General features: G+C 41.9%; 1 protein-coding gene and 1 long non-coding RNA gene across 6 annotated transcripts; one reads left to right on the top strand and one right to left on the bottom strand.

Annotated features, from left to right (window-relative positions):
- Positions 1-4,040: 4,040 nt before the first annotated feature.
- Positions 4,041-172,106, bottom strand: LOC126320376 (mucin-5AC-like). 5 transcript variants are annotated; one of them, XM_049993821.1, is made up of 9 exons: positions 145,029-145,046; positions 144,064-144,200; positions 143,842-143,901; positions 112,692-112,796; positions 102,321-103,090; positions 96,013-96,342; positions 83,545-84,292; positions 81,919-82,040; positions 4,041-4,124 (listed from the first exon to the last, which is right to left on the bottom strand). In XM_049993821.1, the coding sequence occupies exons 2-9, from the start codon at positions 144,149-144,151 to the stop codon at positions 4,122-4,124; spliced, it is 2,226 nt and encodes a 741-aa protein (XP_049849778.1). In that variant the 5' UTR covers positions 144,152-144,200; positions 145,029-145,046; the 3' UTR covers positions 4,041-4,121. The 5 variants fall into 5 exon arrangements, with proteins under 5 accessions (XP_049849778.1, XP_049849776.1, XP_049849779.1 ...); XM_049993819.1 differs by lacking the exon at positions 145,029-145,046 and adding an exon at positions 144,485-144,538; XM_049993822.1 differs by lacking the exons at positions 143,842-143,901; positions 144,064-144,200; positions 145,029-145,046 and adding exons at positions 171,762-171,821; positions 171,984-172,106.
- On the top strand, positions 27,574-27,979 carry LOC126320377 (uncharacterized). Its single transcript, XR_007558086.1, has 3 exons — positions 27,574-27,616; positions 27,732-27,896; positions 27,943-27,979. It is a non-coding gene; the product is annotated as an uncharacterized LOC126320377 (long non-coding RNA).
- Positions 172,107-239,703: the final 67,597 nt, after the last annotated feature.

The following is a 239,703-nucleotide window of genomic DNA, read 5'->3' as shown; positions in this document are numbered from 1 at the left end:
ACACTAGATCGCGTGTTCTACAGTGCTTCACAAAAGGGCCATCGCCTTACCTAGACTACTGATTGCCTCCACTACCACCAACCTTGCGTGCTTATTCCATTTCATACCACTTAGCAACATATGTTTACGTATTTGATCATCGTGACTGCATCAAGCAACACACCACCAGTACAGAGTTCCGCACGAGTGATGCTTTTGAAGTCCATGCCAATTTGTAGAGAGACGCTCTTCTGGCTAACAGAAATTTATTATATTCTATCTTTGAATATGCTTAACAATTCTGCTGTGACCAGATGTTAACGATGTTTGTCTGTAATTTTGCTGGATCCATTCTTTTACCCTTCTTAAGTACAAGAGTCACGAGCACTTTTTTTCCAGTTGCTTGGGACTTTTTGCTGTGTGAGAGATTAGCAATAAATACAAGCTAAGTAAGGGACCAATGCCTACAGATAAATAAAACATGTAGCAGTAAAGAGACCAATGCATGTAATTTTTTTAGTACTACCACAGAGGAACACACACTAAAGATCTTTCACAAACTCCAAAGAATTTTGGGTTGCATGCAAAGGCTGCTCGCAGCACCAAATTTAGTGTCCATTGAAGCTGAGACAGTAACTGAAATTTAGGTAGCGTAGCAAAAGCAGAAACGCTTCACCAAAGAAAAAACCAAGAGTAACATCACAATTTAATTCTCATACCATTGCAAAGATGGGCGAAATAGACATCAGTGTCAGTGGTGTCGAGAAACAGCTGAAGTCCTTAGAATTGCAAAAAGCACCAGAACCAGAAGGAATCCCTACCAGATTCTATACTGAACTCGCAGCGAGTCTGCCATTCTTTCAACGATAATTTATTGCAGATATCTCAAACAAAATACCATGCCCCATAGTGTTAAGATAGTACAGGTCGCACACATATACAGAATGGTACAAAAAGTTATCCACAAAATCACTGTCCACAACCCTTGTCATCAAATTGTTGTAGAACAGAAACATTCTGAGCTAAAATATAACAAAGTATCTCTAACAGAATGACCTCATCCTTGCCAATCAGCATGCATTTTGAAATCACTGATCATGTGAAACTTAACTCGCATTTTCCTCAGGACGTACTTAAAGCTTCTGATCAAGTCAGTCAAGCATATGCAGTATTTCTTGATCTCAAAAGCATTTGACTCAGACTCACATCTACACTTATTACTGTATGAGGTATCAAGTGAAATTAGTGAAATGGAGGCTTGCACTCAGGCAAAATGAAAGTGAGGGGTGTGAATGCAGGCAAAAGGCAAGGGGCATGATAGTAGGCAAAAACTTTTTAACTAATAAAACAAGTAACTCTTAAATTCAATCCAACCCTCCAATGCCAATAATTTTTTGAATAGCTCATATTTATGTGTAGTTTCCTTTTTGCTTTGCTGCTCATGTACGAAACATGGAACGTACAGTTGGAGCTCTATGTAGTATAAAGGCCATTATTCTGCAGGAATGAAGCCAATATACACTCATGTTCAGAAAAAACAGAACACCTTGAATGACTAGAGATAGGATGTTCATATTCACAGGATTTGTACGTTAGTATGTTCTGCACAAATCATTAGCATTTCAGTTACCTCGATTCAGTATATGTTCTGTTGCCTAGTAGGTACATGGTCTGCCATGGGTCCTAACAACTTGGTTCAAATGGCTCTGAGCACTGTGCAACTTAATGTCTGAGGTCATCAGTCGCCTAGAACTTAGAAATAATTAAACCTAACTAACCTATGGATATCACACACATCCATGCCCGAGGCAGAATTCGAACCTGCGACCATAGCGGTCACTCGGTTCCAGACTGCGAGTGCCAAGAACTGCTTGGCCACTCCGGCCGACTCTAATAACTTGTTCCATGTGTGATGGCATCAACACGTATAAGACACGAATGGTGTTCTTGGTATAGCCATTCATGCTCCATTCACCCGGTTTCAAAGTTCATCTGTGGTGGTTGGCACTGGGTCGTAGCAGTGCACCCTTTGTTTCATCAAATCCCGCACATTTTCGATTGGTGAAAATGTCTGGTAATATGGTGTGCCAGGGCAAAAGGCTAACATTCTGAGACATCAAGAAGCCATGTGTTTGTGGAACCACATGTGGTCATGAATTGTCCTTGGTGAAAAATGACATCTGGTGTGTTGTGCAAGAAGACTAAGGCTATGGGTCGTATGGCGAATTCACGTAGGACACACTGGTCACAGTGCCCTGGAAAAACACCAACTGTGATGTGTGTTTGTACCAAACAGCACCCCACACCATAAGGCGTTGAGTTAGCACTTTATGTCTTTTGCGAATGCATTCACTGTGATCCCGCTCCCCATCTGTAGTGAACTAAAATGCGAGTAGCATTTTCAAACAAACAGAACTTGGAGTCGTCCAAACACACTATCCGATGCCATTCCTGTCCCCAGTGACATTGATCCTTACACCATTGCCATCTAGCATGTTTCTGCAACGTACGTCAAAGATAGCAAGAGAAATGGATGATACGAATGTAATGTATCCCGTAATAAACAGTGACGGACTGCCGCACCAGATAGTGCAAGATGTATTGAACTGTTTGCCAGAGCCAAGGAGAATGCAGATCTGCCCTGCAATGCCATTCAGATGAGTTGTCCATCTTCCCTGGGGTTGATCTGAGTGGTGCGACACGACCCATCTCATCATGTTCCACCGTCTTCCGTGAACCATTCTATTCTACGCGCTGCTGCGCGCAGCGCACGCACACACACACGCACACACCACATTGCAATACTGAAACACTATCTCACACAAGCAGCAATTTCCTGGATAGCTGCATCACATTCTCTCATGCTAACAATGCGTCCTCTTTCATATTCACTTATTTGATGGTATGGTTTGTGCATACATCTACAAGGTATCCTGTATGTCTGCTCTTGCTACACTAATCCATTACCTTCAGTTTATAGCAACAACGAGAGCCAGAGGCACATTTTAGCATTAGGTGGTGTTACACTACAATATCGATGTTGACCTGGAACCCTCAGGCCCGACATGGTGCAATATGCTAACCATTTCTGCAGAACATACTTATGTACACGCTCTGTGAATATGGACATCCTATCTCTAATCATTCAAGGTGTTCTGTTTTTTTTATGTTAATGTATCAAGACTGAGTACTACAGACTTCTGTATGGTAAGTTATTATGCAGGTGATTTAATCAAAATGACTGGCTGATGTTCTTTATCAGTGTGCACAGTCACTGGAGTTATACGGAAGTTTGTTAGTGTCTCTCTCTCTCTCTCTCTCTCTCTCTCTCTCTCTCTCTCTCTCTCTCTCACACACACACACACACACACACACACACACACACACACACACACACACACACACACACACACACACACACACTTACAATGAGCTCAACCACAGAACACATTTGAAAGGCCCGTCAGTACCATTTTTGTTTTATTTCACATAGATAGACAGCATTCATTATTTCACTTCTGGATAGCAATTCTGAGCAAAATTCCTCTTCTGTGCAGAACACAGCACAAATCGTTTTCTAAACACGGTTAATCTGATTCTCATCCACCTGGCAGCCTTCTGTGTATGTGCAAACCACTTTGCCACCCTTGTCCACGAGCACAAGCCTAGGCAGTATGGTTACATATTCTACAGCCCTGCTGCCTGACTGCCTGTGGGTGGCCACTATAGCTAAAACAACCTGCCCTATGTATTATCACAGATGTAACCTTAAAGCTATGTTTTTAGGGTGCTACTGGCAATATCACGTGTAATCAGGACATGCAAGCTATTGCATAGAATATTCTCAACCCAAACACACACACACACACACACACACACACACACACACACCACACACACACACACACACACACACACACACACACTCTTTTGCCAATGTGAGAACTTACAGATAATTTGACTACAATATATGGAGCAAGCATAGTACTGAACTTAGAGCTTACTTATTTCTCTAAGACAAGAATTTTTTTTTACCGAAGGTAACAATGAAGCCAAATAGAGAAATAAAATCGTTTACTCACTGCGGAGAGCGCCTTTCCCAAAGGCCGGAAACACAAATGCCTTTGAGTTGTGCAGTGAGGTCACTGAAAACATAAAAACACACAGTTTGAGTACAAAAATCCCATGCAGGTAGACACGAAACAAACAATAATATTCAGGCTTAATCAGAAATAATGGATAACATTGACTTATCAAATTTTGGAATGAGAGGTAGGAAGAATGTGGGTATGGGGGGCAGAATGAATGAGTGTGATGAGAATCGGGAGAGGGGGGGGGGGGGGGGAGAGGACAGACAGTGAATTACGACAATGTAGGGATTGTGTGGGGAGGCAACAGTGAACAACCGTGATAAAGGGAGGAGGGGGCAACAGTGAATGACTGCGACAGGTGGGAGAGGGGGGGGGGGGCTGTGAAAGGACTGCGACAGGTGGGGAGAGGGAGAGGGGGGGCTGTGAAAGACTGCGACAGGTGGGGAGAGGGAGAGGGGGGGGCTGTGAAAGACTGCGACAGGTGGGGAGAGAGGCAGGGAGTTGGCATTGAATGACTGCTCCAGTGGGGGGGGGGGGGGGGCAGGGAGGGGGCAACGAATGACTGCTACAGGCAGAGGAGGGATGGACCAGTGAATGACTGCTACAGGCAGAGGAGGGAGGGACCAGTGAATGACTGCTACAGGCAGAGGAGGGAGGGACCAGTGAATGACTGCTACAGGCAGAGGAGGGGAGGGACCAGTGAATGACTGCTACAGGCAGAGGAGGAGGGACCAGTGAATGACTGCTACAGGCAGAGGAGGGGAGGGACCAGTGAATGACTGCTACAGGCAGAGGAGGGAGGGACCAGTGAATGACTGCTACAGGCAGAGGAGGGAGGGACCAGTGAATGACTGCTACAGGCAGAGGAGGGAGGGACCAGTGAATGACTGCTACAGGCAGAGGAGGGAGGGACCAGTGAATGACTGCTACAGGCAGAGGAGGGAGGGACCAGTGAATGACTGCTACAGGCAGAGGAGGGAGGGACCAGTGAATGACTGCTACAGGCAGAGGAGGGAGGGACCAGTGAAATGACTGCTACAGGCAGAGGAGGGAGGGACCAGTGAATGACTGCTACAGGCAGAGGAGGGGAGGGACCAGTGAATGACTGCTACAGGCAGAGGAGGGAGGGACCAGTGAATGACTGCTACAGGCAGAGGAGGGAGGGACCAGTGAATGACTGCTACAGGCAGAGGAGGGAGGGACCAGTGAATGACTGCTACAGGCAGAGGAGGGAGGGACCAGTGAATGACTGCTACAGGCAGAGGAGGGAGGGACCAGTGAATGACTGCTACAGGCAGAGGAGGGAGGGACCAGTGAATGACTGCTACAGGCAGAGGAGGGAGGGACCAGTGAATGACTGCTACAGGCAGAGGAGGGAGGGACCAGTGAATGACTGCTACAGGCAGAGGAGGGAGGGACCAGTGAATGACTGCTACAGGCAGAGGAGGGAGGGACCAGTGAATGACTGCTACAGGCAGAGGAGGGAGGGACCAGTGAATGACTGCTACAGGCAGAGGAGGGAGGGACCACTGAATGACTGCTACAGGCAGAGGAGGGAGGAACCAGTGAATGATTGCTACAGGGGGCGGAGGGGGGAAGTGAACAACAACCGGGGGGGGGGGGGGGGGGGGGGGGGCAGTGAATGATGACAGAGTGGAAGTGTGTGAGGCAGAGGGGGGCAGTAGGAGAGATGAATGCGGAAGGAAAAAAAGAGACAAAGGACAGAGCACAATTCAGTGACACAATAGATTATGTAGTGCTTATTTCGGTAAAGTAACAAAAAAGAAAGACTATGACTATGGAAAGAAATGTTACTTTAAAACTATTAGCATTTGTTACATGTCTTCTGACTAAGAATGTGCTAGGTATGAATATCTAAATTTCCTCACTTTAATCCGTCAGTGAACTGCAGGTGCCTATAGATCCAAGAAATGTTTGGTGGTGCGACCGGCGCGCGCGCACACACACACACACACACACACACACACACACACACACACACACACACACACACACACACACCTGATATTTATTCCAAACCCCTGTGTAATCCTAAGAAGGTAGAGGCACGGGCATATTCAGTAATGAGCAGGAAAGGGAACTTACTGCCCCACATCTGTTCGAAATAAAGAACTTTGCAAATCAAATTCACATCCTGCCCTGCCAGACAGAAGGATCCGTTCAGTATCAGTATGGAGGAAACAACAGATTACAGATATTGAGTAGTAGGAAATATACCAAGAGTCAAATTCTCAAAACTATTTCTGACCCCCCCCCCCCCCAGGTCTAGGCCTGAACACACACACACACACACACACACACACACACACACACACACACACACACACGTATGTCTTTTCGAAGCACTAGTCTGCTGCTAATCCTTGTGTGAGAACAGCATTACAGAACTCTTCACCTCTCCTCTTTCTTCCATTGGAAGATCTCTTGATAGTAACAGTTCAAAAGCTACAGAAAGCCTGAAACAGGGGTCCAAACTCTTAGGTACAAAGCTGGTATGTTCACATCTAAACACATGCCTAAATACGTCTAGATTTCTTGATCCAAAGTCACACATTGTAAAACTTTCGTGACTATTATTAGCGCAGCACAAGCCCACTATCAAACAACAAGAAACAGACATGCAAGTACAAGGGCATGCTGAAAAGTGATGCCTCTGAATTTTTTATGTGAAAACTCTTAAAATATTTTAAATAAAGCAAATGTCATGTCACGAACATTCTACACCTTTATTCTTCACTTCTACATATTTACAGCCTTTTGCCACAAGAGGGCTCCTAATTGTAGCATGTAACATGACAGTGTGTCTCAATTGTCAGTGCAGCTTGCCCTTTTATCCTGCTGCAAACTACAGATGAAGGGCAACTGGCAAATTCCACATTTTTAGATTCCCAGAAAGCATCTGACAGGGTGCCCCATTGCAGGCTGTTAATGAAGGTCCGAGCATATGGAATAGGTTCACAGATATGCGAGTTGCTCGAAGACTTCATAAGTAATAGAAACCAGTATATTCACCTCCATGGCGAATGTTCATCAGAGACAAGGGTATCGTAATGAGTGCACGAGGGAAGTGTGAGAGGACGGGTGTTGTTCTCTATATACATAAATGATTCGACAGCCAGGGTGAGCAGCTATCTGCAGTTGTTTGATGATGCTGCTGTGATGTACAGTAAAGTGTCGAAGTTGATCGACTCTAGGAAGATAAAAGACGACTTAGACAAAATTTCCAGTTGGCATGATGAATGGCGGCTAACCCTAAATGTGGAAAAACTTAAGTTAATGCAGATGAGTTGAAAGAACAAGCCTGTAGTGTTAGGTTACAGTATTACTAGTGTCCTGCTTGACACAGTAAAATCATTTAAATATCTGGGCGTAACATTACAAAGCGATACAAGATGGAATGAGCAGGGTGAGAACTGTGGAAGGGAACATGAATGGTTGGCTTCAGTTTATAAGGAGAATTTTTAGGAAAGAGTGGTTCACCTGTAAAGGCGACCACATATATAATATGGTGCAACCTATTCTTGAGTACTGTCAAGTGTTTGAGATTTGTACCAGTTCGGATTGAAGGAAGACGTCGTTGAAGCAATTCAGAGGTGGGCTGCTAGATTTGTTACTGGTAGGTTTGAACAACACTTAAATGTTATGCAGTTGCTTTGGGAATTCAAATGGTGGTCCCTAGAGGGAAGGTTATGTTATTTTCAAGAAACACTATTGAGAAAATTAAGGGAACTGGCATTTGTAGCTGATTGCTTAATGATTCTACTGCCTCCAACATACACAGCGCATAAGGACCACAAAGATAAGATTCGAGAAATTATGGCTCATATGGATGTATATAGACACCTGCTTTTCCGTCTATTTGCGAGTGGAACAGGAAAAGAAATGAGTAGTAGTGGTACAGGGTGCCCTCCACCATGCACTGTATGGCAGCTTGCGGAGTATTGATGTAGACGCAGAAAGGTAGGAACAGCATGCTGTAATCACATTTTGAATTCATCCACACATGGAGCACAGCTCCATCAGCATGATAATGCCAGACCACGCAAGAGTACTGAGACATCTGCAACAATCTGATGCTTTGGGTTCACTGTTGTCAATCATCCCCCCTAAGGCCAGTATTACACTATCAAAAATCTTTGCCAAAGATATTTGATGGTGTAATAGGAACTTTGTCAAATGTCCAATATTTGATCAAATCTAGGGCCTCGCCGTAGATTTGATCAAAGAAATCGCTTGTCTTCTGTTCACTGCAATGTGACATGTTACCACATGGAGCGCTAGTATCGCTGCAGCATTCTGTCGTCTGAAGTGTTTTTATAAACATTGCCAGTAAATACAATTGGTGTGTGCTGACAGCTACAAAATTAAGAGAGATGTATGAAGCTGATGAGGCGTTTTACAACACGAGGCACCCTGAATACAAAAATAGATTAAGAAGATTGGAGACCTGACCTGACCTAACCTAACCTCTAAAACCTAACCTAACCTCTAAAACCTAACCTCTAAAACCTAACCTCTAAAACCTAACCTCTAAAACCTAACCTCTAAAACCTAACCTCTAAAACCTAACCTCTAAAACCTAACCTCTAAAACCTAACCTCTAAAACCTAACCTCTAAAACCTAACCTCTAAAACCTAACCTCTAAGCTAACCCAACCCAACCCTCTCCTGTAGCAAGGAATCTGAGTGTTACAGTGAGCCTGTCTTCTGAAGATGTAGCAGTTCTTAAGTGAATATTGTGCTTTGTGATATGAGGATACACTTCACTGAGCACATACAGAAATGTATGCTCATCCATTCTTAAGTAATTGATGTACGACTTTGCATCTTCCACTGTAAGCTCACGTAACAAGTTTTGTTGAATGCTTTTATCATGTCATCGTAAAACCCACGGCTTCACCCAGATTAGATTAGCTTTTCGTTCCATAGATCCGTGCTGAGGAGATCCTCGTAGATGTGGAACATGTCAATTTTTTTAAAATCTGAAATAAGGATACTAATAGTATATACAAATACAATACATATGATGTTTCTATTAAAAATTTCATCAATGGAGTAGAAGGAGTTGGCCACTAGTAAGTCTTTCAGGCTCCTTTTAAACTGATCTTTATTTGTAAGTAAACTTTTTGTGTTTGCTGGCAAATTATTGAAGATAAGTGTTCCTGAGTAGTGGACCCCTTTTTGAAGTAAAGTAAGTGCTTTTAAGTCCTTGTGCAGATAAGTTTCGTTCCTGGTATTGTATGTATGAACTGAGCTGTTTGTTGGAAAAAGAGCTATATTATTTAAGCCAAATTTCATTAAGGAGTAAATATACTGAGAGGTAGCAGTTAGTATACCCAGTTCTTTGAAGAGATTTCTGCAGGACTTCCGTGAATTTACTCCACAAATAATACGTATTACACCCTTTTGGACTCTGAAAACTCTTGTTTGACTTGGAAGATTTACCCCAAAATATTGTACTATATGACATTATGGAATGAAAGTAGGCAAAGTATGCAAGCTTTTTCATTTTTATGTTGCCTATATCTGCTAACACTCTAATTGGAAATACAGATTTGTTAAGGCGTTTCTGCAGTTCTGTGGTGTGCTCCTCCAACTGAATTTATTATCAAGTTGCAATCCCAGGAATTTAAGAGTGTTAACCTCGTATGTATGGTTCCTTTTCCCCCCCCCACTTCTTTTCTGCATGTGCACACAATGCAATTGCAGTATGTGCAACTGCTGCGGTTAATAACAAGTTTTTGTCAGCCATCTTTAACTTTGACGAAAAATTTGAGGACAGAGTAATACCCCTTCTAGCTCTATGTCAAAGATCTTTGTAAAATATATTTGACAGAATATTTGATCACATCTTTGATAAAATCTTTGACAAGAAAGTTTGCTAGTGTAATACCGGCCAAAAGTCCCAACTTGGCCACAATCAATTTTCATCATCTGTTTCCAAAATCTGAATTACAAATTTGAAGACTTCACTTCAACAGTAATGAAGTAGTGCAAGCAAAGTTGAGGTTATGGCTCTGTCAACAAAGTCAAGAATTCTACAGTGAGGGTATTAAACTGCTCTATCACTGGGAGAAATGTGCTCTTTACCAGGGTGACTTTGTTGAAAAGTAAATTTATTGACATGAAGAATAATGATGTAGACTGTTAATAATATTTGTTTATTTAAAATCTTTATGAGTTTTCACACAAACAATTCAGAAGTATTATTTTTCAGCATGCTCTTTTAAAACCTGTGCCCTCGCTTCCTTGAATTTCGTATCGAGAACGATTTTTCTGCAAGACAGCACTACGTCTAACACTGTTCAACCAGTGAAGTGGTTGCTGCAGGGGCATTTTGGAAATGTTAGCATTATCAGGCCTCATTTCCCTAAAGTCTGGCCATCCAAGTCACCTGATCTTAATCCGAGTTACTTCCGGCTGTGGGGCTTTCTGAAAGACCTGTTCACTCCTCCAATTACGAACATAGCTGAACTTTAACCACAGACTGCACAATGCATTCTGGACATGACCCGCGAGATCACTCATCTGTTGCGGAACATGTAGTTCCTTGATTTCAACTTGTCGGAGAAAACAGTGGATAGTGTATTGAACGGGTCTTGCACCAGTCTCACAACAAGAGGAAACTGATGACATTTTGCTTTTTATGTGGTATTTGGCCTCACAACAATTAAAAACAGATTTTTCCCATCCAATGTGGTATGACCTTGCTGTGATGGATGGGCTTTACCTAACCAACAGAGCCACAGCTTTTGACTGCCAAATATGTGTAGTCATGCACTGAACAGTAAGGATGATGTAATGTGCAACTTTAACAATACCCAGCCTACTTGATTCATGTGTCATTTGTAGTCAGCCTCATTTATGTTAAGATGCTTACAGTGCCATTTATTGGTAAATTTTCATTAAACATCTTTTGTTCTCTGTGTCAATAATATGCTGTTCAAATCTGATGACATTCTGAGCAGTGGTCCTCCTCCTACAGTATTCTGAAACTAACTTTAATTATTGACACCCTCTATTTAGGAGAGGTGCCCAAGGTTTCCAATTTTTGTTGTTGACTAACAATCTTCTTATTCTACACTCCTGGAAATGGAAAAAAGAACACATTGACACTGGTGTGTCAGACCCACCATACTTGCTCCGGACACTGCGAGAGGGCTGTACAAGCAATGATCACACGCACGGCACAGCGGACACACCAGGAACCGCGCTGTTGGCCGTCGAATGGCGCTAGCTGCGCAGCATTTGTGCACTGCCGCCGTCAGTGTCAGCCAGTTTGCCGTGGCATACGGAGCTCCATCGCAGTCTTTAACACTGGTAGCATGCCGCGACAGCGTGGACGTGAACCGTATGTGCAGTTGACGGACTTTGAGCGAGGGCGTATAGAGGGCATGCGGGAGGCCGGGTGGACGTACCGCCGAATTGCTCAACACGTGGAGCGTGAGGTCTCCACAGTACATCGACGTTGTCGCCAGTGGTCGGCAGAAGGTGCACGTGCCCGTCGACCTGGGACCGGACCACAGCGACGCACGGATGCACGCCAAGACCGTAGGATCCTACACAGTGCCGTAGGGGACCGCACCACCACTTCCCAGCAAAGTAGGGACACTGTTGCTCCTGGGGTATCAGCGAGGACCATTCGCAACAGTCTCCAATGAAGCTGGGCTACGGTCCCGCACACCGTTAGGCCGTCTTCCGCTCACGCCCCAACATTGTGCAGCCCGCCTCCAGTGGTGTCGCGACAGGCGTGAATGGAAGGACGAATGGAGACGTGTCGTCTTCAGCGATGAGAGTCGCTTCTGCCTTGGTTCCAATGATGGTCGTATTCGTGTTTGGCGCCGTGCAGGTGAGCACCAAAATCAGGACTGCATACGACCGAGGCACACAGGGCCAACACCCGGCATCATGGTGTGGGGAGTGATCTCCTACACTGGCTGTACACCTCTGCTGATCGTCGAGGGGACACTGAACAGTGCACAGTACATCCAAACCGTCATCGAACCCATCATTCTACCATTCGTAGACCGGCAAGGGAACTTGCTGTTCCAACAGGACAATGCACGTCCGCATGTATCCCGTGCCACCCAACGTGCTCTAGAAGGTGTAAGTCAACTACCCTGGCCAGCAAGATCTCCGGATCTGTCCCCCATTGAGCATGTTTGGGACTGAATGAAGCGTCGTCTCACGTGGTCTGCACGTCCAGCACGAACGCTGGTCCAACTGAGGCGCCAGGTGTAAATGGCATGGCAAGCCGTTCCACAGGACTACATCCAGCATCTCTACGATCGTCTCCATGGGAGAATAGCAGCCTGCATTGCTGCGAAAGGTGGATATACACTGTACTAGTGCCGACATTGTGCATGCTCTGTTGCTTGTGTCTATGTGCCTGTGGTTCTGTCAGTGTGATCATGTGATGTATCTGACCCCAGGAATGTGTCAATAAAGTTTCCCCTTCCTGGGACAATGAATTCACGGTGTTCTTATTTCAATTTCCAGGAGTGTATATTTACCCAGAACTCTAGCAGTTTCATTTATACACCATCATTGCTTTTACATATGGTCTAAAAGTAAGACAGTTTTGTACTCTTTGTCCAGCACGAGGACAGCAGTAACAGCAGTACCCAGTTCAGGGAGAAAGGGAACGAACAACATGCCTTCCTGGACATGAGAGTAACAAATATTAATATGATGCTAGAGCATACACTTTATAAAAAACCATACACAAGAATTGAAATCCTCAACAATAACAGAAAGGAAGTACAATTTAAAAAGAACTTCATGAATGAGAAATAGCTATGATTCTCAGCTCCATTTGACATCCAATGCAGGATTAAGGCCTTATCGAGACCCTTCCATGCCTGGTTTAGGCCTAAAATAGAAAATCAACCATGGACTTTGTATAATATCTTTACAGATCTACAATGAGGCCCACTGAAGTAACATAGGTAACAAAATGTTTAGGTCAAGCGTAGAAAAAAGGAACATATTGTATTTCGCAGAAACTTGATTACAAAAATCCCAAATTTAAAACACACACACACGCACACACACACACACACACACACACACACACACACACACACACACACACACACACACACACACACACACGAGCTTCAAAACACAGCAAGTTTATTCACCAATTTGAACACCACGCCAGAAAGTCTTCAACATTTTAATGAATTAAACTTTCAAACAAAGAGGTATCCAGTAATAATATTTAACCCCACACACCAATATTAAACTGATGATATCTTAGAGGAGGTATCAACCAGTTAGATGGTCACTTACTATGTACAGTTCCAAATATGCTTCAGTAAAAAATGAAGGAGTCAAACTTTGATTAAGAGTCTATCTTGCACCTAACTGAAATTCTATTTTTAGAATTCTGACAGGTCCACCCACAACGTGTCATTAGTTTTTGATATTTCACCAGAGTGTTGCCATCTTCACGTGGTTACCGATGACTGCTGATCTGCTTGGATCAGCATCCTTTATACACTGGCTGTCTCCCCCCCCCCCCCCCACCCCCACCCCTCCCCCTCTCCTCAGACATTACTCCACTCCTGTTGCTGTCTGTAAACCCACTGCTGTCTGTACACCTCACTGCAGCAGTTGACAGAGCTGGCAATGTCCAGCTATGAGCAGTAGCCCTTATTGCATGGGGACACACTGCTTTACTGCTTTTCTTCAGCTCATTGTGAGCTTCCACACCTGACTCAGTTACAGGCCACTATCTTTGTTAATTAGACTATCTTTGAGACTAATTTCAATGGCCTCTAATCATGCACTCCCAAGAGGAGGCATATTTCCTAAGTATCTTGATTTTGTTGTAACCTAGAGTATGGTCAGTTTTTATACTACAGTTGGCCACAGTCAATTCAGCAGTCTGCCGTAATTCAGTGTTGTGTTTGTTTATGTTCACAGCACGTCTCGTCTACTGTGCATACAGTTTCTCCATGTACGTGTTGCTGCATTGGCCGGAAATTTGGCAGACACTGTCTTGTGAAGGCCTAGTCCGTCCTTTGTTACACCTAGTAGTGCATATGGCTTAGGGAGTAGGCAGAATACGCATTTGAAATTGTGTTGCTCCAAGATTCTGCTGGTTTGTCTGAGGGTATTGCTGAAAAACAGGATGCACACTAATGATTTGTGCTCCTATTTTCCTTGTGGTGTTGTCTATTTTCAACCTGTCTTAAAAGCACGGCTCATCTGCTTGTTGCCAATATCTATTCCTATGGAATATTGGACCCAAGTGCTTCGGTTCAGTTGGAAAGTTGTCTTTCTTACAGTTGGAGTGTGCCCTGTGAGCAAGAACTCATAAAATACCTTCCTGCTGGGAGCTGTTACTACTGGAGGCATTTCACCAGGATATCAAGAAATGGGAGGATGCCATCATGTTCCACCGCCATGGTAAACTCTGTATTGCAGTGAAATGAGTTGAGGTGATAAAGAAATTCACCTAAGTTGTCCCATCCACAGAGCCAAGTGACAAATGTGTCACCCACTTAAACACAGAAAAAGATTGGTTTTTGTTGTGCTTGCCCTAGTGTCTTCCCCTCAAAATCTTACATGAACAAATTCACTTCAACCAGTGACAGAGGACACCCTGTGGTAACACCATCCATCTGTTAATAATTATTTCCATCTAACAGGGGCTATTTTGAAGTGAGCACAAATTCTGAGTGTCTCATCAAGAAGATCACCAATTATTATCATTTTCCTGGATTCATTTAGTGGTACCTTGGCAGAGAGGCACACCATCTCAAAACTCACTAGAAGATCTGTATTACTGCGGCAAAGTTTTGGTACACGTACAATTTTAACTGAATTATGGATGTCATGTTGGAATTTCCCCACAGATTTGTGTGTCAAGTCGTAGTTTGCTCCTCCTATCTAACTGGACCACAATGGGATGCCCTCTTTGTGGACTTGTATCAGCATATATAATTATGGTAGCACAGTAACTCTTGGTTCGAGGTACGTGGTTTTTCTCTGGAGGTGATTTGTCTGATTTCATATTTTCTTGAATGATGCACCATTGAGAAGCCCATATATTTTCTGTTTATATTCTGAGTGCAATTGCAACACCGCAGCATGCTGTTCGTCAGCAGGCAGAATGACCAAATCTGTACAGTCAGATAACTTGCAGATGGCCACTCTTTGTTGTTGTTGTTGTCTTCAGTCCTGAGACTGGTTTGATGCAGCTCTCCATGCTACTCTATCCTGTGCAAGCTGCTTCATCTCCCAGTACCTACTGCAACCTACATCCTTCTGAATCTGCTTAGTGTACTCATCTCTCGGTCTCCCTCTACGATTTTTACCCTCCACGCTGCCCTCCAATGCTAAATTTGTGATCCCTTGATGCCTCAAAACATGTCCTACCAACCGATCCCTTCTTCTAGTCAAGTTGTGCCACAAACTTCTCTTCTCCCCAATCCTATTCAATACCTCCTCATTAGTTACGTGATCTATCCACCTTATCTTCAGTATTCTTCTGTAGCACCACATTTCGAAAGCTTCTATTCTCTTCTTGTCCAAACTAGTTATCGTCCATGTTTCACTTCCATACATGGCTACACTCCAAACAAATACTTTCAGAAACGACTTCCTGATACATAAATCTATATTCGATGTTAACAAATTTCTCTTCTTCAGAAACGCTTTCCTTGCCATTGCCAGTCTACATTTTATATCCTCTCTACTTCGACCATCATCAGTTATTTTACTTCCTAAATAGCAAAACTCCTTTACTACTTTAAGTGTCTCATTTCCTAATCTAATTCCCTTAGCATCACCCGATTTAATTTGACTACATTCCATTATCCTCGTTTTGCTTTTGTTAATGTTCATCTTATATCCTCCTTTCAAGACACTGTCCATTCCGTTCAACTGCTCTTCCAAGTCCTTTGCCGTCTCTGACAGAATTACAATGTCATCGGCGAACCTCAAAGTTTTTACTTCGTCTCCATGAATTTTAATACCTACTCCGAATTTTTCTTTTGTTTCCTTTACTGCTTGCTCAATATACAGATTGAATAGCATCGGGGAGAGGCTACAACCCTGTCTCACTCCTTTCCCAACCACTGCTTCCCTTTCATGCCCCTCGACTCTTTACACCTTTGAATTGTCACTCTTTGGTGGCGTGGTCCTAGTGCATGCACAGCACCTTTTACGGTGTAATTATTTGGACTGGCTGACACAGCATATATGGCTTAATTCCACACTGCTCATGATGTCCCCAATCAGTAGAGATGTAGGAGTCATGCCAAGTTTAGTCCTTAACTAGCCCTTTAGAAGATTCGACACATTTACAAAACATCACCGTTGGGAATTCAACAATGTTCAGTTCACTGGTGAAACTTATGGAAGGAAAACACTAAAAAGCTGAAGCAATAACGTGTACAAGAGCTGTCCTCTGAGTATTAGTGTGATACAATACTAAAAATGCTTGGGTGGAACGAATTCACACATATCTCCCACACGCACTCTCTTCGCAGTCTAAACCAAGAAGTCATTTCTCAAAGTATGAATCTAAAATAACATTGTGCCGTGAGAGAAAACTGTCATGCAATATGAAGTTCTTAAGACCCACACTGAATGTGAAGATGCTCACCAATCAAATATTCCAAAGCTAAAGGGGGGGGGGGGGGCGGGGTTCTCTCAAAATGAGGGCACATGTCAAGTTTAAAATAATCTCTGTAAATATTGTAAGTTTATGGAGGAGTAATTTGAACTACAAGAGCAACAGTAACTTCTTCCAGAATTAAAATATTTTACAAACTGAATTTCATGCGTAACGTTACTAAATCAAAGTTCCTGAAGTCCTGCTCCAAGTGGTTATTTTTCAGGAATATTTGGTGTATTCTCTTGGATGATACCAACTGTAGAAACATTCGAAACACAGATATTCCAAATGCAACAAGTTTCTCCATATGAATCTCACTCAGGAAAGATACACGTTAACATTGGTGAACAATTCATGCATTGGCAATAATTTCATGGCAAACCATGCACAACGGATCAGTTTTCTGTATACTAGCACTTTCTGTTGATTATGAATTAAAATACACTATAGGAGCTTCACTTTAAAAAAAATTTAAAATAATTTTCTAGCTTTTTTAAAATTCCTTCACCTGCACAGAATTAGTAGATGAAAATGAACAATGTTACATCAATATACAATGGCAAACAGTCATGTAGTAATCACCTGCAGGAATGGGTACAGAAATGAAATACAAAAATAAAAGTAATAATTGTGTTTCGAACATGGGGTACAAAATTAAAAAGCTGCATTGCTAACCACTGACACGTTTTTGTATGAGGATTGTGCACAGTAAAAAGCACAGAGTTACCTGGAGAATATCTTGAAAACTTTGACCATTATTTTTTCAGAAACAGTCGAGTAGCTACAGATAAGCTGACACACATGTTCATTAATTTTGTTCCCTCTTCCACCATGTGAAGTTTCTGGGAAATCGTGTTATGGCACTTGGTGTGTTCTCCTTGTCAGTCAAACAGATCAACATTTATCATCTGCTTTTAAGGTTTTTTTTAACCTCTTCGTCCACATTCATTTCCCACACTTCTATGTGTAACTCTAACAATCTTGCCCAAGTTCACCTGGTGCACAGGATTTAAATACTCGTATATAATGTGTCTAGTATGATGTGATCCATTTGGGTAACATAATGTCATATAACATGCAGATACACAGGAAAGGACACTTGTCTTTGAGATTCTGTAAATAGGCAGGAGAGCATTCAGGGAGCGAAACGTGACTTACAACACATACATAATCCAGACTGCACTTATAGTAGTTTAAGATGATGAAATCAAATCAGCAGGTGAGAAAAAAGGGCTAGGCTGATAGGACATACCCTGAGCCATCAAAAAACAGTTAATTTGGTAAAGAAGGGAAGTGTCGCAGCTAAAAGTTACACAAGAAGACTAAAAATTCAATACAGTAAGCAGGCTTAAATAGCTGCAGGGTGCAGTTTTTACTCAGAGAGTACGACAGATTAAGGTGGAGAGCTGCATCAAATCAGTTTCCAGACTGAATACTACTATCAATTGCTTGTCAAAGCCTGAGAAGCATCACCAAATTTGTTTCCTACATATTTGCTATACTGGTGCAAGAAAATGCCATAGTTCTACTTTTAAACAACAAACTTAATGCCTTTATTTTGTGACGATTGCGAAACGTGATTACAAATATATCTGAAAGTTAAAAGATATTTGAGATGAAAAAGTGAGGCACCTCACTTCACACAGTTTGAAAAAAAAACCAACATTGTCGAATTAGCAGTGCATAACTGACAACATTTTATAAACTATTATTGCTAGACATAAAATTATGAATAAATTAATCAAGGATTCTTTAACATGGCTAGATTGTTAGGATGCAATCATGAGAGATTAACACATACCAATAGCTTAATACCGCACAAATCTAATGAAAAAGTGAGGTTATATTTCTATGTGGTCAGTCACAATCTATCATTTCCATATAATTGTTTTTCTACCCAGGACTTTACAATGTTAGATTGCATTCATTTATACATAAAAGGAGTTTTAATTTTTTTACACCATTCTGTATTGCCAAAAATTTTCAAGTGATGATACTTTTGTATACAGGATTTGTACTGACTGCAAATAATCTTAGTGCAAACCTCACATCATAATTAAATCATTTGAATATATTGAGCAGAGACTGGTTCTATGGTGCTTTACATTGTTGCACACACAATTGTAACAGTTTCAAGAGAAGACTCTACATTCAATGTAATATAGTGTGTAGATACTGTTCTTTTATGGAATCGACAATCCAATTAAACAATAAGCAACAAGAATTCTTCTGTTGTCCAGTAACACAGGAGCCACATGGAACGCTTTTTGGGAAATTAAAAATACAGTTTCAACAATACTCAACAATTTCACTCCTCTGCATGAATTATACTCATATGTAACATGTCAAAGTTTGTAGAAATTTCCTAAGTAACATATTCTATCTACTCAGATAATCATATTCAAGCTTAGATTATATTGTAGACATGCAGAATTTCATTTAACACTGAATTTAGACTTAAGGAAGACGCACTTCCCTGTAGAGTTACTGTTTCATAGGAGGGTTAGTGGGAGATGTCTGCCTGTTTTGAACTTATAGGCCCTTCTCCTTAACGACGTGATGTCATGAAGTTGTCCAATTCCTAAATGCACAGCTGACATTTTGAACAGGTTTATAAAATTTCTAGGTGAAACAGAAAGGGTTACTTAACTGTGCTGCTGTTAATTTACTCTATTATTACACAGAGATTTATGCAAGTACCTGTATTAACACACCAACAGCTGCATGCGTAGTGATGGATCATACTGATAAACCTGCCCTTCTGTGTGTCATTCACTACATACTGTACTCTGAAAATTCTCTACATACGACAACACATTTTTTTCCTTAACTCTACTGAAGCGATATTACGATACTAATTTATACAATGTAACTTAAATTGACTGAAACACTAATCCTACACATCTAAGGTACGATGAATGGAATCTCCATTCTTATGATATCTTTCAAAAATAATCGATATACTAGCCACCAACATTTTGACAAAATAATGACAGACCTTTTTTTATGAAAATTTGTTTTTGATGGTATTCAAAAAGTCAAAGATATTTTACTCTGACTTGAATTTCACAGTCTGAAATATTTCTTTTTCATTGAATATGGCCTCAGAACACAAATTTTCCAAATTAAGAAAATATTTCCATCAGAAAAAAATATCTTACTGAGCACAAATGACTGTTACCACAGAATGAATAGAAAAGAAATAAACAGAAGAGTGAAAACGGCCTGGGGTAATTTTAGTATGGAGAATAACGTTTCGAAACAATGTTTTCGATGTGCCAAACTGAAATCTTGCAATCAAAATGAATTACCTTTTTGACACGGAAACGAGACATGAACTTTAGAACATAAACCATTCATACAGTAAGGTAGAAAAGTCATGACTGGAAAATATTGTGTCTGAAAAGCAATTAATGAAAAAATTGCATGTTGTAAACTACTATGAGAGAAAGAAAAAGCAAACAAATCAATCAGGGAAGAGACCAGAGTGGATGATGTAATTATGATTGTAATGAAAATAAAATTAAGGTGGGCAGGAGATGTAGCCAAGTGAATGGATGGCACATGGCCTAAGGGAATGATTTGCTGGATTCCAAGAAATAAGAAATGACGAATATGGTGACACAATAGAAGATGTGTAGACCATATTACAGAATATGCACCAGCAGCAGCATGTATCTTATCATTTATGATCAAAATACATTGGAAAGTCTATAGCAGGCCTCTTAACTGGTAGTGGATGTCAAATGGCTCATGATGGTCCAAATCTACTGAAAAAGTGACAATAGAAATTATAATCAAAAAATAATTATTAAAAGTGGTTATGAAAGTCAAAATGGAACATTTTTTGTTTTTGTTTTTACATCTGAAAGTCTTATGTTGCCCCAAGTTGGGAACTATTGGTCTACATGCATAACAGTGCATATACTGACATAATTAACTATTATGAAAAATAAATAAAAATAAAAAATAAATAAAAATAAGAAATTGCCTATGGAATTATTTCACACAATGGGCTGGAATAAATAGCATTTAATAAAAATCGACATTTCATACATGATACAATGAATATATATGGGGTTTAAGCACCTGCGTTGTAGAATCAATGGGACAGGAAACTGTGCTACGTCAGTATCAAAAACATTCTGTCGAAATTCCCTTTTATTTTCTTTAGGCTCTCAGTATGTAGCCATTACCTACTGAGCCGTGAGTGGCTCGTGTTCTCTCCATCACGCATTTTACACCCTCTTTTTAACGTACTTCCATCTCATCTCACTACGTTAATCTAAATTACTACTGTCACTGAGTTGCAGCTTTGCCTGACCGTGAGCGGCGTTAGCAGCATATATCAATATATCCCTTCTCGTACTATCTTTGCTCATCTGCTATTACTTCCTGGTTGCTCGTCGTAGCTAGAGAGTTCGGGTAGGCGAGTTCATATCGCAGTTCAGGCTGCAAGTTCAGCTCTGCCAGTCAGTTGGAATGTGTCTGGAGTGCAGACCGGACCTGCCAGACGTGGAGTGGCAATGGGGCACTAGGGCAGTTGAGTTGGAGCAGCAGTGAGGTCTGCATCAACATGGCTCGCCCGACCATTGCCGCCATGCATTACTCGAGCCGGGCCACGGTCTTGGGGGATCGTCGGTCGGTCGCCCTACCGGACGACGCATATTTTGCCTCGCCGATCACTCATGAGTCAGCTATGCGCAATGCGGCATTAGTGCAGTTGGGTTGGAATAGCAGTGAGACCTGCATTGACATGGCTCGCCCGACCGTTGCTGCCTCGCATCACCTGAGCCGGGCCACGGTCTTGGTGGAGCTTCGGTTGGTTGTCCTACCAGATGACGCATTCGGGCTCGCTGATCGTTTCTGAGTTGGCTGTGTGTGTGCGTGCGCATCAACTCCTGATTTGTCTTTGTGTGTGTTTGGTTACTGTTGTGTATCGTTCAGGTCTTCATGCAAGTATTTGTCAGGTTGTGTGTGTAGTTAGTGTTATTTACACTTATGACCGTTTGAGATGTTGTCGGCATTCTGGGAGGAGTCGGTCGGTTGTTGCAGACAAGGGAAGTTCTCTGCGTGGTGCAGTCGGCTGGGTCCGCTGGCATTCCCTAGGCAGTGTCTGAGCATATGTCGAGCTGTCGAATTGCTACGATCTTTGTGGTTTGCCGACTCAGGATGTCCAGGTTGAGCAGGTTTTTTCAACTACCCAAGCCACACCTATTAATGTTGTTGTGGTTCGCTTCGGTGGTTTGCTGTTGGGGAGGTTTTCCGGTGAGCAACACCAAGTGGCTCTACTGCTGAGATTTAGCCGCCATGCGGTGCAATCAACTATTTTGGTTGACTATGATTTGAGTGAACCAGTGGAATTTTCTGTCTTGTGGCCTTTAGTGTTCTGGTTACCTGCCCTGGGCACCGACGTAAATTCAGGCAGTGTTCTTTTGAACTAGTTAACTATTACAGCATTTCAAATTCAAGTGTACCAGCAGAATTTTCTGCCTAGTGGCCGTTAGTGTTCCGGTTACCTGCACTGACCACTAACACACCTTCAGACAGCGTCCTTTCCTCACCTATTGTTGCTGTCCAACATGGTGTGTAATTTTCATAGATAATACATACTCCATTGTGGATTATCCTGTTTGTAACATTGGCAGTTGGTGTTCTCATGTACCAGTTGATGGGAAGCAAGTTGTGTCAGTCAGTCTGTGGCTGCCCCCTGGTTGGGTTCTGACGGATCAAGTATAGTTGGGTTCACGACCTGTCTCACCTAAGTGAATGAGGGCAGAGCAACCTCCCTGCAGGCCTTCTGAGTGCCACCAGTGTGTAATTATCTGTCGTCAGCTATTTTAAATTTTAGGCTTGTGGTTATTTTTTGTTTCTTAAAATTATGCAAAATTAATTTTTAAATTTATCTTTCAAGCTTAAACACTGTGGCCTTCTGAATTTAAAGATTATGGTCATATATTTTGAAGTTTGTTTGTTGCCCTCAGCCACTGGTATTGCACCTTGTATATGTTGTTTCTTTAAATTATGTTACTGCTCTCTGAATTGGATTTTATCTTGTTGATTTTTAAGATTTATTGTTGTGAAGCATGCTGGCCTCCTGCCTTTACTGGTCTATGGTAATGTATTCTAAATTTGTGGAAATTAATTGTGGCCCTCAGCCAATTGTATTGCACCTTGCGTATTTTTTTTAATTACCTTATTGCTATCTTAATTGGAATATTTCTTGTTAAGATTTCTTGTTGGAGGCCTTCAGCCGTGAAAGAGTTGCTAAATTACAATTAGAAGCAGAAACTGATTTCAACCCTTGGCCCTTTCCACAACCCTATTACCTGTTCTGCCCAGCAGGTTTAGTGGGCATCTCACCTACGCCAGAAACATAATGAACAAAGAACGGAGTCTCTGTTTTAGGCACAACAATGCTACAAAGTAAAACAAAAAAACTGAGAATGAAGTGAGAAAAATTTATATATTTCTACAAAACATTCACACGTTGTCCAACTTAACAAACTTAAATTTTTTGTCACCCATTAAAAGGCAATTACACCTGGATACAAAATTAGAGTGTAATAGTGGGTGGGGAGGGAGGGTGAGGGGAGGGTAAGACAAGGGGGAAAGGTAGACAGTGGGGTGGGGGAGGGGGAGAGGTAGACAGTGGGGTGGGGGGTGGGGGAGAGAGAGGTAGACATTGGGGTGGGGGGAGAGAGAGGTAGACAGTGGGGTGGGGGGTGGGGGAGAGAGAGGTAGACATTGGGGTGGGGGGAGAGAGAGGTAGACAGTGGGGTGGGGGCGGGGGGAGAGAGGTAGACAGTGGGGTGGGGGCGGGGGGAGAGAGGTAGACAGAGGTGTGGGGGCGGGGGGAGAGAGGGGGGGGAGAGAGGCAGACAGAGGTGTGGGGGCGGGGGGAGAGAGGGGGGGAGAGAGGCAGACAGAGGTGTGGGGGCGGGGGGAGAGAGGGGGGGAGAGAGGCAGACAGAGGTGTGGGGGCGGGGGGGAGAGATGGGGGGAGAGAGGCAGACAGAGGTGTGGGGGCGGGGGGAGAGAGGCAGACAGAGGTGTGGGGGCGGGGGGAGAGAGGGGGGAGAGAGGCAGACAGAGGTGTGGGGGCGGGGGGAGAGAGGGGGGAGAGAGGCAGACAGAGGTGTGTGGGCGGGGGGAGAGAGGGGGGAGAGAGGCAGACAGAGGTGTGTGGGCGGGGGGAGAGAGGGGGGAGAGAGGCAGACAGAGGTGTGGGGGCGGGGGGAGAGAGGGGGGGAGAGAGGCAGACAGAGGTGTGGGGGCGGGGGGAGAGAGGGGGGGAGAGAGGCAGACAGAGGTGTGGGGGCGGGGGGAGAGAGGGGGGGAGAGAGGCAGACAGAGGTGTGGGGGCGGGGGGAGAGAGGGGGGGAGAGAGGCAGACAGAGGTGTGGGGGCGGGGGGAGAGAGGGGGGAGAGGCAGACAAAAGTGTGGGGGCGGGGGGAGAGAGGGGGGGGGAGGCAGACAAAAGTGTGGGGGCGGGGGAGAGAGGGGGGAGAGGCAGACAAAAGTGTGGGGGCGGGGGGAGAGAGGGGGGGAGAGAGGCAGACAAAAGTGTGGGGGCGGGGGGAGAGAGGCAGACAGAGGTGTGGGGGCGGGGGGAGAGAGGCAGACAGTGGGGTGGGGACGGGGGGGAGAGAGAGGCAGACAGAGGTGTGGGGGCGGGGGGAGAGAGAGGCAGACAGAGGTGTGGGGGCGGGGAGAGAGAGGGGCAGACAGAGGTGTGGGGGCGGGGAGAGAGAGGGGCAGACAGAGGTGTGGGGGCGGGGAGAGAGAGGGGCAGACAGAGGTGTGGGGGCGTGGGGAGAGAGGGGCAGACAGAGGTGTGGGGGCGGGGGGAGAGAGGGGCAGACAGATGTGTGGGGGCGGGGGGAGAGAGGGGGGAGAGAGGTGTGGGGGCGGGGGGAGAGAGGGGGGAGAGAGGTGTGGGGGCGGGGGGAGAGAGGGGGGAGAGAGGTGTGGGGGCGGGGGGAGAGAGGGGGGAGAGAGGGGGGAGAGTGGTGTGGGGGCGGGGGGAGAGAGGGGGGAGAGAGGTGTGGGGGCGGGGGGAGAGGTGTGGGGGCGGGGGGAGAGGTGTGGGGGCGGGGGGAGAGGTGTGGGGGCGGGGGGAGAGGTGTGGGGGCGGGGGGAGAGAGGCAGACAGAGGTGTGGGGGCGGGGGGAGAGAGGGGGGGAGAGAGGCAGACAGAGGTGTGGGGGCGGGGGGGAGAGGCAGACAGTGGGGTGGGGACGGGGGGGAGAGAGGCAGACAGTGGGGTGGGGACGGGGGGGAGAGAGGCAGACAGTGGGGTGGGGACGGGGGGGGAGAGAGGCAGACAGTGGGGTGGGGACGGGGGGGGAGAGAGGCAGACAGTGGGGTGGGGACGGGGGGGGGGGAGAGAGGCAGACAGTGGGGTGGGGACGGGGGGGGAGAGAGGCAGACAGTGGGGTGGGGACGGGGGGGGAGAGAGGCAGACAGTGGGGTGGGGACGGGGGGGAGAGAGGCAGACAGTGGGGTGGGGACGGGGGGGAGAGGCAGACAGTGGGGTGGGGACGGGGGGGAGAGAGGCAGACAGTGGGGTGGGGACGGGGGGGAGAGAGGCAGACAGTGGGGTGGGGACGGGGGGGGGAGAGAGGCAGACAGTGGGGTGGGGACAGGGGGGAGAGAGGCAGACAGTGGGGTGGGGATGGGGGGGGGAGAGAGGCAGACAGTGGGGTGGGGACGGGGGGGGAGAGGCAGACAGTGGGGTGGGGACGGGGGGGCGGAGAGAGGCAGACAGTGGGGTGGGGCCGGGGGGGGCGGAGAGAGGCAGACAGTGGGGTGGGGACGGGGGGGGCGGAGAGAGGCAGACAGTGGGGTGGGGACGGGGGGGGGGCGGAGAGAGGCAGACAGTGGGGTGGGGACGGGGGGGGCGGAGAGAGGCAGACAGTGGGGTGGGGACGGGGGGGGCGGAGAGAGGCAGACAGTGGGGTGGGGACGGGGGGGGCGGAGAGAGGCAGACAGTGGGGTGGGGACGGGGGGGGCGGAGAGAGGCAGACAGTGGGGTGGGGACGGGGGGGGCGGAGAGAGGCAGACAGTGGGGTGGGGACGGGGGGGGCGGAGAGAGGCAGACAGTGGGGTGGGGACGGGGGGGGCGGAGAGAGGCAGACAGTGGGGTGGGGACGGGGGGGGGCGGAGAGAGGCAGACAGTGGGGTGGGGACGGGGGGGGGCGGAGAGAGGCAGACAGTGGGGTGGGGACGGGGGGGGCGGAGAGAGGCAGACAGTGGGGTGGGGACGGGGGGGGGCGGAGAGAGGCAGACAGTGGGGTGGGGACGGGGGGGCGGAGAGAGGCAGACAGTGGGGTGGGGACGGGGGGGGCGGAGAGAGGCAGACAGTGGGGTGGGGACGGGGGGGCGGAGAGAGGCAGACAGTGGGGTGGGGACGGGGGGGGCGGAGAGAGGCAGACAGTGGGGTGGGGACGGGGGGGGCGGAGAGAGGCAGACAGTGGGGTGGGGACGGGGGGGGGCGGAGAGAGGCAGACAGTGGGGTGGGGACGGGGGGGGCGGAGAGAGGCAGACAGTGGGGTGGGGACGGGGGGGGGCCGAGAGAGGCAGACAGTGGGGTGGGGACGGGGGGGGGCGGAGAGAGGCAGACAGTGGGGTGGGGACGGGGGGGCGGAGAGAGGCACACAGTGGGGTGGGGACGGGGGGGGCGGAGAGAGGCACACAGTGGGGTGGGGACGGGGGGGCGGAGAGAGGCAGACAGTGGGGTGGGGACGGGGGGGCGGAGAGAGGCAGACAGTGGGGTGGGGACGGGGGGGCGGAGAGAGGGAGAGAGGCAGACAGTGGGGTGGGGACGGGGGGCGGAGAGAGGCAGACAGTGGGGTGGGGACGGGGGGGCGGAGAGAGGCAGACAGTGGGGTGGGGACGGGGGGGCGGAGAGAGGCAGACAGTGGGGTGGGGACGGGGGGGCGGAGAGAGGCAGACAGTGGGGTGGGGACGGGGGGGGCGGAGAGAGGCAGACAGTGGGGTGGGGACGGGGGGGGCGGAGAGAGGCAGACAGTGGGGTGGGGACGGGGGGGGCGGAGAGAGGCAGACAGTGGGGTGGGGACGGGGGGGGGGCGGAGAGAGGCAGACAGTGGGGTGGGGACGGGGGGGGCGGAGAGAGGCAGACAGTGGGGTGGGGACGGGGGGGGCGGAGAGAGGCAGACAGTGGGGTGGGGACGGGGGGAGCGTGGCAGACAGTGGGGTGGGGACGGGGGGAGCGTGGCAGACAGTGGGGTGGGGACGGGGGGAGCGTGGCAGACAGTGGGGTGGGGACGGGGGGAGCGTGGCAGACAGTGGGGTGGGGACGGGGGGAGCGTGGCAGACAGTGGGGTGGGGACGGGGGGAGCGTGGCAGACAGTGGGGGGGGAGAGGTAGGTAGACAGTGGGGGGGAGAGGTAGGTAGATAGTGGGGGGGGGGAGAGGTAGGTAGATAGTGGGGGGGAGAGGTAGGTAGATAGTGGGGGGGAGAGGTAGGTAGATAGTGGGGGGGAGAGGTAGGTAGATAGTGGGGGGGAGAGGTAGGTAGATAGTGGGGGGGAGAGGTAGGTAGATAGTGGGGGGGAGAGGTAGGTAGATAGTGGGGGGGAGAGGTAGGTAGATAGTGGGGGGGAGAGGTAGGTAGATAGTGGGGGGGAGAGGTAGGTAGATAGTGGGGGGGAGAGGTAGGTAGATAGTGGGGGGGAGAGGTAGGTAGATAGTGGGGGGGAGAGGTAGGTAGATAGTGGGGGGGAGAGGTAGGTAGATAGTGGGGGGGAGAGGTAGGTAGATAGTGGGGGGGAGAGGTAGGTAGATAGTGGGGGGGAGAGGTAGGTAGATAGTGGGGGGGAGAGGTAGGTACATAGTTGGGGAAGAGGTAGGTACATAGTTGGGGAAGAGGTATGTACATAGTTGGGGAAGAGGTATGTACATAGTTGGGGAAGAGGTATGTACATAGTTGGGGAAGAGGTATGTACATAGTTGGGGAAGAGGTATGTACATAGTTGGGGAAGAGGTAGGTACATAGTTGGGGAAGAGGTAGGTACATAGTTGGGGAAGAGGTAGGTACATAGTTGGGGAAGAGGTAGGTACATAGTTGGGGAAGAGGTAGGTACATAGTTGGGGAAGAGGTAGGTACATAGTTGGGGAAGAGGTAGGTACATAGTTGGGGAAGAGGTAGGTACATAGTTGGGGAAGAGTTAGGTACATAGTTGGGGAAGAGTTAGGTACATAGTTGGGGAAGAGGTAGGTACATAGTTGGGGGAAGAGGTAGGTACATAGTGGGGGAAGAGGTAGGTACATATTGGGGGAAGAGGTAGGTACATAGTGGGGGAAGAGGTAGGTACATAGTGGGGGAAGAGGTAGGTACATAGTGGGGGAAGAGGTAGGTACATAGTGGGGGAAGAGGTAGGTACATAGTGGGGGAAGAGGTAGGTACATAGTGGGGGAAGAGGTAGGTACATAGTGGGGGAAGAGGTAGGTACATAGTGGGGGAAGAGGTAGGTACATAGTGGGGGAAGAGGTAGGTACATAGTGGGGGAAGAGGTAGGTACATAGTGGGGGAAGAGGTAGGTACATAGTGGGGGAAGAGGTAGGTACATAGTGGGGGAAGAGTAGATAGTTACGCCCTTCACTCTGTCACATAAGCGGGTTTTGGTTACAGACATAACTCCCTACAGCATTGGCTCAGTACTCATGCGTAGGAGTGATGAGAGTACTGAGCAACCAAAGTGTGTGTGTCGAAGATGCTTACATCCTCTCAAAAAATCATTCGCAGATTGAAAAAGAAGCTTTGGCGATCATTTCGCTGTTAGAGAGTTCCACATTTACTTATTTGGGGCCACAGTTATCCTTGTTATGGACCGAAAGCCACTAGTAGTTCTCTTTCTGCTCTGCTCTCTGCTTCCGGAGTGGAATGCATGACGCTTCCGGAGTGGAATGCATGACGCTTCCAGTGTTGGCCACTCTTCCTCATCTCCTACATTTATGAGATTGAATACAAGCCCACGGCACAACAGACAAATGTGGATACCCTTTCTCATCTGCCCTCTGGGTTCAACCTGGAAACATACGCCACGACCCCCTCTTGCGATGTGTCACACACTATGTGCTTCCATAGGTTGGCCCAGATTTTTAAGTCTGTCGATCCAGAGCTCTTTGCCTGGGCTCACCTCTCCCATCATTTGGTAGTTGTCTTGAATGTTCTCCTGCTTGATGCAGAGGCGGATACTCAAATACTCATCCTGTCTTCATTCCACATTTCCTCCCCCCCCCCCCCCCAAGTGTTCTTTAACTACTAAATCAAGGGCATTGAGATATGTCGCAGATTGAAGCACTTGCAAGGCAACATGTCTACTGGCCACGAGTGAACAAAAATGTGGTGTCCATGGTGTGTAGCTGTTCTGCTTGTGCCTAGCACCAGGCTATTACACCCCAGTTTATTGCCTCCTGCCATCACCCCTGAGACTCCATTCACCTGTACTGTGCTCGCCCATTTCTGGAATCTGTGGCTCATTTTTGTGGTCTCATATTCTAACTACTAATATGTGGTCAGCATGGTGTCCACCACTGATTGCCACTCTCATGCGCTCTTCCAGATTCTAGCCATCGAAGGGCTTCCCCGTACCACCGTGCTGCGCAATGGACCCCAATTTACAGTGGTGTTTTTGAACAGTTCTGCACGTCCAGTGCCATCAAGCACCCGTTTAGTCCGCTATTTCATTCCTCCTCCAGTGGGAAAGTGGAGGTTATGGTGCATACATTTAAGCAACAAATGTTGAAAGCAGTGAGTACTTCAAAAGCCATTCTGTGATTACACTGCCACATCATCAACTGATGGCCTGGATGATGATGTCCAGAATGTGAGGGATAAGCACATTCGAACTTCATGGACCACCAGCTTATGGCAAGCTCTAAGCATCATTTTCTCACACTGCAGCAGTAGCAAGAGAACTGTGCTCATCAAGCACTGTTGCTTTGCAGCGATCTTTCCGATCACTGTGAAGAAGCAGTCATGGGAGAATGGGAAATGCACAGATGTTGGCAACTGTAACAATAGTTGACCCAAGCTTGCCCTGGATCCAGCCAGTTTGGATGTGGAACTATCTACGGAAGAGGTGAAGAAATATCCTGAAATACGGGACAAACCTTGCCAGGAGTAGTACCATAAGTTTAAAAAATATAGCCGCACAGTTTCACGTGTATGAAAAGTTTTGTAAGAGTTATGCTGAGAAACAGGAGCAGAACAAATACCAAAGCTACACTGTGTGTGTGTGTGTGTGTGTGTGTGTGTGTGTGTGTGTGTGTGTGTGTGTGTGTGTGGGGAGGGGGGGGGGCATTCGCAGCCACGTCACAGATTGTGGCAAAAATCTAGCTTTGTAATGCCCATGATTAGTTGTAGCGGCAAATCATCATCAGACCAGTGAGAAATACTATCCACATCAGAAATTAATACCAACTACACACTAGGCATGGAAGCATTGTACATCAATGGTGATCACGAAATATGTTGGGATTTAGCTGGCAGAAAAAGACGTGGTCCAAAGAAGGTGTTGGCACTGCTGTGCAAATAGCTTGCAGTCTAAGTACTTGGTCATTGCTCACTAAACCAGAGTTTGGTTCCACCATCTAGCCAGTATTTCCATGACCCCACTATCATAGGTGCCAGTGGTTTTTCTGAGGTAGCTTGTCTTGCCTTGATGAGTAAAACACTTGTTCATATTAAATGTAGTCTTTGAGAGAACTATTGTGGTACGAACTACCAAAAACTGTCACACAAAACTCAAAATTTTTAAAAATATTCATCCACGTTAATTCTATGGGCATTTGTTTTACAGATGTTAAGAGTATATTATTACTATTTTAAGGCGTAAGTGATTTTAGATCAATCACACTTCCAGCAAAATGTTATCTTTTAAGAAGCTCGAATTTCAAATGGAGGAGAGAGTATCCCCAATTCTTTGGGACAAATGAAACTGGTAATGACATAGCTTTTACCACATTACACACTCAAAAGTAAGTACCAAGCTGAACAGCAATACTTTTGCCCTTTTATTCGAGAACACTAAAATTCACTATCACTCAATTTCAAAAACAATTACGTAGCTGATACAACAGGAATGCAGATGGAGCAGAAAAAAATCATTAGATGAAACTGAGTCACAGAGACTACATGTTTAATACTGAGATCATAAATTCTGGTCTCCAAGTAAATTTAAAAATACACTACATGATCAAAAGTATCCGGACACCTGGCTGAAAATGACTCACAAGTTCATGGCACCCTCCATCGATAATATTGGAATTTAATATGGTGTTGGCCCACCCTAAGCCTTGATGACTGCTTCCACTCTTGCAGGCACATATTGAGTCAGGTGCTGGGATGTTCCTTTGGGGGAGGAGGAGGAGATTAGTGTTTAACGTCCCGTCGACAACGAGGTCATTAGAGACGGAGCGCAAGCTCGGGTGAGGGAAGGATGGGGAAGGAAATCGGCCGTGCCCTTTCAAAGGAACCATCCCGGCATTTGCCTGAAGCGATTTAGGGAAATCACGGAAAACCTAAATCAGGATGGCCGGAGACGGGATTGAACCGTCGTCCTCCCGAATGCGAGTCCAGTGTGCTAACCACTGCGCCACCTCGCTCGGTTGTTCCTTTGGGAATAGTAGCCCAATCTTCACAGAGTGCTGCACTGAGGAGAGGTATCGATGTTGGTCAATGAGGCCTGGCACAAAGTCGGCATTCCAAAACACGCCAAAGGTGTTCTGTAGGAGTCAGGTCAGGACTCCGTGCAGGCCAGTCCAATACAGGGATGTTGTCACATAACCACTCTGCCACTCTGCCACTGGCCGTGCAATATGCACAGGTGCTCGATCGTGTTGAAAGATGCAATCACCATTCCAGAATTGCTCTTCAACAGTGGGAAGTACGAAGGTGCTTAAAACATCAATGTAGGGTTGTGCTGTGATAGTGATCCACAAAACAACAAGGGGTGCAAGACCCCTCTATGAAAAACACAACCATACCATAACACCACCGGCTCCAAATTTTACTGTTGGTGCTGGCAGATGACATTCACCAGGCATTCTCCATATCCACACCATGCGATCGGATCGCTACATTGTGTACCATGATTTGTCACTCCACACATCATTTTTACACTGTTCAATCATCCAATGTTTATGCTCCTTACATCAAGCAGTGTCATTTGGCATTTATCGGCGTGATGTGTGGCTTATGAGCAGCTGCTCAACCATGCAATCCAAGTGTTCTCACCTCCCACCTAACTGTCATAGCACTTGCAGTGGATCCTATTGCAGTTCGGAATTCCTGTGTGATGGTCTGGATAGATGTCTGCCTATTACACATTACGACCCTCTTCAAGTGCTGGCAGTCTCTCTCAGTCGACAGACGTTGTCAGCCTGTATGCTTTTGTGCTGCACATGACCCTTCATGTTTCCATTTCATGATCACACCAGAAACAGTGGACATAGGGATATTTAGGAGTGTGGAAATCTCAAGTACAGACATATGACTCAAGTGACACACAATCACCTGACCACATTTGAAGCCCGTGAGTTCTGCGGAGCACCCCATTCTGCTCTCTCACAATGTCTAATGACTACTGAGGTCGCTGATAGAGTACCTGGCAGTAGGTGGCAGCACAATGCGCCTAATATGGAAAACCTATGTTTTTTGGGGTGTCCAGATAATTTTGATCACACAGTGTACGCCAGGAAAAATGAAGTCAGCTATTCTGCATAATGTGTATGAATATTATGTTTGGATTCTGTCTGACAATATCTATTAAAATCAAGTTGGGCATATATTATTACCTGAAAGAGAGAAGCAGGCACAAAATTGCATAACCTTCCAGTTGATAGGAAAAGGATACAATGTGGCTTTCCAATGGAAATTATGGTTCATTTCTACACAATTTTCAAGGCTTAATTTAATTTGAGAAAATGAGTATGTTCTGTTTGACATTGTTTTTAATTTACTGCAATGATACTATCCTTACTGAAAATAATTCTGAATATAAGAGGAAAGATGCGTATTGTGGAACAGTTCATGAAAGTGAAACAGCAATATTCTGACTAAAGTAAATGCGTTTTTGGAAGTATCGAAACTCTGATCTCACAGCACCTGGGCGAAAAGCAGAGGAAATGACACCATTAAGGAGCTGGACATTGTCGAGAATCCTTTATTTTGAAAGTGTTGAAAGTCAAGTTTTTTGAGTGTATGTGGTTGTATGGCTTTAATATCTGAAGCTGATTAACTGTTGCAACAATACTCATAAAATTCTGTTCTTCACAAAGTACTCTCATTCATTATAATGAATTTCCTATCAAACTGCGTAGTGTAACTCCGAGGCTAGATTTATAGCACACAATGGCATACTCCTTACATGCTATACCATGGATACTCCAATACAAAACAGTATTGTCTGTCAGGACATGCTATCTCGTATTAGGGTAACTTCAGCTTGCCATCCTCATAGCTGTTTTCAGACTCTTATCGTTAGCAACTTGTTTGCCAATTATATGAACTCTGAGGCCATCTGGTGATCCTCTTGTGCTAATAGACGATGAGCTTCATATCAGGTTTGTGAAATAGACAAAGAAAAAGAAAACCGTGTCCACATTATCTGTTTATTGCCTTATCCAAGACATTAAATGCAGCCTTTTGTGTGGAATTCATGGGATCATTTAAAATGCATTATTCACAAAAAAAAGAAACATGGCGGGCAAATAACTCTGACCCTATGGAATGCTATCCTTGGGCCCCTGAAGAATATTAACTGTGCAGTAAACAGAGAAAATGTTGGCAGCAAAGAATAACATTGTTATTATAGGCCTTGCCTGTTCTCATATTGGTTAATATTAAGGGTTTTCTCAGACTCTCTTATTAGGACACCATTTCTATTTCAATTCAGCTTCACTTGTTTGTGGCAACATACTTGCCGCAGTGGATACACCGGTTCCTGTGAGATCACCAAAGTTAAGCGCTGTTGGGCATGGCCGGCACTTGGATGGGTGACCATCCAGCCACCATGCGCTGTTGCCATTTTTCGGGGTGCACTCAGCCTCGTGATGCCAACTGAGGAGCTCCCCGACCGAATAGTAGCGACTTCGGTCAAGAACACCATCATAACAATCGGGAGAGCGGTGTGCAGACCCCACGCCCCTCCTATCCACATCCTCCTCTGAGGATGACATGCCGGTCGGATGGTCCCTGTAGGCCACTCGTGGCCTGAAGACTGAGTGCTTTTTTCACTTGTTTGTGCAGTTTTCACACTGACATTTCATGTACATTTCCCATTAATAAACATGGTTATATCAAACGTAATATAAAGTGGAATAATGTGAGACGAGGACAGTTTCATATCGGGGCTGAAGCTAGTATGAGGTCCACCCACTACTGCAGTCATTTACTTGCCTCATTGAACCAGGTATGGAGGCAGTCAGACTCCAGAAACATCTCTCATCGTCTGGGAGACTCTCCCATCTAGCCAACACTAGGTCTCTCAGCTGGTCAGATGTATGTGTTGGCCACTGGAAGTTCACGAGATGCTTAATTTTGCAGAACAAATTTTCTATGGGATTCAAGTCCAACATTCGAACAGGTAAGTCGATCAGAACATCATCAACCTATTGCAGAAATGATCACTAAATGATTCAACTTGTGTACCACTAAGTGGTCCTGCTGGAACTGGATCATTCCATAGGAACAGTAAGTCGTCACATTCAACACCATGGTATGTTTCATGAGGTACACATACTGATCTGTGACAATATGACAATATATTCAATAAAATATCTCTGCCCCACCTGATTACCTCCACCCCTAGCACGAGACTGTGATGATACCAACACACAACTGTTGCACCATGTACTGTGGATCATAACATGCTCCTTGAGGCCCGTACACTTTTGTCAGACCCTCATTCACTGAGCTAAATACTGAATCATCTGAAAAGATCATGAGGTGCCATTCACTGCCTTTATTCAATTCTGTGAAGGCAGGCCCATAAAGTCTGTGGTCATCAGAGAGGGCCTCTTTATTAACAGCCCTATGGGCTCCAAGTCCAGTATCCTGTAAGCAGTTGCGAATGGTCTGAGAACATCTACATGTCAAGTAACATATTGCTGAGACGTTTACACCTTTCCTAAGCACCACTCTCAAAGCCAACCAATTACCCGAGCATGGTGACACCACGTTTGAGCACAGCGAAGTTCAACGCAACACCTGGCTGCCACTTCCAGTGCACTGAAACCGTCATACTGGATGATTTCCAGGATGCCATCTCTTGTGTACTGCATATTCTGAGAGATCCTGGCAGTGCATGACTGTTTCTCATACACCCATTTGTGTGACAGTGTGTGATGTTTGGTATACTTTGACTTTATCCATATTACACCTGCAACTACTCAACAACTAATACAATTTGAAAAACTACAGTATCAAGGGGACGTGAACCCTAATTACTTCAGTGGAATTCCCTAGCCTCAAATGCTGCCATGCAGCTACCATGTACATATACAAATTTGCTCTTATAAGTTTATTTGAGGCAGATGTATGCTGACATCTCAAACCAATAAAAGGAAGTTTTATAATGTATATATAAAATAATATGTAGTAATTATATGCTGTAGCAGAAAATCATTAAGGTCTATAAGTAACGTCCTAACAATAAGAAGGGAACTAATACACCACTAAATGTGTGTTACACGTGATTTTGCTGCTGTTGCACTACCACTGATGGGAGCTGTACACAACCAAATGTAGCTGAACTTGTCTAGATATGAGAACAGTTTTGTGTTGTCAACTGTACAAAACTTCAGTGTGGTCACTGCTTTATTTTGTAGCAGCCACGTTGCCTGCTTTTGTTTCACTTACATCCATATTGGTTGCCTTTGAATGTAGTATCATATCTTGATTGTTGCTCCAATGTTCACATGTGTGTACCATAACTATTTCTGATACTGCTGTGGCTGTTTCTCAGTCATGTACATTAAGCCTTACATGACCATTGGCAGTTATCAGTTACAGTAATTAAAATTTGCCTCTGCTGCTTTTTCCTTTATTGTGACAAGAGGCAAAATTAAATTACTATCTTAATACTGTTAGCTGGTCCATGTGTATGATAGACTGCCGGTTGAGCGTGCACAGAAGAGTACATTCACTGAGGTCGCGGTAACAGTAGTGAAGGGTAACATAGGCTTTAAGTGTTTGTCACTGGTATTTCTGATTATTAAAACACACGTAGACCTTCAGAGTTAATGGGGTGGAAGTGAAAACACAACTCAGTCACAATGTGAAATAACCTGTTTCTTACAACATATGTCCAGAGGAAGCAGCACAAACAGAACTTCCACAGCCATGTGAAAATTTACCACTCCAATCATACCTGTCAGCACCATTCCACTCACTCCTATTACAACAAATAATGAGTGAATTAAATGTGCTGTGGGTCAAATTCTCTAGCAACTTTAGTTTGTGAAACATATGCTAACATGATACAAAAACTCTTCTGAAATCTATATATGGTTATATACTTGCAATTTTAATTTTCTTCTGGGTATTTAGTTTCATTCGAGTTTCTAATGATACAGAATCTGATAACGAGAAAAACATTACAATTTGGTGTTAGATATATTTGTGTAACATCCGAGACTTTTATTTTCCTGAGGACGTTAGCAACACATTTCGTTAATACATGTTTGGCAAAAGCAATGAAAAATAAAACTATAGGGCAAGGAGCTGAAGAATCTGGAAGAGGTTTAGAATAAAAGTAAGACAATATACATACAACAAACTATAATGAGTAAAAGTAAATTAACCAGGAAGAGAATACATCAAATACGAGTAACAGATGGTGGTTCCATTGTCATCATGTGCACAGATGGCATCAGGAAAGAGGTGATTCTCAGCACGAGAATATAACTAATTCCTGGTGGACCCTCAGTGGAACTTCCTTCAAATACACAACAAGAAACATGAAATTCCATTTAACAATAGCAACAGATATTACTGGACTATTAGAGGATAAGAGAAAAGTTAAACATTGTGTGTAATACACAAGGATAACTGCATAGCCGAGCTCAAAAAAAGAAGAAATTACTGTACCACGACTTAGAAGTATTGACAGGAAAACCAGGGAGCTACAACAAGAAACCCCACTGCCAACTGAATTATGAATGCAAAACAAAAATATTAAAGGCATTGACAGTAAAAATGATTTCTTAATTTGTATGCAAATCACACAGCTCAGAATAGCAAAGAGAAACACACATTTTTGCACCAATAAGGACAACCTTCTTAAACTGCAAAATAAACAGCATTTCTATCTTTTTAATGGTTTACAATAGCAAACACAAATTATAGGTGTGTTATGGAAATTAAATTTCCCCAACACCACTAATGAAAAATGTTCACATCAGTGTATAATAGCTGAAAGAGCAAGGTATAAGAAATCAATTCTTTCTGTTCTGCCTCAAAGTTGTCAGCAGCAAGCAGTAATTTACACCTACAACATGCTCCTTACACCACTAAATATTGTATCCTGGTGAATACTTCACACCTCGTATTATTACTGGTGAAAAGCGAAAATGAGTATGGTATTGTGTATTTTGAACTAGTTAGCAGCAGCAAGATCTTTTTACTCATTAGGTTGAATTCTTGTGATTTTTCTGATAGGTTGTTGACCGAATTCACTTTTTAATATTACACAGATTCTTTGATTATAAGCCACCCTTCAAGTTCTTATTTCAATCCATTTACTGAGAGTCTCATTCAAACTGTTCCACAACAGTCTTGTATACTGTTACCAAAGGTAATGTATATTTAATGTACTTAAAATAACATCTGGTTGCCTATTTCTTTCTATTGTATTATAGTCAACATTTTTCGGCTAGCATAATGTGAATTTTGTATATATGCGGACTGAAGTGACAAATGAAAATCTGTACCAAGGCTTGGATTCGAACACGGGTCTCCTACTCATTGGCAGAAGTGCCAACCACTATGCCACTCTGGCACAGTTGCTGCACAGACTATCCTAGCACACCACCTTCCTCAATTGAATTCCAATTCCTCTGCAGTGCTGTTTCTCTCCATTTACTCAACAGCTTGTGATATCAGAGACTAAATTTTTGCAATGGTTGCTGGAACTGTTTTTATATCAACAATGAGGAGATTAACTATGTCACTCTGTTGTTTGTGGCAACTTCATTTTGTTATCCACCATAATACCCATTACAAATGCAACTCCTGCTAGGTATAACTGTTGCTGCTATTATTATCTCTTAATCTATTTCACTTCAGTTTTCCCTTTCAGTTTCACTTCCCCAGTCTCTATAAAGTTTAACTTAACACAATCAACATCTCTTTTTCTCAATGTCCAGTCCCTTCACAATGTTCAAAGAACCAAAATTTCATAATCTAATTCTTAGAAAAAAAAATTCTGTTAACAGTTGCATGAAAATTGAGTGATATATTGTAATAAATTAACACATAGGACATATGATGGCATATTTCAGCAAAATAAAGAAAATAAAAATAAAAAAAAGCGGTTCTGGCAACTGCTAAAAGGGTGAAGTGGCTTGTTGGCATAACTTTATTGTACATTCCAGTCACACCAGTTATTCTTTCTTTTTTTTCACATCCAATTTATCATATGGATTGACTCAGCAGACATGCACTGAGGTACGCAGTAGAGTGGCCATCTGTCCACTATGCCAGGCAAGGTTGAGTTACACCACCTGATATGAGGCTAGGGGATCATTAAGTCTGCAACATGGGACTGTGTCCAATATAGTACACCGTACACAACAGGAATGTGGAAAGTTTGCATAACAAACCAACTATTATTACATATAAGAGTCTTAGAAGAACACAACCTATCACTGGCATGACATCAGGGGAAGACACTCCACACGTAAAATTTAATTTTCCACACATTGATAACTATGTTGATGTAGAAGATCAAAAATAAAATATGAAACATGTATTAAAAAGCCAACTACAGCTGAACAAATCTGATACTTCACAACAGTAACTGTATCTGAACTGACAATCAATCAGTCAGTCAGTCTGCCCTTAGGCCCTAACCTAGCAATGCTCCATTGCTGCAGTGTAAGGTTTGTGATAAATTTTGACATTGTTGTGTATAAACTGTCCATCTTCTTAGCCGAGCGATCAGTGTGAATGACTGCCATGCGGGAGAACAGGGTTCAATTCCCTGTACTGCCAGTTTATGAGCTACCTGAATGAGGAAGAGTGGTTCCAACACCTGGAAAGCTGAAAATCGTTGGGAGAGCAATGTCCCTTCATATAGATTCCAAATGATGCCACTGGCACATGAAGACATGGCAGCCAGCCAGCACTGTCTGGTACTACGGGGCAGAACACAGAGTTTATATATGGTTTGTTGTGTATAATTTTGTTGAGAGTAACACGGAAATGTGTAGATGACGTTTAACATTACTGAATGCTGTAATAATAATGTTAATGGTACTCCTGATTAATTTTTTGTTTCAGGACCTATCACTAGTCACATCTACGTTGGACAACTACACATACTAGTTACTGTTTCCGATGTCCATTCTACTGGGAGAGTGTTTCATGGGGCATTTATCCAAGGAGGAGGCTGTGGACAGTTAAGGTCCAATTCTTGCATCAAGTAGATTTCCCATAACAACTGCCAATACTACACTCTTGTGCTAATAGGTAGTGCACAAGATACGTGTGAGATTAGAAACGATGTGCGCCATTCAGGAATTGATAACAACATGCACTATCCAGCATGAGAAGTGTTATCACTTGTTTGTGCAGTCAACTACCAGCATCTAAACAGTTATAACTGAATATGTTGTTGTATACTCTTCATGAAGGTGGATATGTCAGACCAATGGTGATCTAGTGGAAAGGACTGACAGTGTTATAAAATGAAGAAACAAGGAATGTAACAAATGGAGACAAGAAATATGGCTCTGAGCACTATGGGACTTAACTGCTGTGATCATCAGTCCCCTAGAACTTAGGAATACTGAAACCTAACTAACCTAAGGACATCACACACACATCCATGCCCTAGGCAGCATTTGAACCTGCGACTGTAGCGGTCACGCGGTTCCGGACTGTAGCGCCTGGAACCGCAAGGCCACTCTGGCCGGCTGGAGACAAGACTTCAAAAATTATGTATTAGGCACAAAGGGATAAACCTTAGAAAAAATGTCTGTGAACAGTACGTAAGGCTTACACCTAATGCATTACAAATTTTGAGCTGGAACAAGACTGCACTCCAGACCCCTGCCAAATGAAAATCACAAACCAACTTAAAACCTCAAATTGCAGCTCTTGTCTGTGTCCGTCCACTGAATATCTGCTGACACTCCTGCTTTGCAGCTGGACAAGCACCACAAAGAGAAAGATACTGTAAAGTGTTTGACTCAATCACGGCCTCAGGAATGTTACTGACTGTTATACACTTTCTCTCGGAGCTCCTAGTCCCATAGCAAAGTGGGGGATTCTGTGTGGAACTGGGAGGATGGAGAGCAACTAGGCAGAAGTTGAGGCTTTGAGTCAATTTGTGAGATGTGCTCCAATGGCAGATCTAGTAGAACACTACTGGCAAAAGCCAGTCTAGGTACCAGTCACAGTCTGGCTTAGAGCTTTAGCTTATCACAAATGTTTACTGCATTAAATATTAAACTAATAGTAGCAACATTTCACCTAACTACAAAGAACTATCCAAGGTAAGGTTTAAAACGTGGGGTTTTAGTACAAGGAAGAGCCTTTTTCAAAAGAAGAGACTTCACAAAAGGCAAGTCAGTTTTGTGAGATGGGGATTAATGTCTCAGCCAAGCTGGCATATCTATAAATCAAACTTCATAGGATAGATGCACAGGATAGATTTAACAGAGGAGACGCTTTTACTTCATTGGACACATAGTGAAACTGTCCCCTAAACATAATAAATGAAATAGTAAACAAAACAAACACATACAGAAGCATTTAACTGCGTCCCTGAGCATTTTTCCACTTGGGTAATTATTAGTACAGTTACAAGTAATCTAAATTTACTATATGGTAAATACAAAATAAATAAATAAAAATAAAATTCTCAATTTTCCTGTAAATTTAGCTACACCTCCTATCACAAAATAATTATGAGCTAATCCTTTACTCTATAAAAATGTTATTTCTGTGACTCAACAAATTTATTTGTACCTAATCTCTCATTCTCTGTGAGAGCAGTGTTAGTTCTCCTGCATCTTCCACAAAACATTTCAATCATCCAGCTACCCTCTCTGTTCTTTGATTTTTTCCTTGACCTAGCATCTGGCCATAATGAGAGTACTAATTTTGCAAGAATGAAAATATTTGATACTGATTGCAATTAACACTTACAAGTGCATGTCATGGTCTTCTGCAGCAATATGCATCAACTCTTTACTCTGATAAAATGCAATGTGTGGCAATTTGGTGGGAAGGAGGGAGGTTTAGGGTTTAATGCCCCATTAGCAATGAAATCATTAGGGACAGAGCCCAAGTTTGTTAGAGGGAAGATCAGATAAGGAAATCAGTGATGTCCCTTTGAAAGAAACCATCCCAATATTTGCCTCCAATCAATTACAGAAACCACAGAAAACCCAATGCCACCATCCTGAATGGAACTCCAGTGTGCTAATCACCGTACCAGCTCATACAGTTTTGTCTCTGAAGTCTGACTGCCATCTATGTTTTCACCTTTTCTCTATAATTAAAACATACCCTAATTTATATTTAAGTCTTGAAGTTGAAATTTCAGTATCTAGAAGCTTGAGACTCAGTAAAACTTCTGTTCTTTTTGTTTAGTTATTATGTTAGAAAATCAGAATTAAAACTGACCATCACCTCAAAAAACAATCAACTTTTGACAGTTCTACTAAATGGACACAGTGGTGAGCAGTGGCGGATATATTTGGGGGGCACATCCCCTACCCCGCCCCCCTTGCAGGGCCACCCGTATTGCCTCCTACACTGCCCCCGCCCAAGAATACACGCATAGAATTAATCATTTAAGGAAGAGAACCACAACTGCAACTTTTTTTAATATCATAATATGGCGTTCTCTTGTATGTGTGTATAATCGGTTTAAATAAAATTTTCTTAAGCTTTGAATGTAACTTGATTATTTTTTATTATGGTAAAAGCAAAGGTAGCTCAAGATGTCTTTAGTGCCCCCTCCTTGAGGTTTTTCTGTATCCATCACTGGTGGTGAGTAATAACATTCTCGCACACAATGCAAAACTGCATGACATTGCAGTTTATTTACCTATCATACTTCGAATTGACAGAATCAACCAGCAAAAAATTAGAGCTAGGGATGACCCTACTGAAATAAGGGGGGAGTAGCAGAAGGGTTGGAAGGGAGGAGGGAAGGGGTGGAAGGGAGGAGGTGGGAAGGAGAGGGAGGGGGAGGGTGGAAGGGGAGGGGGAAAGGGGTGGAAGGGAGGAGGTGGGAAGGAGAGGGAGGGGGAAAGGGGTGGAAGGGGAGGGGGAAAGGGGTGGAAGGGAGGAGGTGGGAAGGAGAGGGAGGGGGAGGGTGGAAGGGGAGGGGGAAAGGGGTGGAAAGGAGACACACTGATAAGATTTAAACATGATTTACTGTCAAAATGTCATACTCCATTCACAAGATGTACTAAAATTGAAGTGGGAGTAATGTACTGTAAATGTCGAAAGTACAAATGAACGGAATACTGCAAGCAGGAACAATGAGAAGAGAATCTCTTTCAGGTGGACTGTAAGCTCCTCTAAGCTTTGGTGTGCAAAGCTGAATTCAACTGGTGGATAATTCACAATGTTCCATTTTTGACATACAGTATTGGTTAATTTTACTGTTATGGACAGTTAAACAATGGTAGGGAATGTTAACTTTACTGTACCCACACCATGTTAAGTGTGTGTTCCATATATTGTCCTTACATCCTATGTTCTTTTGCCACATGTGCTAAATTGTGAGGGGACTTCAAAAAGTAAGTGAAAGCTGTATTACACTTCAAAGTGACAAAATACAAGACACTACTACTGCTCAGTCATCAAGTCTCTGTAAACAATGGTTATAACATTTTACCAATTATTAAATTCCTGGATGATAGAAATCTGCTCCTCAGTTGCAGAGAAACTTGAGAATTGCTGTGTATATGTCCTCACCACTGGAAAATTTGCAACTGCTGCAAATCAGTTCCTTGGCTGCAAGGGCATTGTCAGTGGTAGATGCTCCCAATTACTATCAAATTGTAGGCACAATTTCACTATGGCTTGATGTGGTATTGCATTTGGTCCACGTACCACTAGAATTTAACAGTAAATCTGTTTGCAATTTAGATGTTTTGCCCATAAGAATTGTACTGCCCCAAACACTTTAACTCTGGATTATGTTTCCAGTTGCTGGACCTTTCCAATCGCACACTGTGATCCACCTATTAACAGTACTGCATTAGAATTGTGTCAGCAGGAAATTCGAAACATGTACTCTCTTCTAACGCTGCACCACTTTTGTTGTGCAATGATCTTAGTGTCCGACGACATGTGGTCTTTACTTTCTGAAGTCCCCTTGAACATAAACACAATACCACATATCAAATGTTATCGTTAGGCTGATTATTATATCTTTTGTTCCATGTGCTACAGAAGAAAACGTGTTCCTACACGCAAATGACACTCAGATGTCTTCAAATAAATGCATTATCCATCACAAATACCTCAAACATGATTTCATCAGTTTCTACCACTGTGGTGTACTGTTAAAACATGGCAACCGTAGAAGTAAAGCAGGAAGTGTAAAATCAATCAAAACAGAAAGTATAGACACTACTTCAAAATGGTTTTCACATTAAGTACAGAGATCTTTTACTGTGATCTAAATTTGTATTGCCAGGGTACCTTTCTCACTGAGAGATGACAATGTTTCTTTATCACGTAATTATTCCGTAAGACATGTAGGCAAACTATATTGCAGCTGACATGATTACTTTTGAGACATATTGGCAGTTTAGGGCAAAGAGCCTCCCTAAACAAAATCCAGGTGCTCCAAAAAATGCCTTTGGAGAAGTGGTTTGGCCTGGAGTGAACAATTTTGGCAATGTTTGTGTCAATGGGAACACAGATCACATGCATCTTTTGGTCATCAGAGTGTGTACTAACACCCTTAAATTACAAACCTCTTCAGTATATCTTTGTGAGGGGGAAAAAAAAAAAACCACGTTGATGAATCTTCTATGAGATCTATTCATTGGCTCCTGCAGTACCCTTCCTCCCCCTCTTATTTCTTTTCTTTACAACAGGGTCTGATGTTTCATCTCACCCCTTTTCATCTTTTAGTATACACAATAACACTAATATTACAGGTGACAACTAGGGATTACCATACTAAATACTTACTCATTTATAAGATACAAATATCAGAGGAAGACAACATAAAATAGTCTCCCTAACAATCCCCAAGAAATGAATTCAGAGGTCCTACACTACCAAAGCATATCACCAGAATATTTTTAGGTAAGTCAGTAGTAATTCAGACCCATGAGAATACTTTTATCGATAATGCTATACGATAACTCCTGAATTGGTAGCACAGTGCAAGAGTTGTTACTTAATTTATCAAAACTAAATGGAGTTATCCCCTTATGAAACTACTGCACACCTAAGCTGATGCACTCCCACATATGAGATAATTTAAGCATGTAAAGGAGACTTTTTGCACTCCCCTCCCCCCCCCCCCCCCCCCCCCATCTCTCTCTCTCTCTCTCTCTCTCTCTCTCTCTCTCTCTCTCTCTCTCACACACACACACACACACACACACACACACACACACACACACACACACACACACACACACACACACACACAGCATTTGTTCATAATGTAACTGAAGCTACCAGTAAAGGCCCAGTTGACACAACCTTTAACATCCATTTCCTACATTTAATGTACAAAGATTTACTTTTATTGAACACTATAATGCCAAGAGATACAACTTACTACCGTCACAACAAAAATAATCTTGTGATGAGTATGTAGTACAAGAATGTTTGCTTAAAATACTTTAAGGTCACACACTACATCCACCCAAGAAAGAGTAGATTATGTAACTCGACACTTAGTCTCTCGGCCATAATTTCGTAAAGTTTAGCCAAACCCATGAGAAATAATAATCCAAACCCTCTAAACGTGTTTCATTATATAAAAAAAAAATGATAAACAGCTCTTAAAATAAAAAAAGCAAATAACTTCATATTCAAAACACTGAACAACTGCAGTATCAAGTGTGATTCTCAATTTAAAGCCATTAGTACAATAAAACCAACATCCACTTTTGAAAAATACAGCCTACATTTAACTGAAAACAATAATATAATCTACATGAATGTTAATAAAATATGTGTTTCACTGCTTTCAGCGAGTGAAAGCACTGAAATTAAAATATATGCTTGGTATTTACTGTATAGACACACCCACTACTTACCAGAACACGTATCAGCAAAGCAGCCAGCAAAAAGAAAAAAAGTAAGAAACATTTGAAAATATTGTAATGAATTATTTTACTTCACACAGGCATTACTGGAAATTCCTACAGTGGTAGCAATGCCTAGAAGTACACAGGTTCTTAAATCTAACAGAAGCAGTAAGCATATAAATTGTAATGAAGAAAAAATAGTTGGGGAAAGTGTCATAGTCTGCGTATGACACACAAATACCCTCCCCCTCCCCACACACCTCTCTAATATTAGCTCTACAACCTTACTTCTGTTACACTCAAAATTCAGACACACAAGACTATTAGAGTATGACCAAAAAGAAAATGAACGTTATGGAGAGACACAGTAAAACAGAAACTTAAAAAAAATAAAAAATAATAAAATAAACCTCTTTCCACATCCAGCCACCTCAACACAAAGTCGAAGTAATGTTTTTCCAGTTACATTAAATACAGTCTTGTCAAACATCCACGCATGGCACAGAATGATGTTCCACTTTCCCAAAACAGGCATTGGGCAACCAAGCCACTTCTTTTTTTCACTAAGGACCATCAGGATGAAGTGCTTTGTGTTTATGGGTGATGTTTTAGTGAGCAATTTCTCCTCCACTTCCATCTGGGAATCGTATCATGTAATTTCAACAAATCTGGGCTTTCTCAAGGAAGCATGCATATTCAAGGTTTGATGTGCCCTTCACAGAAAACATGAATATTCCCTACGAACCTGCAATATTATATATAATCAATCAATCTCTCTCTCTCTCTCTCTCTCTCTCTCTCTCTCTCTCTCTCTCTCTGTGTGTGTGTGTGTGTGTGTGTGTGTGTGTGTGTGTGTGTGTGTGTGTGTGTGTGTGTGAGAGAGAGAGAGAGAGAGAGAGAGAGAGAGAGAGAGAGCGCAATTATCACTGGTAGTACCCAGAAAACATGACACTAATATCATAAGGCAAGAAAGAGAGTCCACAAATTTCTTCAGGTACATCATATCCAACTGAGGCCACTCACTGATGATTATATCCAGTAGAGCTATGAAGCTGCATCAGTTTTGACTGCTACATTTCACCTGCCATTCCAAATAGTCCCAGGCAGTCTAAATGTTGCAGAGTGCCTTAGTGTTCAGCAAATCAGGAACATAATCATCCGTCCTGCAAACACAGCTATTCTCATTTTGCACAAAGAGAGTGTCCACAGCATACTCATCATGAATGTGTAGAAGAAAAGGAAAGAATGGGTCACCATGAAAGTTGAAACATCCTCGTTCGTGTACACACTAACATGAATGAGCATACTCCCTTCATGGTATGAAAATTTTTCCCAAAATATCACTGACCAACCTCTGGCCTGTACTACACCCTCCACACACGGCAGGTTAAAAGCCTCACGTTGTGTCGTCATCTACTCACACCTAGCATCAGCTGCAACGGGGGAAAATTACGACTCATACAACTACACTACATGGCTCTTGTCTGTTACTGTCCAGTTTGTGTGTTGTTCAGCTGTGTGTGTCACTGTGAGGAATGGCCTTTTTCAAGCTACCTGATTCCGACTTGATTGCACGTAGTTTGCTTTGTAACTGCCACTGCAAGTTGGATGAAATGAAAATCTGTCATCAGATTCAGTTTTGAGGTCAGAATGTGCAACAACTACTTTAACCCGGACAGCAGCTATAGCCTCAGTGGTGTATGGAAATGGACACACTATGCTGAAAGGCTACAGTGAAATAAGCTGAATTATCTCCCATCTACCTGAATTAGCATCACTATTAATATAACTCCATCACAGACAGCATGATCTCCAATTGTGCGTGGCAGTTCTGTAACTTCCGAACATTTCCTAAACATAATTTGGCCAACTACATAGGGATGCACCACATGGTCTACTAGTACAACACAGCAGTTGACTATGAGAATGACAACAGTCGGAGTAGATGAAAGCTTGAGTTTGGAAACAAATCTGACAGGGCAAGAGAGCCAAAAAAAATTTATCCAAAGAGACGAAGGCTTGCAGAAACTACTACTATCATAATTGGGAAATTATATCACACATAAATTTCCAGAATTAGTTGTGCAATGAGTCTCTAATTATTGTTGACAACCAGCAGACAGTCTATACCAGGTAGTCTAAACAGTGAGTAAACATAACACAGTATTATGTCAGTCTTTCAGACTACATAAACAAATATTGTTGGAGTATCCAAGTGCAGTGAGATGAAAACTTTTATGTTCATGAACAGCCAGATAACACAACGTGAGTACCACTTACAAAACATTAACCAATAAAGGCAGCTTCAAGTAGACTTCACAGAATCATATTTTACCAAATTATAATTTTGTGTTGTTAACTGCATTATTCCTTTCAAGTTGATGAATGATGAATGAACTGCATCAACAGCAGAGTTAACAAACAGTGTTTTTCTCTCTGGCGTATATCCTCCAGCTTGACCTCCAGTATGCCCCAGAGTGCTTGCCAACATTCATCACTCCCAGGTGTCATTTAATTCCTATTCTCCCAAGAGCAAAATCCCATCTTAAATTGATCCCTTCTCCATCTACATCAGTTCAGAAAAGGATTCCTTATCACTAACAGAAACCCAATCTTGTGTAAGTGATGCCTAACCCCCCTTCCAACAGCCTAGCCATAAAGATTTCTTCTTCTACAAGCTACACTTCCTTTCACAGTTCTCTACAAATCTTCAGATACCACCAATCCCTATCCCTAACCAACCTATTACCGGAGAAACAAATCCACTGCACAGGATGCCCAGAAACACCTCTGTTCCTGCCGCAAGATATTACTATGTGACCCCCCCCCCCCCCCCAACATATACCCTATATTCCAAATCAAAACACTTACCCTCTAACACCTGGAAAAGCAATATAATCACCATATTCAAAGATTTTTCAATGTACTGACATACTACTCTCACCTCAAGTAACACTGCGCAAGAATACCTATTCTAGCCCCAGAATCACCACTTCAACACCTCATAGTTCCCAGACCCTGCCTTGTTCACTTTTTCCATCTGCCACATTCCTAAAACTCGCTCCCACAAAACCCAGAACACAAACAAAACCAAAACACAGTTGTCAACCTATCTAGCAAACATCTCAACAAGTTTCAATCCTATCCAAATGCCTCACTGTCAGTGCCACACACAAATTCCATCATGCTGAACACATCAATGACCTACTCTCCTCATCCTATCTCTATAGGGGAAAAATTTGAACACCAACCTCTCCAACTGAAGCCAAATAAAATCTAACATTGTGTCTTGTCTCTCCCAGTTCATGCTTCCATCCAACCAGAATCCTTCACCACTCCCACCGAACCGTCCCCTGGTTACCCTCCAGGAATTCTTTACCTCCAACTTTGCCTCACACACCTTTCCGATGCCCCTTCAAAATAACACAAACTTCTCAGGAGGGGAATGGACAGCCATTTTCAACCTTAAGATTGATCATGACTTAAGCTCTCACACAAATCCCACTCCATCATGCCAACTATCCCCTACACACCCAACTTCTACATGTTTCCCAAAACCAATACACGTAACCAACCAGACCACCCCATTGCAGCTTGTTGCCATGCTCCCACAGATAGTCTCCACTCTTTTTGACCAATACTTCCAATTCATTGCCTATAGCCCAGCTTCCTTCGCTGTCTTTCAGGCATCCCCATGGTAGTAACATATGGATCCCTACTAGTCACTGTTGATCTCATCTCCCTACACACAGACATGCCCCCTGTGCATAGCCTTGCCACTATCTAACACTACCTCTCTTAAATACATACTTATACCAAACCCAATACATCACTGCTTATACATCATTGCTTATACACTCAACGAACTACCTCCTTAGCAGTACCTATTTCTCCACTGACGGGAAAACATACAAACCAACCAATCCTAAACCCAATCCCAAACCCCTCGTCAGGAATAGTTCACTGACGAGATCTTCATGATCTACACCCTGCACATACCTAGTCAACAAAAATTCAAGACTGGGTTTTAAAAAAGTTAGATGGTGGTTTTAATGCTTCAGGTAATCAGCCTCCCCTCACTTGTGTCCAATGCACTGAATATCCACACAACCAAGTGAAACTGACAGAAAATATCGCCTTTGAGTTGTCGTTCAACTTGCAAGTCACCCCAATTAACGAAATTTATAATTTTATTAATTTCTCGTCAATGTCTTTCTAATAATTCCATATCAGCAAATCTCATCATCAGTTATGTTGTAATGCTTAAACATGTTCTTGGGGTTCAGATTTCCACTGTACATCAAGGGAAAGTATTATACACAGAGGCACTACCTTTTATTACAGGTAAAGCTGTCCTCAACCTCAAGGTTGGTTTGAATATCACAGTACTTTATTAGACATGACCTAATTGGAGGTGGTATGCCTTGCCCCTTCCCCTCACGAACCATGGACCTTGCCGTTGGTGGGGAGGCTTGTGTGCCTCAACGATACAGATAGCCATGGCGTAGGTGCAACCAAAACGGAGGGGAACCTGTTGAGAGGCCAGACAAACGTGTGGTTCCTAAAGAGGGGCAGCAGCCTTTTCAGTAGTCCCAGGGGCAAGAGTCTGGATGATTGACTGATCTGGCCCTGTAACATTAACCAAAACGTCCTTTCTATTTTGGTACTGCGAACGGCTGAAAGCAAGGGGAAACTACAGCCGTAATTTTTCCCGAGGACATGCAGCTTTACTGTATGATTAAATGATGATGGCGTCCTCTTGGGTAAAATATTCTGAAGGTAAAATAGTCCCCCATTCGGATCTCCGGGCGGGGACTACTCAGGAGAAAATCGTTATCAGGAGAAAGAAAACTGGCATTCTACGGGTCGGAGTGTGGAATGTCAGATCCCTTAATCGGGCAGGTAGGTTAGAAAATTTAAAAAGGGAAATGGATAGGTTAAAGTTAGATATAGTGGGAATTAGTGTAGTTCGGTGGCAGGAGGAACAAGACTTTTGGTCAGGTGAATACAAGGTTATAAATACAAAATGAAATAGGGGTAATGCAGGAGTAGGTTTAATAATGAATAAAAAATTAGGAGTGTAGGTAAACTACTAAAAACAGCATAGTGAACGCATTATTGCGGCCAAGATAGACACGAAGCCCATGCCTACTACAGTAGTACAAGTTTATATGCGAACTAGCTCTGCAGATGATGAAGTTGATGAAATGTATGATGAAATAAAATAAATTATTCAGATAGTGAAGGGAGATGAAAATTTAATTGTCATGGGTGACTGGAATTTGACAGTAGGAAAAGGAAGAGAAGGAATCTTAGTAGGTGAATATGGACTGGGGCTAAGAAATGAAAGAGGAAGCCGCCTGGTAGAATTTTGCACAGAGCGTAACTTAATCATAGCTAACACGTGGTTCAAGAATCATGAAAGAAGGTTGTATACATGGAAGAACCCTGGATATACTAAAAGGTTTCAGATAGATTATATAATGGTAAGACAGAGATTTAGGAATCAGATTTTAAATTGTAAGACATTTCCAGGGGCAGATGTGGACTCTGACCACAATCTATTGGTTATGAACTGTAGATTAAAATTGAAGAAACTGCGAAAAGGTGGGAATTTAAGGAGATGGGACCTCGATAAACTGAAAGAACCAGAGGTTGTACAGAGTTTCAGAGAGGGCATAAGGGAACAATTGACAGGAATGGGGGAAAGAAATACAGTAGAAGAAGAATGGGTAGTTTTGAGGAATGAAATAGTGAAGGCAGCAGAGGATCAAGTAAGTAAAAAGATGAGGGCTAGTAGAAATCCTCGAGTAACTGAATAAATACTGAATTTAATTGATGAAAGGAGAAAATACATAAATGCAGGAAGTGAAGCAGGCAAAAAGGCATACAAATGTCTCAAAAATGAGATCGACAGGAAGTGCAAAATGGCTAAGCAGGGATGGCTAGAGAACAAATGTAAGGATGTAGAGGCTTATCTCATGAGGGGTAAGACAGATACTGCCTACAGGAAAATTAAGGAGACCTTTGAAGAAAAGAGAACCACTTGTATGAATATCAAGAGCTCAGATGGAAATCCAGTTCTAAGCAAAGAAGGGAAAGCAGAAAGGTGGAAGAAGTATATAGAGGGACTATAAAAGGGCGATGTACTTGGAAACATTATAGAAAGGGAAGAGGATGTAAATGAAGATGAAATGGGAGATATGATACTGCGTCAAGAGTTTGATAGAGCACTGAAAGACCTGAGTCTAAACAAGGCCCCGGGAGTAGACAACATTCCCGTAGAACTACTGACAGCCTTGGGAGAGCCAGTCCTGACAAAACTCTACCATCTGGTGAGCAAGATGTATGAGACAGGTGAAATACCCTCAGACTTCAAGAAGAATATAATAATTCCAATCCCAAAGAAAGCAGGTGTTGACAGATGTGAAAATTACCGAACTATGAGTTTAATAAGTCACAGCTGCAAAATATTAACACGAATTCTTTACAGGCAAATGAAAAAACTGGTAGAAATCGACCTCGGGGAAGATCAGTTTGGATTATGTAGAAATGTTGGAACATGTGAGGCAGTAATGACCCTACGACTTCTCTTAGAAGAACGATTAAGGAAAGGCAAACCTACGTTTCTAGCATTTGTAGATTTGGAGAAAGCTTTTGACAATGTGACTGGAATACTCTCTTTCAAATTCAGAAGGTGGCAGGGGTAAAATACAGGGAGCGAAAGGCTATTTACAATTTGTACAGAAACCAGATGGCAGTTATAAGAGTCGAGGGACATGAAAGGGAAGCATGTTGTTGGGAAGGGAGTAAGACAGGGTTGTAGCCTATCCCCGATGCTATTCAATCTGTATATTGAGCAAGCAGTAAAGGAAACAAAAGAAAAATTCGGAGTAGGTATTAAAATTCATGGAGACGAAGTAAAAACTTTGAGGTTCGCCGATGACATTGTAATTCTGTCAGAGACGGCAAAGGACTTGGAAGAGCAGTTGAACGGAATGGACAGTGTCTTGAAAGGAGGATATAAGATGAACATTAACAAAAGCAAAACGAGGATAATGGAATGTAGTCAAATTAAATCGGGTGATGCTAAGGGAATTAGATTAGGAAATGAGACACTTAAAGTAGTAAAGGAGTTTTGCTATTTAGGAAGTAAAATAACTGATGATGGTCGAAGTAGAGAGGATATAAAATGTAGACTGGCAATGGCAAGGAAAGCGTTTCTGAAGAAGAGAAATTTGTTAACATCGAATATAGATTTATGTATCAGGAAGTCGTTTCTGAAAGTATTTGTTTGGAGTGTAGCCATGTATGGAAGTGAAACATGGACGATAACTAGTTTGGACAAGAAGAGAATAGAAGCTTTCGAAATGTGGTGCTACAGAAGAATACTGAAGATAAGGTGGATAGATCACGTAACTAATGAGGAGGTATTGAATAGGATTGGGGAGAAGAGAAGTTTGTGGCACAACTTGACTAGAAGAAGGGATCGGTTGGTAGGAGATGTTCTGAGGCATCAAGGGATCACCAATTTAGTACTGGAGGGCAGTGTGGAGGGTAAAAATCGTAGAGGGAGACCAAGATATGAACTCTCTAAGCAGATTCAGAAGGATGTAGGGTGCAGTAGGTACTGGGAGATGATGAAACTTGCACAGGATAGAGTAGCATGGAGAGCTGCATCAAACTAGTCTCAGTACTGAAGACCACAACAACAACAACAACAACAACAACAACAAGCCTTGCCCCCCCCCCCCTTTCAACCTTTGCACTAACGTGACCACCCAGTTACAAGATGACCACAGTTTAACATGGTCTCCAAACCACAGTGCAGACAGACATTTTTCACATATACGAGGTCTGTTCAAAAAATTATGAAACTTTGTCCACTAAATTTTTCAACACTTACCTTTTATGTATTGTGCATGGTCTCCTTCGAAATACTCTCCGCCACAATTGATACACAGCTCCAAACACCGGTTTCAGTTTTGAAAGCAGCCTTGGTACGTCTCTTGCTGGATCGTGGAAAGTACCATCTACGAATTTTCTTTTATCTCATCTATTGTTGGAAATCTTTGTCCTTTCAGCGGGGTTTCAACTTTGGAAATAAATAGAAGTCCACAAGTGCCAGGTCTGGAGAGTATGGAGGATGAGGTAGCAGAGTGATTTCGTTTTTTGTGCAATTGTCACACACCAACAGGGATTAATGTGCAGGTGTGTTACGATGCAAGAGTCATGAACTGCCTCACCACATTTCAGGTCATCTCTTCCTCACATTTTCTCGCAGTCAATGCAACATGCCCTGACACTGCCAGCGATTAATAGTTTGTTTCTGTGGCACGAATTCATGATGGACTAATCCTTTGAAGTCAAAGAAAACTATCAGTATGGCTTTGAAATTTGACCTGACCTGACGAGCTTTCTTTGGTCTTATAGAATCATTCGCGATCCATTGTGAAGACTGAACCTTGGTTTCAAAATCTTAACTACAGAATCACATCTCATCACCAGTTATGATTCTCTTAAGGAACATCTCATTCTCATTTGTGCAAGCCAAAAGCTCTTCACAGATTGTGAGGCAAAAGTCTTTGTGGTCTTGAGTCATGAGCTGTGGGATTAACTTGACAGCAACACAATGAATTCCAATATGCTGTATCAGGATTTCATGACAAGACCCAACTGAAGTGTTACATTCTTCTGCACCCTCTCAGACACTAATTTTTGATAAGCACGCACAAGTTTGTTGATGTTCCTGATCCTGAACAAGGGCCAACTTTCGGATGGCCATTTTTAAACCGTGTGAACCATTCATAACATCGAGTACGGCTTAAGCACTCATCACCATCGGGTTTCCTTCACTATTTGGTGTATGTCTGAAGGTCTTCTCGAGCATTACACAAAATTTGATGAAGACGTACTGCTCCTCTATCTCTGCCATAATGAAATTTGCGAACTATGTGACAACGTTCTACTCAATACAGAACTGAACAATAACTGGCGGGCATGAAACAATGAAACTTTCGGCAGTTACACATTAAACACATGAGTGTACAGGTTTGTCAACGTCATTTCTCTCTAACACACCACTGAAGCGAAATTACAAATGTTCCACAATTTCTTGAACAAACCTCATAAATCGTTTCCAGAGGAGGGGAAAAGACACAGAAGAACATCAGGGCTGACTGAGGGTTGAAACTTATGCACTGAGACCACACTGCCTATCATCATCATCATCATCATCATCATCGTCGTCGTCGTCGTCGTCGTCGTCGTCGTCCTTCCACCCTTGTCTTGACTTTATCTGTAACTGCTAATGAGAAGCCTTTGGCCTACTATGACTTAGTCTACATCTTCATCTACATATATACTCCACTAGCAACCATGCGGTGTGTGGCGGAGGGCACTATTCGCAGCGAAGTCATATTCCCCTCCCTGTTCCACTCGCGGATTGCGTGAGGGAAAAATAACTGTCTGAAAGACTCAATACGAGCTCTAATTTCCCTTATCTTTGAATGGTGATCATTGTGTGATGTAAAAGTTGGTGGTAATAGTACATGCTCTACACCCTCGGCGAAGGTTGGATTTCGGAATTTAGTGAGCAGCCCCTTCCGTTTAGCGCATTGTTTATCTGCAAGTGTGCCCCACTTCAAACTTACTATGACATTTGTAAAGCTCTCGCAATGGCTACATATACCAATCACAAATCTTGCTGCTCTTCTTTGGACCTTCTCAATCTCTTGAATCAGACCCAACTGGTAAGGGTCTTATACAGACGAACAATACTGTAAGACTGGACCAACTAACGTACTGTAAGCAATTTCCTTTGATGAAGGACTGCATCGCTTCAGGATTCTACCAATAAGCCACAATCTACAGTTCGCCTTGCCCGTTACTTGTGTAATCTGATTATTCCATTTGAGATTATTTTGCACAGTCACACCTATGAACTTGACTGGTGTCACCACTTTCAAAGACTGGGCATTTATATTTTGTACTCGTGCATTAATGGGGATTTTCACCTTGTTATATGCAGCAGGTAACACTTACTAATACTGAGAGATAACTGCCACTTATTACACCACTCATTTATTTTCTGCAAATCCTCATTGATTTGTTCCCAACTTTCGTGTGATACTACTTCCCTTGAGACTACAGCATCATCGGCAGACAGTCTAATGCCGCTTTCAATACCATCAACCGGATCGTTTATGTAAATCGTAAAGAGCAGCGGACCTATTATACTGCCCTGGGGCACACCTGAAGTTAAGCTTGTTTCTGTTGGAAGTCACCCCATTCAAGATGACATACTGCTCTCTGTCTGTTAGAAAACTTTCTATCCAACCGCATATGTCATCGGATGGCCCGTAATCGCACACTTTTTGGAACAAGTGACAGTGCAGAACTGAGCCAAACACCTTTCAAAAGTCGAGAAATATGGCATCAACCTGGGAGTCGGTATTTAGAGCCTGTTGTATATCATGCACAAAGAGGGCCAGCTGCGTCTCGATGACCACTGTTTCCTAAAACCGTGCTGGTTTCTGCAGATGAGCTTCTCAGAGTCTAGAAAAGTCATTATGTTTGAATACAAAATGTGTTCCACAATTCTACAACAAATCGATGCCAGTGAAATTGGCTGGTAATTATGTGCATCTGATTTTCTCCCCTTCTTATAGATTGCTATGACCTGGGCCTTCTTCCAGTCCTGTGGAACTTGCCCCTGTCTGTGACTAATAACACACTGTTGAAACAGTTTCATTTTTTCCACTACTGCTGTCTAGGTAGCATCATAAAGAGCAAGGATTACCAACAGACACTCATCACTGACAGGATCTATGTGGCCCCACAGCACTTCATTCACACTGCTACCCACAGGGCTTTGTCATTTGGATGTAGTTCAGCATTTGCTTACGTGTTTACTGTATAAGAGTATTTTTCATTTGTGAAGAGAGCTGCAATTTACATAGTGTACTATTGCTATTCTGGTTAGTGAGTTGTAACAACTCAGTTACAAGACATACTGAACCAAATGAACAAACACACAAAAAGTATACACATTTTTTTCTCAGCCTTAAAGAGAACACCAGACGAGAGAAAATTCTTACTGGCACTGCAGAATGCAAAGTATAGGCATGTGATGTCTCACTGTGAACAGTGCAGAGTGTATGTGCTGAAACACAAAGAATGGAAAACTTATCAACAAATTATGCTGTATCTCCAAGGAAAGATATGTCATAGGTTTGGACGATTTCCAGAAAGACGTCATTCATAGTACTGTAATGAAATTTTATAACTGTGGCAACTTTTCTCACAATGAAAAAGTGGGCAGGTTTTGTATGGTGCCATCATTTGATTGTCAGATCTCAAAGCTTTGCATTCAGATACATTTCAGGTAATTATGGAAGATGCATTCTGATGGAGATAACCAATATTGTAGCATCTAGGGCAACTTTTCTGATAATGATGCAAATCAGAAAGGAAATTCTAATCTTGGCAAGACCTGGCTACATAAAAATTATGTAGGGAAGCCCATCTGGCAGGACACTATGGGCAATAGCAAACTGAAAGTTCTGACTGGCAAATGAAACAGACTTTTGATTTTTGTGTGGTATCATCAGAATATGGCTTAATCAGAAGTGTAAAGTTAATATTTATATCCAGCAAATCTAGTGTTATCATGAGGAGATAACTAGTGGTGTGTTTAAGCACACATTTTTTAAATTTATCACATAGTTTAGACAAGATTCATGCAATTGTCACGGGTAACACCACTTATTGTTTGAAAAAGAAAGAAAAAATTCCCAAATAAAACACAAAGAACGAAGAAACTGTGCAGTAGCAAGGAGGGAAAACTTTCAAATCCCAGGCTGCATTCGAAAGCAGGTTGGTTGATTTGGGGGAGGGGACAAAACAGTGAAGCCTTCGGTCCCATCAGATTAGGGAAGGATGAGGAAGGAAATTGGCAATGACATTTCAAAGGAACCATCCCGGAATATGCCAGGAGCAATTTAGGGAAATCATGGAAAACCTAAATCAGTATAGCTGGATGCGGGTTTGAACTGTCATTCTCCCGAATGCGAGTCCAGTGTGCTAACCACTGCACCACCTCGCTTGGTCCGAAAGCAGGAAAGAAGTCCAGTACAACAACCCCCCTTACAATCAATTTGAACTTTTGATTGTTTAGTGATAGAAATGGGCCAAGAGATAGTGAGGCTTCCCCTCAAGAGTGCAAGTGTAACCCAGCAGAAAATGTATGAACACAACAATAAACATTTTCTTGACATATCATTATGCAGCCATAATAAATTGTTTAAATGAAGTTGTTGTCTACTTCTGGCTGTAAAATATTCATTGCACTACATTATTGCCTATGTTCATAATTACGTTATTTTCAAGTGAGCACCTTGTGTTGCATTGCAGTCAGCCATCTCATACATTTGTAAGACAGCAATGATTGATGACCAAGTTTGTGGGATTAGGTCACAGGTCCAATGACACACAAGTTTTGATAACTGAGGTCTACGGCATGCAGAAAATATGTAAGATACAGCTTCTATGCTTTCCTCATATGTATGAGATAGAATCATTTCTAGTTACTTTATGGAATTATGCTAATGTTCATTATTTGTGTAGCCAAGAATGTTGTACACTTCATGCCAGTTTGACCTTTGTTGCCTGACACTTTCATGTGATTACAATTTTCATGGTCAGCAGTGTATTTTCCCAACACAAATTACACATTCATTTATTTTTAGAATAGGCATATGTTTCACGTCTAATGTTATACGAATGTTATAATGAAACCCTCTTCATAAAATTACTGTCATACCAATTAAATAAACTTAATAACATAATACTGTTGCAAATTTAGTTAAACAGTTTCACAGTTGCATGATTTTTGTCTTATTTTTTAAATCTATGCTGTAAATAAAATGATGGAATGAATTTATAACATTTTTACTACGGCAGGCTTTGTTTAGCAACATATGTATGCTCCTTTATGACAGGACCTTTTTCCTTTCCCAGATTAATTTCTTTTCATATGGCATTGTAAGTTAAGGTTTTATCACAAACTACTTTTCCGGACACTGTCTTCTTTAAGAGGTAACCGCAAGTGAAGAAGTGTGTAAGCTTATCACGGGAAAAAGTTACACTTATGCAGTTAAAAAGGGAATGTGTGTGAATTGCAGTGATGAAGTGTCAATGTTAAGCAAACTGTCTTCAGATTACATTTCATACTCAATGCCTTAAGAAGACTCATCAACACACTCAGGAATGAAAACCAGGGAATGAAATCAAAGCAAATATAAAGTGAAGTGATGCAAGACAAAATTGGTAAAGTGAGTGTAAGGAACTAAGACACAAAGATGTGGCTCTAACTGCAAAATCCATCAAACTTATTAAAAGCAGATTCATTTGTGGAGTTAATTTTTTCTTTGGTTGCAGGTATGTATCTGCAGTCCAGGTATAAACTGAAATCCCCATGGACAGTTCTAGGGGAGGCAAAACAAAGTGGCACAGCCCACTGATAAAGAGGAGTATCATATGGAAGCAGTTAACATATTGCAGCTAAGTCAGGCCAATCCAAATGGCTGAAGAAGTCATCAACGAGTTGTTCCAATTTGTTTTGGCACCTCTACTGGCATGGTACGGTACTGTGGTGCGAAGACTTCAATGTGTAACAGTATTAATTAACTAACTTTATTTTTTTCTTCAAGGCGATACTTAAAACATTACGACTACATGTCCCAAGTAAAAAGTGTAGTCCACTACCAGTTGTGGCAAGAAAGTAAGAGGAGAGTTTTGTAAGTAATGCAACCTCTTTTCCTCGGCCAATTCCAATTGAAAAAATGTAGAATCTGTTTTGGGACATTATAGAATATTCCAACTTCAGCCCCTACAGTTTCGTAAAGTTCCAATAGGTGGCAGCACTACACGCACCCTTCAGAATGGCACTTGTAATGGAGGTCCATTCTAAGCACAGAGCTGTCACTGAGTTTCTTTTGGTGGAATACCAGAGCATCACAGATATTCATAATTGTGTGCAAAATATCTACAGAGATCTTGCAGAAAAAAAAAGCACAGCGAATCATTGAGCAATGCATCTGTCATTATTGCAACAAGATTACATCAACCTCTCCAATTTCCCGCATTCCAGACGGCTGCATTGTTGGAACGTGTGGACACTCTCGATCAAGGTGATTAATGGATCATGAACACCTCACTGCTCAAATGGACATCTATTAGCACTGACACACTTGTCCACCAATTGGGGTACACAAAGATGTGTGCCTGCTGCGTTACTCACCACCTAACAGAAAACCATAAAGAGCAATGAAGGACAATCTGTGCGGAATTGTTTGCACATTATGAGCCTAATAGTAACAATTTTTTTGTAGAACATTGCCACAGACATGAGTTCTTCACTTTGAATGGGGAAACAAAATTGCAATCCACAGAACAGCACCACATCATATCTCCTAGAGTCGCACCCTCAGACGGTACAGTCATGACTATGGTCTCCTGGAATTCTGAAGGGGTTATTCTGTTTGATGTCCTCCCTCAGGGCACAACAATCAAGTATAAAGTGTATTGTGCTAACTCTCAGGAAACTGAAGAAATGACTTTTCAGCGTGTTCATAGCCAAAAATATGTGAATGAACATCACCTTCTTCATGCAACACAAGGCCTCACAACAAGTCCGTACAGCTGAAATCAGCTTACGTAACTTCATTGGACTGTTCTTCCTCATCCACTCTACATCCCAGACCTTGCAACTTCTATCTGTGTCGTCCAATGAAGACTGCACTCCACAGAAAACTATGCAGATGAATGAGTTGTCAATGATGCGGCAAGACATTGGCTCCTAAGTCGACACACCGTTGAGTGGCTTGCAGAGTATAAATGTAGATGTAGATGTAGACCAGTAGAGTGGTACCATGTGGGCATAAAGGCCCTTCCAGCAATGTGGGGTAAGGCTATCACACTGAACTGAGATTATGTTGAAAAAATTGGGGTTTTGTAGTGGAAAGAGTGGGGAATATCATGGTGCACTGGGATCCTGAATGAAACCACTCTCAGCATACTTTCAGAACAAAAAGTGTTGCATTACTTATTGTATGCCCCTCATATCTAGTATGATTTGAGAGATTAAGCAAGACTGAAGGAACTGGCGAAGTGAACAGAGAGCTAATGTCGCAAAAAAATAAGCAAATGTCTGCTTGGGAGTTCTGTGGAACTTTTCATAACAGAATAAATTGAAGAACACAATAATTGATACTGCTCCTCACAGATATAATCTAACGGACAGTTTCTATGCCAATAAGGAAATAAAAATAAAAAAGAGAATGGAAGTGATGTACACGCATTTTCAAAAAATGTGAACTACTAGTAGAGAATATGCTAACATCTATACAAGCAACCTCAGTATTCATTATACATCGTGAGAGAGCAGAATGGGGTGCTCCATGGAACTCACGGACTTCAAAGGAGGTCAGGTGATTGGGTGTCATTTGAGTCATACGTCTGTACGTGAGATTTCCACACTCCTAAACATCCCTACATCCGCTGTCCCCGACGCGATAGTCGACTGGACACACTGTCCCCGACGCGATAGTCGACTGGACACACTGTCCCCGACGCGATAGTCGACTGGACACACTGTCCCCGACGCGATAGTCGACTGGACACACTGTCCCCGACGCGATAGTCGACTGGACACACTGTCCCCGACGCGATAGTCGACTGGACACACTGTCCCCGACGCGATAGTCGACTGGACACACTGTCCCCGACGCGATAGTCGACTGGACACACTGTCCCCGACGCGATAGTCGACTGGACACACTGTCCCCGACGCGATAGTCGACTGGACACACTGTCCCCGACGCGATAGTCGACTGGACACACTGTCCCCGACGCGATAGTCGACTGGACACACTGTCCCCGACGCGATAGTCGACTGGACACACTGTCCCCGACGCGATAGTCGACTGGACACACTGTCCCCGACGCGATAGTCGACTGGACACACTGTCCCCGACGCGATAGTCGACTGGACACACTGTCCCCGACGCGATAGTCGACTGGACACACTGTCCCCGACGCGATAGTCGACTGGACACACTGTCCCCGACGCGATAGTCGACTGGACACACTGTCCCCGACGCGATAGTCGACTGGACACACTGTCCCCGACGCGATAGTCGACTGGACACACTGTCCCCGACGCGATAGTCGACTGGACACACTGTCCCCGACGCGATAGTCGACTGGACACACTGTCCCCGACGCGATAGTCGACTGGACACACTGTCCCCGACGCGATAGTCGACTGGACACACTGTCCCCGACGCGATAGTCGACTGGACACACTGTCCCCGACGCGATAGTCGACTGGACACACTGTCCCCGACGCGATAGTCGACTGGACACACTGTCCCCGACGCGATAGTCGACTGGACACACTGTCCCCGACGCGATAGTCGACTGGACACACTGTCCCCGACGCAATAGTCAACTGGACACACTGTCCCCGACGCAATAGTCAACTGGACACACTGTCCCCGACGCAATAGTCAACTGGACACACTGTCCCCGACGCAATAGTGAACTGGCAATGTGAAGGGACATGTACAGCACAAAAGCGTATTGGCAGACCTCGTCTGTTGACTAACAGAGACCACCGACAGTTGAAGAGGGTCGTAATGTGTAATAGGCAGACATCTATCCAGACCATCACACAGGAATTCCAAACTGCATCAGGATCCACGTCAAGTACTATGACAGTTAGGTGGGAGGTGAGAAAACTTGGATTTCATGATCGAAGCTGCACGTCACGCTGATGTATGCCAGGCGACGCCTCACTTGGTGGAAGGAGTGTAAACATTGGACAATTGAATAGTGGAAAAATGTTGTGTGGAGTGACGAATCACGCTACACAATGTGGCGATCCGATGGCAAGGTGAGTGTATGGTGAATGCCCCGTCAACATCATCTGCCAGTGTGTGTAACACCAACAGTATCATTTGGAGGCGCTGGTGTTGTGTTTTTCATGGAGGGGGCTTGGGCTCCTTGTTGTTTTGCATAGTACAATCACAGCATAGACCTACATTGATGTTTTAAGTACCTTCTTGATGAGCAATTTGGCGGTGGCAAATGCAACTCTCAACATTATCGAGCACCTGTTCATAATGCACTGCCTGTGGCAGAATGGTTACATGACAATCACATCCTTGTAATGGACTGGCCTGCACAGAGTCCTGACCTAAAACCTATAGAACACTTTTCGGATGTTTTGAAACACCACTATGTGGCAGGCTTCACCGACCGACATCGGTACCTCTCCTCAGTGCAGCACTCCCTGAAGAATGGGCTGCCATTCCCCAAGAAACCTTCCCGCACCTGATTGAACATATACCTGCGAGACTGAAAGCTGTCATCAACACTAAGGGTGGGCTAACACCATACTGAATTCCAGCATTACTGATGGAGGGCGCGATGAACTTTTAAGTCAATTTCAGCCAGGTGTCAGGATGATTTTGATCACATAGTGTAGTTCTCATTGAGTACTTAATTACTTGCTTTTGGCCATTAGCTGTACAATTCTTCAATTCTAGGACTAGTGTCCTATGAAAAAATGTACAACCATAGTTAAAAGTTTTCCATCAGTTACTAGCAGTAATTTTAAATGAGATGGCGCAACCATATATGATCCTTATTCCTTCTGCATACAATTCTAGTTTTTTAACTGTTTCATGTTGGAATTGCATAATACTCATCAGTACTAGAAGAAATTTGAAGGAAGTATACATCTCTGGTCAGAACATTTTTATCATTATCATCTTACAGAGCCTGGAGGATGTGCACAAGGAGTTATTACTTTTGCCAAAGGAAATTCAATGGTAACTTATTCAGATCAAATTAATCTTAGATGAACCGTTCACTACCCCTAACAATTTAAGTCATTTAGGCCAAACACTTCACATCTGTATTTAAATTAATTGGGAGATAAAACTTCACTGTGCACTGCCATGTGTTTGTAATGATTTACTTGTTCCATATACTCTAAAGGTAGTTGGGAATACTATTCAATGTAGATACTTACTGCATATCCCAACAGAGTCCAGTTGTGTAAGGTAGAGATGGACACACTTTTACTATGGTTAGTGAACAGTTTGGTTAGTGAACAGTTTGGTTTTATAGTTGTTGAGGTGTAACATAAAACTCTTTCTTTCCAAACACTGAATATGTCTGTCCATAATTACATTAATTTATACAATAAAATTACCGAAACCATGTCTCCCAAAAGTCTACTCTGTGCCCATCAGAAAAATTAAAAAATATATATCTCACAAAAATCCCAAAAGGAATGGAAGTGTCTAAGGGAGAGAACCATCACAGATGTCTGCTGGAGATATTAAATTTAAAAGCTAAACTCGTTGAGTCCAAATATGAATTCGTGATTCACATAATTTAAGAATAAATGAGGGGAAAAATAAAAAAATGAACAGATTTAAGGCTCTTGATAATAAGAAAGCATACAGTTAAATATGTTAAATTCCCTCAGTTTCTGTAGAAAACCACTGAAGGAGGAAGTATCAGGACTTAATGCCCCATCAATGATTAAGCCATTAGCTATGAAACACATGCTAAAATTTGATGAAAATAGAGGAAGAAATCTTGTGTCAGTGTTTTAGGGAAACAATGGCAAACCTATCTATAAATAAGCAAGTGAGGACTTTAATAGTTGTCCTCCCACACACAAGTCCAATGACTTGACTGTATCACCTTAGTCGGTGGAAATAATTATAGAGTTCAAAGGCACAAAATATTCACTCAATTTGAAGTGATATCATTCACTACATAGAACAGAATAATACAGCAATGTTAATTACAGGTTTGTAAACATTATAATGAACTTAAAATCAAGAAGAAAACGTGTAATTGCCACTTATGGTGCACATGCCACCTTCACAATCAACAACAAAAATATGCACGTATTACACATTTTTTAGAGTTTCTTTGAAATTCTTAAGTTCAGGTAACAAAACAACAGAAATGTGAGTAATAAGCCAGGGGCTGTAAAAATTGGCATTTTTGTGATAAATGCGAATATACAGGGTGGTGCACATAAAACTGGCCCCTGCGCTGAACGGAATACAAATGAAGAAAATCAACGTACATCATCGCTTTCTTACATTTTTATTGTACAGTTGCATTATTAACTATGTAAGTAACAGTTTAAGTAACAGATTTAGTTTCATTAGTTTAATAAACATATTTTAGAAAGAAATTTAAAGCCTGGGTTCAAAATGTTCTCCGCCAACATCCAAGAAAAGTTGTGCATGTCGAAGCATGTTAAGGAAAACACTTTTCAGTACTCTTTGTGGAATGTTCAAAATTTCTTCACGTATGTTGTTTTTTAATGTATCACATGTTCTGCGATTGTTGTGATAGACTTTAGCCTTTAGAAATCCCCAGAGGTAAAAGTCACATGGTGACAAGCCGCGAGAGTGGGGTGTCCACAAGCCCTTACTAATGGTCCTCTCTTCTGTAAAATCAGTATTTATATGAGTGAAGGACAAATCTGACATATGAGAAGTTGCCCCATCTTGCTGGAAATATGTACAACATTTTTTTGTTTGGAGTTAACAGAACTGAAAATTCATTGTATAGTTGCAAGTAAACATGTGTGTTGACAGTTTCGTTGAACAATGGCCCGATAATTCTGTTACCAAATACAGCACACCATACACCAATTTTTAAATCATGTAACGGCTTTTGCAGTATGCCATGGGGATTCTCTGTAGCTCAGTGTCTTGTGAATTAACATAACCCAACATAGGAAACCAAGCTTCATCCATCGAAAAAAAGGAGGAACAGATCAAGATGTCCCCAGCGACCTTTTCCAGCAACCAATTACAGTAATGTGTACGCTTACCCTTGTCCGCTTCTTTTATTTGCTGCACACCACTCACACGGTAAGGTTTCATTTCTAAGCCATGAAGGATGCATTGACATGACCTGCGAGATATTCCACATTTCTGTGATTATTGTCGTGTTGACTTGTAGGGACTTCTTTCAATGTGTGCTGTCACATTTGCCACAACTTCAGGTGTCAGTGCCTTATTTCTCTTTGAATTACAAATACTGCCTGTCTAACGCCATTTTCTCACTAGATGCCGTATCGTTGATTTTGCATGTATATTACTTTCAGGAAACTTTTCATGAAAAGTGTCACGAACAACTATAATGGATTCAGATCACACATATTCTTCAACAATGAACACCCGTTCTTCAATAGAGTAAGGCATGACAATGAAGTACACCGTTTGTAACAACTACTTTCCATATGAACTACTCACACACTACTGCTGTTGGAAGGTGGCAAAGAAATTTGTAATGCTACTCACTCGCGTTCACATTCCGGTTCGGGCCGGTTTTATGTGCGCCACTCTGTAGATGTGAAAACACGAAATTATAAGATTCTATTTAATAGCAAACTGCATCCAGATGAACTATAGTATTTTATCAGAGAGAATTTGAAATAACTTTATTTTCTGCAGATAAATATCGAAAATTTAATTTTCGATTACTGGCTCTGCGTATCATCTGGTGAAGCCCTATTTGGAAAGATAGTGTGTCAGAAAGGGTTTGCAAAATAAGAAGTCCATGAACACAACAACGTATCAGTGCGCTCGATTCACCAGTGCCGTGGAAAATGTGTGCTGCAGAATGGTCTGTATAAGATACACACCCTGTAATGCAACGCACTATTACGCTGTGGGACCTAGCATCTTAGAGCAATGAAATGATTACATTTGTCTGTTAGTTCAAATCTTGATACAACCAAGAAACTTTTAATGTGGCAGGTGTTTTAAGCTGTGGTTGTATCAAATAAGGCTAATGGTCAGGCCTTAACTATTGCATTTACAACGGTATGCCAACCTCAGTAGGCAATTGCGTAGTGGCTTTTCCCTCGCTCATTTTCTTTTCTTACTTTGAAATGAGTGAAAAGACTAATCGTGGACCATAACGTATTTTGATAAGACCCTGAACACTTTAAGATATCTGTGACCCATCTGACAGTTTTGTCCTTGCAGAACACAGATATAGACTACTACCTTGCCATAAGGAGGCAGGGCATGTTTCCTCACACCACTATCTATTAGAGTGTGGTTACTGTGGTACAGTGCAGCATGGCCAGAGCTGCATGGTACAGTGAGCAGAACAGCACTGGCAATACAAACTAGCACTGTCCAGTGTGCACAATTCCAGTGGTGTTCCAAGTGGAGCACTGGCAAGTTGAGCAGCACTGAGAGAATCAACCATGTGCAGTAACCAGAGTGTGAGTGACTGTGGCTGTGTTTGACAGTGCTGCCAGCATTCAGCTGTTACTGTGGGTAACAGAGGCAGTACTGCTGCCACTTGTGTTTATTCTGTTATATTGTTGAGAAAGTTGCACCAATGGAAGGCTTGATAACAACTGTTTTTATTTGGCATCCTTTATGGGACCAGTGAAGCATCTGTCATCATAACTGATTATTTCGGACAAGCTATCTTATTAGTGACTGACAAAGGTGACAGACTGGTCTCATCCCTTAGCAGCCATAAAAGTCATCTGTGTTTCCACGCTTCTTTCCTGTCATATGTCCCAAGGTTCTGCATGTGTCGGTTTTTAAGGTACAATAAGAAAGATTAAGAAATGGTTGCCAGAGTCTCATATCACAGGAGGAGAAGCGGGACACTCACTTTGTGGTGCAACACAGCACCCATAATGAAGTGCACAGCATATAACACTCGCAGCTATGCTATGTTATGCAAACCTTGCAGTTTCTGTCCCTTGTCGAAAGCTGCAAAGGTCCCCTCAGGACACACATACTCCAAAATACGGCAATATTACCAAATGATCATTCGCATGTACTACAATTACTGTTGAGCACCATTGCTAGCACAGTCAAACCAGTCTCTGGACTGAAGCAACAAAAATATTTACTAGATCATGCAGTAGAGGAATTGATGGACTGCTACCAAGTTCTGATGAGCTTTTAAGTGAATTCAAACAGCTGTACCTCTCACATTTGCACTGTATGTGGCCACTGCCATTTATATGCATATTTTCACCCTGTTTTATTTCAAGTTCATTCTATATTCAACTGGTATGACATTTTGGGTGGTTACTAGCCTTACTATACATGCTGGGTATCACAGACGCTTATACAGTGTGTTCCGAAACTATCTGTTCAAATTAATACAACCTCCCAACAAGTATACCTAGTTAGAATACATATGGTCCTCAACGGCAGCTTCTGATGCCAGTGACAATTTACACAAAAAATAGTTCAGCACACTAATTATAGCAGTGGTACTTACAGGAAATGCATGAATGCATGACCATTAGCCTGTACGTACACAGAACATCGTCAGATCAATTATTGTTTTGTTCGTTTGAAGCTTACTGGCACGTCCGCAATGGTACCAGCAGCCATAGCAATTCCAGTGACAAGATGGTGTCTTTTCCCACAATGGTTTCATACACCAGCAGCTTCATATGCTCTCAGAGAAGCCCCGAAAAGTGAGGACAGGTGACCTAGGTGGCCAGGCCACTGGGCCACCTTGGTCGATCCATCAATTCCTAAAGGTGGCTCTCAGATGATTCATCACAGTAATGTTGAAATGGGCTGGCAGATCACTGTGCTGGAAGTACATTCTTTGTGTAACATTCACCAGCAGGTCCTCCAGCAGTTCTGGCAACACATCTTCTAAGAAGATGTGACATCTTCATCTGCTGGGAAGAATGTATGATTCAGTCAACCTATCATCGAGAAAGACAGCCCAAATATCAACATCGAATTATTGTTGATGACCACGAGGTCGAGTACTTTGTGGATTCACATGTGACCAAACATGTGAATTGTGACTATCTGAATGTTGGTACACATTGCCAGCCAGCAACACCAATACAACAGCTGAGATAGTAACATGTTCCATGGATCATTTGGCGTGACAGATTATAATAATGTGGAATGAGTCATTTTATATCCACATCGCAAACTAATTTGTACATAAAGTTCCATTCTGATCATTTCTAAGGTTTTTTGCAAGGAAAAAAAAGACATACAGATATGAGTTAGAAATTCCTACCTACCACCTTTTACACATTACGGTAATAGAAAGTGTTCTAAAGAATAGGAGGAGTTGGCAAGGAGACACTTTCTCAGTTTGCTATCAAACTTTACTTTGCTGTCTGTCAGACATTTTATATCACTGGGTAAGTGATCAAAAACTTTTGTTGCAGCATTGTGCAACCCCTTTTTGTGCTGAAGACAACTTTAATGTGGAGTAACGGATTTCATTTTTCCTTCTGGCAACACTAAGAAAATGTTGATTTCAGAGACCATATATTCCTCTCCAAAATATATTTGTTTTGATGTTCTCTACCTCCTATATTAATGTCCACAAATTGTTTCAGAACAACCCTGTATACCAAGAGTCATGTCTGTTTCCACGCTTCTTTCCTGCCAGAGTCTCATATCACAGGAGGAGAAGCGGGACACTCACTTTGTGGTGCAACACAGCACCCATAATGAAGTGCAGAGCATACAAGACTCTGCATCTAGCAAAAGTCATGGTACTGACAAAGGAACATTCCCAATATCAATAAATGATCTTGATGAAAATTGGCGGGTGTGTAGATAGGGCAAAATAGTGCAATACATACTTCTGTTTGTGTCCCATTTCACTTTCAAAGGGTGAAACACAAACTGAAAGGTAATTTTTAATATTAGGTTTAGAGGAAATATCTTAGAAACAATTATCTATAAAAATGTTTTTCATGTAGAATTTGGTATGTAATTTATGTTCTTCAAAAGAGTATAATCAACTTTTGTAATAATTTCAAATTCTGCAAAATACCCCATCACGATCAATTAATTTTGAAGAATGAAAACTTTTGTTACAATATTAAAGAACCTTTCAAGCCACATACATACCTGTTTAATAAAGCTGGTTTCTGAAATACCATTTTTGAAAAGTATGATGTACACAATATGCTGCAAGTATTTTTAACATACCTAATTAAAATCTCTAAGTATTCATTACTATTCTAATTACTCATTTGTATTTATTTTTGTTTTAAATTATTATTTTACATTTTTGTTTTATTTTTTAGTTTACCACTTCACAGCCATGTATTCTGTTAATTGAAAATAATAGGAAACTCATTATCATGATAGAAAATAATTAAAATAATGATACTCTATATGCAAATTACTAAAACATAACTTTAACACCATGCACATAAAATATTGTAACAAAAGTTTTAATTTTCCAAAATTAATTAATGGTGGTGTGGTATTTTCCAAAATTTCAATTCATTACAAAAGTTAATTATATGGTTTTCAAGAACATTAATTACAAATCAACTTTTATATAAAAAACATTTTTATATACCATTGTTTCAAAGATACTCCCCATAAACTTAAATTGTCAAATTACCTTCTGGGGTGCGCTTTACCCTTAGAAGTGAAACTGAGCACAAACAAAAAAAATATGTAGTGCACTGTTTTCGCCCCTCTCCACACTACCCACATTCCATCAATATCATTTATTGACTCTTGGAAACGTTTCCTTGTGAGACAGACACACCAGATAACACACTCCATGTAAAAAATTAAGCCACACAACATATCTTTAACACATCTACGTTGCCTTATGAAAGGATGTAACCATCTATCTCCTGTAAGCTGATACTGTTCTGTGAGAAACTGAAGTATCCAGTATAGACAGGAACATTGTTTTAAATGTCATACTTTTCAGATACCCCAGAAGCAAGAGAAAAAGAATATTCTTTTGATAGTTCTTCAGTAACAACACCAGAAAAGAAAATTGTTTTAATTAGGTATCAAATATTAAATTTAGATGAATATAAAGTGTCACTTTAGAAAAGTTTGGGGTAGACAAACCTCTGAACTCCTTTGAACAGCAGTGGTAGTCTAGGCATTTGCACTAAATTTATATTATGGAAATTTTATGTGGCTAACATCAGAAACATTTCCTCTGCATGTGAACACACTTAACATACCAACCCTAAATCATCAGTGTTGCATACCAAGCTGGAGTCTTCTGAGGATTCCATTTTTTTAATTAATTTTGCAACATAGCAGTGTAGAAGGTTACTCATACCAGGTTCTTTCAACAGCTTTACTGAAGTGTTGCTCTATCATTAAAACTGATAAATTGAAGAATACATGCAAATGAATTTTGTGCCATGGGAGCAATAAAAATATTTTCATTGGTTGTCCACTTTTCAGAAATTGGTTCCTTTCAGCAACGAAGAGCTCCAGCAATTAGTAACACACACACACACACACACACACACACACACACACACACTGTTTGGCAGAACCTACATCTGTCCAAATTCTCATTCTGCTCAGAGTTATCACTGGCACTGTAATGCTGAACACCACATAATGGTTCAGCATCGGTGAAGGTGCATATCCTTTCTACAATTTCATCAAAGAACATGTTGAAAACATTGGACATTGTGGACACAAAATCACTTGCATGCATTGGAGTGGGAGATCCTCTGACAGTATTACATTGACAACAGTAAGTCACCAGGGACATTGAACTACTTAATTTTTGTCTCATAGACAAATCTCCTTCATTGGAATCCCCATCACAATTTCTGATGCCAATATCATTTTCATCTAAATTTACTTCAAAGCTATTTTCCAATTCTCATGCAACTTGTTCTGGAATGAAGCCCTCATCAGGTTCACTCAGAACATCTTCCAGGTCACTGCAATTGCTTTCAGCCAGCACCCAAAAAATCTCATCAGCTCAGATTCGTTTGCAGACTACATGAGAAAGTTATGGTATTTACATTATGAAAAATAACAAAACATAAATCCATCAAAATACGTAACAAATTATACCAAGCTGGGTCCCACCAGGAACCCATGTCCCCCCCCCCCCCCCCATACTTTTTAACGGATACATCACAGCTCATCTTAAACAGATGCAGGACACACAAATACATCAAGAATAAATTAGTTCTTAACAGTTGCAGCAGTATCACCAAAAATCACTCTTCTGAGTCCCTAAAGGACCCTGCTTGATACGTTAAGGGTTAAAGTGATGAGAAGGACAGTAACATCCTATAATGCCTACATGAAATCATTCATGACCTCTGGAATAACATTCTATGATACTGCATTTAAAATATTCATTATAGGTAAACAGGTAATCAAGATATGTAATGTATACCCTCTCAAATTCTCATGCAAAAAAACAGATAAATGAATTACACTCAACATCCTATTAATCCTGTTTGGTACTGGTCACATGGTAGTTTTGTAATCACTCTACTTTGTAAAACGTGCGTTTTTCCAATATCCAATCACAGAATTGAAAGTTACCATCTGCTTTATTTGCAACTGAGACTATGTAATCAATTCATTTGACATACCTACAATTTTTTTTAGAATCATGAACTTGTATGTCTTAATTGATTCCAGTTGTGACTAACTGATAGTGTAGTCACAGGATACTACATACGTGTGTGTTGTTAGGAGCAAAATTTTGCATTCCTGAACATTTAAAGCAAGAAATCCTCAGTACCACAACTGAGTGTTATCATTAATAAGCACTGGTATGGTACTGATAAAATGCTTTACAGGAGGGGGGGGGGGGGGGGGGGGCAAGGAACACTGAGTGCCATGATGCACGGCTTTCAGGATGTCATGTAAAAGATGGGAGCGTTTGGTTTTACTTTCACTTGAACAATGTTCTCAGATTCCATGCTAGTTGGCAGGGAGGTCATACTGTTTGAGGTAAGTAATTAACTCGGGCTTCAAAATGTGTTCTGCAATTTACAGCAGATTGATGTCAATGATAACTTGACAGTTCTGTCACTTTGTCACTGTAGGCCCCATTTCAGGCCACTCATTGAGCATTATGCCCTCTATATCCAAAAACATTTTGGCCATATTATCCTCAAAAGATACCCCTATCAGCTGTTACATCCCCCTTCCACATAAATCACACTATCCCTGACTGTTCTTTTAGGAAATTTTCCAAGCTTAAGCTTTCACAGCTACTGACTAAAGCAAGAATATTTCATGTGGTAGACACCAATTGCAACTATGACCTTGTTGCCATGAAGTATCATACGCGGACCAATTTGCTTAAAACAAGCAACAAGATTCAAGATTCATGGGGAACGGGAGATCCGAAGTGTAATACAGTGTGACATGGCTGCCTTACAACACTAATGCTATGAATTATTGGATTCCACTGTCTGGTGGAGCTAGCTGTGGCAAATAAAATAACCATAACTCTAAGTTTTTGAAAGAAACTGGAAGTTGCACTGTATTCTGAGGTCACACACAGTACCCAACTGCCTGCATCCCTTTCAAATGGTCATCAGTTACACTTTCTTGATGTAAGCCCATGAAATTGTGGCCCACTACATAAACAACAACACAATTTCTCTCTTTTAAAAGAGGCTCATCTGTGTGTTAAATAAACTTCTCATCACAAAATCATCAAGACAAAGAAAATATCTGCATTACTGACAATATTACATGAAATACAAATTTTTCAAAGTAGCAAAAGCTCTTCATTATCTGATTGTTACATTTTCTGCGGCATTGTTCCTTTGTAAATAAAGTTGCATTTTACTTCCATCATGTAAGAGACTCATACCCAATACTATCCTATTGTGCAACTCTATATAATTATTTTCATGTAATCTGCAGGACATGAAAAGAAATATCCAACAAAAAGTTTATACAGGGTGCTTATAATTAAAGTGAAGCTGCACTCTCTTAGACTTTCCTGGCAATTCATTGTCACCTTGTTGAGCTAAGATGTTCTGCCCATGGTCCTCATCTTCCCAACACAATATTTTGATGCTGTAACTCAACATGGTTTAGACTAAAGTCTCTTATCAGTAATCAAAAGGTCTTTGGTCCCGGGCTCAAGACCTGCCCCTACTCAAATTTTGATTCATAATCATGCCAACAGCCTCGTCAAAGAGGGTGGAGGAGTGGACAGAGGTTCAGGACGTTCTCTTAACCTTGGGGTGAGAAACTGCCCCTAAAGACAGAAGAATCAGCAATGATCAACAGCGTGAGGATGCAGAAGGCAATGGAAACCACTACATTAAAGACACACATGTATCCACAGGACATGTGTGCCTGTAACTGAAAAAGTGTCATGATGATTTCTCTGATCTCCGGGAAGGAAATGCCGAAGGGGAGGTTACCATGAGAAAATAATTGAATAACCAATGAAAAGATAATGTTCTATGAGTTGTGGCAAGGAATGTCAAAAGCTTGAATGTGGTAGGAAAGCTAGAAAATTTGAAAAGGAAAATGTGAAGGCTCAATATAGGTGTAGTAGGGGTCAGTGAAGTTAAACTGAAAGAAGACAAGGATTTTTGATTAGATGAATATAGGGTAAGCAGCAGAAAATGGTACAACAGGAGTAGGATTCATTGTGAATGGGAAGGTAGGAAAGAGAGTGTGTTACTGTAAAAAGTTCAGTGAGAGGGTTGTTCATATCAGAATCGACAGCAAACCAACACCGACAATGATAGTTCAGGTATACATGTCGACGTCGCAAGCTGAAGATGGAGATAGAGAAAGTATGTGGGAATAATGAAAGGGTAATGCAATACATAAAGGGAGACAAAAATCTAACAGTCGTGGGGGACTGGAATGCAGTTGTATGGAAAGGAGTAGCAGCAAAGGTTACAAGAGAATATAGCTTGGGGCAACGAAAGAGAGAGGAGAAAGACTAACTGAGTTCTGTAATAAATTTCAGCTAGTAATAGTGAATACTCCGTTCAAGAATCACAAGTGGAGGAGGTATACTTGGAAAAGGCCAGGCGATACGGGAAAATTTCAGTTAGATTACATCATAGACAGTTTCTGAAATCAGATAATGGACTGTAAGGTGTACCCAGGAGCAAATATAGAGTCAAATCACAAAGCAGTAGTGACGAAAAGTAGGTTGAAGTTGAAAAGACTTGTCAGGAAAAATCAAAACACAAAAGAGTGGGATACGGACATACTAAGGAATAACGAGACATGCTTGAAGTTCTCTAAGGATATAGATACAGCAATAAGGAATAGCTCAGTAGGCAGTACAGTTGCAGAAGAATAGACATATCTAAAAAGGGCAGTCACACAAGCTGGAACGATAACATAGGTACAAAGAAGCTAACTGTGAAGAAACCATGGGTAACAGAAGAAATACTTCTGTTGATCGATGAAAGAAGGAAGTACAAAAATGTTCAGGTAAATTCAGCAATACAGAAACACAAGTCGCTGAGGAATGAAACAAACAGGAAGTGCAGGGAAGTTAATACAAATTGACATGAAAAACGTGAAGACTTCGAAAAATAAATGATTGTGGGAAGGACTGATTCAGCGTATAGGAAAGTTAAAATAGCTTTCAACAAAATTAAAATCAAGGGTGGTAACCTTAAGAGTGCAACATGAATTACACAGTTAAATGCAGAAGAGAGAGTAGACAGGTGGAAAAAGTACATTGAAGGCCTCTATGAAGGGGAAGATTCGTCTGAAGTGACAGAAGAAGAAATAGGAGTCTATTTAGGGTAGATAGGGGATCCCGTATTACAGTCAGAATTTAAGAGAGCTTTGGAGGAATTAAGATCAAGTAAGACAGAAAGGATGGATAACATTCCATCAGCATTTTGAAATCATTGGGGAAGTGGCAACAAAATGACTATTCACGTTAGTGTGTAGAATGTACGAGTCTGGTAACATACCATCGAACTTTCGGAAAAATATCATCCACACAAATCCGAAGACTGCAAGAGCTGACTAGTGCAAGAATTACCGCACCATCAGCTTGATAACTCATGCATCCAAATTGCTGACAAGAATAATATACAGAAGAATGAAAGAGAAATTGAGGATATGTTAGATAACCATCAGTTTGGCTAGAGGAAAGGTAAAGGCACCACATAGGCAATTCTGACATTGTGGTTGATAATGGAAGCAAGACTACACAAAAATCAAGACACGTTCGTAGGATTTGTCAACTTGGAAAATGTGTTCGACAATGTAAAATGGTGCAAGATGTTCAAAATTCTGAGAAAAACAGAGGTAAGCCACAGGAAGAGGGAGGTAATATACGATGTGTACAAGAGCCAAACGCAGATAATGAGAGAGGATGACCAAGAACGAAGTGCTTGGATTAAAAATGGCGCTAACAGGGTTGTAGTCTTTCGCCTCTATTGTTCAATCTGTGTATACAAGACGCAATGATGGAAATAAAAGGAAGGCACAAAAGTGGAATTAAAATTCAAGGTGAAAGGATATCAATGATACGATCTGCTGATGACATTGCTAACCTCATAAAGTGAACAAGAATTACATGAGCAGCTGAATGAAATAAACAATCTAACAAGAACAGAATGTGGACTGAGAGTAATTTGAAGGAAGATTAAAGCAATGAGAAGTAGCAGAAATGAGAACAGTGAGAAAAATCAGAATTAATGGTCATGAAGTAGATGAAGTTACAGAATTCTAAGACCCATGCAGCAAAATCTCCAATGATGGAAGAAGCACAAAGGATGTCAAAAGCAGACTAGCACTGGCAAAAAGGGCATTCCTGGCCAAGAGAAGTCTACTAGTATCAATCATAGGCCTCAATTTGAGGAAGAAATTTCTGAGAATGTACATTTGAAGCACAGAATTGCATGGTAGTGAAATATAGACTGTAGGAAAACCAGAACAGAAGAGAATCGGAGCATTTGAGATGTGGTGGTACAGACGAATGCTGAAAATAAGGTGGACTGATAAGGTAAGGAATGAGGTGGTCCTACACAGAATCGGAGAGGAAAACAATATGTGGAAAACACTAGCAAGGAGAATGGATAGGGTGACAGAACATCTGTTAAGACATCTGGGAGTGACTTCCATGGTACTAGAATGAGCTGTAGAGGGCAATGACTGTAAAGGAAGACAGAGACTGGAATACATCCAGCAAATAATTGAGGACATAGGTTGCAAGTGCTGCTCCTAAACTGGGGGGAAAAAAAACTAATAAAAAAAAAATAAAGCCTCAACGTCTTCCAGCAGGTGTTCCCAGAGACAGACTGCCTTGCTGACTGGGTCCTGTATTTATGCTTGGGAGGTGCCACGAGTTCCATCTGCCGGCTACTCTAACAGATATTCCTGCTTCAACCTGTGCCCGTGAGGTACACTTCCACACCACTGCAGGTATTCCTCACTCTGTCCATGCCTGCTGTAACAGACTCCCACGGCGGTGGCCAAGTCATGGTGCTCTGTAATCAGTTTGCGCCCTCGAGGCACATTCTCTGCTGCCTTGCACCACTATAGTTGTCCCCTGTGCTGTCTGCACCCCCTGTGGCTTTAGCTCGTGGCAGTATCCATCTACTGGTGTTCTGTATTTGGTCCATGCACACGAGCTGCATTTCTGGGCTGCTCCAGGTTTTCTGTGTTCTGTATTCGGTCCATGACCACGATGCACGCTGCTCTAGGTGTTCCCTATTTGCTCCACACCCACTGCAACTGTCTCCCATAGTGGCAGCCACACCTGGTATACTGTATTTGGTCCACAGTTGAGAGGTGTGCTCCCTGCAGACACGGGACTCTGGAGGCATTCATTATGCTGTCTGTGCTCGTTGCGGCTGTCTCTTGTGGTGGTATTAGTCTCCTTATGTTCCATACTCGATCTGTGCGTGCAAGGCGGACTCCCCGCAATTTTGTGCTGCCGCTGGAGTCCCTGCAGCAGCCTCTTATGGCGGAGAATGTTGCCCAGTATTCCAGATTAGGTCTGCTCCCATGAGGCATGGTCTCCGAGATCCCATGTTTCACATCTCGCCCACGCCAATTGTGTGTATTATTTGTAGCGGTAGCTACCATCTAGTGCTCCATATGTGATCTGAACCTGCCATTCATGCCTGCCATTGTCCAAGGGCCATTACTGGAAATGGGAACTTTTTCCTGGTGTTCCCATATCAGTTCAAACCCCAGATTCCACACTCTGCTGAGCTGGCATCTTGCTTCCTGATTGATTAGGTTTACTGCTATCTAGATTTAAACTGATTCAGTAATGACACTGTCCCTGAATCTAGGGGTTTGGGCCAGTTCCTGGTATAACCACAATCTATGGTGTGTTAGTGCTCCAGGCAGTGTTCTGCTATTGCTGATTTTGTGGCCTGACCTAGCCTAGTATGTCTTTGGCATTTCTTAAATCTTATGTCCACTGCTGTTGACATTTGACCAATCATAAGACACACTGTTTTCACAAGGTATTTAATAAACACCTGGTGTTCTTATCCCCAGATCATCCTTGACCATCCCAAGAAGAGCACTGATTTTGTTGGGTGAATAGAACACACTTTTGATTTTGTGTTTCCTCAGTATTCTTCTGGTCTTTGAACAGATAGGCCCTGCATATGGTAGAAAAGCTACCTTCCTGGTCTCTCCTTCTTGTAGCCCTTCTGGTGTATCAAGTTGTGTGGTGGTATGCACGCTTTGCAAATGTCCCTTGTTGAATATCCATTGTCAGCCAAAACTCACTGACAGTGTTCTATTTCCGTTCCCAAGCTGTCAGTGTTGGAAACTGTCTTGGCTTGATGTACAAGTGTTCTAAGAACCCTGTTCTTCTGTGCTGGGTGGTGGTAGTCATAAGCATGTAGATTTAAGTCAGTGTGTGTTGGCTTTTGATACACCCTGTGGCCCTAGGTGCCATCTGCCATCCTGTTCACCTGGTCATCCACCAACGGAACCTTACCACCTTGCTCTAGTTCCACAGTAAACCTTATTTTTGGATGTTTTGAGTTCAGATGGTCCAAACATTTATCCTGTGTTTCCTAGCTGTAAGGCCAGATGAGGAACATGTCATCTACAGATCTGAAGAAACACATTGGTAGGTATGTGGAAGTGGTAAGGGCCTCATGCTTGAAGTTCTCCATAAATATACTGACCACTACTAGAGAAGGGTGTACCAATCACCACAGCTTCAGTCTTCTCATACAACTGGCCTTTACATACGAAGGAAGAGGGTGTTAAACTTTGCTTCAAGAGAGCTAGCAAAGCTCTAACAAATCTCTTGTTGATCAAATCGAGTGTACCCTGGAGTGATACTGTGGTGAACGGGGACACCACGTCAAAACTGACCATGATGTCTGCATCCGTGATACTGAGACATTCCACAAAATCTGATGAGTTGCACATGTGACTGATGTACTTTTCCACATGTGACACTAACATCTTCTTAAGGTAAGTAGCTGTCAGGTAGGTGGCTGCACCAATATTATTCATGATGGGACATAGTTGTACATCGCCTTTGTGGATTTTTGGTAACCCACATGGTCTGGGTGGTACTGGTGTCTTGGATGTCAGTTGCTTCTCAACCTTCTCAGGCAGACCTGCTTCCTTAAAGAGTGTTAGTTTTTCTGTTCGCACTATCAGTGGAATCATATTCTAATGGATGATAAGCATTTTCAGGTAGTAGATGGTCTTCTGCATTATGACCAAAGAGTGCCCTTTGTCTGTGGCAACAACATTATGCAGCCCCAAAACTGGTGAAACTTGAAAGCATGAAAAAGAGTGCAGCAACATGTGACATCCGCTAAGTGGTAAATTTGAGGGATCAGACATTGGATGAAGTCTCACTGAGGGTACTCAGAAGGTACCTTAACTTTGCAGTAACTCACGGAAGCCTACTGGTAGCCGGCTTCATCAGCTCCGTGAAGCAAGTAAGCAACACACTACCTTCGAGTCTGGCAGAGAGATTGAGAGACAGACATGCAGGGTACTAACTGGAGCCAGGCCTCCCAAATGAACATATCAAGAGATAAGAGGATAGCTCTCAAGAGGTTGGGGGATGACAACACCAGAGTGGTGTTATCCGCAGACAAAGGGAACTCTTTGGTCATAATGCAGAAGACCAAATACTACCTGAAAATTCAACTTCTGTTGGACCCTGCTGATCATCCACTAGAATATGACTCCACTAGTAGGGTGAAAATGAAAATGATGATGATGACACTCTTTATAGAAACAGGCTTGCCTGAAGGTTGTGAAGCAACTGACACCCAAGGTACTAATACCCCCCAGACTATATGGGTTACCCAGAATTCACGAAGATGTATAGCTACGACCCATCATGAATAATATTGGTGCAGCCACCTACACAACAGCTACTAACCTGAAGAAGATGTTAGCAACATATGTGGGAAAATGCAATCAATCACATCTGCACCTCATCATTAAACTTTGTGGAACATCTCAGAAACTTACATATCTCGGATGCAGGCGTCATGGGCAGTTTTGCCGTGGTGTCCCTGTTGACAAGGTCACTCCAGGGTACACTCGATCTGATCGGTGAGAGATTTGCTGCCTTACTAGATCTCTTGAAGCAGATTTTAACACCACCTTACTTTTTATGCGAAGGCCAACTGTACGAGCAGACTTAAGTTTTTGTGATGGGTAGCCCCTTGTCTCCGGTAGCGGCCAGTCTGTTTATGGAGAAGTTCAAAGATGAGGCCCTTACAGTTTCCACCAACCTGCCAATGTGTTTCTTCAGATATGTAGACGGCATATTCCTAATTTGGCCTTACATCCAGGAAACAAAGGACAAATTCTTGGACCACGTGAACTCCTCAACATCCCAACAAAGTTCACCATGGAGCTAGAGAATGATGGTCAGTTTCTGTTGCTGGATGTCCCGGTGAAGATGAAGGCAGATGGAATCTTGGGCCGCAGTGTGTATTACAAGCCAAAACACACACACACACACACACACACACACACACACACACCATCATCCAGCACACAACACCAGGGTCCTTAGAACACTTGTACACCAAGCCAAGATGGTTTACAACTCTGATAGCTTGATAAAAGAATTAGAACATCTTCAGAGAGTTTTCACTGACTACGGATATTCAACTAGGGCCATCCACAAAGCATTACATTTCATCACACAACTTGATACACCAGAAGAGGAACAAGAAGAGATCAGAAAGGTAGCTTTTCTACCTTATGCAGGACCTAGCTCTTCCAAGATAGATAGATCCTGAGGAAACCCAAAAGTGTCTTCTATCTGCCCAACACAATCGTGGTTGTGGCCATTGCTCCAAGAGGTGGTCACAACTCATGCAGAAGAGATATAGAATATTATGAACAACCTGAGACCTCAGGGAGCACACCTCATACGAGCAGACCTAATACAGAACACCGGACGGCAGTCTCCGCCACAAGAGGCTCCTGTAGCCGGCACACATGTTATACAGAACTGTGGCAGCAGTGCGAAATTACAAGGAGCAAGCCCCATGGGAGCAGACCGAATAGAGAACACCATGGCAGGGCCACCATGCAGGAGACTGCCACAGTGGAAACGGAGGGAATGAAAAACACCTGCAGAGTGTGGAAGTGTGCTTCGTGTGCAGGGACCAAAGAGAACACCCGATCCAGAGTGGACGCCACATGGAACTTCAGGCACCACCCACATATAAACATTGGACCCATTTAGCCAGGCAATTAGTCTCAGGGAATACCTGATGAAGGTGTCACGTTAATGCCATCAAAATATTGTTCTGTGAAGACAAGTACCATTGGCACACCACCCAACCTCAATGAGATGCTGAAAGGAAGGAGTTGTACTTAATCCTGCAGATCAGATTGCTCTCAATATGCAATAATCAAAACTGTATGCTGTGATGGCATTTCACGTTGTAACACATGACAGTACTCCACTGTTCTATCAACTTGAGGTATTGCAGAATTGGGTAACATACATTCCGCCATCATAATAAAACAGGTTGAACCAAGACTATTACAAAAACACTACCTCTTGCCATTAGCTCAGCAGTACAGTGCTCACATACCCATTGCAGCCCAAGGCACTGGTGGTTTTTAGACAACTGAAGTTGTTGAAATACCATGTGTGAAACATGCCCAGTCCACAGCAAACAGCATCCAACCACAGACTCAGGCAAAATCACAACCACTGTAGGACTTGAACATCAAATAAACACTTGGCGATGCTGTCCCCGCTGTTATGGTGACAACGGAGCAGTTATCAAATGCTGTGGCCTGGTACCTGCTTGTTACTACATGTGATGGATGCTCTTCTATCAAATAATTTCACAAATGTATCAATGCTGTTGCAAATAGTCTTGTCCAAAATGAAATGTGTCAGTATGAAATTCATCTGCCCCCCTCCCTCCCCCAACAAAAATCATTCTGCACAATACAAAATGACTCATATGATGAATTGCACCCTCTGACGTAGATTAATTATTGCCTCCGTGTTTCCACTTCATTTGATGCCTCTTAACTTACGTAATACTAATCTTCTCAGTCACACAAGACAGGGTATTACTGGGCTTAAGTGTGAGCAGTTCCTGTGCCAGTTTAATCACTGTTTTGCCAACAGACTATTGTACACATCCTCCCAGTATGTATTCAGTTGGGCCATTAATTTTGAGTGTTCCAATTTTCACTGCCATACAACATATTTGACAGTTATTTTCTTTTGGGCATATTTTGTAACAATTATTTTGACTGTAATATATGCTAAATAATATCTGTCTTACTTTTCTAGTACAACAGTAATACACACCATTTACCTACGGCACAGCACTCTTTACTTCAATATAAAGCAACAAAATGGAGGTAAAAACTTACCTGAGGGCTGAGGACTGGTATTTTTTGAAATGTAACAGGTCCAGCAGTCAGGTAGGCTATAGAGTTGGCTGGTACGTGGATAGCACTACTCGATGCTGCTATTCTTACATTCTGTGTTACACCTAAAAATAAGTTTTATATAAATGTGCATTCTTTTCAACAAAGGCATCTATCATTGTCTATAAACCCAAGCGCTACAGTAGCAGCAGTACTGCTTCATTGCTAATAAAACAAAATTCCCATTAACAGCAGAAGACAGATTAATTTCAGTTTTAAACATTTCTCTGACACTTAACTGCAAATTATGTCTAGTTTCTAAATATACAAAGAGTGTCATGAACGTTTTGGCAATAGTCTGAGAAAATGAAGGAAGCAATAATTACAAACAAAATACTTTCATTGAGCTTCAAAGTAATTATCGTTATCTACAACACAGTTCTGGCATCAGTTTCAAAGCTTTTGGAAACTGTAAGCAAATGCTGCTTGTGGAATCACTCAAAGCACTGTGGTCACGCCTTGTGGGAGATCCGTATATTTATAGGCGCCGAGACTTGGTGCTACCAATAGAATCTGGAGACCAAGTAACAGTCAACAAAAAGGTGTTCATTGACTTACCTATCTTCTTTGGATAGATCACACCCTGGCTATTGAAAAACGTGATGAACATTGTCTTCATCCTGGATTTTGTCAGTCAACTTTTTCTGAGAGGCAAGGAAGGCTAACCCCATGCAACTGACTGTCACTTGGTCTACCAATCATATTGGTAGCACCAGATCTCGTCTCCTGTTTCGCTGCGGATATCCAACAATGCATGACCAAAGAGCTGAGCGATTCTACAAAAAGCTCTTGCTGACAGTTTCAAACAGCTTTACAATTGCAGACATTCAACCATCTCCTGGCAAAAAAGGCCCTGTCCTCCTCATGAGCCATCATTACATAAACATGTACATTTGAAGATAAATATTTAGGAGATTTGCATGTTCATACTAGTGCACAGGATAAATGATGATTCTAAATCGCGGTTCAAAAATGTTGAAGAATGGAAAAGGCATGCAAAATTTGGGATTCTGAACAACAAAAGAAATGGAAGAAGTGAAAAAATGTCTGCCAAAGAAGAGGGCTGTTTCCCTTTTAGAAGAAAAATACACCACTATCAGGCTTAGAAGAAATAGATTTTCCTTTTTTGGCTAAACATAATTCAAAACACAATATCCAAAATATACAGTAAACAAAGAAATAATGATCAACAACTTTCATACTGCAAAAGGGTAACTTCTAATGCACTTTAGAGGAATTCAACTAGTTTATTTACTATAGGGAAAAAATTCAAATAGCATCACAGGTTAATACCATAAACAGGGTATTACTGGGCTTAGGTGTTAGCAGTTCCTGTGCCAGTTTAATCACTGTTTTGCCAACAGACTATTTGTACACATCCTCCCACAGTTAAAGTACACATTTTAAAATCAGAGTAGTGGTATCAAAGTAACTACAAAATTAGTTAACCATCTGCCATAAAGATTTTTGTTTTTTACACTGCAAGAAAAGTAAAATCTTATTTATAAAATGAAATTTTAACCTTTACAACAATTTATTATCTACTAATTATCTTTGAAGAAAATTTACCTTTTACAGATGATGCTTTCACTACATCAGGCAACGAAGCAACTGTCATAATAGGTTTTGGCTGTTCAGCACTGGTTGTTTGTGAGCTGAATACAGAATTTGAGTTTACAACTTCCGGTTGACTGCAGTTTGCAGTAATTCCACTAGGAAGTGAAACCTTTATGAGAGGAGTAGTCAAAGCAAATGTTGGAGTACCAGCAGGTTTCTTTCCCAACAAACTGGTCATAACTTCAACGGCATTTACAGTTGTATTTTTTCTTTTCCTCTTAGCTTCAGCACTAGATTTATATGTCTCCGTAGGCCTCTTCAGACTTGCACTAAGAATATTTGGCATATGAAACTGACCAGTCTTCACAAGTGATGGTTTTGAGTTACCCACAGTCTTTGCACTAGTCGTAACACATTTGGCAAAAATGTTTTTAAAGCTATTAGCACTATTCTGAGTACCAGAATTCTGGTTCTTACGTGTTATGTTGGGAAGAATTGGCACATGATTCTTTGCCGAGTTTATTAGAAGTGTGTTTGCACCTAACAAACTTGGTTTGGTGCTAATGTTTGTGAGGACAGATTTCATCGTAGATGCTGCATGATTTGTAGCATTGTTCAGCTGAATGCTGTATATTTCACTGGTCATTGGTACTCTGACAACTCCTTCTGTTAATGCAGTCTGCAGGCCATTTCTTGATTGATCTGGGCGTCGGCTTGAAAACTTCACAACACCCTGCTTTCGACAGGTAAGTGAAACCACCTGAAAAATCAAGAAAGCACAAACGTGTATTCACTCTCAGTGTTTTTAATATTCATACATAAAAAACATGCTCAATGGGAGAAATAAAGACAGATTTAAAGGTATCGCTGCCGCTAGAGTGACTGAAGTATCATTTTATAAAAGTTGCTGAAGCAGCCCGTTACCTAATCCCTGTACAAAATGAAATAAAAATAAAAACCACACACACACACACAAGATTTGCATAGGGAGAGGGAGAGGGAGAGGGAGAGGGAGAGGGAGAGGGAGAGGGAGAGGGAGAGGGAGAGGGAGAGGGAGAGGGAGAGGGAGAGGGAGAGGGAGAGGGAGAGGGAGAGGGAGAGGGAGAGGGAGAGGGAGAGGGAGAGGGAGAGGGAGAGGGAGAGGGAGAGGGAGAGGGAGAGGGAGAGGGAGAGGGAGAGGGAGAGGGAGAGGGAGAGGGAGAGGGAGAGGGAGAGGGAGAGGGAGAGGGAGAGGGAGAGGGAGAGGGAGAGGGAGAGGGAGAGGGAGAGGGAGAGGGAGAGGGAGAGGGAGAGGGAGAGGGAGAGGGAGAGGGAGAGGGAGAGGGAGAGGGAGAGGGAGAGGGAGAGGGAGAGGGAGAGGGAGAGGGAGAGGGAGAGGGAGAGGGAGAGGGAGAGGGAGAGGGAGAGGGAGAGGGAGAGGGAGAGGGAGAGGGAGAGGGAGAGGGAGAGGGAGAGGGAGAGGGAGAGGGAGAGGGAGAGGGAGAGGGAGAGGGAGAGGGAGAGGGAGAGGGAGAGGGAGAGGGAGAGGGAGAGGGAGAGGGAGAGGGAGAGGGAGAGGGAGAGGGAGAGGGAGAGGGAGAGGGAGAGGGAGAGGGAGAGAATGGATACAAACTGCAACAAATGACCTTCAAACTTGATGCCACCTGCGTAGTAGAAGAATGAGTGGTAGTTATGAAGAAATAAATGCTACACTATGGAAGTGAGTGAGAGAAGGGATAGGACGACACAAGGTAAAGTCAAAATAAAAGAAATTGAAGAGGGTGAGTAATAATATTGACAAATAAGGCATCCAGATAGGATAAAAACAGATTAGGAGGGATAGGAGGACTGAGGTGTAGGGGTGGTAGAGGGGAGGGTGTACCAAGAGAAAAAGGTGTGTGCAATTTACACAAAAGGTTCTCTTGAGCAAACAAATGCTACAGTGGGTACTAGAAGGTTACGCAGAGGGAGCCCCAAGCAACACAATCTGATTTTTTCTCCCTGTTCAGAGGAAGAGCAATAGCCAAACAGCAACTGCATGGTGATAACAATGAGGAAAATTTCTTCTCCAGTTCCAACAGAGATTTATTTAGTATCACACATTTTGGCTCTTGTTATTATGTGACAACTGAAAGCAGCAAATCTGTGATGACTGAACGACAACAACAACAACAACAACAACAACAATAGCACGTCCTCAAATACTGGATTTATGGCAGGAAACCTGGCATAGGCCTAATGATCGCAATATTTGTCATTCACTAATAGCCTTGGCCAGGTACAAAATAGGCATTCTGCTGGGGCAACTGAGGCTGTGTTTTTTTACTGAAGTCACAATTTGCTTGTGGTCATATTTGGACTCATCTTAACATGCTCTGAAACCAAAGGGTCAAACTGCTTCTTTATTCCAGTGTATCTGTAGGTTAATCAAGGTCAAAATACATCACATATAAATACATGAAATTTGTATGGGTTATGGAAAGGATGTTCTAGCAAAGAAAGAAAGCAAGATGTAGCTGAAACCAGTTACAAAGTGTGTGTGTGTGTGTGTGTGTGTGTACTTGTTGTAAGGTATCGTTTCTAAGGATCACCTGCAATGACAATACAGTATAACTTCACTTTTAAATTCCCACAATTAACGTTTTCCCACCGTTTACAACATTTTTTTATCAGTCCCGTCAAACTTCCTATGCCCACAATGTTAATTTGCACCCGATTTTGCGTCAACATATTTATAATTATATATATAATGATTTAAACATTATGAAAAAATGTTTGTGGAGAAAAATATGACGTTGGCATGATGTTGGCCATCCAGTAGTGTTTACAAATATTACGTTGTTAAGTTTCTTGACAACAGGGCGCTCTACTCAGCAGATTTGAAAAGGGAAACGTGTAAAAGTTGGAACAATTCATGCCCTATTTCCCGCAGCTGCCAAGCTCTACTTGGCATGATGGCTGATGGGAGTAACTAGATTCGTTCGAATGACGATATGAGCAACGACAACCATTTCTAAATTGTCTCCACTGGGCAAACACAATTTCTTGATTGTTGTGATTGTCGTGACACCTCTGTCGAACCATATTTAGCATGTTTCAGCGTATGGCCACTGAGTGCTAGCTGACACCATCATTCACTTTGCTTTGCTCAAATGTTTTTAGTTTAAACGCAGCACTGGTTACGTATTTTATTCATGCTGAGCAAAACGTGTCTTGAGAATTTATTCTCGTTGTCACAAGCAGTACTTACGTACGTAATTTTTGTGATGTTATACAAACAAACAATGTTAGTGCTAAGAAACTTCCTGGCAGATTAAAACTGTGTGCCGGACCGAGACTCGAACTCGGGACCTTTGCCTTTCGCGGGGGTGTGCTCTACCAACTGAGCTACGCAAGCACGACTCACGCCCCGTCCTCACAGCTTTACTTCTGCCAGTATCTCGTCTCCTACCTTCCAAACTTTACAGAAGCTCTCCTGCGAACCCTGCAGAACTAGCACTCCTGAAAGAAAGGGTGTGTGGGGGGGGGGGGGGGGGGAGGAGGGGGGGGGTGTTTCTACATAACTGTTGAGGCACAGTACCTGATAACCCCAAAAAGATAACTAAAGTGACAGTGACGCAAAATAACACACATTCAAACACCACACACTTGACAACGAGAAAAAATACTCGAAACACATCATGCTAAGCATAAAAAAATACGTAAGTAGAGCAGTTTTTCATTATTTAAATAATGAATGACAGCAGGCTTCAGACAGTTATCAGTTCCAGTTACATCAGCAATTTTTATTAGATAACTAGCTATACACGGTGAACTTTGTTCTGCCTCTGTAAATCTTTATATGTTATAGCTGACCCGCAAAACGTAGTTTTGTCATATAAATTATCTCTAGTCTATAAGAATAATGTATACACGTAACACAATAGCCGTTGTTGGCAGGAGTTCGTGACAAAAACAATAATGGCTGAAAATTGTGTAGGGAGTGAGAAAAGGCTTAGAGGGAAGTCCGGCAATATCAGACACTATTAGTTATAGCGTTTCTATGGTAGATCGCGCGGATTTAACAATTGCAGCCGATACACGGTCTGTCCGTGAGCATACCAACATTGTGGCAATTTCGTGTCGAAACGTGTTCGCCAGCATTATGGATAAGGCCACGCGCACACGCAAAGATTTTTATCGTACTTAAAAATATTGTATGATTAATTTCTTTTAGAGGAACAAAGGAGAGCATAGGAACTTCTTTGTTCCACTAAAACAATTTGATCATACGATCAATACTTGTGCGCTAGGCCTAAATGTCGGATTGGTGAATGACGCGTGCTACCTAGTTAAACTTCTTGGTCTAGTTAAGTCGATTCAAAGAGGGATGTTTGAGCGGTTGCTTTTGATACGTTTTCTTCAATTACTTATCTAACGAATAGTGAAAGACTATCACTGATAGACACCTATCGGGATAACTAATGAAGTGACAACTGATCAGTTATCGACCGGGGTTGAAAATTATAGAATTACTAAAATCGCTATTAAAAAATAGGGGTTAGTGGTAGAAGGGTGAAAATTTAGGGTTGTGTGTATTTTTAATGCCACATCATAAAAAATAAAAATAAAATGTTCTGTCCAAAAAATAAGAAAAAAATTTTGGGGGTGGACCACCCTTGTAACTGAGGGGTATGAAAAATAGATTACGACCGATTCTATGACATACCAAATATACACATAAAATTTCATCAGAATTGACAGAGCCGTTTCGGAGGAGTAGGCCAAGTAACACAGTGACACGAGAATTATATATATAAGGAAGGATAAACCTTCACCAGATTAATAAACAAGTCCCTGACAAGTCTTTGATGCCTGTTATGTACATGTATTGTAAATGAAGTGCAAGGCGGTATCCTACACGTAACTTTTACAGCTTAAAACATTACTTCCCACATTTTACATTTTCCCGTGGTTTTCACAATTTTTTCTAAGTTCCTTGAAAAGTATACAAGAGGGGTTTCACTGTATTTGTAATTATTTTCAAAAGTAAAATAAACTGGACTGTAGTGATAAACTTTCTGAGAACCCTTGGCACCGTGCAGGCTACTCAGCCAAGATATCAAAGGGGTTTTACAGCTCATTCTCTAAGGACGGTACTGTATATTGTCATGGGCACAAACTGAGCCCCCATATTTTTCTGATGAAATATTTCATGTACAACAGCACCAATCTTCCTTCGAGCAAATAAATACATCAAACAAACTGTGGATTGTGAGAGGAGGTCTTTGCCATCATAATGTATTCCTAGTGCACTGATTTCTCCACCTGTCATATGGATATAAGAGACATTATGTTCCAGCATAGTCAATGTTTTCTGTGGAGAATATTTAAGTGAAAGCGTTTTCAGTACTTTGTCCCAGTGGATTGATGTCAGAAGTATGTTGTAGAAAAGCATGACTACTATGAGTGCCAGTAAAGGTATTTTGTTTGTTACTCTTTGTTTCCTCTATTTTCTGAGACCATTCATTGAAATTTTCAGCCACCTCTTGTACATTTAAGCTAAACAAGCCATCTTATGGCATTCAGTAGGAGGTGCTTCAAGTAAAACCATTAAGCTTCAGTTCTCAAATAGTGTGCAGGAAATGTTATTAAACCTCTGTATGATCTGTAATTTCTGCAAGTTTTCCATTATAGACATTTCACAACCTGTACATGAGAGGAAATAGTATATTTCTTGGCCTTTCATGAAACATGCCTCTTTACTAGCATCAGTATGCCACTAATTTGAAAATAAATTATTACATGTCAGGGGCCCCTTCACTACACAGAAATATCCATATACTTTTTAGACCTAAAAATAGGCAACAAAAAACAAGTCACCACTAATTTGCTGTATGTAGAAAAACTACTACCCCTGACATCATAAACAAAAATTCTTGTCGCACAAATCTGCATATTTCAAATCAATGATTAAAATGATTCTGAAGTTACCTCTTGATAATAATGTGATAAAAATGAAATAAAAACATTACAATACATGGCATAACAAAATTACTTCAACACCAAAATAGTACTCAGATTATATGAACAGCATATGAAACCGAAGACAGATAATACACACAAAGAAATAACATTAAAAGGGGAAGAAAAATAAATCGCAAATAAACCTATTGATCTATGTCACAGCACCACACATGGGGCAAATATGAAATAAACTGGACAACTTGTTAAAGAAAACAAAAATGAAATTAACTTTTTTTGTTCAAACAACAACTTGAAGGCCAAAATCTGATACCAAAAAATAATATCTCCACATATTTAAATCCACGTGTCTGCAAACTTTGCAACACTGCAATAATTTTTATACTGGGCAAACAGGTACAAGTTTCAGAATTAGATTTTTAAGAACATACATGAAACTGTGACAGCAACCAACCCACATTTTACTTACATTTAAAAGAACAAAAACTGACAGAAGATACTGAAAATTTCAAAAAAAGTACTATATAAATAACCTAGGAGACATACAATGAACATTTTGGAGGAAATGTGAATTTACATTCATACAGAAAAATTCCCAGAAGACATGCTTAATGAACATTCAGATTTTAAACATAAAAAATACCTGGAAAATTTTATTGACATTAGAAAAGAAAAGGGATAAATTATCACAAGAAATGATAGAATGTTATTTACCTAAATTCAAAAAATATCTATTTCTGAAAATTAAATGTACTCACTGACTTTCCAAGAAACAATTTCAAACAGCGGCAGCTGTCAAAAATAATTTTATCCAGTTCACGCAAATGGAAGTAGAGAGAAATTATGTGAACATAATATAAGTGGAAGACAACTGATACTTATCGAAGAAGCAATATGGACCATGTCATACCAGGTATGACCCAAACAATGTACCATACATAGACTAACTAACGCAGATATAAGGAACAATATTATACCATCTGCACAGGTGTGTCTGATAATGAAAAAATGCCAAAACGACTTTGTTTTATGATTATGTAATTACTATGAGTAAATAGATCAGCTGTGCAGCAGAAACAACTACCAGAAATAAAATGTCATTCTTCGACCTCACACAAGCCATGGGACCATTAGAAAAGAAGTTTTTGAATTTAACAGTGCTTTATTTCATCAGGACAGTGACCAAGTTAAAATTGTAATTGCCCATAATGGAACAAATCTGTAATTTCTGGACTGCAGCAGGAAATCCCACACATTACGTTGTATTTCAGGGGTAGTAATCTTTCTCACAATTTCTCTAGTAACAATGATGTAGTCCAATTCTTTACATCCTTTCTCGCTGCATCAAAATATTCATAAGATTATGTACTTCATCATGTAAATGTGGAGCCATTGGAACACTGTTCTGACAATCAAGTAAAAATTGTGCCAAGCAATGTGCTGTTGAAGCGAACAATGTCAGTTTTGGAGCTAGCAATTTATTATTGACAGCATCAGAAACAATTCTGAAACTCTATGATGGAGGAATAGTTTTTAATTTCTATCTCTCAGTAAAATAAATTCAAATATATTCAATAATTTCTACAGCTTTTTCAGCTGCATTGGCATTTTCGATCCCTCTTGTTCCACAAAATTATGTAGGAAAGGATGAAGATCTGGTTATCTCCATGCAGGCAAACCGTGAAATAACTAATAAAGTGTGGGTACTAATTTGAAGCAGTTTTAGACCATCAAAGGATTCCTTTAATTCCTTGTTAAGGTCAAAAGTTTTCAATTCATTCTGGCCCATCCATCGATAACTACATACTCCCCCCACGCAGACTCAATGATCCTTTTAGACATTCTAGCAAATCATTTGCGCTTTTACATTTCTGAAAAAGGGATTCAAGATGACACGTTGTCATTAATCATTTATAACAGACCCAAAATTACACACACAAATCCAACTGGCTCTATCTCGAAACAATATTCATGTTTTTATCCAATCCAAGTACGATCATTTCACAACTGCCTACGAGATCAGGAATTCTATGTCACACATACAGTGTCAATCCTTATACAATGCTGTACAAAATGTTTGATTTTTGGCAACTGCATTGTCTTTACAATCTGATTACCTACACACAACAAAGGGAATAACGCTACGGAGTCCGCTGAGCTCTGAATTGACAAATGACTCCTGATGGCATGAAAACATCACAAAAGTTCAGCTCATGTAATGTTATCCGACAGTAAATAGGACTGTCCATTATAATTATCTGGGCTGTTATGCCGTGGTCGGTTGATGAATTTTGTCTCAATTCCCAACGTTTCGTCTCCGACTGCGGGAGACATCTTCAAGGGGGTCCGTAGGTCGATGGAAGGTCCAACACACCCACTGGCTCAGTAGCATGTTAATTATGATAAAATAACACCATTTTTAAACTGTGTATTTTCACAGATTTTATATTTAATAATAATTACTGTATTGGGGGCCTACTCTGCCAGCAACCCACATTACAGCAATGTCATGCAGGCAGGCAGCTTTTTAGCACATGATACTTAAGGGCTCCCATGATGCACACAACCATGAGACAGTGAGCGAACTGCCAGTAGACGTCGCTCATCCCACAAACCTTTTCCTACACTGGCCACACAACAGAAAGCAAGACCAATTGCATCCTGGCACCAAGGGATGTAGTTAGGCCAATGCATGGACCCTATGGGCCCTGAGTGGCGAGTTCACTCTCAGTGGGCTTCCCAGGTGGCACGACTTTCCAAAGCACTTTTCTCCAAGATGGAAACTTTGATCACTTTCTTGCACCCAGTACAAATATACATTTTTTGGCATCAGGAGCACCCCATGGAAGTAGACACTCCCAATACTTTTGATACTGTGTTATGCTGGTACATGATTGACATTTTTAATATTCAGCAAGACAAAAAACGAACTAATTTAAATAAACTGACAACTCAAACTTGTTCAAAGTCGTACTTCCAGGGACAGTTCTGAAGAAGAATACCTTCCAGGTTCCCTTTCAAAAAAAAAAAAATTTGCTGCAACAACTTTCAGTAACCAAGAAAGGGCATTGAAATATTGGTTAAATGCAGGAGGGAAAAAACTGCTTGAAGTTACGCAGCATGCAAAGGCGTTTTCGTTTTGTAAAACCAGAGCGTGAACTGTACAAATGGAAGAATGAACTACATGAGGTAAGAAATATGCGCCAAATAGAAACCCGAAACCATTTGAATGAAAAACTGTTTGAAGGATTTAGAACTGCTCGCAAGAGGCTATGCACCCTTACAGATGGAGATCTACGAGACTGGAACCTCCAAATTGCATCTGACATGAACATAGCTAATTTCCAGGCTTCATTGACCTGGCTATGCAAGTTCAAGAAATCATACAGAGTACGAAGTCGCAAAATTACGAAGTTTAGGTCACACAAATGTGTAGAGCAGCTGCCAGTGAGAAATTCATAGCTGACGTAAAGACGAAACTTGTTGTTATCCCTGAAACTGCTTTTTATAACGCTGATCAGTTAGGTTTCGTGAAACAACTGCATTTCACACTTTATCATTTCAGGCTGAAAAAAAAAAAAAGACAGAGTCGGTTGCCCCATCAATGAATGCTATGACATATTCATATACGATAATACCAGTGATAAGTACGAGTTGTTTCCTGTTTCAACAGCTCTATATCTGTCTTCAAGAATCACAAGTCAAATTAGGACCAAAAATAAAAAATGGACTGTTTAGTTGCAAAAATCTTGTAAACAACATATCAAAATCTGGAAAAATGGGAAAGAATAATTTTCAACATTTCGTTTGGAACGCATTCCTACCAGCTGCAGAAACTAATTCATTGCTTTTGTTGGATTCATGGTTTAGATGTAACTATGCCTCTGTTTTTGTGGAGGACCACAAAAAAATCTGTAGATGTAATGTGGAGTTCACCTGGAACTACTAGTGCGATTCAACCTCTTGATAAAGAATTCTTTCAACAGTGGAAAAAATTTTTCAGGAAATTATCAGACAACCTGATTTCCAATACCTCTCTCTCATTTCAGGTTTATCAGCGGAACAGTATTCTTGAGCTCCAGTCATTTGTGCATTACCAGTTTTCTTTGCCACACTTTACAAATTTGAATGCAGCACAATATGCAGAACAAGGGCCGGGACCATTTCTGACCCCATCCCAGTTCTATCTAAACAAAACTAGTGGTTACTGCAAAGTGGCTGACTGCATCAATTTTTCCTTTCTCCTGTGTGCCAGGTGCAAGAAAGATGTGTGTTTTCGTCATTCAATAGACACTTTGCATTTTTATGAGGACTACAGGAAGTAAACAATGAACTGTTTCACTGATAGTCAAATGTACAACATTCAAACATTTTTATAATGGCCTATAGGGATTGTTATAAAATGTAGTACTTCAAGCAGAAAATGGAGACCTACAGTTTAATGTGGAATCCGAACCGCATGTCTTTTGCCGCCACTCCAACATCTGTAATAAGTGAATGCTAGGTTAAAACAGAGAAAAAGTTGTTGTCTGAACGGGATTTGATCCCGCACACTCTGGATCATGAAGCACGCACTTTGCCACTAGACCATTTTTCAATATGACCATTATACCTTACACTCGTAGTGGAAACAGTAGTTGTGTCACCTCTTGAGATGATGTTCAACGTCAGCAATTAGTGTTCTGTTTATAAATTTCTCCTCCATGGTAACGAGAAGCCAGGGAAAAATAGCAGCCGACATACAAGGAAAATTTTGGACCAGTCCTAAGGAGAGATGGAGGTGCAATTCTGTGTAAAGTGCACAACCTCCACACACATCACATTTCCATACAAATTGACACACTTAAATCCTTTCTTCCGTGGTGCGCCATTTTGCATACTACATTAAGAACAGTGGGCTCGCCATGCAAAAAAATTCTCACTGGATAGGAAAGTTTCACATTGTGGCACTAAGAAGATCGAGTTGCATCCTGTATGCTGAATATTAGCTCCAAAAACTAAAAACTAGTAACACAGCATTCATAGGTAATGCTCGCTACCTTGTGTTCTCTTCCATTCCCTCTAGTATAAACTATTCTACCCATATACAAATGAATGGTAGTGATTTTTCTGCAATTGCTCATTCACACGTGTTTGCTATCATTAGCTCCATTGTAAACCAAGCTTCTTAAAATTGGTGTTGTAAACTCCAGATAATTCCACCACACAGTGCTATGTGAGTGATTCACCAAGTTGCGCGCTAGGTGGGCAGGGCTGTACAAACCGCTGTTATAAGCTGTTCTTCGCATGGCAAAAATGTGCAACTTAAACATTTTTTACAAAATATTTGCAGTGCCTCTTAGCAGCTAAAATTTTGGCCGTGCATTTCTTTTGTCATCTTCTACCTGTGTAGAAAATTTCAGAGTAACTTTTGACACGTCTTATTGGACCATTCCCTTGTGAGTGCCACAAAGCTTTTGAATTGTTTGCAGCATGTGACAAAGATTTGACCCAGATTGAAAAACGTAAGAGGCTGGAAGAATGCCAAGTACCTAAGGGCCTTTGGAAAATGTGACACCTAACAATCTATTTGTTGTTACTTTGCTCCAGCCTGAGGACTTTTACATTTAAAAAAGTAGCCGATACACACATTAAAATTAAGAAAATAAATATTTCCAAATTTAGTTGAATTCACATGAAAAAAACTGCACCTGATGTCGTCAGTACTGGAGCACCAACAAGATTTTCAAGAATGGGATTACCACTGACATAATAAAGAAGTTCGCTTTAGTGTCACAACAATGTTAACACAACTTCTCAGCTGAAAAGGCAACTACCTACAGCAGACGCTGCCGTATTTGAAAGTAGGTAAAAGAACATTTTCTGAACAATTAATCAATAAAAATTCCTTTGTGCTCTATAGAATTAAAAGGAAGGATTAAAAATAATTTATTCACAGGGCAGTGCATCTGTAAAGTGCTTATTATTAACAAAAGGGATGAATGCTTGTGATTTCTTTCATTGGCCCCTACCTCATTTTTGTTGATACCTATATGGCATTTAGCACATTCTGCATTTTTCAGATTAAAATATTGATTTTCATTGATCTAACGGAAGGGATCTTAGAAAAAATTTGCAACAATTGTGTGACTTATTACAGTCAATAACTAAAAAATATTTTTGAGGTTTTTTGCATTCAAATGTTTTTGTAAAAGCAATAATAATAATAATAATAATAATAATAATAATAATAATAATAAACTAAACGTCAGATCACTGCACCAATTCTGCATCACTGCATGTATAATCTGTTATTAATTTTAATCTGTTCCAAACAATGTTACAGATACTAATTCTTCCCAAAATTTTAACTTGATTCTTCGTGTACCTGCTTCAGTTCAAGCTACTGTCTAAATTTAACAGCTCATATACGTGCACAATAACATACTGGTTTAGTGAAAGCAATCACACAGTTTGTCCATACCAGCTATTATCTTCAGCATAACTTTCCGTGGAAAAAAAAAATCCCATAGACTGGAGAAGAAAGAAAGTACTTACTGCAACAGGCTTTGGTGCAACTGTTGTCACCCACGAGCCATCCTCAGCTTTTCGAGAATATGCAACAACATTGTCTTCTTGCGCTTTCACAGTAACTGTTGGGGTGAACCTTGCAAGAGTTGCAATAAGTGGGTACTTTGAGGTAGTTGTAGACTGGGTCCGTAAAATGCTCTCCGCAGTTTCTGGTGTTGGGGTAATTACATTTTGGATGGCCTGTACTGAAGGAGCAACCACATGATTCAGTCGCATTTCACCTAGTACGACGTTTCCTTCGCTTCTTATGGGAAGAGACGTGTTTAACTGGTTGCCAGCCGAACTGGGTACTGCATTCTGCAAAATAAATAATGGAAGATTTACTTTTTATAAAAAGCAAATCTGAAAGCTATAATGCAATATCATTGTTAAGTGGTGGGGCACACAGCAAGGAGACAAGCAGTACTAAAATTACTGCTTCTATAGTTAAAATTATTAACCTGAAAACAAGCTATCTTCAAAAATTACTATAGAATTCCAAAATCAAATTTAGCGGAAAGCCTAGAGGCAGATAATTAATTGATAAAATGGCAGACTCAAAAGTTACATCTATTTATCCTGAAGCTGATTACTGAGTGTATATAAGCATTTGACTGATTACATATCAAACACCAGCACCTAAGCAACTGTATCCACAGCGTATTTATTGTACTCTAGATTAGACCAGCAGCCACCTAAAATATCACACAGGAGTCTTTATTTCTAGAAGATTAGTAGCCTATGCAAAATTCATCTTTAACACTATACACTAATGACAAACCATTGCTTTAACAATTTGACCCACAGACTGCAAAATTAGCTTATCTAGTTACTATTTAAACCTATCACATCATCATCATCATCATCGTCATCATCGTCATCATCATCGTCGTCTGTGAGTACATAAAAATTTTCTATCTTAATCTGTTGTTATCCAGTCTCACTTTCTGTCCATAGAACTTCAGTCATCGTTTGTGGAAATCTGTTTCAATGTTGGAATATTTTTCTGTTGTCGTGTTTGAATGCAGCCGATATCCTTCGTCTATGACCTTTGGTCCCAGGATTTTGCAAATGATTTTCCTGTCAACTTTTTTTTATGTTGTCTAGATACCCTTCGTAATTGAGGTCTAAGGTCTCACTTGCATACAGTGTTTTGCGTTTGATGAGAGTCGCGTAGTGTCGAATTTTTGTTTTGATATTAATGCACCTTCTGTTTTAGATGTTTGCAATTTTCTCGTATGCTTTTCACATTTTCAATTCACGTGCTTTTTGGGCTAATCTTTCTTTTCCTGAGGGTTCGATGATTTCACAGAAGTATTTGAAGTGATTGACTACATTTATTGTGCCATATTCTGTGATGAAATTTTCTGTTTTGATATGTTTTGTGGCCATAAATTCAGTTTTTATCAAAGGGATCTGGAGCCCGACTTTACCAGCATTCTTTGAGTACTTCGATCTGATGAATTACTGTTTGTTCATCCTCCAAGAGGATCACGAGATCGCCAGCGAAGACTAAACATGTGACATTATTGATGTTATCCTGTTTTTTCCTTGCATGATGGGTCTCCAGCTGTTTTGCTTTTTCACTACCTTTTCCCATTTTTTTATGACCGATGTTGAAGAGTAGTGGGGAGAGTCCGTCACCCTGTCGGACACCAGTTTTGATGAGGAAAGGTTGGGAGATTTCTCCACTGAACTTCACTTTGGAAGTTTTGTTGGTTAGGGTTTGATGGATGAGTCATCGTGTTTTTGGGTCAAGATTGCTTTCTTCAAGTATATTAAAGACAGATTGTCAATCAATGGAGTCATAGGCTTTCTAAGTTTTAATGTGGATTGTAGGTTGAAAATTTGTTCAATGCATGATCTGTGTTGTCTATACCCTGTCTGGTATTCACCAAACAGGGGCTCGAGCTGTTCTTGTGCACGTTGTAGGGGGGCAGGCAGAGAGTATTTTGTAAGGGACAGGGAGGAGGGAGATTCCTTTGTAGTTATTTATGTTAGATTTGTTTCCTTTTTTGTGAAGTGGGTAGATGAGAGTACATTTCTAGTCGTCTGGCAGTTTTTCACTTTGTCCGATTTATTGGATGATCTGTGCAATTTCCTGAAGTGATTGTGTCCCCAGATTTTTCAGTAATTCTACGACGATTCCATCTTCTCATGATGCCTTTCCGTTCTTGAGTTTGTTGATGTGGCGATGGATTTCTTCTTGTGTTGGTGGTTCTGCATCTGGTTTTGTGTGCTCTGGGACTAGGTGTCTGAAATGTTTCGTTGGTTTGGGCAGTTGAGGAGGTCGTAAAAGTACAGTGCCAATTCTTCGCAGTTTTCTTTGTTGGTGAGTGCAAGTTTTCCATCTCGTTTCCTGGAAGTCAGATTTTGCAGTGAGTAACCTTTAGTTTTGCTTGCGAAAGTCTTGTAGAAATTTCTGCTGTTGGAATGGCTGACCTCGGTTTTTCGGTTTATTGGGAGAATTTTAGGGAACAGTGGTTCACCTGTAAAGGAAATAACATACAGGACACTGATGCGACCTGTTCTTGCATACTGCTCAAGTGTTTCGGATTTGTACCAGGTCAAATTGAAGGCAGACATCGAAGCAATTCAGAGGTGGGCTGCTAGATTTGTTGTTTGTAGGTCTAAACAACACATGTTGCAGAGATGCTTTGAGAACCCAAATGGCAATCCCTGGAGGGAAGGCGACCTTCTTTTCGAGAAACACTGTTGAGTAAATTTAGAGAACCGACATTTGAAGCTAAGTGCCAAACGATTCTACTGCCGCCAACATACATTGCATATAAGGACCACGAACACACAAGAAATTAGGGTTTGTATGGAGGCATATAGACAGCTGTTCTTCCCCTCACTTTATTTGCAAATGGAACAGGAAAGGAAATTTAGTGGTACTGCATACCCTCAACCATGCACAATAGGGTGGCTTGCGGAGTACCTATGTAGATGAAGATGTAGATCATATCTTGGATCATTCACTAATTTGAAATAGTACAAAAGTGTATACAATTCGGACAATAGTGCTTTGCAAAAAATGTGAAGATGTATTTTCTGATAGCCAAGAATTTTCATTTCTTTCCAAAACCTTCCAGGGTTTTATCTCATAAAAAAATCTAACTGCTAAAAACAAACTTTCTAACTGGAAACCAGGAACCAAACATAGAGAAACAAAAGAGAAGAGGCTGTATCTATCATTTACAATTTTTTTCGATGTATAATTTCATAAAAACCTGTATAATACCATCATCCAGTCATGCGGACACCATGTACTAACAAGAAACCAAAGGCTCAATGAAAGTTGAGCAATTTTACAGCCTAGTAAATTAGTGACGTTACTGATAACAAATAATGAATATATTTATGTGAGAATGAAAAAAATACATACATACAATTAAACAAAACACATATACATTTAAATACAATTAATACTGACACTAAAAACCTTTGCAACTCTCAACATATGTAGGCAATACAAATCCTCAAAACTGGTGATTAATGGAAGTTCTAAGCAGTGCAATATATTAGCAATGACTAACATGCTGCAATCGCGCCAAAATATGTCCCAGTGACTTCAATGTCGCAATTACAGCAGACTATGTCCCAGTGACATACAATGTGAAAAGAATTAGAATCTAACAATCTAAGAAACCCGAAAATTGTACAGAAATGGAATCCAATTTCCACAAAGACTGAATACACAAAGATATTCAAACAAAGATGCTGTCATAGGTAAAAGTGTCAGCACTTTTTACAAAATCTATTCCCACAGGACCATAACATCTGCTGCTTCTTTCTGAAGCTGGTACCTTCATCCTGCATCTTGCCGAGGTTACAGATAAAAATTGTGCGAGTGTCTCATGAAACAGAACTTCCTAAGCTGCACAGTAAATTGGACCATATAAAAGTTTTTCCAAAAAGTGATGTAAATTAACATATCTGTAAAAAAACAACGCTGCCACCACTATTCCAAATATGTGATGTGTTGAGCCACACAAGAGCTGGTTCTATTTTGCTGTGACATATCACTCTACATGAATCTGTGCACATGTTTTCGAAGTACATTTTGCAAAATGCAGTGCATGCAACTTCATGCACCTTACCACATAGGGTGTCAAAAACTGCAAAACATTTAAACCACTTCAGAAATTACAAACGGTTACAGAAATTATTGTGCTATATGACGAGAGAAGACTTTAAATGTGTTACGCACATGGAAATAAAATAAAAAAACTTCATAAATTCACATGTATCACAAAACTAGACACCCATAGCTATAAATATCCCAAATCATTTCAGAAAAGTGTGCCCAACAATGCTACACATAATTATAAATCAATGGTAAACAGAAAACAGATTTGAAGCACTAGAAGGCTTTTTTTATTAACTTTTACATATAATGACCACCTACACAGATATATTTTATACACCTAGGTATGAGCTTTCTTATTCCCCTAACTAATTTACTGGCGTATGCTTAAGCCCACTTTTTGAGAAAAAAAAAGTGTCTTTCCACCGTGAACTTGACAAGAAGGGACCGGTTGGTATGACATGTTCTGAGGCATCAAGGGATCACAAACTTAGCATTGGAGGGCAGCGTGGAGGATAAAAATCGTAGAGGGAGACCAAGAGATGAATACACTAAGCAGATTCAGAAGGATGTAGGTTTAGTAAGTACTGGGAAATGAAGAAGCTTGCACAGGATAGAGTAGCATGGAGAGCTGCATCAAACCAGTCTCAGGGCTGAAGACAACAACAACAACAACAACAACAACAACAGCAACAACTTCTTGTACTTTGGAAAAAAAGTTAGTCATTTGAAGGAAAATGTGAACTGTATGATAATCTACCACAGTTCTCACATGCTCAATCCACCTCGTATCACTTTGCAACTGTACACCCAGATATTTAAATGACTTGACACTACCAAGTGGGACGCTAGTATTACTGTATCCGAACATTACGGGTTTGATCTTCCTACTCATCCACATTAACTTACATTTTTCCACATTTATGGCTAGCTGCCATTCATAACATGAACTAGAAATCTTGTCTAAGTCATCTTGTATCCATCTACAGTCACTCAACTTCGACACCTTACCATACACCATGGCATCACCAGCATAAAACCGCAGATTGCTGCTGACCCTGCCCATCAAATCATCGATGGTTTTTTTTTTTTTTTTTTTTTTTTTTTTTTTTTGGTAGGGGACGGAGACCACATCACATGGATTTGGGACTTTCTCATGAGGTTTCTCAAGCATGCACATTGTTATGGTGAAACAAAATCCCATTCAGTGTCATCTTTGGTAAGGTGTGCTTTATTATTTCAAAAAGCTTTGATAAATTTACCATACTCCGTTTAAAATCGCTCTATGGTTGATCTTTCATTGAGCCATGCGGCTGGAGCCAGGCAGTTTTAGTTTACTCGAATGCCATGTGCTCACACACTGTTTTGTATGTGCATGCAAAGCCTTGTCAAATGCAGATCGCTGCAAGCTCATAATACAACCCTCCCCCCTTATACCAGCAACAGCAAACTGTCAATTGCAAAGTTGTTGAACATTAGTCTTAGTTGTGTGCACTGAAATATTCTTTACAATTGGATGCACTGGCTGGTGGCACATTTCTGTTAACATCTCTCAGTAGTCAACAACACAGATAGTGAGCCCAGTCAGCAAAGCTTCGATGAGTTTTTGTCTTTTTTCTGTCACTCAGACCCCTGCCCTCCTTCCATATACAATAATTTAGCTATTTTTCTCTTAGGTTCCTACATATTACAAATCACACAATGCTCTTCAGGTACAATCTACTCCATTAAAAAAATTAAATAAAAATAAAAAGAATCTGGAACAATTTTACAAATTAATACTGTTCCATGCAATAACATGCTAAAATTAAGACTGAACATTACAACTTGCATAAGCAGAAGGTAACTAAGTAACTAGATAACGGAGGTACTTCATTTAGAGCCTGTACACAACTGTTTACATCACCCAAATCAACTAATGTAACACAGAACTGCAGGTACTGAAATACAGAAAGGCTAACAAATCACTCCGACTTCTCAAACCTCAACTAATATCCAAAATTATTCAAACAATAAAAACAATGTGCAGGAAAACCATTATAATCATACACTATATTCAAGGATATTCCCCTACTCTAATTCTTACTAATGCAAATGAAGACTCAAGAAAAGCTGTGCCACACAATTTTAGTATAAACATCTAGTGCACCTCAGGGCTGCAGAATTAAACAAAAAACGTAAGGAAAAAAATAACTTTAATACTGACCTGTGACTGACTCCGATGCCGAGCTGGAGACCGCCCTTGCACTGAGCCTCGGACTGCGGCGGAGGGTGCAAGGGATGCTCCTGCACCCTTTCCCTTTCGCCCTAAAGCTTCTTTGGCAGACCTGTGTTCTGCCAGCAGTCTGTCGAAGTTTTGGCTGCGGCCCGCCACTGCGCGCCGCATCGACAGGGAATGAGACTTGCACGTAAGGGAGCGAGTGCATGGTCTTCCTGTCTCTGGATTCCACACACCGCAATGCTTGTCTGGATCGTACTCTCGATCCCTTGATACTCGAGGTCTTTTCTTCTGCTGAGACTGCCGAATGGGGGGTGAGTGAGTCCGTACGGGTGCTTTTGCAGGCTCTATTACAACGGGAATGGTTTCCAGAACTGCGTCTGGCCCTGGAGCTACTGAAGCTACGGGTGGCCCCAGGTCGGGGTCGTTTGCCAAGGCGGCGGCCGCGTGAGCCGGCACTGGGACCTGCACAGGGACCGAGACCGGCACTGTCAGCGTCAGCGTCACCGGCACCGCCCCCAGAGGAGGGGCGGGGGTGGGGGGCGCGGGCGCCGCGGCCGCCGCTGCTGCGGAAGGGGGATGACCTGTTGAAACTGTGGGCTGGGAAGGTTTCTTCACCTTCAATTTTACATTTCCAGCCCCCGATTTATTTCCAGCTCCTGTTTTGCTTGTGGAGGGCAATCTGTTTGCCAGAACTTTCTCGACCGGTTCTGGTGTTGGCACTGGAGCATCTGGAGGCCTTGGTCTGTGCCATATTTCTGGAATACAGAGCATTCAAAAAGTATAGCATTTCACAGTGTAACAAATAACTTAATACGCTACTATATACAAACTCTTTAAGAAAGAATTAGTAGATATTCTTCACAAAACTAATCACTGAAATTTTAATAAACTACATATAAATAATTTAACTAAATAGTTCGATAATCATAGCAGGAAACTGATTTTACCACAAAACCAAAATGCTACTATCGAAGTCAGCATCAAAAAGGCGAACACTTCCTCCTATAAACTGGTGACATCATTACAATCATAAATGTATATTCAGTAGTACATCACTTGATGAAGAATGTCACCTGCTGGAGACTGGACAGCAAATTAAGTTAGCTTCTACACTCATGTAACAGAAAATTAAGTGATATGACGAACAGGTTACATTTTACTAGTCACAAACATATTGATCTGTACTAGTTGTCCAGAAATTAGGAGGTTTTAACGTCCCACTATGAGCTACGTTACCAACAGTTCTTTCACAGGATTGACAAGGGTGAAGAGTGAAGCTGACCATAATCCTCTACATAGTGCCACCCTGACAGAAACCATGGAAAATTCAAATAAGATAGACCATGTAAGCGGTATCAGTATTCATTGAATAATTTCAGCTATTTACTATGGTATCAATTCACTTCATTCCTATTTTTATATCAAACACGAAGATTTCGATTGTGTGTCTCCTGCAAGAGCAACATCATTATTCACAACTACTTCATGTATGTCACCCAGATCTTCATGACATTTTCTATGGAGGAGAAATCCCACTCTGCTTAAAGTATTCACCATCAAGAATTCAGTTTGTCTTCTTTCACAATGCAGAACCTTCACATGCTGCACAAACTCTGCACCCAGAGTCTGAATTTAACAAATGAGTACAATCTCCAAATTTGTCCACCTGGAATTCTAGTAGCTATCTATTCTTACTGTTAGGCCCGGTAAATAGGGTGTTTCAATACATCCTATGATCCAGCTAACGAAATCTATCTTGGTTTTGTTAGAACTTTTGGATGTGCTGTTACAGTTAAAGATTCACATATCGTTACAGTGCAATAATCTTAGAAAATCTTCATTTAAAAGTAACTTCATCTACATTCATCTACATCTACGTGACTACTCTGCAATTCACATTTAAGTGCTTGGTAGAGGGTTCATCGAACCACAATCATACTATCTCTACTATTCCACTCCCAAACAGCGAGCGGGAAAAACGAACACCTAAACCTTTCTGTTCGAGCTCTGATTTCTCTTATTTTATTTTGATGATCATTCCTACCTATGTAGGTTGGGCTCAACAAAATATTTTCGCATTCGGAAGAGAAAGTTGGTGACTGAAATTTCGTAAAAAGGTCTCGCCGCGACGAAAAACGTCTATGCTGTAATGACTTCCATCCCAACTCGTGTATCATATCTGCCACACTCTCTCCCCTATAACGTGATAATACAAAACGAGCTGCCCTTTTTTGCACCCTTTCGATGTCCTCCGTCAATCCCACCTGGTAAGGATCCCACACCGCGCAGCAATATTCTAACAGAGGACGAACGAGTGTAGTTTAAGCTGTCTCTTTAGTGGACTTGTTGCATCTTCTAAGTGTCCTGCCAATGAAACGCAATCTTTGGCTCGCCTTCCCAACAATATTATCTATGTGGTCCTTCCAACTGAAGTTGTTCGTAATTTTAACACCCAGGTACTTAGTTGAATTGAAAGCCTTGAGAATTTTACTATTTATCGAGTAATCCAATTCCAACGGATTTCTTTTGGAACTCATGTGGATCATCTCACACTTTTCGTTATTTAGCGTCAACTGCCACCTGACACACCATACAGAAATCTTTTCTAAATCGCTTTGCAACTGATAACTCTTCTTCGGATGACCTTACTAGACGGTAAATTACAGCATCATCTGCGAACAGTCTAAGAGAACTGCTCAGATTGTCACCCAGGTCATTTATGTAGATCAGGAAAAGTAGAGGTCCCAGGACGCTTCCCTGGGGAACACCTGATATCACTTCAGTTTTACTCGATGATTTGCCGTCTATTACTACGAACTGCGACCTTCCTGACAGGAAATCACGAATCCAGTCGCACAACTGAGACTATACCCCATAGCTCCGCAGCTTGATTAGAAGTCGCTTGTGAGGAACGGTGTCAAAAGCTTTCCGGAAATCTAGAAATACGGAATCAACTTGAGATCCCCTGTCGATAGCAGCCATTACTTCGTGCGAATAAAGAGCTAGCTGCGTTGCACAAGAGGGATGTTTTCTGAAGCCATGCTGATTACGTGTCAATAGATCGTTCCCTTCGAGGTGATTCATAATGTTTGAATACAGTATATGCTCCAAAACCCTACTGCAAACCGACGTCAATGATATAGGTCTGTAGTTAAATGGATTACTCCTACTACCCTTCTTGAACACTGGTGCGACCTGCGCAATTTTCCAATCTGTAGGTACAGATCTATCGCTGAGCGAGCGGTTGTATATGAGTGCTAAGTAGGGAGCTATAGTATCAGCGTAATCTGAAAGGAACCTAATTGGTATACAATCTGGACCTGAAGACTTGCCCGTATCAAGCGATTTGAGTTGCTTCGCAACCCCTAAGGTATCTACTTCTAAGAAACTCATGCTAGCAGATGTTCGTGTTTCAAATTCTGGAATATTCCATTAGTCTTCCCTGGTGAAGGAATTTCGGAAAACTGCGTTCAATAACTCCGCTTTAGCGGCACAGTCGTCGATAACAGTACCATCGGCACTGCGCAGCGAAGGTGTTGACTGCGTCTTGCCGCTTGTGTACTTTACATACGACCAGAATTTCTTCGGATTTTCTACCAAATTTCGAGACAATGTTTCATTGTGGAACCTATTAAAGGCATCTCGCATCGAAGTCCGTGCCAAATTTCGTGCGTCTGTAAATTTTAGCCCATCTTCGGGATTTCGCGTTCTTCTGAACTTCGCATGCTTTTTCCGTTGCCTCTGCAACAGCGTTCGGACCTTTTTTGTGTACCACAGGGGATCCGTTCCATCTCTTACCAATTTGCTAATAGTCTGCAAGGCTCTGCTAACATGGGGAGTCTGAATGACCTATGTGGACCATAATGAAAACATTCAATTAATATTAAACTCCCAGGTGGTGTGGGGGAGAGGCGGTGGAGGAGAGGGGGTGGAGGAGAGAGGGAGCGAGGGCGGTGGAGGAGGGAGGGAGGGAGGGAGGGAGGGAGCGAGGGCGGTGGAGGAGGGAGGGAGGGAGGGAGGGAGGGAGCGAGGGCGGTGGAGGAGGGAGGGAGGGAGGGAGGGAGGGAGGGAGCGAGGGCGGTGGAGGAGGGAGGGAGGGAGGGAGGGAGGGAGGGAGGGAGCGAGGGCGGTGGAGGAGGGAGGGAGGGAGGGAGGGAGGGAGGGAGGGAGGGAGCGAGGGCGGTGGAGGAGGGAGCGAGGGCGGTGGAGGAGGGAGCGAGGGAGGGAGGGAGGGAGGGAGCGAGGGCGGTGGAGGAGGGAGGGAGCGAGGGCGGTGGAGGAGGGAGGGAGCGAGGGCGGTGGAGGAGGGAGGGAGGGAGCGAGGCAGGGAGCGAGGGCGGTGGAGGAGGGAGGGAGGGAGGGAGCGAGGGAGGGAGCGAGGGCGGTGGAGGAGGGAGGGAGCGAGGGCGGTGGAGGAGGGAGGGAGGGAGGGAGGGAGGGAGCGAGGGCGGTGGAGGAGGGAGGGAGGGAGGGAGGGAGGGAGCGAGGGCGGTGGAGGAGGGAGGGAGGGAGGGAGGCAGGGAGCGAGGGCGGTGGAGGAGGGAGGGAGGGAGGGAGCGAGGGCGGTGGAGGAGGGAGGGAGGGAGGGAGCGAGGGCGGTGGAGGAGGGAGGGAGGGAGGGAGGGAGGGAGGGAGCGAGGGCGGTGGAGGAGGGAGGGAGCGAGGGAGGCAGGGAGCGAGGGCGAGGAAGAGGGAGGGAGGGAGGGAGCGAGGGCGAGGAGGAGGGAGGGAGGGAGGGAGCGAGGGCGAGGAGGAGGGAGGGAGGGAGGGAGCGAGGGCGAGGAGGAGGGAGGGAGGGAGGGAGCGAGGGCGAGGAGGAGGGAGGGAGGGAGGGAGCGAGGGCGAGGAGGAGGGAGGGAGGGAGGGAGCGAGGGCGAGGAGGAGGGAGGGAGGGAGGGAGCGAGGGCGAGGAGGAGGGAGGGAGGGAGGGAGCGAGGGCGAGGAGGAGGGAGGGAGGGAGGGAGGGAGCGAGGGCGAGGAGGGGGGAGGGAGGGAGGGAGCGAGGGCGAGGAGGGGGGAGGGAGGGAGGGAGCGAGCGAGGGCGAGGAGGGGGGAGGGAGGGAGGGAGCGAGGGCGAGGAGGGGGAGGGAGGGAGCGAGGGCGAGGAGGGGGAGGGAGGGAGCGAGGGCGAGGAGGGGGAGGGAGGGAGCGAGGGCGAGGAGGGGGAGGGAGGGAGCGAGGTCGAGGAGGGGGAGGGAGGGAGCGAGGGGGAGGAGGGGGGAGCGAGGGGGGAGCGAGGGAGCGAGGGGGAGCGAGGGAGCGAGGGGGAGCGAGGGGGGAGCAGGGGGGAGCGAGGGAGCGAGGGGGAGCGAGGGGGGAGCGAGGGGGAGGAGGGGGGAGCGAGGGAGCGAGGGGGGAGGGGGGAGCGAGGGGGGAGGTGGGGGGAGGGAGGGGGCGAGGGGGGAGGAGGGGGGAGGGAGGGGGCGAGGGGGGAGGAGGGGGGAGGGAGGGGGCGAGGGGGGAGGAGGGGGGGGAGGGGGCGAGGAGGGAGGAGGGGGGAGGGAGGGGGCGAGGGGGAGGAGGGGGGAGGGAGGGGGCGAGGGGTAGGAGGGGAAGGGAGGGGGCGAGGGGTAAGGAGGGGAAGGGAGGGGGCGAGGGGTAGGAGGGGGGAGGGAGGGGGCGAGGGGTTGGAGGGGGGAGGGAGAGGGCGAGGGGTAGGAGGGGGGAGGGACGGGGCGACGGGGAGGAGGGGGGAGGGAGGGGGCGACGGGGAGGAGGGGGAGGGAGGGAGCGAGGAGGAGGAGGGGGAGGGAGGGAGCGAGGGGGAGGAGGGGGAGGGAGGGAGCGAGGGGGAGGAGTGGGAGGGAGGGAGCGAGGGGGAGGAGGGGGGAGGGAGGGAGCGAGGGGGAGGAGGGGGGAGGGAGGGAGCGAGGGGGAGGAGGGGGGAGGGAGGGAGCGAGGGGGAAGAGGGGGAGGGAGGGAGCGAGGGGTAGGAGGGGGAGGGAGGGAGCGAGGGGTAGGAGGGGGAGGGAGGGGGCGAGGGGTTGGAGGGGGGAGGGAGGGGGCGAGGGGTTGGAGGGGGGAGGGAGAGGGCGAGGGGTAGGAGGGGGGAGGGACGGGGCGACGGGGAGGAGGGGGGAGGGACGGGGCGACGGGGAGGAGGGGGGAGGGAGGGGGCGACGGGGAGGAGGGGGGAGGGAGGGGGCGACGGGGAGGAGGGGGGAGGGAGGGGGCGACGGGGAGGAGGGGGGAGGGAGGGGGCGACGGGGAGGAGGGGGGAGGGAGGGGGCGACGGGGAGGAGGGGGGAGGGAGGGGGCGACGGGGAGGAGGGGGGAGGGAGGGGGCGACGGGGAGGAGGGGGGAGGGAGGGGGCGACGGGGAGGAGGGGGGAGGGAGGGGGCGACGGGGAGGAGGGGGGAGGAGGGGGCGAGGGTGAGGAGGGGGGAGGGAGGGGGCGAGGGTGAGGAGGGGGGAGGGAGGGGGCGATGGTGAGGAGGGGGGAGGGAGGGGGCGAGGGTGAGGAGGGGGGAGGGAGGGGGCGAGGGTGAGGAGGGGGGAGGGAGGGAGCGAGGGTGAGGAGGGGGGAGGGAGGGAGCGAGGGTGAGGAGGGGGAGGGAGGGAGCGAGGGGGAGGAGGGGGGAGGGAGGGAGCGAGGGGGAGGAGGGGGGAGGGGAGGAGGGAGGGAGCGAGGGGGAGGAGGGGGAAGGGGAGGAGGGGGGAGGGAGGGAGCGAGGGGGAGGAGGAGGTAGGGAGGGAGGGAGCGAGGGGGAGGAGGAGGGAGGGAGGGAGGGAGCGAGGGGGAGGAGGAGGGAGGGAGGGAGGGAGCGAGGGGGAGGAGGAGGTAGGGAGGGAGGGAGCGAGGGGGAGGAGGAGGGAGGGAGGGAGGGAGCGAGGGGGAGGAGGAGGGAGGGAGGGAGGGAGCGAGGGGGAGGAGGAGGGAGGGAGGGAGGGAGCGAGGGGGAGGAGGAGGGAGGGAGGGAGGGAGCGAGGGGGAGGAGGAGGGAGGGAGGGAGGGAGCGAGGGGGAGGAGGAGGGAGGGAGGGAGGGAGCGAGGGGGAGGAGGAGGGAGGGAGGGAGGGAGCGAGGGGGAGGAGGAGGGAGGGAGGGAGGGAGCGAGGGGGGGAGGAGGGAGGGAGGGAGGGAGGGAGGGAGCGAGGGGGGGGAGGAGGGAGGGAGGGAGGGAGGGAGGGAGGGAGGGAGGGGGGAGGAGGGAGGGAGGGAGGGAGGGAGCGAGGGGTAGGAGGAGGGAGGGAGGGAGGGAGCGAGGGGGAGGAGGAGGGAGGGAGGGAGGGAGCGAGGGGGAGGAGGAGGGAGGGAGGGAGGGAGCGAGGGGGAGGAGGAGGGGGGGAGGGAGGGAGCGAGGGGGAGGAGGGGGGAGGGAGGGAGCGAGGGGGAGGAGGAGGGAGGGAGGGAGCGAGGGGGAGGAGGAGGGAGGGAGGGAGCGAGGGGGAGGAGGAGGGAGCGAGGGGGAGGAGGAGGGAGGGAGGGAGCGAGGGGGAGGAGGAGGGAGCGAGGGGGAGGAGGAGGGAGCGAGGGGGAGGAGGAGGGAGCGAGGGGGGGGAGGAGGGAGCGAGGGGGGGGAGGAGGGAGCGAGGGGGAGGAGGGAGCGAGGGGGAGGAGGAGGGAGCGAGGGGGAGGAGGAGGGAGCGAGGGGGAGGAGGAGGGAGCGAGGGGGAGGAGGAGGGAGCGAGGGGGAGGAGGAGGGAGCGAGGGGGAGGAGGAGGGAGCGAGGGGGAGGAGGAGGGAGCGAGGGGGAGGAGGAGGGAGCGAGTGGGAGGAGGAGGGAGCGAGTGGGAGGAGGAGGGAGCGAGGGGGAGGAGAACTTCACATGCATCCATGGCAAGAGTGTGTCACACCCAGTGCATGTTGTTAATTCGTATTGTAGCAAACATGCTTACAGCTGTTCATTTTCTGTGAGCTGATACACATAAGGATTAAAGAGTCACTGGACATACCTGTTAGCGTTAACAGTTTGGTGACAGAATTGAGTCATGATGCAGACACCAGACATCGTGCACCAAACACTGATCTTGGGTAAAAGTGCACTTACAGTGTCCCGTTGTTATGTTGCATGACACTGTTGGTAATAATATGTATGCTGAACAATGGCAGATGAATATGGTGAACTTACATTCAGTCGTCAGTAGCCAATCCAAATGCCTTGTTCATAATGGCCCATTGTTCGTAAATAAAGGTAACCAATGTTTTGTTCTATTAGATTAGAATTCAGTCACACTGTCAGAATTTTCAGCAAAATTGGAAATAACACATGAAATCGAAGCTACTGCAATGATGAATGTAAATCTTGGGTCATGATACATATCACTCTACTATGGCAATCGTATTTTCATGTTGAGATTCCTGGATTTGGCCAACTCTTAATTGAATTATCACATTCCAAGCTAAGCCAGCCCTCGAGCTATGCTACAGCACTTTTAGCTTTCTTCCATTCACATTTGTTGGCTTTGGCAACTTACAGCTTAATTGTCACATTCCAATCTAATCGAGCCCTCAGGCTTCACTACACATCAGTCTGTCAGCAAGTCCAGTTTTCTTCCAGTCACCAAAGAAATGTGAAAATCAGTAACCAACCATAAAAAAGCATAATAACCAGATCAGTAAATGTTAGTCTGGTGCTCGCTATATCAGAAACACTTGTAATCACATTGTATCTTCTGCCAAAAGAAATTATTAGATTAAGCAATTTCCATTGGCTACTATATACTATCACCCAACTGGCTACGTACTGATGGGAATTTTCTGATACATAATGGTCCATCTTTGTAGGTTCACTTACCCTGACAGGCTGAAACATGCCTCATATGAGTAAATGAGAACCTGAAGCTCTGAAAAACCTAATTCCACTTCACTTAGAAACCACCAGCAGATGTCAAGGTGAGAAAGTTTGTCTAGACACTAACACATGCACAACAGTAATTCTGTAACGATTAACATGTGCACAACAGTAATTCTGTAAGGATACAGATGCAGGACCTTTCGATAATATTTTGACACAGCTATCTCCGAATTCCCACATGCAGATATAAATGGCACTGAAACTTTTTCAAACTGTATTCCAGGATTTCATTCATTCACTAGAGCAATGCCACCTGGTGTTCAAACTCTCCTCAGATAGTTGCAGTTTCTATTTGCGACAGAGTCCATTTCACACCATTTTGCTATTAATTTTTGCATTGCAGAATTTGCTGGAGGTTTTATTAAAAAAACTTCTAGTCAAACTCTTGTACAAACAGTTCTGCATGTTTTCCGAAAATGGTGCTTTGCCCGACACGAACATGAGCCATTTTGTCATTAGCACCATTTTGTGATGTACTTAACTGGTCACTAAACATGTCTACTCCTCTCTCTTAGCCAAATGTAATGACACAGCTGAGTACTCAGAAGAGAGAATGCAGGAGGTGCACTTGCACTGACTCGTGCATTGACATCACAGTTTCCAGCATTTTCTGTAATGGACAGTTCTGTTCATTAACAAGGGTCACTTCCACACTGGTCTTCTACACATTTCCTGGACTAGTTTATTCTGTCCATCTTTTCAAACAAGTCACTTGACATGGCGGAGTTTTCATTTGGTTACTATACTTTCTACCACCATGATCCTATCCAGCCTTAATTTGTTTTTAAGAGGCCTTGTCAGTTAATCTGTCTTTCATCTAGTGAATGTGATGATTGTTGTGAAAAATGTAATTACTTTGAAGTCCTTTATTATTGATAATTGTAAGGTGATAGTATGCTAGAAAATAGAAGTGCAATGACAGAAGTGAAATGGAGCTTGAAGATATTTTGTAAAGCAAATCTGAAAAACGTGAAGAGGATAGGCACGCATCACACAAAAACCTCAATAATGTTTCATAAAAGTATCAAAAATACACAGATCAGTGAAATATTGGTTTCTGGCAATGTAGAGAGGATTCATCTTTACATGCCTTCACAATCGAAACTAGGTTTTTTGTGTGGGACATTATCAGTAACACCGCAGTTCTTGATAATTAAAGCAGACTTCCTAAGGCTAAATGAAGTTTCATGTATAATGTTCAGAAAAATGAATGTTCTAGAAAATGTACTGAAACTACACAGAAACTATTGTCAATTTGGATAACTTACACACACACACACACACACACACACACACACACACACACACACACACACACACACACACACCTGAACAGTGACACCAATCAGAAAAATGGATTACCCAAAATGCCTGCCCCTGGCCCCACCACTTCGAAGCGCAATTTTCCCATTTGTAACATATTATTAACTAACGCATTAAGTTTCAGTTGCAAAGGAGAAACCCCTCCATTATAAAGGACATGGCATGACATGACGTAATGACTTTAGAGTTGTATGGTGTTATTTTCAGTAATATTTAAATAAATTCAAATTCTCACCCATATGGCTCCGCAGGCCTTGAGGTTTCACCAGTGCCTTACACTGTTCACACACAACAGTATAAAACGGGTCTCTCTCTGGACAGTGGCCGAACAACCCCATGTCTGAAATTGAAAAGTTAGGTACATTTAGAATTATCCACAAACAAAGAAATACTGAGTGCTACTGGTTACTCCTACATATAACATAGTCTGAAATGAAATGAAATGATCGTACGGCATTTATTGGTCGGGATATTCCCTTCGGGGTTCGACCGTCATATTGCAAGTCTGTTTAGTTGACACCACTTCGGCGACTTGCATTTCAATCACGATGAAAATGATGGACACACAACACCCAGCCCCTGCCGGGAATCGAACCTGGGCCCACGTGCACGGTAGGCGGTAATGCTACCGCTGTGTTACGAAGGTGGACACACAGTACTACAAGGTCTTCACATTCACGAGAAAACTCAAAGCTTTTTTTTAAAATGAATGCAACCCACATACCAAAATTTACTGTACAAAGTCTTATGGAATGCATAAGCAAATTCATTACCTACTGAAATTAGTCAAATTTACATCTCTCTTTCAAACAAAATCTCAGTTTATGAAATCAATACGTGACATAAGAATACTCCATACAAAGATTTACTATGACTTTGGTCCAGAAAGGTGTCCATTACCACTATTCAGAAACATACATTTTCAGTAACTTCCCAGCAACCATAAAAAGTTTATTAGTAACTAAAGTAAAATTCAGGAGAAGCATAAAGGATGTATTAGTGGCCAACTCTTACTCTACTGAAAAATTTCTTACAGAACCAATTTATGTATTTGCTACTAATAACACTAAATATGTGTGACAAAATATGACAACTGCACACCTCCAGTAAAGTAATGTGGTCTGAGTAACAGTTGTGTAATTATCTTATACAACTCAGTATATTTACAGCTGCATGTATGTGATAAGTTTGGTACTCACTTTAAATGAAAATATGTTTAAGATTTTTTAAAATTATCTCACTCCCTTGAAGGCCATTTCACATTAAGTTCTGTATGAGAAACATTAGCATACATCTCCTTATATAAATATGTTTAAGCATTTTTTTGTTCTGTGACACATTGTACATACTTGTATCTTTTCACTAGGGATCTATATAACAATGAGTATATCAAATGTAAATGGTAGACATGTGATAAAGAAAAATTATTATGTCAGCAAGTTATAACATTCCCTGCGATCTGATGATGTACAACAGTTTGTCAAATTATCTTAATGGTGTCATGCTGAATGAACACTGTTACAATATTGATGCTGCTAACGGAATTCTGGTATTTTACAGTGGCACATTTACAGCCAACTGTAGATGGTTCTATGACTACAATAGGCAGTTTCTAGCACTGTGAAGGGTGTATTCCTGTCTTCATTTAACAGTAAAGTTCATTTGTTTGACAACTATAATCTGAACACATTTGCAATAGTTGTCTCTTGCCTACTTGGGTCCAGCATCTTAATTATTCTCCAGTAGGACAACTTTTTTCTGGGCTGTTTTTTTATTTATCACCTTAGTAATCTGTTAATTACTAGAGCAATTATTAATAAATGCCGATCATGGAGGAAAAATATAAAGTTATCTGAAATAATTTCAGTTCCCAAAGTCTGAAGACACTTTCAGAACCAAATAATCTAAATTTTGTAGCTGTAGTAAAGGTGGCTAACACGTGGTTCTTTCTAATGACCATATGAATTTTTTATAAGAAATATACCATTAGCATTAGCTATTCCATTCTTAGTTCCAGAAATTATTAACACTTCCTTCTTATAAATCTTACAGGATCTAACACACTGCAATCCGGATTCTTTACGACCACAGATCTGCAGCCCAATATATATTGGGGGAGGTGGGGAGGCCCCTACGGTCTGAGACAGACCATACTATATACTAAAATTTTGAGCATGTTCACTATTTCTTAGCAGAAGCTTGAAGACATGGAAAGTAGGTGGATCTGCCTACATGCTCAACCCCAAAGGAAAAAAAACTGACATTTTAAGTTGCATGAGAACATCCACAAGTGGAAGGCAGCACCTTACTCTTCTATCATTTTAAAGATGTGTGGTATGAGAAAAAACTAAGTTCCAATCCTTTAGGTCACAGCACAAACAACATGTTGAAATTCCTCCAACAAAAGTTTGGCATAAATCTGAAAGACTCAATAAATCTTCTATAATCTTTCATTTGTGATCAAACTGGTGAGACAGCTAAAATACATGGGGGAAGCACTATACCAAATAAGTATCTGACATTATGGGACAGCTCTTTTTAATGCCGTACCACCACCACCACATGTAATCAAATATGTTTACATATGTGATGGCATTGCTGAGTCCTACACCGTATATCCACAATCCATACACAACCTAGAACCACTGGAAGTCCTTTTAGAAAGGTTGCATACATGCTCTGTTTGCATTCAAAGACCTGGGATTAAGCATTTCAACAGTACTTTGAGTATTGTTGTAGCTTCATATCTCTCAGGTATGCCAACCAAGTTAACACACTATTAACCAATAGGCTCAGAAATAGGACCAAAGTATTAATACACTGTTGCTCAAGTTAAAACCACAACATGGAAAATAAAATAATAGAAGCATTCTGTGAACTCTGAATTATGTCTTCCTTGTCCACAAATTGGCCCCAAAATTGTTACATCTAATAATAATAATAATAATAATAATAAAGAGAAGAAGAAGAAAATCACTGGAAAGGATGTTCATACAAAACTAGGAAATCTTTTCTCAAAATCACATTCTTCAAGTTGTCTAGAGATATGTTTTAAGTAGTATCATCCACTTTTTCAGGGTACAAAATACCACTTATCTTCATAGAAAAGGCTGCAGTACACCTTCTTCGAGTAGGGTTAGGTAACCAAGAATATAGTGCTTATATCTTAATTCAGTAATTAAGATATGCCACACCTGGGTTCTGCAACCCAAAATTCTGCGATATTCTCTGCGAACGATATGCACTTTAATACCCCAAGAGTGCAGTTTCCTTACCTCTGAATGCAGTGACACCCTTCACTCTATCAAGGTACTTGCCACCTCTGATTACTTAGGATTGCGGCACAGCACTCTCTCAGCAGCTTTATCCCTAGCAGGTGTCCATTAACCTACACCCTATCATAGAACTCCAAATGTAGCCAACTGTCAGAAGCAGCTACAACTATCTTCACTGGGGATATTTTTCAGGGTTACTGTATCTGGTAAGAGGGGTAACGTATGAGGAATGTAACATTTTAAAAAAAAGAAGCAATCCCACCCTTATGCCTCACACCACTGAGATTCTCCTCTCAGTTAATGACCAAAGCTTCTCCACAGAGGAATGCTGAAAGGTTCAAATTTATTTTAGCAAGGTAAATACAAAAAATGTACCTTGTGACAAGGTTTTGTGTTCTTACAGAGGTATCCTTAAGCCAATTCGACTAAACTTAGTGTGAGCTATATCTTGATAACTTTTCTTTGCACCTACATGGTCAGCTGCAGATGTAAATTATCAACATTTTCATAGGAAGACAATTTCCGTGGGCTCCATCTGATGGAATCTGAAGTTTTATTTCATGTGTGTGCGTGCGCACTTTTTTTGACATGGCAATGAGTGGGGCGATGCATTACTCTTTCTAGCATTATAATCTCCAGTCACTTTGTATGCTTTCGGGCTTGGAAATACCTGCAGGATTCTTCACAACACAGTTTAGTAGTTTCATGTACAAATACAGAACTGTGTGTATTCTGTTTGAATAGCAACAATTGTTTTTTATGTAGGCTACTTCAGGTTTGAAACAAACATCAGTACACTGTTATGCTCTGTAGCAACTTTAATACCTTCTTCAACACAGTGCTTACACACACTGCAGATCCAATTTTTTTCAAAAATCTTTTCCCCTAGGACAAGATAATTTCCATGAGCAACTACCAACGAGGTATAAATGAATGATACTGCAGTAGTGTGTACATGAATAACATTCCAGTGTACTGCTGCAGCTACTGAAATGTAGTGCCATTCATAGCAATGTGGACACACATAGTATGATCACAAATCTGCCAAATTTCATATTTTTTCCACCTTGCCTCTTCTTGAGTATCGGGGGGGGGGGGGGGGGGGGGGTTGCTATGTACTTTGACGATTTCACTAAAGGGGATACATAAGCACTAACCACTTCCAGTAATTTATTCATACTCTGTTACAATTGCTGAATATTGCGAAAACGATAAAAATCATTACACCACTGTAGGTGTACTATCCCTTAATTTACTAATTTTCCCTTAGCCTTGTGCTACTTTTGAGTGATACCTGGATTTTTGAAGTCTAAATTATAAACTGAGTGACATGGTGAACAGAGAGAGAGTTATTCATGGAAGAATATGTACGTGTTAAGAATCTGGGAGGTTGTAAAGGAGAATTCAGAACCCTTTTTTTCCCATAAGGAATCCATATCTGAAAATGAGAAATCAAGTTTCTAGAACATTACACCCTTTCTACATATTTGGTAGGCTAAACAAAACACCAGGATACTGTAGTTTGGAAAACCTACACTGTCAGAGTAAAATCGAATAGCATAAACCGAAATTTGGCTTCACTAGTGTAGAGCAAATGTTCAGTGCAATGACCATCAGCTTCGTTACGTAATGTGCAATGAGGAACCAAGTTTTGTCTGAGAGTCTTAAATTCTGTGCTCCACTCTGATCGTATTAAATGCTGTAAAGATGCTCTCAAGCTCAGGTATTGTTTTTTCCATCATCTATCTGAGATCATTGAACAGTGGAAAGGTCCACAGGACTGGAAGAAGGCCACATGGAACATGTTTTGTGTTCAGACCTAATGACCTTTCTAAACTCTGAGAAGCTCATCTGCAGAAACCAGCACGGTTTTAGGAAACAGTGATCATGCGAGACACAGCTGGCCCTCTTTGTACATGATATACAACAGGCTCTAAATACCGGCTCCCAGGTTGATGCCATATTTCTTGACTTTCGAAAGGTGTTTGACTCAGTTCCGCACTGTCACTTGCTCCAAAAAGTGTGTGATTACGGTCTATCAGATGACATATGCGGTTGGATAGAAAGTTTTCTAACAGACTGAGAGCAGTATGTCATCCTGAATGGGGCGACTTCAACAGACACAAGCTTAACTTCAGGTGTGCCACAGGGCAGTGTAATAGGTCCGCTGCTTTTTACGATTTACATAAACGATCTGGTTGATGGTATTGAAAGCGGCATTAGACTGTCTGCCGATGATGCTGTAGTCTCAAGGGAAGTAGTATCACACGAAAGTTGGGAACAAATCAATGAGGATTTGCAGAAAATAAATGAGTGGTGTAATAAGTGGCAGTTATCTCTCAGTATTAGTAAGTGTTACCTGCTGCATATAACAAGGTGAAAATCCCCATTAATGCACGAGTACAAAATATAAATGCCCAGTCTTTGGAAGCCGTAACATCAGTCAAGTATCCGGGTGTGACTATTAGAAATGATCTCAAACGGAATGCTCACATTACACAAGTAACAGGCAAGGCAAACTGTAGATTGCGGTTTACTGGTAGAATCCTGAAGCGATACAGTCCTTCGACAAAGGCAATAGCTTACAATATGTTAGTTCACCAAGTCTTAAGAGTATTGTTCACCTGCATAGGACCCTTTCCAGTTGGGTCTGATTCAAGAGATTGAGTAGGTCCCAAGAAGAGCGGCAAGATTCGTGACTGGTACATTTAGACATCATGGGAGCATTGCAAGTCTCATAGAAAGTTTGAAGTGAGACACTTGCAAATGGACGATATGTTAAACGGAAGGGGCTGCTCACTAAATTCCAAAATCTGATCTTTGCCGAGGATGTAGAACATATATTATTACCACCAACTTTCAAATCGGGCAATGATCACCATGCAAAGATGAGGGAAATTAGAGCTCGTACTGAGGTATTCAGACAGTCGTTTTTCCCTTGTGCGATCCGCGAGTGGGAGGGGGGAGGGAGGGAGGGAGGGAGGGAGTGGGGAGGGAAGGGGGAGGGGGTGGGGGAGGGGGGAAGGGTGGGGGAGGGGGGGAGGGGGTGGGGGAGGGGGGAGGGGTGGGGGAGGGGGGAGGGAAGGGGGAGGGAAGGGGGAGGGGTGGGGGAGGGGGGAGGGGTGGGGGAGGGAGGGAGGGGTGAGGCGCAATATGTTTTTGGCGCATATTGTGCCCTCTGCCAAACACCGCTTGGTGGCGCACGAACTGTGTTACCAATTGTTTCTTTCACAATTTACAATGCACATTAGATATCCTGCTGGGATCTCTACAGCAGTACCAGCAGATCTTGGAAAAACAAACGAGTTACGAAATGACATGTAATTCACGATGTTGCCTCTAGGAGACTAGTAAGCAGCAATGGCTGACAATGGAAGACTGACGACACAGCAACAATCAGCAATTGTGTTACTTTTTCATGAAATGAAAAGCCTTGTTGTGACTCAGAGGCATTTTGGACAACAGTTCAACACACAATGGGTCCCTTGCAAGAAGACCATCCACAGGTTGTATGACAAATTTGTATAGGAAGGAACAGTATTGAAAGCGAAGGGACCTCGGCCTAAGCCTGTTTGTTCCCAGGAGAATATTGAAGTGATACGAGTTGCTGTACAGAAAAGTCATGGGAAATAGTGTAGAAAGGCAGCAGTTCAACTGGGACTATCCGGATGCTCCGTTCAACGCATTCTTAAAAGTGACCTCCATATATACCTGTGCACAGAAGCTCACTGAAGAACACAAGCAGCAGAGATTACTGTTTGCTCAGTGGGCGGAGGATAGGGAAGAAACTCTCAACAACGTTTGGTTTTCAGACGAGGCATTTTCATTTTGACGGTGTGGTTAACAAACAAAATGTACGGTTTTGGACCACTGCAAACCCGCAAGTGCTTCATGAACAACAACAACAACAACAACAACAACAGTGGGATCCGAGGATTACAGCGTGGGCAGAAATTTCCAGTCACGGACTTATTGGACCCTTTCTTTGAAGAAACTGAACAGCGAGCATTATTTGAGCATGCTTCACAATAGCTTCACTCCACAGCTTCTTGCTACTGCCTTGCCCTTCAACACGCAGTGGCTCATGCAAGATAGACCAAGGCCACATACTCCAAACACTGTGTTGGAGTTTTTACATGAGCATTTCGGCATCAGATCACTTCACTCAGGTTTCCAGGTCACTTCAATGACGAACAAAACTGGCCCCCTAATAATCCAGACCTCAATCCATGTGACTTTTCTTTGGGGATACCTAAAGGCAAAAATTTTCCCGAAACATCCATGTGATTTAATGGAGCTCACAAGACTTATTCTTCAAGCTTGCAGTGAAATTACGGAAGACATGTGCCATAGGGCAATCACTAACTTCAGTGTTCATTTGAAGGAAGTTAGAAAACAAAATGGTTGACATATTGAGCATGTGCTGAGTTAGAAGGAATCTCCATGGACGGCTCTTCATTGTAGTATATGTTCCTTTCAGATTGTACTGAGAATAAAGTTTATATTAAAAAACAAAATGTTAACATTTTGTGTGCCACTCTGTATATGTAGATGTACTGGTATTTAGTACACAATAGGATTTACATAACTCCAGAGGCAGAAGTCAAGAGGGATAAGGTAATGGGGAGTGCACATGCCAAAGAATGGGTATCATCTTCCAATTACTGTCTGCCTGAAGCTGTCTGTAAGACATGCCCCAATTTGACAAATGAAGTGTGCTGCAGCACCATCAATCTATAACAAGTGCACAATTGCATGGGTATGTCCTCCAGAAGTTCAGACAAGGCAATCTCAAGAAAGTTCAAACACTGTGCACTAGTAAAATTAAATGGTAAGATGTATGGTCCAAAAACATCATCTCCATTAATTCAGCCCAAATGTTTGCTGAGACTGACCTGGTAACTTCTCGCACAAATAGTGTGTGTGGATTTTGCACAGTTCAGTGGTGGACGTAAAAAACTTTATTTCCAACTTTCATCTTCTGAATTTTTAAAACATCATCATGTAACACCCTGTATACTGCCCATGAGTGATTCCTGTACGATAATCGGTCTTTACATATTTCATGATTTTGGCTATGCAAAATGCCGTTTCCACTTGAGAATGGCCCAGTCCTGACAAAATGACTTGCAACACTACAGCTACACTGGAGTAATCATTTTATCATCTAAAATACATCAGTTACACTTTTCATTATGATAACTTGTTGTGTCATTATCAGCCCATTCCACTTGCAGTTTCTTGCTATGATTGTAACATCTTTGCAGCAGACACTTTTTTTTTTTTTTCAACAGAGTACGCTGTGTAACTCAAAAGTTTACTTCACCTCTTCTCACAGCCTCCACTAAAAGTGAGGCACTGTAAAGCCAGTTAATTTTGAGGATCATTCAGCATGATCTTCCAAAGTTTTAGGGCACAAAACTTTTCAAAAACCTCTAAAGGATATTTGTGCAACACTGGACTTTTTTTCTACCTCCAGCTGCCTACACCAAATAGGTGTGCACACCTTATGACTCACTGTTTAAACCGCTGTCTGGTAGAAATTTACGAGTAGTTTTATACTTTTGGAACCGGAGCAGCATTCAACTATTGACAAACAAAAGTAACAGCAGAGTTTTTCTGCACTCTTATTTCTATCCTCAATCTGTAGTCAGCAGACATGCACTCTACGTAGTGCCCCACTGCACAACCAACAGAACAGACTGTCATAACAAACATTACAATCATTCATACGATTTGTTACATCAAGAGATGACTGAGAAGATCCAGAAATACTGAGTAATCACTTTCTGTATTTTGCTGACAACGAAGTTATGACTTATGTAAGGTTGCCCCACTAGTGGTGAGGGGTCAGCTGCGAGTAGTCAGTTACTGTTCACCTAGTTCCAATTAACAGTAATTTTAATTAGGATCCTTTACTTTTGTGAATGACCAGCCCATTTGAAAAATCATATTTTATTTCAGATATGCCACCTACACCTAGTGCAACAGGACATATCTCTGGAAGCAACGTCACAGCTGAAATACCTTGAGCAAGCTGAGCCACGATCATTGTTTGCAAGCAGCTGTGCATTCTCGCCATAAAACCACATCCCTAATTACAAATTGTGTGCAGTATAAAAAATATGGTTCAAATGGCTCTGAGCACTATGGGACTCAACTGCTGTGGTCATCAGTCCCCTAGAACTTAGAACTACTTAAACCTAACTAACCTAAGGACATCACACACATCCATGCCTGAGGCAGGATTCGAACCTGAGACCGTAGCAGTCTCACGGTTCCGCACTGCGCGCCTAGAACCGCGAGACCACCGCGGCCGGCGTGTGCAGTATCCTTTGACCGACAAGGTGCCATGGTAATTCAAAGAGATTTACAATGTTAATATCACGCCTAAATTTTTAGAGGCAAGAGAGGTGTTGTCAAGGTAATATCTCCAAAGTATGAACCACTTTGTGCACATAATTCATACTATGTGGTATAAAATGTGTAAATAATTAAGAATTACCGTTTCTTTTCTACACATATGGCCACATTTATTTATTCTCATCTAACATTCCTATAAAATTGTTATGAGGACAGGATGATGATATTTACTGAAGGGTAGAATAATCTGATTCATTTGTCTACCTGTCGACTAATTGCACTGCAAACATTTAATGATGGGTGGCATTCAAACCCAGCTAATCAATTGAGACTCATGACTATTTTTTGTGGCTCTACAGCTCATTGTGAGCCTTGGTCTCTCACCATTTACCTCTGACTGTAGCTACAGCTCTCCAGTTTGTATAACCCAATTTCCAGAGACCCTCGATGACTTCAACCTCCCACCTAATATTACGCCAAACACACTCTCTTTGTCTTCCTGCATTTCCTCATAGTACCTTTTTGCCTACTTCCACTTCACTCACCCATGCTGCATGTCCAGCCCATCTCAATCTGAGCGATTTCACTACTCTTCCGATAGGTCAGTCTTAATAAATGTTCTGAAACTAGTGATTGTATCTTTTCCTTCCTATTCCTCTTTCACAAAATTCACCGATGATTCTTTGGAGCATCGTAATTCAAATACATCCATCATTTCAGTACCTTCTTGCTGTTAGGGTTAAAAGTTTCAGAGGCATGTGTGACCACTGGTCTTAAGTGTTCAGTAGATGTATCCATGATGATAAATAGTCTTGTTAGAGCAAAATAAACTGTATTGGCTGCTATTAGTCTGGTTTCATGGGAAATAATGTTTGTGTAAGTGATTGTCAAACTGAGATACTTTAACCTATCAACTCTCTCAAAGGTGTTATTTTCCAATGTTATAGAGGCCAGCACATTTCCCTTGAATGCCTTTCCAACACCAATGTATTTTGTTTCCTGCTGGTTAATGTTTAATCCCACGTTCTTGCTAGTATGTTCAAGTGCAGCGAATGTGTCTTCCATTGGCTTTCAGGTTCTTGCCACAATATGTCACATGATTGAGTATCTGCACCCATTTATGGAAGATCATTCCCCCACTCAAAAGTTTTGCATCTCTAACCACCTTCTCTAGTACAACAATAAAAAGGAGGCAGGTCAATGCATCTACTTGGCACATGTCTCACTGCTATTCTCACTAACCTTTGCAATTTTCTAGGGATTTCCAGTTTAGATAGGGTATGTTGTAACCACTCTTTACCTATATTTTCATATGCAGCACTGAAGTCAATAAAAAGGTGATGTGTTCCAATCCCTAATTCCGTCACCCTTCCTAGAATTTGCCTTAAAGTATAGGTCTGATCTACATTTGACTTTCCTGATAGAATTCCACATTGATAAGCCATATATATATATATATATATATATATATATATATATATATATATATATATATATATATATATATATATAAAAAATCACTCTTAGAATCAACTGAAATTAGAGAAAAGTACCAGGAGAGGGTAATGCGAGTACTCAAGAATGCAGTAATGTCGAACACCTTTGGGAAATATAGATAGACTCTGTCGAGACATCAGCAAATGAAATGCTAGGAAGTGAAGTAAGGTATGAGATACCTTTGGTTGGGTATTGAATGTGCAATAGAAATAGAAGAAAAGAACAAGGCATATAAGGATGGTGGAAGATGAGGAAAAATGGAGGATTGAAAGGAGGACTCACCGAAGGAGTGCATGGAAGCAAACACTGGAGGAGACTGTAGAATAGTATGTTAGAGAATATTTTATACCCCGGATAAGTAATGTGATCCCCCTTATATTTACCACATTCTAACTGATCTCTCTCATTATGTAAGGGACATAATATCCTTTTTACCATTGTTGGTGCATTTTCACCTCTTCCTGTACTGAAGCAGCCATGTTTATCAAGATCGTTCCAGTTCACTGCCTACTTGCTTAAATAGCTCAGCCAAAACAGTCTGTTCCTACTGCCTTGTTGCTTTTATGTTTCTTCGCGGCAGCTCTCATTTCTTCTAGGTTTGGTGGTTCTATGCAATCAGAGCCATTTTCCCTGTGTATCTCTACTGGGTGTCTTGATAATAATGTCACTGCCACCTTTCACGTATCTCTTTCCCCTAACTTAAAATTTTTCCAGCTTCTCCTTTTATCAGGCATATTTTATCACCAACAGGTTTTTGTGCTTCTGTTATTTCTCAGTACAACTTCCCTGCCTCATTCTTATACCTTAGCAGCTCAATTTCTCCAGTGTTTGCTTCCATGCACTCCTTCGGTGAGTTGTCCTTTCAATCCTCCATTTTTCCTCCTCTTCCACCATCCTTATAGGCCTCGTTCTTTTCTTCTATTTCTACTGTACATTCAATACCCAACCACAGGTATCTCATACCTTACTTCACTTCCTAGCATTTCATTTGCTGTCTATCTATATTTCCCAAAGGTGTTCGACATTACTGCATTCTTCAGCAGTTTTGAGTACCCGCATTTCCCTCTCCTGGCACTTTTCTCTAATTTCAGTTGATTCTAAGAGTGCTATATTATATTTAAACATACTGTTCCGTGTTACTTGCACTGTATTGGAGATCTTAGCTCTCACTCATGCTAAGACCTGAAAATGATCCCAGTGGGTCAGAAATTTTATCCACTCGGGCACTGGATGTTACCTTGTCCTCATTCAACCATTATCAATACACAAGTTAACAGGGGTGTTGAATAAAAATACTTGCACCAGGCGGCCAAACACCCCAAAAGGGGTCAAAATATGCCACACACCCATCCACCGTGGACCTTCATGTTCTGAAGCCATGTTGCTCTTCTCTCATTCTTCCTACTAATTTTGCCTGAATTTGTGCTTCCAAAATTTTCTCAAAAAGCTTTGCACAATGACTCATCAATGTTATCCTCTGACTGTTCTTGCACTATTTTCTATTTCCCTTCTTAAAGACCGGTACAATTATTCCCTCCTTCCAGTCTTCTGGGATCATTTTCTGTCTCCACACAATTTTCGTTACTAGATATAGCCATTGTATCCCCACCTCTCCTGCTGCTCTCACCATCTCTACACTTTGCTCATCCAGACCTGGTGACTTCCCTCTCTTCATCTTTCCCAATGCCTCTTCCACTTCTCCCCATGTAAAGTCTTTTTCTATTTGCTGTTCCTCATTTTCTCTCCTCAGCTTGTTCCTCCTCATGCAGGTTTCCATTCAGGTTCAGGAGTTCTTCAAAATACTCCTTCCACATAAACTTTAGTTCCTCCTTATTCTCTACATCTTGTCCACTTCGTTCACCATTCAAGCATAACTGTCATACCGCTCTTCCTCTTACTTTTAATCGTCCCACATAACTCCTTTTTTTGAACCTTCACTGTCCTCCATCATTCTGGTACACTGTCCATCCACCTTCTTTCTTCAGTCACCACTCTTTTTGTTTCTTGCATGCCTGATACTCTTCTCTTGTCTCTACTGTTCTCTTCGGGAACCATACCCTAAAAGCTCTATTATTGTTCTGTACTAACTATATCCTTTGTTTTATCATTCCACCACGCTGTTTCTTTCCATCTCTTTTGTTGCTTATCCTCCCACATATTGCTTCCACTGCACTTACTAATGGTCCCTTGAATCTAGCCCATTCCTCTTCTATCATTTTTGGTTCATTCTTCGGAATGCTTTCCTTTACTACCCGTAGGTACTGTACCCTGCTTTCTTCCTCTTTCAACTTCCGTACCCTTATATGTCTTTCCTTGTTTTCTATCCCTTTATTATCCTTAGTCCCTCTCAGGTTCATTACCAGCAAACAGTGGTCACTATCCAAGGCCTCATAGTATTACCTTAATGTCAATAATGTTCCTATTCATCTCACTGTCGTACAGGAAGTAGTCAACTATCGGCTCTCTCTTTAAGTCTTGACTGTACTTTGTTCACATATTCTACACCTTATTGGTGGTTCTCACCTGAGTGGAATTAAAGCTAGTACTCGCTTTAGCACTACTTGCCAATTCCCACTGTAATTTAATGTAAAAATTCTCTACAGTATTCACATGAATCCATTTTCTTTACAGTGCAAATGCAAAGCAGTTGCATAAATTGAAGTTTAAGAGGACAACATTTTAAGGTTTTTATTCAGGGACTCAAGAGAAGAATTAAACATGATGAGATTACAGCTCACATATTTCAAATTTAGCTTGCATTGAACATGTAGGAACCACAGCTTCGGAGTGGTGGTATATTTGACACCAAGGTAGAGTTTAGAGACAACATTTGTTTGCATCAAATATCAATTAACTTTTGTTTTGGTATGCATTACATTCAATGTAGAAAACCTTAGTCGGTAGATAAGCACCATTCAAATAGTCATGTCCTTCTCACACGTCAGAAAAGGAATGCAGGATCACCAACTGGAAACGTTGATCAATGTCAGGAGGAAACTCCTACAAAACAATGTAACTGCTATTATAAAATGCAAAAAATACATGTGAATTAAACACATTCACCAAATGTAATCAGACTCCTTTAAAGTACAATGCAACCTTCATACATAAATGTCTCTGGAAATACAGTAAGAGTGTTAGTACTATCCTGAGCTTCAGAGTTGCATCGTGTGACCTGATAACTTGGAAAGGAAGTGAAGCAGCTTTGTCATTTTTATATTTGGCAATTTTTTTTTTTTTGGGGGGGGGGGGGGGGGGGGAAGGGGGGGTAATATAATCAGTACATTGGAGCAAACCTCTGGCTAGTCAAGTACTGAGCCAATATGCAGATCATCTTGCAAAAAATTTAATTAAAAAAGTGGAGAACAGTTGAAGGAATTTTTACACAATATTGTTGTCAACATAAGATTTACATTATTACCCAAGATCTTTAATTCTCTTCCCAACAAGCACCATCCAGTCCCTCTCCCAGCAGCATAGTGAAGTATTAGTTCATACAAGTTTGAGAGTGTAAATGATTTTAGACCCTCCCATGTATTATATCTTCAAATATAGCCTTAGTCTCTAAGACTGGCTGCACAAAAGTAGCACCAATTTTAACGTGCAGGATAGCAGTGTATTAATTACAGCCGTACAGCCGAAGTAAAATCGGTGGACAAGTGGTGGGAGAAGAAAGTGCGAAGGATAATGGGATGAGGAGAGGGGTTGAGAGGGAGGGAGGGGGGTGAGAGAGAAGTATTGTTGGATGGGCAAGGGGAGTTTGGGATGTGATGACATGGGTACAGTCTGAGGGTATCATGAAGTGCGCACTTTTGTCAAACATCCAAATGTAAGCTGTACTTCATTCCACATGGACAATCACCTTTTTATCTGTGTGTTTTCAAAACTCTCACTGAGAAGGTCTTAAATATATAGGGTAAAATGACAGACCAATTACTTTCAAATAGATAATTTAGTTGATTCTGATGGAGCAACCTCAATTTTTGGAATATCCATATCTACACTTTGCAAGCAAACTTATACAAGACAAACTGCCACTTCACTATGTTAAAAAGTTAAGTTCTTGACAAGACAGTCAATACTGTGTTACTGCTCCATCATTTTGGAAGTTCTGCTTCATTAGTGTCCTAGTTTTTGATTTTTCTACGAACATCATAAAATTCAGTTACTGTAGTAAGAAATGTGATTTCGTGGTGTGTCACTGTTGCAATGTATTTTAGTTTACCGTAAATGTCTGATCACGAGTCAAAGTTCCTCTGCACAAGAATGAGCGTTTACATAATTCATCGAATGCTAACAAAGACGTAGCAAAAACAGATTATATATGACAGTATATGTAAATGAACAACATTACAGCCAAAGTCTTTACACCATTGCAAAGAATCACTATACAACAAAAGGAGCTTTCTAAAAGGCAGTCTTTCTACTGAAGGTTTACAAATCAGCAAATTATATTTCAATTTTGTAGGAAGCCTACAGCACAATCCAAAGTTAAGAAAATTTCATCCAACAGCAATATGAATTCATTACTCAACAGCAATATTTCTTCTGTCTAATGTTCATGAAGCAAATGTTGCAGTTCCTATTTAATGATTCCATAGACTTGGTGGCTCAGTGGGTGACAGACTGCAAACGTAAATGTCCACGGTTCAATCCTCAGTTCACACGAGGATGCTCTTTGTGCTAACAGCGTATTTTAACTACAGCAATGATTTGTTTATTTCAAAAAATGTTGAGTTACAGCAGAATAAACTGTAGATAAGCTTATAACTGGCTGTGTTAATCAACTAAAAGGTCAGAAACATTGTATTTGCAGTAAGATATAGCTTAGTAAAGCATGTGTGTTTAAACCAGCCTTCTAGTTGACAGCTATAGTTATCATGAAGCAGCTATCAGATGATTAAGTTTATGCACGAGGATGCAATGTTGGTTCCAAGCTGCTTCAAAAATATAGTGCAATAAGTCCACAAAGAGATTGCAGAATGTTTTGAAGGTCCTTTCTGTGCTCAGGATATTCTTTGTGAATACACAAACTTACTCCAAAATACGATACCACAGGAGTCAACAGAATAAAACTAAGCAAAATAAACTGTCATTTCAGAGTTAGCAACAATGGATATTGTGATCACACTGAAGCCTGTAGCATTCACTTTAATACATTACCTCAGTTCTTTTAACACTAGCAGCAAGGATACTAGCTTCCAATTTTAAATTTTTAAAGAGCTTTTTACTAATTTGTAATATCTGCTTCTGAATACAAACAGGAAACTCAGAGCACCTTAAAGACACATTGCACAGTTGGTTAACACAAATGCATGGTGCACCGGACCTTACTTTAAATTTCATTATACCCATAAGAGGGTTTCTACTCTTCCATGATTTCATAATTAATTCAATTTTCTTCTTGAGTGTTTCCTGTAGTTGGACATAAAAATCTCTGAATATGAACTTAAAAGTTCTGTACACACTGATCAGCCAGAACATTATGACCACCTACCTAATAGCCAGTATGTCCATCTTTGGCACGGATAACAGCAGGGACTTCTTGTGGTATGGAAGCAATGAGGCCTTGGTACACTGCTGGAAGGAGTTAGCCCTGCATCTACACACACACACACACACACACACACACACACACACACACACACACACACACACACACACACACACAAAGTTCACCAAATTCCCACAAATTCCAGAGAGGGGGCAATGAGATCTGACGCCACATTCAATCACATCCCAGATATGTTCAATCTGTTTCAGATATGGCAAGTTGGGGTGCCAGTTCATCAATTTGAACTTCCCAATGTGTTCCTCAAACCACTTCATCACACTCCTGGCCTTGTGACACGGCGCATTATCTCACTGAAAAATGTCACTGTCATTGCAAAACATGATTGCCATGAAGGAGTTTACATTGTCAACAACCAGTGTGCAACACTCCTTGGCAGTCATGGTGCCTTCTACGAGCTCAACTGGATCCATGTGAATGTTCCCCAGAGCATAGTGGAGCTGCTGCCAACTTGTCTCCATCCCGTCGTACAGGCCTGAAGGAGCTGTTCCTCTGTAAGATGATGGATTCGTGCCCTCCCATTGGTATTATGATGAAGGTATTGGGATTCGTCAGGCCATGCAATGCTCTGCCAGTGCAAACATCCAGTGCCGATGGTCTCATGCCCATTTGAGTCATAGTTGCTGATGCTGAAGTGATAACAACAGCACACGCAGGGGACGTTGGCTGTGGAGGCTCATAGTTCAGAGTATTTGATACACTGTGTGTTCTGACACTTCTACTCTGCCCAGCATTAAAGTCCAATGTTAGTTCCACCACAGTTTGTCGCCTGTCCCGTTTTAACAATCTGCCCAGCCTACGGTGGCTGACATCTGTAATGAGGGATGGCCACCCAACCCTGTCGCCTGGACATGACTTCACCATTTTGACACGTGTTGAAGACACCACAGCACTCTTCGAACACCTGATATGTCGTGCAGTTTTCGAAATGCTTGTGCCAAGTCTCCGGTACATTACAGTCTACCCTTGATCAAAGTCAGACTGCACACCTTCCACATTCTACACAAACAGACAGCATGCTCATTGCTCCTACGTGCACCATAGGTGTGTGACTAGCAGTCATTCCTCACCAGGTGACACTGCTATCACCTGGACAGGTTTATGTCTATAGTAAGTCAGTTGTTATAATGTTCTGGCTGATCAGAATATGTTTGCCTGTATGTAATCTCTTTATCTGGATTGGTTTTGAGGGATATGCAAACTAATAGCTGCATATACTTACGTGTACATTTTTAATCACAGCTATTTGTACTGCTTTTTGCTAAGTATGGTGACGATGGGTTAGAGGACAAACGTTGCTGCTTGTAGTTTAATTTTTGGTGCACAGTTTACAACATGAAACCTTAACAAACTTTCTGAAGTTCAAGTCTATCAATTGCTTTGAAATATGTGATACAAAGCAGTAGCATAATGTTTATATTTACTTCCTATAACATACTACAGTATGATTAAAGTATGATAATGGTTGACCATACACACTTTACCAAGTACAACACTTTTTTTTCACTCCAGCTTCACAAAAAATTCTGTGAGAGCATACAGAGTATTCAATGGTGACGAATTTACATTAATAGAAACCTGTCCATTAATACAATCTTTAAAAGATCTAGTAGTATGCAGCACCCCCTTTCACCTAGCATGCAGCACCTTCTTTCACCTCAACAACAGTACTTACACTAGGTGTTACTGGAACGACTCTTATAATCTGCAAGTGATAGGGTCCACACTGTCAAGTTACCAGTCACCTGCACAGAGTCGCAGGTGAATAAAGAGATGCTAATAATAGGACAGAAGGTTACAGTAAAGTTTATCAGTAAGAGAAAATGGCTAATGTGTCACATCTATAAATGTCTTTTCACACTGGAATTACTTCCTCCATCTGCTGAAACAGTGCCCTTTGAGAGCAGGACGCATTTCTCATGGCTTCCGAACATAATCATACCAGACCAGTGTCAGATGCCAACATGTACTTTAAGTTGGCATGTTCAGTTCAGGTAACCTCTTCCTCAACTCAAGCCTTAATTACAGTGTTTCTACAGTTGTTATCCTTGCACCTCGTGACTGAATAAAGCAATGTGACGTGTGAGAATGGCTTATGCGTCCCCACAGCAAGATGGTTGGTAACTGTAGTGTTACTTACCAGTCGTCCACCAATGGACTGAAAATATTCCCTCCATTGTCTTCCTACTAATCACTGTTAGAATCTGCAGTCGTTGACTGTGACCCCTGCAATCAACACTTTGTTGCCAACAACAGTTTTTCCTCAAATCATGGTAGACATGGGATGCCCTTGACATGAAATGACCCTCTAAATGCAGTGCACCATTTTGCTCCTCCACAATCTGGCACCAATCAAATGTGCTGTTAGTATCTTACGTGCCCTACCACCACACTGATCAACAGAATGAGGCCCAAAGTCCACTCATCCCAAATCACGACTGCTCCATTTGTCGAAATGACAGGAATGCACTCTTCTCTCCCACCCCCTTCCCACACACAGCTAATCTGTAACTCAGCTGCTTACAAGTGCAAAATATCTTCCATTTAAAAAGCCTCTTTCTCATGTAAGATGTGCTCCCTCTCCACCAGTGGTGAATTCTCAGGAAGCTTCAGTGTGTCCACAAAAGATAAACACAAAATGAGTGACTTAGCAGGTAGCACAAAAAATGTTTTATTGGTAACTAGACAAGTGGAATTTCCTAACTGATGACCACACATATTACGCAGGTGAAGCAGTATTTTTCCAACCACCTACCTTGTTGCAACTGCACAGTCACCCCCCCCCCCCCCCCCCCCCACCACCACCAAAAGCTTTACAACATGGATTTGAGCAATAGGAGATATTCAGTGATATGGAAACTTCAACTCCTGCAATTTACAATGACATCAAGAACTTGCTGCAATGGATTTGTGAAATATTCTGGAGGTGTGAAATAATTCTGGCAAAATATAAGATCTTTAACAAATTACTTAGGTTGGTGGGTTGTTTTGGGGAAAGAGATCAGACAGCTAGGTCATCGATCTCATCGGCTTAGGGAAGAATGGGGAAGGAAGTCGGCCGTGCCCTTTGAAAGGAACCATCCCGGCATTTGCCTGGAACGATTTAGGGAAATCACGGAAAACCTAAATCAGGATGGCCGGACACGGGATTGAACCGTTGTCCTCCCAAATGCGAGTCCAGTGTCTGACCACTGCACCACCTCGCTCGGTCAAATTACTTATAAAGGGGTTACAAACTACCATAAACTGAAGGCTGGTCAACATGCTGAGCTGGAAATTTATTTAATAAATACAGTAAATTACAACTGCATCAATTAAGCCTAGTCCACACGCAATGATCTGTCTGTGCAGACATCGGTGCAGATGTCTGTACATGCCAAATATCGCTGCAAATGTGGTGTGTTCACACGACACAAACCCCAATCTACTACTCGCCCACCATTTGTCGGTGTGAAAAGAAATATCAGTGGCAAGCGATTACGCTCCCCGCAAACGTCAAAAATTTAATTCAGTTATTTTGAAATATAATATGGAGGAAGTTCTGTTGTGGTCTGTGTTCGCAACTTGTGTTGCAAAAAACATTCAGACCAACCGCAGGCAACAGAGAAAGTGGTCAAAATGTGGTAGACAGTGCCTGCTAAAGTGAAAGCAGTTTTCTCACGTAAATTTACCGAGAGAGTTGCAGGGCGAACCTAAGAAAGCCAAGCAGATGAAAACACCATAAAATTGGCTGGTATACTTTATCTACCCCTACACCAGATCTTCCAGATATCTGAACTTTAGATAACTCTTTTCCGTAAACAGTTCGCAACGAATTTATTTTATTACTGTTTCTTTGCCGAGGCATCAACTGCCCACGATTTTTCAATTAGAGCATTGTATGCTGCTGTCTTTTTGTCTCAGTCACAAACATGGGTGGTTTCTATATATTTCAATGAATTCACTTGCAAACTCTCGAGAACACTGACAAGTTTCAGCCATTTTAATGCCCTGTGCGCACAAATACAAACACTAGTTTGAGCAAACAGCTGTTTCGTGCCAGATTTTCTGCGATCTCCTGTCCACACGATCCAACTTGTCTGCACAGATGTGGTTTGAACCCACAGATTTGAGAGGTTTCGCTCAAACCTCCAACTCCACCTTCCAGGTTTGCACACACCTCAAGTTGGTGCAAATCTTCTGGCCACACACAACGATCTGTTTGCGCGCATGTGATGTGCACAGACAGATCGTCGTTTGTGGACGAGCCTTTACCATGTAGACTGACAATTGAAGCAAACTAGAAATTGTGAACATAATGAAACAAGAGAATTTTATGCATATGATGCATAAAATTCCCACAGCCACCTTAACAAAATGTTACTGCATATCGTCACTCACTGGGTACGTTAAAGAAAAGCTAAAATTTTTCATCACATAAATCAGCAGAGAGAGAAAAGCCATGAATATCAGGTTATAGCCTGTAAAAAATGGTGTTCTGACAGCACACTATATTATAAATGCAACAGATCTGTTGCTGATGAACTTTAAATGTTTTTGGTCTTTTGTGGCAACTTACAAAGAAAAAAGGAATCTGCCTCAATGGAATACCCAGCAAAGGTAGTAGTGATTTCTCTCATGCCAACACTGACAGGACAAATGAACTGCATGTCCTCAATCTATTCCAAACTTCCATTGCCTAAGAAGTTCATGAAAACTGCTGTGCGAGTATACCCATGACCACACGTAATGAGGCTTCAATATGTAACTTATCTGAGACAATTTAATCACCAAACAATCAAAGGAAACTATATGACAATTGCTTTTAGGCAATTCTTGTTGACCATGTGTAATCCTTTTCTGCTTGACATGGAACTTTCTTTTGTTCTTTATAATATGACCAGCAAACCTGAGCCTATGAACACACAAATACTAAAACTAATACAAACCAGTTTCACAAGGGTGCATTTCTTAACAGTATGTACAGCAGAATATTCCACTTTTTACACATTTAGGTTGGGACCCATGATGCCACTGACCTTTAAAACAGACATCAAGAAGTCAGATAAACTCAGCAACATTTACCTTTGAAAACTGTTTCTGCCCAATGTATTTACATCTCAGATATTGGACATAAATGAAATAACATATGTTCCAGAAGCAAACTGTTGAAGATTAGATGAAGCTGAAATGCAAATTTCAACCTGTGTTGAGTCCTCGACACTGTAAGCTTTACCACGATATGTTTAACTGTCTTCTAAACAAATTTAATCACATAGAAAGCTATGCTAAAATCCCAAAACAAACTGAAGTGGAAGAGACTTTGTAAATATTTTAAAATATTTGTTGTTTCCTTCGTCCCCAGAAAGTAGTTCCTACTTTACAGTGGAAATGAATTAAATATTTAAATTTCTTCTTGGAGCATCTGGAATGACTTTCACAACTGCAAATTTATGTTTACATATTACACAAGGTGCACGTCACGAAGCCGAAAATTCCGTCTCTGCTCAATACATCCTTCAACTAGTGGTCCTAGAAGCAAGTTAACAAGATTTTACCGCACTCAAAAGCTCAATTGTACAACAATATAAGTATGCAGTCTTAAGACCTTACGCTTAATACAGAAAGGACCTTACTTTGTCGACACTTTTCATTACTCACATATGTACTGCTGTAAGCAGTTTTGGTTTAAAAACCTATATTATTGCTGGTATGACATCTGACTTTTTACCTTTAACACAAATGTAAACTCCACATAGGTAATAATTTTCATAACGACTTTCTTCTCCTGTTGATGTTTTCATTTATGGTGAAAACTACTGCCAATCTATGTAACAGGTCCAAGAAACTCACTGAAAAACAGATTTGAAGTATGATGAAGACAGTATTTGGTTTTTGCTACGAACTCAATGTTTGTCTCAGAGAGAGAGAGAGAGAGAGAGAGAGAGAGAGAGAGAGAGAGAGAGAGAGAGAGAGAGAGCGAGCGACCAGGCAAAGGTTCCAGTTTGGCTCAAATAACCATCTCTGCCCCACAATCTCTGAGCAAAAATAGTCTTGTTAATGAGAATTATTTGATTGTAACTGTCACATAAAGACAAATATACATGCTGTAGGCAAGTAATTTATTTAATTCAATTTACAGTTTACATTATTTAATACAATTTCCATTCAGAAGAATTACTGTAATGAATATGTTACTCCATAATGGAGTTAACAATTAAATGAGCCTTCAACAGATTAAAATTTTAAGCTGGATCAAGATACACCTTTTGTTAACATTCTTACTGACTGTTTATGGACACATCACAGCTCAAGTGAATACTTAGATGTGTCAGTCCCCATCTACTAAAATTTACGTAAGTACAATCGAAAAATACCACTCACAAAAGGCAAGGGTCACATTATACACAGTTTTAGTGTGTCACTAAGTTCCATCACAGTATGCTCTCCAACGAAGAAGTCGACAACCTTTATGCTCCATCTCAGATATTCATAGACATTCTTTTTCTAATTGTGAAGAGTAGTAGGGAATTTGTGTCATTTGGAATGTAGGAGAGAACTACTGACAAATTTAAGTGTAAGACAAGTTTGTATACCTCATTAATACTATTGTGAATTGTACGAATCCAGCTACATGTATCAGTTAAAGACAAATTTTCGAGTGTGAAGAAACTTCAGTAACTTTGAACATATAAATACCAATGGCTCACAAGTTTATTTGATGTTCAACATACGCCGACATACACAACTGCTTGCATACCGAGTGACCTCTGCAATTATTACAATTACTCAATCTTCCAAAAACTCCCCTCTTTCACCACATCAATTATTTTTAATGATTGTCTTCAAAGTATTTGGTGATGTTTCCAGTCTGTGCACAATATTTTGGCAGACAAACTGGTCATCTTAAGGTGCTGAGAGTTTTGACGTTATATGTACTTGTTGCCTGAACTCTGACCAAGTTGAACTATAGTGGACCTCATGCCACTATTTTTTTTAGCAGAGCCTATTCAACTTTTACAGTATCATTAATACTTCACAGTCCAGTTCAAGTCCAAGTAACTAAACTCACAGCACTTGAGGAAGAAGACTGTACCAGTAGTCAAAATACTATGCACAAAATGGAAACAACTATTCTGCTGAATACCTGGAAGCCTACCATTTATCGGCCACACTGAGAAAAGTTGAGAAATCACCAACTTCATGACAATTAACATGTAATTAAAAAATAAACTAATGATCACTGTTCATAAACTGTTCATTTCACTTTTTGGTTATTCTTTTCTTTCCTATGCTTTTTTAAATGGCCATATATTGTGTGGTTGGCAATTCTGTGAACTGTTAGGCATTCTATTTACTTAAAATGAAACATCCAAAGACAATAGTTTTTGGTGTGTAAATTTTATAACACAACAGTGCTTTTTAGCATTGAGCATTTACACATGTTAGGATTCATTGAAGATACAGCCAACTGATACTTATACTGTATCTTATGAGAGATAGAGAGAGAGAGAGATCACATGCAGATTAAAGAATTTCAGGTTATATGCATGTCTAGAAACATTTGGTACTCTAATAAGCTTTGTGTGGTTTGACCTACTGGGCAGACTCCTTGTGGAAATTTAGGTGTTTACTGCAACTGCAAAGCAAATACAACAAAACTGTTGGAGGGCTACACTTTCAGGCAACCCACACAGATCAAGAAATGGTGTCTCTCATATTTCCCCTCACAAAGAAACATACATGCAAAGGAATTTAACTGAAAAGTTGTTAAATTCAATATTATATCACACACACACACACACACACACACACACACACACACACACACACACACACACACACACACACACACACATTGCACTTCCCCACTGAGAAACAATGTTCTGCATATCAAGAACAGAACATGAAATTACAAAGACAGAAACGGACAAAATTGAGGATTCCAGATTCCAAGAGTAAAAATGTGATTCAAAAAACCATCACTTAATTTAGGCAATGATTCACAATGTTCCTGAATGCAGACCCTCACCAGGAATTCATTTTCTTTGTTAAATACAAGTTAACTGAAATTTTGTTATCATATGGCTTCACACGTCAGTAAGCTTCACCTTACCTTAAAGATTTTCTTACCATAACACCATATGCCACAGCAATGAATAATCTGAGAATTAAGTGATACTTGGCAGAAATCTGCAATGAACTAGTAACTGAAAAACAACAAATTAAACTTTTAACACCTTCAGATGCCTAGAACATAAAATATTTTGCGAAATTAAACTTTCATAGTATGCCGCTAGTCTAAGTTACTCAACTGAGAGTACCACTTACAAAATTACTTTATGAGAGTCAATGCAAATTACGCAGACTATCTTGAATTAGACCGTTTCCAATATTAAATACATGGTCCCTCAACTATTTCTAACACTAAATGACAATCTTACAATGAAGACTGGCTAAATTTAACCAGGCGCATCACTGATCACTTAACACAGCAAACCACAGGGATTTCACATCAACTGAATAGATGCTTCACTTAAAATCATCATCAATGAAACATATGCCCAGACACAGTTGGTCACTACACCAAAACATCTGACAAAAGCAATGCATGCATTTTCTACTGATGCCATCACCACCTGTCTAATTTTTATTATTTATGTCCCATTTCAGACTGGTTATTTAATCCATCCTGAACACAAATTTTACAGCAATTAAAAACACAATACATCACCTACAAATACATTTTACCAAATTTAGCTGCAAATGAACTTTCACACTTATCTATTCTTATGTAGACACAGAAAAAGACAACTAACTATACAGAAATATGGGAAAGCCACACAAGCAAATTAAAGGTGCAGTTTCGTGTACACACACACACACACACACACACACACACACACACACACACACACACACACACTAAAAACCAACAGTATACTCCTTTATTATTAGAGGCTTGGCAAATCTAGGGGCTGACCTGAAGACAATAACATAAAATGTTATCAAATTAGTCTGGAAAACACCTCAATATCAAATTATAGCACTTTCAACAAACTGTCCAACACAACATATATGAACAAGGAGACTGCTATTCTCTCCAAATGGAGAATTTTGCCCAAAAGCTACACAATTGTCTGGCTAGTATGTTCCTGTCTGCTACTTTGAGAGTTGCAGCTTATTCACATACTTTCCATCTTATCAAGATGAAGCGGAGCAAAAGCACGTATCTGGTAGTAGAGAAATGCCAGAGAGGTTCAAAGGGTAAAGTGACCCAAGTATGACAGAAAATTACTTTTAAGGAATAGATCACTTGTTAGGAAAAAACTGTATAGGTTAGGGAGTATAAGCTGCTTTAGCACCACATTTAATTCTTTAAAAGTTCACAAATGAAAAAAAAAATATTATTATATTCTTATGTACACTGAAGATACAAAGTCGAGGCCTTAATAATGAGAAAGACTCCCATGTACCTCTTTTTCTGTGATATTTATGGCATGAAATGTATATCAGAGTGAACTAAAACATTTTTTTTCCTATTTTTCGTAACGAAGTCAACCAACAATGAAACTTCCTGGCAGATTAAAACTGTGTGCCCGACTGAGACTCTAACTCGGGACCTTTGCCTTTCGCGGGCAAGTGCTCTACCATCTGAGCTACCGAAGCATGACTCACGCCCGGTACTCACAGCTTTACTTCTGCCAGTATCCGTCTCCTGCAGAACTAGCACTCCTGAAAGAAAGGATATTGCGGAGACATGGCTTAGCCACAGCCTGGGGGATGTTTCCAGAATGAGATTTTCACTCTGCAGCGGAGTGTGCACTGATATGAAACTTCCTGGCAGATTCTGTAAAGTTTGGAAGGTAGGATACGGATACTGGCAGAAGTAAAGCTGTGAGTGCTGGGCCTGAGTCGTGCTTCGGTAGCTCAGATGGTAGAGCACTTGCCCGCGAAAGGCAAAGGTCCCGAGTTCGAGTCTCGGTCGGGCACACAGTTTTAATCTGCCAGGAAGTTTCATATCAGCACACACTCCGCTGCAGAGTGAAAATCTCATTCTCAACCAACAATATTTAGTAAATTTTCGCAGTTATACTAAATGCACTTATACAAAAATAAGAAATACACAAAAGAGAACTTTTTTGTGAAGATCAACAAGATTTCTCATTTGATATTTGCCACTCCAGTAGCAAGATGAGGGATTGGCAATTTCCGTATTACACCACTCTTTATTAATAGAGAAAGGTCTTTTTCGTTTAATTTTAAAATATTCAAGGAGATATCAGAATCTGTCTCCTCAGTTGCCTTTCCTCTTCACAGATGTTAACAATAAGGGCTGGTGGGCTGGCGGATGGGTACCCACACCCCACTTCACATCAAAAGCCTATAAACATTCAGAAAATGTTCTCACACTTGAGCACGAGATTTACTGTAGATTCAAACAGTTGCGTTACACACATTCTGTGCCAAGGAGAGTAGTGGTGCCAGGAGGGTTATCCAGCCACCAACTGTCACTAACACTCCCAGAACCCATATAACAATGCCAACCCAATAGTGGAACGGGGAAAGTCAAAGAAGAACATTCAGAGACATTACATACTACAGCATTACTCATTACTGTACCTATATCACGTAAGTCTTTTACAGTACCATTACATTTCCTTGGCAGAAAAACAATCACCTCCCCCTCTACCAAAATTTGATTTCAAATTATGTCTACAGCAGGACCTACAAAATATACTAAACAGTCTAGTCTTCAGATTTCATCAATAAGGTAAGGATGTGTTTCTTTATTGCTTAATATCTGAACAATTTCCCTGAAAACAATGAAACCTGCCAGTATCAATTTAATGTTACATCTACATTTTCATATAAATTATTTATCCAACATGAAAATGGGATTTATTTCAGTTGATGCCAAAACAAGTGCACACATAACTGTGTATTTCTAGTTATAAAAGGAATACTGAAGCCACTGCACATTGCACACTTTATTCAATTGGAGCACCAGAAACAAAGTGCCACATACGGAGGTGATAATCACATTGAATATTCTAAGCCCTCATTATCAATTACTGCACATTCTCATTTTTGCCTTTCCTACTGAAAGTGCAAAAGTATCATTTCAACAGGTATAAAACATTCCTCCCCCCCCCCCCCCCCCCCTCTCTCTCTCTCTCTCTCTCTCTCTCTCTCTCTCACACACACACACACACACACACACACACACACACACACACACACAAACACTAAGGCATATCTACAATAAATATTGGCAACTGATAAAAATGTTAGGACAGCAGGAAATCCATTACAACTGAAAGCCACTACTTCAAGTAGTATTTTCACTTATGGCTTGTGATCATCAGCTCAAAGACTGGTCTGATGCAGCTTTCCACCCAAGCATATCCTATGCAAGCCAAAACTTCTCTGTAATTACTGCAGCCTACATCCACCTGAACCTGCTTACTCCAGCCAAATCTTTACAATCTCTTACAGTTTTTAACCCATCCTCTTTCCATTAAACTAACTATTCCTTGAAGCCTTAGGAGATGTCCTATTAACCTATACCTTCTTTTAATCAAGTTCTGCCATGAATTTCCCTTCTCTCAAATTCTTGGCTAAACACACACAAGATGTTCAACAAAGATTGCACACATTGGCAACAATTATACTAAAGTGTGCAGTGCAATAAAAAGTACCCTCTGCCTTACATTTCAAAGCATTTCTCAAGACATTGGTTCTGTACACATTTTTTTAAGAGTGTGACAAGCTGTAACCTTTGACCAGCAACAGGAAATGTGAAACAAACACAAATTGTGTAGCGACTGTAAGCTACAGATCAGTCTGTCACCATAACCAGTATGTCATATCCCCCCCCCCCCCCCCCCCCCAGGATTCCAACCAAATTTATACCTCGGGCTGAGTTACAAATCGATCTGTCACCACAACTAAGTCCACCCCCCCCCCCCCCCTGAACTTCATACTCCATGGCTTCATCAGCTAACAAAAAAACTGAACATACACAGGATAAAGTGATGCGATATGAGCCATTAACTTTACATCACTGGCCAAGGCTGACAACGTATCTAACATTCCTCTTGACCCTAAGGTAAGTGTTTTATAATTTACCTTATCCTGCAGTTCATGCCTTGCTATTGATCCAAAAGGCCTTGTCACTGACAATTATATAGCATACAGCTGACACTAAACAACTGCAAATAATTACATTTCATATAATGGAAATTTTAACATGAATAACAAATTTGTGGAAATATTAAAACCTCTTGGCAAAAACTACTGTGCAAATCAGAATGAAGATTTATACTACCACAGCAAAAATATTAGGCCTGTCAAGTAACTGCCTCACACTATGATTACTGTCATAGGATTGAGTCCATAGTAGTCATGCAAATAAATTGTTCGGCACATATTGACCCATGAACAATCCAGCATCCACCGAGCAGCCTTTTCTTCCAATACTGATAGGAAAACACATACAATATGTATGTTTTTGAATAGAGTACGTTAGCAAAACATTTGTTTTTCAACCGAAACATGTTTCCCTGCAGTTGCAGCATCTTCAGTCGACTTATTTTCCTTCTGTTAAAGAATGTTCTTTGCTGTTTGTATACATGTAGTTATTAATTTTTAAATTGTAATTACAGATATTTGAAAAATACATAAATTATGAATTCATGCCTTTTTACCACATATTGTGGTTTTTCTGATGTGTTGTGTTTCTACAGTGACTTTTTTTTTTGCATAGTTTGTCAAAGTATAAATGGTTGCAGATGACAAACTGTGCAAAACAATGGTCACTGTAGAAACACAACACATCAGAAAAACCACACCATGTGGTAAAAAGGTATGAATTCGTAATCTGTTTTTTCAAATATCTATAATTACAATTAAAAAAACTAATAGCTACAAGTATAAAAACAGCAAAGAACACCCTTTATCTTTAAAAGGTGGAAAACAAAAGCCCACTGAAGATGCTGCAACTGCAGTGGAACATGTTTGGGTTCAAAAAGAGAAAATGTGTTTTGCTAAAGGCAGACACTATCTAAAAACATACCTCCCGTTAAAGCAAACACGGAAGAAAAGAGCTTCAACCCCAAGAAAACACAGTTATTATACAACTTGACTCCTCCAAACATCACTTTCATAAGGATAACTCTAGATGTCCTAAGGCTATCCTCTACTTAAAGCAAGTTCTTTAGTTCACTTTACCCACATCTTAATCAACCATCTGTTTCCCATATTTTAGCCCCAACAACAGATAAATAGTTTACACTAAAAGGATTCTGAAAAGGATTGTTGTATGGTAGCTATAGGCCTATTTTACAAGACATTATCATTTAACATATCCCAGCACTGCTGACTTCTCAGGCCATTATCAATTTAGAATGACAAAGTTTCACAACAAGCACCATTATGCCCATCTAGTATATGTGCTCAACATTCCATATCACATGACAACAAATATCTTAACAGAAAAAAATTCCTATAAGCAGTAGGAGGGAGATTGGAATAACACTGACATAATACCAGTAGCACAAATAACTAACATGATTTACAAATTTGCAGCAAAACACTGGCCATGAAATTACAAAATTGGCAGCAGAAACACACACATGTAGAATACATACCCAATACACTAAAAAAAACCCTGCACAACACCTCTTCATATTTTAACTTTAAACACTACTAACATGGACCATCTATTCACACGACACACTTAACTTTCATCATATCAATAATGCATTACACTTACAAAAACTTTGCATTGGCAGTCATTCACACAGTTTACATTTACATCACCACACATACATACACACAAATTTATTTGGACTGCAACGGAAGTAAAAATTTTAGAACTGCAAATGACATAATGAAACAAACATGTCTCACATTTGTAAAACCAATTTCAAAACTAACCATGAGCAAAATGTTACATCTCACAGGAATGAGAAAGAAGCTGCTTAAGTTACTCCCACAAACAATGTCAATCTCCCCCCCCCCCCCCCCCCCGCCCCCACACTATACAGTTATTTTCTACACACATCTTTTCCACAGCTCAATACAAACATTTTCTGATAATCTACAACACCGAGAAATAATTTCTCAATTTAAACATTAAACACCTTCGGCTGACACCGTACACATAATTGGACGAAACCTAGAGAAAAATAATCGATGAAAATACGGCCTATTTAGAATTTAATGGTTCAAACATGTAACTTTCAAATTAACGAAACCTGTACCAAACCAGATATTACTGTCCTGCATTAAATAAAATGCCCAAAGCGCACTCAAAATAGGTGACTCAATCTTTGCCAGAAGCAGTTAACCGAAAGAAAGCTACACAGAAAGAAATACTATCAAGGCACATACAATACTTCTGGCTTCAGTACAGTAAAATACATTAAACATCCCTAGGACTCTGTAACTTACACCCATACTGATACTAAAACTTTACGGTACTGTAAATAACAAATGTCGAGTTCCTACTTCCTCCAGTGACATTCACCGAATCGTCGATTTTAATATAAATTACTTCCTACCACACTTGGTATTATCCAACAGAACAACAAACACAAAGAGCGGATCATTAGTTATGGAGCACAAGTTAACACACTATGTCCCAGCACAACCTGTTACAACACACACTGAACAGATAAAATTAGTTGCATTACCTTCCTTCGGAAGCCGCATACAGTCTCCCGATGGTCCTGAAGGAGTTTCTTCCTCATCACCTGCGACAACATTTTTAATGATGTTAAATAAACGTAAACAAGGTCTCAACACACTGCATTACTACTACCGATCTGTCTTCTAAGCGCACTTCTTATAGACACATTCCCAAACAGTTATTTTTGCCTATATACGTCAGTCAGCACTAGGGTTATTCAACTTACTCGAAACTTGTCCATCCTTAATGTGTTCGTACCATTCTGTCCATGATTTCTCGAGAAAAGCACCAAACGGACTTTCCTCGGTAGCCATTTTCACAGCAGTAGTTGCTTACTGTGACGTCAGTGTTTGACGTTTGTACCTTTAATTTCCAAAAGCAATACAAAGACTGGCAAGCATGACATTATTTACTATCTTACATTTCACACTTATTAATAACAATCAGGAGATAGTGTCAAACGTGAAACTGATTATTTATTCATAGCTAAAAGGAACTTCCAAAGCGGAACAACAAATTTCATCTGTTCTCCAGTCACGGAGTACATGTGATGAAAATATCGTTGCCTTCTTGATATAAAGAAAGTACAGAAAGCATGGTCACAGATGCTCAGAAATTAGCAAATTATGCATGGGCGTATGACCTACCTCCATGAAATTATGGAAATATTCTTACAGTTTCGTCTGTGCCATTCAATGAAGAAAGTCACAGACATTATTGGCGGGAGTAATATTTTTTTGCGTGCCAGAGCTTTAAAGCGTATTTACATCAAGTATGACGAGCTACCACATAACATACATACCCAGTGAGAAAGTCCCGTTTGGGAAAAAACGTCTTTTCAAACCAAATTTTATTATTACAATGAAGAGCATTTCTTATACTATTTTTCTACGTAGTTATCAACATAGTTCAGAGATTTTTCATAGCTGGTAACCAACTTTTCTATGCCCTCTTCACAGAAAGATGTTGTAAGTGAAGACAGCCACTGCTGTACACCTTTTCTTGCATGGGTTTGTGCTTGTTGAGTTCCTGGGAAGTGTCAACAGGTAATAGGGGCAACAGGCAAAGGAGAGCATCAGACAGCTTTGTGATATATCTTGAAAATAGATTTGAGCTGTTGCCTCAGTCAGAATCGGATGAGCCTCATTTATGCTCAGAAATTAGTAAATTATGCATTGGCGTATGACCTACCTCCATGAAATTATGGAAATATTCTTACAGTTTCGTCTGTGCCATTCAATGAAGAAAGTCACAGACATTACTGGCGGGAGTAATAAAATTTTGCATGTCAGAGCTTTAAAGCTTATTTACATCAAGTATGACGATCTACCACATAACATACATGCCCAGTGAGAAAGTCCCGTTTGGGACAAAAACGTCTTTTCAAACCAAAATTTATTATTACAATGAAGAGCATTTCTTATACTATTTTTCTACGTAGTTATCAACATAGTTCAGAGATTTTTCATAGCGGGTAACCAACTTTTCTATGCCCTATTCACAGAAAGATGTCGTCAGTGAAGACAGCCACTGCTGAACACCTTTTCTTGCATCGGTTTGTGCTTGTTGAGGTCCTGGAAAGTGGGAAGTGGTAACAGGTAATCGGGGGAACAGGCAAAGGAGAGCATCAGACAGCTTTGTGATAAATCTTGAAAATAGATTTGAGCTGTTGCCTCAGTCAGAATCGGATGAGCCTCATTTAGCTAAAGCTGTAGAAAGGGCACAACAAGCTTTCAAGGACTTGAAAAAGGTAGGGAAATTTGTAAAGAGAAAGAAAGTTCTGTTGTTAGGTAGTTCCCATGGTAGAGGTGTTGGCCAACTACTGCAGGAAAATCTAGGTCCAGAGTACCAGGTCACAAACTTTTTCAAGCCTAGTGCAGATCTGGGTCAGGTAACAGAGGATATAGGTTCTCTATGCAAGGATTTCACGAAGGAGGATGCCGTGGTTATAGTGGGTGGTCCGGGAAACAGCATTGACAGAGACTCTGAACATTCCATAGAGAGTGACATGGTGAAGATAGCATCAGCAACAAAGTATACGAGTGTGGGATTTGTGTCTGTGTTGAGACGTCATGATCGGCCTCATTTGAACTCATTTGTAGGGAGGGTGAACTTCGAGTTGAGGTGGCTGCTTAGGACAGATATAGGGTCCCATATTGGTTAGATTCTTGTGGATGCTATCGATAGGTGGAACTACACAAGGCATGGCCTTCACCTCAATAGGAAAGGGAAGGGAAAACTGTCTGGGTTGATTGCAAATAACTTAAGGAGAGACCCTGTCACAAGTGGTAAAATACCAGTGATCACTGGTGTCAGAGGGATACCTTTTTTAGGATAGGGAAGGGGGGTAGAAAACGAGTTTTAAGCGAGATTGGCAGACACACTCAGTCTGAGAAAAAACAGATGAACAGGAGTCAGATTTTAGCATACAGCCTCCATTTAAACAATGTTTAACAGAAAGTAATCAGAAACTTTCAGTTCATCTTCACCAAAGTAGTTATAATCCCATTAGTATGCAGTATCAGTTATCATTATTACACCAGAACATTCCAGGAATCAGAAATAAAGTTGATGAACTACTCATTTGTATCGATGAAATGAATTCATCTAGCAAAATTGACATAATCTGCCTCTCTGAACATCAAGTGACCACTGGTATAGATATGTTAGACATTTCAGGATTTAAGCTAGCTTCCTACTTTTGAAGAGTAGATATGGATGGAGGAGGAGTTGCCACATTTATTAAAAACTGCCATAAATTCAAGAACATTGACATTAATAAATTCTGTTTAGAGCAGCATCTAGAAACATGTGCAACACAACTAGAGTTCCATAACAGATCCTATATAATAGTAACTATTTACCAAGCACCTGCAGGAAATTATAATCTATTCATAAATAATCTAGATGTTCTTTCGGGTTATTTAACAGGAAGAAACAAAGAAATTTTAATTGCTGGTGACTGTAAAACAGATTTTGTAATGTAATCATCCAGTAAACATTCACTGCAGTAAGTAATGTTGCCTTTCAATCTAACTCACACTGTAAACTTTCCAACTATGATCACTAAATCCTCAAGGACAGCCATTGATAACATTTTTATAGAAGGAACACAATCATATAATAAAACCTGTAATAAATGGACTATCAGATCATGACATGCAGCTCCTTCTTTTAGATGTAAATTCTAAGCAGATTATCAAGACTGCTAAATCTGAGTACAGGAGAGTATTCAATCAACCGAAAATAGAGTGTCGTAGAAAACTGCTCAAAGATATGAACTGGAAAGTTGTTTATAGTGCTCATGGCATGAATGAAAAATATAACACATTCATGAACAATGTCAGTACCATGTTTGAAAACTGTTTTCCTCTAAAAGTTACTCAAATTAAACAGAAGTCTATAATAAAACCATGGATAACACAAGGAATACAGATTTCCTGTAAGACAAAAAGAAAAATGTATCTGTTCGACCAAAAATGCTGATGATTTAGCTAAATACAAGGAATACTGTAAAATATTTTTAAAAAAGTAATTCAGACATCTAAACAGATGCACTACGAGAAGAAGTTAGCAATGTCAGGGAACAAAATAAAAACAATATTGGATATAGTGAATGAGGAGACTGGTAGAACCAGAAAGGAACAGGAGCAAATAGCACTAAGGGTAGATGAGACATTAGTAACAGATGGGCATAGTGTGGCAAATCTATTTAACAAGTACTTTATATCCGTTACTGATAGAATGGAATTAGCATCAGTAAATAATGCCCTTGAATATCTGAAACTAGCCTTTACAAATAGCTTCAGGTACATGAATATGTCACTCACTTCACCAAAAGTAATAACTTCCACAATAAAATCTTTAAAAACAAAGCATTCTAGTGTTTATGATGAAATATCAACAAAGTTAATTAAGGCATATTCTTGTGAGTTTAGTACAATTCTAAGTTACTTGTGTAACCAGTAAATTATAACTGGGACATTTCCTGACTGGCTGAAATATTCAGATGTTAAGCCTCTATTCCAGAAAGGGGATAAAGAGATACCATCAAACTACAGACCGATTTCACTTTTGCAAGCATTCTGAAAATTTTTAGTAAAAGTTATGTACAGGCAGCTGCTCAACCATCTGACCACAAATAACATATTATCAAGAATACAGTTTGGATTTCTGAAGGGTTCTAATATCGAAAAGTCTATTTACTCCTACAGTGAAAATGTACTTAACTCATTAAAGAACAAGTTCCAAGCAGCAGGTATTTTCTGTAATTTGTCAAAGGCATTCGATTGTGTAAACCACAACATCCTTTTACATAAATTAGAATTCTAGGTGTCACGGGCAGTGCTCCAAAATGGTTCAAGTCATACCTTACTAACAGAAAACAAAGGGTGTCAATGCAAGGGACTAGTGAATTAAGTCATCAGTCATCATCAGAATGGGAAGAAATCACATGTGGTGTCCCACAAGGATCCATCTTAGGGCCATTGCTTTTTCTTGTGTACATTCATGATCTCTCATCAGTTACACTACCAGAAGCAGAGTTCGTTGTGTTTGCAAATGACACAAGTATTGCAATAAATAGTACATTGAGAGTAGTTCTGGCAAGATTTGCTACTGATATTTTTATGGATATTAATAAATGATTTAAAGCCAACTCACTGACATTAAACCTCAAAAAGACTCACTATATGCAATTCAGAACCTGCAAGAGGTTTCCACCCACCATATGCATAAAGTATGAAGAAGAGCAGATAGAAGAGGTTGTTGTTGTTGTTGTTGTCTTCAGTCCTAAGACTGGTTTGATGCAGCTCTCCATGCTACTCTATCCTGTGCAAGCTTCTTCATCACCCAGTACCTACTGCAACCTACATCCTTCTGAATCTGCTTAGTGTACTCATCTCTCGCTCTCCCTCTACGATTTTTACCCTCCACGCTGCCCTCCAATGCTAAATTTGTGATCCCTTGATGCCTCAAAACATGTCCTACCAACCGATCCCTTCTTCTAGTCAAGTTGTGCCACAAACTTCTATTCTCCCCAATCCTATTCAATACCTCCTCATTAGTTACGTGATCTACCCACCTTACATTCAGCATTCTTCTGTAGCACCACATTTCGAAAGCTTCTATTCTCTTCTTGTCCAAACTAGCTATCGTCCATGTTTCACTTCCATACATGGCTACACTCCAAACAAATACTTTCATAAACGACTTCCTGATACATAAATCTATATTCGATGTTAACAAATTTCTCTTCTTCAGAAACGCTTTCCTTGCCATTGCCAGTCTACATTTTATATTCTCTCTACTTCGACCATCATCAGTTATTTTACTTCCTAAATAGCAAAACTCCTTTACTACTTTAAGTGTCTCATTTCCTAATCTAATTCCCTCAGCGTCACCCGATGTAATTTGACTACATTCCATTATCCTCGTTTTGCTTTTGTTGATGTTCATCTTATATCCTCCCTTCAAGACACTGTCCATTCCGTTCAACTGCTCTTCCAAGTCCTTTGACGTCTCTGACAGAATTACAATGTCATCGGCGAACCTCAAAGTTTTTACTTCTTCTCCATGAATTTTAATACCTACTCCAAATTTTTCTTTAGTTTCCTTTACTGCTTGCTCAATATATATAGATTGAATAACATCGGGGAGAGGCTACAACACTGTCTCACTCCTTTCCCAACCACTGCTTCCCTTTCATGCCCCTCGACTCTTATAACTGCCATCTGGTTTCTGTACAAATTGTAAATAGCCTTTCGCTCCCTGTATTTTACCCCTGCCACCTTCAGAATTTGAAAGAGAGTATTCCAGTCAACATTGTCAAAAGCTTTCTCTAAGTCTGCAAATGCTAGAAACGTAGGTTTGCCCTTCCTTAATCTAGCTTCTAGGATAAGTCGTAGGGTCAGTATTGCCTCACGTGTTCCAACATTCCTACGGAATCCAAACTGATCTTCCCCGAGGTCCGCATCTACCAGTTTTTCCATTCGTCTGTAAAGAATTCGCGTTAGTATTTTGCAGCTGTGACTTATTAAACTGATAGTTCGGTAATTTTCACATCTGTCAACACCTGCTTTCTTTGGGATTGGAATTATTATAATCTTCTTGAAGTCTGAGGGTATTTCGCCTGTCTCATACATCTTGCTCACCAGCTGGTAGAGTTTTGTCATGACTGGCTCTCCCAAGGCCGTCAGTAGTTCTAATGGAATGTTGTCTACTCCGGGGGCCTTGTTTCGACTCAGGTCTTTCAGTGCTCTGTCAAACTCTTCACGCAGTATCGTATCTCCCATTTCGTCTTCATCTACATCCTCTTCTATTTCCATAATATTGTCCTCAAGTACATCGCCCTTGTATAAACCTTCTATATACTCCTTCCACCTTTCTGCCTTCCCTTCTTTGCTTAGAACTGGGCTGCCATCCGAGCTCTTGATATTCGTACACGTGGTTCTCTTCTCTCCAAAGGTCTCTTTAATTTTCCTGTAGGCAGTATCTATCTTACCCCTAGTGAGATAAGCTTCTACATCCTTACATTTGTCCTCTAGCCATCCCTGCTTAGCCATTTTGCACTTCCTGTCGATCTTATTTTTGAGACGTTTGTATTCCTTTTTGCCTGCTTCATTTACTGCATTTTTATATTTTCTCCTTTCATCAATTAAATTCAATATTTCTTCTGTTACCCAAGGATTTCTAGCAGCCCTCGTCTTTTTACCTACTTTATCCTCTGCTGCCTTCACTATTTCATCCCTCAGAGCTACCCATTCTTCTTCTACTGTGTTTCTTTCCCCTATTCCTGTAAATTGTTCCCTTATGCTCTCCCTGAAACTCTGTACAACCTCTGGTTCTTTCAGTTTATCCAGGTCCCATCTCCTTAATTTCCCACATTTTTGTAGTTTCTTCAGTTTTAATCTACAGGTCATAACCAATAGATTGTCGTCAGAGTCCACATCTGCCCCTGGAAATGTCTTACAACTTAAAACCTGGTCCCTAAATGTCTGTCTTACCATTATATAATCTATCTGATACCTTTTAGTATCTCCACGGTTCTTCCATGTATACAACCTTCTTTCATGACTCTTGAACCAAGTGTTACCTATGATTAAGTTGTGCTCTGTGCAAAATTCTACTAGTCGGCTTCCTCTTTCATTTCTTAGCCCCAATCCATATTCACCTACTATGTTTCCTTCTCTCCCTTTTCCTACACTCGAATTCCAGTCACCCATTACTATTAAATTTTCATCTCCCTTCACTATCTGAATAATTTCTTTTATTTCATCGTACATTTCTTCAATTTCTTCGTCATCTGCAGAGCTAGTTGGCATATAAACTTGTACTACTGTAGTAGGTGTGGGCTTCGTATCTATCTTGGCCACAATAATGCGTTCACTATGCTGTTTGTAGTAGCTTACCCGCATTCCTATTTTCCTATTCATTATTAAACCTACTCCTGCATTACCCCTATTTGATTTTGTGTTTATAACCCTGTAGTCACCTGACCAGAAGTCTTGTTCCTCCTGCCACCGCACTTCACTAATTCCCACTATATCTAACTTTAACCTATCCATTTCCCTTTTTAAATTTTGTAACCTACCTGCCCGATTAAGGGATCTGACATTCTACGCCCCGATCCGTAGAGCGCCTGCCCTCTTGAGGAGTCCCCGCCCGGAGATCCGAATGGCGGACTATTTTACCTCTGGAATATTTTACCCAAGAGGACGCCATCATCATTTAATCATACAGTAAAGCTGCATGTCCTCGGGAAAAATTACGGCTGTAGTTTCCCCTTGCTTTCAGCCGTCGCAGTACCAGCACAGCAAGGCCGTTTTGGTTAATGTTGCAAGGCCAGATGAGTCAATCATCCAGACTGTTGCCCCTGTATTGCCATCTGTATTGCTGAGGCACGCAAGCCTCCCCACCAACAGCAAGGTCCATGGTTCATGGGGGGGGGGGGGGGTAGAAGAGGTTGACAGTCTTAAATTCCTGGGATTACAACTTGATAATAAATTCAGTTGGGAGGAGCACATCACAGAACTGCAGAAACGCCTTAACAAATCTGTATTCGCAATTCGAGTGTTAGCAGACATAGGCGACATAAAAGTGAAAAAGCTTGCATAGTTTGCCTACTTTCATTCCATAATGTCATATGGTATAATATTTTGGTGTAACTATTCAAGTCAAACAAAAGTTTTCAGAGTCCAAAAGCGTGTAATACGTATTACTTGTGGAGTAAATTCACGGACGTCCTGTAGTAACCTCTTCAAAGAACTGGGTGTGCTAACTACTGCCTCTCAGTATATTTACTCCTTAATTAAATTTGTCCTAAATAATATATCTTTTTCCAACATACAGCTCAGTTCATACATACAATACCAGGAACAAAAATGATCTGCACAAGGACTTAAAAGCACTTACTTTAGTTCAAAAAGGGGTCCACTACTCAGGAACACTCATCTTCAATAATTTTCCAGCAAACATAAAGAAATTTAGTTACAAATAAAGATCACTTTAAGAGGAGCCTGAAAGACTTACTAGTGGCCAACTCCTTCTACTTCATTGACGAATTTTTTAATAGAAACAAATGATGCATTGTATATATTCATACTATTAGTAATGTTATTTCAGATTTTAAAAAAAGTGACATGTTCCACATCCACGAGGATCTCCTCAACACGGATCTATGAAATGAAAAACTAATCTAATCTAATGTAATCTCTGCCATCAACACAGTACGATACTGTGAAACACTGAGAAAACATAGGCGCGCAGTTCAAGACAAAAGGAGTGCAATGCTCAGTCAAGGCATCACATGGCTTCATGATAACGCATGTTCCTATTCTGTCGGTGTCACTCAAAACCTTATTCCACCCTTCAGTTAGGAGCACTTCGCTCGCCCGCTGTACAGTCCCAATCTCGCACCTTCGGTTATCACTTGCTCTTCAACTGGAAGCGTGATTTTGGAGGAAAGTACTTTGACAGCGATGACGACTCAAAAAATGGTGTTCAGCAGTGGCTATTTTCACTGGCGGCATTTTTCTATGAAAAGGGAATAGAAACATTGGTTTTACGCTATGATAAATGTCTGAACAATGTGAACAATTATGTAGAAAACCAGTTTAAGAACTTGTAAAAATAAATGTTCATTTGAAAAACTTCTTTTTATGAGATTTTATCAGAACGGTACTCACTTGCCGGACATGCCTAGTATTACAGTATCCATGATAAACATGACATATTTGGATCTAACTAACAGCCTCATTAAAAATACCAAAATTATTTTTTTCCATTCTTTCCCAGTGAAGACAAAAGAATATCTCGAACTATGTCAATTTATTCCTCCCATCCTCACCTTTAAACAAAGGTTGCATTGGTGCTTCAGCTATAAAGGAGCTATGGTATAGCTTTTAAAAGAGTGCATAATATAGACAAGGTTAAAATATATTTTCTTTAATTTCTGGATATGGTTTCCTTTTCTGAGTCTGAGGTAGTCTAACATTTAAGGAGTCTTTTTGTCTTCATTTTAGCTGTTTCTTATCAAGACTGGATCAACCCCGTTTTGTGGTCACAATTAAATACGTTCATGTTTCACAAAACTGCACAATCTGCAATTTACATTATCTGTCAGTAGCATTCGGTGATTTAATAATCTGTGGCAGCACAAATCGTTCAGTCTAGTCCCCATAATATCATAAAAATGTTCTGTAACATCCAAAGAAAATGCTGGAACCACTTAGAATAGTGCATTATAAACCCAAGTAACATTTATTTTCCATCCCAACACCTCCTTATGTCTCACTTTTCGTTCTCTCTTTCAAACCAACCCACTAACGAAATATAAAAATCATATCTACCAGCTATTTATTCTTGATCTTTTATTTTCTCAAAGATTACAAATCCTGCTTCAATATTGAAGTGGACGGTTTGGTATGACACTGTGAAATCATATTTGAATATGTTGTCTCAAAGTACTTCTTAAAATACTAATTAATTTATTACACTGTGTTAAAATTTCTCTGCTGATTTACTGCTGCTGCCTTCAAATGAACAACCTCTGGTGGTGAGAGGCTGGAGGAAGAGGTTGAGGAGATCGAGTGGTACAATGCTGTGTGAGGAGCTCGAAGAACTGATTCTATGACGGTTGTGAATGCACATTTCTCGACCTCTGCTAAGGGGGGGAGAATTATAGGACCTACCCCCCACTCCCTTCTCGCCTTAATAGGCTAGGTATACACTAAGGTTAGGAAGCAGCTACTAGCGAGCGAAGTATGTGTGGGATGTAAATATTGGTTTCTTATGGTACAGAAATGCCCACTAAGAATATGTTCCGGTCTTAGATGGGGAAAAATATTATCTCTATTAATTAAAGACAGTAGCATTTATATGTAAGATCAGTAAAAGACAATGTCAATGGTGCACTGCGACAGTGTCTACAGAAAGGTCGAAGAATAATCTCACTTATAGACAGTAAAAATATCCACGTATTACTAGGGACAGGATGTGAACAACAGTAAAATTCTAAATTTCAGTTCAAAAATTTACACTATAAAGATAAAGTACACCATTTGTGGAGGCATGTTCATAGAAGCAAAAATACAATTATATCTAGTATTGATATTACAGATTATGAATGTTAATAATTATGATGTGTCTACCATCAGATATGGTACTCTGCTATATACACACATTAAAAAAAAATGCCTACCCCGGTTCCCAGAACTCCTGAAGATAGACCTTGAATGTGGATATTGTGTCACAGTCACAGGCAGTTTGACTGTTCAGAGACACCACTAAACCACTCCAAAGATGTTAACAACCATTCCTCAGCAGCGCCTATTAGATGTAATGGGTCCGATAGAAGATCAGTTCCAGTCATTCCACCAGGAAGGAGGTGCACGGCTCATATTGTCTGTAGTTCAACCATACCGAGACAGTGAATACTGGGGCTCGATCACGTCTGCATTGTTACTTTGTGGCAGGAAAGGCTCTCAACAAGAGAAGTGTCAAGGCATATTGGAGTGAACCAAAGCGATGTTGTTCAGACATGGAGGAGATACAGAGAAACAGGAACTGACGATGACATGCCTCGCTCAGGCCGGCCAAGTTCTACTACTGCAGTGGATGAGCGATAACTATAGTTTATCGCTCGGACGAACCCTGACATCAACGACACCATGTTGAATAATGCTTTTCGTGTAGCCACAGGACGTCTTTTTACGACTCAAACTGTGCGCAATAGGCTGCATTATGCGGAATTTCACTCCCGACGTCCATGGCGAGGTCCACCTATGCAACTATGAAGACAGATGGGCCCAACAACATGCTGAATGGACCGCTCAGGATTGGCATCACGTTGTCTTCACTGATGAGTGTCGCACATGCCTTCAACCAGACAAACGTTGGACACGTGTTTGGAGGCAACACAATCAGGCTGAATGCCTTAGATACACTGTCGAGCGAGTGCAGCAAGATGGAGGTTCCCTGCTGTTTTGGCGTGGTATTATGTGGGGCCGACTTACGCCGCTGGTGGTCATGGAAGGCGCCATAATGACTGTACGATACGTGAATGCCATCCTCCGACCAATAGTGCAACCAATCGGAAGGATATTGGATAGGTATTCGTCTTCATGGACGACAATTAGCATATCTAGTGAATGACTTCCTTCAGGATAACGACATCGCTTAACTACAGTGGCCAGCATTTTCTCGAGACATGAACCCTATCGGACATGCCTGGGATAGATTTAAAAGGACTGTTTATGGACAACGAGACCCAGCAACCACTCTGGGAGATCCACGCAGAATCGCCATTGAAGAGTGGGACAATCAGGAGTAACAGTGCCTTGATGAACTTGTGTATAGTACGCCACGACGAATAGAAGCATGCGTAACTGCAAGAGGATGTGCTACTGGGTATTAGAGGTACCAGTGTGTACAGAAATCATTATCACCACCTCCAAAGGTCTCGCTGTATGGTGGCACAACATCCAACATGTGGATTTCCTGTGCAATGAAAAGGGTGGAAATGATGTTTATGTTCATCTCTATTCCAATTTTCTGTACAGGTTCCATAACTCTCGGAACTGAAGTGATGCAAAACTTTTTTTGAATGGTTTATATATTTATACGTACAGTATAGTGCTGTGTTCACCATCTGTACACAGTAATATCCACTGAAGACGCAAACAAAAGCAGTATGCAGTAGGGTACCACACAGCTAAAATCAATCACCACCCATGTTTATAACGCAATTTCTTCTTAAAATGCACCACGCAGGTGTGCATAACAGGTACTGCATTATGCTCCATCCACACGATTCACAAGTATAGGGTGTTTCATATTTATATATTTGTTTCTACAGAAGTAAGGGGAGCTGTTACGCTGCTCTTCAGTTCTTCTGTTTCATGAGATAAAGGGAAGATGATCACAATTTCCTTCACATATCCTCACAAGAAAAAATCGGATAGGCTCATGCCTAGCAATCTTGGAGGTTAAAAACACAGGGCTATTTCTCAGTTTCCCACGCTCTATCAAGAGTGTGTTGAATATTGTTATTGTTTAAACTGTTTAATCAAAATCTTAACATCATTCTCGTTTTGTCCTTTATTCAATGTTGCAATTTTTCTATTGGGTAAATATTTAATTCTATATGTTGGCTGTCTCAGAGTCAGTGTGTGACATCTTATGGGACTTAACTGCTAAGGTCATCAGTCCCTAAGCTTACACATACCTAACCTAAACTACCCTAAGGACAAACACATACACCCATGCCCGAAAGAGGACTCGAACTTCCGCCGGGACCAGCCGCACAGTCCATGACTGGAGCGCCTTAGACTGCTCAGCTAATCCTGCACGACAGATGTCTCAGAAGTGATGATGAATATTCAACGATAGGACAGGAATGATCATTCCAAACAAAAACGTCAAGTAAACATGGACTCTAAAACGAATACCTTAAGAGCTATCAGCAATTCTTGATCTTCAACACTCTGAAACAAATGTCTTCTACTGCAAGCTATTTGCTTTACATATTTGAGGAAATGGTAACATGGACCACAACAACAAAAAACATCTGCTTTAAAATGCATACCGTAAAAGTTATGAGCACTTGTTTATTAGAAAAGTTGTTTTTCAAAGTAGCGAAGATGAACAAGTCTTCATATCTCTTAAGCTTTGCATTTTAAAGCACATGTTAACTGGACTTTTTTCTTATTTTGGTCCATACTAACACTTCCCAAAATATGGAAAGCAAAGAGCTTGCAGTGGAAGAGATTTGTTCCACACTATCAAAGTTCAAGAATTGCTCATAGATTTTAAGATATGCGCCTTAGAGCCGATGTTTACTCGACTTTTTTGTTTCGAATAATCATTCCTGTCATATCTCTCAATATTGACCATCACTTCTTTAACGCCCTGTATAGCTATACAAACTCCAGAAATAGTTAAATAGCAGAATTGGTCTACATTAACTATCTCCAGAAATTGTTTTAACTTCCTCAGTCTTAGTGGATACATTAGTTTCTTTGGCTTTTTGAGTATGTCATCAGATAAATATTTCTCTTCTTTTTTGTGTCATAGAGTCAACACAATAATATCTGATATCGGGAATATGTCCTATGAAGTTTTCATTTTCCTATGTTTAAGCAAATATGGGAAATAGCCTTTCTTTAATTAATTCAAATCAAACGTTTCTGGGATGCTGCTAAATGGACTTTGTACGAAATTAAGCAGAGAATTAGTAGATACTTTATTTTAATATATAAGATTATTTCGGCTTTATTGCCGTCATTAGGACATGTCCTGATGTCGTAGATGGACGTATGTGAAGTATGAATAAACTAATTGTTGGATATATTGTACTTAAAGATGACATATGTCCATCTACAAAGTCATGACATGTACTGATGGAGGCAGTAAAGCCAAAATAAGCTTGTGTACTAGATTACAATATCGAGCAGCAACTGTCTACTAATGCTCTGTATAATATCTTACTGTGACATAATATATGCTGCAGGTCCCACAATAAAGAAACTTCAACGGAATTGCTGCTATCTATAATTTTTTAGCCTAGTAGTTTTGTCTCCAGTAACAATAGTTTAATACCTGTGTTGCTGGTGTATAGTTTTATTGTATTTTCGACACAAGGGTTCAGATTGAATAAGGGATCATAAACATTAGCATGATTTTCTATATACATGGAGATCCATTGATAGTGACCGGGCCAAATATTACACGAAGTAAGCATCAAACGAAAAAACTACAAAGAACAAAACTTGTCTATCTTGAAGGGGGAAACCAGATGATCGCTGGATCGCTAGATGACACTGCCATAGGTCAAACGGATATCAACTGCGTTTTAAAAAAAAAGGAACCCTCATTTTTTATTACATATTCGTGTAATATGTAAAGAAATATGAATGTTTTAGTTGGACCACTTTATTCGCTTTGTGATAGAAGGTGCTGTTATAGTCACAAACATATAAGTACGTGGTATCACGTAACATTCCGCCAGTGTGAACGGTATTTGCTTCGTGATACATTACCTGTGTTATAATGGACCTTTTAGCAATTGCGGAAAAAGTCGATATCGTGTTGATGTATGGCTATTGTGAAAAAATGCCCAACAGGCGTGTGCTATGTATGCTGCTAGGTTTCCTGGACGACATCATCCAAGTGTCCAGACCGTTCGCCAGATACACTCCTGGAAATTGAAATAAGAACACCGTGAATTCATTGTCCCAGGAAGGAGAAACTTTATTGACACATTCCTGGAGTCAGATACATCACATGATAACACTGACAGAACCACAGGCACATAGACACAGGCAACAGAGCATGCACAATGTCGGCACTAGTACAGTGTATATCCACCTTTCGCAGCAATGCAGGCTGCTATTCTCCCATGGAGACGATCGTAGAGATGCTGGATGTAGTCCTGTGGAACGCCTTGCGATGCCATTTCCACCTGGCGCCTCAGTTGGACCAGCGTTCGTGCTGGACGTGCACACCGCGTGAGACGACGCTTCATCCAGTCCCAAACATGCTCAATGGGGGACAGATCCGGAGATCTTGCTGGCCAGGGTAGTTGACTTACACCTTCTAGAGCACGTTGGGTGGCACGGGATACATGCGGACGTGCATTGTCCTGTTGGAACAGCATGTTCCCTTGCTGGTCTAGGAATGGTAGAACGATGGGTTCGATGACGGTTTGGATGTACCGTGCACTATTCAGTGTCCCCTCGACGATCACCAGAGGTGTACGGCCAGTGTAGGAGATCACTCCCCACACCATGATGCCGGGTGTTGGCCCTGTGTGCCTCGGTCGTATGCAGTCCTGATTGTGGCGCTCACCTGCACGGCGCCAAACACGCATACGACCATCACTGGCACCAAGGCAGAAGCAACTCTCTTCGCTGAAGACGACACGTCTCCATTCGACCCTCCATTCACGCCTGTCGTGACACCACTGGAGGCGGGCTGCACGATGTTGGGGCGTGAGCGGAAGACGGCCTAACGGTGTGCAGGACCGTAGCCCAGCTTCATGGAGACGGTTGCGAATGGTCCTCGCCGATACCCCAGGAGCAACAGTGTCCCTAATTTGCTGGGAAGTGGCGGTGCGGTCCCCTACGGCACTGCGTAGGATCCAACAGTCTAGGCGTGCATACGTGCGTCGCTGTGGTCCGGTCCCCGGTCGACGGGCACGTGCACCTTCCGCCGACCACTGGCGACAACATCGATGTACTGTGGAGACCTCACGCCCCACGTGTTGAGCAATTCGGCGGTACGTCCACCCTGCCCCCCGCATGCCCACTATACGCCCTCGCTCAAAGTCCGTCAACTGCACATACGGTTCACGTCCACGCTGTCGCGGCATGCTACCAGAGTTAAAGACTGCGATGGAGCTCCGTATGCCACGGCAAATTGGCTGACACTGACGGCGGCGGTGCACAAATTGCTGCGCAGCTAGCACCATTCGACGGCCAACACCGCGGTTCCTGGTGTGTCCGCTGTGCCGTGCGTGTGATCATTGCTTGTACAGCCCTCTCGCAGTGTCCAGAGCAAGTATGATGGGTCTGACACACCGGTGTCAATGTGTTCTTTTTTCCATTTCCAGGAGTGTAGTTATTTAAAGAAACAGGAAGTGTTCAGCCGCATGTGAAACGTCAACCACGACCTGCAACAAATGATGATGCTCAAGTAGGTGTTTTAGCTGCTGTCGCAGCTAATCCGCTCATCAGTAGCAGACAAATTGCGCGAGAATCGGGAATCTCAAAACGTCGGTATTGAAAATGCTACATCAACATCGATTGCACCCGTACCATATTTCTATGCACCAGGAATTGCACGGCGACGACTTTGAACATCGTGTACAGTTCTGCCACTGCGCACAAAAGAAATTATGGGACGACAGATTTTTTGCACTCGTTCTATTTAGCGACGAAGCGTCATTCACCAACAGCGGTAACGTAAACCGGCATAGTATGCACTATTGGGCAACGGAAAATCCACGATGGCTGCGACAAGTGGAACATCAGCGACCTTAGCGTGTCAATGTATGATGCGGCATTATGGGAGGAAGGATAATTGGCCCCCATTTTATAGATGGCAATCTAAATGGTGCAATGTATGCTGATTTCCTACGTGATGTTCTACTGATGTTACTACAAGATGTTTCACTGTATGACAGAATGGCGATGTACTTTCAACATGATGGATGTCTGGCACATAGCGGTACTGAATAGCATTTTTCATGATAGGTGGATTGGTCGTCAAAGTACCGTACCATGGCAGCCATTCACCGGATCTGACGTCCCCGGATTTCTTTCTGTGGGAAAAGATGAAGGATATATGTTATCGTGATCCACCAACAACACCTGACAACATGTGTCAGCGCATTCTCAATGCATGTGCGAACATTACGGAAGGCGAACTGCTAACTCTTGAGAGGAATGTCGTTACACATATTGTCAAATGCATTGAGGTTGACGGACATAATTTTGAGTATTTATTGCATTAATGCCATATTTACAAGTAATCACGCTGTAACAGCATGTGTTCTCAGAAATGATAAGTTCATAAAGGTACATGTATCACATTGGAACAACCGAAATGAAATGTTCAGACGTACCTACATGCTGTATTTTAACTTAAAAACCTACCTGTTACTAACTGTTCATCTAAAATTGTGAACCATATGTTTGTGACTATCAGAGCGCCATCTATCACATAGTGAAAAAAGTGGTCCAGCTAAAACATTCGTACTTTTTTATGTACTACACGAATATTTAATAAAATTTGGGGGTTCTTGTTTTAAAAAACGCAGTTGATTTCCATTTGGCCTATGGCAGCGCCATCCAGCGGGCCAACCATAGCGCCATCTGGTTTCCCCCTTCAAGCTAGAAAAGTGTCGTTCTTTGTAGTTTTTTTGTTTGAAGCTTATTTCGTGAGATATTTGGCCCGGTCACGATCAATAGACCAACATGTATATTTATTAGATATCATCCACTTACAGAAAGGATTATTAGAACTAAATTTAAAATGGTGAGCTATAATAATATTTGTAATGTGTATTTTTATTTATTTTTATCCTCATAATCGAACCACATGTATTTCGCAATGTAAGTGCAGATAACTTTCATTTAAACAGTATCTTTACAGCTAGATTTCTTAAAGATAGGTTTGAACAACACATAAGTGTTACAGAGATGATTCAGGAACTCAAATGGTAATCCCTGGAGGGAAGGCGACATTCTTTTCGAGAAACGCTGATGATCAAATCTAGAGAGCTCATATTTGAAGCTGACTTGACACAATTCTACAACCGCCAACATACATTGCTCATAAGGACCATGAAGTTAAGATACAAGAAATAAGGGCTCATACAGAGGCATATAGACAATCGTTTTTCCCTCACCCTATTTGAGAGTGTAACAAGAAAGGAAATGACTAGTTGTGGTACAGGGTACTCTCTGCCACGCACCATATGGGAGCTTATGGAGTATCTATGTAGCTGCAGATGACAATTCAAAATTCTTACCTGTAACTGTGCTATTGCATTTGGAATGCTCGAAAACATAATAATTTTTGTATGCGCCACATCCAATTTTGCTACATTTTTGACGTCCTTTGACTTTAATTTATGTACCTTCATCATCACAGTAATAGGACAATCCTAAGCTAGCTCTCATGTAGTCAGTTACATCAAAGTGGCTTTAGTTCTCGTACATATAGAAGTTTATTGCTTTATCAATGCCAAAATAGATAACTAAATGGAAATCCTAAGTGCATTATATATATATGGAAATATAATCTCTCTCCAACATGTTTAATATCTTCTAGAGTAAATCCTTCTTCGTTGTTGTCTCCTAATTGGTTACATAATTTGGTAGTTAACTCTTTTTTTTGTAATTTGTACTTATCTTACTTATCTCCTCTGCTACAATCTTGATTGCAGCCCCAATTTGTCCTCTACATAAGATTATATTTCACTGATATATAATGCCCCTGTTATAACTCACAGGAAGCATAGATTATTATTAATTTTCATTCATGTAGTACTTATTCCAGTCTTTTTATCATCAGCTGAATTTATTACTTTACACCCTGTACCACCTGTGAACATTATTAACATTTTAATAGCAAATGTGGTATTTTCTTTATTAATAGACTCATCACATGTTATATTCATATCTCATGTAATTTCACAGAAATTGAACGGTTTGTTTACTGTTCGCTGATGCTGTATGTCCCATAGAAACATGGTAAACTATTTTTGGATTTATGACTGTTGCATTCAGCTTAGTTAGTTATCTTTTTATTTACTTGTACCATGGAACTAAGTGCTTGGGGTATATAACTTTTTTAAATTAATGATACTCAGTTTATTAACATGATCGTCATTAAACTCAATTTTGTAGTCAGCAGACCGTGTGTTAAATTTCTCAAACATTTTAATCTTATTGATTTAATTTCAAATAAATATTGTTTTGATAGTTCGTCTATTTCTACTTCCTCAAACCGTTTTGAAAAGTAATTCTTGTTAGGTACCTGATTTGTTCTTGATATAGCCTTATGAAATAATTCTTTATGGAATGGAAGTGGTTGCAATGTAAGTGAATAAAATAATTCTGATTTCTTTAATTTGATATAGCCTCTAATAGCGAGATTTCGAGCTAAAGCTTATATTTTCTCTAAAAAAATTTTATCACTGAGGTTCGCTGTATATGATTCTGGCTATTTCCAATAAACTGCATCAGTCCACTTTTATGTAATCTGGAGTAATCTTGAAGGTTTATGCTCTTAGCTAGAACTTTAAACTCAGTAATACATTTACAAAATTCATATGTAACTTTTTAAAATTTTTCTTATTACCTTCATAGTATTTTTTGGTATAATAACTACTCATTCTTTAAATGCATTATGACGCCCATCTTTTCGAAATGTATCAATTCACTATTCCTCAATACCTTTTTTAGTGCTATACTGAGCACAAATTTTGGTGTTTTCTTTTATTATACATAAAAATATCTAATTTCATATTACATCACCATCAAAATACAAGTCAGTTATATGTTCTCTCACACTACTACTATACTAGCAGTCATAACACTTAATAGGTTTTGTAAATTGAGAAAAAGAATCTTCATATATTCTTCATTGATGGGCAATATGTGATAAATAACTTATTCTTACATCTATCACACAATATATTTTCTTATTCATATAAGTTATATATATCTAATATTTGAATAATGTAATGCATTCAATATACATTCAATTTCATTTAACATGGTAGGCATTCTAATACACATGCCTTTTTAACTGATTTATCTATCATCCATTTATATACAATATTTCAAGCAGTCATAGCTTTGCAATCATCCTTTTCTATCATTTAGGCACATCTATCTGTTAATATAATTTCGAAATCATTATTGTGCTCCAGAAATGTTTTGCACCCCCATTTGGTATTTATGTTATCTACATTTGTAATATGATATGTATTACCTATTTTAGTGTCACGCAGCTTCTACAGTGGTATATTTTTATGGGGCTGAGTCCATGAATTCAAGGTAGAATAAGCATTGCTTATTCCTTTCGTACCTGAAGTAAGAATCTAACCATATTTAAAAAGCAGTTCCAGATTGCCTGTGCTGTTTGTGAGAACTCCAAGCAACAGGAAGAGTGTCATAATATTCTTGTGCTTCTGTCCAAAAGAAGTTTTTCAAAACCTGCAGATCCAGCTATTTGTCATGAGAGATGGGTGTTGGTCTGAAAATGTAAAGTAGAAGATTTTATAATTTGAAGCAATATCATAGGAAAAAATCAAAAAGGCTTGGAGATTATCTTGCAGTCTTAGTGGGATAGAAAACTCAGGTAAATCAGACTCTAGTCCATTCGATCTCTGAGCTGGATGAGTCGATTTCAGAGCAGCAGTCTCCCATGCTCCATTATAGTTTTCCTGAATTTTACAAACCTTGGTTGAGTTATGTCTATGATGCGTTCTTTAACTGGATGTATAGGAAAAGGACACTTCTGCGTGTACAAGAACTTTAGGAATGTTGTCCATTGGCGAAAAGTTTCAGATGCAGCTTCATCAACATTAAATGGTGAAGGTTTTGACAGAGCTGATATGAACACCTCTGTCCAGTCTTTGGGAACTTCTGTATGAACTTTCTTGTATACAAGTTCCATGTTTTTATCACATTCTAAATAAGAATTTCGGCTTGTTGGAAATTTTACTTTTACAGTATCAAATCTCTTCTCTGCTGTAACTAAACTGTGCAAAAATCGAATAAATTTGTAGTTCTTATTTTGGCCAGAACATGAATCACAAAATATGTCCAGCTATTTCATGTCCATGACAAGGTAATTGTAACAACATGTATGAATCATTGAGCAAACTTCATCACCACACTTTATGGCAACACATTCAGGGTAAAGGAAGAATGTACTCTCTATATCTGATAATTAGTGCATCCTGTCCACCTGGTTAGCTGGGTGGTAAGGTGCTTGTCTCCCATGAACTGGGCTCAGGTTCGATTCCCAGCCAGTTTGGAGATTTTCTCTGCTTGTGGACTGGGTCTTGTGTTGTCCTCATCATTGTTTCATCCTCGTCTACGACCGCAAGTCGTCTAATGTGGTGCTGACTGAAATAAGGCTTGCACTTGGTGGCTGAACCCGAAGGGACCTCCTGGCCAACAATACCATACGATCATTTCATGTTTCTTCAGTGCATGTTGAATGCATATATGGATAGTTGCTGTTCACAGTGCACAACCTTAGTTGTAATGTTAGGCAGAGGCAGGTTATTTCCAAAATCCCTGCACATGGTCTTTCGACTTTGCTTCTTAGCTTTTTTCTTCCTCTCATAAAATGCTCTCTTACATTATCTGGAATTTCAAATATAAAGTCATCAAATGCTACAAATGAATTGTCTTCACAGTCATCCAATGATACAATGTCATTTTTGTTACTAACAAATGATGTTAAGAGGCAGCTGTTGATTCTTCAATTTTTATGTTGTTTTATAGGCTCTTGCCCCTTTGATTGCTCTGAGCTTTTCGAGTAAATGTATAAATAGTTTGTTTCCCAACAGCGTTTAACTTCGGCGATCTCCCGGAACCGGTGTCTCCATTGCGGCAAGGCCGTTGCCATAATCATAATGAAAGTAAATAATATGTTCTCTAGAATGAAACATTGATTTATTTCATCATCAGTTTTATTGCTGCCACCTCTTGGTGATAAAACTTGCATAGAGTCTCATATAATTAACAATGGAAAAACAAAAAACAAGAATAATGAAGAACTTTATACACTAGAAAGGACTGGAGGATTTTTCATAGATTATAAAGAGGTGATGTAGGAGGGTGATCTTACTATGTTCTTACTTGGAGAGCAAGTACTTCTCTTACTGGGTGGACCAATTACAATGACACAGGAGTTGAAATAAAAGATAATCTTCGAAATGGTAGTAAGTTGGCAGCATAAAACATGTAAATTCGAGTGTTATTGTTAAATGTGAAAAATCTATGAATTCGAACAATATGAAATCTTGTTCAAAAATCCTAAAATATTAATATCTTTCTAATAATTACAGACTACAGAGGTAGCTGGGCAAAACAGAATGCAAAATTTTCAGCTAGGTATCAGAAATTACTATTACTTAATGGACTTCGATATGCCTTATTTTGTGTTTGTTGTATTTCAAAATAATCATACGAATGACCATTTTATTGATTCTAGATTGTGCGATCATATTAATCTATGCACACTGTATTTGAAGAATTAATGGAATGAATTATTTACACAAGATATATGGAGTTCAGAGCCATCACACAATTAATTCAAGGCATATAATACATTTTATAGTTTTAAGTGAGTTACACAACTGAAGGAGGTGTTGATATAAATCCATATGAGTTCATAGCAAACTACCCTGTCTACATGATTAACATGACATGTAGAATAAATAAAGCAGTTACACAAAACTAACAATAATTCTATGTGCTCCTTTCAGTGATAACATATCTGCTGATATATTTGCCTATATGATTATGTATGGAAAGAAAAATCTCACATATCACACACAGCACAGGATACTAAGTCTGAACTTATAACTCTGATGCACCCAGAGTAGGTGGTGTAACCTCATCATACTTAACTGGTACTGCAAGATCTCTAAGCTGAGATTACATACATTCAATAAATATGTTTTGTTTTTTAATTACACTAGAATGATCCATTACTAATTTTTTTGCCTGGAACTAGTTTTAGTCTTTGTGTCATCTACTTTTATTGAGTGGTCAATATGTAACAACTCAGACCTCTTTGCCATTAAATAAGTGCATGGTAAAGCTTTACCTTTGTGAATTCGAAAGTAAAATTCTATGTACCGACTTGACAGAAAATCCTAGGAAGTTTTGGTCTTACGTTAAATCAGTAAGTGGCTCGAAACAGCATATCCAGACACTCCGGGATGATGATGGTATTGAAACAGAGGATGACACACCTAATGCTGAAATACTAAACACCTTTTTCCAAAGCTGTTTGACAGAGGAAGATCTCACTGCAGTTCCTTCTATAAATCCTCGCACAAACGAAAAAATGGCTGACATCGAAATAAGTGTCCAAGGAATAGAAAAGCAACTGGAATTACTCAACAGAGGAAAGTCCACTGGACCTGACGGGATACCAATTCGGTTCTACACAGAGTACGCGAAAGAACTTGGCCCCCTTCTAATAGCCGTGTACCGCAAGTCTCTAGAGGAACAGAAGATTCCAAATGATTGGAAAAGAGCACAGGTAGTCCCAGTCTTCAAGAAGGGTCGTCGAGCACATGCGCAAAACTATAGACCTATATCTCTGAGGTCGATCTGTTGTAGAATTTTAGAACATGTTTTTTGCTCGCGTATCATGTCTTTTCTGGAAACCCAGAATCTACTCTGTAGGAATCAACATGGATTCCGGAAACAGCGATCATTTGAGACCCAACTCGCTTTATTTGTTCATGAGACCCAGAAAATATTAGATACAGGCTCCTAGGTAGATGCTATTTTCCAGAAGGCGTTCGCACTGTTGCCTGATAAGCAAAGCAAGAGCCTACGGAATATCAGACCAGCTGTGTGGCTGGATTGAAGAGTTTTTAGCAAACAGAATACAGCATGTTGTTATCAATGGAGAGACGTCTACAGACGTTAAAGTAACCTCTGGCATGCCACAGGGGAGTGTTATGGGACCATTGCTTTTCACAATAAATATAAATGACCTAGTAGATAGTGTCGGAAGTTCCATGCGGCTTTTTCTGGATGATGCTGTAGTATACAGAGAAGTTGCAGCATTAGAAAATTGTAGCAAAATGCAGGAAGATCTGCAGCGGATAGGCACTTGGTGCAGGGAGTGGCAACTGACCCTTAACATAGACAAATGTAATGTATTGTGAATACATAGAAAGAAGGGTCCTTTATTGTATGATTATATGATAGTGGAACAAACACTGGTAGCAGTTACTTCTGTAAAATGTCTGGGAGTATGCGTGCAGACCGATTTGAAGTGGAATGATCACATAAAATTAATTGTTGGTAAGACGGTTACCAGGTTGAGATTCATTGGGACAGTCCTTAGAAAATGTAGTCCATCAACAAAAGAGGTGGCTTACAAAACACTCGTTCAATCTATACTTGAGTATTGCTCATCAGTGTGGGATCCATACCAGATCGGGTTGACGGAGGAGATAGAGAAGATCCAAAGAAGAGTGGCGCGTTTCGTCACAGCGTTATTTGGTAACCGTGACAGCATTACGGAGATGTTTAGCAAAGTCAAGTGGCAGACTCTGCAAGAGAGGCGCTCTGCATCGCGGTGTAGCTTGCTCGCCAGGTTGCGAGAGGGTGCGTTTCTGGATGAGGTATCGAATATACTGCTTCCCCCTACTTAAACCTCCCGAGGAGATCACGAACGTAACATTAGAGAGATTCGAGCGCGCACGAAAGGTTTCAGACAGTCGTTCTTCCCGCGAACCATACGCGACTGGAACAGAAAAGGGAGGTAATGACAGTGGCACATAAAGTGCCCTCCGCCACACACCGTTGGGTGGCTTGCGGAGGATAAATGTAGATGTAGATGTAATACCTGTTCAATGCACTCAACAACTCTTCATTGCAATCCATTTCACTAGGCTTAAACATAAATATATGCATTCCTTCACTAGTCTTTTATAGAAATTCATTACATAGTTATGAAAATATTTACATATATAACTTTCGTAGTCTCGTGGGCCTGGCTTATTAGGATAATGATAACAACACCGATTTCTATCATTATACCACTTTCAACAATTCTGACAACATTCAGGTTGATTATATTCAGGTACATATAATTACAATCGCTTTTTTAAACAGCATCATTTAACAGATAACATTTTATTTAGGTATTAATTACATACTTTTAAAAAATCGTTTAATCAGACTTACTGTTATCAAACTCTTCATCATCAACTCTAAACGTGTTAGGTATATTCGATCCATTAAATCTGATTTAGTTTTTTATAATGCCTTTGAAAATGCGTCATTGTCGTAATTCACATTGGAATAACATGCAATCTTCATATGCTCAGTCCATTGTACCATCTACTGTAAATATGTATGGTATATTTGACTTACATAATCTCATTCAATTTTTTCAAAAATTCTAAAATATTGCGGTTTACGTAATTTGATTCTATATTTTCTTGTATTTAAAAATATTATGATTTATATAATATGATTTGATAATTTTCATACAGTTTAAAACTATTACAATTTTTATAATCTGATTCAATTTTTCATTCTTTTCTCATATTTCTGAAAATATTTCAGTTCACTGTCCTAGTTAACCCAACACACCCATATACTATTCAGCAATTCAGCGGCAGTTTTGAACAAGTGATGTTGCCACAGTTATTGCCGAGTGCCACAGTGTATATATATTAACAGTCTGAACATAGAAACTGTCACTGACAACAGTCCAGACTGAACAGTTATTAGATTAGTTAGTCATTGTTCACTAAGTTAGGTTAGACCAGTGTTCAGAACATCAGTACTGCACTTTCTCATAACACTAAAGCTAGGTAATTATTGTGTACATTGTTTTAATAAATGATGGATAATTGTTTCTCGTGGTGTAACAAACTTTTTTCATTCAAATAGTTGCAATATGCAAGCAAGCTACCATAATAGAGCAACAAATTTCAGTGGTAAGGAGTACACTTCCTGCTACTATTATGTTGGTATTGTACGTATGTAGCATATTCAACTTACTTTGACAATGTAGATTGTGGAAAAAAAAGATTGCCACATTTACATAAACTGGTGATGAGTATTTAAGGGAAGAACCTCTGTCAATTCTACAGAGAATTTACGAAGGATTAACTCCAACACAAACTGCTTACACAGAATTATGAACTGCCAATTGTGCATGCATGTGAAAAAAATCTGTACAACACAAAACTTTATGGTGTAGCAATTAATATAATTATATTCTGGGCCGCTAACCCCTTTCTGCTTAAGGAGGGCAAGTAAGGTATTAGTACTGTGTAAGTTCATAGGCATCCATGGTCAGTGTAAATTTGACAAAAAAAAAACGTTTTGGGTGGCAGTCCTCGTCATTATGAAACACTAAAACGACTAAGGCCTTGACTTCCTCCACTGCCTTTACAGCCATCCTTTCAGGACAACTAATTGAACAGTTCTCATGATGGTGTTTCCCTACATACTGTCTTATTTTGCTTGTCAGCTAGCTACCAACAATGAGTTCTAAGATGCCATTCAACAATTCGAAGTAAAGATTGCACTTAGAACACATACCGAATGCACTAAAAAACCCTGCACAACACCTCTTCATATTTTAACCTTTAAACATTACTAACACAAACTCTACTAACATGAACCACCTACTCACATGAGACATTTTACTTACATCATAACAATAATGCATTAGACATTCAAAAACTTTGCATTGGCAGCCATTCACACAGTTTACATTTATATCGTCATCTGTATACTGCTTTGCATGTTAGTCCAATCAGTGATTACTGAATTCTGACGTGAGCATGCCTACATCAAGTGCACACATACCACACACACGGACATACACAAATTTATTTGGACTGCAATAGAAGTACAAATTTTAGAATTGCAAATGACATAATGAAACAAAACTGTCTCATATTTGTAAAACCAATTTCAAAAGTAACCATGAGCAAAATCTTACATCTCACAGAAATGAGAAAGAAGCTGCTTAAGTTACTCCCACAAACAATGTCAATCACCCCCTCCCCCCCCCCACACTATACAGTTATTTTCTACACACATTTTTTCCACGGCTCAATACAAACATTTTCTGATAATCTACAAAACCGAGAAATAATTTCTCAATTTAAACATTAAACACCTTCAGATGACACTGTACACATAATTGAATTGGATGAAACCTAGAGAAAAAAATTCGATGAAAATACGGCCTATTTAGAATTTAATGGTTGAAACATGTGACTTTCAAATTAACGAAACCTGTACCAAACTGGATATTACTGTCCTGCATTACATAAAATGCCCAAAGCGCACTCAAAATAGGTGACTCAATCTTTGCCAGAAGCAGTTAACTGACAGAAAGCTACACAGAAAGAAATACTATCAAAGCACATACAATACTTCTGGCTTCAGAACAGTAAAATACATTAAACATCCCTAAGACTCTGTTACTTACACTCATACTGATACTAAAACTTTCAGATACTGTAAATAACAAATTTCGAGTTCCTACTTCCTCCAGTGACATTCACCGAGTCGTTGATTTTAATATAAATTACTTCCCACCACACTTGGTATTATCACCTTTGGCTGACACCGTAAACATCATTAAATTGGACGAAACCTAAAAAGAAATTTCGATAAAAATACAGCCTATTTAGAATTTAATGGTTCCCATGTGTGCCTTTTAAATTAACAAAAGCTATACCAAAACGGATATTACTGTCGTGCATTACATAAAATGCCCAAAGTGCACTCAATATCGGTGACTACTAATCTTTGCCTGAAGCAGTTAACTGACAGAATGCTACACAAAAAGAAAAACATTCATGCCCCATACAATATTTCTGGCTTCAGAACAGTAAAGTATATTAAAAATCCCTCGGACTCTCTTACTTACACCCAAACTGATATTAACGCTTTTAGGTACTGTAAATAACAAATCTCGAGTTCCTACTTCCTCCAGTGACATTCACCAAATCGTTGCTTTTAATATAAATTACTTCCCACCACACTTGGTATTATCCAACAGAACAATAAACAAACACAAAGAGCGGATCATTAGTTATGGAGCACAAGTTAACACACTATATCCCAGCACAACCTGTTACAACACACACTGAACAGATAAAATTAGTTGCATTACCTTCCTTCGGAAGCCGCATACAGTCTCCCGATGGTCCTGAAGGAGTTTCTTCCTCATCACCTGCGACAACATTTTTAATGATGTTAAATAAACGTAAACAAGGTCTCAACACACTGCATTACTACTACCGATCTGTCTTCTAAGCGCACTTCTTATAGACACATTCCCAAACAGTTATTTTTGCCTATATACATCAGTCAGCACTAGGGTTATTCAACTTACTCGAAACTTGTCCATCCTTAATGTGTTCGTACCATTCTGTCCATGATTTCTCGAGAAAAGCACCAAACGGACTTTCCTCGGTAGCCATTTTCACAGCAGTAGTTGCTTACTGTGACGTCAGTGTTTGACTTTTGTACCTTTAATTTCCAAAAGCAATACAAAGACTGGCAAGCATTACATTATTTACTATCTTACATTTCACACTTATTAATAACAATCAGGAGATAGTGTCAAACGTGAAACTGATTATTTATTCATAGCTAAAAGGAACTTCCAAAGCGGAACAACAAATTTCATCTGTTCTCCAGTCACGGAGTACATGTGATGAAAATATCGTTGCCTTCTTGATATAAAGAAAGTACAGAAAGCATGGTCACAGATGCTCAGAAATTAGCAAATTATGCATGGGCGTATGACCTACCTCCATGAAATTATGGAAATATTCTTACAGTTTTGTCTGTGCCATTCAATGAAGAAAGTCACATACATTATTGACGGGAGTAGTACTTTTTTGCGTGCCAGCGCTTTAAAGTTTATTCACATCAAGTATGATAACATACATGTCCAGTGAGAAAGTCCCGTTTTAGAAAAAAAAGAACATAAAAACATCTTTTCAAAGATAAATTTGTTTTTACAAGGAAGAGCATTTCTTATACTATTGTTCTACGTAGTTACCAACATAGATCAGACATTTTTCATAGCTGGTAACCAACTTTTCTATGCCCTCTTCACAGAAAGATGTTGTCAGTAAAGACAGCCACTGCTGAACACCTTTTTTTTTCATGGGTTTGTGCTTGTTCCTGCCTAGAGGTGAAACCGTCAACACGGTACGATACTGTGAATCACCGAGAAAACGTAGGCGCGCAATTCGAGACAAAAGGAGTGCAATTCTCAGTGTGTTGGTGTCACTCAGAACCTTATTCCACACTTCGGTTAGGAACAGTTCACTCGCCGGCCGCACAGTCCCGATATCGCACCTTCGGTTATCACTTGTTCTTCAACTGGAAGCGTGATTTTGGAGGAAAGTACTTTGACAGCAATAACGACTAAAAAAATGGTGCTCAGCAGTGGCTATTTTCACTGGCGGCATTTTTCTATGAAAAGGGAATAGAAACATTGGTTTTACGCTATGATAAATGTCTGAACAATGTGAACAATTATGTAGAAAACCAGTTTAAGAACTTGTAAAAATAAATGTTCATTTGAAAAACTTCTTTTTATGAGATTTTATCAGAACGGTACTTACTTGCCGGACATGCCTCGTATTACAGTATCCACGATAAACAGGACATATTTTGATCTAACTAACAGCCTCATTAAAAATACCAAAATTATTTTTTCCCATTCTTTCCAAGTGAAAGCAAAAGAATATCTCAGAGTATGTCATTATATTCCTCCCACCCTCACCTTTAAACAGAGGTTGCGTTGGTGCTTCAGATGAAGTTTGGAACCGCCATCCTTTTAAATACAAGGCCTGTCTGTCTTTAACAGTGTTACCTTACTAGGTTTATCTGTAGACTAGAATACCGTTTTGCAAAGCAGTTATTTGATAATGTAAAAGACTATTGCTACGCTATTCTTTCATTTCTCGCCACTGCACACACTACACACATATTAAACTGTATACACATATTATTTCATGTTGCAACACTAAGCACACTATCAGGTGACATCAGGGCGCCGAACGAACAAGTATTTCATTTTAAGCGACGAAATAACAACACTAATGGAGCAATACTATTTCCCATCTTCTCGGGAAAGAAAGAAAAGAACAATGACTAGACACAAGATTCACAGCATCTGTTACACGTAAGAACATGAGTACTTCTAGAAACAAACATAACCCAAGATGCCCTGTCCAGAAAAAAGGCTGCCAAATTTTTGAGTGTACGGAGAATTACTCTTCCGCTTCGTTTTCTTCCCTAAAGCGGCAGCGTAGGCTCTTTGAGAGCTTGTAGCTCTTTGTGGTCTATTTTCTTTTTTATTCAAAAAAAAATGTAGGCTAAAATCAAGTATATAGTGTTATCAGTGGTTACAATCTTTTGTCTAATTGCGACATGGCAGAAAACAATTTCTTTTTTGGACATGCAAAGCTCCGTCGTTCTGGCGTCGGCTGAGTCAATCAGGACCTAGCGACCGCAGTGTCATTCCCAGCCGGTGATGTCATTTGGCTGCGGTACGAAGCCCTCGAAAAGATAGGCTGTGGCGCATACGTCACAGCACGTGACACTGCAGGTCTTACGAGAGCCAACAGTTGTCTCCGGAGGGGAGCGAGTAACTGTTTCAGACGAGTGTGATAATTCTTGACTGCGCGTTTAAATGCATGCAAGCTCTCGATAGCAGACGACAAAGTTAATACCTTTAGTGGGTACATTTTTACAAATTGATTTCTCGTGGGCCGAGCGTTCGCGAAGTGTGACGGACAAGCTAACAAGTGTGACGTCACAAGTTCGTCCCAGGCCTCGTATACATCTCGCCTGCGCCGCCTGTGGTGTGGGGGGTGTGCGGTCAGCACACCGCTCTCCCGCCGTTGTCGGCACTGCAGCCTTGGAGCTGCTACGTCTCACTCAAGTAGCTCCTCAATTGGCACCACGATGCTGATTGGACCTCGTTCCAGTCCCCTCGCAGTACAGGGAACCGAATCCGACTCCTCAGCACTGCAGTCCGCCATTGATCGCTGACAATGCGAAACTTCAGAATTGCTTTATGTGATATATAATTACATCTACATCTACATCTACATGGATACTCTGCAAATCACATTGAAGTGACTGGCAGGGTGTTCCCCGAATCGCCTTCACAATTCTCTATTATTCCAATCTCGTATAGGTCGCGGAAAGAATAAAAACCTATATCTTTCCGTACGAGCTCTGATTTCACTTATAGTGGTGATCGTTCCTCCCTATGTAGGTCAACAAAATATTTTTGCATTCGGAGGAGAAAGTTGGTGACTGCAATTTCGTGAGAAGATTGTGTAGCAATGAAAAGCGCCTTTCTTTTAATAATTTCCAGCCCAAATCCTGTATCATTTCTGTGACACTCTCTCCCATATTTCGCGATAATACAAAACGTGCTGCCTTTCTTAGAACTTTTTCGATGTGCTCCGTCAGTCCTATCTGGTTCAAATGGCTCTGAGCACTATGGGACTTAACATCTGAGGTCATCAGTCCCTTAGAACTTAGAACTACTTAAACCTAACCAACCTAAGGAGATCGCACACATCCATGTCCGAGGCAGGATTCGAACCTGCGACCGTAGGATCCAGACTGATGCGCCTAGAACCGCTTGGACACACAGGCCGGCTATCTGGTAAGGATCTCACACCGCGCATCAGTTTTCTAAAAGAGTACGGACAAGCGTAGTGTAGGCAGTCTACTTAGTAGGTCTGTTACAATTTTCTAAGTGTCCTGTCAATAAAACACAGTCTTTGATTAGCCTTCCCCACAACATTTTCTATGTGTTCCTTCTAGTTTAAGTTGTTTTTAATTGTAATACCTAGGTATTTAGTTGAATTTACGGCTTTTAGATTAGACTGATTTATCGTGTAACCGAAGTTTAACGAGTTCTTTTTAGCACTCGTGTGGATGGACTCATACTTTTCGTTATTTAGGGTCAACTGCCACTTTTCGCACCATTCCGATATTTCTTCTAAATCGTTTTGCAGTTTGTTTTGATCTTTTGGTGACTTTATTAGTCGATAAACGACAGCATCATCTGCAAACAACCGAAGACGGCTGCTCAGATTGTCTCCCAAATTGTTTATTTAGATAAGAAACAGCAAAGGGCCTATAACACTACCTTGAGGAAAGCCAGCAATCACTTCTGTTTTACTCGATGACTTTCCCTTAATTACTACGAACTGTGACCTCTCTGACAGGGTATCACAAATCCAGCCACATAATTGAGACGATATTCGATAAACATGCAATTTCACTACGAACCTCTTGTGTGGTACAGTGTCAAAAGCTTTCTGGAAATCCAGAAATACGGAATCGATGTGAAATCCCTCGTCAATAGCATTCAGCACTCCATGTGAATAAAGAGCTAGTTGTGTTTCACAAGAGTGTTTTCTAAACCCATGTTGACTGTATATCAATAGATCGTTTCTTCGAGGTAATTCATTATGCTCGAACACAATATATGTTCTAAAATCCTGCTGCATATCGACGTTAACGATATGGGCCTGTAATTTAGTGGATTACTCCTACTACCTTTCTTGAATATTGGTGTGACCTGTGCAACTTTCCAGTCTTTGGGTACGGATCTTTCGTCGAGCGAACGGTGGTATGTGATTGTTAAGTATGGAGCTAATGCATGAGCATATTCAGAAAGGAACCTAATTGGTATACAGTCTGCACCAGAAGACTTGCTTTTATTAAGTGATTTAAGTTGCTTCGATACTCCGAGGATATTTACTTCTGCGTTACTCATGTTGGCAACTGTTCCCGATTCGAATTCTGGAATATTTACTTCGTCTTCTTTTGTGAAGGCATTTCGGAAGGCTGTGTTTAGTAACTCTGCTATGGCAGCAGTGTCTTCGATAGTATCTCCATTGATATCGCGCAGAGAAGGCATTGATCGTTTCTTGCCGCTAACATACTTCACATACGACCAGAATCTCTTTGGATTTTCTGCCAGGTTTCGAGACAAAGTTTCGTTGTGGAAACTGTTGTAGGCATCTCGCATTGAAATCCGCGCTAAATTTCGAGCTTCTGTAAAAGGTCGCCAATCTTGGGTATTTTGCGTCTGTTTAAATTTGGCATGTTTGTTTCGTTGTTTCTGCAACAGTGTTCCAACCCGTTTTGTTTACCAAGGAGGATCAGCTCCGTCGTTTGTTAATTTATTTGGTATAAATCTCTCAATTGCTGCCGATACTATTTCTTTGAATTTAAGCCACATCTGGTCTACACTTATATTATTAATTTGGAAGGAGTGGAGATTGCCTCTCAGGAAGGCGGCAAGTGAATTTTTATCTGTGTTTTGAATAGGCATATTTTTAGCTTATTTGAATAGGTATGTTTATCGCTTATTATGCTTACATCTACATCTACATACACACTCCGCAAGCCACTATATGGTTCGTGGCTGTGGGTACCCAATACCACTACCAATCATTTCCTTTTCTGTTCCACTCGCAAATAGAGCAAAAGACAAAAACTAACACGGTTTGGGCAAGAATGTTTCCATGGGTGCAGTCCCGTCACGGCAATAAGCACATATAAAATATACGTAAGATCGGCGATGGAGTATGCATCTGCCGCCTAGGGAGCTGCGACCGGCGTAACTAATGAACAACTGTATCCCTCGCCTTTCGTGGCGTATCCCAGCTGACACTGAGGTGATCCCACTACACACGGGAGTTTCGACTCTTCGTGTTACATACAGAAGGCTCATTCTAAGGAACAGACTAGAAATGAGTGATATTCACGCACCTAGACGCACAACAAAATTTCGATGTAAGTGCAACTACCCTTTCATTACCACAGCACATAACACCCTATACCACAGAAAAACTGCTCTCTCTGACGCAATACGCACTACAACCCACACACAAAGGTCGTCGCTATGAAAATTGTGATAATGAGTAGCACAGACTGAAACACACATAAGAACATTTGGGATACCAATGAAGAACTACGTTAAATTTATCAAATACTACACTAAATTAAAAAAAAAGTAAACCAAATTTCAAGACCCAACGTGGTTCAACAACGAAATTCGAAAAATACTGAAGAAGCAAACACAGGCTGCTGCACACTTTGTTCAAAAGAGAACGTGCGAATGACGTCAGGCATAATTTAATTGAAAGGCGTATGTAAAAAGATCGCTGTGCGAAGCTTACCACTTCCACAGCCATATCTTAGCAATGCACTGTCAGTTATTTATCAACATCTTCAACCAGTTACGTGAAATTTGTAGTGTAACACCTAGACAACGTAACAAAAGGAAACAAGTGGCGACAGAAGAGGAGGCAATTAACGTTCTTGTTGCTGTTGCAGCTGATCAGTACGTTAGCTCCCGCGCAATCGCACGAGTAACTGTCGTGAGTCAGGGAAGTGTCCTAGCGCGAGAAAACACTCGCTCTAGGTAAAAATGCTAAGTGGGTCTAAAGCTTCTATCCACTCACTTGTTTATCAGTCTGACGTGGCAGCTGAATACAGCAAAAGTATATCCAAAGTTTTAAATTTCTCATTTAAGATATCGTTCACGCAGGGCACTCGAACAAACATACCGTCGTTTAATCTACATCTACATCTACATTTATACTCCGCAAGCCACCCAACGGTGTGTGGCGGAGGGCACTTTATGTGCACAGACTCCCGTTTTGAGGAATAGTAATACGCATCGCTGGTGTAGAGATACAACTGAATGAGTTGAAAGCAAATAATTTGCCAGGTCGTGATAGAATTCCATTCCGGTTTCACAAAGAGTACCCTACAGCATTGGCCCCTTTAGAAAGCATCACTCTTGCGAAACTCAACTTGCCCTTTGCAAGCATACGGAATGGGTTCCCAGGTGTTTGAATGTCTCGAAGACTTCTTAAGTAACAGAACTCAGTATGTTGTCCTCGACGGTGAGTGTTTATGCGAGACAAGGGTATCGTCAGCAGTGGCCCGGGGATGTGTGATAAGGCCGCTGTTGTATTCTATACAAGGTCAATCACCAAAAATTTGCACCGCAAATGTTGCCGAAATGGAAGGTGCTATTGACGTGCGGCGTGCGGTTTTCACAGAATGAATTGGTCGAGAGGGGCCAAAAAATATTTTGTAATAATACTTATAAAGTGTATTTTTGTGCAAACATAAAGTTTTTTTAAATAGAACAATGCATAATGACATTAACAAACTAAAAGTATGGTAAATTAGAATGTCAGTGCTGTTTGTTACAGGATTCTAGAGCGAGGCGGTTACTAGATATCGTATTTTGATAATTTTCCACACCATCACTTGTCTGTGCTATTCAACCTGCGTAGTTGCTATGTACGATGTTGTTATGTTCGCTTACAGTGTACTTCTGTGTGTTCCTTGAGCGCATTGCGACTTGCTAGTCAGTTAGTGTTTGATAGCCCAAGCAGTAGGTCGTGAGTGGACGATGGCATTTACCAACACAGAAAAAGCCGTCATGCTCGTGGTGTGTGGAGAGTATACGAAGAATGTAGATCGTTCTTGTAAGGTGTATGCGTCAAGATACCCCAATAGGCTTCAACCATCTCGGCTATTAGTTATCAACTTCTTCAACCAGTTACGTGAAAATGGTAGTGTAACACCTACACAACGTAACAGAAGGAAATAAGTGACAACAGAAAAGGCAGAAATTAATTTTCTTGCTGCTGTTGCAACTGATCCACACGTTAGACATCGTGAAATCGCATGAACAAGTGGCATATGTCAGGCAAGTGTCCCACACATTCTCCATCGGTATAGGTGCCATCCGTATCACATCTCTCTTCATCAAGAGACGCGGGGAAATGATAACAAGAATCGTGATAACTTCTGGTCTGTTGACAATCTCCGTTGGCTTTGTCAGGTGGAATGTCAGCGTCCATGGAGTGTAAACGTGTGGTGTGGGATATTGAACCATCAGCCCATAGGCCGGTTCAAATGGCTCTGAGCACTATGGGACTTAACACCTGCGGTCATCAGTCCCCTAGAACTCAGAACTACTTAAACCTAACTAACCTAAGGACATCACACACATCCATGCCCAAGGCAGGATTCGAACCTGCGACTGTAGCAGTCGCGCGGTTCCGGACTGAGCGCCTAGAACCGCGAGACCACTGCGGCCGGCCTCATAGGCCGGTTCTTCGTAAAAGGAACACTGAACGGGCACAAGTATCGCAGCCTCTTAAGAGATCATCTAGAAGAAGTTCCTCTGCAGGCTAGAAGGAACCTGTGGTACCAATATGATGACTGTCGAGTCAATAGTGCACGAAATTCTACAGAAGGTCTTCACCAAATGTTTCCAAATCGTTGGACTGGACGCAGAGGACCCCCTGTGCCTTTGCTGGCCCGTTCCGCAGTTTTATTCCTGTAGACTTCATTTACGCTGTCTACAAGTACATACCAACTACAGCCGACGATATACAACGAAGTATTGCTGCAGTCTGCTCGGACATCTCCGCTGAAATATGTGCACCTGTCGTTCCAAACCAGACTGGAAGCGTGTATGACAGCTGCATGTGTTCGCTTTGAACACAACCTGTGGTGGTTAATTGTCTCATTACTGGCGAGAATTCACATAACTAGAGTATTTTGTTGTACTTTGGTGTGTGCTGCCTCAGATGTTGTACAAGTGTCGGAGTGGGAACTTTTCAGAATACGATATCACGTAAACGAATCGCTATAGAGTCCTGCAACAGACACTAACAATCATAATTCACCCTACATTTAGGCTGTTAATGTCAGTAGGCGTTGCTCCATTAAAAAGAGCGGATGTCTGTAAAAAATACACTTTCTAAGTATTATTACAATCTGTTAATTGGCTAACAGTACGAGCCCCTGACTACCAAACCGTTCAGTCGAAACCGCACATCAGTAGCACTTTCCGCATCCGCAATATTTGCGGTGCAAGTTTTAGCTGATTCACCCTTTATACATATACAGGACAAGCAGCAGTCTGTGGCTGTTTGCTGATGATGCTGTGATGTATGGGAAAGCGTCGTCGCTGAGTGACTGGAGGAGGATACAAGATGACTTAGGCGCAATTTATAGTTGATGTGATGAATGGCAGCTAGCTCTAAATGTAGAAAAAAGTAAGCTAATGCAGTTTAACAGAAAAAAATACCCATACTGTGGTGGTCGTAAGTTCCTATTGAACCAAACTGCCGAGGTCATTCGTCCCTAGGCCTACACACTACCTAATCTAACTTAAACTAACTTACGCTAAGAACAACACACACACCCATGCCCGAGGGAGGACTCGAACCTCCGAAGGGAAGAAACGCGCGAACCGTGGCAAGGCCCCTAAGATGTGCAGAACTATAGACCTACATCTCTAACGTCGATAAGTTGTAGAATTTTGGAACACGTATTATGTTCGAGTATAATGACTTTTCTGGAGAATAGAAATCTACTCTGTAGGAATCAGCATGGGTTTCGAAAAAGACGGTCGTGTGAAACCCAGCTGGCGCTATTCGTCCACGAGACTCAGAGGGCCATAGACACGGGTTCACAGGTAGATGCCGTGTTTCTTGACTTCCGCAAGGCGTTCGATACAGTTCCCCACAGTCGTTTAATGAACAAAGTAAGACCATATGGACTATCAGACAAATTGTGTGATTGGATTGAGGAGTTCCTAGATAACAGAACGCAGCATGTCATTCTCAATGGAGAGAAGTCTTCCGAAGTAAGAGTGATTTCACGTGTGCCGCAGGGCTATTCACAATATACATTAATGACCTGGTGGATGACATCGTAAGTTCACTGAGGCTTTTTGCAGATGATGCTGTGGTGTATCGAGAGGTTGCAACGATGGAAAATTGTACTGAAATGCAGGAGGATCTGCAGCGAATTGACGCATGGTGCAGGGAATTGCAATTGAATCTCAATGTAGACAAGTGTAATGTGCTGCGAATACATAGAAAGATACATCCCTTATCATTTAGCTACAAAAAGGCAGGTCAGCAACGGGAAGCAGTTAATTCCATAAATTATCTGGAAGTACGCATTAGGAGTGATTTAAAATGGAATGATCATATAAAGTTGATCGTCGGTAAAGCAGATGCCAGACTGAGATTCATTGGAAGAATCCTAAGGAAATGCAATCCGAAAACAAAGGAAGTATGTTACAGTATGCTTGTTCGCCCACTGCTTGAATACTGCTCAGCAGTCTGGGATCCGTACCAGATAGGGTTGATAGAAGAGATAGAGAAGATCCAACGGAGAGCAGCGCGCTTCGTTACAGGATCATTTAGTAATCGCGAAAGCGTTACGGAGATGATAGATAAACTCCTGTGGAAGACTCTGCAGGAGAGACGCTCAGTAGCTCGGTACGAGCTTTTGTTAAAGTTTCGAGAACATACCTTCACCGGAGAGTCAAGCAGTATATTGCTCCCTCCTACGTATATCTCGCGAAGAAACCATGAGAATAAAATCAGAGAGATTAGAGCCCACACAGAAGCATACCGACAATCCTTCTTTCCACGAACAATACGAGACTGGAATAGAAGGGAAAACCGATAGAGGTACTCAGGGTACCCTCCGCCACACACCGTCAGGTGCTTGCGGAGTATGGATGTAGATGTAGATGTAGATGAAGACCGCATGGCTAATGTCCGAATACAACATTAGCAGTATGCTGCTTGATGCAGTCACGCCGATTAAATCTCTATGAGCAACGTTACAGAACGAACATGTAAGAACAGTTTTAGGGAAGGCTAATGGTTGACTGCAGTTTATTGGGAGTATTATTAAGAAAGTGTGGTTCATCTATAAAGGAGACCGCATATAGTTTGTTAGTTGGTTGTGTGTTCCATTGATCAGTCACACGGAATGGTAGCCATTATGATGTGGAACGTGTCAAGTGCACAAGAAATGCACATATGAAACAAGATTTTTAAATATATATAAATATTACAAGGCAGAGTTAAAGATTAATATTTCTATTATTTACCACATTCCCTTAAATGGCACAAAATGCATAAACTATATTAATAAATTTATTTATTCCTATTCAAGAATTCATCTACGGTATAGAAGGAGTTGTCAAGAAGATATGATTTCAATTTATTTTTGAAGCTATCACTGTTGTCTGTCAGATATTTTATTTCATTTGGTAATTTGTCCAAAATTTTTATAGCAACATATTTTATCCCCTTCTGTGCCAAAGACAGGTTAAGTAAAGGATAGTGTAAGTCTTTCTTTTTCTGGTATTATAATCATGAATGTCACTGTTGTTTTTAAACTGGTCGACGTTGTTGAGAACAAATCTAATTAGTGAATAAATGGATTGTGAAGCTGTTGGAAGAATTGCTAATCTTTTAAGAAGATGCCTACAACATGTGTGACAATGAACCCCATACATTATTCTGTCCACTTTCTCTTAAAGAGTGAATACTTTGTGCCTAAATGTTGAGTTAACCCGAAATATTACTCTATATGATGTCAGAGAGCGAAAGTATGCTAAGTATCTTAGCTTACTAATTTCTATATCCTCAAAAATGGAAATTATTCTGATTGCAAAAGTTGCTGAACCTAGTCACTTTAGAAGATCCAAAATATGAATTTCCCGATTAAGATTCTCATCTATATGTACACCCAAAAACTTAGTATGTTCTACCCTGTCTACTGACTTCTGTTGATGTGTTACATTTATTGAAGGAACTGTACTTTTTGCAGCAGAAAATTGGATGTACTGCATTTCTTCCATGTTTAGAGCAAGCCCATTTGCAGAAAACCAATTAATGACTTTTCCAAAGACATCATTTGCATCATTTTCAATGGGAGTATCTTTTACTGGATTAATAATGATGCTTGTATCATCAGCAAACAGTGTCAGTTCAGCTTCCTGTTTCAGATAGGAGGGGAGGTTGTTCACATATATCAAGAACAGAAGGGACCCATGACTGAACCCTGTGGAACACCTAATGTAATTTCACCCCAGTTTGATGAAGTGGTGAACTTATAGTACATAAGTGCAACCCGTTGTTGCTAATGTTAGAGTGTTTCGGATCCGCACCACGTCGGATTCAAGGAAGACATCGAAAGAATTTAGAGGCTGGCTGCTAGATTTGTCTCCGCTAGATTCGAACAACGTGTAAGTGTTGTGGAGATGCTTTAGGAACTCAAATGTTAATCCCTGGAGGGAAGGCGTCGTTCATTCGAAGAGTACTGTTGAGCAAATTTAGAGAACCAGCATCTGAGGCTGACTGCAGAACGATTCTACTGCCACCAATGCACATTTCACACCAGGACCGTGAGGATAATACTAGAGAGATTATAGATCGTATGGAGGCATACGGATAATGGTATTATTTAATTTTGTCTTTCAGTTTAGGTATTTCTCAGATTTAAGCCTAGCTACTTCGTATAGCCTGATTGCGTCAGTGGAACGTCGCAGAGGTGCAATCTTTCGTATCTCGCGTGTTCTCGTCTGTTCTGAGATTGGCTCTTGTGGTATGCACTCGTCTAAGGTAGCATTTTTATTTGTACTTCACTTAGTCCGTCTTCCAGTAGCGTTCCCACGAGTCGCACTGTATTCCTACTTTTGTAAGCCTTACAGCAGTTCTTGGTGCCAGATTTTATCGAAATGTTTTTCTTATGGCGTCTAAAAGTGAGGTAGGCCTGTAAAATTTTGGGCCCATCAGTAGCTTGTTAGGTTTGCGGACCATTATGGTTTGGACTCCTCTTCACGCCGATGGATAAATTAAAAACTAACGGTAGCCTCATAGATTAAACCAAGAAAATTCCATGAAGTAAACAGATATAGACCTATAGCTCGAGCTAGACAAAGGTAAAGACAAAAAGAATAAAGAGGACTAAACCACTATCAAAGTGTTAATAAATAAAAATAAAATGTTATATGTTAGGCGGCTAGTCGGAAAGTAAGGTCCGATGGCGTTGCGAAATAGAAATCACAGTGAAAAATCCGATGAAGCTTTGCACATATGTGTTGGACAGTATCCCCATCGAACGCGTCACGTCGCTCTTTTCAGTTCTGAGCACACAGTGGGCACGTTAAGGTGCTTAGAACAATAGGGAAGGTGTAGCCAACTGCTACAAATAAAAAGTTTTTGATTTTCACAATGGTTTCCATTTTGCAACCGATCGGACCTTGCTTTCCGAATAGGAATCGTACTAGTTTCATCCGAGCAGGAACAAAACAGCAAAAGTGATAACTCCTGAGACCAAATAACACACGTAAAAACTTTTACAATCCTAAGCATTTAGGTTTCTCTTCACGTTTCTTCTTTCTGTTAAATAAAATATATTTATTGGAATAGTGTGTAATCACCAAGCTGTTACTTAAGGTAAATTTAAATTATTAAATCCTTGTGATATACAGGGTGATAGTGGTATAAGCGCACATACTTTTATTGCTGACTGGGACAGTTACTGAACCATATTACGTCAGTATTTACTTCATTTGCAGGTTAAAAATTAGAATTATTAGGGGTAGTTTGTTCTTAGGTCGGTTAGTACCTCCAAATACGTACTACAAGAGAAAGCCATCAGTGCTTAGTTTCCCCTGGGCAGCAGGTTATGCGTTGAAGTGAGGACAGAGGGACGCAAAACGGTTAGTCTATACTGACCGGGGAAGTCCACTTAGTGCTGCAGTTACGACCGTGCAGGTAACATCAGATAGTAAATTGTGTACCATGTCTGCGGAAAGACTGTCAGACTCAGAAAAAAGAACAACCAACACACTGAAGTGGGCGAGTATGGCCCTGGTTGTTTGTGCCCTCTAAAACAAAACAAAACACTGAAGTGGATACATACTAAGGTGCGAATGATCACAATATCTGCACTTAAGTTAGCTGCAGCATTGCAAAAGATGCATAACTAGACTGAATGTTTTGGAAAATGTTAAAATACTCTATCTGCTGGTGTTGCGGTTCAGTTGGTATCGGATGTCGTCTGTGAATGGAGATAGATTTATAGACGAATGAATCCCCACAGTGGGCATACATTATAAAGATTGATTCTAGTTTTGGGCCAAATCTGATGATGGGACAGGACGTCGCGAAATCGGCAATGTGAAATAAACATCACGACTTGGGCGCACGAGGAGCCAATTAAGACAGACATGTTGAAATGCAATTACTGCGATGACGGGTATTGTGTTTTTTTTTTGTTAACTCAAATACGCTACTTCTCTGAGCACTGTTTCCTTAATCAAAACCGAGCGAGGTGGACTCGCATTCGGGAGGGCGACGGTTCAATCCCGTCTCCAGCCATCCTTTAGTTAGGTTTTCCGTGATTTCCCTAAATCGTTTCAGGCAAATGCCGGGATGGTTCCTTTGAAAGGGCACGGCCGATTTCCTTTCCAGTCGTTCCCTAACCCGAGCTTGTGCTCCGTCTCTAATGACCTCGTTGTCGGCGGGACGTTAAAACACACTAACCTAACCCTTAATCAAATATTTGTAATGTCGAAACTGGAGTCGTACTTTGGAGAAAAGTTATTATCAGTGAAGAAGAAGGAATACAAAACACAAAATATCGAGCATTAAAGTAACTGATGAGTAACTTGTAACACCCACAGTAAGATTTATCTTTATTTAACAATTGCGTGGCACGTTCAGTCCCTATAACAGCAAAATCAAAGTTACAACATTAAAATTTGGTTGTTGCGATCTAAGACAATATTATTTGCAGACCATGTGCAGAGTGTTTCAAACTTTGGGCTCAAAATTATACAGTGGCAGAGAGTCAAGAACTGAGTATTTTGATATCAGAACTAATAGTAAAGAATGAGTAGCTCAGGCAATACGAGGAATTATATGAACAATGCGTGCGTGGCTCTAGTTTGTAAACTGCCTATGATTAATAACAGACAGCTACATTTCACATCGACATTTGCAGCAATACCTTGATAAAAAATACAAAATTGCTGTCTGTGGTTTATCCTATGTAGAGTTTACCACCATTTACAGTTCACAGTTAGCCGTAATTAAGCAAAACGTTGATATTATGGCCACAGGTTTTCAATTGTAGGTCAAAAGTTTTCAAGTTTTTTATTGTATTGACCAGTATTATTTCAAATCTTAAAAAGACAATGACCACGTAAAATCGTCACTGACGTTCAAGTTGTATAATACTCATAGTATTTCTGGTGATAAACTAAATACGTACTGTATTAATAATGTTAAAATGATGGAGAAACGGCGTAATGAACAGACGAGAAAGATTGTCAATGACTGTAGTGATGATATAGGAACATAGAGGAGCAGTGTTAAGTTAACGCTGGTGAAGGGTATTATGTATCAGTGCATGAAGATCTACAGGCCAAAAATAACGAAGGTCTGCAAAACGTTAAGAGACGTCCAATACAGCATATCTGCTTGTTGGCGTCTTGATCAGGAGAGAGTGTACCAAAGGAAAGCACTTTGGGTGAATGTTAGAATTTTTCCAAGATCGATCCGATATGTTTAACCCACCCGGTGTCTTATTTAAAACATTTTATAAACGTTTCCAGTTGTTAAAACGAAAAGATATCGTTTATCAAGAGAGGAAGCTTCTAAATGTCTGTCACGGGGAATGGGGAGAGGAAATGTGTTGCTGAGGCTAGTCAAATGGTGAAGCAGTTTGAAACTAAATTCCACTTATAGTCCAAGAAATGTCTACCGGCTTGACTTGATGAATGGCAGTGCGAAGGCTTCCTGCTAGACGCGAATCCATAAAAAAACGCTTTTTTCGTTAGTCATTTGGAAACTACTATTTTGGGACTTGACAGTAAGTTGCCATAGCATGTTAGACAACTCCTAGTTTTAGAGGCCAAAGGTAATGCGGAGAAGATTGGATTGGTTGTGTTTCTTAAGTGCAACGAATTTCTGGAGTGTCGGAAGGACTATACTACTGAGGGAAGCCCCAATTTTAGGAATGGTAACAGTTATCGTGGAGTACACAGAGTAATAACGAAAAAACTAGTATTTCAGAACGGCCAAGAGCTGTTGATAAGACGGTTCCCTATTCACTGCCTGTTTAGATAACCTGATGAACTTCAGGAATCATACAATTATTTATAACACAAAATACTGTATATAGAGTAAAGCTGAATGATCCAATACCAAAATTGGAAAAAGAGAGTGATGTGAGTTGCTGTTGTAATAAAAATGTCCGAGATAGTATTGATGATGATCATTTCTAGACAGTCTACTACTCAATGACAGATAAATATGTACAGAACACAGAAATTTCGAGTGGGCTGCGATTTTCTTTCCTTGCCTAAACAGCAGATTCTCTCTTTCACTATTATAAGTACGATCTAGGGGGTATCGCTGAAAACTTTGTGGATTACCATTCTTCTTTTAACAGCGTCTGCTGATAAAAACGATATGTGCTGTTCAGAACCAAATGCGACGTAATGAGTTTGCAATCACACAGAATTTGAATGAGATACTACCGAGCAGGGTATGAGAGCTACGCCTAAATAAAAATAATTTAATGATTTATTGGAAAGAGCTTCCCAAACTGAGCAAGAGATAACCCGTTGGTTTGCCTCTGGTCCTAATGCAAGCAGTTATTCGTCTTAGCATTGTTTAATAATAGTTGGGTATCCTCCTGAGGGATATTGTGCCAAATTCTGTCCAATTGGCATATTGGATCGTCAAAATCCCGAGATGACTGGAGGGACCTGCCCATAGAACTCCAAACATTCCCAGTTGGGGAGAGATACGGTGACCTTTTTGGCCAAGGTAGGGTTAGGCAAACAAACCCTTCCTTGCCCAACATGCTCGCCGGGTATCTCCCCAACTGACAACGTTTGAAGCATTATGGGCAGGGCCCTCCAATCATCTCGGGATTTTGCCGATACAACGGCACACCTGGCACGATATCCCTCAGGAAGACATCCAACATTTTATCAATTAACAGCTTGAGCAAGGGCCAGAGGTGGACCAATGGGTTCTCGCTTACTTTGTGAAGCTCTTTCTCTTGAATCAACCATCCGATTTTTCTGAAATTATGATCATTTGTTTGTCTTATATGTACGTCACATCTACTGATTCTCTTCTCACTCCGATAATTCCTTTGTGGTACTTGTTTTTTTTTCTTCTTTTCTTGGAGTGAATTTCGGTGCAAGATATGTTACAGTAAGTATCAGGGTCGAAGCAGGATACGAATGGAATATGTTTATTTCAAGTATTCCGTAGACAATAGTTGTATTATTAAAGTACAAAAAGTCCAGGGTGTAAAATATTAGTCACCCTCTTCAAGGAGCACACTGGTCACTCTGTAGAGCTATGGTTAGTGTAGAACTGCTACCAGGTGCTCATGTGAGACTCCTCTGCTGACGGAAGTCATGGCCGTGAAGTGGTGTATGTGTTCCAGTCGCTTGTGCCGAATCAGCGCAGTAAGGCAGGTCGATTTGAAGACGTGAGTAAATGGTAGAAAGAAGCTATCGTCTTTGGATGTGTCCACGGCCACAATGTGAATGAAGTTGATTGATTCGTTAATGTATCAACGCGTACTATCCAACGTGTCTAAATTAAATGGAGTACCTCCCGTAGCCATATAACACGGGTTAAGGACACTGGTCGTAAAAAAAATCAATTCAAATCGTCAGAGACTAGAGGGGAGTGTCACCCTTGTCAATGACATCCCTACAAGAATTGCCAGTGTCAATTTATGTAGAGTCATATCAGTCAGTTTCCGTGCGAAAATTGCGATGATGAGTGCATGAAATGGACATCTGGAGATGAGTACCTCGCAAAAGGCCATTTCTCACAGTGGCTCATGAAGTTGCACGTCTTCAATGGGCCAAACAAAATAGAACCTGGACAGCAGCTAACTGGAGACGTGTAGTATGGTCCGCTTTTAAATAATGTGAAGGGTCAAATGCACCAACGGTTCAATGAGGCGTTTAACCCTCTGTATGTGGAGTGTGCAGCTCAGATATGAGATGGTTCTGTAATGTTTTGGGAGTGTTTTGCGTACCGTGACTTGGATCCACTCATTCAGGTAACTGTGAACATGAACCAGAATGTTTACTTCAACGTTATCGGTGACGAAGTGTTACCTTTCGTGTACATATCCATGGTAAGTCCTGGAGGTGACTAATTTTTTTGTCCTATATGCACCATATGGTGCGTGGCGGGAGGTACCTCGTACCACAAGCAGCATCTTCTCTCCCTGCTCCACTCCGAAACAGAACGAGAGAAAAATGACTGCCTATATGCCTCTGTACGAGCCCTAATCTCTCTTATCTTATCTTTGTGGTCTTTCCGCGAAATGTAAGTTGGCGGCAGTAAAATTGTACTGCAGTGAGCCGCAAATGCTGGTTCTCTAAAGTCCCTCAGCAGCGATTCATGAAAAGAACGCCTCTTTTCCTCTAGAGCCTCCTACCCGAGTTCCTGAAGCATTTCCGTAACACTCGCGTGATGGTCAAAGCTACCAATAATAAATCTAGCACCCCGCCTCTGAATTGCTTCTATGTCCTCCCTCAATCCGACCCGATAGGGATCCCACACGCTCCAGTAGTACTCAAGAACAGGTCGTATTAATGTTTCATAAGCGGTCTCCTTTACAAATGAACCACATCTTCCCAAAATTCTACCAATGAACCGTAGACCACTATCCGCCTTCCCCACAACTGCCATTACATGATTGTCCTGCTTCATATCGCTCTGCAATGTTACGCCCAAATATTTAATCGACGTGACTGTGTCAAGCGCTACACTACTAATGGAGAATTCAAACATTACTGGATTCTTTTTTCTATTCACCTGCATTAATTTATATTTATCTATATTTAGAGTTAGTTGTCATTCTTTACACCAAACACAAATCCTGTCCAAGTCATCTTGTATCCTCCTACAGTCACTCAACGACGACACCTTCCCGTACACCACAGCATCATTAGCGAACAGCCGCACATTGCTATCCACCCTATCCAAAGGTCATTTATGTAGATAGGAAACAACAGCGGACCTACCACACTTCCCTGGGACACTCCATATGATACCCTCACCTCCGATGAACACTCACCATCGAGGAGAACGTACTGGGTTCTATTACTTAAGAAATCTTCGAGCCACTCAAATATTTGGGAACCAATCCTATATGCTCGTACCTTAGTTAGGAGTCTGCAGTGGGGCACAGAGTCAAATGCTTTCCGAAAGTCAAGGAATATGGCATCCGTCTGATGCCCTTCATCCATGGTTAGCAAGATATCATGTGAAAAAGGGCGAGTTGCGTTTCGCAGGAGCGATGCTTTCTAAAGCCGTGCTGATGCATGGACAGCAAATTCTCTGTCTCAATGAAAATTCATTATATTCGAAGTGAGAATATGTTCGAGAATCCTGCAACATACCGATGTTAAGGATATTGGTCTGTAATTTTGAGGATCCGTCCTTCTACCCTTATTACATACAGGCATCACCTGCGCTTTTTTCCAGTCGCTCGGGACTTTACGTTGGGCAAGAGATTCGCGATAAACGCAAGCTAAGTAAGGAGCCAATGCAGTAGAGTACTCTCTGTAAAACCGAATTGGAATCCCATCAGGACGTGGCGATTTATTTATTTTCAACCCATTATGCTGCTTCACAACCCCAAGGATGTCTATCACCATGTCCTCCATACGGGAATCTGTACGAGACTCAAACGGCGGTATGTTTGTACGATCCTCCACTTTAAACAGTGGACGTTACATTTCAGATGTGTTACGATCCGTGGCTCTACCCTTCATGCGATCCCTACAAAACCTTATATTTCAGCAGGATAATGCACTACCGCATGTTGCAGGTCGTGCACGGGCCTTTTTGGATACAGAAAATGTTTGACTGCTGACCTGGCCATCACATTCTTCTGATGTCTCACCAATTGAAAACGTCTGGTCAATGGTGGCCGAGCAACTGGCTCGTCACTACTCTTGATGAACTGTGGTATCGTGTTGAAGCTGCATGGGCAGCTGTACCTGTACACGCCATCCAAGCTCTGTTTGACTCAATCCCCAGGCGTATCAAGGCCATTATTACGGAAAGAGGTGGCTGTTCAGGGTACTGATTTCTCAGGATCTATGTACCCAAATTGCGTGAAAATGTAATCACATGTCAATTCTAGTATAATATATTTGTCCAATGAATACCCGTTTATCATCTGGATTTCTTCTTGGTGTAGCAATTTTAATAGCCAGTAGTGTAGATGTAACATAACGGACGTTGATAAAAGTACTCCACTAATTACACCGGTGGAAAAGAATCACAACACCAAGAAGGAGCTGTGCGACATACACGAAAGTTGGTAGGCGAGTTTTTATATCTGAAAGATGATATTTATTCAAATTTCAAGCAGCTACTCAAGAGTGGCTCCAGTAGCGCCCCTATGAGGATGCAAATCAGGTTTGCTTGAAGTACACGCTGTAAAGGTCATGAGCGTTGGTTACCTTAGAGATTTGACGTGGTGAGCTGATATTGGTCAAGAATGCCTTAAAGGCAACAAAGACGCCATTATAACCAGCTCACTCAGTTTGAAAGAGATCGTGTAGTAGGGCTACGATAACCTAGATCATTTTTCTGGGATACTGCAGAACGACTTGGCAGGAATATAGCCACTGTACATGATTGCCACCAGCCGTGGTCGCTATAATGTACAGCCACAAGACGACTCGGCTCAGAACGGCTACTTGACGCTACCTAGCTACCGAGAGGAACGATCATCGTTGTCGGCGTACGGCTCTGGCCCGCATCGTACCGCATCTACAGCAGCAATCTGGACAGCAGTTGGCACCACAGTGACACAACGAACTGTCACAAACTGGTTGCTTCAAGGACAATTCCGACCCAGACGTCATGTAGCGTGCACTCCACTGACACCAAACAAAAGCTATGTGCGACTTCAGTGGTATCAAGCGAGAGCTCATCTGAGGGCAGGGTGGAGTTCTGTTGTGTTTTCTTTTGAAAGCTGGTTCTGCCTCGGTGCCAGTGATAATCGTGTGTTTGTTAGGAGGAGGTCAGTTGAGGGCCTGCACGCAACTGTCTATGTGCTAGACATGTGGGTCCTACACCTGGAGTTATGGTCTGGGGTGTGATTTCGTACGACAGCAGGAGCAACCCCGTCTGCAAAGCTGTACGTAAATCTGGCGATTCAACCTGTTGTGCTGCCATTCATGAACAGCATTTCCAGTGGTTGTTTTCCAACAGGATAACGCTCGCCCACATACCGCCGTTGTAACCCAACATGCTCTACAGAGTATCGACATTTTGACTTGGCCCGCTCGATCACCAGAACTGTCTCCAATCGAGTACATATGGGACATCAACAAACGACAACTCCAGCGTCATCCACAAACAACATCAATCGTCGCTGTATTGACCGACCACGTGCAATAGGCGTGGAAGTCCAGCCAACAAAGTGACTTCTGGCACTCGTACAAATCAATTCATGCACGTTTGCGTGCTTGCATTTAACATTCTGTCTGTTAGACCGGTTGAAACTTCCTGGCAGATTAAAACTGTGTGCCGAACCGAGACTCGAACTCGGGAGGGTGCCTTTCACGGGCAAGTGCTGTACCATCTGAGCTACTCAAGTACGACACACGCCCCGTCCTCACTGCTTTACTTCCGCCAGTACCTCGTCTCCTACTTTCCAAATTTCACAGAAACTCTCGGTTATTAATGTAGTAGCATTTCACATTTGCCATGGTTTCTATCGCAAATCCATTAACCTGCGGTCTTGCAATGTTAATCACTTAAATATGGTGCCTAGACAAATGTATTTCCGAAATTTGATTATTGTACATTAATTATTTTTTGGTGTTGTGATTTTTTTTCAGTCAGTGTATTTTGAATAGTGTAGTATGTTAATTTATCGCTGTCTTTTAGCGTGTATGGTCGGTCGTTATGAACTTTTTAGTGTAAGATGGGACTTTGTGAGGATGTAAACATTATAATGACAAAACTGCAGGTGGCATTTTTTTGGTGACATTATGTGATACAAGAAGATCGCCTCATTTGTTTCATTCCGGTGGAAGGAGGGGGAAATTTGACAATCTTGGGTATCTTGAAGATCACGCGGATATCTCCTGCGGGTATTGTGTAATAGATCATTGAAACACTTAAGCGAGGTAGTTGCTCGAGAAAGCACGGATAGGAACCCTAGCTTTTGTCATCTTGATTTTTTGGGGGTGCTGTTCTACGTGGATCGGACAGTTTCAATATCGACAACCCAGGTGCACGGTGTGACACAGCTGCGAAGCATAACACAGCGAGAGTTTCAAGACAGGCACGTAGCTTCAGCAACGAGCGGCCCATCAACCCAATTAAACGGCGTACGACGCAGCAGCTTACAAGGGGAGGCCACGACGTTCGGATCACAGATTTACTTCACTTTCCACACGTTTAATAGTTCATTACGGCAGCATAATGTGCTAGTAGTAAGGTGTAGTACTTAAGCGACTTCGAGGTAATCGGAAGAGAGCTCTTACATGTCAATGGTGCGTTGCAAGGTCATGTGGGGCTCGCTGGCGCTAGTCTAACTCACGTCTTTTTCATTTATATTTTTTTCAACACTAGTCACATTATTTCGTACATCATGAAAACATAACGTGTATTTACATGAAAGTTTATTGATTTTCCAATGTTACATTGCTGTTTACTAATTTTTATTATTACAACAAATATTATGCGACTTTTATTTCTATAGGCAAGTAAAAAACTTTATCACGCGGCTTCAAACCTGTTCGTATTTGTTTTGCAACTAACGAGAAATTGCTTCTCGTGAAGATGCTACTAAAGTACATTCAACAGGACATTCGCCAATTATCGGCACCGATATTTACGAAAATGTTGCGTTACGCATGGTTTGCACCCAAATTGTCGGAAGAAAGAGAAATTTTTCATAATGTCAGCGAGCTTTGTTTTTCCTTAGAAACTGTGACGATTCCTTATTTAAGCGAGAAAACTGAATTCTTTCGCCGGCCGGAGTGTCCGAGCGGTTCTAGGCACTTCAGTCTGGAACCGCGCGACCGCTACGTAGCAGGTTCGAATCCTGCCTAGGACATGGATGTGTGTGATGTCCTTAGGTTAGTTAGGTTTAAGTAGTTCTAACTTCTAGGGGACTGATGACCTCAGATGTTAAGTCCCATTTTGTTCAGAGCCATTTGAACTATATATACACCTTTATTTATCGATATTAGACATGTGCTTCCCAAGCCTATCACTTGTCCTTCAAACCTGTGTCTGCGGATTGAAACGTCCAAGTTCAAAGCAATTCTCGGTACCGTACTCGATTGCAGGTATAAGAGATTTCAGAAATCACGACAAATGGTTCAAACGGCTCTGAGCACTATGGGACTTAACTTCTGATGTCATCAGTCCCCTAGAACTTAGAACTACTTAAACCTAACTAACCTAAGGACAACGCCCACATCCATGCCCGAGGCAGGACTCGAACCTGCGACCGTACAGTTCGCGCGGTTCCAGGCTATAGCGCCTAGAACCGCTCGACCACACCAGCTGGCGAAATCACGACAGGCATACATTTTTATGCACTTGGTTGTTTACTTGTCGATGATTATAAATATGACATTTGTTGTGATAACAAAAATTAGCAAACATTGGAAATTCCATAAAATTTCATGCAAATGCACGTGTCTTACATCATATTATCTTTAGAATGTAATATGTATGAAATAACGTGACTAGTGTCGGAAAAATATAAATAAAAAAAATCAAAGGGACTCGATGCAGAGATCCACTGCTTACGGAGTTCGAAAGATAACCAAGTGACTGCCATCAGGTCGCCCTCAGGGTTGCAGCGCACCGATACACCATTGGCGCGTAAAAATTCTATAGTGATTTTCTCGAAATCGACTAAGTAGTTTGCCTTACTACATGTACATTATGTTGTACTAATAGACTACTAAAATAGTACAATGTTTGAAGTAAGTGCGTGGCCCTAACGTCGTGGCTTCCCTTGTTATTAACGGACGCGTTTATCTGCAGACTCGGGTCTGCTCTTGGCACTGCTACCCTGTTACAGTTCTGATATAGCATTACTCCTACAATGTGGGAACCGACTCAGAGTGTGACGGTCATAGCATCTGTGTAGCGGATAGTTCCGCTTACAGAGGCCACGGCTCCAGAGGTCGCGGCAAACACGTCATCCGAGGAAGGCCGTTGCTCCGCTAAAGAAACAAATAATCGGCCCGACGGTTGGATCGGCAGTTCATATCACACAATTACAGCCTCTGTTGCGCTAAAATGCGAATACAACACTGTTACATAGCTTCCCTGGGCTACGTTTTTGATTGTGAAATGTTGATTGGGTGTATTGTTGCTTAAAGATGATTCTTGCTCCCTTTATTGTTACTGATTTAAGCTCACGTTGCTCGCAGTCTTAACTTTCGCTCTCTACTACATTACCGATTGGCGACTTTCCGTCGGTCCTGGTTTCCACACGCTAAGTGCTTCACTACATTCAGCTGCCTGGTTTGCGTCAGGTTCAAATGGCTCTGAGCACTACGGGACTCAACTGCTGTAGTCATTAGTCCCCTAGAACTTAGAACTACTTAAACCTAACTAACCTAAGGACAGCACACACATCCACGCCCGAGACAGGATTCGAGCCTGCGACCGTAGAAGTCGCACGGTTCCGGACTGCGCGCCTAGAACCGCGAGACCACCGCGGCCAGCCTTGCGTCAGGCTACGAGGAAAACAGGAAGAAGAAACAAATATTGATAAGGGTCGCCAGCCTCGCTTTGACCCGGGAGACAAGAATAAAATAATCACTACTCATACACCAACGATAAAGTCCTGCAGTGTTCCAATTATACACAGGAAGATTCTACAGTGTCCAGTCACATTAACGTGACCACTTGTCAAAAGCCTGAATAACCACCTTTTGCAGTGTGGACATCTGCCAGACGTGCAGGAAGAGAGTCGATCAGGTGCTGGACTGTACCAAAAGCGATGTGGAGCTATGCCAACTCCAGTGTCGTGCCTGCCAACAGCCTAACCGATGTGGTTCCACAGATTGGGTTTAAATTCTGGGAGTCTTGTGGCCAGAAGAGTACGGTGAACTCGTCCTGGTGCTCTTCGAACAACCTACATACACTGCGAGCTGTGTGTCACGCGGCACTGTCCTGCTGGTAGATGCAATCGTGCCGAGAAGAAATGAACAAATAAACAGCTTGTGGGGCGTGGACATTATCCCCAAACACAGATGCTTACTTATATTGATCCATTGTGCCTTCCAGAATGACAAGATCACCCAGGGAACGCCACGAAAACATTTATCAGATCATAACGCTCCCTCCCCCGGTCTGGACCCTTCCGACGATTATTGCAGGGTATTTGCTTTCAGACGTTTCACACCATACACGTCAACTGCCGTCTGTCATCTGGAAAGGACATCTATCGCCATTCATTGGACGTACAGTTGAGGTACAGTAGTCTGTTGCGGAGGCCCGTGCACAGTGCCGGCCGGAGTGGCCTTGCAGTTCTAGGTGCAACAGTCTGGAACCGCGTGACCGCTACGGTCGCAGGTTCGAATCCTGCCTCGGGCATGGATGTCTACATCTACATCTACATGACTACTCTGCAATCCACACCTAAGTGCCTGGCAGAGGGTTCATCGAACCACAATCATACTATCTCTCTACTATTCCACTCCCGAACAGCGAGCGGGAAAAACGAACACCTAAACCTTTCTGTTCGAGCTCTGATTTCTCTTATTTTATTTTGATGATCATTCCTACCTATGTAGGTTGGGCTCAACAAAATATTTTCGCATTCGGAAGAGAAAGTTGGTGACTGAAATTTCGTAAAAAGGTCTGGCCGCGACGAAAAACGTCTATGCTGTAATGACTTCCATCCCAACTCGTGTATCATATCTGCCACACTCTCTCCCCTATAACGCGATAATACAAAACGAGCTGCCCTTTTTTGCACCCTTTCGATGTCCTCCGTCAATCCCACCTGGTAAGGATCCCACACCGCGCAGCAATATTTTAACAGAGGACGAACGAGTGTAGTGTAAGCTGTCTCTTTAGTGGACTTGTTGCATCTTCTAAGTGTCCTGCCAATGAAACGCAACCTTTGGCTCGCCTTCCCGACAATATTATCTATGTGGTCCTTCCAACTGAAGTTGTTCGTAATTTCAACACCCAGGTACTTAGTTGAATTGACAGCCTTGAGAATTGTACTATTTATCGAGTAATCCAATTCCAACGGATTTCTTTTGGAACTCATGTGGATCATCTCACACTTTTCGTTATTTAGCGTCAACTGCCACCTGACACACCATACAGCAATCTTTTCTAAATCGCTTTGCAGCTGATACTGGTCTTCGGATGACCTTACTAGACGGTAAATTACAGCATCATCTGCGAACAGTCTAAGAGAACTGCTCAGATTGTCACCCAGGTCATTTATATAGATCAGGAACAGTAGAGGTCCCAGGACGCTTCCCTGGGGAACACCTGATATCACTTCAGTTTTACTCGATGATTTGCCGTCTATTACTACGAACTGCGACTTTCCTGACAGGAAATCACGAATCCAGTCGCACAACTGAGACGATACCCCATAGCTCCGCAGCTTGATTAGAAGTCGCTTGTGAGGAACGGTGTCAAAAGCTTTCCGGAAATCTAGAAATACGGAATCAACTTGAGATCCCCTGTCGATAGCGGCCATTACTTCGTGTGAATAAAGAGCTAGCTGCGTTGCACAAGAGCGATGTTTTCTGAAGCCATGCTGATTACGTGTCAATAGATCGTTCCCTTCGAGGTGATTCATAATGTTTGAATACAGTATATGCTCCAAAACCCTACTGCAAACCGACGTCAATGATATAGGTCTGTAGTTAAATGGATTACTCCTACTACCCTTCTTGAACACTGGTGCGACCTGCGCAATTTTCCAATCTGTAGGTACAGATCTATCGCTAAGCGAGCGGTTGTATATGAGTGCTAAGTAGGGAGCTATAGTATCAGCGTAATCTGAAAGGAACCTAATCGGTATACAATCTGGACCTGAAGACTTGCCCGTATCAAGCGATTTGAGTTGCTTCGCAACCCCTAAGGTATCTACTTCTAAGAAACTCATGCTAGCAGATGTTCGTGTTTCAAATTCTGGAATATTCCATTCGTCTTCCCTGGTGAAGGAATTTCGGAAAACTGCGTTCAATAACTCCGCTTTAGCGGCACAGTCGTCGATAACAGTACCATCGGCACTGCGCAGCGAAGGTATTGACTGCGTCTTGCCGCTTGTGTACTTTACATACGACCAGAATTTCTTCGGATTTTCTACCAAATTTCGAGACAATGTTTCATTGTGGAACCTATTAAAGGCATCTCGCATCGAAGTACGTGCCAAATTTCGCGCGTCTGTAAATTTTAGCCCATCTTCGGGATTTCGCGTTCTTCTGAACTTCGCATGCTTTTTCCGTTGCCTCTGCAACAGCGTTCGGACCTTTTTTGTGTACCACGGGGGATCCGTTCCATCTCTTACCAATTTATGAGGTATGAATCTCTCAGTTGCTGTTGCTACTATATCTTTGAATTTGAGCCACATCTCGTCTACATTCGCATAGTCAGTTCGGAAGGAATGGAAATTGTCTTTTAGGAAGGCTTCTAGTGGCACTTTATCCGCTTTTTTAAATAATATTATTTTGCGTTTGTTTCTGATGGATTTGGAAGAAATGGTTTTGAGCCTAGCTACAATGACCTTGTGATCACTAATCCCTGTATCAGTCATGATGCTCTCTATCAGATCTGGTTTGTTTGTGGCCAAGAGGTCAAGTGTGTTTTCGCAACCATTTACAATTCGCGTGGGCTCGTGGACTAACTGCTCGAAATAATTTTCGGAGAATGCATTTAGGACAATCTCGGAAGACGTTTTCTGCCTACCACCGGTTTTGAACAAGTATTTTTGCCAACATACCGAGTGTAGGTTGAAGTCCCCACCAACTATAACCGTATGAGTGGGGTATTTATTTGTTACAAGACTCAAACTTTCTCTGAACTGTTCCGCAGCTGTATCATCGGAGTGTGGGGGTCGGTAGAAGGAGCCAATTATTAACTTAATTCGGCTGTTAAGTATAACCTCCACCCACACCAATTCGCACAGAGTATCTACTTCGACTTCACTACAAGATAAACCACTACTGACAGACACAAACATTCCACCACCAATTCTGCCTAATCTATCTTTCCTGAACACCGTCTGAGACTTCGTAAAAATTTCTGCAGAACTTATTTCAGGCTTTAGCCAGCTTTCTGTACCTATAACGATATCAGCTTCTGTGCTTTCTATTAGCGCTTGAAGCTCAGGGACTTTTCCAGCGCAACTACAACAATTTACAACTATAATTCCGACTGTTCCTTGATCCAAGCACGTCCTGTAATTGCCCAGCACCCTTTGACATTGCAGCCCATCCCGCACTTTCCCGAGGCCTTCTAACCTAAAAAACCGCCCAGTCCACGCCACACAGCCTCCGCTACCCGTGTAGCCGCCAGCTGAGTGTAGTGAACTCCTGACCTATTCAGCGGAACCCGAAACCCCACCACCCTATGGCGCAAGTCAAGGAATCTGCAGCCAATACGGTCGCACAACCGTCTGAGCCTCTGATTCAGACCCTCCACCCGGCTCTGCACCAAAGGTCCGCAGTCGGTTCTGTCAACGATGCTGCAGATGGTGAGCTCTGCCTTCATCTCGTAAGCAAGACCGGCAGCCTTCACCAAATCAGATAGCCGCTGGAATCCAGAGAGAATTTCCTCAGATCCAAAGCGACACACGTCATTAGTGCCGACATGTGCCACCACCTGCAGCTGGCTGCACCCTGTGCTCTTCATGGCATCCGGAAGAACCCTTTCCACATCAGGAATGACTCCTCCCGGAATGCACACGGAGTGCACACTGGATTTCTTCCCCTCCTTAGCCGCCGTATCCCTAAGGGGCCCCATTACGCGCCTAACATTGGAGCTCCCAACTACCAGTAAGCCCACCCTCTGCAATTGCCCGGACCTTGAAGGCTGAGAATGATCCTCTGAAACAGGACAGGCAGCTGCATCTGGCTCAACCAGAGACAGTGCCTGAAACCGGTTTGTCAGACGCACCGGGGAGGCTTTCTGATCAGCCTCCGGGGACGCCTTTCGCTGCCTGCCACGCCTTGGAACGACCTCCCAATCAACCACAGGTCAGGACTCAGCCCCACTGCGGGCAGCAACCGGGGCAACCACAGCGGCAGACCGATCTGGGGACAGACGGGACGAGGTTGACATCCCCGTGATACCCGAGTCCGGCTCCCCACAGTGGAGCCCATTGGCAACAGCCTCAAGCTGCGCGACCGAAGTCAGCGCCGATTGCAGCTGTGAGCGAAGGGATGCCAAGTCAGCCCTCATCCGAACACAGCAATCGCAGTCCCTGTCCATTCTAATCGATGTTTAACAACAGTTACCGAAACAAGAGTCCGTGCCTAGATAACGCAAGCGGAACACGAAAAGAATGTATCAACTAACCTGTACAAATGCCTAAAGACTGCGCTACAATCTGCTGAATTTAGGATTACAGTAACTAAAGCTCGAAATTGCACCTCCTATACGAAACTCACACGCAATTTAAATAAGAATCTACGAAGTAAACACTAAAGCGCGATGCTACAACTGACCAATACTATAATACGCCCTAAATATATGAATTAAACAATGCAAGTACCCAAAAACACGCAAAGAAATTAATTAAACTATCTAACAAATAAGTAAGCTAGGGTTATACGACTTGCTGCTGCAGCTGCTTATCCAACGGCGGCAGGGAGCACAATGACTGTGACCAACCGACACTGGCTGTTCAAAACAAAAACAGAAGACAGACGACTACGCGAATTTGCACTATTCAGGTACTAAGGCGCGATGCTACAACCCTCAAATACTATAATACGCCCGAAATATATGAATTAAACAATGCAAGTACCCAAAAACACGCAAAGAAATTAATTAAACTATCTAACAAATAAGTAAGCTAGGGTTATACGACTTGCTGCTGCAGCTGCTTATCCAACGGCGGCAGGGAGTACAATGTGTGTGATGTCATTAGGTTACTTAGGTTTAAGTAGTTCTAAGTTCTAGGGGACTGATGACCTCAGAAGTTAAGTCCCATAGTGCTCAAAGCCATTTGAACCATACACAGCAATGTTCGCTAGACACTCGCTGGTGACACACTGTTGGTACCCCCTTGGCTCATCTGTGTGGTTACTTGCTCAACAACTGCATGTAGATTCCCCTGTCCACATCTACGCAATGCTGTTCACCCCTGTCATCTGTACTACTGGCCATTAAAACTGCTACACCACGAAGATGACGTGCTACAGACGCGAAATTTAACCGACGGGGAGAAGATGTGATATGAAAATGATTAGGTTTTCTGAGCATTCACACAAGGTTGGTGCCGGTGGCGACACCTACAACGTGCTGACATGAGGAAAGTTTCCAACCGATTACTCATACGCAAACAGCAGTTGACCGGTGTTGCCTGGTGTAACGTTGCTGTGATGCCTCGTGTAAGGAGGAGAAATGCGTACCATCACGTTTCCGACTTTCATAAAGGTCAGATTGTAGCCTATCGCGATTGCGGTTTGTCATATCGCGACATTGCTGCTCGCGTTGGTCGAGATCCAATTACTGTTAGCTGAATATGGAATCGGGGGGTTCAAGAGGGTAATAAGGAACGCCGTGCTGGATCCCAATGGCCTCGTATCATTAGCAGTCGAGATGACAGGCATCTTATCCGCATGGTTGTAACGGATCGTGCAGCCACTTTTCGATCCCCGAGTTAACAGATAGGAACGTTTGCAAGACAACAACCATCTGCACGATCGGTTCGACGACGTTTGCAGCAGCATGGACTATCAGCTCGGAGACAGTGGCTGCGGTTACCCTTGACGCTGCATCGCAGACAGGAGCACCTGCGATGGTGTACTCAACGACGAACCTGGGTGCACGAATGGCAAAACGTCATTTCTTCGGATGAATCCAGGTTCTGTTGACAGTATCATTATGGTAGCATCCGTGTTTGGCGATGTCCCGGAGAACGCACATTGGAGGCGTGTATTCGACATCGCCATACTGGCGTATCACCAGGCGTGATGGTATGGGGTGCCATTGGTTATACTTCCCGGTCACCTCTTTTTCGCACTGACGGCACTTTGAACAGTGGACGTTACATTTCAGATGTGTTACTACCCGTGGCTCTACCCTTCATTCGATCCCTGCCAAACCCTACAGTTCAGCAGGATAATGCACGACCGCATGTTGCAGGTCCTGTACGGGCCTTTCTGGATACAGAAAATGTTCGACTGCTGCCCTGGCCAGCACATTCTTCAGCTCTCTCACCAACTGAAAACGTCTGGTCAATGGTGGCCGAGCAACTGGCTAGTCACAATATGCCAGTCACCACTCTTGATGAACTGAGGTATCGTGTTGAAGCCGCAAGGGCAGCTGTACCTGTACACGCCATCCAAGTTATATTTGACTCAATGCCCAGGCGTATCAAGGTCGTTATTAGGGCCAGAGGTGGTTGTTCTGGGTACTGATTTCTCAGAATCTATGCACCCAAGTTGCGTGAAAATGTAAACACATGTCAGTTCTAGTATAATACCTTTGTCCAATGAATACCCGTTTATCATCTGCATTTCTCCTTGGTATAGCAAAATTAATGGCCAGTTGTGTAGTTCTCAGACCATAACGCTCCCTCCCCTGCCCTGAACCCTTCCGACTATTGTTGCAGGATATTTGCTTTCAGACGTTTCACACCATACACGCCAACTACGTGTCATCTGAAAAGGCCACCTGTCGTCATTCATTGGACGTCCAGTTGAGGTCCAGAAGCCTGCTGCGGAGGCCCATACACAGCAATGTTCTCTATACACTCACTGATGACACTGTTGGTAGCCCCTTGGCTCATCTGTGTAGTTACCTGCTTAAGAACTGCATGTAGATTCCCCTGTACACATCTACGCAATGTCGTTCACCCCTGTCATCTATGAAACCAAACTTGCCTCGGCCCCGGTTTAGGATAGCACCGTTTTGCCATGTGCGGTACACTTTAATCGTAGTGGAATGCGAACAGTTTACAGACTTAGCCATTCCATAAGTGCTTCCACCATTGAGCCGAAAGCTAATGACCGTGTCCTTTTGTGCATCAGACAAATCCCTCTGTTTCTCCATTTCAACGACTGCACTGTTTTCGCGTCCCCCACTACAAGCTCTACGAGTTGCATTCAAGTTCTAAGGCCTCCGATTTTTTTTCTCCGGACTGGAAAGAGATAGAAACATGCGCATTGTTTTAAAAAGGGGCCGCGTTCATTGTCAATACGTCCCAGAGATGGCAGCATTGTACGACAGATGGAATTTTACCGCCAGCGGCGAGAATGAGAACTGGTTTAAATACTTAAAATGGCGACATTTTCCTTACTTGAACAGCGAGCAATCATTCGTTTTATGAATTTGCGTGGTGTGAAACCAATTGAAATTCATCGACAGTTGAAGGAGACATGTGGTGATGGAGTTATGGATGTGTCGTAAGTGCGTTCGTGGGTGCGACAGTTTAATGAAGGCAGAACATCGTGTGACAACAAACCGAAACAACCTCGGGCTCGCACAAGCCGGTCTGACGACATGATCGAGAAAGTGGAGAGAATTGTTTTGGGGGATCGCCGAATGACTGTTGAACAGATCGCCTCCAGAGTTGGGTTCTGTGCACACAGTCCTGCATGACGACCTGAAAATGCGAAAAGCATCATCCAGGTGGGTGCAACGAATGCTGACGGACGACCACATGGCTGCCCGTGTGGCATGTTGCCAAGCAATGTTGACGCGTAACGACAGCACGAATGGGACAATGGATGAGACGTGGATGCCATTTTTCAATCCAGAAACAAAGCGCCAGTCAGCTCAATGGAAGCACACAGATTCACCACCACCAAAAAAATTTCGGGTAACCGCCAGAGCTGAAAAAATTATGGTGTCCATGTTCTGGGACAGCCAGGGCGTAATCATTACCCATTGCGTTCCAAAGGGCACTACAGTAACAGGTGCATCCTACGAAAATGTTTTGAAGAACAAATTCCTTCCTACACTGCAACAAAAACGTCTGGGAAGGGCTGCGCGCGTGCTGTTTCACCAAGACAACGCACCCGCACATCTAGATAACGTTACGCAACAGTTTCTTCGTGATAACAACTTTGAAGTGATTCCTCATGCTGCCTACTCACCTGACCTGGCTCCTAGTGACTTTTGGCTTTTTCCAACAATGAAAGACACTCTCCGTGGCCGCACATTCACTAGCCGTGCTGCTATTGCCTCAGCGATTTTCCAGTGGTCAAAACAGACTCCTAAAGAAGCCTTCGGGGCTGCCACGGAATCATGGCGTCAGCATTGTGAAAACCGTGCACGTCTGCAGGGGGATTACGTCGAGAAGTAACACCAGTTCCATCGATTTCAGGTGAGTAGTTAATTAGAAAAAAAATCGAAGGCCTTAGAACTTGAATGCACCTCGTATATACCGTCCAATGCTAGTGTTGCTTCTTGCCGCCTGTGAGTGGTTATTACACGTTGACGTCGAACGTAGGCAGGCGGTGGTCGCATTAATGTGACTCGATCATGAAAAATTCGATCACTGGACTGGAAAATGTGCACCACTAACAATCACTGCCTCCAACTAGTTACCTGCAAAATCTACGGAAATCACCACAATCACAACGCAGGAAAATTGCTGTAAGCCACGTCACTAAAGGAATGCATAAAAATCAAAACATTTCCAGTTACGACAGAAAAAATGCAGTTTATTTACTCGAAATAATCATCGCCAAGTTCTTCTCTTCTGTTAAAACTTCCTCCAGCTACCGAATGACTTCCACATCTAACAGATCCCCTCAGTCGACCTGTCACGGAATTTCAGTGGTAAGGTAACATCTATACTCAATGTGTTGGACATCATTCCTCCTATTCTTACACTACCTTGTGTTTCGCTCATTGTCATTCTCACCAGCCTTACCAAATTCCTAGAGATACCCAGTTCACCTAGAGCTTGATATAACTGCTCTCTATTTATGGTTGACTTCCAACACATTGAGTATTAAAAATGGAGTGCGACAAGGGGATGCATTGGCATGTCTTCTCTTTAATGCCGCCCTAGAGAAGGTGATGAGAAACGCAAACCTTCTGAGCCGAGGAACGATCTTCTATAAATCGGTGCAGATACTGGCCTACGCAGATGACATGGATACAATAGCGAGAACCCAAAAAGCAATGGAAGAGACATTTACAGCTCTTGAACAGGCCAGTAGGAACATGGGATTAATTATTAATGAACAAAAAACAAAATATATGGCAGCTGGAAAAGAACATAGAGAAAATATGCCAAATGTAATAACAATGGGCAATTATACATTTGAGAGAGTTGAACATTTCAAGTATCTGGGCTCGACAGTTACACATTTAAATGATACCTCCTTTGAAATTAAGCAGAGATTAATACTGGCCAACAGAGCCTATTTTGCCCTAACAAGACCTCTATCCTCAAGGCTCCTGACTCGTACCACGAAATTAACTATGTATAAATCACTTATACGACCAGTGCTTACATATGCCTCTGAAGCCTGGACATTAACAGCTAAAGATATTGAAACACTGGATGCATTTGAAAGAAAGGTACTCAGACAAATTATCGGCCCAATCTGTGAAAGAGGAAGATGGAGAAGGAGATACAACCATGAGTTGTATGCCATATACAAAGACCAACCCATCAGAAAGTTAGTGAAATCATCCAGACTGAGGTGGGCAGGATATGTGGCTCGCATGAATGATAGAGAAGAACCCAAAAAGAATATTACAAGGAAAGCCAGGAGGGCAGAGAGGACGTGGTCGACCAAGATCCAGTTGGGAACATGGATTAATCGAAGATCTTAGGAAGATGGGCTATAAAAACTGGACAGCACTGGCAAAGGACCGAGAGAGATGAAGGAAATTGTAGAAGAGGCCAAGGCACATCATGAGCTGTAGAGCCAAGAAAGAAGAAGAAGGAAAGCTCTATATGGTACACAATGCTTCTGTTGTAGCATTTGGGACTGAAGTTCGTTGAACAACTCCGTAACGCTCTCGTGTTTACTAAACGATATGTGCAGCATCTCGCTGTACCCTCTATCTCTATTCTGTTAATTCAACCTTATAAGGGTCCCAGACTGATGATTAATACACAACAATAGATCGAACGAGTTGTTTGTAAACCATTTCTTTAGCGGGTAACTTATATTTCCTCAAGATTCTTCCAGTTAATCTCAGCCTCGCATCTGATTTTTCTATACCAAGTTATATGTCCTCATTCCACTTTAGGTGTTACGAAAGGTTACTCCTAGATATCTTACACTTGTTACAGTTTCCAGTTATTTATCGCCAACAACGCAGTCGAACAGTAATGATTTTTTGGAACCTCACGTTGCTGTAAGCTCGAGTATATTTTATTCAGTAATGGGTCTTTTTGCCTGTTTACTCTTGTACGGAATGCGTTACATTTATTTACCTTCAGCATGAACTGGCAGTCCCAGTACAAACCATCAATCGTCCGCACGTCTTCCTGCCTTTCGCTACAGTCTTCTAGAGCTGCATCCTCGATATAGACCACAGTATCGTTTGCGAGCTGTGCTGTGTCGTCCTAACAAGACACAGCCAGGGCCAGGGCAAAAGCACCACAAGCGCGAAGATGCGACCTGGTGGCAGTGTCGTAGAGACTCGACACTTGCGCGAGTTCCACCAGCGCCACGGGCGGCGCTCAGGATGAAGATATCGACTTCGCCTCGGCCCACAGCCGCCCGAGTACAGGTCACCAGTCACCGGACGACAACGGACAGAAGCCTACTCGAAAGGCAGAAGAGCAGCTCTCGCCCACTTTGTTACAGATCGTCGTCGAGGGCTGACTTAGACAGGGAACGTCGTGTAGTGAACTCTTAGCAGTGAACAGACAGTTGTAAATTGCATTTGCTATGTACTGTAAAGTTTACTTAGCCATTGAGGGCCTTCCTATGTTATATTACAAGCATATTAGAAACAGTGTTGCAGACTCGCCTTCCAACAAATCAGAAAGATAAGTAAAACTTTTTAACTCATTTGTGCCTTTGCTACTAATTTGTTGGAGTGTTGTACAGTCTTCATTCTCTTGTCCTATTACCTGGCCCTGGGGCATTGCAGTGGCAGGGAGAAAGTGTCTTAGCGGTGTAATGCACCAGAAGCCGTTTCACGAACTCACAAACTCGGTCTACCATAACAACAGTGGCAACTCGGCCTCCACAGTAGGCCTTTGCAAAACTGGCAACGAGGGTTCACAAAAAGCGGCCTCACGAAACTTCCGAAGTTATCTGTTAGATCATTTATGTATGTATGTTGAAAACGGTAACGGCCCTTTAACGCTCCCTTAGGCTATTTCCGAAATTACCTTTACGTCTCTATCGTTGAGGTATACACTGATCAAACCAGTGTTCGATTTGTGCTTTTACCAGTGGGGGGGGGGGGGGGGGATATCTAAGGGGTTAGTATAATTATATATGTTACTAGCTTGGACCGTGGCTTTATCCATGGTTAAACAGTTATTTATAAATAGATGTTAATGCCGAAACTCACTATTCACGCGTAAGCACTATCAGAAAAGCCATCCCTTGTTATATCTTTAAAAGTACATTATAGGTAAAGCTCATTTACAAAATCATCTAAATACAGATATACGAGGGGAATTCAAAAAGTAAAGGCACATTTGTGAAAAGCTGAACTATTCTGATGATAGAAAACTGAAACATGCGTTATTTTTCTACATAACCTCCCTGGACTTCAATGCAGTTTTCCCGACGTTTTACGAGTTTTTTTTACTTCATCAGAAAATACGTTTATCGGTTGCATCTGTAACCAATTTTGCACCGCAGCAATGACGTCTTCATCACTTTGAAACCTTCTTCCCTGTAGTGCTTCCGTTAAGGGTCCAAATATGTGAAAATCGCTTGGAGCGAGGTCTGGACTGTATGGTGGATGTTCCAGCACCCCCAATCTCAACTCCTTTATTGCGTCGGCTGTCCGTTTGGCAGAATGTGGGCGAGCGTTATCTTGCTGCAGGATGACACCTCTTCGCAGTTTTCCACGACGTTTGGATCTGATTGCAGGTTTTAGTTTCGTACGCAAAACATCACATCCACCATACAATACAGACCTGGCTTTAAAGCCTCGTTTACGCTGGGGCAACGTCTTGCAACATTGTGGCATGCTACGGAAATGTGGCGTGCGTCATCTTGTCGTTTAGTTCTAAAAGTTTTGAAATGCTTACCTACTACATAACACTTTTTCAAAATTAATAAGCATACATATTAATAGTATTAATAGTAAGACTGTGTTAAAAACTTTCAGTGTTCGGCTCCACAAATTTAAATTATATGTGAAGTTTTACTCCAGTGCGTGGGAAATAAACATCCCAGGTTGGGATGCATGCACTAAAAACAGAGGAAGGGGTGGTCTGATGCAGAGGGGGGAAATCCCCCCCCCCCCCATCGCCCCTTGCAAATCGCACACTGGATCAAACAAGAGATTATGACCACTGCCCACCGCGACGATGGCTGTGCCTAGTGGCGTTGCGATCACGTGACGCGGTAACAAAAGTATGTAACCGGAACAGACACGGAAGGCGGATCACCCTAGCAAAGATACGGACTGAAAATGGAGAAACCCATTGAATCTAAGAGACTCTGACTAAGGGCAAACCACACTACTGGCCATTAAAATTGCTACGCCACCAATATGTTGTTGTTGTTGTTTTCAGTCCTGCGACTGGTTTGATGCAGCTCTCCATGCTACTCTATCCTGTGCAAGCTTCTTCATCTCCCAGTACCTACTGCAACCTACGTCCTTCTGAATCTGCTTACTGTATTCATCTCTTGGTCTCCCTCTACGATTTTTACCCTCCACGGTGCCCTCCAATACTAAATTGGTGATCCCTTGATGCCTCAGAACATGTCCTACCAACCGATCCCTCCTTCTGGTCAAGTTGTGCCACAAACTTCTCTTCTCCCCAATCCTATTCAATACTTCCTCATTAGTTATGTGATCTACCCATCTAATCTTGAGCATTCTTCTGTAGCACCACATTTCGAAAGCTTCTATTCTCTTCTTGTCCAAACTATTTATCGTCCATGTTTCACTTCCATACATGACTACACTGCAAACAATTACTTTCAGAAACGACTTCCTGACACTTAAATCTATACTCGATGTTAACAAATTTCTCTTCTTCAGAAACGCTTTCCTTGCCATTGCCAGTCTACATTTTATATCCTCTCTACTTCGACCATCATCAGTTATTTTGCTCCCCAAATAGCAAAACTCCTTTACTACTTTAAGTGTCTCATTTCCTAATCTAATACCCTCAGCATCACCCAACTTAATTCGACTACATTCCATTATCCTTGTTTTGCTTTTGTTGATGTTCATTTTATATCCTCCTTTCAAGACATTATCCATTCCGTTCAACTGCTCTTCCAAGTCCTTTGCTGTCTCTGACAGAATTACGATGTCATCGGCGAACCTCAACATTTTTATTTCTTCTCCATGGATTTTAATACCTACTCCAAATTTTTCTTTTGTTTCCTTTACTGCTTGCTCAATATACAGATTGAATAACATCGGGGAGAGACTACAACCCTGTCTCACTCCTTTCCCAACCACTGCTTCCCTTTCATGCCCCTCGACTCTTATTACTGCCATCTGGTTTCTGTACAAATTGTAAATAGCCTTTCGCTCCTTGTATTTTACCCCTGCCACCTTCAGAATTTGAAGGAGAGTATTCCAGTCAACATTGTCAAAAGCTTTCTTTAAGTCTACAAATGCTAGAAACGTAGGTTTGCCTTTCCTTACTCTTTCTTCTAAGATAAGTCGTAGGGTCAGTATTGCCTCACGTGTTCCAACATTTCTACGGAAGCCAAACTGATCTTCCCCGAGGTCAGCTTCTACTAGTTTTTCCATTCGTCTGTAAAGAATTCCTGTTAGTATTTTGCAGCTGTGACTTATTAAACTGATAGTTCGGTAATTTTCACATCTGTCAACACCTGCTTTCTTTGGGATTGGAATTATTATATTCTTCTTGAAGTCTGAGGGTATTTCGCCTGTCTCATACATCTTGCTCACCAGATGGTAGAGTTTTGTAAGGACTGGCTCTCCCGAGGCCGTCAGTAGTTCCAATGGAATGTTGTCTACTCCGGGGGCCTTGTTTGACTCAGGTCTTTCAGTGCTCTGTCAAACTCTACACGCAGTATCGTATCTCCCATTTCGTCTTCATCTACATCCTCTTCCAATTCCATAATATTGTCCTCAAGTATATCGCCCTTGTATAGACCCTCTATATACTCCTTCCACCTTTCTGCTTTATCTTCTTTGCTTAGAACTGGGTTTCCGTGCGAGCTCTTGATGTTCATACAAGTGGTTCTCCTATCTCCAAAAGTCTCTTTAATTTTCCTGTAGGCAGTATCTATCTTACCCCTAGTGAGATAAGCCTCTACATCCTTACATTTGTCCTCTAGCCATCCCTGCTTAGCCATTTTGCACTTCCTGTTGATCTCATTTTTGAGACGTCTGTATTCCTTTTTGCCTGCTTCATTTACTGCATTTTTATATTTTCTCCTTTCATCAATTAAATTCAATATTTCTTCTGTCACCCAAGGATTTCTACTAGCCCTCGTCTTTTTACCTACTTGATCCTCTGCTGCCTTCACTACTTCATCCCTCAGAGCTACCCATTCATCTTCTACTGTATTTCTTTCCCACATTCCTGTCAATTGTTCCCTTATGCTCTCCCTGAAACTCTGTACAACCTCTGGTTCCTTCAGTTTATCCAGGTCCCATCTCCTTAAATTCCCACATTTTTGCAGTTTCTTCAGTTTTAATCTATAGTTCATAACCAATAGATTGTGGTCAGAGTCCACATCTGCGCCTGGAAATGTCTTACAATTTAAAACCTGGTTCCTAAATCTCTGTCTTACCATTATATAATCTATCTGATACCTTTTAGTATCTCCAGGGTTCTTCCATGTATACAGCCTTCTTTTATGATTCTTGAACCAAGTGTTACCTATGATTAAGTTGTGCTCTGTGCAAAATTCTGCCAGGCGACTTCCTCTTTCATTTCTTTGCCCCAGTCCATATTCACCTACTACGTTTCCTTCTCTCCCTTTCCCTACTACCGAATTCCAGTCACCCATGACTATTAAATTTTCATCTCCCTTCACTATCTGAATAATTTCTTTTATTTGATCATACATTTCTTCAATTTCTTCGTCATCTGCAGAGCTAGTTGGCATATAAACTTGTACTACTGTAGTAGGTGTGGGCTTCGTATCTATCTTTGCCACAATAATGCGTTCACTATGCTGTTAGTAGTAGCTTACCCGCATTCCTATTTTCCTATTCATTATTAAAGCTACTCCTGCATTACCCCTATTTGATTTTGTGTTTATAACCCTGTAGTCACCTGACCAGAAGTCTTGTTCCTCCTGCCACCGAACTTCACTAATTCCCACTATATCTAATTTTAACCTATCCATTTCCCTTTTTAAATTTTCTAACCTACCTGCCCGATTAAGGGATCTGACATTCCACGCTCCGATCCGTAGAACGCCAGTTTTCTTTCTCCTGATAACGACATCCTCTTGAGTGACGTGCTACAAACGCGAAATTTAACCGACAGGAAGTAGATGCTATGATATGCAAATGATTAGCTTTTCAGAGCATTCACACAAGGTTGGCGCCGGTGGCGACACCTACAACGTACTGACATGAGGAAAGATTTCAACCGATTTCTCATACACAAACAGCAGTTGACCGGCGTTGCCTGGTGAAACGTTGTTGTGATGCCTCGTGTAAGGAGGAGAAATGCGTACCATCACGTTTCCGACTTCGATAAAGGTCGGATTGTAGCCTATCGCGATTGCGGTTTATCGTATCACCACATTACTGCTCTGTTAGCTGACTGTTAGCTGAATATGCAATCGGTGCGTTCGGGAGGGTACACCGAACGCCGTGCTGGAACCCAACGGCCTCGTATCACTAGCAGTCGAGATGACAGGCATCTTATCTGCATGGCTCTAACGGATCGTGCAGCCACGTCTCCATCCCTCAGTCAACAGATGGGGACGTTTGCAAAACAACAACCACCTGCACGAACAGTTCGACGACGTTTGCAGCAGCACGGACTATCAGCTCCGGAGAGCGTGGCTGCGGTTACTCTTGACGCTGCATCACAGACAGGAGCGCCTGTGATGGTGTACTCAATGACGAACCTGGGTGCACGAATGGCAAAACGTCATTTTTTCGGATGAATCCAGGTTCTGTTTACGGCATCATGATGGTCGCATCCGTGTTTGGCGACATCGCGGTGAACGCACATTGGAAGCGCGTATTCGTCATCGCCATACTGGCGTATCACCTGGCGTGGTAGTATGGGGTGCCATTGGTTACAAGTCTCAGTCACCTCTTCTTCGCATTGACGGCACTTTGAACAGTGGACGTTACATTTCAGATGTGTTACGACCCGTGGCTCTACCCTTCATTCGATCCCTGCGAAACCCTACATTTCAGCAGGATAATGCACGACCGCATGTTGCAGGTCCTGTACGAGCCTTTCTGGATGCAGAAAATGTTCGACTGCTGCCCTGGCCAGCACATTTTCCAGATCTCTCACCAACTGAAAACGTCTGGTCAATGGTGGCCGAGCAACTGGCTCATCACAATACGTCAGTCACTACCCTTGATGATCTGAGACATCGTGTTGAAGCTGCATGGGCAGCTTACCTGTACACCCCATCCAAGCTCTGTTTGATTCAATGCCCAGGCGTATCAAGGTCGTTATTATGGCCACAGGTGGTTGTTCTGGGTACTAATTTCTCAGGATCTATTCACCCAAATTGCGTGAAAATGCAATCACATGTCATGTAGTATAACATATTTGTTCAATGAATACCCGGTAATCATATGCATTCTTCTTGGCATAACAATTTTAATCGCCAGTGGTGTATTATTACGCAGAGCCTATTAACGATTATCCCGAAAACCGCGAAGCTCGTGGAATGTTCACGTGCTACCGTCATGAGCATTTACGGAAGACGTCCACCACTCATCACAGAACGTGCGATTCGAAGGTTTATCTGCTCTGTAAGGTAATGTTCACGTGCTACCGTCATGAGCATTTACGGGAGACGTCCACCACTTATCACAGAACGAGCGATTCGAAGGTTTATCTGCTCTGTAAGGTAGAATAGATGGTAATCTGTTCCATCTCTGCCAAAAGACCACAATGCTGATCCACGTACAGTCAAACTCAAAAGCATCCGAACGACCTAAATTGCATTTCGCCTGATTCGCATGCAACCCACATAACACAGCTGTCTAGTAGGTCCTCTAATCACTCCTTGGTACAGTCGTTTGACTGTTGAAAATGGTTCCAACAATACACCACAAGAAAACACTGCTCTGTATCGCAACAACTCAAGATTTAAAGTAATACTACGATACTACAAATATCAGGGAACACCTTATCACAGATGAGACTGTCCTTAAGGCTTGTAAGCTCACATTTATTACAATAAATGACATACCCGAAATGTCACCACTCTCATTATTATGTCAGATAGGTAATGCACGTAGTAAGTTCGTCGTATTCATGAGATCCTCATCAAAGTAACATACCGTACTTATTATTTAACACAAAATGACCTTAAAAATTTAAGTTATTCACAAGCAGTTAGTTGAGAATTTGTATGAACTTCAAATGACACGACGAACCGTCTCGTTCTGCATATGGATTCAAACCTAGGCCATGCAGACCAAGCAAAGATTTCTTGACTGACGGAAACTAACAGTCATACCTGATTAGGCATACAGAGAGTGATATACCTAGATTTTAGACAGTATCAGTTGGCAAATATCAACTTTAAATTACATAACGCAAACATTTTTAACGGACCTGAATTCCTACCCAGCACCTATTGTCCCTGTTAACGAACTACGAGAGGTGTTAAATAATGCTTCTTAACAAGTAACTTATTTGAAATGCCTTGAGGTAAAGCTTTGTGCTGGACAAGGATTGGAAACCAGAACCTAATCGGATAGATATCGAAGCACAATCAACTGTGACATATCACATTTTCTCGGCAGTAGCTAGATGTTTTAACTGAAATGACGATACGAAACATTAATTTTTTCCTTCTCAGGACTCCAACCCGGCACCTACCGCTGTTATCTTCTAGAGAAAACGAACGTTAAATATGGGTTTGTTGCACCAGCAGCGACATGTGAGCATGTTTGAACTAGAAATAATATGACGAAGAGTTCAGTGCTGACTGGGAATAGAGACCCACACATATCGTTGTTGACTACATTCAAAGAGACGTCAGCTACCGAATTTGTCCCCACCAGCAGCTCGGAATAACATCTTGAACTTACAGTGATCTCGCAAATAGTTCAGTGTCTCACTGGGAGTCAAAAATGTTAGATTTCTTTAGTGTTGACAACGAATGAAAATACATTAAAAATCAAAATTATTATCCACCAGCAGATAGGTGTTCTCATGCTAGATCTTGATAATACATAAGGAAATATTTAGTGCCAGGCCAGGATTCGAACCCATTCACGCGCAATTTGTGGAGATGTTGAGGAATCTGCAGTTTTGAACAAACAACAAATTGTAGCCGAGCTGTATTGTCACGAAGGGAACAAATTCCGCGTTAAGGGCAGTCTGAGTTGCATTCCCAGTTCAGAATCAATTTTATCGACATACAGAAGCTCAGATAAAAGATGGAATAAGTGTCCTACATAGCGTTTGTTTCGTCACTAGAAATAAATAACTAGTATAAGAAAGGTCACTGGTGACAGAGTTTCTACATGTCGCCACTCCAGATTTTATTGTGGCTCAACCTAACGTCTACTTGGTAGAGAAGGGTGGCAGAGACAAAGAATCCAGTGAATTTTTTTAAAGTCCTTTATCTGAAAACTACCTTGAGCAGTTAAACAGAGAACCAACTCGTGGCGATAACATATTAGACCTTCTGGTGACAAACAGACCCGAACTATTGGAAACAGTTAACGCAGAACAGGGAATCAGCGATCATAAAGCGGTTACAGCATCGATGACTTCAGCCGAAAATAGAAATATTAAAAAAGGTAGGAAGATTTTTCTGTTTAGCAAAAGTGACATATAGCAGTTTTCAGAGTAATTGAGGGCAAAACACAAAAGTTTTGTCTCAAGTACAGATAGTGTTGAGAATCAGTGGACAAAGTTCAAAACCTTCGTACAATATGCGTTAGATGAGTACGTGCCAAACAAGATCGTAAGAGATGGAAAAGAAGCACCGTGGTACAACGACCGAGTTAGAAAACTGCTGCGGAAGCAAAGGGAACTTCACAGCAAACATAAACATAGCCAAAGCCTTGCAGACAAACAAAAATTACGAGAAGCGAAATGTAGTGTGAGGAGGGCTATGCGAGGGGCGTTCTATGAATTCGAAAGTAAAGTTCTATGTACTGACTTGGCAGAAAATCCTAAGAAATTCTGGTCTTATGTCAAAGCGGTAGGTGGAACAAAACAAAATGTCCAGACACTCTGTGACACAAATGGTACTGAAACAGAAGATGACAGACTATAGGCCGAAATACTAAATGTCTTTTTCCAAAGCTGTTTCACAGAGGAAGACTGCACTGTAGTTCCTTCTCCAGACTGTCTTACAGATGACAAAAAGGTAGATATCGCAATAGAAGACAGATGGATAGAGATACAATTAAAATCGCTCAAAAGAGGAAATGCCGCTGGACCTGATGGGATACCAGTTCGATTTTACACAGAGTAAGCGAAGGAACTTGCCCCCTTTCTTGCAGCGGTGTACCGTAGGTCTCTAGAAGAGCGTAGCGTTCCAAAGGATTGGAAAAGATCACAGGTCATCCCCGTTTTCAAGAAGGGACGTCGAACAGATGTGCAGAACTATAGACCTATATCTCTAACGTCGATCAGTTGTAGAATTTTGGAACACGTTCTATGTTCGAATATAATGACTTTTCTGGAGACTAGAAATCTACTCTGTACGAATCAGCACGGGTTTCGAAGAATACGGTCGTGTGAAACCCAGCAGATGATGCTAAGGTGTATCTAGAGGTTGTAACAATGGAAAATTGTACTGAAATGCAGGAGGATCTGTAGCGAATTGGCGCATGGTGCAGGGATTGGCAATTCAATCTCAATGTAGAGAAGTGTAATGTGCTGCGAATACATAGAAAGATACATCCCTTATTATTTAGCTACAAAATAGCAGGTCAGCAACTGAAAGCAGTTAATTCCATAAATTATCTGGGAGTACTCATTAGGAGTGATTTAAAATGGAATTATCATATAAAGTTGATCGTCGGTAAAGCAGATGCCAGACTGAGATTCATTGGAAGAATCCTAAGGAAATGCAATCCGAAAACAAAGGAAGTAGATTACAGTACGTTTGTTCGCCCACTGTTTGAATACTGCTCAGCAGTGTGGAATCCGTACCAAATAGAGTTGATAGAAGGGATAGAGAAGATCCAACTGAGAGCAGTACGCTTAGTTACAGTATCATTTAGTAATCGCGAAAGCGTTACGGAGATGATAGATAAACTCCAGTGGAAGAATCTGCAGGAAAGACGCTCAGTAGCTCGGTACGGGCTTTTGTTAAAGTTTCGAGAACATACCTTCACTGAAGAGTCAAGCAGTATATTGCTCCCTCCTACGTATATCTCGAGAAGAGACCATGAGCATAAAATCAGAGAGATTAGAGCCCACAAAAAAGCATACCGACAATCCTTCTTTCCACGAACAATACGAGACTGGAATAGAAGGGAGAACCGATAGAGGTACTCAGGGTACCCTCCGCCACACACCGTCAGGTGGCTTGCAGATTATGGATGTAGATGTAGATGTAGATCATTTTTAATGTAAGTTACAGACCACAATGCCACCATATTTTCTTCACCTGGTGTAGCCAGAAGAGAATGGAATCTGTCTCTCCCTATCTAAAATCACTGACCGAAGTCGGAATCGAACTCAGACCATAGATATATGAACCTCTCATCAGCCCAACAGACCACCAAATCCTCTCCTGTATCGTAACGCCGTTGTACCACACTGGCTAAGAATTCTGACACACAGGCTACCTGTATCAATTTGCAGCATGTTCAGTAAATTCATTCACCAAAATAAAATCACTTATCTGCCACCAACACAGAACTGCCAACAGTGTAGGATGCAGAAATTTAAATAGGAAGTGTTCCTTTCCACTTGAGCTACTCTATTGCACTATCTGTTTGATGAAAACGTCGTGCAGTGCAAAAGAAAAGGTATAACTGTTTGTCTCTCGTAAGTATTGACCTGGACATGTGCGCTGTGGAATGCAGAGGTTCTGGAGGAATTGTTGTTGACTTCTGGAGCTGCTATAGCTATGTGTTGGCTAGTAGTGTAATGGTAAGTATCATGCATGGTACATAAGATGTCGCGAGTTGGAGTACATTCGCTGCTATATTTTTTTAAATGCAATTCTGCTGTCTGCTAGAGTTATCAATCTAATGGAACTTGTAACATAATTCCCTTCACTTCTCAACCCAAAATAGTCGTATGTGGAAAAAGGGCTAACTTCTGCGACATTTTGTGCATTTCAGGTTTAACAGACAGCCAGACAGTAGATGCATCTCGAAACTTTAGTATTATGTATGGGTAGAGCGCATCGTGCCAAAATACGTCGGAAAAGTATTTTCTACATTAGCTGTCGCCTGGTAGTGCCATTTTACTCTTCTTCGAACCTTGTTTGAGAGCGTTAACTCAGAACAAGTTTTCTACATGCATGTAATCAATAAACCACATGTGCATTTTCAGACTGTTACAGATAACAACAGAGAAATCGCATATATCGTTGATGATTAATTTTTCTCTCATGTTTACTATTGTTTTAACAACACTAAAGGAAACCTTACGAAAATTGGGAGCTGTATTATAAGAAATGTAATAAAACTACCCACAATAACCTTACGACGAAAGTCTGTTTTAATAAACCTCTGTATCTGTACACAAGCGTGCCTCTATAGACACGAATTGGTAAAATATTACTAACTTTGATTTTGATTGGGTCTGTGTTTAATTGGTATGCTGTGTCATACTCAAGATGTCTGCGAATGTGGCATTTCATAAATAAAGTTATATATTCCTAGAAACCAAAAATTTGTTTGTCAGCAGCGGAAAGAGGTGTTACCTGTTGTGCAGCATTGTAAGTTTTTCACTATTGCACTATGAGCCGAAAGTATTTTCTTGCGATTTCCTTATCGATGTTTGATCTGACTGCTTGTAGCTCTGTCACAGGAGGGATAAAAACGCCACACTCAGTGAGGCTGGAACTGCGAACCATAACAGACGCTGTTTCAGAGGTCAGCACGTTACCACATAACTGGCGAAGAAGTATGTGTCTCACAATCCTCTTACGAGAGCAATAGTGGCTAGAACTCGTAAGCCGCTATGTAAAAGAAGAGATTAGTTGCGATTTCCACGTGCAACGACTTTCCTGGGCTGAAAACCGTAAATTTACAATCTTTTGTTACACCTCAAGCGATAATAACTCAGATTATTCAATGGAAATGACAGGTAAAATCAAGTGAACTTTGAGGCTTAACTCCGTGCACACCAGGAAGTAACTCGTCGATCACAGAGTTGACAAACATAGATTGCCTTGTTGCCAAATCTCTGTTACAATACCAGCAGGAAGAAGATGAACCGATGTGATCCTACAGCGGGCTGGGAAGTGACTATAGCTGGCATCTCATAGACGCGACTGGTACGGCCTGGAATACGTAATGCGTTTGATTCGCATTTTTGTAACTAGGTTTAGGGACTGGAGTGTAGTCACTAATATTATTGAGAACTGACTGCAAACTAAGCGTCATAAATGAGTAACTGTCATCGTTGTTTTTATATTTCTTTCGTAAGTGTACTCAAAACTAAGAAACTCATTCACAGACGTTTTCGTGTCTCGCCAATAGTCGAGCACAACAAACAAATAAGAAAAAAGAACGTGTGTGTGTGTGTGTGTGTGTGTGTGTGAGAGAGAGAGAGAGAGAGAGAGAGAGAGAGAGAGAGAGAGAGAGAGAGAAATCAAAAAGAATGAGAGAGAGAGGGGATAAAAAATTGTAAAGAAGTTGAATCATGGTATGTAAAGAAATCTTTCATTAAAATGACACATTCCACATCATTACGAAATATCAACACCCTTTCGTTCCAGTTAACTAACCTAAACGGGCCCTTTATCATTACAGGCCCTGGGCAGTGCAACATCATACTGACAACAGGAATGTGCTTATACTGACAATGTGACTGTTCGTTTTACCTGATTTTGTAATCATTTAAATAAAACAACATGACCTTCCAGTTTGAGACATTTCGTCCCCCTTTTCCTTCTGTGAAATTTGTCAGTAAGCTTTTTGCCTTCCAACCACTGAAATGTGGCAGAGTACGGCCGGTAAATGATTAACAAACCACGATTTAGTGCCGTTAAGACTATTTATTTGAACGTCACAAGACTGCACATAGGGTCAATCGATTTCGAGGAGCAAAATGTTTGCTAGATTACTTTTGTGACAGGTGGGCATAAGTGATTTCCAAAGACTTTTTATTGTATTGAAATAATATGTTGTCACTAAGTAACAAGGTAAGTGTTTTATCCGTAAATATTTTTTAGGAAACTGTAATCGTGATATAAGATTATACACCTGAATGTTTGACACAAGTGGTAGGAGAAAACGCTGCATATTAACCAAACCCCGCACTTCCTCTCCATATCCTCCTATGACACGAGCACGGGATTCTCCTCGCATACCGCTACAGAGTTGTTCCTAGCATAGCTGAGAATTGCCAACACCGTCACAAACATTAGGCAACACTGTGACAGTGCAATCACTTCCGCGTATGGTACTGAATTGACTCGGTAAATTCACTTGATATTCCCTTTCCATTTGAATGACTCTTGCTATATACCCCTCATGTAAACTAAGACACTGAGACAGAAAATTCAATTTTTTGCATAAAGAAATGCTATTCTTCACATAAGTGACAACTTTTATTAACTTTCACGATACGTTATGAGGCTGAGCGACAAATACCATGATGAGAGTGGCGTACAGACAGCAGTGTATCTGTAGCCCGGTGGTGCTGCCCGTGTCTTGGGTCAGAACGGCTTAATCAGTCGTCAGTTCTAACCGTGGTAGGGGCCAGCATATGGGAGTTTTTTTTCTGATATATTTTATGGAGTTGCGAATTTCCAGAAAAAATTCTGTATCGAAATCGGAAGAAAACCTTTACACATCAAATCCTCTTGGTAGCTCGACTCAGTAAGTTGTGTTAATGGTCATAGATCTTGGCTTTCTGACTGCCGAGATGCTTCTCAGTACCAGCGTCTCTGATGAAATTCGAATCGACCACCAGCGATACGAATTTCAATATTATTCTTCACTTAAGACTTGCATGCCAGGGTGATAAGTATGAAGGAAATGAACCTCTTGATTACTATAGGGCCTCAAATTTCCACAGTAGCAATTAGGAACTCCCTGCAGACATTTGCTAACAGCGGCTCTAGCAACTTACTTTTTCTCTGGGTAGCTTCAAGTATGGGCAATTTTGTTGCCTTAAATCCAACTGAATATTTTAAATATCACTTGTGAACAGCGTTCACTTCTCCATTAATTATGGTATAGACCTCAAAACAAGCAATTTGCCTGAGTAGCTATAGAGCAAGTTCTGATAGGTATTGACACAATCTTTTGCATCCATTTACCATAGAGAATCAAACAAAGAAATCAAACACATTACATTGCATTTACTCTCTATGCCTTGACTAACACATATGAATCCATGACAATAATAAATTATTTGAGAAACCTCCCATGAAAGGAAAAAGAACAGAATGTGACGCTTTAATTCTAGTGCACTGGATAGAAACAACGAAATTAATTCTGTGCCACACTGATGTATTGCATTCTAGTGTAATAAAATAATCATCAAATAAAAACGGTTTTTGCCTCCTTTGCTATCAGGAGTGAAACACAGATCGTAGGCACTTCAGCCTGGAACCGCGTGACTGCTACCATCGCAAGTTCGAATCCTGCCTTGGGCATGGATGTGTGTGATGTCGTTAGGTTAGTTAGGTTTAAGTAGTTCTATGTTCTAGGGGACTGATAACCAAAGATGTTAAGTCCCATAGTGCTCAGAGCCATTTGAACAATTCGTAGACAGATTTTATGGGGCACCACTCAACAACATTAAAGCATTTTACATGGTCGAGAGTGCGGAGTGGAGCATACGTTGTTGGCAGAAGGCGAGACAATGCAGTGCCTCAGCCCCCACCGGTAGGCAGTAAACGAGTCCCAGAGAACTAAGACGCATGCGGTGTTGAGAGGCAGATGGTTGGCAAAGAAATCTTTCGCTAAAACATTGTTGGGCCAAACTGTTATTACCAGTGTGACAGAAAGCGAAAAATATTGTAGATTTGCTTGAATTACACTCATAGCTTCAGCACAGAGAGGAAAAGGGCGATAAAAACTTTGTCGACGTCTGCTTTTAGTTACCAGACGTCGTATTAGCTAGTCTCGCGTTTTACCTCAAGACTACGGTCGTAATCACGAATAAAGTACTAAGACTGAAGTCAAGACTTCCTCTGGGAAGTGCCGCAGTCTACAATGTTGCCAGATCGAGCATATTGCCGGACATAGGATTCTGAGAGGAGCACGACTGTATTGTCCACCTTACGTGAACGACTCAGCGGTCAATTTTTTTGCTCTAAGACTGTATCTACAACACATATTGCACGCTGAAGACCCAGAAGAATTAAAAAACAAAAGTAGTTTATGAGAGCAACGTTAACTACAGCGTTCGAAGTATTCATAGTATTGCATACATGTGTGTAAACGCTTTCCAATGCCCGCTCGAGGAAGACAAGGATACACAGTCTAGCTTCAATATTATAAATTCGCCTCAGTTTGCTGATGAACTCAGACTTAGGCTGATAATCATTTACAATATTTAGCAGTACTGTACCCATTGGTGTTAAACTCAGTTTCAACCAACGATTCCCACAGCTAAAGCAACACTGCTTGTGATACCCCATAGACAAAATACTTGCGCAGTACTATCAGACGAAAAGATCAACCAGACACAAACTGTGGGAAGTTTGTTTTACAACCTTCGCACCTGGATAATGAGCTTTTTCCTATTTGAGAGCCCGCATCTCGTGGTCGTGTGGTAGCGTTCTCGCTTCCCTCGCACGGGTTCCCGGGTTCGATTCCCGGCGGGGTCAGGGATTTTCTCTGCCTCGTGATGGCTGGATGTTGTGTGTTGTCCTTAGGTTAGTTAGGTTTAAGTAGTTCTAAGTTCTAGAGGACTGATGACCATAGATGTTACGTCCCATAGTGCTCAGAGCCATTTGAACCTATTTGAGATGTCTGTAAGCATTGCTGATTGAGACGATTTAAGACGAAACTAAATTCCTTCAGCTACGACAATGTTCAAAGAAGTCGTCTTAACGGCACTAAATCGTGGTTTTTTAATCATTTACCGGCCGTACTCTGCCGCATTTGGCTGGCTGGATGGCAAAAAGCTTACTGACGAATTTCACAGAAGGAAAAGGCGGACGAAATGTCTCCCACTGGAAGGTCATGTTGTTTTATTTAAATGATTGCAAAATCAGGTAAAACGAACAGTCAGGTTGCGAGTATAAGCACATTACTGTTGTCAGTATGATGTTGCACTGCCCAGAGCCTGTAATGATAAAGGGCCCGTTTAGGTCAGGCATATTGTATACAGAAGTGGAAGAGAGAGCACCACTAAATTCTAATTCGTATGCATTGCATACGCACTGACATTCTGTTACAATGTACTTATGGAGCCCAATGAGTCAATTCCGTTTTTTCCGGTGAGAAAGAGCACTGGCAAACAGTCTTCGTAACATTAGGTTACTTAATCTGGTGTCACTTTGAGCTAGAATTTATGGTCAGCGACTAAGTGTAAGGTCAATGAGTCGGATGCGAGTTTTGCAACTGTGAAATACTTTCCTACATTATAGAAGCGAATATTAAATTTGAACTAATATAGCGAATATTTTGTACTTGGATACTTAGAATGAAAATCTTTCTGTTTATTGCAAAGGAAAACAACTGATTTTCTAAAACATTGTCTGTCATACACAACTTTAAACAGGTCATGTCGACCAAATCATATGGAAGAAGTGGCAGCGACGTATATCGGAAGGCAGTAAGATTTCTTGCCTTTTGGTTTGGCAGTGCTCGATAGCCATTTCTAGGCGCAAGTAAATGAAGAAAGGCAGCGCGTTTTTGTTACCAAGTAACGTCTTCATCAACTACTTTAGTTTTAATGTAATTTACGAGTAATTGCTGATGTTTGATATTGACATGAAAAGGATTACGTAGACGGGGAGAGAACCGTGTTGGTTTCGTATCTCTGTCACAGAACTTCACATCATGCATTTCATCTTTAAATTCATGCGCACTTGGTTACATAATAATAGAGGTATATCAGACATCTTTCGTGGTTAATTAACAGGGACGAAAGGGTCTTGATAGAAGTCCCGGTTTATTACAAAAATTGTCGTCTTTTATTTGCAAGTTTAGATTTGGTTACTGGTATTCGCAAAAACTTCGGTAATTCATGATTCTTGATGGCTAATCATCAATATGATATGATTAGATTACATTACATTAGATTAAGTTTTGTTTCATAGATCATGAACACGATATTTCGTAATGATGTGGAACGTGTCATTTTAATGAAAGATTTCTTTACATACCATGAATCAATTTCTTTACAATTTTTTATTATCTCTCTCTCTCTCCCATTCTTTTTTATTTCTCTCTCTCTCTCTCTCTCTCTCCCTCCCCCCCCCCTCTCTCTCTCTCTCTCTCTCTCTCTCTCTCTCTCTCTCTCTCTCTCTCTCTCTCACACACACACACACACACACACACACACACACACACACACGTTCTTTTTTTTATTTTTATTTGTTTGTTGTGCTCGACTATCGGCGAGACACGAAAACGTCTGTGAATGAGTTTCTTAGTTTTGAGTACAATTACGAAAGAAATATAAAAACAACGATGACAGTTACTCATTTATGACGCTTAGTTTGCAGTCAGTTCTCAATAATATTAGTAACTACACTCCAGTCCCTAAACCTAGTTACAGAAATGCGAATCAAACGCATTACGTATTCCAGGCCGTACCAGTCCCGTCTATGAGATGCAAGCTGTAGGCACTTCCCAGCCTGCTGTAGGATCACATCGGTTCATCTTCTTCCTGCTGGTATTGTAACTGAGATTTGGCAACAAGGCAATGTATGTTTGGCAACTCTATGATCGACGAGTTACTTCCTGGTGTGCACGGAGTTAAGCCTCAAAGTTCACTTGATTTTACCTGTCATTTCCATTGAATAATCTGAGTTATTATCGCTTGAGGTGTAACAAAAGATTGTAAATTTACGGTTTTCAGCCCAGGAAAGTCGTTGCACGTGGAAATCGCAACTAATCTCTTCTTTTACATAGCGGCTTACGAGTTCTAGCCACTATTGCTCTCGTAAGAGGATTGTGAGACATATACTTCTTCGCCAGTTATGTGGTAACGTGCTGACCTCTGAAACAGCGTCTGTTATGGTTCGCAGTTCCAGCCTCACTGAGTGTGGCGTTTTTATCCCTCCTGTGACAGAGCTACAAGCAGTCAGATCAAACATCGATAAGGAAATCGCAAGAAAATACTTTCGGCTCATAGTGCAATAGTGAAAAACTTACAATGCTGCACAACAGGTAACACCTCTTTCCGCTGCTGACAAACAAATTTTTGGTTTCTAGGAATATATAACTTTATTTATGAAATGCCACATTCGCAGACATCTTGAGTATGACACAGCATACCAATTAAACACAGACCCAATCAAAATCAAAGTTAGTAATATTTTACCAATTCGTGTCTATAGAGGCACGCTTGTGTACAGATACAGAGGTTTATTAAAACAGACTTTCGTCGTAAGGTTATTGTGGGTAGTTTTATTACATTTCTTATAATACAGCTCCCAATTTTCGTAAGGTTTCCTTTAGTGTTGTTAAAACAATAGTAAACATGAGAGAAAAATTAATCATCAACGATATATGCGATTTCTCTGTTGTTATCTGTAACAGTCTGAAAATGCACATGCGGTTTATTGATTACATGCATGTAGAAAACTTGTTCTGAGTTAACGCTCTCAAACAAGGTTTGAAGAAGAGTAAAATGGCACTACCAGGCGACAGCTAATGTAGAAAATACTTTTCCGACGTATTTTGGCACGATGCGCTCTACCCATACATAATACTAAAGTTTCGAGATGCATCTACTGTCTGGCTGTCTGTTAAACCTGAAATGCACAAAATGTCGCAGAAGTTAGCCCTTTTTCCACATACGACTATTTTGGGTTGAGAAGTGAAGGGAATTATGTTACAAGTTCCATTAGATTGATAACTCTAGCAGACAGCAGAATTGCATTTAAAAAAATATAGCAGCGAATGTACTCCAACTCGCGACATCTTATGTACCATGCATGATACTTACCATTACACTACTAGCCAACACATAGCTATAGCAGCTCCAGAAGTCAACAACAATTCCTCCAGAACCTCTGCATTCCACAGCGCACATGTCCAGGTCAATACTTACGAGAGACAAACAGTTATACCTTTTCTTTTGCACTGCACGACGCTTTCATCAAACAGATAGTGCAATAGAGTAGCTCAAGTGGAAAGGAACACTTCCTATTTAAATTTCTGCATCCTACACTGTTGGCAGTTCTGTGTTGGTGGCAGATAAGTGATTTTATTTTGGTGAATGAATTTACTGAACATGCTGCAAATTGATACAGGTAGCCTGTGTGTCAGAATTCTTAGCCAGTGTGGTACAACGGCGTTACGATACAGGAGAGGATTTGGTGGTCTGTTGGGCTGATGAGAGGTTCATATATCTATGGTCTGAGTTCGATTCCGACTTCGGTCAGTGATTTTAGATAGGGAGAGACAGATTCCATTCTCTTCTGGCTACACCAGGTGAAGAAAATATGGTGGCATTGTGGTCTGTAATTTACATTAAAAATGATGTTCCTTCTCTACCAAGTGGACGTTTGGTTGAGCCACAATAAAATCTGGAGTGGCGACATGTAGAAACTCTGTCACCAGTAACCTTTCTTATACTAGTTATTTATTTCTAGTGACGAAACAAACGCTATGTAGGACACTTATTCCACATTTTATCTGAGCTTCTGTAGGCCGATAAAATTGATTCTGCCCTTAACGCGGAATTTGTTCCCTTCGTAACAATACAATTTGTTGTTTGTTCAAAACTGCAGATTCCTCAACATCTCCACAAATTACGCGTGAATGGGTTCGAATCCTGGCCTGGCACTAAATATTTCATTATGTATTATCAAGATCTAGCATGAGAACACCTATCTGCTGGTGGATAATAATTTCCATTTTTAATGTATTTTCATTCGTTGTCAACAATAACGAAATCTAACATTTTTGACTCCCAGTGAGACACTGAACTACACTCCTGGAAATGGAAAAAAGAACACATTGACACCGGTGTGTCAGACCCACCATACTTGCTCCGGACACTGCGAGAGGGCTGTACAAGCAATGATCACACGCACGGCACAGCGGACACACCAGGAACCGCGGTGTTGGCCGTCGAATGGCGCTAGCTGCGCAGCATTTGTGCACCGCCGCCGTCAGTGTCAGCCAGTTTGCCGTGGCATACGGAGCTCCATCGCAGTCTTTAACACTGGTAGCATGCCGCGACAGCGTGGACGTGAACCGTATGTGCAGTTGACGGACTTTGAGCGAGGGCGTATAGTGGCCATGCGGGAGGCCGGGTGGACGTACCGCTGAATTGCTCAACACGTGGGGCGTGAGGTCTCCACAGTACATCGATGTTGTCGCCAGCGGTCGGCGGAAGGTGCACGTGCCCGTCGACCTGGGACCGGACCGCAGCGACGCACGGATGCACGCCAAGACCGTAGGACCCTACGCAGTGCCGTAGGGGACCGCACCGCCACTTCCCAGCAAATTAGCGACACTGTTGCTCCTGGGGTATCGGCGAGAACCATTCGCAACCGTCTCCATGAAGCTGGGCTACGGTACCGCACACCGTTAGACCGTCTTCCGCTCACGCCCCAACATCGTGCAGCCCGCCTCCAGTGGTGTCGCGACAGGCGTGAATGGAGGGACGAATGGAGACGTGTCGTCTTCAGTGATGAGAGTCGCTTCTGCCTTGGTGCCAATGATGGTCGTATGCGTGTTTGGCGCCGTGCAGGTGAGCGCCACAATCAGGACTGCATACGACCGAGGCAAACAGGGCCTACACCCGGCATCATGGTGTGGTGAGCAATCTCCTACACTGGCCGTACACATCTGGTGACCGTCGAGGGGACACTGAATAGTGCACGGTACATCCAAACCGTCATCGAACCCATCGTTCTACCATTCCAACAGGACAATGCACGTCCGCATGTATCCCGTGCCACCCAACGTGCTCTAGAAGGTGTAAGTCAACTACCCGGGCCAGCAAGATCTCCGGATCTGTCCCCCATTCAGTATGTTTGGGACTGGATGAAGCGTCGTCTCATGCGGTCAGCACGTCCAGCACGAACGCTGGTCCAACTGAGGCGCCAGGTGGAAATGGCATGGCAAGCCGTTTCACAGGACTACATCGAGCATCTCTACGATCGTCTCCATGGGAGAATAGCAGCCTGCATTGCTGCGAAAGGTGGATATATACTGTACTAGTGCCGACATTGTGCATGCTCTGTTGCCTGTGTCTATGTGCCTGTGGTTCTGTCAGTGTGATCATGTGATGTATCTGACCCCAGGAATGTGTCAATAAAGTTTCCCCTTCCTGGGACAATGAATTCACGGTGTTCTTATTTCAATTTCCAGGAGTGTATTTGCGAGATCACTGTAAGTTCAAGATGTTATTCCGAGCTGCTGGTGGAGACAAATTCGGTAGCTGACGTCTCTTTGCAAGTAGTCAACAACGATATGTGTGGGTCTCTATTCCCAGTCAGCACTGAACTCTTCGTCATATTATTTCTAGTTCAAACATGCTCACATGTCGCTTCTGGTGCAACAAACCCATATTTAACGTTCGTTTTCTCTAGAAGATAACAGCGGTAGGACCCGGGTTGGAGTCCCGGGAAGGAAAAAATTAATGTTTCGTATCGTCATTTCAGTTAAAACATCTAGCTACTGCCGTGAAAATGTGGTATGTCACAGTTGATTGTGCTTCGATATCTATCCGATTAGGTTCTGGGTTCCAATCCTTGTCCAGCACAAAGCTTTACCTCAAGGCATTTCAAATAAGTTACTTGTTAAGAAGCATTATTTAACACCTCTCGTAGTTCGTTAACAGGGACAATAGGTGCTGGGTAGGAATTCAGGTCCGTTAAAAATGTTTGCGTTATGTAATTTAAAGTTGGTATTTGCCAACTGATACTGTCTAAAATCTAGGTATATCACTCTCTGTATGCCTAATCAGGTATGACTGTTAGTTTCCGTCAGTCAAGAAATCTTTGCTTGGTCTGCATGGCCTAGGTTTGAATCCATATGCACGAAGTTCTAGGGGACTGATGACCTAAGATGTTAAGTCCCATAGTGCTCAGAGCCATATGCAGAACGAGACGGTTCGTCATGTCATTTGAAGTTCATACATATTCTCAACTAACTGCTTGTGAATAACTTAAATTTTTAATGTCATTTTGTGTTAAATAGTAAGTACGGTATGTTACTTTGATGAGGATCTCATGAATACGACGAACTTACTACGTGCATTACCTATCTGACGTAATAATGAGAGTGGTGACATTTCGGGTATGTCATTTATTGTAATAAATGTGAGCTTACAAGCCTTAAGGACAGTCTCATCTGTGATAAGGTGTTCCCTGATATTTGTAGTATCGTAGTATTACTTTACATCTTGAGTTGTTGCGATAAAGAGCAGTGTTTTCTAGTGGTGTATTGTTGGAACCATTTTCAACAGTCAAACGACTGTACCAAGGAGTGATTAGAGGACCTACTAGACAGCTGCGTTATGTGGGTTGCATGCGAATCAGGCGAAATGCAATTTAGGTCGTTCAGATACTTTTGAGCACGACTGTACAAGTGTTTCGGAGCACAATGTTCATCGTACATTATTGAACAAGGAGCTCTGCAGCAGACGTGATCAAATGTTGACCCATTGACATCTTCTGTTACGATTGCAGTTTGCACGGGACCATCGGTATTCGACCGTCGATCAATTTAAACGTGTCGGCTCTTCGGTTGATTCACATTTTTGCTACCCTAGGTCGATGGTCGTCTCCACGTAAACGTCTAATACCACATACCTCCACAAAAGTACCAACAAACTTTCAGATTCCTGATACGCAGAATCAGTGATTTATTTCTTTCCAAAGACGGACAAACGATGTATTAAGCAGGTAGTCATAATATTTTGGTTCATCAGTGTATCTGCAAGGATATCCTAATTAGAATAGTAAGTTTGGGTCGCTCTTCGGTGAGCTCATATATTGTTTTCTAAACGACAACGTGGAACTGTAACGGAAGGCTTCCAAAAGTGAAGGAATATGTGTCAACCTGGGCGCGGTTGTCTACGGCGTTCCAGATTTCATGGACGCACAGAGCAAGCTGGGCTTTACAACATGTCTCTGTTACGCATCGATACCTATTTTGATAGAGGGGTCTTTCGTTCTCCAAAAAAGTCATAATACGTGACCATAACAAGTTACATAGTTCTACAGCAGACTGAAATCAGCGATATAAGTCTATAAATGTGGGGATCTATCTGACAGCCGTTCATGAAAATTAACTGATCTGTACTTTTATTCAGTCATTTGGTACCCTACCCTGTTGTTAGAATAGGAACATGTTCTTTCGAATAATCTGTATAGTATCTCACCTGATCCAGAGGCCTTGCCATTGTTAAGCTTTCTGTTTGGAACAGTCACACGTCCTGCTACAGGCCAAGTCCTGGCTTTCAGCAGCCTTGCTAGCACGTAGTACACGTAACAGGTGCTAACTGAGTGCAAGGCAATTCGTGGCCTAACAACTTCCACTGTGTGCACCTCACTGATTGTTCTCTGGTGTTACCGTTGCACTCAGACAATTCCGCACGCCCCTCAGCCTTCAGAAACTGCACCTTTAAAGTCCTATGACCATCTGTTCTCTCCATGCTGTCTGCACACAATAACAGTGGAGAGCCCACTCAGCACACTGTGCTGCAGACTGTAGCTCGTGATGACGTCGTTGCTGGGGCGTCCTCTCCACAAATGGCAACCATTGACGTTTTGATGACCACTGCTGTCACCAAAATCTTCTGACACCAAAATGTACGGGTGCAAGAAATCAAGAAATCACCTCTTATCCACAGGTGGCGTTTACCATTGTTGTAGCGGGCACTTACGATACAAAAATGTAGAGGTCAGGATGTGACGCCCTATGTTGGCAGGTGAACTGGGCTGCTGGCAAGTCGGGATGAAGTGCCATTCCCGCGCATGGATGCTGATACAGTGGTGGTTGTGGCTGATGTTGAACAGTAGACTGTCACTAAAACATCCCTGGTAAAGGCAGTCTTTAATTTATGACAGTCACAGAAACGGAATTGTAGCTGGAGAGGGAGTTGGAGTGGCCGCTGTGATATAGTCTGCTTTAGTTGCTGGAGTGTGTCGGGTCAGGGTTTGCGCACCAGGGAGGTTGTGCTTGCTGGTGGCGGCGCCTTCTGGTGTCAGTACAGCCATAGAGAGCTGATATAAGGCGCTACATCAGAGACAACGGACGGCAGGCGTAGCCCTGGCTGCTTGGTCACTCCCATAGCACAAGTGTAATACACACCAGAACAAGCAGCGTTAAACCAGTGTTCCAGAATGACTGTAGATTGTATCGTGTGCCCACTCTGGGTGATGGACAGTGGCAATGCAGGCCTGAATGGGCAAGTGGACAGCGACAGTGTATCTGGGCAGCTAGCTCACCCAGGCTCAAGCCCACATTTCAGTAGGGAGGTGGCCATCAACAAAAGGTAGTCACCCAGAAGGTGATTCATCAGTCCAAAGTGACCAAGTTGACTGCATACAGCAGTGGCTGGCTACTTCATCTTGAACTGCTGCAAACGTTCTTCTTTTTGCACAGTCATCGACTGATGTCAACTGCGTCGCTCTGTATACATATAATTTTGGTACTAATCAGCACAATGAGCATACTGAGATTGAGGGCCTAAATTGGGATGCATACATATGAGCTAGGATGGCTAATGTTCCTCCAATGGCAGTACTTCAGCCCAGAAATAACAACAGATAGGAGCTCTGGGAGAACCTGTTAAACAACAATGACTTCTTCCAGACTTGTTTTCCAGGTGCCCTGACATAGCTGTAAGTTGACCGAACTTCAGCTTTCAGTGTGATTCTGACACTTCCTCGTGTAACCTGCATCTACTTTAAGCAGAAAACCACACTACCAGCTGAGTTTCCTAGACACCAGTTGCAAATAGACTGGGTTAATATTGGGAAATAGCATTCCAGTTAGTAAACAACTAAAGTAGAGTAAGGAGAATCGGAGAATGTCGTATTTTTATGTCAGTTCATGAAACATGTGTTCAGTCAAGCGTCGGATCAGCAGAGAAGAAGCTGCCATCAGCCCAATGACCAGGTGGAATGGAGAAAGGGGGCATATTCAGGACAAAAGAATACTCATTCAGTATTCATATGTTGCAGAATACGCCAGTCTGTGTCTCTGTCAGAGAAGGTGGGATTTCAAGGTGTTGTCTATTAAAACTAGGTTCCGTGTTGGTAGCATCTCCAATGTCATTTCCTGCCGGTATAGCGAGGACTGTGTCAAATTCAGTACAGTGGTTACAGAGATAATAGCTGGGAGGCGATAAGTAGTTCCCACTATATCACAGGATTACCTTTAAACAATGACCTGCTACTTAGTAACTCCAGCCTCATCATTCCTTTGGATCTTCCCTGCTCGTACCAATTTATAATCACTACCTCAGGTGCAAACATAGAGTATATCCAATGCATTCCGGCCCTTTGGAAATAATGGTGCAGCGCCATGGCATCCTTTTGACGTCCTCCTGCGTCCTCTTTCTCCAAGAATAACTGCATTTCACATGTTTTCATGTGGATCTGGACCATTCTGATTAGGTGTGTACTATCACTTCCCTCTGGCATCAACATAACTCATCGGCCTTGGTCAACATCCAACTTCCCCTTTCCTTGGAGATCAGCATTACTTCCTGAATCTTAAGCTGTATGTAGTTGCCCAGAACGTCCCATTTTCCTGGACAGGGGGCACGGTAAAATATTTGCAACGTACATCAACACTAATTACTGGAATTGCAACTACTATATGAAGTCAGACTCGGTCTATGGTCATTTCTACCGTCACCATATGGTAGAATAACAAGTTCTGCTCTTTTGGTTTCTCTACATGCTGCAGGTTTGCTATAAGATCTTTCTGGAAGTACTGCAGGCGACCTAAAAACTGTACTGGAGGTAGCGGTGTAGTACTCAATTACACATGTACTGCTGTTACTTCCACTATTGCATCCCCTATCCTATTCACTAGTGATCTTAGGGGCATTGCTAATACGATGCTAATACCTAGAGGTTCATACTAGTCTGTATCCTGATATGATTGCTTTAATATACCATGTTAGTTCTATAGTCAATCTCAGCAACATTTGAGTTTTATACCCCTGCTCAAAGGTTGTTATTTGTGTGGTATTCCATACTCTAACAGCTCTATTCCTATTTGATATTTCTTGCACTTGTCCCAGCATGTCATCCAGTTTCCAGGCATCGTCAATATTTGTAGTTCCAAAGTCTCTTTAATAATTTTCCATCTCATCTAACCATCCCAAGTTTTTCAGGCAGCAATATGTTCGGCACTAGATCTGTCGCTTGGTGACTGTTCCCATAGTCAGTCATGCAAGAGACGGGACCTTTGGCATTCTCCTCATATATCCTCCAATATTCCCTTACTCATGGCCTCGAGATGTAATTCAGCGAATGTCTCCTCCAGCCTCTGCACCTCATTCCATGCTTATCATGCATTGCAAGTCAGCCTCAGCATCTAATGGTAGCTGAGTAATACAACGTCCTCCTGCCTGAAGAGCAATACTCCTCCTTTGAGTTGCTGGTACTGTAGTGCATCCACCATGTCTCCACTGTAGAGGTGTTGCACTGCCAGAATTATCACACACATTACAGTTGTCCTCATTTGTAATTCAACCTGGAAGAAAGGAACACCCATCACTCTGCTTCTACCTCTTGAAAAACTGGACGCCTCTGGCCCATTATCACATACCAACAATGATGCACCTCATCCTGTTACGTTCACATACCTCTGTTCCAGTGATGCATTGTAATATCTACTGGCCCCATTACCAGGAAACATATCAACATGAAAACACGAACCTTCCTATGCCCACAAAACATGGCAACCCAAAAAATAAGACAACGATAAGAACATAACACAATTTACCACAAAGCTTCACCATATATTCTGAAAGCCTCATTACTTACTGACACAGTCTAAGTGTGTAAGGTACCTCGCATGCAGCCTACTTGCAAGCTTCTGATTTCTTTCTTCATTTATTTCCCCCAATGTGATTTGCACATAGCGACATTGGCATTTTTTAAAAGCACCTTGAGCACCCTTAGGTTATAAACAGCAGTGACACAGGGTAGATAAATGTCCCAGTTGTTGTGCTGACTGTTTACATAATAGCTTAACAATTTACTGATGGTATGGTGAACACGCTCAGTCCATCCTTTAGCTTTTGGGTGAAAGGGACTATTTCTTAGTTTCCAGAGTCGCACTAGTTGACACAGATGTTTCATTGATTCGGATATGAAATTGGTGTCCATGTAAGTAATCATTGTGTGGGATATGCCAGACTCCAATAACCGGTTATTCACCTTTGCTTGTGCTACTGCAGAGCTCCCCAACCTTTTCAGCTGGCGGACCCGTTTTTCAGTCGAAAATCCATGGCGGACCCCTCCTCAATCAAGAGCACAGTAACTTTAAATTTCAGAGCGAAACCCATGGGAACTGGAAACTTCTTAATGCACGTGCCATGTTCCCAATTCGTCTAACATGCAAGAAACAATATAGTTAACACACGGCTTCATGAGATTTTCTGCAATGGTATGAGCTTTGCCTGTTTTTGCCACTCGATAAGTAACCAAGAAAGAAGCTTTTAATGAATTTTTATTAATTGTTTTTGCACGAGTTTTCATGCAATGCTGAGAAGCAGCTAGTTCAGCACTCTTCCTTTTGAAAAAATTGATATCTTCAGCCTGGAAATCCGGTGAGTACCTTGAAAATGACGGTGCAATTTAACTGGAACCATTGTCTGTTCGGAAGGACTCGTGCACTAGTTACACACTGAGCTTTACCCTTGTTTGCCTCCATAAAGCCCATTTCTAAATAGCTTTCATCGTACTTACGCTTCTTGGTTATTCCACTTCCACAGGATATTGCAACCAATGGAGTACTTGCAGAGTTATCACATAATAAATCCGACAAAGCTCGCTCCGCGCATGCGTAAAAGGTTTCAGCGCATCTAGCGCCGTGAGCCGGCGCACAATCGACCCCCCGTATTGTTGTGAAACAGTCGATCAGAGAAGCCGCATTCTCCGGCACTAAACTGTGTGTTCGTTCTCACTTAGGAACCGCAAAGGCTGCTTGGGAATACGACCTGAAGTAAAAGTACACATGTTTTTCACAGGAAAAAAAATAAATAATGATGAATTTCATTTTCACATTTTTATTCAATAATTTTACTCATTATTTTACAGGATTTGGTGAAATGTGGCCGTGGACCCCCTAGAAAGAGCCGACGGATGCCAAAGGGGTCCGCAGACCACACGTTGGGAAGCCCTGTGCTACTGTATACACATGCTGATTTGTAATGTCAATCACCAGAACATCAGAACATAACACGAAAACCGGTAGTTAACATGTAGTGGTTACCAAATGGTGTTTGGTTAAATGAACCCAAGATGTCCATCACAACCAGTTCAAATGGCCTGGATGCCTCTACAGTCTTTGAGGTGACATTTGCTGATGGCTCAAATCGGCATGTTGTGCATGTGGCACGCAATTCCTCAAATAAAGTCAATGTCCTATCTTTGCATCCATCAATATCATTCACCTATCCTACGATCTGTTATTCTCTATCCTCTATGTCCTGATAACACATGGTCCTGAACTTCCTTTAATGCTTCTTCTCTTAGTGCTGAAGGCACCACAATGCATGGCCGAAGCTTAGTTGTCCTACATAGCAACCCATCATATACAGCAAAGTGTAGCTGTGTTTTTAACAGCTCACTGTCTTCATCAGCAGTTTTAGCCTTCTGTCATTCTACGAGGCTCCATCCAAGCACTCATATGACGCTAATCTTTCTGTTTAGCCCATCTGCATTGCCATGCTACTTGCCCAGTTTTTGGACTACCTCAGAGTCGAATTTGCTTCATTTCAGTGGCCACTGAGTCAACCAGTTCAATGGCTCATTTAACCCGAATAGTCAATTTGACACTGCACGATCAGTTAAGACTCTGAATTTTCTGCAGTTTGGGTAACATCTCAAGTGTGTGACACTGCATATTAAGATCAAAATTTCGTTTTCTGTGGTTAAGTAATTTTTCGTGGCTTTATTTAATTGTCTTGATGCAGACACTATTGGGTGCTCTTTCCCATTCACTTCATGAGTTACAACTTATCCTATAACCTGGTTGCCTGTTTCACAGGACAGGGTAAATTCTTCTTCATTATTTGGAAATATTAATACAGAGCTAGTCATTAGTGCCTCATTTTATTTTTTGAATGTGCCTTGATATTCAGCCATCCATTGGACTCTTGCGCCCTTCTTTAAGAAATGTCTCAATGGACTGGCAATGTCAGCAAATCCCTTGAAAAATTTTCTGTAATGGCTGAATATCCCTAAAGCTGTCTGTATCTGCTTCATAGTCTGCTTTGATGGGAAATGATGAACTGCATGTATCAATATCGGGGTTAGTCTTTACCCTGTCTCAGCTAATCACATGACCCAAATACATACCATACGCAGGAGAGCTTCTAAATAGTTTGGAAGGTAGGAGACGAGGTACTGTCGGAATTAAAGCTGTGAGGACAGGGCGTGAGTCATGCTTGGGTAGCTCAGTTGGAGAGCACTTGCCCACGAAAGGCAAAGGTCCCGAGTTCGAGTCTCGGTTCGGCACACAGTTTCATCTGCCAGAAAGTTTCATATCAGTGCACACTCCGCTGCAGAGTGAAAATTTCATCTCCAATGTTGCCCACTGCTCCAGTGCCACTGAGGCTATTATTTCATCTTTTGTGTTTTATTTTCATCTTGTGTACATTAAACTACTCTTTGGCGTCATCAAACAGAACATCTGCTTATCGTACAGTCTCCATGTTACTCTTCCCACTAGCGAACAATGTTGTGCCGTCTGCAAACTGTATAATGTGTCAATCTGAATTTATGTCATTAACGAAGAACAGAAACAACATGTGACATAGTATGTATGTTTATGACACACTGTGTTCCAGGGTACCTTCGCACAAAACTGTGTCTTCGATTGTTAGAACTTGGCGTCTGTTAAATGTGATTCAAGGATTACCAGGGCAGATCCCTCTATTTTGCAGAACTTTAATTTAGTAAGTATGGCCTTATGAGAGATGCAGCTAAAGGCCTTACCTACATCACATAGCACCAGTGCTTTAGACTCTCTTTCTTCAAAAGCTTGATTTATCTTTACCCACAGTTGTTGTTGTTGTTCTTGTTGTTCCCTTAACATACTGTGCACCATGAACGCCGCTGTTGTCTTCCAGATAAGTTTAAAATTGGCGTTTCACTGTGTATTCTGTCATATTAGTCAAACTGGACCAGCACTGGAGTTATGGAGCCGGATCTGTGCAGTGAGACTTCATTGTGGACTCCTTTTTAGGAAGTCTGGGAATCCACCATCAGATAGGAATTTATTAATTACTTGAGCTAGTGTTTGAGCAGTTTAATTATATTAACATGTCCAGAAAAGTTAAAAAGACATGGCGTAAGTATTTGGGCTCATTGTTAATTTCTACTTTTTTACAATGTCATTTGTGTGTACCATCTTACACTTCTGCATATTTCACTGGTTGCAACGTTTCACAGAAACTGCAGGATCTGTTTGTAAGTCATTTAATTCAGTTAGAGTTCTTTCTACCATCCTAATAAAATATTGATTAAATTCATCTGGACCACACGTATTAGAGCCAGAAGTGGGGTTTTTATGGTGATCATTGACCAGATTCCACACTGTCTTGCAAAGACTGAGATTTTTACATGAATCTAACATTGTTTTTCTTCTTTGTTTGTTCCATCTCCTTTCTGTAGCCTCTTTTAGCCAGAAGGTAATTCCAACAAACTGCATTCTTAAGGTCAGTACCTATAGCTGCTTTTACCTAATCATTCAGTATCTGAACAATGCATTTGGTGTTTGCCAGACTTGTGGTGTACCATGACTTTTTCTTGACAACTTTTTTCAGTCCTTTTGATTTGCCTATATGATTTTTCTTATCTTTCAGTTAGGCAAGTTTATCATTTTGAACTTAACATGTTACTGCACCTCTCAACCACTGTTTTATTTCACGTATGGACCATCATGATACAAAGAAATGGTAAAAGCCTCAATATATCGTACAAATCTATAGGAGCAGTATTTCATTTCTCATTAAAAATGGTACGACTGTGTATTATACATCTGACGTTTCCAAGAGTTGTATCTCCATTACATTTCTTTCATTGAACCATATAAAATTCGTCAGTTGTAGCAATACAAAACGTGAACATCAGTACTTACACTTCATGAAATTTGACATTTGCTAACACCTATAACAACTTGTCTGTAGATAAAAACATCAAAGTTCTGTGAAGTATAAGTGTAAAATGTAAATGTTGTGTGACAAGGGCCTCCTCTCGGGCAGACCGTTCGCTGGGTGCAAGTCTTTCTATTTGATGCCACTTCGGCGACTTGCGCGTCGATGGGGATGAAATGATGATGTTTAGGATAACACAACACCCAGTCCCTGAGCGGAGAAAGTCTCCGACCCATCCAGGAATCGAATCCGGGCACTTAGGATTGACATTCAGTCGTGCTGACCACTCAGCTACTGGTGACAGACAAGTATAAGTGTGGTATTGCACATTTGACAGCCATACAAGGTAACCTACACTGATCAGCTAATACAGTATGATCAATACCCACAGCGACGTTGGATGCCGCCTGGTGGTGTTGCAGGCACATGACACTGCAACAGAAGTATTTAAGTAGAGCAGATATACACAGGGGATCATCCTAGCGGAGATATTGGCTGCAAATGGGGAAATCCACTGAGATAAGGGACTTTGATAAAGAGCAGATTATTATTACACAGAGTCAGTAAACGAGTATCTCGAAAACGGCGAAGCTGGTCGAATGTTTATGTGCTACTGTCGTGAGGTGGATGAAGAGTGATACTACCACTAGGCGCTGAGTGAAAGGATGTCCATGACTCTTCACATAACTTGGGGTTCAGAGGCTTCTCTGCTTTGTAAGGTACCATAGATGGTAATCTGTGGCATCTCTGAAGAAAGAGCACAATGCCGGTGTAAGCACAAGTGTTACGGAGCATATCGTTCATCATACATTGTTGAACATGGGGCTCCACAGCAGACTGCTCGTACGTGTTCACATGTTGAGCCTACTACATCGTCAGTTACTATCACAGTGGCCATGGGACCATGTGGATGCTAGCGTCGATCAATGGAAATGTGTCGGCTCTTCGTGTGAATCACATTTTTGGTACACCAAGTCCAAGGTCGTCTCCACAAACACAGTCAAGAGGTGATTGGGGGCTCGAATAGTGCAGCGTGCCACAGATGCAGGTTAAAG

The sequence above is a fragment of the Schistocerca gregaria genome, unplaced genomic scaffold (genome assembly GCF_023897955.1).
Source record: "Schistocerca gregaria isolate iqSchGreg1 unplaced genomic scaffold, iqSchGreg1.2 ptg000719l, whole genome shotgun sequence".
NCBI lineage: Eukaryota > Metazoa > Arthropoda > Insecta > Orthoptera > Acrididae > Schistocerca > Schistocerca gregaria.
The sequence above is the reverse complement of the archived record's forward strand: the minus strand, read 5'-3'. Positions and strand labels throughout refer to the sequence as shown.

What these genes read in the sequence shown, in the direction of transcription:
- LOC126320376 (XM_049993822.1), bottom strand. Translation starts at nt 172,071, where the DNA reads ATGGCTACCGAGGAAAGTCCGTTTGGTGCTTTTCTCGAGAAATCATGG. An exon ending in TAAGGATGGACAAGTTTCGA is followed by an intron (nt 171,822 to 171,983) that starts GTAAGTTGAATA and finishes ATGTTGTCGCAG; the next exon opens with GTGATGAGGAAGAAACTCCT. An exon ending in GGCATCGGAGTCAGTCACAG is followed by an intron (nt 96,343 to 102,320) that starts GTCAGTATTAAA and finishes TTTATTTTGCAG; the next exon opens with AATGCAGTACCCAGTTCGGC.